This window comes from Pseudopipra pipra, chromosome 9 (assembly GCF_036250125.1).
Source record: "Pseudopipra pipra isolate bDixPip1 chromosome 9, bDixPip1.hap1, whole genome shotgun sequence".
Lineage (NCBI taxonomy): Eukaryota > Metazoa > Chordata > Aves > Passeriformes > Pipridae > Pseudopipra > Pseudopipra pipra.
The window spans coordinates 13,832,544-14,120,901 of NC_087557.1; the positions used below are offsets into that span (position 1 = coordinate 13,832,544).

General features: G+C 39.1%; 7 protein-coding genes across 19 annotated transcripts in view; 3 read left to right on the top strand and 4 right to left on the bottom strand.

Moving 5' to 3' along the window:
* Positions 1–56,204: 56,204 nt before the first annotated feature.
* Positions 56,205–68,599, bottom strand: RWDD3 (RWD domain containing 3). 3 transcript variants are annotated; one of them, XM_064664713.1, is made up of 4 exons: positions 68,577–68,599; positions 62,186–62,670; positions 61,362–61,477; positions 56,205–61,263 (listed from the first exon to the last, which is right to left on the bottom strand). In XM_064664713.1, exons 1-4 carry the CDS (start codon positions 68,581–68,583, stop codon positions 61,149–61,151), a joined length of 723 nt encoding a protein of 240 aa, XP_064520783.1. In that variant the 5' UTR covers positions 68,584–68,599; the 3' UTR covers positions 56,205–61,148. The 3 variants fall into 3 exon arrangements, with proteins under 3 accessions (XP_064520783.1, XP_064520784.1, XP_064520782.1); XM_064664714.1 differs by lacking the exon at positions 68,577–68,599 and adding an exon at positions 68,502–68,520; XM_064664712.1 differs by lacking the exon at positions 68,577–68,599 and adding an exon at positions 68,148–68,270.
* Positions 68,600–70,987: 2,388 nt separating this feature from the next.
* Positions 70,988–80,538, bottom strand: LOC135418898 (holocytochrome c-type synthase). 4 transcript variants are annotated; one of them, XM_064664708.1, is made up of 8 exons: positions 80,403–80,538; positions 79,825–79,974; positions 78,978–79,126; positions 78,223–78,371; positions 77,169–77,288; positions 76,568–76,654; positions 76,119–76,328; positions 70,988–72,991 (listed from the first exon to the last, which is right to left on the bottom strand). In XM_064664708.1, the coding sequence occupies exons 2-7, from the start codon at positions 79,937–79,939 to the stop codon at positions 76,130–76,132; spliced, it is 819 nt and encodes a 272-aa protein (XP_064520778.1). In that variant the 5' UTR covers positions 79,940–79,974; positions 80,403–80,538; the 3' UTR covers positions 70,988–72,991; positions 76,119–76,129. The 4 variants fall into 4 exon arrangements, with proteins under 4 accessions (XP_064520778.1, XP_064520779.1, XP_064520780.1 ...); XM_064664709.1 differs by lacking the exon at positions 70,988–72,991 and adding an exon at positions 73,318–73,754; XM_064664710.1 differs by lacking the exon at positions 70,988–72,991 and having other exon boundaries at positions 75,683–76,328; positions 79,906–79,974.
* A 3,787-nt stretch (positions 80,539–84,325) lies between these two features.
* Positions 84,326–124,763, bottom strand: TLCD4 (TLC domain containing 4). 5 transcript variants are annotated; one of them, XM_064664721.1, is made up of 7 exons: positions 124,637–124,763; positions 106,279–106,444; positions 101,670–101,759; positions 97,202–97,260; positions 95,291–95,385; positions 93,288–93,361; positions 84,326–90,883 (listed from the first exon to the last, which is right to left on the bottom strand). In XM_064664721.1, exons 2-7 carry the CDS (start codon positions 106,431–106,433, stop codon positions 90,568–90,570), a joined length of 789 nt encoding a protein of 262 aa, XP_064520791.1. In that variant the 5' UTR covers positions 106,434–106,444; positions 124,637–124,763; the 3' UTR covers positions 84,326–90,567. The 5 variants fall into 5 exon arrangements, with proteins under 5 accessions (XP_064520791.1, XP_064520789.1, XP_064520790.1 ...); XM_064664719.1 differs by lacking the exon at positions 124,637–124,763 and adding an exon at positions 111,439–111,564; XM_064664720.1 differs by lacking the exon at positions 124,637–124,763 and adding an exon at positions 111,169–111,292.
* Positions 124,764–124,931: 168 nt separating this feature from the next.
* ALG14 (ALG14 UDP-N-acetylglucosaminyltransferase subunit) lies at positions 124,932–145,406 on the top strand. Of its 2 annotated transcripts, XM_064664715.1 has the most exons (4): positions 124,932–125,277; positions 127,172–127,323; positions 131,756–131,878; positions 144,653–145,406. In XM_064664715.1, exons 1-4 carry the CDS (start codon positions 124,932–124,934, stop codon positions 144,881–144,883), a joined length of 852 nt encoding a protein of 283 aa, XP_064520785.1. In that variant the 3' UTR covers positions 144,884–145,406. The 2 variants fall into 2 exon arrangements, with proteins under 2 accessions (XP_064520785.1, XP_064520786.1); XM_064664716.1 differs by lacking the exon at positions 131,756–131,878.
* Positions 145,407–160,038: 14,632 nt separating this feature from the next.
* On the top strand, positions 160,039–183,195 carry CNN3 (calponin 3). The gene is made up of 7 exons (XM_064664729.1): positions 160,039–160,203; positions 178,068–178,189; positions 178,638–178,704; positions 179,899–180,036; positions 180,529–180,645; positions 181,371–181,517; positions 182,080–183,195. The coding sequence occupies exons 1-7, from the start codon at positions 160,147–160,149 to the stop codon at positions 182,425–182,427; spliced, it is 996 nt and encodes a 331-aa protein (XP_064520799.1). The 5' UTR covers positions 160,039–160,146; the 3' UTR covers positions 182,428–183,195.
* Positions 183,196–186,946: 3,751 nt separating this feature from the next.
* On the bottom strand, positions 186,947–225,892 carry SLC44A3 (solute carrier family 44 member 3). Of its 3 annotated transcripts, none has more exons than XM_064664722.1 (16): positions 225,635–225,892; positions 225,239–225,346; positions 222,431–222,573; positions 221,714–221,850; positions 220,215–220,308; positions 218,698–218,867; positions 218,036–218,125; positions 217,252–217,376; positions 215,951–216,137; positions 207,935–208,100; positions 202,283–202,439; positions 199,879–199,956; positions 190,927–191,064; positions 190,226–190,462; positions 188,309–188,407; positions 186,947–187,204 (listed from the first exon to the last, which is right to left on the bottom strand). In XM_064664722.1, the coding sequence occupies exons 1-16, from the start codon at positions 225,875–225,877 to the stop codon at positions 187,199–187,201; spliced, it is 2,178 nt and encodes a 725-aa protein (XP_064520792.1). In that variant the 5' UTR covers positions 225,878–225,892; the 3' UTR covers positions 186,947–187,198. The 3 variants fall into 3 exon arrangements, with proteins under 3 accessions (XP_064520792.1, XP_064520793.1, XP_064520794.1); XM_064664723.1 differs by lacking the exon at positions 225,635–225,892 and adding an exon at positions 225,449–225,520; XM_064664724.1 differs by lacking the exon at positions 225,635–225,892 and adding an exon at positions 225,442–225,466.
* Positions 225,893–285,556: 59,664 nt separating this feature from the next.
* The window catches only part of F3 (coagulation factor III, tissue factor), a 7,255-nt gene continuing 4,453 nt past the window's right edge, over positions 285,557–288,358 (top strand). Inside the window, exons 1-2 of the mRNA XM_064664730.1 lie at positions 285,557–285,690; positions 286,623–286,737. Coding sequence (XP_064520800.1) covers positions 285,621–285,690; positions 286,623–286,737 — 185 coding nt within the window. The 5' untranslated portion in view covers positions 285,557–285,620. The remainder of the gene's footprint in view (positions 285,691–286,622; positions 286,738–288,358) is intronic.

Here is a 288,358-nt window from a genome sequence, read left to right on the forward strand (position 1 = left end):
CAACTAGCAGTACACAGAAGCTACTCAGCCAGCTCCATGTTAAAAGACTGAAGGAGGAAGATTTAAAGCTCCAAATACCAGGAAAAAGCCAATCTCTTACATCCATTTTTTTAGGCAAGCAGCCCAGTTATCCAGAACAGCTGAGCTAGCAGCTCTCCTATTTGTGAGGAGGCAGTACTGTACTCTCAGGCCACGTGCCTGGGCACCCAGTTTAACACTACTATTTTTGAAAGTTGTATTATAGATCTGCTTCTTTTGACTCTTCATTTGGCTTTTACCACTGTTCCCATTACTAGGTTTCAAGAAGTTCCAGATGCACATATTAACAGCACTGGCAGCTTTTCTAGAGCAAAACAATTATCATCTTTGAGTCGTGCTTGGCAACATCTAACTTTTATAAGCATACATCCATATTGTCTGGCATAAAGGCGGAGAGCCACCTTGGGCCCAAACTCTCCATTCCCCCAGAGAGATTTACAGATATGAAAAAAGAAAATCAAAAGCCTTTGCAATTCCTCTGTGGCACACTGAGCCTGTAAAACTAAACTTATTTTATTTCATCATATTCAAATCCCCACAGTTCCAGTGAAATTTAATTATACCTTCACTTTGCATAATTAAACAGCCATTTCATGGCTTTCTAAAGCATATAAAATGACTGACGAGTGTAATGGTAAAACTTTCAAAAGTACTAAGTGGTTTAGGAGGCTACAGGTATGTCTAGACAGCAGCTGACTTGCATAAAAGAAGCAGTATTATTTTGTTTGCCCAGTGGGATTAAGTACCTCTTCACATATGCCATGTTTCTGCAGCTCAACTACTTCTGGTATTTTATCTACTCCATTTACATCTAGCTCAAGTAATTGCATCATGTAGAACAGATATATCCAAAATCCTGATGATTATCAGGTGGGACTCAGTATTTTAGCCACAGAGGAAGTTTCAAAAAGTTCATAGTTTGGTGGAGCCATAGCTATGGAACAATCAACTGAACCCTTAGTACTGGTTCATTCAGTATATTAATTGAGTGAAAGACAAGATTTTTTTTTCCCCTCCCTCTGCACTGAAAAAAAAACATATTATGTGGTGCTCTCCATCTCATTTTGCATATGCCCTGAAAAACTTCTTAGATCTAATTCACCATATTTTAGTAGGTGTCTTCTTCCCTGGTTTTCAGTGCCATGTTCATCATTGAAGTATCCAAGTCAGCTGTCCTTAACTCACTCCTCTTTGAGAAGAGGTGCTAATGAGCTGTGGTATCTCTGACAGCAGAGCATGAAAGCTTTTTCTAACTTTTTTCCTTTTGGAAAACTGGTATTTTGTAAGCAGCTAGAATAGGATTCATACATATCATCAAAGTAGTATCTCTTTTTTTTTTCCTCTCTCATTCCCTTTTCTTTTCAAAGAGACCACCTTTGCTGATAGAACAGTTTTTTGAAAGCAAAGGATGCATCTTACAGAACCCTTTCTTTATACAGCAGCATAGGTGATAGGGACTTCCAGTCAACACATTGCACACAGAACATAATTAACAATAGCCTGCTTTGAGAAAGTATTTGGTTCACATACTAGGTGAAGATTAATGGTTTTTACCATTCCCAGAAACTCTACAGAAAGCCTTCATTATGCCCACAGAGAGCTACCACTTACATATAAAATTACTCCAATAAAGTGACCAAGGATAAAACAAGGTGATTTGATTATAGCAAACATTTTGCTTTTCTTTTCAATTCAGTCTTGTCTTAACAAGTCAGTAGGTCATAACTTAATCTAGTATTTCTATGTCCAATGCATAATCTTGTACCTTGTAAGAAAACCAGAAATAAACATTAGCTATGACTCCTACCTGAAAAATACATTGTGCTGTACTTCGAGTAGTGAAACAGGTGTTTTAATTTGTTTCACAGATTTCTATTCAAATACAATCCTAATGCAGAATGGTAAAGACCAAAAGAAAAAAACCACAGATGGAGTAATATATACATAACTAAATGTGAAAGTATAAACAATGGAAGCATATGGCATACATGTGAAACTGCTTAGATGATCAGGCAAAAGTCAAATGAAAGCATCATTCCCTGGTTTAGTCTTCAGTCATAAGATGGACGGTCTTCTTATATGTTTCAGAAAGGTTAGAATAGTCTTTTTTTCTTGACAATTACCACACTCCCTAGACAAAATGCTTTTTACTCTATTTCTATTACTCAGTTTCTAAAAATGCTCCTTAGCCTGGACCAAGTGCTGGAGACTGTGCAGAGCACACCGACCTGATTACAGCACTTTTGTGATTTAATATTTCCAGAGATCCACAAGTAGCTGATAGATATGCACAGTGAAAGGTCATCTAAGTTTATAGTGTACACATGGATGGAATAACAATACAGGAGAGATCTCTATTGAGGAAAAACAACCTTGAAAGCCCACCAGATTGCATAAACTAAAAACATTGCCAGAAGCCAACACAGACAGAAGTGGAAATTGCTGGAAAACAGTTCTCCAACAGGCAGCTGACACACACAAATATAAAACTGAATTAAGAAAAACAAGCAACCTACTTGTTCTTGGAAGATCCATCCTGAGGAGCTGCAACCCTAGGAACACCCCACAAGCTTTGCAGGCTCGTTCAGCTGAGGACCCTCTAAGCTGCTCTTCTCACACCTGAAGCCAATGGGACCTTCAGCCAACTGGATGCTGCCCCCGTTCACAGGTGTGGTGGCTCACCAGGAGTCCCACCTCCACCTGCTTCCTGACACCTCCCTGTGGGAGGCTGCTGGCTCTGCAAGAGGGGCAGAGGAAAGTTCATACACCAACAACTTTGCTGCCCCACCTCAAACTCAGTGTTTTAATGCAAATCTGCCTTTGACACCAGTTTAAGCTACACTTCTCGGACTGAGGCACAAGTGTATTTTTCTTTTGTGGGGAGAGAAAACTACCAGGGACACTAATTTCTTACACTGTTGCTGCAAAACTTCCCACCACCAAGATGTCAGAAATGTTACATGCATGGAAATGGAGCAAGTGTCCTAAAGAGTACCAAGGAGCCAAGCACCAGGCTCCTTCTCATCCTCCTGCTTTATGTTATGTCTTATCTATGGATTGGGAGGTGATTGCCAGCCATACGCAGGGAATTATGTCCTACTTGCATTTGCTAACTTGCCTGTACCATAGGCAATATTGTAAACTACAAAAGCATTTGCCACCCAGCTTCCTTTCACTCAAGAATGATGCCAGTTTGGGCAGCTGGAAAAAGAAAATGGAGGAAATTCAGTTACCTGCTCCAGCAATTTAAGACCAACTCTTGGAAACAAAGCTGTAGCATTCCCAGAAAGTGTCATCACAACAAAGCCAGAAATAAACACAAAGGATTTTAAAAAACAATCCTCACTTACAAATGCACATTGATTTTCAGTAAAGCCATTTGAACGTTTTTTTGCTTGGACTGCAGGTTGACTGTCACCACTGATTTACAGACAAGATATCTCTATATAATATTATTACTACTATTATTTTGTATGTGTTAAGTGGTTTTTTTAGGCATTTCTGCTTCCAACTGTGGGGAAAATAATATGAAAGCAAAAAAAGAAGATAAGAATACCATTTGATTTTCTTTTCTTTCCTGGTAGAATTGCCTGGAAAGCTGAAAGAACATATAATCTTACCAGATAAAGAGGCATTTGTTTTGAAATAGCAACATAGATCACACTGGCTTTTCACCAGCAATGCCACTAACAGACTGACCACAGGAAATTAAGAATGGACAGCTCTGAGAAAGCTCTTTATGATTCATATTCTAGGTGAATGGCCAGTTTTTTCTTCCTCACTCAGCACCTTTCCACTACAAAACATCCACATTCTAGAAGGCTGTCATGCAAGAGCCAGAGGTCATGTGAAGAAATTACAGTAATACAACTGGCTGATATAGGTCAACCTGGTGATTGCAGACCTTCCAATTCAGGAGTGCCTTAATTTGTTCAGCTAACAAGTAGGATAGCCCCTGAAAGAGCAATAAGAGTAAAAATGTATGAATAGAAACATGGAAAGGATGTAAAGAGCACCTGTTTGGTGAAGCTGGATGCTTCACGCACACATCCTGGGAAGTAGAAAAGAAGGAAACCTTAGAACAAAACTCTTATCTATTTTTCATCCACATACAGTACCTATGGGATCTGATTTCACTTTCCAAACAGATGTAACTACAGCTGCTTCACTTGTGAGATGTCTCCTAATGCTGTTGATGAATAGCCCTACATTTATCACCCAGGGAGGCTGATCAGAAGGGAATCTGCCTTGTGCTCCAGATTTCAGTACAAGTGCCTGAAACCATGAAACGCCACAGACAACCACAGGCTCACCTGGGAGGAATGATGCCATTGTTATGACTCCTAAATAGTTTTCAGATCCTGTCAAAACAAAAAGCAAGCATGCAATTGGAACAGCTAACAATGATACAGGGGTTTACACACTAGAGGCAGGTCTTCTTTCAAGCTGTGTCTTCTTCAGGTGCTCAGGTCCTTGGCTCTTCTCCAGGACCCCATCAGAGAGGGCTGCGAGCCTGCCTGGTCTGCTTTAGGGCCAGAAATCTGGTACAGTCATCAATTCTACATCTCATCCATTACTAACCATAGTTAATATTAAATATTTAGTGTCAATATTCAACAGGGGTAAATGAGATGACCCAGATAACTACAGACTTCTCAGTCCTACTTGAAACCAGAGGAAAATACTGAAGTTGTTGATACAGGACATGACTAAAAAAAAGTGATAAGAGGTTGTTTGATGTCAAACAATGTGGTTTTATGGAAAAAAAATAGAACTTTTCAGGCAGTTGTTACAATTCTTAAGGGAAAAAAGTTTCAGAGAGGGGTAATATACTTAGCCTTCTGTAGGGTATTTTACTTGCTAGTCCTGATATAGGAGATCAAATAATAGGAGGTCAAAAGAGTTAACACTTCATGTATTAAAAACAGGCAGTCAGGCTTCATCTTAGTAATTTGAAGTAATTAATTATCACAGAATCACAGAATATGCTGAATTGGAAGAGATCCACCAGGATCATCAAGTCCAACTCCTGGCCCTGCACAGAACCATCCCTGAAAATCACACCATGTGCCCGAGATTATCATCCAAACGCTTCTTAAACTCTGTCAGGCTTGGTGCTGTGGCCACTTCCCTGGGGAGCCTGTTCCAGTGCCCAACCACCCTCTGGGTGAAGAACCTTTTCTAATATAAAACCTAAATCTCCTCTCACACAACTTCAGGCCATTCCCTTTGGTTCTGCCACTGGTCACCACAGAGAAGAGATTGGTGCCTGTCCCTCCTCTTCCTCTCACAAAGAATTTGTAGATTGCAATGTGGTCTCCCCTCAGTCTCCTCTATAGCTGAAAAGTCATCACAAAGTAGGTATGTGTAGGAAGGACCCCAAAGATTTGCCTCTTGGACCTATGCTGCTGACATTTCTCCTTGGGACATGAAAGAAAATAGAGCCTCCCCACTGAAGATGGCCATAGAGCTGAAGATTAGGGAGGTGGTCAGAAACAGAAACACATCCCTCATACAGAGCAATCAAGTCACATGCATTTCAGAACAGCCAAATGTGCATGTCAAAATCCACAGATAGCCTAAAAACAAAGAGTGAAAGTCAAAGTTTAAAAAAAATAAGGAAAAGGTGTTTAAAACCCGTTTCTCTGGGCAGTTGCTCCTGTGCTCACTCCTCTTTTAGGTGGAGCTAGGGATCATCCAGCATGGCTGACTAGTTGTCTAGGTAGTTGGTTTCCTGTTTGTAAATTTTGCAGGCTTTAAATAAAAACACTGAAAAAAGTTTCCAGATATTATGTGGCAGTTCCAAGGCTCCAGCTAGCTAACATAAGGGGAAGGGAGACAAGAGAAATCCCTCAGGAGATGCAGAGAAGATAAAAGGGAATTTTACTTGTTCCAGAAAGTGTCCCACTGAGACTTCTCATTGTTCCTCATGCTGTGGAAAAGTCATAGATGCCATGGGTGTTCCCACATGTTGTCTCATCATTTTTGACAAGTGAGCTCTGGGTAAGAAATGACAGGTCACAGCGTGGACCCAGAGAGTGTCCTTCCTCAGGACAGCACCTCAGTATATGTTTAAAGTATCCTGCTGCACTTAAAGTATAGCTAAGAATATGTTACCTGCCTCTGATTTTTGTGCTTAAGAATGATGGTTTCAAGTACGTGCCTAAATCAGTGTCAGAATCCTCCACTTCTTGGCTAAGCAATTAGTGTCAAGTCAGGGAAGGGGAGCATATTTTTATTATGTGAACATATGCCCAGAGAGAGTAGGACTGAGCCCAAAAATCATCAAATATGGTCCTGAGTGTTGCCTGAGGGTAAATTTCAAGTTGTGTCAACTTGGCCCACATTCGAAGCAGTAACTTCAGGCAGACAGGCAGGAGTAACCTGCCAGCCCGGAGAGCCATTCGTTACATCCTCCCTGACACAGAAGGAAGCAGGTTAATTTTGATTCAGACAGCCCAGCAAAATTCTGCTCTTGCAAAGTGAGCCATTCTTCCAGGCTTGTTTTGAAAGGCTTTTTTTTTATAATGGTTAAATAACTATTTGTTTTTGTGCTGTTATCAATCATTGTGTGAACGGCCAGTGATAACTGAAAAAATTGGATGTGTTCAGAAAGGAAGAATACCTGGGGACCAGGCTATAAACATCCTTCAAAAAAAAAAGCATCCTCTGTGGAAAGCTGATTTTCATTCTTTTCAAACACATATCCCAGACACACTGGTACTTTGTGAATAAACAGTTTAACTGCTTTAATTAAGGCAATACAGCTAAGCCATCACATCCAGCTAAGCTAATGTGACTTCTGTTGAACAATAATGGTAAAAGTATTATTTCCTGAAACTTCAGTAAAGGAGAATTTTACAAATTATTCATTTTCTAGTCTGTCCATCATCACTCTTGTGCGAGACCAAATTTGTGGTCTCTTCTGTACTGAAACTCACTGAGCTACAAAACATAAAGGCTAGAAATATCTAGTCATCAATCCCTGTTAGAGCATCACTTCAGGAAATATCCAATAAAAATTTTACTGGTTTTAAAAGCTGAAGTCTGATATCACCATTCTCTCCTCTCCCTCCCATCCTTTTCAAAGCATACACTAAGTTTCAGCAGTTTCAGAAGGAACTGTTTCTATCACAACAATTGAAACTCTGGCAAGTATACCTAATATGGAGAAGGAAATGGCAGTGCTCTAGGTTTCAGTATTTGCAGGCAGAGAACAATGCCTTTAAAAATAAACAATGGAAGAATGCTCTTCATCTTGTACAGTGAAATTTTAATCAAAGGATTTAAAAATATTTATGAACATAAGGACAAAAATCACAAGAACGTTAGAAGAATTGTCCAGCATAGGCAAAAACACCACTGCAAAAACATCCCTGACAGGCATGGACAGTGTGTCCTGGAAACTTCCAGCAAAACAGCTGCTTCCTTTAGTAAGAAACCAGCCTGGAGACCTTCCCACCCAGCACTGCAAAGTTGAGGGGCCACAACCAAGCTTAGAGTTTTGTCACTAAATAAAAGTATAACAAATTTTCAAATGCAATGAAAATAGTTTCTGGAAGTACTTAAACATGCCTCCTCCCAGCATCAGTAGAGTGTGGGAGCATGAATACATCAGCCTAGTAGCCTCTAGACCAATTCCAAGAATACAAAAATACATTATGTGAGTATGAGGGTCCTGACCAGAGGTTAACTCTCAATTTGAGTAGCCTGCAAAGAAGGACAAGACATGTCTTCTCTCCTTCCTTCAGATACGCAGTCAACAAACCCTCAATTTCATAGCTGACTTTTGTTGTACTTTCTTAATTCTAATCTTACAAACTGCCTTCTCCATGAAATACTAGGATATTTTTGTAAGTTACTCCAATTTAAGATATTTTGTACCCTTAGCCCTTAAAAGTACCAAAAAACTTTGAAAGAATAAACTCCCTAGGTGTCCTCTGGAGATAATACTTCTGCACTCAAAACTGCAATAACCAGAAATTTTGTCTCTCTTTTAATCTGATCTTATAGATCAGATCTTTACTCTGGTAGAAAAAATGTGAAATATGGAGAAAATTAAATTATAAATCTCAGCAGCTTCTAAGGGACACACACTTGAGGAGGGATTCTCCTGAACCAAGGCACCATGACAGGCAAAACTGGAGCCCCCCTGGAGGTCTGCGTTGCCTCAATGCACACTGTGTGCTCACAAAATCTTATTTCATGCCTAGTGGCTGCAGAGCCAGGGCCTGGCTGTGCCTGCCACAGGAAGAGGGAGAGTACTGGAGATTCAGAGAGAGAGGAAGCCTTGGAGGTGTGGCTCACTGCTCTCCCACCATGGAGCAATGGAAAGGGCTTGGGGACAGGCACCTGCCCACAGCTGCCACCCTCAGACACCCCTTGGCACAGGCAAAGGAGGCACAAGGCTCTTTTGCTGCAGAAGGAAAACAGCTGCCCAAGACAATGGCTTTTTTTGTCTCCACTGAGGATTAATGTCTCGTCAGATGTGCCCACACCCGCAAGAGGAGCTGGGTCCTGCAGAGCCACTGCCTGCAGCAGCTCTGCATGGCTGTGCTCCTGCCCACACCCCCAGCAAACTCAGGAGACAGAGAGCGAGCCCCTACCCTTGGGCTTACCTCAGTATGCAGCACCCACCCCAACAGCTTTACTACTCTGTACCACTGCAATGTTTTGTGGATTCAAATATCCATGCAGCAAGTCCAGAAAAGCTCCACCTGCCTACAGCATCACAGGATTTGGGTTCAGATCCCTACTCCTGGGTTAACTTAGATAAGTTTATGTGAACTGTAGCTGCACCTTTGAACTTCATTGTCGGTATAATGCATTAGCCAAGGTGACATGCCCAGCCAAGGCACCCCTTGGTGCTGCTGGTGACATTGCTGGGACATCTGTCCTCTGCAGCACATGCATCCCTAGAGAGATGCCTTTGTTCCCCCTCTTTCTGACCGGAATCTCTCATGTCACACCTCCTGGGGCACAACAGAGAAACCTGGCCAGATGTTTCAATTTCCTCATATTCACAGTTTTGATTGCATTAGACTAGACAGGATTTCTCCACTGGCACTACCCAGGGGTAATGTGAAATGAGTTATGAACATTATCCACTCTGCGGTGTACATATCTGATGCCAAGAAAGCCTTAATGGGGTCAAGTGGAATTTCATGCTTGAAGAATCTCATATGCTTGGACATGACCCAACTTCAGGAAATGAGTTGGTTTTATGTCTTTACAAAGGCTTTGGAGATGTATTTCCTAGTAGAAAGCGACCGCTGTGTGAGGAAGCCCAGCATAACCTGTCCCTAAGGGGAGTCCTGTGTGTGGAGGCAGCTTTCTGTCATTTACATCATAAACTGTTTGGTGCATTAAACCGCTCTTACTCTTTTCGAAAGTGACTACAGCAGCCTAGCGTGTTTGGTTCATTTATTGAAATGGATAACCTGACCTACAAAGGAAAAGAAAAATAATAGCAAGTTTCGCTTTTGAGCAAGAGGTAACCTTGCTCTACACATGATCTCAGCATTTCAGATAATTAACAGAGAGCAGCAGACACATCACCACTTCTTAAATCAAAAGCTGAAGTTTTGATAAAATCCTCTAAATTGTTCAGTAACAGCATCAGTGAAGCCTCACTCCTGCACATAACTCTTCCCAAGGTGAGTGCCTGCAGGCAGGTCTGGTGTCTGATCTGGTTTAACACAGCACTGCCCTTGCTGGTGTATCAGGAGGGTTTCCAGGTGCCCTATCTAAACACAGAAGGACTCGATGTCTTTGAAATCTCCACCCTCAATCAAACCAGATTGACACTGTCTGAACCCAACAGGTTCAGAGGTGACAGGGACAGGGGAGAGGGAGAACAGTCAGCTAGAAAGAGCAATCTCATAATGTCTCATTTTATTGAGAAATCAGACTAAAATCATTATCTAATTAAGATGATCATTTTTCCAATCGAAACACAATATGTTGGTATTGACTGCTATATACATAATCAATAATAATATTTAATGTTGCTGTAGCACTTTTCACATTCAGCATGCACTGATTTAATCACTGACCAAGCAGTACCAAGGATGAAATTCTGATGCCTGCACAGTTTTTACATAACAGCAAGGGAGTCTTGTCTGATAGAACCTGAACCAGAAGGAGTTAACACAGAGTGCACACCTACCATTAAAGAATATGTAATTGTCTTAAGATAAAATATATTTATTTTCTTTTAACACAGTAGCTTGACCAATATGCACTCCATTACAACTGCATGCCAAAGATTTGATCCAAACCTGCTCAATCAGCTATGGTTACAAACAGTTGCTTTGTGTAAATTTGTGGATTTAATAACAGAGGAACTTCAGGAGGAGCAGAGTATCCAGCAATCCATTTACTGCTGGCAGAGGCCGATTACCACATGGTTCAAAGGAAAGCACAAGAAACCCTTTGTAGACTTATAGGGAAAAGCCTGTTCAGAGAAAAAGCCCTAATTAGTCAGAAGATGGCTTGTACCCTGAAGCACAGGAGACATTCGAAGGTAATTAAATATAAAGAAAATTAGCATGTAGTTCATGAACCACACAAGCAAGACGACACAGTGCCTGGTAGCACTGAAGCGAACTATTCTGGACGCAGAGAAATTAATACTTTTGTTATTAATGTGACCTTTTCCTCAGCCCCAATTTCAGTTTGCAAGAAAAGGAGAAGGATGAGAATTCAGGAGCAACTGGAAGAGGAGGTGAGACTCGCCAGTGACAAACACAGTGTGAGGTGGAGGCAGAAATGACAACTGTGGCTCGGCCCTGACCAGGCAACCAGCAGGCAAGACACAGGGAGCTGCTGCTGCTGCACCTGCTTCTGTCCAAATCCTGCAAGAAACACACCAAACAGAGCATCAGATGGTTTCCACTTCAAAGAAGAAAGTGGAAAGGTCTCCAAACAGCAGCTGAAGATACTCAAGGGAAAAAAAAAAACTAATGCATCACAAAGGGGGACATCAGCTAGAAGACCTGTATGATAGACTGAAATGTTGTTAATGCCTTAAACATTGCAAAAATCATAGAAAGACTCTTTGTCAAACTGTAAAGAAGCAACTGCCCATCTGTGACCACCAAAGCACACCACCCCACCCGCCCCACCACACTGAATATGCCTCCTGACTGGGATGCAGACTGTAACTGGAACTTGAGACAAGACTATTATCTAAGGTCTAAGGAGAAGGAAACAAGCCTCAGGGAAAAAGAACGTATCCACAAAGAAAGCCAAACTCAGCAGCTGTGCTAAGAATCAGTCCTAGCTGGTCTGCAGGGAGAGGAAGGTTTTGGGTGTGTGATGGTGAACTCCCCACGCAAAGCCCCTCTCTCCTCTCTCCAGGAAGACCACCTACCCATGGGACATTCACGTGAAAGGCAGCTGAGACCATCAAAGACCCCCAAAGCACCCCAAGTCATTCCCGGGGCCTTCCAGAGGACTGCACATGATCCAAGTGATGCAACAAATCCAGAGTCTGTCGCAGGGGACTCTAAAACTTCCCCCTCGGAGGAGGTGCCTGGGCATCCCCTGAACAAGTATTAATTCATTGGACTCTGCTTGGTAGGACCCTCGCCACCAAGAAGGCCAGAAGAAAAGGACCTATAGGACATTGTTGTGTTCCATGGAGTGGTGATGTATTTTCTATTTAATCTCTCTCTGTCCCTCTCTTTCTTCCCCATCCCCTCCTTTTTCCTACTTCTTTCTATCTCTCTCTGCCTCACATTTACTGTTTAATAAAATCCATACTATTGACTTTGGCATATGGTCTTTTTTGTACCTTAATTCAGGCAGAGGCACCTCTAATAATTTTAATAACTGGATCATAACAACATGCCAGATAAGATGAGTGTGAGGAGAGAGGTAGAAAAAAGCAATTGAAACATGAATTTCCTACTGTACTGCAGCAAGGTCCTACAAGAAGTCAGAACGAGGAGACGTAGAAAGAGCTAAAAACATGCAAGAGCCTGGCAAGCAAATTAAAAGGAAGCACTGAAAGGATGAGAGACAGGTAAAATGATCTTGACAGTATAATATGAGAGGTAAAGTGTGTGTGATACAGACCATGAGAATAACAATAGCATCTCAAGTGCAAATAGATACTCCTCCCCACCAAACCACACAGACAAGGCATTAAAGAGAAGCATCAGTGGATATAAAAAGGATATGCAGAGTAAATTCAAAACTGTGTTAATGACTTCAGTGTTTGGCAACAGCCTCTACCCGCAGCGCATGTCAGGTTGCTGTTTTTTTCCAAGCCATGCTACATTTTGCAAGGATAGAACGTTTGTCTGGAGGGAGTGGTGGGGGCAGGAGGGGTGTCTTTTCTACCCACCCCAACCCAGAGGAATCTTTCCTTTTGGGCTATAATGCCTCATCACAAATGTCCCCACAAAGGTTTATTCTCTCTTCTCTCTATCAGGCCTGCACCAGAGGACCTTGTACTTTGTGCTATTAAACTCATCCTACTTTTACACTTTAGTATGGGCAGTGACCTATTCTGCTGATAAAATAGTCTAATCCTTGTCTCTATTGAGAGTGCCTCCTAATTTTTATCATTGTATCTGCCCAAGAACATTTTTCAGCCCTGCTATTATTTTTCAAACTGTACATCAGTTCTCCTTTGGGAGTCCCTGTGAAATACATCCTCCTACTCTCAGGTCTCCTGTTTTAACTCCGCAATTAAACATTTATGTTTGAATTCCTTGGCATTGCTTACAACCTGAGATGTGATTTCAGACCATTCTTCCATGTGAGCATTTCTCTGGCATTTGACAAGGCATGGCCCCAGTGTCCCAGACAAGCCCCATGACCCCTGGAAGCAGCGATCTTGCTGAGTGACCATCCTTCCTGCTTCAGTGGACAGTCCTGAAACTTCAGGAGAGGAATGAAGGTGAATTTCAAAATCTCCATATTTTTCACAGGTACGCAATTCATATGTAATTTCAATTTTTATAATTTATAAACAGATTAACAAAACACAGGAGCATCAGAGAGGCAGAGCGGGATGACTACCTTGCCAGACCTGGCAGACGGCTGTGTTCCTGCTCCCGGTATCTGATACAACAAAGGCACACTCAGCTAATCCCTGCTGGCAGCTACCATTTCAGCTTCTGCTTCTATTGGCAACACAAGACAGTTAACACCCCTTTAAATGCCTGGAAGATTCATGTGAAAAGAAATACAGACACCTAACTGGAAAAAAACAGTACAGAGCCATAAATCTCAAGTGAAATTAGGAAATTAGGAAAGACCTCACACAGTATTGAAGGCCACAAAAAAGTGAATATAAGTATAAATGGGGTCAATCTGCATGTTTACAGGCACTTGCCTTTAAGTGAATACCTTTTGTCTTTAATAAACATACATAGCTTTTTATAGATGTCAATTCAGACAAACAAAGCAATCAATACTCCTGCTCGAACAGTAGATACCAAGCCTTAATAATTTTTTCAGGAATTTATCAAGCTATAAATGTGAAAGCCACAATGTTGTCTTAAAAAACTATTCATAGCTAGTATAAATTAGGAATGACATGGCTAGCTAAGGACTACAAGCGTATGAAAAAGCAGAACCCACCTTAGGTATCAAAAGACCACCGCAACTGTTTGCCTGTTTTTCAGACTGTCTGTTATAGATGTTTATTTGCCTGTACTCTCTGCAGGAAGCCAAGGTCTGGCAACTTGAGATTATGGTTTGTCTCAGTTCCTCACTGCAGGTTTGGACAGAGACCCCACAGTTGGTTCCTACATCAACTGGCACCAAAGTCTGAGGTAGGTGGTTCAAAGGCAGCCTAGACTAGAGCCTTAAAAAGAGCTGACCTCAGCTGGGGCTCAGCTCATCCCTGTCCCACCACAGCTAGGCCTTGGAGTTTTCAATCACAAGCTGGAGTCCCCAGAGTAATAGAATTTTCAGAAATCCCATATATTTAGAGCCACAAAAACGGTGAGAATGGAGCTCTTTTTTGTGTAGACCCTACGCTCACTGTCTCATGCCTCTTCCTACTGCTCCACTCTGGAGCCAGCCTGCTCCTCTCCTTTCCACTTTCAGGGCAGAGTATCAGCTCTCCAGCCTAGAGCTTCAGCCGAGAGGCTCCAGCGGGCTGGGGAACCGGCGGAAAGCCGGTGTGAAGCCTTACAGCTTTTGTCACCAACCGCTTGCTGGGCGAAGCAGAACCCTGCTTCTATTTCCTTTCTAACCCAAAAAAACAGTTTATATCAGTTTACATTTCCAAGGCTATCATGGCAAGGAAAAGTGCCAGAAAGTTCCTTTTTTTGAAATGAAAGCCTGCTTTACATGTTAGCTCCTCCAAACAAATGCAGCCTACACCATGTTTTGAGAGGCCCGAAGTCTAGCTCTGCACAAGTGAGAGAAAAACTCAGGGCCTAAATCTTTTTGAAATACATGTTGAGTGTCTGTGATTACCAATGGAAACGTGCCATAACACACGTCAATCTAATTTTGGAAGCAAAATGTCCAACTGGATGGCATATTGCTAATTTTTTTCTCCTTCCCTGTGATTCCCTGCAGACCCCGTCATTTCCTCCATCTCTGCATGTCCACAGCCATCAGAAACACTGCCTCCTGTACACAGAGAATTTAGGCATTCTGACAAGAGCCAGCCCTCCCAATCGATGCCAGTGCTGCCAAAGGAGATCTTGATGAGATTTACAGACTACAGGAATTTGTGTTTTCTTTCCTCTCCCTATCTCTGCAAAGCGTCCCAAGCCGTTGTTGTCTGTCACCATGCCATTAACCTAATTAACAACAGGAAACAAGAAATTGAGACAGGGTTTAGTGTGCTGAATTTTCAGAATGACTTGCTACAGCTTTTGCCTGCACACAACAAGAGGATGTCATGAGAGGAGGAAAACTGAAAGTTTATCTAAATTAATCTTTGGGAATCAGAAATAAAAAACAAATACAAACACTCTTTAGAAAGCCTCATTTCTGCATTAGCTTTCGGGTTTTTTTCTTTGAGAAAAAAGGTATTTATGTTGTGTTAAATTTAAACATTCCATATTTAAAATTCCAGCATTATACAAACCTTTAGTTACATAGAAGAGATATTAAAATATTAATAACTTGTTATTTTTTTTTCTTTTTGAGGAGATGGCCATTACTCTTTTAGTACATATTTGGCTGGTTTATCAAGTTTAACAATTGTGGTGTATCTCTGGACTATAGGGTTAATGTAATTAAATCCTATTAACACATCAGGAATAAAATCCTTTAATAGGCACATGAGGCTTTGAGAGGCAGCTTATTCCTGAGCAGATTTAATATCCTTAAATTAAGCAAGTGTGAATGGGAGGATGAATCTTATTAAAAACTTAAATCTGATTATATTTGAAAATTATTGGTTTCTTAATGTAATAAATTATCCAATACAGACTAGAACAAATAATATATCCTAGCTTCACATAACTCCACTCTATAACAAGTGACAAACGAAATTAAGAATGACTGTGGGGCAAAAAGGAAGGTCTTTTTATAAAAGTCATTTTGCATAATGAAATACTTAAATCATTTTAACAAACAGTGGGGGAGGGGACACAAGATATATGTGCAGATGAAGGCATTAGAACAGGACTCATTTTTCCTCTTCAAAAAGGAAACTCAAAGACAGTCGGATTGGGGTTTTTTCCTCTAAAAATGCCATTCTGACGAATTTGTTGTAAATTTTGAAAAGAAAAGCTGAAGCTTATGTTGGTGGGAGCTGATTCCTTTTCCAGAAGGCTAATGCAAATGTAAACCATCTGCCACACATTCTGCTGATAAAGCTGTACTTCCGAACAATGGACCAACAGCACTGGAATACTAAAACATTAACTCAACATTAGGAAAAAGTTTTGAAAGAGACTATAACTTCCAGAAAATAGAGGTATTTTTACTGTCTCTTCATGCAAAGAAATTATTTATTTTGTATGTATATGTATGTGCATACACACATTTTCTTATGTAATATACATGGAGCATAAATCATGAGTACTGAGGAAGAGGTAAGAGTGTCTGTTAACGGGATCCTCTGCTAAGGTATAAATCACATTAAATCACTTATGTAAACAGAAATACCTCAAAGTTTATAAATAGCATTTCTACTTTAAATGAAAGCTGGAGGTTGTCATTAGTCACTAAACACAATTAGGTCTCTTCCTTTTAACATGGGGTCATTCCAAAGCATTAGCAAGTAACAGCCCAGCAAGCACTAGTTTGACAATCAGTAGTCTGAAGTCTTTAATCAGGAGAGTAGACACCATTCAATCCCTAATGAATCCAACTGAAAGCCCCAGTGGATTTTTAATCAGGTCCTATGTGACACATTTATGAATGGAAGAACTGGGGATCAGAAAGCTTGACCTTCTGATCAGAGTAACCAAAACAATTTACTGTGAATGCATGCAAATAAAAATAGTTATCCTAAAGAAAACACCACAAAAATGTCTTTATGGAGATAAAAAACTACGCAACTGATTAAATATATCCCAAAATGGTTTCTTAAACTACTTTGATGATGGTAGACACCAATATAAAATTTCTAGTGAAAAACTTTAAGCTATTTCTATCACTCTAAAAGTGTTTCCCTGTTTCATCACTGTAAAATACTTTCAATTGCATTTCATGCTAAGCATAGGGCACCTTTTTGTATCCACTGCAACAACAGATTTGGATATAATATAATGTGGTCTTAAAATGCTAATGATTTAACCAGAAGACTTCAATATCCACTAGTTCCCCCAACTATGTTAATTATTCAGGCATCAAGCTGGGGTGAGAGGACAAAACTGTATAATCACAAATTAAAATTTCTCTAAAATGCAACACCATAAATGCAAGAAATATAATTTCTCTCTTTTTTTTTATATGCCTGACTACTAGGGCCGATGTTGTTTCCAGCTGTAAGCAGGCAGCAACAAAAGGAAGCCCCAATCAACCAAATCTCAGAGATATTTGCATGATTCTGCAAGTCCACCTCCACGTGCACTTCCATATGTTGAATGTCTCTTTAGGTAAAAAGTGTCATTTAATTGCAGAAAACAGATACAATTGTGACTTCTTTAATAGCAGTTGTTTTGCTCTTCCTCAAAATTCAAGTTTTAAAAAAATCACTATTAGTCTTTCTGGAATTACTGTCTCAAGTTGTATGTGCATTTTAGATTAACAACAATTTCCTCTCATTCTGTTTTATTTATTGAAGTAAAATAGCAGATACATGTGTGTTCAATAGACAAAATAGGTTATTCTAGAATAAACAAAGTAACTCTCCTCCACCATCGTCTTTGGTAACCAGTACTCATTTCTCTTTAAATCTGAGGCAAAAAAAACCCCAAGAGTTCTGGTTGTTTCTTAGATGGATGACAGATTTTGTTCTAATTAATCTAGAGCACTGTGTATAGAAACGACTGCAAAAGCAAACATGTCTATTAACAAAAAGCAGTGATTACTGCTTGGCATGTAGCCAGTAACTCTACATAAGCAATGAATTGATGCCTGCAACTGTCTCAGTGCCATATGGGTTCTGCTGCAGCAATGAATTGGATCCAACGCAAGGTTAAGATGTGTCAAATTTAACTGGGGTTTAATTGATACTGGTAAAGAGGCTCTAAATAAAGAAACAGTGTGTGTGCTATTAGAAACAGGATGCATGTCAGCCTACATCCCCCAGCTTGTTGGCAACAAAACTATTCTGAGAGATCCAAAGGAGTTTCCAAACTCCCTTTTTTTCTTCCCTCTTTTTTTTTTTTTTTGATAAAAAAAGAAAGAGACAACAAAAACTTTAGGTTAACAGGTTTACTAGCACTTAATTGGAACTGAAAGACAGAACACTAATCAAGTATACTGTATTACCATCCTCATGCGTTCCTGTTTTTTACATGCTAACAAATCTCTTCACGGCAATGCCAGTCATTTTGCCTGACTGAAAATCCAAGCTAATGTTTCCATTTACTTATGAAGAAAATATCCCTAAACTACATAAGTAGCAAGCTTGCACAACTTAATATCCAAGAGCTAGAAATGATAATGTTACCTCCAAGAAGGATTATCTTCTATTGAACAGCAACAAAATACTGTGTGACCCCTAACCAGCCTTAGAAGTTACTCATTGTGTATGATCTCTATTTTTGTTCCACTGACAGCTTTGGTGCAATGAGCCTTTTATACAAAGTGACACATACTCAGAGCGTAAAGACCTGAATTGCTCAGTGGGAGCGGATTAGTGCCTGGCCTGGGAAGCAAGGAGCTACAGAGTTATGCCCATCCATTTTGTGCTTGGAGTGAGCCAGCAACAGTGGGACACTGCAAACATCCATGCCAGCCTCTCAGTCTGAGACCTCGAGCCTGGCTGGCTCCTGCTCTGTCAAGGACTCTGCTCCCTCCATGCTGCCAAATCTCACCCCAAACTGCAGCACCATCCAAAAGAAAACCAGCACCAGTCACCCGCCAAGCCCTTTCCAGCCATCTTCAAAAACACTGCTGTGACCAGGCTGCAGACCCTCCTCTCCTATCCAGGCTCAAAACATGCCAGGCCAGAGCTCCCAAAGTACCACCATCCTCAGTGTCAAATGCTGATATTCACAGTAACAGCCTCCCACTCTGCAGCCTTCAGGTGAGGAAATGGGATGAAGTCGTATAAGAGAAACAGGAACCACTCTTAGATTTGCAGCTTTCCCCAGTAAGGAAGAAGATGGAAACAGGAACAACACACCTGAGTTTTTCAGATGCCAACACTAACTACATTCTCTGAAAACAGAGATGACTGCCCCTTCAGAACTCCTCAGTTCTTAACACAATCAGGATCAAAGATACGGCCTATAGATATCTGATGGGAGGGAGCAAAGACAAGAGGGCTGAACTCTTCTTAGCAGTGCCCAGTGAAAAGATAAGCAGCAACAGGCACAAGCTGAAACACAAGGAATTTCACTTAAACATAAAAAACAAATATATATAAATAAAATATCCAGATAAATAAATAAATACAGGCATAAATGAATAAATATTTTTACATTAGGAGTGATGAAACATAGGAACAGGCTGACTGGAGAAGTTGTGGAATTTCCATCCCCGGAGATCTTTACAACCCAGCTGGGCACAGTCTGGAGCAACCTGCTGTAGATGGCCCTGCTGGAGGTTGGACTGGATGGTCTCCAGACATCCTATCTCAACTACTCTGTGATTTGGTGATTCTGTAAATTAGCGTCACTTTAATACCGAGCCAAATCTTACCTATCATAATACAAAAAAAAAAAAAAAAACCAAAATCCCAAAACCTACTGATAAAGAAAGCTGAGAAGTAAAAATATTAAACTGGGGTATTTTTACTTGTTACATTTCCAAAGATATACTGCTTCCTTCTAGCTGTTCCTCATGCTTGAGTGGTAGCAGCCCATAAATATCTCTAGTTTCCTTAAAACAGTTTTGATTTACTTCCTTCAAAGAGAAAAAAGAAAGAAACCACCTACACTGAGACCATACTGAACCTATGCTCGCTCAACTACATCCATCTTCCATATTCTAAATTTTGTTTTGGAATTAGGTCACTGCTTTACCTCTTATTTGAGTAATACCTGGTGCAGTGAGATCCATGTTGAAAGCCAGGATTTCTAGGCATATCTCTACTAGCAGTAATAATTACTTTATTCTAAGAACAACCTTGATATATGAATTTCTTTAGTAATATCTTTGCTTCTTCCTCCCAGACCAGTATAATTTAAGTTAGTGTTTATGATGAGTTTGGCATTTATACATCAAATGGCATTGAGCTTTTATTTGATAGCCTTTAGTCCTTTATGTCAACATTTCATTCTTCCGATATTCTGTGACTATTCTGACAATTCTTTATCATGATGCTTTATTGTGCAACTAAATTATTTTTTATTATCATTTTGGTGCAATTTTGGTACCTTTTGCAGCAGTGGAAAATGTTTTCTAGTAATTGTAATAATTTCTTTTCACTTTGCTTTGCTGGCAATGTTCTAATCCTGTAGGTAGCTTTCTGCATTGTTTTTAACCCTGCAGGGAGTAATGACTGTGTGACATATTCAGCAAAGGAACCATTTACTGTAAAAGGACATTGTTCCATTACTTACATTAAGAAACAAAGACAAAAAACAAGACAGGGAAATAGAGTAAAACCAACTGTATCTGTACAGCTAATGTTTGATATTTGTCAGAAAGACATAACAGAGCTGTTGTTCTCTGTATGCAGGCAGTGGAATCAATAGTATTCTACAAATAAATAAGTGACAAAGAAAAAAAAGTTGTTCTTTGTTTATTAATGCCCAGTAATATTATAAGCTGTATATATTTCAAGAAAAATGCAAACCTTGGTCTCATGCAGCAAGGAACATAATGACAAAACAATTATTTACTGCTGTATCTTTAATGCCTCACTGACCGTCTTGCCTGAAAAGTGGGAGCTTGATTTTCTTCCTCTCTGTCCTTTGAAATGATGCCTGTGTCTGAGAGACAAGATTGCCACGTTACTGCCAATTCTCTAATACACAGTCTTGTACACTGGAAATCAGTATGGAACACTGCACTCGCATCTCCCCTAACTTTTTACAGCCTTTAAATTGCCAGTCTTCTGACTACATTTCTTCAAACAATATTGCCATCTGACTGATATCAATCAAACACATTGCCCTTTGATGTCAGAACTCACAGAGTCATCCCACTTGACTGAATTTTGATTACCTCTGTATTCAGTCAAGTAATGTGCTGTTCTTCAAAAAATAAAGAAGCATAGCCACTGTGCATATCTAATAAAAGGACTATTGGCTCCTGTATTAGGAAAATAAAGCCAAGAGCATTAACTTTGAGATTCCAACTTTGCAGGCATGTTTTGCTTCCTGAGTAGAGGTAAACGTTTTAAAGTGTAGTATGGAATGAAGGAGAAACATTTAGAGATTTAAACTCTAATATCAGATTTGCATCTGTTGTGGTTTTTTGGTTTTATACATATAATTTTAACAGGTTTTGTGTTAAAGCGTGATTCAAGGACAGAAGTCTTTACTCAACAGGGAAGAAAAAAACACAAATATCAAATTCCTTATTGTTTAAGTCAGGTACAAAAAACTGCACTAGCAAAGGCACAAAGGATGGGAGTCCACCTAAAATCCTGAAAATCACTGACCATGATAATTCTCACATGGACTGACTGAATGCAGCAGTTAAGAAAGACTGGATAGCTTACAACGAAGCATCACATAGGAAATGGTCTATGAAACTGTGCTGAAAACTAAAGTTATAACTATGAGGTTTTCTGATGCTAAGGATTTGGGACTTGGAGTTAAGGGGCTTTTTTGTGATTTTTTTGTTTGTTTGTTTGTTTGATATTTATGTTTTTCCTGAGCTTTATTTTAACCCCTGCAGTATTCTCTTTCTCTGGGCTCTACTCTTTGCTTCAACGAATGCATACCTTTCCATTGCTGCTGCACCCACCTCCATCCCTCCATGCTGCCAGAATGAAGGGAAAAATAGCAGGTCAAAAGAAGAAATTTCAGCAGAATTTCCTTTGCAAACAGGTATCTTTAAAGCTGCCCAAACAGATAGAGCCAATGACCATCTTCCAGTCTGAGACTGAGCTTAAGTATATGGTGTTCAACTCCTGAACAGGAAAGAAAAATCTGTTCCAGGATATGAGATCAAACATAGTCTAAGCATATTGAAGATAACTGTTTCCAGAGCAAGTAGAGAGTAGTGGAAATCACTCTCTCCTTATATGTTAAAAGTGCTGAGGAGACAGGGAAGATGGCCAACCAAAAGAAGGAGGCAGCCCAAGCCACCATGTAGTGGAAATAACTTGTGGATAACAAAACTAAAAATATTAAAAAGATTACTTTCAGAAGATCCCTTCTAAGAAATAGGACCTTATGCAGCTAATTTTTTTTTTCTAGAGGAAAACATCTTTTGATAGGAAATTATTAGTTACAAAAAAAAAAAATAAAAAAGAGCCAACAAACCTCTGTATCTTCATAGGCTTCCTTCATTTATATAACTGAGTGGGCTGTAAGAGTTCTTGATTTGGTTATGGGTACACCTGCAGTACAGTACCTACCCAAGTATGCTGCTTAGGCTCCCTAAATTAGCACAGTTTCCATGATCTGTGTTTCAGACATCACTGACTGTATCTTGCTTATGTACCTCATGAAAATTCAAGTCGTTCACAATGCTTAGCTTTTGCTGCACTCTCACTCCATCACTGTTGCCAATACATAAAGTTCCTTGGCACATCAGGGCAGACAAACTGTTTCTCTGGATGGCTCATTTTTCCAGAAATGACATGTGTCACAATGCAGCTCAGATTCCTTAAACCCTACATTCATTCCCAGCCAGTCAATATATTCTCATGTCCTTGTATACAACCTTCAGTCCTTGAAAGGAAGAAGAATTAACTTTCATAAAATCAATCCTCAGTATTCCTAGTGTAACTGACTGTACTGTCACACCTAAAGCCTCTGCTTCTTCAAACATTCTCCTCATTCCTTGAGGGAGAAGAAAGGGATAACAACTATTTTCTTAATTCGCACCCTCAGAACAAGCATAAGTGCTTATGGAGGTAGAAAAACTCCATGCCTTCAGAATTAAGTCCTCCCTCTGCTGGAGACAGACACTCTGAATGCTCACAAAATCATTTTTCTACTTCTGGGCCAGGAAAGCCACCCCAGTCATTCTTTGTTGATTCTGATCAAGCAATGAGACTTGCTTGAGGCTGTACATAATTCTTAAAATTGTACTTTGAAGAATGAATTTAACGCAAAAGGGTGGAGGATTTGTTTTTTCCTTTCAGTCTAAATGGCTTCTAGTGACACATATTTCTACTGGTCAGCTAAACGAAAAGATTGGATCTGCCAGACATTCCAGTATGTGGGTAGTGCTCATCAGAAAACAAACGAACAAACAAAAAACCTACTAAGATTCACAACTGTGTGTGTAGTTTATAGTTTATACCTCTGTTAGTTTTCTTTCTTAGTCAGCCTCTTTTAAGGCCATTAAAAACTTCTTTTGAGTTGTACTTATAACATGACTTCAATATGTAAAGAGATATATCAGTATGAGTTCACTTAGCTTCTTCAAAATGCTGTTCTTGCAGACACACAGGCTCCCATCCCACAAGGAAACATTTCATGCATTCAGTAACCATCACAAATGCTTCACTTACTATCCTAGTTTTATTGCCTGGCTGAGCATGTTTAAGCAGAAAAACCAGGGGAAAATACAGGCGCTGAGGTAAAAACCTGTGGAGCAGAAGCAAGCGGGGCTGCCCTCCGGCGCCTCACCAGGGCCACCTCTGCCACCTCCGGCCACCACACCCCGTCCCGGGACACGGCCCAGGCCCACAGCAAAGGGGTTGCTCGCCCAAACCGGGAAACCCCCACGCTTGTTGCATTAGGAATTTCATTTCCATTTGGAAGCAAAAAAAAGATTTAGTGTTATAATATCCTTCTTTTTCCTCTATCCCCAGCTCCTGATTGGCCCAGCCTCTCCCCTTTCTTCTTTCTTTTTTAATCTAAGAAAGTATTTGCCTTTGACCATAAAAAAAACAAAAAAAAAAAAGAAGAAGAAGAATATGTAGAGAACTCAAACATCAAAATGCCTCAATCTATAACCACATGTCCTTAACAACTAGCACAAAACAGCTCCTGAATGACAGTAGGAAAAGCACAAATGTGACTGAAATGGCATTTACAAAATTAAGACTCAAATCTTTGGCACTTCCTAGAAGGATTGGTTCCAAGAAAATAGCATTAGTGGTGCACTAGCATGGGGAGTAACCCTCCTCCAAGTCTCTGACAAAATAGCTCACTGAAGGATGACTGTCGGATTTTGCATCATTCAGGAAAAAAAAATAAAATTTGAGTAGCTGAGCATAATATATATTAACATTGAATGGTTATTATGTTCTGGACAACTGTTAGAAAACTATTAGAAGATGACATCTGCTCTTCAGAAGAAAACCATACTTAAATGGGGCTTATAGCTCTTAAGCATGTGATTCAATTTTTAAGTCATGCTCAGTCACAATTTTTTCAGACATATTTCTTCTTTTCCCTTCTGACAATCTAAGCATAAATCTGCTGTTCCAAATCTGATGGATACCACTCCATCAGAGTCAGTCTACTTACAGATAAGACACTTTGGACTATAAGGTCCAAATCATGATTTGGCTTTTCAGTGCTCCTAAAACAGCAGTATCCTACTTCCTTCTTCAGCCCAATCCCAATCTCTTAAATAATTGAGTCCAAGTTCCCACATTATGTGCAAATAGAGTCATTGCTGTTTAAAAAAAGGCAGGGAAATTAAACACAGTATGTCATGCTAGAACAGGGGCGCTGCTTAGATATTAATGATAATTAGGATATGCACAGATATGCAGGCTATGGACTGGTTTAATGAGGAGAAAATCCATAACCTCCCCCAGAAGACGCTCTAGCCAGTGCAGGTAAAAATTAAAAAAACTAGCCAAAGGCTGCCCATCCACCCACAGAGTGATTAGTGTGGGCGTTGGTTGCCAAAGCCAGTTCTTTACTAAAGCCTACTGTGTACCAAGAAATACAGAGAAATACAGAGTTTCTTCTGGTGTTCTTTATGGAATTAATGGAAAAACTAGAGAATAGTTAAATAATATTTTGGTTGGCTGGGATGTCCATTTCAGCAATTCAAAGGACAAAAGATTAACTTGAGAAGTACTTGCAAGGAGTTTCAAAAGTCAAGTGCAAAGGAGGTTAGCACCAGAGGAGACAATAAAAAAGTAGTTTAGCCTATGATCCAAGGTACTGCACTGTTCTTTAAAAGTTTACACAATGCTGCAAAACTGTATGGTGTGCTGCCAGCGAAAAGTTTCAATTATATGCTTTTGGAACGGCAGGTCTTGTGTTTGGTGCTCATCTAAAATTGGCTCTTGTTGCTTTTCCACCATAGCTCATTGTGTTTTGTTGTTCTGGACCAATTCTTTCCTTCTTGATTTGATGCTTCTTGGATGCTCAGTCTTAAAACAACTTATCTTTTAATAGTCACATTAAATACAACACCACAGTACTGCTTTTTGGTATTGCCCTTAGTATTATTTTTGAAGCCCTGTTGGAGGGATTGACCTTCCACTCTCTTGCCTCGAGTCAGTGGGTTGTCACTAAAGACTAGGCTGAGCTGTTTCTCTTTACATAGTTTTCCATCCCTGAGTTTTGTGCCCAAGGTTGGTAACTTCCCAAAAATCAGTCTCTTAATCATGGTGCTACAGGCCAATATATCCAGGTACATACAGCATGATTACACTCCCATGCAAAAAAATTGGCATTTTATCCCAGTGAGGGGTTTTACAAACTGCGCAATTTTCAATTCTGAACTGCTTTGACAGTTACTCCCAGGAAAACTAAGCATACAGGCTCAATTTTACCCTTCACCAGTTCAGAACCAACCATTTTATGAACTCCATTAGGAAATATTTGTTTATGGATACATTCCTCTGGACCACACTATTTGTATTTCTCCACTATCAGCTAGGATTTCTTTTCCACCCTGACCCACTAGGCCACCTTTGGACAAACAACAGCACAGGCCAGGCACTATGATCTCATTTCAGTTACACAGCACTATAATTTTGAGCCTATAATTCCCATTCTGCAAGGTTTTGCAAAAAAATAGCTTTTAAAACAGTGATATACTCAGTCAAAGTCCTGAAATGATACACATTGACCATCCTAATCAGGAAACTCAGACAAGTTTTAGCCTCATAAAGTATATTAAGCTTAAAAAAGCACGAAGAACAAAACATTGTATAGCTGTACTTGCAACCACTTCTGCAGTGCTGTGGCCCATTTCAGGGAAGCATCTCTGTTCAGGAAAGCAGTCACAGATGAGTTCGAAACAGGCACTTGCTGAGGTGCTATCCTGAATGTAGCCAATATTTGGGCCATTTTTATAAATCAGTGGCCTTGTGAAGGCTTGGATAATCTATACTTTTGCCTTTTGGTTTTCAAATGCAGAATACAAGCTCAGTAGTCATTAAGAAACATTGCAACTGTGGAGCAATGAGGGCAAGTACTGACAGAAGGTCCTAACCTACTTCTGGTTCCAGCTGTGCAATATCCTCACATCTCTAATGTACAAAGGAGGTGGCTCTCCCATTTCACTCATTATTACACCTCCGATTTTAATTCTTTCTAGATATTTTGCTAGAAATACTGTTTTCAAACAAAGCTCACTCTAAGCTGTCCCTTTGGCAGTGTATGGGTCACCACAGCAGTTCTTAGAAACATTCATTCCTTGCAGCAGGTTCAGTCTACTCTAGCACTCCTGCACAGGTACCTGAGATCCTGCAAAACAGGATGATATATGGCACTGAATATTGCTATGGAGAGAGGAGTATTCTCACTCATGCATGCATGTGCAATAATGTGCTGCAATCGCCAACAGTCCTTTTTATTCAAAATTTCACTCCCTTCTCATATCACCTCCAAGGACCAGTAGAATAATAGAGACATCTGCAAAGGGGAGCAAGAGATCTTTACAGATCCTCCTGCCCTACCATAATTTACTGCCTTTACATCCCATCCTGACGCTGGTTCCTTCCTTCATCACCACCGTGCTTTTACCATTATGACAGAAAACGATGAGGCAAGAGGAAAAGACCTGCAATCATGAAGCAACCCAGCGATAGCCCAGCTAATAACATGAAATAAAATGCATTGTGCTTCCCAGCTCCAGTGAGAGAAAATGATGAAGCACAAACCCAGCTCTCATCATTCAGCAGTCTGGCTTGAAGAAAAGAAAGAAAAGAGACACCACATGATAGCTAGAAAAAGATTTTGGATAATGTCACAGAAATTGTTCCATTTTCTGTATTACATAACTGACTGGTTTTAGGTCCTTCTTCTTACCTACGTATGTGAAGTTGTCAGACCGGATAAAAGTGAAGGGATACTACACTATTTGACAATAAACCCCACTTTCAGCAAGCAGTGACAGTCATCCTGTTTCAGAAAGCATATGTATGTTCTTTTTTGCCTGTAGATTATTCCCTCCAATAACTCTCAACTAAACTTTTCCTTGTTGCATTGTCTATAATCCAAGAAAAAACCTGATGATTGTAATGTAGGAAGATAGTTGCCTTCTTCTGCTTACTTATTTCCTATAAGACCGCTCAAAAGAGCAACAACTTTATTGTGTTTAGTCTTTTCCCCAAAAGCTAAATTGTTGGAAATGTAATCCAATAAAATGTCTTTGCAGTCCATTTCATGATCTTTCAGTAAAGATTTTAATTTTGAGCAGACTTTTACCTTTTTTTCCAAAACCAACAAGTATTTGTTGCTTGCCACAGAAAAAAAATTGGGTTGAAAAGCTCTGATTTTCTGACACTGGATCTTATAATCTAAATTTTTATTTCTTCCTTAAGCGGTCTGACTTCTTGGGGGAATATATGAGAGCAATTAAAATCAGCCTGAGAAGCAGGAGAGGCCACCAGAGCCCCCTGAGGTGTGACACTGACCAACATGGGGTCCCAGGCTGTGCAGCCCCACAGCCCCAAGGTCCCTGAAAGGCACCTTGCAGGCAGGTGCGCAGAGCCTCCTGCAATGAGAGGTGACACTGGCCCTGGACATATGACAGGGGTCCCACTTAATCCATGAGCCCGAGCTGTCCTCCACCCAGCCTGTGCCACAGGAGTTCCTGAGCTTAGAAAGTGAGGAGTTTTCGGTGTCTGCTACTCTGTCCCCAGGAGCTCGATCTGAACAAAAAGTGAGTTCCTTTGGGATCATAGGAGGAAGACCTCCTCTGCCAAAGACATTACCAGACTTTCCTGTTCTTCACTCTTATGATTTTTCCTAGTAAGAAAACACCATTTTTTAGGCATATTGCAAAGGATTGTGGACCAGCTCAGTAGATATATCACCAATAAAGGGGTTTTTCCTTCAAATTATTTCCTTACATCTTAAATACACAATATTACATTCAATTGGCTTTTTTTTAATTGCTATTTCTACTAGCCCTACTGAGCATACAGTGACTACATATTCTTAGCTATTTTATAGAGGAGCTCTTTGAAAATAAGCAAAGACATAAGTCAATTTATGAGATGTAGAAGTGTATATTACCACCTGAAATTGTAGCTTTCCATACTATGTAAGTCCACATTGTTTTGTAGCATTTTTATTTTTATCAGAATTTCATTAGAGTACAATGATAAATGGCTGTTGCATACCCCCAGGCTCACAAGTAGTTGAGCAAATATCTGCCATTACAGGAAGGTACAATTGCTAGATTTTAAATAAATACACTCTGTCATGCAGCTGTATATAGCAGGTATATATAACAAATTAGTATCAGAGGCACATGTATATTATATAACCTCACTCTAATAATGTATTTATACCCTGATTTATTCAAACTCTATGTGATGAGCTTAATCATAAATAGAGACAAATTAAGAAGTGCATAATAATTTTCAGCTCAGAGACCAGCACCTACTGTGGTGGTCTTCTGCACAGGGATGAATATCTTACTTAAAAATCACTATGCACAGTAATTTGGAAGGAAATAACCTCCTTTGTCATGTTTGCATCTATCCAGCAAAAGGAAGTTAGTGATTAATGCTCAAGATATTTTCCATGATGAAAGAATCTGTTTCCTCCATACACTTTGATTTACTCTCTCTTATTTTTGTGTCGTATTTTGATAAAGGACATTGTACTCATCCATCAGGCCTGGTCTTAATCTTTGTAACTAACCCAGCTCCTGAAATCCTCAGGCTTCATGCAAACCATTAGTACTTGCATACAACCATATTACCAACTGCTGCAGACACAAAGGGTAGCCAGGCTACCCTTTTATATAACCTCAATATTTTCTCTTACGAAGAGAAATATAATCAAGACAAGGCACCAGAATTCATCCTGCAAAGCGATATTCATTGCATGACTTTATGGCAGCAGCCTCATTTCCTACCAGTTGCCAATATATTGTATCACAAGTCACTTTCTCTCAAAATCAGTACAGCTGACTTTTTTCTCAGGTTTTCCAATACACCCTTGAACCATGAGAGCCCACTGCCCAGTGCTGCACAGCAGGATGGTTTTCCAGGGAGGGGTGCGAGGGGCAGTGGTGGAGGCACAGGGACTTGCCTTGCCACCATCACCACCCAGCCGGGTTCTATCTCACCCAGGCATGAACACCCACCCGGCAGGGATCCGGTCTATCCTCACTACAGCTCCCTGCTTTCCTAAAACCACAGAGTGCTCCCTCCCCTGTTCTGGAGGCTCACTGCACAGGAATCAAAACCTTCATGGTCCCCTTGGTCTTCTTCCCATTCTCCCTTCCCCTCTAGGTTATTTCTACCTCAAGCCATCTCAGCAGACAGCAGAGATGCTTTGTGTCTCCCACAGCCTGCCCTCCACAGACAACCTCAGGAGAAAAGCCACTCCAGCAGCCATGGGGAGGGATGCTCCTGCCTGGGAGACAAAACCCCAGACAAAGCTTACAACCACCATTTAACAAGAATGCTACCACCTGTTTGGCTATGACATCAGCCTAAATAAAAATTAAATACAAAACAACACCCCGATTTTAACAATAATTTGAATATTTTTACAAACACTTGTTGAAGGGAGAAGACAACTTGCCAGGAGCACAAATGCTCCAGGAGTCGCTGCATCCCAGTCTGACTAGCAGCGTTTATTCCCTGCAGCTTATTGCTCAAAATCGGATAAATGCTGGAAAATCTCTCAACTCACCACACTTAGGAGCCACAGTACAAAGCAATGTTTGTTTTAGAAATAAGATTACAACGTATACAGTGATTTATAAATATTTGCATTTTATAATTCTTTCTGCAAATGAGTTTGTAAGTCAATCCACACAGGGATGAGATTCTTCCCTTGCAAAAGGAAGGAGCCACAGAATTTTAACTAGTGCCCTCTTACTGCCTGTGAGCTTTGGTCACTTTTTCCCTCCCAGGGCTCTTCCCTCATGATGTGCCAGGGAAAAATTACTAACTGTTCCTTTGCACAACTTCTTACTTGGGGCTGTGTGGGAAAGGCAGCCATTGTCCAAAAAGCAACAAAGACGGCAGGAACAAAGGAATGGTCCATTTCAAAACAGAGTTGATATTTCAGACAGCCTCCTGCAGTTCCTTCCCTGTATTGTACAAGAGAGTGTAAATACTTGCTGCCACAAAGAGGAAACATGCTCCAGCTCTTGCACCACACAGAAATCCACCCATCAGGGTCCAGACAGAACAACCAGTCTTACAAACACTTTTTATAGTGATGTTAAAGAAATCCCTAGCACTACTGGGGAAGTCAAAGGGCTAATTAGCTCACAACAGGGATGCAGGTTAATGTACACCCTCAAGGATGCTTTTCCTGAAGTCCAGGTTATCTAGAGTGTCAGTGCCAAGTGCCCACACGTTCTCTTCATCCTGCCTGACTTAAGGATATATGGAGGCTGGAGATTCCTCTCCAGGCTGCTGAATGGCAAATCAAGAGTATATGGAATTCCTGAGTCACTTCTCTCTCCTTCCTCATACATCAAGGAAAGAAAGGGAGGGAACTCAAAAGGTTAAAAGAAATAAATCCAAGTCACAAAACAGTGACTGCGTGGCAGTCCAAAAGCAAGGGGGTCAGCCTGCTAGTGCACAAAGCAGAGACAGCATTACGTGGAGACAAGAAAACACCTAAGCCTGTAGCTCATGGCCAAAACACCATGAGACAGCCTTCCACTGTGGCCTGGGGACTTCCTATCAGTGATGAGGTTGCTCTCCCAGGCCTCCAGTAAAAGGGTTGCCTTTTCTAGGAGAAAGAGAAAATGGCATGTGCAGAATTTCACTTAATTTCACTTTCCCCCACTCCTCTCCACATACCCCTCCACCCAGGTATGCACACTTGGCAGTTTTGCTTTTTCTGTGCTGAGTTGGACTCTTGAAGAGGAATTCAGACAAGAAAACGTAAGGCAGAGGCTGATGTTGCAAACACATCAGCCAGCATGTCCTCCTGCTCTACCAAAGGGAAAGTGCTGTCTTCAAGACAAGCTTGCTTGTTGAGTAAACCAGGCTGAGAAGAGAGAAGATGAACATATCTAAAAATGAAGTAAAATAAACACATCTACAAATGTCACAAAGAAACTGTCCATTTCTATCTGCTACAGGACAAGTCCCACATCACTGAAACAACAAGGGCACACAAGTCCAAATGCGCTTAACCCAGGCAACCAGAAGTGTGTTTCAAACCACATTAAACCAAGTGCACACTCTTCATCTGATGGCAGTAGAGGTTCCCTTCTTCATTTTGGACATCAGCTCCTTTCTCTCCTCAAACCATATACCTGGCAATCTCCCTAAGTATCTCCAAAATTCTAGCAAATACACCAATTTCTGACAATTTGAATGAGGCTGTTGCTAAGCAACACCTTTTCTCTTTCCTTTTTGGTTCGCTTTTTTTGGTTTTGTTTCAGTTTGTTTGGGGGTTTTATGTTTTTGTTTGGTTGATTGGTTGGTTTTTTGTTCAATTAAACTTGAAAAAAAAACTTAAGATTCAAAATTTTCAATTTTTTTACAAAAACAATGCCTCAAAAAGAAGCTCATTTTTGGAGACTAATTGTATTTCCTATATTCTTCAAATAAAAAACAAGTTTGTTTGTTAATAATATGATGTTACTAATTCTCACCTACAGCCCATCTTACACTTTCGGGAACTCCAGTGCTAATCAGCTTCTTTACACCTATCCTTTCCTTCCCATCCATACTTCTGCTTCTCCCTGTGAAAAAGGAAGGACCCTTTTCCCTGAGTTATGGTAAATATGTGAAATAAAAAATCCACATAAGAGATGACCCAAAGCATGCAATACTAGTGGGGGATTTTCTTTTAATTTCGGCATATTTTGGATCTGAAAGGAGTCAGGCCATTTATAAATTTCCTTGCAAACACTGCACATAAAATTATGAAGCTGTTTCTGTAAAGCGGCTCATTAATTTAAAAGGGTGGCTGATCCCTGAAGGGAAGACCCCCTTCAACAGGGAGGTTCTGATGTCACACCGGGATTTCATTAGTGTACTGGCTAGAAAAAATGCTAAAATAAAATGTAAATAACTAACTAATTATGCATGCAGTACAAAATGGAGCGCCTCCAAAGTAATTAGAAATGTCCATACATGGCAGTCGGAACTGCAAGCTGAGCACAGAGGGTTTGTGCTCTCCAGCTATGACAACAGAGCGATCACAGAGAGTTTCTAGGCTGCAGTGGGGCAAAGAGAGATGGCATTTCCTGAGTGTGCTGCCTGTGACTAAATTTAAATTAACAAAATTACGAGGGATTGAACCATTGCCAAACCAGGACATTCTGGGTTCATCCTTGTCTGTCAGAGACTCATGTTAAGGGAGGCTGAAATCTTACACTAACAGAGAGAACTGGATTGTTTTTAACAGAGCTGAACCTCAGTAAAGACAAATATAGTTCTGTATATTGTCAGTGAAAATGGTGTGAGTTACAAGAGAGGATGAACATAGTGACAAGTAAGGAACTAAGACGTTTCCCCTTCCCTTCACCAATTAAAATTTTCTTTTATTTTCATGTCATTATTCTACCTGTAAAACCAAAGGATTCAATGTAAATGCTTCATTATTTTCTTAGAACTCCTTGTTAGACCTTTTTAATCCTTGGCACAAAGAAATGTCATTTTGAAATTATTTTCCTTCTAATGAAAGCACCATCTTTGCTAGGAGATGTAGGAAGCTTTCTTTGTAGAGAATACAATTATGCAGAATGGCACAAATTTTGCTGTCATTTGTAATCCTAAAACTCCTGTGGAGCTATTGAAGCTACATGGGCATTTCAGAGAAGAATCTGTTTTAACTCTTAGACACTCTCCACTTTTTTTACAGCAAGAACTGTCACTTCCCACTCAATTCTTCTGCCAAGACATCACTTTTCCTCTGCTGCAATCTGAACTGAGTCCTGTTCTGTCACAGTGATGTGATGCTTGCTACCTCAGCCAGAGGTTTTGTACTGTAAGACAAGGTCATACCTGTAGGAGCATTATTAACAACCAGCAAAAACACCAAGCAAGGCTACTAAGCTAAGAGTTTTTTCTCCTTCTAAAGCCTCCCCTCCATTTTTATTTAGAAATTGGTAAACTAGAGAAGAGCCTCTCGCGTCTCTTTTTCTTGGCTGGGTGTTGTGGGTGCTACTGCTAGACACTTTTTTTTCTTTTTTTATCATATCATAGTAAAACAAGAAACACCCCTCGGTTTTAAGGTTCTTCATGGTTCACACTATTGTCACCCAAGCCACTATGTTTCCTTCTATAGACCAACTTTCTGTGCTTCATGCAAAAGTCTGTCTTGTTGTTGCCTTTGTCATCTCTATTCGTAACATCTACTCTTCCTCTGAAAATGCTTCAATCTAGGAAAGTCAGTTTCCTCCTCCTATCTTCTTTTCAGAGTTACTTAAAGTCTTACACGTTACAAGAGGCATTCCAGCTCAACTAGCACAATTTTACATATGTTTCTGTAATTCCTTATATCACATATGTCTCGTATTTAACCCATAATAGATTAGAAACCCTTGACCATCATCTCCCCAAGGACGCTCTGTATTTTACTTCTTTTACACCTTTAGGTGGAAAGCAGAGCTTGGCAACACCCTGAACCAAAGTCCTGCTCTGAAAAGGCATTGGGTCTAGTTACTAGGTACTCCCTGTAAAACGAGAGCCCTTGTCATAGTAACCTACATTTTTGAACAGATGCTAGATAAAGTGCAAGCTGCTTTTACTGCATAGTTTCAATGTATTACTCAAGTCAGGTTTCTGATATGTGGTCCTGGAGCAAGCACTGCTGTTCCCCTGCATACACCTCAGGCCAGCAAAGGCTGCTTTATTAATAACTAAGATTAAAAGACAAAGTTAAGGCAAATAAATATTTTTTCCCAAATGAGGAAAGAGCTGATGATCTGGAAAAACAGTGCCTTCTGGTAAGATCTCAAGATTATCATGGGCTTGGTTGTGATTTCTGTGCAGGATTTCTTAAAGCGTCATGTTTGTCTACCTTGGGTGTTTGGGTTTTCTAACACAGGGTTGATTTTTCCATGTTCTAGGGAAGAAGCATGTTCATTGGGAAGAGCAGTATAGGAGTGAGGCAGGGATGGAGGTGCATAGCAGCCTGCCCATGCAGCAGCAGCAGGCACACAGGGCCAAGGAGGGCTCACCTCACATCAAGCCCCTGCCTTACCGGCACAAGATGTCACATCCACAGCATGGGGGAGTTGCCATGGGAACCACCTTATTTTTTCCTAAGCAAAGCACACAGACCTGTGCAACCCGCCAGCTTGCTCACTGTAAATCATTGCTTTCTCAAGGGTTCAGTAACTTATAGAGGTGCCCCTTCAGAAGTTGCCTGAAGTGTTATTAAATAAACTCTTTTGGGGGCACTGCATTGACACCTGTGCCACAAAAGGCAGGTGTCAGCCAGAGAGAGAAGGGGAGCACAGGGCAGGAAGAAGGGGGTACTGGGGGGCAAAGGCCATAAGGCACCCCAATCTTCAAAGCTGCTGCACGGCATGGAAACACGGGAAAGCAGTTAAAGGAGGGAAGTCCCATGTAGAAAAATGTGTCAGGGAAATAAAACTTCATCTTAAACACATTATGAATATTATGAATTGACTGGTCAATTATAGCAGACTTCAGTGAAATCACTGCTGTAAGTCCCTAAAACCCATAGGGGTTTTTTTAATAGCCTTTAATTTAAAAAACCACCTGCAAGTTTAAAAACATACTTAGGTTAAAGCTGAGAATTGAGAAGAGGGCATGAGCAAGGTGGGTTTCTTGTGATGTGATTATTAAATAAAAATATTGCTCTTTTCAAAGTTTCAAAAGTGAAAAAATAGACAGTTTAAAATGCAGATATGTTGTATACTCTTTCAGAATGACTAACGGTAGAAATCCTTTGTGCATAGAATTTAGTTACCAAAATAAACTGAAATAAAAAAAAAATCAATCAGTGCATTAACAGTCAATTACTTCTTTGCCTCTTCAGAAATAAATATGCAATTATTAAACTACAAATATTCTACCCTATTGAAGCCAAGGGGTGAACACTGGATTCTGAAAAGACAATGGATCCAAAGGGTAAGACACTCTAATTTCTTTAGGAAGCGTTTGCTGTGTGAGCAGCGCATTTACAACTCTCTATGTGCAGTCTTTGGTATTTTCTTTTTTTTCCCTTCTTTTTTTAGAAAATAAAGAAGGGGGAAGGGGAGAGAGCTGCTTCTGGTTTACAGGCTACAAGATGAGATTTGCAACATGCCATATTTTGTGTGGTCTAGCAAGCTACTACTGGTTCAGGGAGCATTCTATTTGCAACTGTTTTCCAGGATAATAAAACCACGTGCAAGTGTTTTATAGAACGTATTTCATATAGAAAGTTTGTAATCCAAACGTATAAATACTCAAATAACCTTGTGCTAAAGCAGGTAAAAAATGCCAGGGGGAAAACAAATAACAAGAAATCATATTTGAGGAAAAAACAAACAAACAAAAAAAAAGAAGAGTGAGGGAAGATGCTACTGCTATTTTTCTAATGCAGTGAGGTGGTTTGTGAGGAGGTTTACATCCCTGGAAGATAATGTTAAATTATAACCATATTTTATTCATTCAAATCATTAACAAGTTGATTTAAGCTATCTCCTACTAAGGACTTGATCTGGGGGTAGGAATACATGGCAAAGAAGAAGGTGCTTCACTGCTTGCTGTATTCTGAAAGTATTACTTAAATTATATTCAAGTCATCAGATAATTATGAACTTTCTTTTCCTTTATATTTATATGGAATATTTATTGAATTGCACAGTGTGCTTTTACAATAAAGTGCTTTTTACGTTGGTTTCTTTGTTCATCCAAAATAAAACTGACAGTTATCCTTTTATAACCTATTCTGAGAACATTTTCTCTTCTTTGAAACTGATTGATGCACTACTTTAAATGTTCCTGCAAATATCGTTTCAATTCAAGTTTCTGCATAATGTAATAAGAAGATAAAAGAATTCTATACTTCAACAAGAGACATTACAAAGCAACTAGAGACATTATCAAGGGCATTAACAAGCTCCTAATAGCAATAAAACCTTTTAACTGTCTGATGTAGAACATGCTCCCACCAAACCACCACATATTATGGTAATTGGCTCCAATTTCTGAATCTTTCATTGTAAAGTTACAAAGAGTTAGGTAGAACTGAAAAGTGAACCTGGAATTCACAGTTCAGTTGCTTATCTTTTTTTTATTATTGTTATGATAGTGTTTTCTTTACAATACACAGGATCAGCATGAGCCCCAGCTGCAGCAATATCATTTTATATTCTGCTCTAAGGTTCCTGATCCTCATCTTATTCTCGTTTCTCAATATTTAAATGTATATGGTTTTAGTCCTTCTAACAGCTTATCATGTAAAGAGTATTACAATGTGTGAGCTGGTCATAGTTTGGCCACTTCACACGCTCAGTCGCTGCAACGCTGAAAGTTCAGAAAATGAGATATAACTGAACTTCAGTGCTCTAATTTACCCTAGGAAATAACATGGGGTAAGTTGCTTACTTTTCTTTTTTGGATTCTCCTCTCAAAAACATAAAACTCAGGTTTCATCCAGGGTCCCATGAAAATAAATACAAAATTCAGTACACAATAAAAATGAAACTAGAACCTGCAGCAGAAAAGTGGAGAAGTGACATGAGGCTCTGTGGTGATTAACCTGCAGTGTAAAGCCATATGTCCTGCTGACATGTCTATGGCACCACACCATCCTTCACAGGCTGGCAACCTGTTTACTTGAGAAGGGCAATCCAATTGGCATCTAGAATCATGGTCCAAAAAAGAAGTTGTCATTTCTTGCCTCTGAAACTATCCTGGCTTAAAGGACAAGATGCCAAGAAACAATGTACTGCAAAGGAAACTCCAAGGAGGAAAAAAAAAACAAAAAACAACCAAAAAACCCTATAATGTTTCCAGCCCAAAGCTTGGTGTTTAGACACCACAAAACCCATCAGGCTGGATCTCCATTAATATGACAGGCTTTGGGGGCAGATGTGCAAAGTTTAGATAAGAAACACAAACTGGAAACACCAAACAGGGTAACTGGACTACACAAGTCTCTCTCTCAGAAGAGGAAAGAATTATCTCATTTCCGAAGTTCTGGCTGATGGCTGGAAAGATGATCACTTGGACTTCACTGAGATCATAAAAGCACAGCATGCAGTTTCTACCTAGTCTGGAAAAGCAGTTTCACTATTTCCTGTAACATTTAATGGCACAATACTTTCATTACAGTGTAAATTAGAGTAATCCTTTTATTATTGCCATTATCAAAGGCTGCTTTAATTAGACTCACTTAAAGGTTTGTTAAGGCTTTTGACAACAGAGCACACAACTATCACACAGTTACAAACATGCTTTCAGCACGATTACTAATAAACCTCCTGAAGCCTACTCAGAACTAAAAAAAAAAAAAAAAAAAAAAAAAAACCAGGACAAACAAACGCGTTTTCCCAAAAAAACTGTGACTCTGGTCTTTCCACTGCAGCTGTTGTAAAAGTCTGGGAGATTAAAACAAAACAAAACAAAAAAGACTTGAGGAGCAACAGAAACAGAATAAATCTGCAAGGACACCAATTATGTAGGTGAAACATTTTATCAAAGCATTGTAATTACTGTGACTTCACTTTCAAAAAACATAAAATGGAGTTTTTGCTTGACAACAGATTTTCTTCATAAATTCCACTGAAATCTCTATAGCCTTGCATTCTGCTTATTCCAATCTATTGTATCTCTGGTGTTAACTCATTAACAATTACAAGTGAGATATTAGCCTTGGGAAAACAAAAATGGCATCACTCAATGTCATATTACCTTACATATTTCTGCAGTGAAAGAAAGCCTACTGTGGGGCTGGTCTCCATCATGGATGAACCTTTTTGAATGGTGGCATTGCTAAAGGCATTTTTAGGCCATTTTAGAGGATTTCCATTGTTAAAGCAGTACATTTTCAAGTCCCCATTTTACAGAAAATGAGCAGAAAGAAACCAACAACTCCAAAGCACGGAAAGAGGAATAAGCAGGCATCACAACACTGTCTTTGGCATATAGCCAAGATTGAAAATCGCGCTGATACCGCCTTGCGGAAGGGACACGCGTGAGTTATCCCTTGAGAACACGTTTCCCCTCCGATTATCGCTGGGGGCTGAGCGACAGTCGGCCCTTCCCGACCGGGAGTTTAAATCACCGCGCTCATACCTTGGGGGGGGAAGGAGGGGGGGAGGGAGAAATAAGATCCCGGGTGGCACGGGGAATTAATTACAGCCCGCGTGGAGGGGCTGGAGGGGGGCGAGGGGCCGACAGGGGAGGCGCCCCGGCAGCCGCGGGGAGCAAAGCGGGGCTGGGACGGGCGGGCGGGGGCAGCGCAGGGCGGGGGCAGCGGCGCAGCCGAGCAGCGGAGCAGCCGAGCCCGGGCCGGCGCCGCCGCGGAGCTCGAGCAGCCCCTGGCGGAGCCGCGGAGCCGCTGCCGCCGCTCCGCCCGGCGCTGGGGCCGCCCCGGCCGCGACACCCGCTGGTGCCGGCCCCTCCGGCTCCCACTTACTAGACACGGGTCCTCCCGAGAGCTCGGTCCCCGCTCCCTTCTCCGGGGGCTTCGACACCGTCTGTCTCCTTCTGGCACTCAGAGAGGGGAAAAAGCAGTGGGGAATGTTCAAATATGTCGATTCGTCTCATTAAAATGCCGCTACCTTCGGACAGGTGATCTACCGGACAAGCTGCTGAACGGGAAGGGGCAGTTCTAGAAAAGCATTTTCTATCGAAAACTTCCTGAGATCGCGGCTCTTGCTATGTTTGAAAGGGCATCTGTGATATTTGGGGTCTCATATGGACCCCAATTTTGGGCAGCAAACCTCTCGTTTAACGAGGACAGCCGGAGGAGCTCCGCAGCGCCAAGCCCACGGGGCATGAGGCATCCCCGCAAGCGGCCGTCTGCCCTCTCGCTCCCAGGGGAGGAGCAGCGCCAGGCCCCCCCGGCTCCCTGCTCCTGACCCGTACCAGGGCGTGCAGAAAGCTCAGACTGCTCCACAACCCCGGCCCAAATTAACAAAGACCGTTGAGCTCTGCAAACCTGAACTGCTCTTCCAGTACACAGCAAAATGAAAGGGGTAAGATCAGACAGTTTCTGGTTACAAAAATCGGTTTGATTATGAATTAGAAAGATCAATGAAATCAAATAAACCACTGAAAGGGGGATAAAAAGCTACGCTGTAAGTTTCTACTAAATGTCCCTTTATTTGAATAAGAAAGGGAGGAATGAATGTGAGGAAAGCAAACAGTGTGAATAATCTCAGCCCTAATGATTAATAATTGCTACTTACCTGACATCCAAAGGCCTCACGGGAGCCCTGGGGGACAGAGCTCTGCAGGCACTGATTGAGGTGCTGTGCAGTGACTCGAGGGGACCGTGGTAAACACCAGGCAGGGAGGCATCAGGCTCCTGCACGTGGGGTCTCTACACAACCTCTCCTACATCCTTATAATCCACTAAACACAGAGGTCTGGACACACTTAGCATGAAGCACAGGAGCCACCGCTCAGTGCTGGGTGGCTGCTCAGTAGCTCAGGCCACTTCATGACACCCTGAACCCACGTATCTTTCATCAATGTCTTTGTGAGGACAAACCAAACTACTACAAACCATTTCCTCTCCTAATCCTGCCTCTTTTTCACAGGCAAAGCTGGATGCTGTTTGTGAGCACTTACACACATCCCTGGGTTAGGACAGCACAAGCAACTTGTGTACTGCCACTGAGGTGCGGGAACTGACTGCAGAAGCTGCTATACCGGCTGGAAGTGTGAGATGAAGCACATCTGCCTAAATCACAAACCCTAGCACAATGCATGACTCATTCTTGCACCTTGGAAAGGAATTGCTTTTGCTCAGGTGGCACCAGTAGCTGAATTTTACAACCAGCTTCCCAGCTTCATTTGCTTCTTCCCATATAAAAAAGCAGGGCCCTGCATTTTTCAGACTATTCCTGAAAGTTGTTTATTTCACTGTAGCTGCATAGTACTTAAGATAAACTCCAGTTTAGACTACAAATTTTTCAAAAATAAGTGGGCAAAATAAATCTTTTTTAAAAAAATCCTAAAATTAAAAAAAAAAAAAAAAAAGGCAAAAAGAGGAAAAAAAAGAAGAAAAAGGAAAGAAAAAGAGACCTACCTTTAAGATCCTCATCTGAAGTTACAGATCTCTCCGGGGTCATTCCAGCACTAGAAGAAGTAAGCAGGACTGAGCTGACCTGAATAAAAGCAGATAAATTAGCCCAGTGTTATTTTCAGGAATTATCCAACTAGAATAAATACATTTTGTTAAATATAATCTAAACAGACTGCACTGGGCAAACAGATTCTGGACTGGGGAGTCCATGGAAACCCAAATGTTTAAGAACAACAACATTAGATTGCCTACCACTAAATTTTTGAGCAATACATTTTGATCAACTTCTTTCTTCCCACTCCCTTCCCCTTACTCATATTCAATTGTCTGAATTGTCAGACAGGCCAGATTGGAAGGGACCATGGGAGTCCATCCTATCCAGCCTGTGCTCAGGACAGGGTCAGCCATGAGACCAGACCAGGTGACTCTGGGCTTTGTCAGGTTCTTGAAAACTTCCAAGGATGGAGGCTGCACAACCTCCCTGGACCCCCACATGTTGAAAGTCCCTACTTGTATCAGCCTGAGCATGTCTTGTTTCAGTTTACCCCCACTTCCATTCGCCAATGTTAAGGGCCTGGCTGTGTCTCCTCCACAACCTCCTCACAGACACTGGCAGGTTGCTGGTAGGTGCCCACATCCATCCCCTTCCCTGGCTGAGCAAACCCCCTTCCCAAAGCCTCTCCTCACAGGGCTCCAGCCCCAGACCAACTTGGTGGCCCTTCACTGAACTTATTCCACTTCAAGGATGTCTTTACTGCTTTCATTTCTGCTGCACTTTTCCATAGAGTTTTCCTCCCAGCAGCCCATCCCAGGGATGAAACTCAGAGGTTTCTCCTTTCCCAGGGCAGATCTTTGCATTTGATGCCATTGATTTTCATGAGGTCCCTTCTCCAGCCTGGCTAAGTGTCCCTAAAGAGCAGCCCAGCCCTCGAGTATGTTGAATGGTATCCCTCCCCCAGCTGCAGCTGATGACACCTGCACACTTGATGAGAGTACACTCCACCACCTCCCCAGGTCACTGACAGGGACATCAAACAGGACAGGTACCCCACTTTTGACATGCAGAGCAAGAGACTCATCACCCACAGCCTTCTGAGACCCAGCCTGGGTTTATAATCCACATACTCATCCACTCATCCAGACCTCAACGTACTAATCTGGATGCTTGTCAGCCTCCTCCTTTTCAAAAGAGCTTTCTCTTGTTCTGATGTAACACAAAAAGAAATGTCACTATACAAACCTCCTCCACAGGCAGAATAAACAACCCAATAACTGGAAAAGACCATTTCTCCCAATAAAAAGTGGAGAAGTAAGAAAACTATGGGAATGTCCTGCACTTGACTTTAGAGACAAGCCTGTTTATGCAAGCATTGCTGTATGCCACAAGTGCCTGAGCAATTTAAGGAGTCATTAGATAGTGTAACAGATGTTTCAATACTTTACAGATCTAACTAGCAAGCAAAAGCCACAGCACGTTGCTGTCACCTGCTTCAGTGCAAAGAGGGAAAGAGGTGAACCCACCAACCCAATTTTTTTTCACATCATTAACTTCTTTCTTCACCACTGCCTCTCCCCTGAGTCCTCGTTGCCTTCATTTTTCTGTCTCCCTGTATCAAAGCTCCCATCTCCCCACTGTCCATAGGGTCCCTGTCTTAGTTTCCTCTCTCCCTTCTCCTTGCAATCCTGAAGGACACAAGCAGCCAAAGCCTGACAGGCCAAAACAGACTTTTTCTATGGTCAGAGAGACACAGGTGAGCCTCTCCTGACTCTCACCTGGCTCCTGCTGGGACTCTGCTGCAGGTTGCCTCCAACATTTCATGACAAACATTTTCCATTACATTTTCCATTTCCAACTCTCAACCTTTCTATCATATGATTTCAGGTTAAAACAGCAGGAATTTTGTACAGCTTATCTAGTTCAATATGATCTTTCTGTCAGCTGCTGAAAAAAGATTGTAGGCGTTAAAGCCAAAAGCCAAAATCCAGCTGTGATTCATCTCCAGCCTCACCCTAGAAACTTAACCTCATCCCAAATACCAGTTTTTCTAAATGAAACCAAAGGCTTATACACATGAACTGTCATTCATAACTTTAACACTCATCACAACACACTTTCAACTACCATAAACAGATTTTCCTCAGCTGTGTATGGTTTTTAGTGATTAACATAGTACAACAGCTAAAATAGAAAATATTACGTAGTTCCAGCTACTGAACTTGTATTTAACAGCTGCTCAGCACCCTGTGGGACTGCCAATGCTGCTTTTGCTCCAGGCAGATAAAGAAAGAGTGTGAGAAGAGTCACGTTGGCTTAGACCACTAGTGCACCCAGGCAAGGGCTGTAACCACAGCCAACAGGGAAAAGGATGAGAACACACACACCTTACACGGATATTCCCTCTGGCCATCTCTGGCCTTAGAGATAATGCCTTTGTATTATAAGAAGACATAAAAAGAAGAAAAACACCTCATTGGTGTTGCCCATTGCATTCCTAAAAAAAAGTGGAGAAAGCTTCTGACAAAAACAGTCCTTCCCCAAACTGACAGGTGTCAGTGCTCCTGCTAGAATAGCTCTTCCAGGAGATCCAGAGCAAGCTCTTGCCCTAAACTTAATGCCTAAGAGCAGGGCACATGATTTATATGTATTATACTGGATTAGGAAAGAGACAAATTTTATTTCTGCCATTTAAAAACTATTCCTATGTTTAGAATTTTTATATCATTTCAGAGAAAGATACATACTCTTTTGTTAGCTATCACATCTGTACCCTGTCCTAGGTTTTCCCATATTTTCCATCTACCTCATGTCAGAGCAGTGGTTCCTGAACTGTAGCCCACCAAATCACAGCAACTGATCCACAGGAAAAGGTGCACAGTTCTGCATTGCCTTTGTTTAATAAAGTTTAATGGGGAGGACACTTCACTCCTCCCTTAGCCCACTCCTTGCAGCTTCATAGTTGCCTATGGTGGAAAGACAAAAAAGCTTGGGAGTCACTTTCTGCTTCCTGTTCCAAAGAATAATGGTTTTATAATGGAATTTTCCAAGGATAAAATTCACCTGGCCATATAACCAATTAGGACGACTAAGAAATTCACAGAAGTATGTCTCTGCAGCAAAGAACCCAGATTCCAGAATTTTGCAAATCCCAGACACTAACTGGCTTGATCTTCTAATTTACAGTGATACCACATTACAGTGACCTGCCTACATCTGACATTAAGCATAATTTAATGCTTGTTAATCAACAATGAGGGGAAGTGTAAAGCCCTGCGTTCCTTATCTAATGCTTTCCCTCTCCTGTGCTGAGAGAGTTAGAGGATTTGTCTTGTTCTGTCTATCATCTTCTTCGGTAAACACCAATCACTGCAATAAATCTGGTAAGAAGGCCAACTTCTGACCTCTTTGTTCATATTTGTGCCATATATAAATATGTTGCTGGCAATATTTTCTGGTGGATTTTTTTTTTAACCCATTAAACAGAAATGCATTACAGAATAGAACATAAGGGAATTTCAAAGTATTATAAATATAGGATTAGGAAACTTGCCAGCAATATCTATCGCTGACAGCTAAATTTATTAAAGTTCATCAGCAGTAATTGCCTCATTGTTGAATGACTTTTGCATGTAATTATCACCAGTCTAAACACAGATTGCCTCAGGTACAGTATCTAATGTGATCATGCATTCTGAATCCTATTAAAATAGCCAAGATGTAACAGAGATTATTCTCTCCCTACCGGTAAGGAAGTGAAAGAAGCAACAGACACAGAGAGAGTTTATTTTGCTCAGCCTAAACAGTGTTATTTCTCTGTCCCATTCCAATGTTTCCAGCAATGTTTTGCTACCATAGATGCTGAAGCAAGACTTAAGAGATGCCAGTTCTATACCAGTGTCATTTATCTCAAGGACAAATGAAAATTCCTGTGCCCCACTAGAAAGACAACGCCTGAGGCATGATTGCTAAAATGGGCTTTAAACGTCATGCTATATTTTAATAGACAGAAAGATGGATACATCAATGTCTAAAATAATAATTCTTAAATTATATTTATCAGAACAAGGAAAGGCTGGAATTGTAATTTGAAGAAGTCTGAGCTCCAGTATTGCGAGATAATATCCAAGGAGAGAGGACATACAGCCCTTTCTTTGAACTTCTATGCTGTTTTAAGATGTTTTCAAGATCTAAAGGCTCAGCATCAAAGACAAAATTTCATACTTTTTTTACAGCAACCTAAAATCTTCACACCATATTACTGTCCCATTCCCAAACCCCACTTCCTCAATAAAAAGTAAATACATCAATTATTATTCCCTTTCCTCAATGTACCAGCTCTTTTGAGACTGAACAGAATTCACTCTACTCTTCTGAATCATTACATGCAATAGACACATGAAGGGTTTTTAAAAAATGAAATAGAATAAAATTTCAAAATTTAATTTGTAGATTTATTTAATATCTTCAAAAGGATCATCTTAAAAGCTTCAATATCATCTTAGAAATGCGTTGGTCATTGTAGCCAATTTTGTCAATGTCAAATACCCACCATTCTCATGCCTCCTTATATGCACATTTATTTATCACTTCCTAGGGTTCTGGAGTGACTTTTCAGATAAATTCATATTCAAGATTGTGTTTCAGCTGTAGATTTAACAGCAAAGGGTTGCAAAACCATTACGTAGTATTTAAAAATACAGCATGAAAACCTATGTTGAATAAGGACTTTCAGCAGAGAAAAAGGATTTGACTGTGCAACAGAGACAGCTTCAGAAATTCTACAGTCTTTTCAAACACTACTAAGCTGTTCTCGATTTGATGTTGTCTGTTGTTAAGGGCTTTTGCAGTTCTCTTGTAAGAAAAGCAGCTGCAGACATAAATGCTTGAATAAAGATAAAACTTGTCCCATAGTACCTTCCCTTACCCCTCCTCCTGTTGCTTTTTCTCTCAAGTTTATTAGCATTAATAACTGGAAGCACTGATGTAGCCTTTTAGGGTATTAGACCAAACCTGTAAATTAATGCATTGGTTCATCACAATTCATTAATCAAGCCTGTGCTGGATTTAACAGACAGCAGATTATTAAAGACACCAAATTACACAGATGAAAAAACCCAGCTCCCAGAGGGTCAGCTGTAATGTGAATGGTTTTGCATAAAACCATAAACCTGCTATTAAATTAAAAACAGGCAAAAATTATGTCCACTGCTTATCTAAAGTAATTTTTTTTAAAAGGGATGTTACGCTAATTTCCTTCTTAACTGGTCCTGGTTACAGAGCAAAGGACTAAAGGTTAACGGCAATGGCTCCTCTGATGCTTGGTTAAGCAACTTACACTAACATATCCTGACTGAGGTGAAGAAATTAATGAAATTACTACTGTAATTCATTACTAATGGAAAATTGTCAATGCTTTCAGCCAGCAGTTCACACAAATTTTCTGCAGACATGAAGACCTAGTATAGTGACTCATGCTCTTAGACTTGCTACTCTTATGTCAAGTCCTGGCACCATTCATCACAGCCGAACTTTATGCCATGCTATCCAGCAGAGTTGAGCAACCTTTGATCTCAATAGCTGAGGTCTTTCTACTTCTGTGACACAGGTTTATGAAGAAAGAAAAAATAACATGTAATTTTCAGCATCAATCTAGAGAATGCTAAAATAAAGAGAGAGGCAGAATCACTGCAACCAGCATCCACAGTATAACAAACATAAGGTCGTAATTTTTCAACTAATGGTGCCAAAAACAAACAGCGTAAATTAGCGTAAAGTCTATATATCAATTACCAATTTAAAGGACAACTTCTATAACAAATAGTGAACATTAACAGTTAGTGAAGATTTTAACAAGATTGTCCTAAAACGTTGTGCTACATAGTCCTGGTTTCCCTTTATATTCTTCACTAAACCACAAAACAGAACATCAGAGTAAGCTAGGATAGTAAAAGAGAGATTCATCTGTGACCACTGTAACAGTTGTCATCTACAGATAGCAAGAATATGTTATATTCAGTGACTTTGACTACATAAACAAAGTATTTACTATTACTTGACTGCATATAACATGAGATTCCTAACAAGAGCATTCTTTTACGTTAATTTATAGGACAATGTTAATTTATAGGCTATTGTTTTATGGTTGTGGAGTTATGCTGGGAGGAAACTAATAATCTTTACAATCTTCCCATTGATTTGCTCTTTGCTTGTGAGCAAGAAAGATACTCTTTCTGATGGCCATAAATACCCAAGAGATGAGAATTGTGCAGCACACTTCCCAAAGGAGCAGCAGGGTTAAATTTATGCAAACAAAAATTAAAGTTTGAATATCAGTATTGTTTTCCCCCATGAGGAAGAGTAGAATTAAGAGGTAAGGAAATCCCTACCCATATAGGAATTCAACAGAGCACATCCAAAATGGCTTGTACTTTTCTGTGCATCCCACCATGTGAAATGGAAAGATCTGGCACAATGAGAGTGACATTGGCATAGAGAGCGTTTTTAAAGGAAGAAGAGAGCAGATTTGCTGTCACATTCTTCCCTCTCTGTGGGGAGCGGGGCTCTGTGGATGTCATTCAGCAAGCATGTCCAGAAAGTCCCTGTACATCACCTACTTTAAGTGATGTATGATCTCCTCAGGAGAAGCCATTGAAAGTAAAAACCAAAAGAACATTGTCCAGGGAAGAGCCCCTCTGCAGATGTTGCCCATTCTTTATAATTGTTCCACAAGTATCCCATTGGCTGCTTAGAGGGAACAAGTGCCAAGGCAGACAGAACCCCCATGCACTCCAAATGGTATTTCTCAGGCTAAACTGAGTTCAAAAATTAGCATTTCTGATAACTCAGAGCAGCGTATATAGAGCTCTTATTCAAACTCCAGCCAGCCTGGCATCACAGTGCACACCGAGAGCAAAGCAGCGTGTGAGAAGGTGTCTGCTTGCTCTGCTTTGCCGTGGCACTCCTATGGATTAATACAGCAGCAGAGCTTAGAAATGCAACCTAGAAACCACAGTGTCTTCGTGGAAAAAAAGATGCTCAAAATGTATTCAGTGTAAAAGTCTCTGGTTATGTTATTTAATACATAAAAATTGCTTAGACCTCTAAGCTAATTCTTATTAAAATCAGACAAGTATTGCCTTTGCATACACTACTCTACTGATAGACTATAACATACCATATCAAGTACAATCCTTTTCCCAGTACTACAGACCAAACCTTCAAACAGTGTACTCACAACATCTTAACAATGCAAATTAGTAAACCTTCTGTCAAATTTTTAAAAAATTATTTTATTTTTATTTTATATTATTATTTTATTTTTAAAGCATTTTAAAGCATTCTTTTGCAAACTCCACTCCAGTATTCAGTGGGATGGTACACACAGTCCCATTCTTTATGCCAAGTGTCCCAAAATACCTGGGAGGTTAGGGAGAAACTTATCACACATATGTAACACTGCTGCAACTTCCCTATACTACAAGCAGGTGAAAATAACAACAGGTTTAGGAGCAACAACAAAGTACACCTTCTTAGCACTATAAAAATTACAAAATTATAATGCTGAATGTGTTCATTAATTATAAAAAACTCTGCAAAGAATAACACGATTTAAATTTATTATTCAAATGCTTTTAATTTATGACAGACTGCTGCTTCAAATGCAAGTATTAAATCTCTATTAGATTCGTTGAGGTAAAACACTAATATGCATGACTGAGGTCTTAAATTTCTAAGCAGCAACAGTGTTTGCTAGATGCAATAAGGATTACCTTAATTAAAACACTATCCTCAGCATCTCAGAAGATTTAATCCAAATCTTTATATAGGGCACATTCATTATCTATCTCCAGTTAATAAAAATATGACCTACTTCGGTTACATTTTAGAATTTAACGTTGATTACCATTTTGTTAATAGAAATAAGATACTAAAGACTCTAAAGACAAGCCAAAAGCAATTTTGCCAGCCTAATTAAAATACTATTTAATGGCCTCAGAAGGAGCTTTATATTTATTCATAACTGTAGATGTAGACTTTTTAGAAATGTTTTTAAAATATCAAATTAGACAACAGACTCCTAAAAATATACCTAAGAATAACAAGTGAGATTTATAACCAATGGGCTTAAAGCAGAGCCTAAAGAGATTCAGAGAAGAACTCCTAAACCCCACAGGGACACTTTCGAACATGCGAGCTGTTCTGATAAGCTCAACAAGATTCTGCACTTCTGTAGGAGGAGGCCCATACCATGTGTCTTTGCAGAAGCAAGGCTTAAATTAATCATAACACTCCAAATGTAGCATCAAGTTACTGCTAAGTAGTAGTTTCCAAGGAGACATGATGCTTATCAAAATACTCTGGTGCGCTGCAGGCTGCCGGATCTAAGACAGCATCTGAATGGGTTAGTGCACTTCTTAGGAAAACACAGCTTATTCTGCCTTAAATCAGGGACACAGGAGGCTCAGCAGGAAGGCAAAGTTTTGGGAGAGCAGGGGGAACATACACGTATGGAACACCATAAACGTTCTCTTGTACCTACTACTGCCATAATAAACAGGATAAAGGGGGTAAAGAGAGATCACAGCCAGGCAAAGCATGTAGTCAGATACCACATGGGCCACCACTTCTCCAGAGCCATCCATTCACCTCCTTGGATTTCTCAAGCCCATGCACAAAGTTGTCTTTTCACAGCATTGCTCAGCAAAATGTAGTCTCCCTGTACATATCCTCTTCTCCATACAGAAAAGCTGGACAAAGACATGCATCCTACAGAGACAGCATGTCAGGATTTGTCCTACAAACCCCCACAAAGGTGTCATTTACAATACCCTAAAACAAAATACTTATTTTTGAAGGTAAGAACGTCAAGCGACAGCTGAATCCAAAGCCTTGTCCACTTATCATCTAATAAAAAATGCTAGCATATTTCTCTTGCAAAAATTAATTCAGATGGGACACATCTAGCTGTTACTGGGTTTGTTTGTTGAAAGGTTTTGAGGGATGAAAGAATCATGCTGCTTTCAATACAATGTTTATGGCTTCCTACTGAATGTGATTATGAGTTCCTACATTGTAAACCTGAATGTATTATGGGTGAACAATGCCACAAACCTCTCACCAGGGTTCTCACCACAAGAGGCAATTCCCAGTTTAATTAAAGTCAGCACACACTGTTTTCTCTTGATCTCCATCACAGAGAAGCCACCTGCTCCAACAAGGGGGATTCACGCAGTCAGTGTGAATCTGAAGTTTACAAAAGGTTTACAAAACCCAGAGTTTACAAAGGTTGGGAGACCAAGTGGCAGCTTCAGACAGAGCAATACTGCTCAGAGGCGGCTGTGGGGAGACATACGGAAGCCTCACTGCAGCCTGTGATCTCCTCCCACACTTTCAGCTCTAACACACTGTGCTGTGTCTGGCACTCTCTACTCCCTTCCCTCACACTGGTTTTAGCATCAGCTTCTAGTCCAATGTCTTTTTCCTTCTCCCTCATTCAGTATTTCAACTCTATTTTTTCTCTACTTCATAATTTTTGCTGGCCCTTTATTGCTAAAAAATTATTTAAAAAAGCTCTTTCCCAACTCTCAAGTACATTTTCTGAAAAAAACAAGGGTAATGATGCACTTTCTTAGAACCACAGAAGATCCTGAGTTGGAAGGTACTCATAGGATCAAGTCCAATTCCTGGTCCTCCAAAGGACCACATCAAAATCACACTGAGAGTATTGTCCAAATGCTTCTTAAACTCTGGCAGGCTTGGTGCCATGACCACTTCCCTGGGTGAGTCTGTTCCACTGTCCGACCACCCTCTGGGTGGAGAACCTCTTCCTAATATCCAACCTAAACCTCCCCTGACTCAGCTTCATGCTGTTCCCTTAGGTCCTGTCACTGTCACTACAAAGAGAGAGATCAGTGCCTCCTCCTCCACTTCCCCTCACGAGGAAGCTGTAGACTGCAATGAGGTCTTGCCTCAGTCTCCTCTTCTCCAGGCTGAACATCCATTTTGTCATGTTCAGTCCAACAGCAGCAGCTGTTGCCAACAGCCAGCTTGGCTGCTGTGTGCCCATGGTCAGCAGCATCTCATTCTGTCCCTCCATGGATCCCCAGCTCCACAGCCTCCCAATGCACCCACTGCCACACACACCTGGGGGGCTGTTCTCCGCAGCCCTCAAAAGCTGATGGCCGAATGTGAGGAGTTAATTTTATCAGAGAGGCAATTTCTTAAGCCTAAAAAAACCTGATGACATTAGAAAGCTCATTGTAAATTTTACATAAAGAGGCCTTGTCTCTTTATAAAGTACATAAATGTCACCCACTGGAAGACTGTTGTCACAAATGCCTCCCATGAGTGCCGGATCTGTCTGTAACATGGCATATAAGATGCTTGTTCTTCTAGTATCTGCACTTTTCAACAATTATTAATTCCTTAAACATTTAAAATAGACCTTTTCAATTGTGCTTTCACCTCTTGAGGTCAATGCAGCAATCTTAGCTCGTGTGGCTCATAGCCCTGCTTTTAACATTCATTTTCAAAGACATATAAAACACCCAGACAAACCAAGAGTCAAAAGCAGACTCCTGAGGCTAAGATCTGTTTTTCCAAAAAAACTCTTCCATATGTTAATATGGAACCCTTTTACCAGGCTTCATGCATGAGACAAGGGATTCTAAAATATTCCTTATCTCGGGGAAAGCACAATAGTCAGGATTTTTCCCCTTTCAACTCTCAGCTATTCCTCTCCATGAGACCATAGGCTGCAAAGACGATAAGGAGAGTATTCTAGTAGATCTATCCCTCTCTCTTCCTCTATTATTAAGAAACCAAAAAAATAAAAAAACCCATTACCTCCAAAATGGAGGCAGGCTTTTTGTGAGATAAGCCACTCCTCCACATCCACCAAAGGGATTCATATTGGTCTCAGTATCTTCTAATGGTTTCATCAGTTAATATTAAATTGGTTTCAGATAGGAAAAAAGAATTTTCCTTGCACTGCACTAAATAATTTGCCTTTATATAGACTGCATAAACTACATTTCTGAAGAGGAACAAACAATTATTGTTCCATTTATATAAGTGACAGTGGATGGCTTCTCACAGATTGACAGTAGGCATCCCATACTTTCAGTATTTTGCTCTGTATCTGACTTCCATTATTTGATCATTTTCTTACTCCACATAAATGAAAATACACTTCATGGTAAAAACACAAAAGGATGGTGTTTTGTAGCACAAAGCTCTGGAATTAGGGTATTCCAATCTTCACAACAGCAAGACAGTCCTTTGTGTCAGGGTTAGAAATGGCCACATATAAAAACAATCCATGTAGCTTGGACAGTTGATGGGATAATGTGGCATATAACATACATGAGGTGACAGTCCCCAGAGGCACTGTCAGTATCAGTTCTCATGCAGCCTAAAACCAGCTCTGATACCCACCTAACCCCTTGTGCCTGTCACAAGGTGTCCAGGAACAGCTGTTGGGAACAGCCTCTGCCCTCTTTGCTTGGACAGAAAGAACATCGTTTTCCCATTTCTTCCAGCCCCAGCTGCCAAAGTTGTTTGCTCAGTTCCAGGGCCAACCAGACTGAAATCTTGCCCCTCTGTGTCCCTTCAGCCAGCAGCTGCACCAACACAAACTGTAAGAGAAAGCGAGGGAGACCACTGCTCACAGCAATACCTACTCCTGGAACAAGCAAACCTTTGCCCTCCTCTTCAGCTCAGTGTTGGCAAACTGAAACCAGGTCTGTCCTGACTACGAGCACCCTCCATGGGAAGCAGCTGCTTTATCATGTCAGCTATAATTTTCCAGGGAAATGACACTTCATCACTGAAAACCTTAGGATGTTGCCACCATAAGCCAATCACCTACACAAGCCCCTTAATTGCTCTCCTGTCTGCATTTACTACACAGTGGGTTGTGAAACAAAACAAACCAAAGAGCAGTATTAACCACCACACATTCCTGATTTTTACCACACTATGTAATGATTTTCTAGAATTGCCAAAGCTTCCTATTTCTGCAGAACTTCAGTCTTCAGTTCATCAGTGAAACATCCACTCTTTTTACTTTGTAAAAGTAAAAGGGAAATTAGCACCTGTTAAGGAAACTTCCCTGTCTGACCATCCAGGAGTTTCTCTGGCAGTCATTCTCACACCACCTGAGCTAGGACTGAAGCTCCTTCACAGCTACACACCCCACACTCACAGTCAGACTACGTTTCCTTAGCGGTTCGACCCCAAGTTTCCCATAACAGCCTCAGACATCCAGACCCTTAAAATAATTTAATCGTGGTATAATAACTAAATAACAAAATAGCAGTTTGAGCTGGTGCCTCCAAGGAGGGACTGCACAAAGGAACGCCTGGGCTCTTCTCCCCTCACAGTCTAAGCGTGGGAAAGTCTGGGGGTCTGTCTGGGGGTGGTGGGCTCCTGCCATGCCTGTGCCACAGGTCCCCGGGCCCTTTATTTTGCAAAGGGTCGGCAGTTCATGGCCTCTTCCCTCAGGCTCCAGCTCCCGCCCCCCAGAGCTCCACCAGCGTCTCCCAAATTATATTCCTCAACGTATCTTTGGAACAACCCACATCATGTTTGACCTTGAGTAGACCTGAGGTTTACTACAGGTTATTTGTTCACATACTGGTTCTTTTTCAAATGTTTTGGCACATTTCAGCATCCCCTCTGATTTTAATAGGAAAAAAGAACAAAACAAAACCTAAACCCACCCCTTACCTGTGCATAACCTAAGAGCTATCAATTCAGATTACCACAAGGTATATTTATCATTAAAGTAACCTTTTCCCAGACCGTGCTGGGGTTTGTTTGTGTTTAGATTTGAAACTTATGAATGAGACCTACAAATTTGTTAAAAGTTCTGCTCCCCCTTCATGGTATTGCAGAAGTACATCTCTTTTATTTTTGCTATTGGAAAATGGCATAAACAGAAACTCTTCCTACTGGCTACGAAAAAAATTAAATCCTCATTTCTATTTAGAAAATTTTACCCCCTTGCTGCTTTTCCCAAGAGTCCCTGCAAAATACTGAGTAATGAGAGTTATACACGCATCTTTCTGCTTTAGTTTATTCCATGGCAGTTGAAATTGTGTAATATTTGTTGCACTGTTTTAATGATTTACTGTTAATAAGAAATTTTTAGTGAGCTGTAACCCATTTTTACTTCAGATCCATAAGAAACCTAACGGTTAAAGTATCTCTTAAAACTTTCTCACACTCTACCTAAAGGAAGGAAAACTTATTTTGCTGCTAAAACTTTACCCACAACTCATTTGTTTCAACTTACCAATGAATTTATAGAAAAAAAATCCAGGAACTACATGAGTAAGAATAATTTTTTCCCTTTTTTACATAGCTATTACTAAGAACTATGCAAAAAACCCCAGGGATTAGTTTTTCATTGTCCCTGCTACCAAGAACTATCAAGCTTTCAAAACCAGTGCTCCCCAGTACTGAACAATTTCACTCTCTACATTCACTGTCTCCCTTTGGACCTGATTACACAGTTTCAATGTTGCTACCTTTTCCAATAGATTTGATCAGCTAAATAAATATTCTGAGCTAGTACCAGAGCTCCTGTGGGTATTACACTGTTACACACTGAACAGCTTCGAGGGCCGTTCAAAAGCTGAGACCCTAAAAAGTGTCAGCATGGTGCCTGTACTTCCAAGCCTTGCCTTTGCCTTTAGCTGTTCCCAATCTTCCAGCACAAAGAGCTCTTTAGTGCCAGCAATGCACACTGCTGTGTAGATATACCTGTTTTCCTCTGCTAAGCACCAACATCAGCTTCTGCAAGAGCTCAGAGACATGGCAACTCCAGGCCAGTTTTGGGACATGTCTTTATTCCTGCTCTGCTTTATGATTCTCCCTCTTCTTGTGATACATCTTTTTTTTTTTTTTCACAGCTCAAATATGTAAATGAACAGCTACTCCAGAGGTTTTATCTCTGTTCCTTTGTTTGTTTTAAAAAGCATTCCCTTGCTTCTTCAAAATTAGTCTGAAGGAAACCTGTAGCATCTTTTAGTAATTAGTATTGTAGGAAGTAAATAACAGAATTCATAGCAAGCAACTGCCAGCTCCCTCCCTGCAGCAGCCTTCAAATAACAACAACAACAACAAATAAAAAAAGGAGAAGAAAGAAATCTGGTGCAATGCTGGCATGAAAGACACACGCTTTGTGCCAAGCTCCAGGCACCATACAGCCCAGAAACCCTGATTGACACCCTCACACCCAGATGAGTTTATAGCATTTGGCTCCTTGTCAATGCAAAGGTAAACCTGAAGTTCTCCTTTGCCACAACAATAGCTCAGAAATACAATTTTCTGGATATCTTGTAGCCATTCTAGTGCAGTATTTTCTTTTCCTCCTGTTTTTGCTCCTATTAGATGTGCCTTGTCTAATCCATACTTATAGGCTGGTTCATAATTGCACTGCAAATCCTTGATCCAGAATAGGTTTACAGCACTTAAATCTTGTAATGCCACTGACCACCATTATCACCCAAAATTATCTTTGTAATTGACATGGAACTGAAATACATCAGCCTCCCAAGACATTGGGAGCAAGGACCATCTAACATCGCCAGGTCTCTATAAAATCAATGCAGAAAAAGTCTCATAAAAATTAAACACTTACCTGTATTCTCTGATTCCACATATAAGCAGAATCTTTTTTCCCCAAATTGATTTGTCAACCCTCTTAACCCCTGCTTTCCAGAATGCCCATTTTGTAGAAAATCTGCTCCTGGGAGCTGCTGGTCACCATTTCCATCAAATCTTCCCAAGCACATGGAGCCAGAACAGCCTGGTTTTCCACTCATGAGACTTCTGGAGATTGTTGCCTCAACAAAGCCTCTGTCATCCTTGGGTCATTTGAGGACAATTCCTAAGAATTGTCCTAATTCCTCTGCGGACAGCCTACAGCTCCTGAGTGAGGTTAGTCATCTCTATACTCATGAAAACTTCCACTGCTTGTTCTCAGTTCTACATGCTGCTTCTGCTAAAAAGAGAAAATGACAATGAAGCTGCGTATTTATTTCAAGCATTTCTACTTGAAGCTTGGAAACAGTAGCAACTTCTTTGCTCATATTCCCAAACTTCTTTCCAGAGAGTAATCAATGCAAAAAAACTTCCTTTTGGCTTCTCTGAGAGCCACATCACCAGTTTTTATTGCCGTCTGTTCCTTTCTAACACCTCCACTTCTACCAAATAAAAATCAGCCTCTGGCACAGCTCAATCCATACAGTTCAGCTTCTGTTCAGCATCTCACGTGGACAGTGCTCTCACAAGCAACTCAGTTACTTTACTTTAAAAAAAACCTGCTTTTTTATATAAAGATACTCATAGCACCATCTCCCATAAAAATGTACCCTGCCTTTGTAAACCACTACAGATTAGTGACCAATCAGAGACCGACAAAATCATTTTGTGTTGTTTTTCTAAGTATGTCCCAGAAAAGTAAAGGTACACTGAGTTTACCACCTTCATTCTTAAAATCGTGGCACTGGTTTTGCTGTGCCTTGTCCTCTGTGACTAGTACAAGTGTAAACTTCAGGTTATTACCCTCTATGGCACTGACATAAAAGGAGTACCAAGAACACTTTCCTGATGTGAAGCTCGGATCAAGCAGCAGTCAACCATTCCTCTTCTCCATCGCTGAAATTAACTCCCCCAAGTCTCCGCTTAAAGTTCCAGAAATATCCAGCTAATTCCTTCAGTGGAACAGTTCGATGTTGCCAAAAGTGGTCCCACAGAGGCCTGCAGAGTACCCCACCTCCACCCCACAGGCATCAAGATCCAGAGCAACACAGGGAATTGGCCTGTTAAATTCAGCTCCAGAAAACTCTGATCATTTGAGTGCTTCCCATAGGTGCAGGAATGTAAAAGGTGACAATAGGAAAAGAAGCACAAAGTAGTTATTGTTCTCATGCAGAGATCTTTTGTATCAAGTTTCATCCTAAAATAGCTCTTTGCATTCATGTTATAACAGATAACAATGCATACATATAATGAATCACAGACATTTACAATGGGAAATACTAATAAAACATTGACTCCAATTTCATGATCAGCTATGTTCTAATACAAGATACAAATAGATAACAGGTATTACATTAAGAAACACAAAGAAAATAAGAAGTGCAGCAGTTGTTACCTTATTAGCATAAAATTAAAGTATCTGAATGCATAATTAACTGCAAGTATTAAGGCATTCATTTTTAGAGTCCAAAGAATTCCTTAAATTAATGTCTTTTAGGCAAATTTTTCTGTCATTCTGAAGAGTTCTCTTCACTGTGGGTTAATACTTTGAAGTTAGACAACACAAACTAATACAAAAGCCAATACATGAACGTGGCACAGAACAACAGCTGCAAAATGGCATTACCATATTCACATTTCAAGTTCCATTTATGTCTGTAATTAATATAAATAATCATAACTGTTGCATAAGATAACATAAAAATATGTACACATAGAAAATATAAAGCCAGACAGAGTGCTGCCAGTGTTGCATGTGTTATGCACTAAAAGACAGGATGATAATGCTTAATACTACTATGAGATATATGAAAGTTGATTCCAGCAATTGCACTATTTCATAATATAAGCAATTTCAGTTTCAAACTCTGGCAGAAATACAGTGAGTGCAACCTTTCATCATCTTATTTCAGATGTACTATAACATGATTATGTTTGTATTTTCACAGATAAAGCTTAACAAATCAAGGGACACTCGGTTTTAAATCACCCATATGCAGGGTTTATTAAACTATTTTTAAAGGAAACAACAAAAACAAAATATTTTTTCCCCTATGAAGTTTCTTTAGGCTCATTACAGTACTTCTGCATATAATTTATACTAATCTGAGTTTTGTAGGTCAGAAATAAGAGACAAATGATCTTATTATAGGAAAATGAGACAGAACCACAAACCTGCAAAAATCAGCCTTATTCACAAAACAATCAAATCTACTTTCAATTATTTTTAATTGATTATGCCAAGGATTTTCGTATATGAGTTCTTACAGTGTCCTGTCCTTCTTCCAACATCAAATAACAAATCAGAGTCGGGGGTGCTGCAGAAATTAATGAGACTAAATATGAAAAGCAGGTGAATTCCTAATACTGATGATGTCCTCTATTAAAGTTACTTCCCTCCTCTAGATCTTTCTTGTTTTCTTAACCCATTTTTTGTTTTCTTTACACTTAATATGCCAAGGTATTCAAAAAGACCAAACAAACCTCACTTTTGTCCTAAAAACTTGATTCTTCAAGTTGTCAATCCTATTGCAACATCTTTCATTTTAGCCTGATTTTCAAAGGAAACTATGATCACATATCTGTGCTGTCTGTACAGAAGCATGCATGTTTATACTATGAAGTTATCCCAGAACTTTTTAATTTAACTCATTTCAATTAAAATGAGAGGTTAACAACCTGAAAGAAACCAAGTACCTACAACTTTGATGAAAAAGGTAACAGGTGAAGAAATGCTATTCATACTCTAAAGATTCATGTAAACAATAATCAATTTATGCACAATCAACATCAGGCACTGGGGAACCCACCTGGGAGAATACCATCAGGAATATATCTTCTGCAGGGAAGGCTTCATGTGTGCTATTGTTTAGAAACAAGATAGGCCACCAGAAACAAGGCTTTACTAACCATGTATTTTGAAGAACTACTTATAATACAATATCCACAAGAAATCTAGCTTCTTATTTGTTAAATCATTTTTGATTTGTGGATTTCTTCTTCCTTGCAACTGAATTCTCAGATTCTGATAGTTACATACACTTCACAAACTTTTTAAACTCTGATAGGCATTCTTTAACAATGCTCAAGAGTTTTGACTTTTCCCTGCATTTTGTTTTTCTGTATCTGCATGTTTTGTTGTTCTTCTGTGTCTGCTTCAGTTCCCTTGGAGGGCAGAACATGCACCACACTACCTATTTTGATGACTTTTGTGCCCCAGGGGCTCACAGGCTTGCCCATTTCTTTTTACAATAAATGCAAACAAACCATCAGTTAACAGACAGCTGCAACATCCTTCCAAAAGAACAGCCTTGAAAAACATTGTTTACTCATGTGAACAGAAGATATCCTCCTACCCTTCAAAATAAGTGACTGACTGATGGATAGGCAAAAGCATTTGCTTTAACAGAATCAGACTGACATCAGTTTTCATGTTCTCTGCTGTCTGAACAGTATCAAGCTGATCAGATTTGTAATTCTCCTGAAGCACATCAAACCAACCAAAAAACCTGCAGTCCTTTCCTACACCGAACTTGTGGATTTGTCCAATGTAAGCTAGTGAGTAACAAATTTAACTATGGTAAAAATCCATTGTATAAACTGCATTTTACAACTCCTGAAACACAGAAATCATCTAGCTTCTTACAACTTCATTTGGCAGAAAGAAGAGAGCTGCAACTTACCCAATTTTCATTTGCTCTTTTTATCTGTTTTTTTAATTAGCTGCTTCAGAATGCCAGCTCCGGCCAAACAGTTGACCATCAGGCAATAAAACTCAAGAAAATACATCAGTTTATATTCAAGTGCAACTGGCAACCACTGACCCTACAAATAGCTTTTCTCGTGCAGCTAATTACAGTCACTTTTCTGTAGGGAGAAAAGAATTAGTGGGTCTGCATCTAATCTTGCAAGAAAGATGACCACAACTTATGCCTCAATTATTTTTTAAGTCACATGCAATTTGAGATCACATGAGTAGGTATGCTGTTCAACCTTATTCCCAAAATCAACAGAAAGCATATACAACAGATTTATATGTATGTTGCATATGGCCTCAGGCAGATTTTAACGGCAAAATATTGTGATATGGGTTGTGCTAAAGTACCTTACTATTCTTGTTCCAGAAATTTGGAGGGTTTTAAAGTAAAGATTTGGCTGAGGACATGAAATCCATCTGGCAAAATCTTACAACATTTAGTTTTGCAGAGAGATACTTATTATGTTTTTGTAGTGTACATGCATAGGCCTTTTCTTGGGTTTGACACTTGTCAGATCCGCATAGCATAAGGAGAGACCCCTGGCATCTTTTCAAGACTATACTCCACTGACACAGAGTTTTTCAACATAGCTATTTTACCTGAGAACAGCTCAATTCTTGAAACTATAATTTAAAATATATGTTATTTTAATATTTTAAAGAGACTTCTGTTTCATTCTTCTTCATAACAGTAAGAATTCATCTTCATATGCATTTAAAATGATGGAAAATTAGATTCCTATCTCTCAGGAAGCCATTTCAAAATAATATAAAACAGATTTGTAAAACCTGTTCAACCCAGACTGTTTTCTACTATGCCTGAAGTATTACATGTGCTAAACATGAAAGACTCATTAAGAAGAACTTTTGCTACTATGTCATTAAATAAGCATCAGTGCACAAAATAACATGCAACATACATATTTGAGACACTCTCTATTAAGAAAATTAACCAGACTCCTTAGAAACTTCAGAAACTCTCTAATCATCTACAACCCCTTATGCATCTGATATCTCAAAAAAAACCCTAAAAAAAGTAAAACCTAAAAATATTACGAGTTTACTTTTCTAGAATATATAAAGAAAGAGGAATGATTTCATGGTCTGAGTATGAAACTGGAAATTGTATCTTACATAATAATTTTCCAGGACAGAAACTAACCAAAGTGTCCTGATCTTCTCCCAGTACAATGGAGATAAATTAATTTATACTGAATTTATCAAATCTGTTTAGTTTACAAAGAATACATGAGACAGTTGGCTTCTAGGAGTGAGTTTTAGAGCACAGTAAAGCACATGTTTAGGTACATGCTAAAACCAACCAAAATGACATTGCTAGTTACTGAGAAATTCATGACTGCAAAATTTTTATTACTGGATAATTTATCTAGCCTGGCTAGAGAATGGTTTCAGGTAAAAAAGAAACCAAAGGACATTAATAATTTTAAGAAATAAGTATCCAATTCTCCCTAGGCAAACAGAACTTGCACAACTTGCAAAGTTTATAAAATTATGTACATAATTTGTAACATTATACTAATGTAAATGTAAAACATAGACTGACTAAAAAAAACCACAACTATAAGCTGGCCAAGGCCAGTGACCAATCAAAAACAAAACAAAACCAAACCAAACAAACAAAACCACCAAACCAGAAAACTTGACCAAAGTCTTGAGAGACAGAAGTCTGTATATATGCTGCTCTGACAGTTTAATTGAATCAAGACATAAAGATGCACAGACAGTAAAACCAGATAAAACGCAAAAAGAAATCTGTAAACTATCAAAGCAAATATTACCATTGGCTTTACCTTAGAGCTTTTTAATGAATTTAAATTCTACAGTTAGGTGTTTTTATACATTTTAGAATTAACACTAACATTCAAAAAGACACTTTAAGTTTTTTCAGGGCCAAAGGAACACAAGCTTTTTCTTCAAATCAATAGTCTAGCATTTATAGTCAATTAAATGGAGAATGAAAAGTTAGCAAATGAACTCCTAAGGAATATTAAGTATATGCTGTCCGCACATATTGAAATCTGTGTTTGCTATGTTTTTATACAGAAATATCTTCATATAATCTCCCAAAGCAAAATTAATCATGCTTTCTAGCAGACCATTATCAACAAACTCTGCCATGAGAGAGAAGAAACAAAACACTGAAAAACAGGGACTGCAAAACAGAGTCTTAATGTATGAATTGCCTTCTTCTTGCAAGAGGATGACTACTTCTGGCACTTTTTGCAGAAAAGCTTTAACATTTGCCACATTAGTCCTTTTATCTTCCATCAGCATCTGTAGTCAACTACTGCTTCGGTCAAAGGTCCCATGTTTTCTTTTAATTTTATTTTAAGAGAGGAGGCACAAACTCAGAGAAAAGAGTTTTAAGTCCTGCAGTTTCAAATTCCTTTTGTAACTCCTTCAGTGTTGAGTATTCTTTGACTTCAAATGTCTGAAACCTACATTGTAAAAGGGAAACTCATTAACATGTCCAGATTTGTCAGAATGTAATTATCAATTCTGTTACTTCTCTATCCACAACACTACTAAATTATACCTTTTATGCTGTGATTGTACTTCTGTCTCACACAGTACACTCATCATTTTCTCTTTGCATTTCTTTCCGCTTGAGTCCACATCTACCTTACAAGTTTTCTGAAGAATCAAGTAGTCCTAAATGACAAAAAAAAAAAGAAAAAAACCCAAAATATTAAATGTCACTGAGTATCTTCAAAGTTTAGTAAAAAATGCAAAAATTCATATGAAACATACAGACTTTTTTTTCAGAACATAGCAATCAAACTTTGAAAGTGCCCATCCCAAACAGTGCATGACTGCTTCTATTCATCAGTTTGAAATTAAGTGCAGGCTTAAATGATTTAGAAAAGCCAAAACATTCTCCTCCAACATTGCCACAAAAACCCATCTAATGCAGTGGGACTTCATAAGTATAGACAACAATTTCAAAGCCCAGGCATGCATGAGGAGCACCAAGTCAAGGAAAGAAACAGTTAGTAATGAGTTAGAAATATGTCTGTTATTCATTTCACATCACAATTTTTTCTACTTTCTGGGGCATTTGGGAAATACAGGAAACTGAACCTAGGCATATTTAAGTCAGGAAACAAAGGGAATACAGGGGTATAGCTGCAGTGATAAGCAAAGCAATACAGACCACAGGTCTACAAGTATCACTGGTTTCTTTCATATAGAATACCTTCTTTCTCTTAAATCAGAATAAAGTTGCTGGGCCTTCCTATTCTCATAATGATCAATTTGCTTCCAAAACCATTAATCTCAGAAAAACACAGACAAAATATTCAGACATGTAGGCTTCAGTGGTAAATCGATAGAACTAGTCAACATTCATTGTTCCTGCACCTTAATGCTGCTCCTGTCACCCTGAAGAAGAATCAATATTATCTTGCCCATGAACATCAGTCTTCCAGTCAGCCTTAGATCTGAAGCCCATTTTTCCACAGTTTTCACGTATTTTGCCTTTGCTCTCATGTGATCTAAATGCAAAAGGAGCATCCAGATACCATCTTCTGCACTTGTTCCTTTTGACGAAGTAGTTTTTTCACTGCAAACTGTTGCTGATTGCTTAATGACATCTTTAAGATGCTGCTGTATCCAAAGAATCAGATCATGTACCATGGGTTCAGAAAGATGCTTCTTTGCTTGTTCAAGTAATTTGTCTTTCACGTCCATACATTGGGCCCTTGTAAGCTGGTCTGAGTTAACAGAAATATCTGGTACAGTTGATGGATAACTGACTGGTAAATGAAATAACAACTTTAAAAGTACATCTGTATCCAGCAGTTCTTTCACAGTGATTTGAATTCTGAATGAGATTCCATGCGTCTCTGGAAATATAAAAAAAAAATAAACATTAATAGTTTGTTTCAAGTTGGAATACACATATATCATTAGGTCATATAATTTTCTCTAACAATTCCACTCAAATTACTGCAATTTCATACAAAATAAGGGTGTGGGGTTTTTTTGCAGGGTGGGGTGGTTGTACCCAATGGCTTAAGCTATACCTGCAGGGAATCCTGAAATTAAACACTTCCACAACATAGTAGAAGGAAAGTTATTAACACATTCTAGAAAGTATTCACACATTTTGGCTCTTTCAAAGTCTAGACAAGCCAGGAATAAAGAACTGTATCTCTCAAACACATAACTCAGCTTCTACAGCTCAATAGCAGCAGCAAGGACAACTGAAAATAGAGACTTTTCTGGATGGACTCAGCACTGCCTTAACTTTGCTCCTAAAGAAATCTGTAAGACTTCTAACATCAATACCAGGCAAACAGACTTGCACTGGATATTTTTGAAGACAACCAGTCAAAAGCAGTTCCGCACTAACAAGAGACTTGGAAATAAAGAAGTAGGATTCTTTGTCCCCTACAACTTGCAGAGAAAATATGCTTAAATCTTGTCTGTCAACTCCTCTACAACGGTGGGATTGATATAATGAAAACAACTCTGTTGGATATCTGACTCTCGATACTACATATATAAATATGCATATACTTATATAAATGTATGTTTATATATCTGCATATTTACTCAAAATCTGTAGCATCTACTTTAGAACAGAATTATTTTCAAAGTGAAAAGGATACAAACAGTATGCAGCAGGAAGGGCTAAAGACCACATCCTTCTAATAAACCATATAATCAAAGATGCTTAATATGAAAATTATGTACGGTAATTCCTGAAATAAAACCTTTCGTGGAAAAACAATACAAAACTTGACAAAGTGAGAAGTGAGGACAAAGACCTAACCTACTTTTGCTCCTCTGCCATGAAGTAAGATGGTATCAATCAGATAAAAGATGATCTTCTTCAGATGTTCTCTGCTTCACCCCTTTGATGCATTCTAAGCACTTCACCCCTTTTCTTTAAAAAATTGCTAAAATGTCAGGCTGATTCATTCTATAAGGGCAGGAGAAGCCAGATTTGAAAGGCAGATTAGAACAGAGCTGAGTTTCAGACCAGCTCTTTTGAAGTGACTTGCGTTCTTCTCCCCCTACCTTACCTTACCTTCCTTTACATGACAGTCAGTTGAATTATGTTTGATTGGTATTGCTGACACTGCTAACCAACCTCAGTGCTCTCCATGATTTTATATTAGAAACTTACTAAATAAGTGAAAGGACCTAAAAGTTACTTGGACAGACAGAAGCACTTTAGAGAGCAAACCCAAGGGCTTGTTTCCAAACCTCCTTCCTGTATCATACAAAGAACTCTCTAGGTCGGGGCAGTCACAAAATAAAATCAGCAAACCCTCCAAACCCAACAATAAAAGTCTAGCAGTACTATAAAGAAGTCTCCAAATATCTACAGGCCATCACTGCCTAAAGAGAGTCAAATCCAGTGCTGAAAGCAGTGATGCAAATCCAGAGAATTAAACAAAACTACACCCAACCATGCCCATACCCACAGGCACTATGTGTCAAAGTGCTGTTCCCTGCCAACACGATCCATGTCCAATCTTCCAAGATGCTATGAAAGGTTCCAGGCTATTTTAAAGGCAAATGTACTCCTCAGAAAAGCATGAGCCTTGGAAGAGACCCTCACACATGGTCAGCAGCTATGCAGGGGGACCTCAAGCCTTCCCATTCCAATCTCTGTCTTCTGCTGCCCAGACAAATGTTTCTTCCTGGTACTAATGATGATGGTTCCTCTGCCATTACACTCAGCACACACAGTCATAGACGCAAGAAGAAAAGACTGCACTGCACCTCCTGGGACCCCCAGCACCCTCCGGGCCACCACAGAGGGTCTCTGCACACCCCTGAGCATCACACCAGACACAGACAGTGCCTGCTGCCCCAGCTCCTTCTGCCACCCCTTACTCAGGGCAGCCACACCAGGTGCAGCCAGCTGGAAGCAAGCTGCACCTGGTTGAACGGTAGGAACATTATTGTACTCCTGCCTGTGAATCACTTTATTTTCAGCTATCTTGCCAAGAGATTTTAAAATGCACAACCTATATAAAAGAATACTACTCTATTACCAGCTTAATTACAGTGACAGAAAAACATGTTACTTTTCTGAAAATCCTCATAGGATTTTTTCACTAGCTTGTCATAACAGATCTCACCAACTCAGAAATAACCTAGGGATAAACAGACAGGCCAACCCTGCCCCTTCAACAAGGGCCTCCTGCTGCAGTGATCTTATTCTTAAGCCTGCAACAATCTCACACCTTTCCCTGTGATGATGAACTAATCCAAAGGAAGCAGTGCAGCCTCGCATCCCAAAGTGTATCACCCTGAGCCATTGCAAAAAGCCCAGCCGTGCTCATTTACATCTACTTCAGACTCACTTTTAAAAAAGGAGAATCAGTTCAAAACCTACAGCATCCAAAGTTTATTTAAACGTTGCAGCGTCCATTTTCTGCACCAGCGCTGCAGACGCCGGCAGAACAAAGAGCAAACCACCGGTGCCCTGCACAACCTGGCTCCAAAGGAACATTTCCTTTGTTTGCACATGCTACAAGGGCTGAGTTGTCTTCACAGCAACATGGTGATTATTTCTGAAATAAAAGGTTGGGTATGACTGTTCTGCTGGCATTTCATGTGCTAATCAGACTAAACTCAATATATTTTAACTCATTTTCCCCATAGCTGCATGCTTATCAGTATATTTAGCTCTAGCATACTTCAGATTTTTTCTTATGTTCCATGTCAACCAGACAGATATCCCCCTCCTCTCCTGCCCAAAGGCATTTTATGCAACACATGCAGTCTATTTTTAAATTCAGAAAATGGCACCTACTAACGTACAAGCTTAGAATATCTAAATATATTTTTATAGCAAGCTTGGTGAGCAGACTAGAAGAGAACAGATTAACAATTAAATTATGGATTTCTATCTGTAACACTAATCTTTGCATATAGATATGTAAGGTAAAAAAGATACGCTGTAATTAGTTTATTTAAATTCATCAACACATTGGTTTTAATAAAAACACATTTTACATTCTGAATACTTCATTGTTAAATTCCAGAAAGCCAAAGTTTTTACCATACCAAGAGACCTGCAAAAGAATTTCCTTACATTCCTCAAAACCATAAATCCCCAATGGCCTCCTTTTTGATCTTGTGGATCTACACACAAATTACTCTTAATATATTAGAGATATCACAACATAACAGTCTTACTGGAAGTTATGTCTGTGCCCCGTCTGTCAATGATAATTTATATGGTTCAAAGAGATAAAGTAAATATAAGCTAATGACTACAGCAAAAGTTAATTGTATACAGACTAAAGGATTCTGTAGCTCCAACATAGGACAGGTAAATTCCAAAAGTAAGAAAAATACCAATAATCATTGTTGTAAATAATCTTTTCAATTCCAGCAGAAAACTATGGAAATCACCAGAGATACCTGATCCTAACATATCATGAACAGAGCCTGGCTAAAAGCCCTACAAGGTCACGTAAAGTCAGTATAAATAAAATAGCCTGTTCTCGTTCTGCATTTGTGGCACCTCACTTCATGTTCCTGGAAGGCTTCTAAGCCTTTTACATTCTGGTAACTTATAAACACAAAATCATTCTTCCATATATGAAGCACCAAGAAGAATGTGCATATATTTGGCTAACAGATCTGGAGGAACAGACATGTATATGCATTGTTCAGGTATGTTCACAATTTTTAAAATTAACATCTGGTAAGCCTGGATACTGTATTTTCAAACCATGCCCAAAATAACATTATTGAACTTTTTCACTTTAAGAAGATAAAGCTCAGTTGAAACATTTCAGCAATCACATTTTAAAAATACAACCTTATAAAATGGCAGAATTACATGCCTACACTGGAGTAAGAGGTGTGTCACGCAGATCTAGACACAAAATTCTGCTTTTAGATTACCCCAGTTAATTGTGCTCCCTGCAAACACTGATGTCTTCATCCTTCTGAGGCTGTCTACACACATAGTTTTTAGTTAAAGTGAGTCGCTCAAAAGCAGCCGCATGTAACTTCACAGTACAAAGCCATTTTCATGGAATCACAGAATGGTTGATGTTGGCAGGAACCTCATCCAACCTCTCCCCTCAAGCAGGGCCACCTACAGTAGGCTGCCCAGGACAATGTCCAGATGGCTTTTGACCCCAGGGAGAGAGACTCCACAACCTCTGCGCAACCTCTTCCAATGCTCAGTCAGTCTCACAGTAAGAAAGTGTTTTCTTAATAATCCCAGTCCTCTCAGGCTGAATACACACATATGCAGACAAAATCTGACAGCAGACCACTGCATCCCTCTTTAACAGCATTCCCCAGGACTTCAGTGAAGTCCAACCAGCAGGAAGCCACTTGCTGTCCATCACTCTGCTGGGGAGCTGAGCAGCACTCTGCAATAGCTCCTAGGGCACCAGGGAAGAGTGATACAGAATATAGGCATATTCTGTGCATCTCTGTGAGTGTGTGTATCTCTCTCCAACAAATATGCAAGAGTTGTCACATCCGTGGTATGCACTACGCAAAATTTACTTATGATCTGGATCTCACACAGACACGCAACACTTGCATATGCCACCTGACATTTAAGCCTGATAGTAACTGCTGTTGTACACTGGAACTACTGAGGTTTATTCTCCCTTGCTGAAGGGGCATCTTCACATCACCACACAGCACAGACTGATAAATGTCATCCCTTAACACGACGTTCTAAACAGTGGCTAGTGCAGAAACCGTGAAGTAAAGGTGTCTACACTGACTGCATTCCTACCCTACAGCAACCAGCAGCTGACAGGAGCAAGGAGTACAGACCATCCGACCATTCCACCAGCACCAGACACACACATCAGCGTCAGTACCCTGTAAAACCTACAGCCATACACATCTTGCTGAAGCTGGAGAACACCTGGCACATCATAGGGCCCAGACTATTACCTTACCCCAGAAAAACAGAAATCACCCAAGCACAGCATGGTCTCACGCTGATCTCATACACAGCAAAAGCTACACCCCTATTAAGTATTACAGGATAAACACCTGATCCTCTTACACGTATGAGATTCACCTGGTTATCTACCTAGGTAAGAGCCAGCCCCTTCCCAGCGCGGACCTTCCCAGCTGCCAGTGCCTGCAGGCGTTGGGCACAGCCGGGACAGCGAAGGTCGCTAACTATAACCGAGCCGGGCCCGCTGGGCTCCGTGCCCTAAGCGCGGCAGTACCGACACACGGCGGGTCAGGGACAGGGACGGGCGCCGAGCTCCAACACAGGAGCGACTGAGCCGCCCGCAGGGCAGTGGGGCCGGGCCGCCGCCGGGGCAGCGGGAGGGTCCGGGCTGCGGACAGGGCGCGGCCGCGTCACCTGAGGCCGCCAGCAGCTCGCAGCCGCCCGGCTCGCAGTAGATGGCGGCGAGCGCCGACAGCTCCTCGCGCGCCAGCTCCGACATGGCCGCCGGGGGCGGGCGCGGTGCCCCCTGCCGGTCGCGCGCCCGGCACCACGGCCGCCAGGGGGCGCCGTCGGCCCGGCCCGCGCCGCAGGGACGCGAACAAAATGGCGGCTCCCCGCGCGCGTGTCGCTCTTCTTCCCTGTCCCCCTCTCTGCGTCCCTCCCTGCCCCGCGGTGCGCAGCGCTGGGCGACCTTCCGATCCCGGGCGACCTTCCGATCCCCGCCGACCTCGGGCCCTGGGCGGCCCGCCGGTGCGCTGCCGCACATACCCATACACAAAGATTTACTGGAATATAAAATTAGGCTTCTTGTATTCAGTCATTGTAGCTTCACAATCCCGTTACCAGCCATCACACCGAGGTCTTGCACAGCCGACAGCACCGTTAGCTCCCAGGCATAATGATCTCAAACGTTCAGTATGTTCCGTTATTATAAAATCACTTTTAAAAGGAAGCAATAGGGGGGTTACTTTTCAAGAGAGTATACCCTGCTATTTCTAAGTCCCTAAATTCAGTTGAAATAACAAGAAACACGAGAGCGCTGGGCCGGGAAGAAGGGGGATGCTGTGACGGAGCGGCACTGCCGGGTGCAGCCCCTGCCGCTGTCAGAAGGCTGTGCTGGAAATTAGCCTTAGAAGTGCCTCATTATATTATTAAGAACTTTCTCGCCCCGGTCTTTCCCCCTTCTCTTCATGTACTTTGCATATTCCATTTTACATGTTTAAATAAAAAAGTCGATGTAAATGTCTTTTAAATTGACACTATCAGAAGACATGGAGGTCCCTATGAATAAGTTACTGCACTCTGACATTTGGAAGTCATCAAATAAGACAGTATAATGTCAGCTTGATATTTTTCACACTATGAAAATATCAGCTTCATGTCAAAGATCTAAATTCCATCTTAATGTAATAAGTTTTCTTGTATTCACAGACAACTGAAAATGCTAAATATTTAAATTCAAAATGAACTTCTACAGTTACAATCTGGCCTTCATATTCCATTATTAATAAATTGAAGGCCAAGATCTTATTTCCCCTTTTTTTTTAATGATTTCTTCAAACATTGCAGTGTCGATAGAATAGCATTAGCCATATTCTTTAAATGGATTCTTTCCTATCAGCATGTGGCAAAGTTAAAAAAGTAAAGCTCCACTTTTTAGTCAGCCTACATTAAACCAGCTCCAACATCCTGTCATAAAACGATTGTGCCACCAGTATCTTCCACTTTGCCTGACAAGCCAAACAGAATGCAACCTTTCATACAAAGGTAAGATAAATCTTCCCAGTGTTATTTGCAAAAGTAGTGTCCTTTGCTTTCCACTCACTACAATTACAGCCTTAATCAATTAGGTGTTGCTTCGACAACCACTAGTGATTATATATAAAACAATGCATTTAGACTTGTTTTCCCCTGAGTGGTGAATCAGGGGAGGAGTAGACAGACATTTGGGAAAAAAATGTCCATCTCTATCTTTTTACCATCTTTTCCATGCCAGCCACTCAGGCTTCTCCTCTACCACAACTGCACACAGTCCTAAAGGTGTGTACTCTAGAAGGCATTAAAGGACCAGTAGGAAGAGTGTGAAAATCACTGCAGCTGCCCATTTTGGGGGTCACAAGACAGACACTAATGAGGAACTCATAACCACAGCAAAGGTGGTGGATAACCAGTACAATACAAACCACATCCGTCTCTGGCACTGCTGTAGGACAACTACGGATCCCACATTTTCTGCTACAACAACTTTGCCAGCTCTACTGTAGCCAGAATGGCATTCTTACCAGCTAGAACTGTCCTTACCTGAGTTAAATAGCACTGCTTTTTCTGATACGTAAGAAAGAAGGTACCATTTCTGTAATAAATGTGTTATTGCAATAGTAGAAGTTTTCCCAAAAATGGCTTGTACAAAAGTGGCAGAGAGAAACCAACATGAAAACCTGTAAATTCTCTCCAAAATAAGCTAAAAGGCAAAAGCTTGAAGAAAACAGAAGGAACCCCAGTAATTGTGAAAATACATGATAAATCATGGAGGTGTTTTCCCACCAGTTTTCTCAAGTACAGCTCGTGCAAAAGTCTGGGTTTTGTTTGGGTTTTTTTTTTGGCCCAAAGCATGTAGTTTTTTACTATTGGAATAAACTCATTTAACAAAAAAATCTACGTTGCAAATTAAAACTACCAAAATTTACATGGTTTGTTCTAAGGTTAAATTCAACATTTTCCATGAGGTTTTGCTTTTCAGTTTTTGAAAATGAGTTAATGAACTCTCATTGATATATACAAAAAAGACCTTCTCCAATTTGAGAAAAAACAAATCAGAGAAAAAATATTTTCTATTACTTTTCCTTTAGAAGCAAGTTTTTCAAGGATTTGTGATCTAGCAGTGCTTTTTAAAGGCACTTGCATTTATCCTCCATGCATCAAACTGCTCTAAGTCAATTCCCCAAGACACTTAATCTTTTGGCAGATGGAAACTCATTTTGAAAGTGCACTAATGATCAATTAAAGCATTAGCTGTCTCTACAGACAGGAAGTTTATGGGGTCACAGTCTTCAGAAGCTGCAGGCAAGAGCAGCAGTATGTTAGCAAAATAGCTAAAACTTCCTGTAGTTACCACAAAAATTGGCAAAACATTGGAAAACAAAACCCATGACTTCAGTCTTTTTTTTTTTTTTTTCATAATATGTTGAAAACAAATCGATGGCTTCTATTTTACACGAGAGGCCATGGTCCAAACTGGTCATAGGCAAAGGAAATGATCTTCTAAATTTTTTTAATGAGCCCTAATAACAATCCCAATACTTCCAATAAATTTACATTATCCTTTGAAAACCGGATTCATTCAGACTCCAGTCACAAAATATATAACCCATGCTGCAAATATGCAGATGCAAGGAGCTGCCATCAGAATCAGCAGCTCACTGGTAGATAATGCATCACTTTGCACATGCTCAAGGCCTCACAATAAGGTCTGGAGTCAAGAAGGGAGCCCAGAAGTTTCTCTGCAATTTGATGTACATAAGACCAAACAGATGTAACTGTCACATTCATAAAAGAATTTAAGATTCTTTCTCTAGGAGTTTGGCAAGCCATTTCTTCTTGAAGGAAATGCACATAATAGTGATTAGCCATCTAATATAAACTAAAAAGGTTGCTTTTTACAACATGACATATCTAGTATGACCACAGGTTCCTAATGCTAACATTGATGAGAGAATCAATACGTATTTGATTCACTCCATAAAGTTCTTTGCCAGTAATTTACTTTGTACAAAGGTAGAATAATAAATAGAACATATTTTCTTTCAGTGAGAGTAAAAATGCATGAAGTTGCCTACTAAAAATTTGCAGAAAACTAGCAATATTGTGCATTTAAAAAAAAATATGTAAGAACTTATGAGTAGGGAAGGCTATGACACTGAAGACATAAGCACAGATAGCACTGAGTAGTATATTCTACCCTCAAAAAGTTCAGCTTCCACATCAAGTTCCACATCTGCTTGCGGAACCTTACTACATGGACTCTCCTCCAGGTGTAAGTACAGGGAGACAAAGAATTAATGTGTCATTTAATTTAGTAAGTGTTGGGAACAGATCTTTCTAAAAAGTGGTGGTTTTGAAAGAGGCATTTCTACTCTATAAAAAACAAACATTAGCAAGAGTTCAAAAATTAGGCAGTGCTCCTTAGTTTACCAGTTCGTTTTTAGCTGCTGAGCTACAGCAGTATTAGTATCCATGCCTCCATCCTTTGAAATTTGGCACATTAGCTATTATTCCCCCACACTTTGATACAGGAGTGGAATAAAAAAAAATGGGAGTGCATAAGATGACAGTCTATTTATGACCATTTTGAGAGCACTGAGAGATCCTTTGCCACACTCACACCTTTTGAAGGCAAAACAGTATTCATCACCACATTTTAGACTTCAAATTTACAGAGCACATTAAAGTCCTGATGGCAAATACATTATGTAAACACTAGAGAGCATTTCACACTAAACTAGCATACCTCTTTCACCTCATAATTCAAAAACAGTAATTCAAAACACCTTGCTTTGGCAGTAAAAAGTAGCAATAATCAAGAAGGGACACAACTACCTTTGTACAGCAACAGTCTCTGTCTTTTACAGCAAAGCAGGGCAGAAATTCCAGGGCTTAACCAAAAAATTCTGAGACTTAAGCTAAGACCATTGGAATGATAGGAAAGAGAGCAGCAAAGGTGTTTCTAGGGGGCAGGGGAAAAAAATAAATAAGTGAAGGGTGACAGAGCTACAGCTCCCCCTTTCAAACTGCCTGCTAATATACTGCAAAGGCAAAATGTTACAGGATGACTCAGAGCCAGGAACTCCAGGCATGCCAGAAGGCTAAGCCTCTGAGTTACTCCCCAATTACAGAGCACTCATGTTGGCCAGGTACCAACAGGACAAGCTGCAGAAGAGTTGGGCCAACACCACTGAGTAGGGAGGGTATTGTAGGCACAGCAACCACACAGTCAGTGCCTCCATAGAATGGCAGCACCGGGCCAGACACCCTGACTGCAGGGTATTTGAATGCAGAATGGTCTCCTGCTCCAGCTGATACAGATCAGTATCACTTTTGATCACATATAGATGACCCAAGACCTGATTACAGCTGGAGTGTTATGCTGGAGCCCTTTTCTATCAGTCACAGAGATTGCAGTTTCTGAGCACCCCAACATCCTTGAAGAACCACATACATCTTCAGTGGCAGACCGGGAGGGCACTCCTAACTCGTTTTATCTGCAAGAGTCAAGCAAAATAGGTCAAGCAGGGCTTTGACACAGTAAAGCAGAACACAGGTAAACTTCAGATATCTAAACACAAAACTATTTTAAAAAGTGACCCATCTTTAGTGAGTGTCTGCATTTTTCCTTATGTATGTGCACAAGGTTAACCTTGGTTTGAGATGTTGGTTTCCAAAATTCTGTTTCAGCTTGACTGGCACTGGGAACCTGATGTCACTGCAGAATTCCTTGAAAGGGCCTGCTCAGGATACTTCTTCACTTTCTTGAGCTCCATGAACTCTCCACACCTTTCTATGCTTATAAAGAAATTATATAAATGTATTTATTTATGCATACTCACATACTTCCTTTAATATAGCCTAAATGATAGTTTTTCAGTTAAAACATCCTTCCTAAGGATTTTTAAAAAAAAATCAATTTAAATTACTGTTTTTCAAGTTTACATCAGAATTCTAATCATTCTTCTGAAATGACACCCATCTCCTGAAAACCAGCAAACTACCAACATCCTGCATCAAATAACCCAGGCCTAAAAGCAAAAACTCCACGTTTACTTCCTTAAGTCTTAATGATTATAGAAATTAATTACTTTCATTGACGTTTCTAGGATTTATTTTTTTTTTAAATTTCCTCGTATTCCTCTTAAATTAGCCAGACTCAGGATGAATATATTTGTTGTCATATGCTCTTATTCTGAGAACTGCTGGTTTGGTAACAAACACTTGAATTTAGTCCTTGGATTTTGGTTCTGTAGTCACCTAAAAAATGAGTAGTATATATTATTCAAAGATGTAATGATAGTTAAGTTGTAGTAATAATACAATAATATATAATAAATGTATCAAATATATAACAAGATCATAGTTGTAACAGACTATAATCTCATGACACATGCAAAAGCTCATCTTAATAATTCTTATAGCTGAAAGTATGATCACCAAAGTTAAGAAAAGTATATTTATTTCCTTTTACTTTGATGACAAAGTAGAACATTTCATTAACAGTAGCACAGAAAAGAACAATTTTGAATCTATGGAAGATGGAACATAACAGGACACAGTGAATACATGAAGTGACATGTGACAGGTTTCACCAGATTTAGCAGCAATAACAAATTTTCATAATGCACTCAACATCACACTGCCAAAACCAACCAAGCAAAGTCATTCTTTTGAAGCTTCTGAAGTACCCCCTACAGTGGTTGTACCCTTTCCATATCTAGTTGCGAGAAACACAGAATCCTCAGTATATCAAGTTACCAAATGCATAAACCAATAAAAAAACCAAAAACCCAAAAAAGAAAAAAATCACCCCAAAAAGCAGTAAGCCTAAATCTTTACTGCTAGAACACAGAAGCAGTTCCTTCATTATCTGATATGCTTCATATCTCATATACACACTTCTCATATACCTTGTACACACGCTGCCTACTCAGATGGAATTTTTTTCTTTTCCTATTTATCATTTATACATATATATATACATATATATATACACACATATACATATATATATACACATATACATATATATATATATGTATGAACCACTAGAAAGGTGAAAAAGGAATGAGCAAAGCGGATATGGCAAGAGCGTGGTTTTCCTCTTAGGATTCTAGACTTCTGGGTAATATCTATTCCTACCATGCATGACAGTTGTCTCTGAAGTGGGAACCATTTAGAATTCTAAAGTATGAAAGCTTCCCTGACTAATTTTTTCCCAAAGGGGAAGTTGGGGAGTTTCCCCTCAAGGAAAAGAAAAAAAAAGAAAAACAAAGAAAAGAAAAAAAAAAAAAAAAAAAGAAAAAAGCTTCCAATATCAGTTAAACATAAGGACTTTGAAAATGAATGTACAGCTGTTTCCCAGTTAAGGCTGGGAAGCTTTGTGAAGGCAGCTTCCCTCATTTGAGAAGCTACAATGTGATATGCTCTTACTCCTTTCCAACTTACTGAGCCATGCAAATTTTAAGCTATTACAGTGCAAGACTTACAAAAAAAGACAGTTTCCCTTATTAAGCACAAACATTAATCAAAGCTTAAACCACACAGCATTAACACGCATCACTCTAAGAAAACATTCAAATCAACCTTATTTCTTGGCACTTTTGGTACCCTGTTAGCCAAGTTATATACACAGCTGTGATATGCCTCACTATAATCAATCACATGTGACTGTGTAGTCACACTCTTGTGCGATTCTGCTTTATATAAAAAAAACATGCTATGGTACAGCTGATGAAGCCAAGATGCCAAATACAGATGCACTGCATGAGGTTCTTTAAATAAGGCTTGTCTCTGTATTGAATGCATTACATGACACATGTGAAAGACATGAAAATACTAAGATAATACATTTTCTTACATCAGAAAACAACCTTTTAAATACTGAAATAAATAGCCATTAAATATTATCTCCTTTTAGAAATGCTTTAAAAGTGACACTCATTTCCTGATTCTAACAGATGTTCTTCTGTTCAAAGTTAAACTGCAGATTAAGGCATGAGTATATTCTCCTGTTCAATTTAACATATCTTTAAAATATTCATACTACACTATACTTCCTTTAAACTGAATGACCTCAACTGACATTTTCTGAGGAAGCATGTAATTGAATAGGTAAAGTACCCATGTGAAAACAAATACATGAGTTTATATTGTTAATAAAACATGCAGTTTGAAACAATCCAGATCTTTTACCCTTTATTCATCATTGAGGTATCCAAACACTTTAATTATGTGATTTATGAAATTTCCAGTTTTCACTAATGAAGTAATACTCAAAACTTCAGTCAGAATCAGAACTGTAATGTATTTGGTGCAGCACTGAAGTCATGAAATGAAAAGGCAGCAAGCTTATGCACAATCTGAGCCAAAGTAAAAAAGGTTCCCCAGTTTTTAAGAAAATTAAGATACATGCTTTTGCTACTATAACTTTATTATTCCATTTGAAACACCACAAAGCATTGGTGTGCTTAACAACAGATTTCCCCATCCTCCCTTCCCATCCCCAAAGAACAGTGGTAATCATGAAAACAATGACAGCTGCAGTGAACTTCCATTTCAAGTCCTGGTATTCACTTATCCTTTGTCTAGGAGGAAAGCAGTTACTTTTTGAGTACACACCTCAGGAGCAGTTATGAAGTCCAGCGCCACCAAGCTACCTTTGTTCTGTCCCACACAGCCGAGAGAGAGTCCAGCGCAGGGCGCACATCCAGGATGGTGAACTGGTAGTTCTTATCCACTGCTCCGCCATCGTAGTAATCAATAACGTAGCGCACTTCTTTTCCACACCGGTCAACAATCCAATCATGTCTGTCAAAGGGTAGTTCATATCTGGAAAGATGGATAGTAGAACATGTAGATATTTTAATGGATAGTATGAACCCGGGAGAGGGAGTGGAAGTCCTATTTAAGATTGATTTATCCGTAAGATCCCACTAATACTTCTATCTTCTGGCAATTCTAACTTCCAATGCCAGTTCTGAAACGTCTTACAATTAATTCTACACCACAGTTTCAGACACGTTTCCCTAACCTCCCACCTCCCTGGAAGACCTTTCCTGCCCACATACCCCATCCATGAACGTATTCTGGCTCTTGGTGAATACTCCTTTGCTTTGCCTCCAAACCGCATCAGTGATGGTCCACACGGACACTCCCTGTGCACACAATTAAAAAGGAAAGTAGGTTTTACCTTTAAAAGCAGTCTTATTTTAAGTAATTAAACCACTATGGTAATTTATTTTAGTAACAGAGAAACTGAATAGAAGAGAGCAAGAGTAAAAAAGTAACTCCAAGTGATCTAAAACAGCTTTTTTTTTTCTTTAAAGGTCTGAAAAGTCGCCCGGTTTCTGCCAGCACTTTCTGCTGGTATAATAAAGTACCTCTGATATGCTCCATACCATTGTTCTAATTTGTCAAGAGAGCAGTTCTCAGCAAATCTAATCCACAGATTTAATAGATTAAAGAACAGAAAACCATAATCCAAAGATCATAAAATTTCAGAGAAAAATGTATACATACTAGTTTGTCTCTTGCAGGAACAGGGGCTATGCTGATCTAAAAACTGATAGTTTGCTTTACACCAGTCACTGCTAATCTAAGTTTATGTCTCATATTTTTGTCATAACACAATGAAAAATATTTCATGTGTAACATTTCAAATGTACATACGCAGCATGAAGAGCTTCCCACTTCAAAATCTCCTTCCAAGCTTGTTCATTATTTTGGTTGTGAATCTTAATGATGTTGGTCATGTCTTCACTTGTTATGTCATCATCTTTCCATCTCCACCTAAAAAATAAGAACTTGAAAACAGTTTATAAGCATTACAGCATAACTACTGCACCTTCCTCAGTTTATCTGATGGACTTGGGAATCAAGATTTAAGGTTTTATGCAAAGACACAAAACAAGTATTTAAACTTCTGGCTCATCTGTCTAAGCATCATGAGAATCACTTCATCTTCTGTGCAGAAATGTAGTTATCAAAAGTTATCATCACAGAGATCCACAAATTCTACATAGCTAAATTAAAAGCTAAACTGGATCAGAAAGTTATCAGTGTTCAAACATCAGCATATCCATAGGATTCATAAAAATGCTTAGGAAAAATCCCACTTGCATTCCTAATGCACAGAAGTCCTGTATTACATACACTCAGTATGCTTAGAAATGCCTTTCATCTCTCTTGACCCTGCACTGTGACTGTACGAAAGAATAAGGGAACAGTAGCACAGGAGGTTTTTTAGGCCACAGGAGATATTAATCATTAAATTAGGTCTTCCCTACACTAAATTTCTTTAAATACTGAAAATACCTACTAGTAAATTTCCACATTTTTAGCAATTCTGCAAAGTCAAGTTAGTTGTTCTCACAATCATAGAACTTCTACTATCAGTATATAGGCCTAGCATGAAGCCAACTGAGTTTGAAAGTTGGAAATCTTGCAAAATTGGTTTATGCCTATCCAGAGACTTTTAAGAAAATTTTCTGAGCCAGTAGCAGTTGCTTGACATTCCCTAACATCCTCCTGATCACTAGAAGGGACATGGCCTTTGAGACCAGCTCACCCTTTAAAACAAACATTTTTATAAAACAGTACTTTTTAAAAAGAGCTAGTTAGAATCCACAAACTCTTCAAAAATAATGAATAATAACTAATGATATTACTTAATGAATTTCAGGCTCACAGACTCCATCTTATAATTCACAGTGTATTTATTTACCCTTTTCTTAGCATAGCATTCCAGAACATTTGCTCTGAAGGGTAGACCCATTTCTTGTCAGAATGTGCTCTAGGAATAGAAGATTCTTCTCTAACAGTTGACAACGGAAATGGTTGACCTGGGGATGGCTGCTGATTAGGAGGAGGCATCTAGAAAACAAGAAGAATCAACAACAAACTAGAGTATGAATATTTTTTTATGTTACAGTGTTTGAGAAAAATCAAAGTATGATCAATCAGCTCTTAAAAAGATCAAGACATTCAGCCTTTATTTAATTCCATCAAAATTATCTTTTTTGCAGTAAAACTGTTTGCACAAGTTTGTCATTGGAAGACTAAAGAAACCCTTTTTGCCTAAACTTCAACTTCCAAAAGAGCAATGCTTTTTGTAAATCAGAGGAAATCTTGGAGAGATACTAATCAGAACTTACCCATACTGCTATTAAACAGAACCTAAAATCTACCAACGTAGCATAAAAAACATGCATATAACTAATAGAGAGTAAAAGGTATTTACAAACTGGAAAACCACCTTTTATCAAAGAGGTGTAAATTTGAAGACAATGTTAAACAAGATATAACTTGTTTTTATATAAAAATTTGCACACGAAAAGAGAAAAAGCGGTATTTAAAATAAAAAAAAATAGTGCTATTTGCCAGACTTTCCACCTTAGACAGTATCACTATTTACATTTGTGGTACAGTATTTCAGAAAAAACAAGACTAAAGAAAACATCTGAAATAAGCAAAAATTACCATATTGCTAGGATCTATGTCATCTTTCACTTGAGATGAACCAGACTTCATAGGACATGCTACAAACTCATAAGCTCTTTCTTGATGTGCAGGAACATCATCTGTGTTCTCAGTTCTGTGATCAGCAGTTTTCATGTGCATTGGACAACCTCAAACACAGGAAAAATAGTATGTATTTTGATGCAAAATGAAAACTCTTAAGACATGACACGAAATGGGACAGTTCATTGAATGCTCAAGTAAATGCAAGCGGCTATTTCACTTTTTCTTCTGAGCTTTGCAACAGTTTTAGGACCCAACACCATGGTAAGATCTGAGCTTCCTGTGTGTCCTTGAATGCTCATTTCCTACCCCACGCTGGCCCCCTATACTGAATTGTCAGTACCTAAGATTTCCTCAGCAATGTTAATCCAAAATGTGTTGACTGTGTCACCAGAAAAGCAAATGTCCTCCTCCAGACATTCATCTGATTCCACCTTTCCGCTGCCCTTTTCTAGGTGCATGTTTTTTAGTGACATCCACCTGCTCCCAGTTGCCATTTCTGCAGGGGCTCCCTAACCCTTTGGGGGTGTACCACACCACAGGAACAGATCTGCAGGACTCCTGTGAAATGGGACAATTGGGAATGACCCACAGGTTCTACAACAACCACCTCCTGTCTCTACAGACACAGCGCCTGTTCTGGCGAACAACTGCCTCCTATTCATGAAAAGTTACTTAAGAGCAACTTTTCCTAAAGGAAAAACTCAAGTTTTTATTTGAAGAATAATTTCTTTTTCCTCCCTAAGATTTTTCATCTGGTTTCCACATAAGGAGTTTAGTTCATTTAAGTTTCAAGAATGATTACCGCTCATTTTTTCCTGATGCATGGGACATTCTGAAGGTGGAGACGCCGTCTGGTACTGCCTGGATGCATCTGGCGACTGACCTGCAGCAGCCGGGGAGGATGCAGACAAACCCATGGCTCCCACACACCGCGTCTTCTTACATCAAATTCCTAAAGAAAAAAGAAGCAAACACTCGTAATACACAAGTACACCTTATTTATAAGAGGGAACGCAAGCGCAGATACAGTGCTGCATCACAAATTAAAAAATTAATTAAGAAATCGGTTTAAGTAACAACCTTCCAGCCCAAATAAAACCCCAAAGGTCTACCAGGGCCGACCTCTAGCTCCCTCCCAAGTCCCTCCTCGCGGCCACTGGCGTGGGGGGCTCTGCCCGTGTCACACGCCCGTGCGGGGCAGCCGCGCCTCCCGTAACCCGCCACACTCCGTGACCGACCCCCAAGGTCAGGTCAGGCCCGCCCGCAGCGCGGCCCGCCCGCAGCGCCCGCCTCCCGCCGCCGCGGCCCCCAGGGCTGCCGCCGCCTCCACCATCGCCGCATCCTCATCCTCCTCCTCCTCCAGCTCCTTCTCCTCCTCACCTCAGCCCCGCCGGCACAGCCCGGCCCGCGCCTCCGCGCCGGCCCCAGCGCCTCGCGAGAACGGGCACCCGCTCCACGCCTGCGCGGAGCCCGCCCGCCGCCGCCACGGCGAAGGGCGGGCCCGGGGACGGAGGGGGGACGGGCCCGGGGACGGAGGGGGGACGGGCCCGGGGACGGAGGGAGGAACGGGCCCGGGGACGGAGGGAGGAACGGGCCCGGGGACGGAGGGAGGAACGGGCCCGGGGACGGAGGGAGGAACGGGCCCGGGGACGGAGGGAGGAACGGGCCCGGGGACGGAGGGAGGAACGGGCCCGGGGACGGAGGGAGGAACGGGCCCGGGGACGGAGGGAGGAACGGGCCCGGGGACGGAGGGAGGAACGGGCCCGGGGACGGAGGGAGGAACGGGCCCGGGGACGGAGGGAGGCCCCCGCCGTGTCCGCCCGCTCCGCCGGGGCTCAGGGAGCGGGGCCGGCGCCGCCGGGTGTTCTCAGCGAGGCTTGTCCCCCGTTCAGCGCACAGATGCCAAGGCACTGCCGCCCGGAGAGGGCGCAGGGGAGCCCGCGGCCGCTGGGCCCGGCCGTGCCACGCCGAGGTGCACGAAGGCTGGTTCTGACCTTGCCGACGACAGCGAACTCCGCGGACCGGGACTCGCGTTAATCCCCGTGCAGCGGCGTTCCGCGAGTTGTATGTGCTCTTACCTCGTGCTGTGAAATCATCTCTTACAACTGCAAGTTACTACCGCTAGTACCACTGAATGTAGTAGCAGCACATACCGATACTGTCTGTATAGGTGTATCCTTTCTAGTATTAGAGTTATGGACATAGTAAAGTTCCTAAGAATATTGCCTTATTTCAAGCCAGAAGATGCAGTTTAACTACATACATGAAATTCCGTGCATAACACACAAACGATGAAGGTCATAGTGCATCAGACCGAGGAAGACTTACCTCCATCCCATCCCTTTTGACCAACAGGTGATAACACCTGGCTATACTGTAACAGTGGGCAGAGATCCCGCAGGACTATTTCAATGTTCATCCCACAGCATGAACTCTAAAGAGGCTGTCAGGTGCAAAAAGCAGGTGGGGAGATGAGAAACATTCATTATAAACATGCAACAATTAGAACTGATTAGAAAAATATTGTTTCCCCAAATATTCTATTTCATTTTAACAATTAAAGTAGAAAGGAATTTAATCTTCAAGTGGCACAGTTATTACAGTAATTTAGGATGAAAAAAATCCAAATTCAAATCTGGAAGAGAGGTCACACACTCTGCATGTAGAGACAGAAATGAGTGATTCTCTGTCATTTCTTTTGAAAAAGATCAGAAGGATTGATAGACAAATTCTAAACCACACTGAAGCAGTTCTAACCAGCACTATTTCAAACCATTTTACTACCTGAATTAAAAAACTTCTTTTATACATTCTTCTCAAGAGTGCTGTTAAGATCATGTTCACATACTGTCTTTCAAAATAGGATCTTTCTTATTAACGAGGACCTTGCCATTCAGTGTGAACATGAAATAAAAATACAAGGATAAAGCAATATCAAATATTCATCCTTTTAGTCATTTTTTGCCCTTTTATAGTCTCGATTACTTAGGAGGAAATTGCTTTCTACCCTTTCTGCATGCAGGAATTATTAGCACAGCATATGGAGAACCTCAAGATAGAAAAAAGAGGCATCATGGCAGTAATTGAGTCTCTATTATATGCCTTAGAAAACATTCTGATTGCCTCCATCATTTCCCAATTTAGGCTTCGCTGCAGTCTCTAAGACCACATTCACAGTAACAGCTGGATAAGCTGTAGAATAATTTTAAATCTTCACTGGCTGCACTTACAGAATCACAGAACAGTTTGGGTTGGAAGGAACCTTGAAGCTTACGTCCCCTGCCAGGGGCAGAGACACCTTCCCCTACACCAGGCTGCTCAAACCACTCCCCAACCTGGCCTTCAACAGGGCCATCCACAGCTTCTCTGGGCAACCTGTTCCAGGGCCTCACCACCCTCATAGTGAAGAATTTCTTCCTAGTGTCCAATCTAAACCTGCCCTCATTCACTTTCAAGCCATTCCCCCCCTATCACTACATGTCCTTGTAAAAAGTCCCTCTCCAGCTCTCTTGTAGCCCCCTTAGGTGCTGGAAGGGGCTCTAAGGTGTCTAAGAGAGCCTTCTCTTCTCCAGGCTGAACAACCACAAGTCTCTTAGCCTGTCTTCACTTAACAATACAGTTTAATAAGATCCTCCCATAGACCAACTAACATCTCTGCTTCTAAATATTTCAAGTCAGTGGCAGAAGGACTCTAAGGTAAACCAGATTTTCTCTCTCTGATGTTCTCAAACAGGGAATTGGTTCTACTCTCTCTTCTCAAAGTACATAATGCTGTTGATGTTGATGTGCCGTCTCCCTGCTTTTCACCATCACACTCCACCAGAAGCAACAACTGCATTATTAGTCATTGTATAGATAATAGTTTTCCCCCTCTGTAAGATAAGCCAAGTAGCAAATACTTTTTACTTTATATAAAGCATTACAAAGAACACCAAGGTCACAATGTCAACAAAGCACACAATCTACCCTTAGGTATACTGCACTGTGAACTCCACAAAAGCAGAGCAAAAGATAAAACAGTAGTCCATCTCCAAAAAATGAGATGTCCATTGTGAAAATTAAATAAAAAATTTTAAAATTCTTAGTGCAGAGTTATCACACCAATATGAGGAGAGAAAATAAAGTTTTTAGCAAGAACACAGAGAGTAATAAAAAAAATTTGGGAGGAAATAAAGAGCAACTTTGCATCGGAGTATGACAAAGAAGTGATATACAAAATACTTTCTATATCCTACATCTTAAGGCGGTATAATGTTTCTCACACTTTAAACAAGACTTGTTGAATGTATCAGGTTAAGAACGGCTCACTGAAAGGCATCCATGGTTCCCAGCCATGCTCAGTCCTTCCTCTCCACCATTCAGTGTTAAAAGCTGCCCAATGCCAATACAAAAGCCTCCTACCAAGCCCCCATTGTCTTTCCTCAAGCAGTTGGAAATCTGACCTATATAGCATCTGACCCCAAAGAATATCTGTTCCCAGACGTTAACACTCACTTCCAAACAGACCAACTAGTTAATGAGTAATTTTCTATGCTAACAGTGTAAAATTAGTACCCTAAGAATAATCTACATATGCAACAAAATACCTCTCAAAAGATGAGAGGGGAAAAAAAAGGAAAAACACCTCACTGCTTCGTGATTTCTTCTAGTAATTTAACCATTGCATAACACAAAAGAAAACCCACAGTAACATGAGTAATTCTTGTGCTTGGAAGCCAGCGGTTAAGACATAAAACAGCAGCAACTTTCTGCGAGGATGCTCAGAGAAACCTCTGAGTTTCTGCACACGATTCATGCTTCCTAGGCATACATTCACTGCACATACAGAATCTAGGAATTGCCATATTTAGGAACTTAGCTGCCCATCTTAGTATTCAGTAAGGGACTGTGTAGCACATCGTATTTATAATACACTGCCAACAGCAGCTCTTTTTCCCTGGAGCCTTCAGACAGCTGCACAGCTTATGTCCTGAAACATGCAGTATTATAAGACAGTGCAATATAATTATACTATCCAACATAGAAGTTATTCCCCAATACACAAGAGAATTTATAGTATAACTTACACTCCTGGCCCCAGTGATGTTCTACATAGAATTTCGGCCTTGAAAAGTCCAGCCACCTGAGCAACTCCCATCTCCACCTTTTTTTAAATAAAGAAGATACAGTATGAAATCTCAAGATACCATATAAGCCAGTTGTTATGGAACTGAACCCAAAGAAAGTTGTTCTTTCATGATGCATTCATTATAGGTACATAAGCTATTACCATATAAGAAAGAAAAATTCACAAAATAAGAAACTGTGTTCCTTTCCTTTATTATGAAGTACCAATACCTTGCATACAACATGCAATTTATTGCTTATTGACATTATTGCATATATCAAAGGGAAAAAAAATCAGCCAATATCATTTTATGCAAGCTCCTAAACTGTTCAAACAAATATAGAAATGCCTTACAGTATCACTGAAATGCAAACAAATAATTCAGATTCTTTCTTGTAATAAAAAGTAAATTTAAACCCACAATACTTAATCATTTGCCTTACTATGACTGATTACATTTATCACCAATCTGCAGAATTGTTATATTGCATTTTCAAGTTCTTGTGCCATGATAAGGATTGCTACTACAATCAGGTCACATTACTAGTTGAATTCAATAATGTGGTCCTGACATTTTGTGATAGTATTAGTATTTACTGCAAATCAGATTGTCAAGATTTACCAGAAATCAGTCTAGCAGAATCTACAGTTTTCATCCTTGCTCTGCACATAAGTTAGATATATTTATCAAGTTTCTTCTTAGATAGAAGGTATAAATATTTTTGAATTATAGGCTCCATTACTTATGCTTAACTTGTAACTCATTTGTTCCCAACAGGTTTTGTAATTTGGTTTTATAACAGGTTAGCTGTGCTTACAGGTTAAATTATTCTACATGTACAGGTATCTGTCAATATTAAAGAAAACACCATTTGACATATGCATGCTAGAAACAAATCCAGGATATTTGGATGTGTGCATACTAAATGTGCAAATTATATAGCCGAGCTCATGATTAGCCCTTTTCCTCCCTTCCCCCACCATTTGATGGATTTCTCTTGTGAAACTGGAATAGGATTACAATAAACAAAACCAATATATGCCACATTGCATTCAAAATATTGTGTTCTGTATTACAGCTTAGTATTAATATTTAAATGTTGCTTTCAAACTTAGCAAATTTTTAAAAATACCAAAATTTAAAAACTTAGAAGACAATTTACATGCAACATGTTCCACTTGGGTGCAGATTCTCATATACTTAAATATTTATAGGCTCATAAAAGCATGTCCTGTCCACAAGACAAGTACGACGTTTGACATCCCACACATAGATTAAAAATAAAGATACAATACAGAATATTTTATTTGCTTTTATATTTTCAACTTCAGTAAGTAGGAAGTTATAAATAGCACACTGAATCATTATGGTTGATAACAAGCCATGCTGAACTCTTCATAATTCACTCTTTTAGAGACATTTCTTTTATATTACAACTAGGTTAAAAATGTATGTACTTTGTTATAAACGGATGGCCTCAGTGCAGGACATCACACAATGAAACTGTTCTCAGAAGAAACTTTGCCAAAATATTTCTTATACCAAATGATACAATTTATTTCTCCTAGCTACCTTCCATTCATTCTTTACTGAGCTATAAAGTGCTTGGTTATTATAAATAGAGCAAGAATGTCAAAGGAGGTAGCTAGTAGAAATTTTTAATGGGTAAGAACCCTTACCAAGTGTTTTTACCTAAAAGTATGATTTGATGCATAATCCCAGATCTCTTAACAACCCAAGCAGCACCACTTTCATCTTCTCTGCCATAAAAAGAACTTTCAAATTGCTCAGAAAATCCTAAGACCTTCACCTGTCCAACAGAAATTTTCTCCAGGTTTAGATGAATGTTAAAAGTTCATAAATATTATTATTATTTCCATTTGACTGCTGTCAGAATCCCAGCAATTAAGTACTGTTCTTTTTCCAGCTGTATTCCCTAGATAGAGAAATTCAACCAGGAACAAACCTTCCCTCGTGAAGTTCCTTGTAGCCAGATAACGTTGTACAGTAGGCTATTAAAAATATGAAAGGGGGCAGTGATACTTTTCAAAGTCTTCTACACTTGCACTTTGTAATCTGAAAATTCTAGTCCCTTTCTATTTGCTTTATCGATGGCTTTCCCCAGCAGCCAACACTGCACCAGACCCTAAACTGGAGAAATTGTCGAGCAGCCCTTTATTTTTCTTTGAATGGCTCAGCAGAAGCATCACAAAACAATTTTACAAACTTCTCTATTAAGTGGTCTTTTACAGAAAACTTGTATATACATATGCTTAAACACACACAAAGCCATGAGAAAAGTCCTCTTCATACAGTAAATCAACAACTGATATCCCATTTTATACAGCTTGAAAATTTTAAAGAATAACGTTTCATTTTCCACTGCGAACAGAGGTACAGAAACACCTAAACCTTCCTGCTACGTATCAGTCTGCTGTTGGCCCAACCACAGCAGTAGGAAGACATCTGGATCTCTATGTGTGTTCTCAGTCTCCTCCAGCTCTCCTCTTTAAACCTGCCTAAATGCATTTGTTCGCTTGTGTAAGCTTTTACTTTTAGGCTAATGTTTGTTCTGCAGTATAAGTAATTTTCTCCCACAATATTTTAAGTAAAGATGGAAGTAATTCTCTTCCAGATACCGTAACTAATTTTTAATAAACTTTAGTATAAAATTTGGAATTCTTAAGAATTAGTATATGAAGTCAGCTACCCTCATTTTCCTGTGCATAGGATATATTTCATTACTCAACAGATTCTATTTTGTAAGCAATTAAGTTATTGAGCTCACTCAAGATACTATGTATGTATAGAGGTAGAGTAGGCTTCAGGGATGTAATTCTTACCACTGAAGAATTCGCTCAGATAACCATAAAGCATCTCTGTAGTGTGAGGCTCTCGACTTCACTGAAATCCACTGAAACACTCATTGAGAAAATGAGTATTTGAAGTGTATTTCCTTTCTGCAAGTACTGATTCCACAAATCAACTACAAAAACAGAACTTGACCTACCATTCCCCGTAGCATTTCTGAAAGTGGTATTTACTAACCATTTGATGAAAATGTAATGTCATAAAAAAGGGAAACTTGCATTCCCACATACAGCCTTACCACTAGAAATAGTCTCTCCCATGATCATCAAGCTGATTTTATGTCACCTCGTACTGAAGAACAGAAAAGGAAAAAAAATTAAGATAGCTGAACACTTTTACAAGATTAAGTCCTTCCATTTGATATGTCCACAGCAAAGACACCTGGTGACATGCCAAGAGTCTGCTTTTATAATGCATCTATTAAAAATATAAGTTTTAAGCCACTAATAAGATATTACATTCAAAAGCAATTGTTACAATGCTACTTATCATGCATTTACTTCTCTTGCATAAGGAAGACACAAGCTTGCAACATTGAATTTCATCAATATTTCACCACATTTTTCAAATTAATAAAGTGCAATTAAAATAATGGGTGCCACAGCTATCTAATTTGCTGTATTATGAGCTTTTAATAGTAGGCAAAAAGTGCCCAGTACTACTGTATTCAGTACATTACAACTTTGCAGCCTGTTTACCAAAGTCCTTGCCAAAATCACAGGTCTTAATAGTTTTTTTCAAAGAAAATTGTCTTCTGATGTACAGTGGACACATCAGGACATAACTGTAATATTGTTTTAAAAAAATTAGAAAATTTAAACCTAATGCATTGTAAAATAGAGTTTTAATTACACTAAATTTGTACAGCAATGCAAAGTACTAGCTGTTTTTAAAAAGAATTATTCCACTGCCCTTCAATTCTGGATTGTTGCCCAAAGTGTATTATGCCAAGTTTAGGATTTTTTTTTCTTTTAAATCAAGTTTTAACATTAATTTTATTTTAGCTTGACTTACTTTGCCCCGCCCGCCCCCCCATCAGACACAAGTCTATCTATAAATGGAAGAAATAGACCATTTTAATGAATGGTCTCCACAAAGAACAAAATATTTAAAATACTGAAATATTAAAGATTAATGCTAAATTATGAATTTCAGAATGTTTTCATGCGTTATCACCTTAAAAGTTGCTCCAAATCATCTTATCGATTTTTTTCATCCTACTTCCCAAATAACAAAATAACAAAAGCAGACCTCTGCTTTCAAACATATTCTCCAAAACGTTTCAATTTACTCAACTTATTTTAGAAAGGAAGAAGCTATTACAAAACGATTCCCTGATCTAAGGATGTTAAAAGCACAAGAAAAAAGTACTTCATATACACCTTTAAACCATAAAGGTGATAGAAACACAGAGCCTTTTTACGAAGCCTAGATTTTGCATTAGATTGACTGAAATCACATTTTAAAAGATACCAGGTTCTGCAAATCAGCATAAAAGGGAGTCGGTTTCTTTCTGCAAAGGATCAACTCTCAAAGACTATGGATTTAGCGGTGCCCAAATGAGGTACTGCGCTCACACAAATCATACAGCTCAGCAGATTAATTGCCAGCTCTCCCAAGGCATAAACAGATCTTTTGTCTGCGGGCTTGTGAAGTATTAATAACCATAGAATCCAAAAACCAGAAGTAGTAACAATCCTTGCTTTCTCCGCTAACAAGGCAGGATTGGGAAACGATTTTAGAAAAAAGCCTGCCCAGCTAAACAGTGAAATTAGGCTTTTAAAAGCGTGTGTTACACTTGTCCAAACAATACTCCCTGACAGCATTTTAACTAGGGTACTAAAGCCACTGCAGCTGCTTTGATTATAAGGCATTTCAGCCTGCACAGTCCTCCTGGGGTCTTACAGACATCTGACTCCTGGAAGACAGGAATGCCGAGTCCCTCAGCAGAGCACACAGCACAGGGCACTCACACCTCTGACGGCAGAGGGGAGAGCTCACGTCATCCAGCTTTGTCAGAGGGAACAGGACTTATCATCCTACACGGGGTAAATGCTTTATCTTTTTCTTTAAAAATAAACAGACTGCCACAATAATTGGGATGTGCACTAAAGTCTCTGGGAAAATGGATACTTTTAGACCTCACCAGAAGTTACAAGAAATAACGAGTAATGTGAAAAAAACCAACCAAGGAAAAAAATTAGAAGTTAATCAGTCCCAATTCCAATATGGATAAAAGTAAGCGAAACAAAACCAATTCACAGACAAATATAGCTCTCAAAATCATTTTAAAATAAACCAAAACTCAGAATTTTCTCAAATTGTATTGTAAGTTAGATTTAAGACTATTCCTAGATGATAAGGTTCCTCTCTGATGACCTCCAAACCTTCAAGTTCAGAGAAGGAGGAACTGAGTACCTATTGACAAATGTGTGGTTAAAAAAAAAAATAAAATTTTGTGTCTACGGAGGTGAACTGTTCCTTCTACAGAATTACTGTACAGCTTTACAGAAGTTTGGCACAGTTAATTCAAGAATGTTTTTAGTCAACACCTTGGACTTCTGACTGGATTTACATGGAAAATGTGACAAAAAAACCTCAAGACTTCATATCAAATATGCCATTTCTGTGAGAAAAGAAAAAAACCATTACTGGAAGTTATACATCATGTATACAGAAGAATTCTATCCCTTTGCAATTAAAATTTGAATCCAAATAGCCAATGGTTAAAAATACTCCAAGGAGAGTTGCAGCACTTCTCAAAGGTAGTAGCAGCAAAGGAAAAAGCACTCCAGTAAAAATTACGTTGTTTCCACACATCACTTACCATATTAATTTACAAAAAAAATTCCATGGGCAACCTAGAAGATGTACTATTGCATCTAATCTAGCACAGCAAGTGTGAATCCTTCCCATCAAAATGTGAATTTTAACAATTTTTAAGATATTATGTAGTCTTATAATACAGCATTTTAGATAAAATTATTTCATAAATTTCCCAAAATGGTTTGCATTCGTATAAGGCAGAACAAAAAGCAGTAAAAGACTTCACAGAATCAAAGCCAAACTTTTAGCTTTTCTTGCAAAAATTAAAAAGTTGTCAAGAATCTTGATTGTTATTCCTAGAAGAAAACATAGAAACGTGACTGGAAAATTGCACCATATCAGGAGTTTGGGGAATTTTTCATTTTCTAAAAAAAGAGATATGTCAGTATTCACTGGATTTATAAAACACATTAATCTGAGAAACCTGAGTGAAACATTTCGAACACACTGGTGGACGACAAGCAAGTAACCAGTCTACTCCTTTCTAATTTCTGTAGCTTGTAACTGCTTAGAACAGACACGTGGAACTCATCTGTGTGAGCTTTTGCTTTTATTCCTCACGGGACGGGATCCAAAAAGCGTGGCCCTGGGTGTGCAGGCAGTGTGGCTAGGGAAGGAGTAAGGTCAGTACAGAGGTAATACCTTGTTTCCTCAATAGGAGCATTCCATGGCAGAAATGTGCACTGTTTCAGTGAACCCAAATTATTTTCATAGCAGAAATTTCATTTTATGTATGATTTCTAGGCAGATTTTCCATTTCTGTGAGTTTTGGCTTCCTCCCGTCCAATAAGACAAATGACTTTGTAGCATCCTTTCGCAATTTTGACCATCCACATCACATTCATAATATCCAAGACAACACTTGAGATAATCCAGGCGCTCTGGGCTGCAAATCCTAATCTGTGGAAAGCTTCTGTTCCAAACGAAGCAATTACGTGGCTGTAATATACAGGCATGACGGCAATCCTCACCACGAAGAACACAACTGTCATCAGCACACCATTCATGATGTTGGCCTTGGAAGATTTGGGATATCCCAGTACTTCAAAAAACCACCTGCAAAAGAAGTGTTCACAGATACCAGGCAGACTTGAAGCCATCTCATTTAAAAATTATTTAACTTCATGGTTATTTTTAATTAATAATTTATTAATTGCTTCTACTCCTTCTAATTTCAAAATTATTGCACTGTGTCTTGGCTCAGCTACAAATTCTTCTGCTTGGCTGCACTTTCTCTCTGCCACTTAAGCAGTGTGTCATAGCCTGTACATTGCAGAATAACACATAGAAAATCCTAATGTGAATTGTAAACCAGTTGACAACCAGTGTGCATTTCAGTGACTATTGTGTAATAAACAATAATAAAATTATCTTTTAAAATGATGAAGATAAATTTATTACTTACTATTACAATTTGTACCAATGGGCAACTAAAATCCTCTTTGTTTCTCTGAAAGCAATTCTAGAATTGTCTTTGGGTATGGTAGTCTAGATAGAGCTCTAATTTATCATAATTGGTATTTTCTGACTGCTGCTCTTCAGACCAAAACTGGAACTTCAAAAACAGACATTGTAAATGGCTCTCAACCAAGTCTCAGCTTGGAATGTGAGGCAATGAACAAGGTAACTCTAAATAAACTGCCTCTCCATCTACCACTGGGTCACAAGTGGTCTTTAAACAAGAATTCTTGCATATTAATTCCTTAGTAGACACGCATAACTTATCTATTGCCTGGCATACAGAGCCTGAAGATTGAATGCCTAGAAAAAGGAATAATAAACTCCTAATTCTTTGCCACTCATACTTAAACCAGAATAAACATATGTAAAATTCGTGCAGCAATGGAAGACAGGACCAGAGGAAAATAATTTAAATCACTGTATTCATGATGGGGAAAGGAATGAAATAATCAGTTTATTTAATTTCCAATTAATTAATTAATTAACTAACTAATTTCCAATAAAATACAAGGCTAAAAGTATTTAGCAAAAAAAAAAACCCCAGTTCTAAAACTGATTTTAAAAGTAATTTTTAATTTAATTACCTACAGATTGCAACCTAAGTAACTATAGATATACTAAAAAGATTTGCCAGACATCCAGCTCTAACAGAAATACTCCAGAAATTCATTAAGCATGCAACTAGGACAATTAAAATCCAGGCACTCGAGGTGCCAGTCTAGCCTGGAAGCAGGATGCTTCACCACAGAACACCTACTGGGATGATGAAGAGAAAGACCTAATATGTTTGGTCAGACTAACAATCAAAGCCTGTACTTTCAATGGTACGTACAATGCAGAATCAAAAAGTAATATAAAAAATGGTTTTCAAATATACTGCAGTGTGCCAATAGGTAACTGGACATTGGCTTAGCAACTTCCCTCTCCCAGCAAATTTAAAAAAAAAATAGAAGTCTGTAAATCACAGTTACCATTACAATTTTACCCATCACAGTTCAGAATTAATTATATAAATACTGATACTAACACTAAAATATCTAAATGCTTGGCAGAGAGACAAGATCTGAAATTAGAGATCCCTAACAACAGACAGGAAATACACAGACAGTTCTGAGATTAGAATATCTTTTTATATTTTAATAATAGCTCTTTTGGTAATACTAAGAATGCAAACAAGAAACATAATGTAAGTCATTATCATTATCTGCTACTTACTGTCTTAAGGGTCTGATTCTCTTCAAATTTAATGGGGGAAAAAATCATGCACTAATGAGATGACATCCCTTAGTGCAAGGGACTTTATCTCCTGCAGTGATTTCTGCTATTCTGAGAAAGGCCTGAATGTCAGTATTCAAAGACTCATGATCTCACCACAGGCATTTTTAAAGTGTAACATAAATTACTTTTAATAGCCAGATATATCATGATGCTTCCTAATGCCACAGTCTGAAAGGTAAGCATCAGTACAGGTACCCACTGAAACCCAGGATGAATTTCTGTCCTGGTAGAAGTCAGCTGAGAGAACAGCCACTCCCTAGAACATGAATATCAATGTAAAACCTAGAATATAGTATCACCCTTTTAAGTTTTAAGAAGTGTTTATTTACTCTTTAGTTTCTCTGCACACACAGAGCACAGGCTACATTAAACTATAATCTCCTACTCAACTGCACTGGTGTAAATGAAAGCACCCTCTGGAGAGCTCCGTTATCCCACCCATTTGTGAACTTTTTTGTTTGGTATTTTCATAAATTTTGGCATTTCATATGAAGTCTGGTCTAATCTAAAAAGGAACTATTGCTTTCATACATCAGTTATAGTGTTGCGGCTATGGCAGCAAAACATCTTCAAAGCAAAAGACTTCCATATAGTAATCCTTAGTTCAATATATAAATTCCCTTTCAGTAGACATTCAAAAACTACAAAAAAACTTCCTGACAGAAATATAAATGCAGATTAGATTTTAAAAGAACTGTGGAAACATTCCCTAACCACTTACCGTTGATTGACAAAAGGAGTGGAGAACTCTGCAAGTAGACGGAAGTTTCCAAAATAAGCCAGCAGACCTTTGCTCTGGTTAGCAAAACAAAACAGACACACAAAAAATCAACAATGTAGATGTGAAATTGTCATTAAAGTCTTCAAGTATACACAGAACTACACAACATCTCAATTTCTTCAAGAAATTCAGACTGATAGTGAGTTTGCCAGCTGTGGCCACCTTCCTTGCAATTTCAAAATTAGTTTTACCATAAAAGCTGCAATTTCCCTTCAGGAATCTCCTATCAGTAGCTTCTTACTTCAAATAAATCTTTAAAAGACTTACAGCTAAGTGGCCATGGAAAGGTACCTAGAGAAGACTTGTACAAGTAGTCATAGGTTATAATTATCATGATACTATTGCTGTCTAAAAGAATTATAAATATTTTTGATTTCTCAATGTTTAAACAAGCCCAAACAGGAACACTGTATACTAAAGAAAAATCTCCCTGCATTGCTTTAGGAACATAATTTGCCAAAGCAAAGATGAATTCTCAGCTCTAATTTGATAGCAGAAAGAGCATGTAAAGCCCTTTCATCCAAGGGCAGAGCTATATCCACATAATAATAACAACTGCTTTAAAAGTTCATGCTAACACTACATTTTCTGTTTACTCTAGCAACAACTAATGAATTTTCTGCATCAGGGATTAGCTTTGGTAGTGGTATTTTCATTTATCTAATATTCAGCTCTAATTCACTTTCATCCATGATAATATTAGTAGATGTAATTATCTTCAACCTGAAACAGAGTATTTACTTGTCAGCATACTTCAGCCCCTTTAAACTGTTACATGGGAAATCTGACACTAATCTGACATCTGGACACTTTTAATATTTTAAGCCTGGGATTCACACAGTGGGCAGGGAAAGAAATGGGGTAAATGAAGTAAATTGTATTTTGTAAGACTGCTTTACAGAATGAGCTTTTCAGAAGAAATTCAAGAGCATTATTCTATTCTGGACACCAAAGGGATTTCTACCAAGTTATCTGGACATCTTTGAGAAATTCCAGCAGCAGCAATGAGTATCTTAGTCTTTATCCTATAATACAATCCTTCCCCTTTTCCCCTCATTGTATGTGCACCACAGATCTTTATAGGTATAAAACAGTTAATGGTCTATTGTTTCCCCACCAAAGCAACCTTAAACAAGACGTCTCAGAGGATCAGTTTGTCATAACTGATTAAAAAAAAAAAAAAGTCATGAAACAGAAGAGGAAAAAAACCTACCCCAGAAAATACACATCCACCTGACTATAGTACATTCACCACAGTTAGGGATCACTGACCTATGGCCTTGCAAATACAATCACAGAAACATTAAGGTAGTAAAAGACCTTTAAGATCAAGTCCAATTGTTAACCCTGGACTGCCGTGTTCACCGCTAAACCATATCCCCAACTGCCACATCCACACACCTTCTGAACACTTCCACAGATGGCAATTTCATCACTTCCCTGGGCAGCCTACTCTGATGCCTGACCACCCTTTCAGTGTAGAAATTCTTCCTAATACCCAGTCTAAACCTCCCCTGGCACAACTCGAGGCTATTTCCTCTCATCCTGTCACTTGTTACCTGGGAGACAGAAACAGAACATAACGACTTGAAACCATTTCCTTCTAATTTTCCAACTAAATATTCAAGCTTGTGCTTTTATTTCAAACCCTTTTCTATAACCATATGAAAAGCCCCTCTGTCAATGCCTCTTTACAGCAAAAAACTGAGAAGAGTTTCAACTTCAGCCATTACACATTTTTGTTGAAGGAGTGTAATGCTGAAAAGGCATGTGCTTACCACAAATAACACATAAAAACATTTAGAAAGAATGATCATTGAAAGTATAAATATGCTTTTCATTAGCAAGTGAAAAATTTTTTCAACATTAAGCAAATGAGATATATAAAAGCATTGTCTTCAATCTCATCTGCTTGTTATGTTACTAGAATATACAGCACTTACCAGTACAAAATAGTAAGCATACAGAGCTGCCAAGTGATGTATTACAAAAAATTTGTCACCAATTGCCTTCCAGTAGTAAATAATAAGCAACAGATCTACAAAAGAACAGAAATAACTATAAAGAACATTTTATTATACAACCACTGACCTCAGAATAGTTTCTCTAAGTTTTAGAGATATGCCAAGATAGGGCATCAGTAGAAACTTTCTGAATTAATTATCTCTGGAGAGCATCTTTATCCTAAAGACTTCACTTCAGTCAAAACATTAAGCAACAGTATTCTCCCAACAATTGCAATAAATTATTACTTTCCCCATCAATGGAAGGACAAAAGCAATAACTTTAGCTGAAATATTTTGGAAGAAAAAGTGGATCCTGAATCTCATAGTGACTTCACACTTCTGACCCCAAAAATCTGGAACAAGTGACAAAAAAAAAGGTGAGGGGTCTACAGGGGGCATAGTAAATACACAAATACATGCAATAAATGCAGGGATCTATTATGGGGAACTTCTGAATCAAAAACAGGGAAGCATTTACCAAAATATTTTGCAAAAGGCACTTGGAATGAGAAGCATATTTATTTAATCCAAATTTTCCAATTACTGCAAAAATGACATAGTGGATCTGAGTTAATGTTATAGGGAAAGCTTTAACAGAAAAGTTCTTTCTTCTCTCATGATGGCCTGAGATTTCAGATTTTCTCTTCTGTACTGGAACAAGCAATTTCTGACCCTGCTTTCTCCAAGTGAGTACTGGAATATTAGTGGACTGGAATATTAGTGACCAAGGTTCCAAATCAAAGACTTTACCCCTGTGTCTTTTTTATGTCAAGTGTCTGCCTTGATCTCTTTTATATTAGCTATCCTCAGGCAGGGCTCTATATCATCTGACATAGCCATTCCACTTCCTATTAATAATTAAACATTAACTATATAAGGAAATGAGAGAGAATGAGTGGCCAGGTTGAGATCCCTGTTCAAAGGCATTCATTAATTCATAATTAAAATCTAATGCATAATTATTCAAAAATAGATACTGATTAATTTAAACATGGGAGAAGAAGTTATGGAAAAAACAGACTTAAACTAATCCACAGTTTAACTGAATGTGCCAATCACTAGATTATCAATTCCACTAGGGTAAGTAATCTAATCTGAGAGATAAACAAGTCCATGGCCCAGTCTCTGGTCAGAGACTTCATCCTAACACAAGAAGTTTTCCCTGAAAGTAGTTCAAGTCACAAGTTTTTATTTAGATAAGTAGCTATTTTCCCCACATAACATAAAAGAAAACTCCAAAGCATTTCGTAGCAAAATTTCCATGACAATTTTAGTAGACAGCAAAATTAAGAACATAAAACATACGTAGGAGTAAAGACCATACCAAGAAAATAATTTAAAACTTCCCTGTTTTATACACGACTAACTTTTGGCTTAAAGTGAGACTAAAAGACGGACAGGCAAGATCCAATGGCATCATTTGCCTCGGCTTGTATGGAGGGCTACTAAAATTCTTCTGCCAGAATTCTGAGGTCACAGGAAGAAACATATGATAAAAAAGCTACAAGTTGTAGACACTGTGAAGGGAGTGAAGGGCATTGCTCTAACACTTCCTCAATTGGCCAAAGGACAAAACTGAGCTGGAGTTGGTGGTTGCATATCAAACCATCACAAAGCCACACTGTGGCATTTCCTCAGTGCTTGGGGAGATATTCCATCTTTCATATCTGCTAGCAAGATCCTGTGATTTCACCACAACCCACAACTCCATTAACAATTATAAAGTCACAGTAGAAATTGTATGCACATATCACATCTTCAGCATAGTGGCTTAGTATGAATATATAGGTGTAGTCACTCAATATAAATATACAGGTTGTATGTGTTATATACACATTGCATAATTACCAGAAATGAGGTAGCCTGTGGTAATAGCAATATTCAGCTTCACAATTGAAGGGTCACCCCTGTAAACATATCAAAAATACATAGTTACAGCCTTTGTAACAACGTAATTTGCAAAGAACATACACATATCAAACACAAATGTCCATCAGGTCACCTTATTGTTGGCTCATCAGTAAGATATTACACAATCTGGCTAAGCAAGGTTCTAGTCATGAAAATTGATTCCTTTTCTACCCAGATAAAAGACATCCACTAAATAACCTAATGAGGACCAAGCCCTGCCTTGCTAGAGGTTAGAACTCAAACACAGCAAGTACTCTGAGCTGGCTTCTCTGGAAACTAAGGATGAAAGAGGACAGCCCAGTCAGTGTCTTTTAGCTTTAACTGACACTCTGTGTCTCCATTTTTGTTTTCTGCCTGTGTCAAAACCTTCCTAAGGATGACAACAATGTCTTGCTCAGCTGGTGCTTTTCATATTCATAATCAGATGGATGCTTATAGGGATAAACAGAATAGAAGCAGACATGAAAGGAATTATTTGCCAGTTCTTTGAAGTCAAGGAACCTTCGAGGAGAAATGCTTTTCAGAGAAGTTTCACACCTTTTTGGTGCCAAACATGCAGCAGGCAAATCTCTTCATAGCACACACACAACTTCAGTTCCTCTACAATGTTCAACAAACCCAAACTTGTGATTACAGATGAAAAAAGGGAAGTATCCACATTACAGCAAGCAACATTTGTACTTTCCTGTACTGTCCTCTGTGCATTCCTACTTTGAGGAGTTTGGTAAGCAAATCTCTTTTCCCTTGACATAAAGATCATAACTTATTTTTTTTAAGTAAGTTGTGCAACTAATCTAGCTACGTTTTGTGTAAGTATGAATCGAGTTTCAAGTGACAGATCAACCCATTCATAAAGTGTGGACTGCCCAAGACAAGCTGTGAAAGCAACCTTTGTTGTAAACTTTCCAAGAAAAAAAGGAACCTAACTGTGCTTACAGCCACCTCCAGTACAAAGTCTACCTCAGCCAAAACACAGTAAAATGCTATTGCTTAGCTTTAATTTCCTAATCCTATTAAAATGGAGCGAGCAGTGAAAGAGATTTCCTGTATTATTAAAATCTGTTCACTAAATTTTAAGGCTTTCTTAGTGTCTGAAACTGCTTCCCTCGTTGAGAGGGTAGCTAACAGGAAAATAGGACTTCCAAAATCAGAATTGTGCTGTTAGGCAAAGAAAAAACACTATCAGGAGAGTCTGAAGCTCACTCCATCTCTTAAGGTTGGCCATAGAGGAACATTTTTCCATGGCTTCAAAACCTGCTTTCATGAGCTACGTAGGTTGTGGGTTGAGTACATTTTTAGGTTTAGACATAGAGCATAGACAGATGTGTTCTCACAACTTTAGCAGAAACTCTTTAGTTACAGCCCTCCTGTTAGAGCTCCCAGATGCAGCAGCAGCTTCACAACCCAACTTCTGCGTGGTCCCAACACACTTCAACGCATCAGCACAAAGATTGAGCCTTCATATTCTTCTCCAGAGAAGACTGAAATTTGTTCCTTGATATTGGTAAACATGACTTAACTGGATAAGACAGGGAATGGTTCACTTCCCTTCTTTTTTCCCCAGAGAACGGTCACTTTGCAACAAACCTTCTCTAGACTTTCTAAACCAACACTTCAACATATATGGCTGCACTGTCCATCTGTCTCTTCCCTTCAAGTAAAGTCCATGTTAGAATCCCAAATTAATCTCAATTAACGGAAAACTTAGAGTTTAGTCTAAAATATTCTAGATTTCCTCATCTACCTCCTTGAATGGAAAGTGCAATGGAGTTAATGAGCCCTGATGTCTGTAGCCTAGTTTTGATGCAAGCAAGAGCCAGGAATGACAAACAGGGAGTGACTTGAATAAGCAAATGGGAAGAGCTATCTCTTTGGTGATTGCTAAGGAGGAATGTGTGGCAAATGAATTACACGTGAACATGCACAGGCAGACAGAACAAACAAAAGTACACAACTGACTTTCTTCAAAGTTCTTTGCAGATACAGTCATATAAAAGGCTAATCAAACATCAGACTTTGAAAACTGTAATGACTTTAAAGTGAACAGTCATAGGAAAGAGTCTACAACTTAATTCATTTATTTCACTTATTTACATCTTCTCCCTCTCCTTATCTGATCTCTACCACCTCCACATTTCCTACTGTGGGATTCTCACCACCTCAAAAACAATTTCTACATAGTTTATGTTAGCCAGTCTGTAGTACATACAGAAAAAAAAGAAAAGTGTGAGGAGAAGTTCCAGACCATAAAAAAAATGTATATATACACAACACTGATGCTTCCCTGTAACTTACCAATGCTCCAGTCTTTGTTATGAGCTACCCTATCTATTTTCAGTAATACCACAATTCTCTCTCCATTGAACCCAAACCCTTAGCAGGAGCTCTGATCCCTTCCAAGACATTGGTGTATCACTATCACCATGTATTTAAACTTTGCATGAACCCAGAAGTTATGCTGGCATATGTAGAGGCTCAGAACTGGTGATTTTTCATTATAGATAATAGATTTTTCATTATAGATTTTTCATTATAGATATCTTTAAATTATACAGAAAAAATGATTGGATACTGTCATACAGTCAATGACTACACGAAGATGGTGAAAATAACTAAAGGAAAAGATTGTCTGTATCAAAACCTTCCCAGTAGTCAAAAATCTGAGCATTTTCAGACTACCTGGGCTAGAGCTGTGCAACCAACCTGCATGAAGGATTCCTAGACATTTACTCACAAACTACTGAAACTAGATTCACAAATATTTCTTGTATTATTAGTAAGAGATTCCTACAGAAAGGCTTATGCATCCTTCATGTCTGTAAATGACCAAGTCCCATATCTTATAAGGGCATTACATTCCCAGACTGAGCAGCCTTGTAACAGTCCATCTGGTGTTTCCCATATAATTTGTTTTTTTCCTCTTCAGTCTTACTAAGGCTTCATAAGCAACATTAAGTTTTCAATATATTATACAAAAATATCTATTTATGTATAATGCAACAAAAAATTTCTCAAATTTACTAAGAACAAAAATAGTTTGATTCCTATTTAATTTGAATTTTTCTTGGAATTGCTTCTGAAAATTTAGGAAATGTAAAGATCCAATTTATTTGTCATCACCAAGAGGCTTTTATTTCTTCCATTCATGACTTCTTTTGTACTGTTTAGAACAACATCTCCTCAGACAAACTAGGATAAAAGCTTCTATCTGATAAAGCCTACAACACTCACCAAGAGAGCCATAATAACATGCTGCTTTTCAACATGGTTAACAGATCTCATAAGATATTCAGACTGTATTTGATCTCTCTAAAGATATCAGGATGCAATAAAAAAAACCAGCCAACTTAATCATATATCACTACATACAGAAGAGACCAATGTTGCCTAAATATGTGTTATGCATTAGTGTTACATTTCTTAAAGCCACATAACAGGTCCATGGCAGAATGCTTCAAGAACCCAATCCTGTCTAGTCCATGCTACATTGTCATTAACTTACAATAATGTAAGAGCAGAACAAGCATCAGATACTGTATTTATGTGAGTTTAAACTGACTCCCAGTGTGGTCCTTTGACAAGGTGAAATGCAACAGTCTATGACAGAAACATGAAATGAAACTTAAAATAATTAGCTATTCCTCAGGAAAAATATGGTCTCCTCCTTCTATAGGGAAAGAGTTCCAGAGGGTAATGAGTGAAGTATCAAAACACTGGTGCCAATCTATAATTAACTCAAACAAAATGAAGCCATATTGTTCCTCCTCCCTCAAAAAAGTGTGAAACAAAACAATATCATTAAAAAAAAATCAAGAAAATATAAGCTTATTATAGAATATTTTGTTAACTAGATAAAATATTAGAAGCCCATTTATTAAATATTCCTATTGCTTGTGAAGTGTTTAGCTCTTGAAACTTTCATACTTTCGTTAAAATGAAGATTGAAGGAGCTTTATGGGAGGCAGAAATATAAACATCTTCATTTATCAATTTAGACATATATATTTTAGACATATAATAGGCCACTCCAACTTTCACAGACATACACTCTCCAGATCTGTAACAGCTTTTCAATTTCACTTTAAAATTGTTAGAGTAAAGAGCATAGTTTCAGTCATGCTGACTTAGTCACAGTTTACTCTTTAGTAATTTATTATGCTATTGCAAATCAATTGCTTGTATTTTACCTATTCTGAACAGATAGACACTGAACTAAGACATTAATACTGACAAAATAATTATCAGATTTTCAAATAGTACAGACATAAAAATGGACACATCACAACTGCATATTTTAAAGGGAAATGAAATAATTATTTCAGTAATTAATACACTGCAGGATTCTTTTTCTCCTCAATTATGTCATTTTATTGTGTAAACACAATATATATGAAACGTGCCTTACCAGAGATGGTCAGCATTAACAGCATCATCGTACAACAAAATATATAGGCAAAACCCTCCAACCACCAAGGCGTGGAATGTGGACACTGTCCTGAAAAAGAGATCACAGTCACAATGGCATACTGCCATTCACAACTTCTTATTACTGTGCTTAAGGTAGGATGTTTCCAAAGACATTCTCAACTCTATCCAGATACTTCTGTGGAAGACAGTCATCTGCTCTTTATGCTATATCCAGTCACTTACCCAATGACAGGCAGGAAAAAACAGTCGAAAGAATCCATTAGATTGGAGCGGGATTGGCGATACTAGATAGAAAGCAGAGCCTCAAAAGTAACACAGATCTAAATTTTCCTCCAATTATTCCATATATTAATGAATCCTTAAAGACAATATGATATTTAGTTCTCTAACAAATGCTTTCTGGATTTTCCCATTTGCTGGAAAATTTGTGTGCATTTCATATTCGGATTGGCTCGTGAGTCCTGCAGCAGCAGGTTTCTCTTTTCAGGCACCAAATTAATAGATGACCCATAACAAGTCTGCCAAGTTCAGGTTTGGAAAGTGGCATTAAATGAAAAATCTTAAGTTTCAGACAGAACTTTTAGTGCATTTGAAGTAGTCTGGTTTTCAAAGATAAAACTTTTATAACAAAATGTTGTAGCTGAGTACCCAAGGTATAATAGCTACAGGTTCATATGAACTAGCAGCTTGCAGCTTTATTTTATACTTCTCTCCTTCGATATGTCACAGTAATCAGTTGCCTTGTCTCTGCTTCAAGTACTCAACACTTTTTTTTCCAAAGACAATAGTCTCCAGTATACAGGCTGCATGCACACTGCAGATAAACTCTGCATGTTAACAAGCACTTAAAGAGAAATACCTATTTACAGAGGCCCCAGCAGGATTTCTGCCAGCACACAGGCCAGCACCACTCCTGCCCTTTTGAGTCCACATGTATTCTTGGAAGGTAGAACAATGCAATGGGCATGGGTCCAAACTGTGTAACCTTCTTTCTCTAGCCATGGGTTTAACACTACTATAAACTGCATCTAATATTGTGTAGCTACTGTCCACTTTCCCACTTTTCAAGTGTGACTAGGAATACAGAAAAATTATGTGACAAAACAGCTGTACTGAATCATGGATACTGTTTGAAAGATGAGAACTAGGTTCAATGCTGTGTGATTGGAAACATCTTCACACCATATTCACAGCATTAACAATATGCACACAAATGTACAAATGCTGTTAGTTACTAGACTAGTCTTTGTACACATTGAATACATGTATTTGGAGGTCAGTAATATTTTAAATGTCCTTAAGGCACTCTCAGGAGTCTAAACTCTTACCATTCAAGATTTGAAGAAAACATCTTCCTTCCTATGGAAGACTTTGCAAAGAAAGAGCAGCTTATAATCCCTATTCTGTTTCCAGAAGTTATATTATTATCTATTGGCAACAGAAAATTCTGTAACTTTTCATAAAAGAAGACTCTATTTACAATTTGTTTAAAGAGTGTCATCGTGCTATTTTCAGCACCTTTTCAATAGTGTTCCAGCAAATTAAAGGAGATTAATATAATATGAATAGCCAAATGTAAGAGAAGCTAGATGAGAACAATTAATAGCCATTATAGCACAGGTTACATTTCCCCCCACCCCCTTTTTTTAACAAAGAAAGAAAATTTAATTATTGGAATTGTAATGACAATTGTTTAATTAAAAGGTCTACTCTTACAACACAGAATTAACAAAGATAGGAACTTTTCTTCCTTTTTTAAAACAAAGTAAGGCACGCAGTATTAGTGTTTGAGAAATAACTTGGAATTTTTGAACTTGAGGAGAGGATAATGCTGCAATAAGGAAAATTTGTCCTAGAATATACTCATGAGTTTACAGTTGCATTTGTCTCTGGAGTGGCTGTTTATTCGAACCTAAGTGTTCAGAACACAAGCTAGATACAAGCATAGCACTTGAAGGGGGAGAAATAAAAGAAAAAAAAAAGGCAGCAGAAGCAGATTTCCTCCTTAACTCTGAAGTTTCTCCATAGAAGACGGGACAGAAGAAGGGAAATAGTACAACACTGCATTTTAATATGGAATCTAGGTCAAGCTATCAAGCTCCGTACATTTCCTTGAAATTCCTGTCAAAGCTTGCATCCTTTAACTCCTCATTAAACTGCAAACAAAAATGTTGCAATTCAGCAGTGCATACTTGTTCCTTCATTAATATATTTTTTTTTCACAACTACTTAATAGCAGTACAAACGTATTATAGGAGAGGTGACAGGAATTTATGCACAACAACTTGAGGAGTTATACTACATGTGTCAAAATATAGTTTTTAACTCATTTTGAGCGTCTGCATACTTAAGATGCCAGAACCACTTACTTTATTGGTTCTTAATTCTTGGAAGGTCAGAATGAACAGATTGACAGTATGGGAAGAGCTGCAGCTCAAATTCTTAATTACAAAGCCCTCCAAACTGTAACAATATATTTTCAATGCTACAGCCCATTTCAGGCAGATGCACTCTTCCAGACCCAGCTAAGCTGATAAAAATGCGTAACCATCCTCTGTGCCAGTTTCCTTCAGGACTGCCAACAGAATCATTTGTGTGTGCACTCCCTACACCAGTTCAATACAGGACAAAATAACAACCATCTACTTTTAAATCATTTAAATTAACCCAACTCATTTCATTGGGAAACAGTAACTTTATCTGCAGAGTTGTCTGCAGAATAAATATATATCCATCTACCCTCTCTGAACTTACAAGATTGAGGTGTCTCTTAATTTTGGTGAAATACTGGAGTGATGAGGCAGTTTGACCAAATACTGTGTTTGGTTAGCAGAGGTGAAGTAGCACAAGCACAGTTAGCCTTTATTTCACTTCATGCCCTCCTCAGGTATAACATCAATAAACTGTTGATGAATCATGGTTTGTGTTTCATGCCTTCTAACTTCAGAAATGGATGAAGTCCTGGATCACAGCTCATCTCTGTGCCAACATCTACATCCTGCTATCAAGCCCAAGAAAAAAACGCAGAAAGAGGTAAAAAAGGACATAGCCTGGGATGCTGTATCAACTTGAGCAGTTAAACATCTTACTACAAAGTAGCCCAGAGATTATGGAGCAGCTTATTTCCAGCACACTTGTTATGTTCGAAACAATTCCTATGTTATTATGCAAAGCACTACACCAGCACATGGGGTAAGTTCTCACAAAGCTTATTATGCAATTCAAGGGCCACTTGATATGGCTTAGAGACAGAAGTTCAGCTCCAAATGCTAACAGTTTAGTTTCCCTGTCTGCCTCTATTATCAATTGTAACAGAGGTTATAAACCTAAGCTGCACTGATATTATGAACTGCCATCCTACAACGTTGTTCTGGCAATAGGTAATTATTCAAAGATGGAACTGAAATTAAGATGATGCCTTTAAGAACAATGCAAGCAGACATTTGCCAAATGGAAGGGCAAGACTATTTGAATTGCTAATGCTGCCTAGAACAATGGAAACAACTTTAAAAGTATCCACCTGATACTACCTCTAAACATCACTGAGGAGGAACAGTGATGCAACTAATGCATTTTGAGTGCAGTGACAGCCATACAGTACATATTTTTGAACTTCAAATTTGATAAAGGTCTGAAAAAATATTTTAAAGTTGTAATAGGCTACCCAAACAAAGTTGTCCTGCACCAACTGGAGAACCCTGTGTACCACAAATACCCTCTCAGAGTAGTATATTGCAAATAAAACCTCACTGATCATCCCATTTGCAATTAGTACCCTGTACTTCTTTTATGGCTTAAGAGAGAGGAAAGTGCCCAGGAAAGAATTACAGGGTTGAACAAGTTTCTAACAGTGTTCTATCTGAGGAAACAAGTGTAATGCAGGTGGGTGCATCTCAGTGATGGAATGCAGAAACACAAAAGGAGTGAGGAAGGTTTTTAGATTGAGTTTCCACAACTCTTTCCTGAATGTATACCCTGTGTTTGCCATAGCTTCTTCTTATTGCAGTCTCCTTTCCAGTCAACACATAGATGTACCTGTCAAACCTGACTCTCTTAAATACTATACCGAATATTAAATTTCTTGGAAAACCATAACTTACATAAAACAGTTTGTAGTGTAGTAGCACCAGAAAACAGAGAGCAAACTGCTCCGCACCTAAAAGCATGCCCAGAGATACACTAGCATTTAGATCATGCAATAAATTGCAATAGTTTTGATTTTCATATCAGTTTGAAATGGAATTTTGTATCTCTTCTCTTTACTAGAAGTGTCACAGAGCGTCACTTCAGCATATTACCTCTCACCAGGCACTGTTTTCTTTTTTTACTGACTTTCACGTCAGCATCACTGTTTAACAAAGTGTTTAATGTACAAGTGTTTGTAATGCTGTGTGTTCATGAAGCGGTCTCAACGTTTCATATGCATAATTTGTCGAGTGCTTGAAGCCAGCCCTCAGATCTTTACATATGTTTAACTAATAATTAACTACTAAGGTTTTCTGCAGTCTTATATATACACACAGGGGTGGTTCAGGTGTTGATGATTTCAGGTAGGTCACTAGCTGTAGTTGTTTTGAACACTCTACCTTGAATTCCATTCAATCTTCCTTTTTTGGCTGAGATTTTTAAAACCAGGTGTTATTCGTGTTGACACCCAGGAACTTAAAACATGGAACAGGAGCTGAAATACAGTAAAACTGGCAACAGCAATGCCGATAGTCAGGTTGCTGAAGGAAGCCATTGTTCTTCAGCCTGTGAAGAGAAGCAGAAGGTAATTTCAGTCCATTCTCCATTTAACTATTTTAAGCAGACACAGAAAGTGCTTTTGACAGGTAACTTATCAATAGAAATGTTATTCGCTAAAAGTTTCAACCTGTTCAATGTTTCCACTTAAGCCTTAATAGTATAAAATTATGCCCAGAGTTTTATATCTAGAAGTTGCATTTGGTTTTGTTTTTAACATTTGCACACTATATACATTTTTGTGACCCAAAGTTGCATGTATTTTATCTTTACAGAAAGGTCAGGGAGGACCAATGACTAGTGCAACTGCCAGCTCTAAAGCCTCCACTCCTGTCCCAAGCTCCAGAGTTAAAACTCATCTCATTCTTACCAGATTGACTGCTGCCAATGGGATTCTAAAACACAACAATGAAATCAGATAAGCATAGTAGCGAGGTTTTTGGGTCAGCCTCGGGGAGCAATAGCCTCACTGCAGCTTTCTGGTTGTGTACTTTACAGAGATAATAGTTCTCAATTTGCACTGTGTTCACACTTGAGGGCTCATCTGTATCTTAGATCTTTTCTTCATCACTGAAGTCTAAACTTTGCACAATTTCACAGCATACTGAAAAGCTTCCTATCATCAGAGCTAGTGGACTTTTCAGTTGCTGCATGTTTAGCTGTTTCATGAGGTCTAAATAAATAGTTCAACAATTCTGAACATAAGTATCAGTCTGTCAGTGCTTCAGTCATTTTGCCTGAGTCGTCAGTATTTGCAAGACAGAATGATATTTTTCCAGAAGCCACAAACTTCTGACATACATCTCCACTTTGATGGTGATGTGTTTCATACTCCAAGACTGGCAGAGGTTACAAACTCATAAAACATCAAGTTACATTAAGTCAAACAGAAAAGGGGAAAAGAAAGGCAAAAGGCTTCCTTTAAAATATTTAAATAATGGTTTTAGTATCTATTCAAATAACTGCTGTCACTTTGGTTTTACTTATGAAAATATATAAAAACAAAATTAAGACTTATACAATAGCATAACTTAATGTTACTAAAGCAACCGAATGGTCAGCAAAAACTGATACAATTACATAATACACTTATGTCCACCTTTATTTCACATGCATTACAGAATGAGTGAACATGGTTTAGATTTTTGAAACTGTATCTGCATTGCAGGTGGTAAGAAACTTGAATTTCAGCAGGAAAAAGAAATAGAGAAGTCCACCAATGAAAATAATAACTTTTTTAAAATTAAGTACAATATTCTTACTTTGCAGGGTAAATGGTGAGTATATTGAAACAGATAGATCAGGAAAAAAATACTTTTGTCTTCAAAGATGTAGTAGCAGAAGGTTCGATGACCTCAAATTTTTTCCCCTCCATCTCCTTTTCTATTTATTCTCCCCAGAACTGAAGAGCAATAAACATCCTCTGACTGGTACCCACAGAGCTACAGCTATATAAACAGAATGCAGGACAAATAAGAGTAGATTTGCTGAGTTAAACCTGCACCTATATCATATGGATTTCATGTGTTTACTTCAGACCACCTTTAATCCTGTCCTAGGGACTCCACGGTTCTTAGAACATATTTGATGTGCTCCTGGGGCCTATCTAGGGCTTGCATGCTCTGGGATAGCTATGCAACACAAATCAAAGGGCAGCAAGTGGGAGCGATCAGAAGATTTAGTTCCTAAACACATTTTTAATCCAAACTATAATTTTAATGTACACATGCTGCAGTGCATTGCATCAAAGTAGTTGATTCCAATTGTTTTCTGGTTACCCGTTCTAGTTCAGCAGCATACTAATCCTGCATAGTTTTTAATGTTACTCTATTAAAACTTCCAATTTCAATTACTATCCTGAATATTCAGTATCTTCAATTCTCCACATACTTCTCCATCTGCCTCCACTGACCAAGAAGATACAAAACACAAATCAAACTTTACACAGTTTTTACACAGTTTAAAGTACCTGAGCCAATGGGTGTTAAACTTGATTTTCTAAAACTTTACCATTTGAAGAAACAATGAATTTAGTATCTTCCATTTTAAACCCATTGAGAAGGGCTGTATGTTACAGATTCTACTCCCAGGGCCAAAAACTTTGTTATTACATCACCTCATTTGTAGTAACCAAATCTCCTCTTGGACAATGTAAGAAAAAAAAAAAATCAGTTGATTTAATTCCTAAAGTGAAGGAAGCCAAAATCCAGGTGAAGGACAATTCTCTTCAGAAAAACAGCAAAATCACTGAATATCAATCACACCTATCTCATCCTTTTGACTAAAATAAAGCAATTCTCGTGATGCTACAGGTTTTATTCACCTGCAATGACTACACTAGTACCTCTGAGTTTCAAAGACACTGACATAATCTCTTGGACAAGAGAAAGTCATGTTTTGTTTTGCTTCCTTAGTACTAGAAGATTTTATTACATAATGTTTCAGCGTTTGACAGGTGTTCATTTTAGTACAAATTATGGAATTAAACAAAAAAATCTTCCAACCAACCCTTGCAAGAAATGCATTAGAAGACTAATCTTTCTCCTAAGAAACTTGTACAGGGCCCTTATTTTAAGAAAGGCAACTTTCACTGAAAGCATCTGATCTGACTTTCAGGAGTTTTAGCAGCAAATACTGAACAATGATGCCCACAAAGGAGAAAGGTATGAAGGTTTAGGGAAGAAAAGAGAGGCAGAGAAGACACTATAGTCAGTCAGCCTCTGTGGCTGGTCTCATAGATACCCAAGTTTTGTAAGCCTAATTTCATACAAGCTTATCACGACAGACGCTGTTTAAGTAAATGAACTACCAATAATTTCATGTTTTAATTCAGCAAATTAATAGTGTTGTATTTTAATTCAATTCAAGGACCAGGTGTAAACACAGTGTTTCATGTGAGATCAAAAAAAACCGTTCAGCCATAAACATTTTTTTTGTATCTCTTAGTCATTTTCAACTATATCTTGTTTAACATGAAAATTAACTGTTGTTTAGCAGACTCCCTTTTCATTTACAAGAAAAACATCCATGTTGTCAAACAAAAGCTTATGACTTAAAAGAAACATAACAAGCTTCTGATTACATACAATTTCTTTGCCCTGAGGACAGTGACCAAAATTAGTAGGTCAAAGGCAGCTTCAACTACACTATGCTTTTTTTCCCCCCAAGTATCTTCTTATAGCTGTCCAGCAAAGTCTGATCAAGTTACAGAATTTAGTGGACTATACATGAGCAGACACTTTATCACTCAAACTGCATAGTCATTGATTACCACTCAATCAGCTGATGCAGGTTTTGAGCTAGTGGAAGGCTGGGTGGGGAGGGAGGTTTAGTGTAACTACTTTGTAATTCAGGAGAAAAAAGTACTATATCCAGGTTGGTTCTTCACCACTAACTTTTTAGCAGTAGTATTTTCCTGGCTTAGCCAAAATTACTGTCTTAACCATTCAGTTAGACAATAATTACACATGGTTAGAACTTCACTCTTTCAGCTTTTCAATGAAGTCTCCAGGTAAATAAACACTACCAAACACTTGAAAGAACAATTTTCAGCAAGATACTGCTTACGTACGTCTAGTGTGATTTCAAATTACTCTATTGAACCAGTAACTTCGAAAAACTTAATAACACAGCTTTTCCATCATACTCAGTAAGAGCTAAAAATATGGGGTTTTTATCTGCTATTAACATGCAGTGGTTTTCCTGCAATTCTGTTTCTACCTGAAATTTAGAAGAAAAAGCACAACATTAAGACTCCACATTCATTCACCGCAAATATGAAAACATTAGGAACTTCTGATAGAAACAAGTCTGCACTCACTGGAAGAAGATAAAGGAGCAGAAGAGTTACCAAGCATTGTACCATCAAAGGCATTTAACATTTATGTTCCCCTCATCTTACTGTTTCCACATCAATTCTTCACATCATAAAAATAAGAAATGCAATAGTATAGCCACAAGACATGGTAAGAAGGTGCAGATGAAGGTTTAAGGCCCACAGCCCTTACTTTCTTCAAGACTGGATTTCAAGATGAATTGGATCAATTTCCAAACAAGATTACAATCTAAAGCTGCTAGTGATACCAGGACATCCCATTCAGTCCTATGCTCTCCTAATCCGCTTGAAACTGAAAGCCAAATCCCATAGTTGTAAAACTTGTCACACCAATCTGCAGTGAGCAACTTTGGACTGTTTGCACATTTTCTAATAAACCCAGTAATAAAACATCTGCAGTGCTGGAGCTTTGCTGTGCTGTTGGCTCTGAAGGGTAGTTTCTATTGCTCCAGCTAGATTAGATGTACTGCGTTTGATATCTTACTTAGCTCGGTAAGCAGCATTAAGGAGAAACATGACAAAATTCAAGCTACTCACAGCTTAAGCCATCCCCTTTTCTATTTAAGGCTATTCACCCCCCAAACTCCACTCTGCTTTCCGCTCTTAGAACACCACAGCCACCGGCAGATTAGGCTCACTTTTTATAAAGGGTGAGGTGTCCGCTGCGATACCATTTACCGAATTTCCTCAAACCCTCCAAGGAACCGGGAGCCGCGAAGCCACAGCGAGGGAAACCCCCCCACAGCGAGGGACACACAACCCCCCCCCCCCCCCGCTCCCCCCGCTCCAGGCCGACCCCGCGGGGTCGGGGCGCTGCCCCCGTGCCGGGCGTTACCTCTCCTTCCCCGAGCGCCGTTCGCCCCGGCAGCCCCGCACGGCTCGGGCGGGCAGCGCTCACCCGCCGCGCTCGCTCCGCCCGCGCCACCCGCTGCCGGGCGGCGGGAGGAGAGCGACAGCCGCGGTGCCGAGCGCTGTCAGCGTGCCCAGCGCCGCCGGCTGCGGCTTGCGGCCCTCGGCCCCCGGGGGCGGACCGACGCGGACGGAGGGAGGGAAGGAGCCGCTCCGCGCGGCCCCGCGGGGCGGGGGAAAAGGGCCGCACCGCCCCCGCCCCGCCCGGCCGGCCCCGGCCGCTCAGCGCCCCCCGCCCGCCCTTCCCCGCCCGTCGCACCTGGGAGCGGGGCTACGGGGGCTGCGGCGCTTCTTCCATCGGGGTCGGGACAGCCCTTCCCGGGCGCAGGATGCTCCGGCTGGGATCGAGTTACGGCAGCCGGAGCCTTAAAGGGGCCGAGCCGTCGCCGCCACCTGCCGCCGGGTCCGCTCGCCGCCTCCGGGGGGACGCGGCTTCCCCGGCGCCTCCCGCCCGCCCCCTCTGCGCTGCAGCCGCGCGGAGCGGGGCTCCACAGCCCAGGATGTTTTACAGCCCGGGACCGTCCTGCCGATCCTCAGCGCGGCCCGGTCGCAGCCGCGGTAACAGCGCCCGGCGGAGCTAATGGACATGGCTGAGAACGGCGTATGCGTTGGGAGGGCAAAAACCCCAGTAAAGCCTAGCATCTCACCTTCCAACAACATTTTAGTCACTATGCCTTTTACGTCTGTATGGCCCCGTTGTCTGAAATATATCACGGGAAAATGCTGATGTGACCGTTCGTGCACTAGGAATCTATTTGTGCACAGGGTCATAGGGAACACATCCATCATACAGAGAACAGGTATTGCCAATATTTGCTATTTTCTAAATTAAATGTGATTTATGACAAATTATTTTTTGATTTTACATTTTTAGCTGTTGTATTGAAAAATCAAACAGAAGCAAAATTACGTTGACAAATATGATGGATAGACTTAGTCTTTTACCAACTAATGGCCATGACTCTCTTCCTCTTGGCATCCTTCTGCTATAATCCACATCCTAAACCACCTCAATTTTACATTTCCGTTAAGCGTTGCTGATCTTTCAGATCAATAATTTAAAAATTCTCCTCTCTCAGACAAAATAATGTTAAAGGCATTCATATATGTCTCACCCTATAGATTAAGCTTCAGCTGAGAAAGAAATCATCTACCCCTCTGTGTACAGTGATTGCTCTTGCAAGACATCTCCCACAGCAGGAATGCTATGGCTTAAGCCTGAACAGAAACTGATGTTGGCTTGCCTTAATAGGCCGAGCTGGGAAATGCAGAAACCCAGGTGCTGATTAACAAGGCATTGAGCCATTCCTGCTGCAGAAGTGGTAACCTGTAGGAGGTGGGCAGGGCACACTGCCAGTATCCGTAACTGTTTCCAGCCAGTTTGGCTTAATCCGCCAGGTAAGTGTATGTGTAAACATCAGAACTACTGAAGTTTGATTTCCTGTGGACTTGAGTCTTATGATTGACCAGCTTTTAAAATTATTTTTGTTAACAAAATTCCACAAGATGTCCTCAGACGAGTGCAGGAGGAGACCCCGGTCCTGCTTCCAGACTTCTTCCATTCCAGAAACAGCTGGATAAATAAAGACAGCAATATCATATCAACACCATTTCTTAGTGAAATCAGGATTAAAACCTCATCTTTTACTCTGATGTGATATAATGTTATTCCTCATATAAATGAAGATTTCAACCTATTTTTCTACTATGTCTGCAGTTTTTAGTGAATCAGAGCAGCCACTAAAACCTAAGAACTCCATGGTGGGATCATCAACCACTTTCAAGATGACATAAACTACAAAAATTCCAAGAGAATTTTTTCTTCAATAATTCACCTTCCAAAGAACAACCCTCACTTTTTCTTAATACGATATCATTGACTTTGAAGTGCCTTTATACATACTCCTTGCCCTTTTAAGTTGTAATGATACCAGTACTCCATACAACCAAGCAGTGGACCTCTGGGTGACAGAGGATCTCAGTGGCAGTAAAAGTAAGAATGGTTGTCCTTAGGCCTGCAGGCACTAGCAAGGACTCCTTCCACTTATGGTTTAGAACCAAAGACTCTGAACAACAAGTTCTGGCAGATTTAGCTCCTATGTTTTAAAATATTATTTCTCTCAACTGCCTGAGGTCATGACCATTCTAGGAGAGCAATGAAAGTGGGTAGATTTTAACATGCCAGCCTATAACCTGGAATCTCCCATCATAAGAGTGTGGTAATACCTAGCTAGCAGTTGGCTAAAACAGACAGTTCAGAATGGTAATGTCTTGAACTGAACAGATAACTCTGCCAGAGACCACCTATCAGAGCTCTAAGCCTCAAAACTACCCGCACTTAACAGGTTAGGAAGCATCTGGGAGAAGACAAACCAGACTCTCCCCAAACCTCCGTAATCAGGCCTGTGTAGCTCACAGCCTAGCAAACAATTCCTTCGGCCCAGTGCTGCGTGGGTGAAAGAAACAAGTTTGACCTGCCTCACTGCTCTCTCCTTGGCCTGCCATCAGCACGTTGTTGAGCATGCAGCAGATCATGACCAGAGGCAATGCCCTCTTTCAACAGCCCAACAACACGTGCTGGGTTGAAAGCTGCCAACTGTAAAGCTGAGAATGGTGGTGCACTGAGGATTCCAGAGCTGACTGCTCTTCCACATAAGCCTACAGCAGAGTATCTCTCAGACTTTTGATAAACAAAATTTGCAGATCAAAGAGAACTGGCTAGGGGGGCATGAAGGCATTGTAGTAGCAGGAAGGCCTGTAGACATGGTTAGATACAGCTACCATAAATCCAGGTTGCCTTAGATTGGTTGTCTGCCCTCTCTTCCAATGAGAAGTGTTCTTCAGGAAGATTTTGAGAGCTGTCTGTATATCTGGGATTCTTGGTATCTACTAATCTCATATCATGTTATTGCATACATGCAGCAGCCTCACCTTGGAGGTCCCATGTCCAGCAATCTCAGAGGAAACACACTAGGCCCATATTGCATATGCAATGTAATTCCAGCAAAACCAACAGAGTACTCTACCACTCCTACAAAGTGTTGCATGAACATACCACACAATTACTTTGAGCATTTCCAGCAAGTTCTAAAAGTATCAGGCTTACTGTACTTGCATGATGCAACTGGTACACCTTTTTCTGCATCAGAAAGAGAGTAGCCAAAGGGTGGGACAAAAAGTCACCAGAGCAGTACCACAGCCACGTGGCTGCTATACAGTGGCCACAGTTTGGCTTTCACAACTAATACACGTCTTCCTCCCTCCCTTGTGATGTACAGCCACCACTTTCCAGCTGCTGCAAACCAAAGTCACCTCTGCCAAATGACAACTGTCAAGAACTTCCCCAGTAACAACTGCAACTTCTGAAGACAAGCTTCAGCCCCAGCATGAAAGGAAAGTATGAGCAATGGGCTTGCTAAGGTGAGTTGCAGAACAGAGATTTAGCAACATAGGGCAAAAAATAACATTATATTCCATGTCAACAGGGGCATATATGCTGAAAGACCATAGAAAAAGTAAGAAGGACAGGGAGGCATCACAGTAGCACTTGTGGGCAGCAGCATAATTCTATTGGCATCAGCTGAATCATCTTATTTACACTATGTAAGAGAAAAATTGGGCTCTTCTTTTCATCTACGCTTTTATTACAATTAAACATCTTGGTTAGATTGATGATTTTCAGCTTCATGTCAATTAGACCCAGTAAATCCATAAATGAGGAACAAATTTGGATAAAATGGACGGGGTTTGCTATCACAGGGTGGTAAAGGGAAGGCAGCCCAACATAAGTAAGTCAAAGTCTGCAGTAATCCGTCCTCAGCCAAGGTGTACACACCTGTTCCATACCCTTCTCCTGGAATTACTTCCAGAGTGGCACTTCAGATATGGTAAAAACTTATTGTCAGATGACTGCTCCCACTAAAGTCTGCAAGGGAGATGTGACCATGAATAGAAAAATACACAGTAACCTTTCCAAAGCATGCCTGCAATTTCAGAGCCGTGCTTTCCCAGAGCTGAGCCTCCTTTTACCAAGAAGGAAGCCTTTATCGTGGTTGCTGTACTGAAAAGTGAGATATATGTGAGAAAGGAAAATACTTTTAGAGCATTTGAAAATTATTTCAGTTGTGGTTTTAAACTTACACAGGACATAACTAACCTTTCTGTCTGAACTTACCCATTGTAGGAAGAACAGAGTCTTAATGAATGTTTAAAACCTGAGCACTTTATGAAAGAAATTATATAACACAGTGTTGTAGAAGCAGTGGATTAAGAAATGCTTTCATTTATTTCTGTCTCAGGAAGTTCCTAGGTCTACCTGTCAGCAGCAGGAGATATTCCCAGAAAATCAATTATACATGTAAGCAAAAATATCATGGAGATTAAAGAACACATGAAAGAGCAAGCACAATTCTTCTTTCACAACATTGTGAATCAAGAGTAACTTCACTGAAGCCAATGAGTTACACTGATGTGAGTGAGAAAAGAACCAGCTCCATTGTCTGAAAATTACTCAGGCCACCCATGGAGTCCAATCACAGGAACTGCAGGCAGCTAATATTGCAGCATTTAATTCAGAAAGCCCAAGACTGAAAAGAGGAGACTGAAAAGAGAGGATCTGAATTTGGTTTTAATCAAAAAAAGCTGAAAAGTAGAAGAAAAATGGTGAATTGAAAGGAAAAAAAATTACTCCATTTCTAAAACAAAAAAATTCTCAAAAAAAAAAAATTGCATAGAAACACCCCCCCCCCCCCAAATCTGTGTGCCTTGTCCTTTTTTTTTTTAAACACCCTGCAGGTACCCAGTTAACAGTTGCTGAGCTGTATGCTTCCTCGGAGGAAAAACGTTATCTTCATTTTCCAAACAGCAGACACGTTTTGTGAGTTTTGTGTGTTACACCTACTCAGATCGAGTGCTACAGAATGTGTGTCTTACCCTTCCGGCACAGGTCACTGTAACACATGCTATCACATTTCTAGGTAGTAATGTACCTTCACTTTTCCCTGCTTTAGTATACTTCCTCTAAGTATGATTTATACTTCCACCCTCAGTTTTTCATCTGAGGTCAGTGAGTTTAGCTTTCCTAGCTCCTGTCACCTCCCCACTGGAGACAGCATTTCTGCCAGTAGTACTTACTGTCCGTAATAGAACAAAGGCTTGTTTCTGGAAAGCTGTCTGTTCACGAACCTCTTCCTGTCCCTTCTTCAGTTTTCTTTCAGTTTTTGTCTTCTCCATTTATCTCTCTCATCACATGCTGTCTCTTTCATCTATTTACACCTCACCTGCAGCATTACTCTATTGGTATTATTATCCTGATTATAACCCTCCAGAAGCTATTGAGGACCTGTAAAACAGCACATTGTGAGTTTAATATGCTGCATTACAAACCACTACACTGATGCACCATGTCAGCATTATGACAAAACATCAAACCACATTAAGACAGATGTGCCAAGTATGATCCACAGAACTCACAGGAACACCATCTCTTTTTTTTCTTTTCCAGGTCATTCTGTCTCCTCTTTTTCTTGTCTTCCACTTTATAGCTTCTTTCTTCTTTCTTATCACCTTTTCCTTTTCTGTCACTTTATTTTCTTCCTTCCCTAGCTTCCTTTACTGTCCACCTCACATTCCTCCATGCATTTTCTTTCCTCTGATGTTCCTGCACACAGGAGTATAAAGGAGGCAGTACTGCAGCTTTGTTAAATGTGTCCTTGGCTCTTTAGTAAACAAAGTTGCACCTGGCTGCATCTTTGGGATCTACAAACTGAGGGTCTAGAAAGCATTTCATTCCCAAAAGCTTAAACCAGAGAGTAACTTCTTGGTTCCCTAACCTCTAACATGGAGCACACCAGGAACAGCAGGAAGAAGCTTGAAATAATACCAGATTCTTTTCTTCACATGCACATATTTCCCTTTGCCTTGTGAGCTGAGGCTCTTAGCAACAAGAGCACTGTAGAACTGGGTAGTGACTTGATGATGTCAGAACAGCAGAAAATGGAAGAAGATGTACTTTGTAATGGCATACAATTGAAAAGCATGAAATTGGTGCCAAGCAGTGCAAAAACCAAACAAATTATTTCCCAACAATTCAACATGCAAAGGGTCAAAAAGCTATCTGTTTTTTAATGTTCTGACTGATAATTAAAATCAGCATAATTCCAGTAGAGAACAAAACAGTGCTTGTTGATACTTGTTATTTTATGTGATAGCATCAGATTTTCAGGTAAAAAGACAGAGTGCATGGTTGGGATAGTATCACTCATCTGTATGCCAAAGAAGCTTCTAAGCCTCGCTTAGCTCAGTCTAAACTTTGGCACATGCCATAGCAGCTGCACACCATTTAACTGTGCCTCTTTCAGCACACACCACAGCGTGGAAAGAATGGTTTACAAGGGTATTTTAATGGCAGATATACTAGCCTGAAAAGGTAAAGTACCTTCTTCAGACAACATAATTTCCTCTGAGTGTTTTGTCAATTTTTAAGATTTTGGCAAAAAAATTTCTATCATTTTTAGGGATTTTTGATTCTTCTGTTGATCCGTGAAAGCCTTGAGGAAAAAGGGAAGGAAAATTACTTGGCAGCACAAGGAAACAATAAAATCTGGTGCACACTCACTTTATACATGTCTAAGTGCTGTTGAAATCCATCAAAAAAAACCTGACTAAGGAAACAAGAAATTGTCTTCCATATAGTTCTCAAATATAGTACTCAATAATAGGAAGATCATGCTCAATAGAGTCAACTTTCAAACCTAAGATTTAAGACAACAATCCTGGTAAGAAACATACAAAAAGAGAAGAAACTACATTAAATACATCGGTGCTAAAATGCAGAAATAAAGCTTGCCTTTCAAATCAAGTGGGGAATTTTGTTTAGGTTTCTACTTCCAATTACACTATTCAACACCATACATTTTTGCTGATGAGTAACACTCACTCTGATTGACTTACTCAGCTATCTACAAATGCTAGAAAAATACTGAATATAAAACCAAGAATAACTAAAAATAAGGAAAATACAAAAATAATCCTACTTGTATTTGTGATATATATGATATGCTAATTGCATATATATGAAAAAAATGCTAAGGTGAAAGAATTCCACCATAAAAATGCAAATGTTTTAAGTGGGTTTGAAAAGTCACCTTGTAAATTGCATCAAACATACTGTCTAACTAAACAAATTGCAGAAAAATTGCTTTGTGATATACACAAATTAGAATGTCTTGGTTGTGTTTGGGGTTTTTTTTTTCAGTGTTTCCCACTTACTTTTATTTTGTTGTAAACATAGACATTTTTCTGTGATAACTCTACTGGGACTGCTTGAAGAGCCAACATTTCAGCACCTGTTCATTTGATTTGCTGAATAAGGGACATTATACATCTGGAGTGCCTCTGGCAATGTCCTCTTTTTCTATGTGGAAATGACGCCCCATTGGAAACAGGAATCTCACTGCTGGAAGTGGAAAGTTTACGATTCAAGGTATCTTGAGCAGCAGTACCTGCACATATGCAGACCAAGATGTTCTAGTCTAATGCCATGTTCTGCAGTGCACAAGTCAGGTGTGTTCTGGACACACTGTACCCCAACACTAAGTGTTGGACTGGACTTCTCTGACTCACTGGGTGTGCCAGACACATCATGCAGCAAGTCCATGGTGTTCAGAATTCAACAAATTTGATGCTCATGTATACAGGCCAAATGGGCACCAAACAAACTCTTCTGTGTCAAGTTATCCTAGGGAAAAATACTGGAAGCCAGGTGCTGGAGCAGGTAATGCTCTAAACCTTGTGTAATTATTCAATTATTCTTTCTTTTAAAAAAATGCATATTCCAATAGGTCTTAAAACAGGGACAGTCATTTCATCCGACTTTTGCATAGCATCTGTCCTAAAGAACTCCTTTATGTTGTAACAAGAAATAAATAATCTGGATGGGAACACTGTACTTCTTCCCCCCATCACCACTGTGGAAGTTAGAGGAATCAAAGCTTCTCATTATCTGATTCCTAATTACAAAAATACATCACAAAAGGAGAAGGTAACGAACACAAGGCAGTAACTCTTCAGTTTCACTTTGAACAAACTTTTTTTTCTCTTTGCATGTACAGTACTCTTTAAAGGTGATCGCAGTATACCTTACAAACAGTTCACCTATTGAATAAAAAAAAAATATAAAAAATCAAGACTTTTGAAAGCTCTTGGCTTGACTATTAGCTACTTAAGAATTGCTTGTGTTTACAATTGTACCAGTCCTCAAATAAAAAGGTACAATCAAGAAAACAACATATTTTTTTCTTCAAAGTGTTCTAAAAAGAGTATAAAATCACTTTTAAGATCCCTCTTTGGAAATCATTTCTATTATTTATTTGACTTTGATCAGTGGTAGTAAATTGGAAGCTGTCATAAAAACTCGTGTTTCCACATATGTAATATTTTTTTTTCTTTTCAGTAATATATTAATCACAACTCAGCAAAATAATTAATATCATAACTAATTGTCTCATTATCACTGTTTAATTCACAGCCACGGGAATCGACCAGCTAACTCTCTTGATACCTTAACAATGCATTAAATTCACAGTAACTAATGCAAATGATTTATAATTTTCTGACATTCATTAAAACTGTAATATAGGCAGGGACATTCTTTTCTTGTACTGTCAAACACAGAGAGAACAGTGTTACACATCACCTGTGGTTGATGAAAAAAATGTAAGTGAGGGGCATCTGGTTTTAAATTTTATGTTATCACATAATTAAAGACTGTTAAAGTACAGTGCAGAAGGCAAGTTATATTGGCCATAGCTGGACTTTTAACTGTGTCAGCTTTTTCTTAACAGGGTTTGCTGTGCTTGACATCTTACATATTTTTAATTAAGAGATGGAAGCAATAGAAGGACCTTCACATTTCAAAATTTTAGTATTTTGTGTTGCAAGAATTATACACAAACATACAGAAATTAAAATAAATAAATGAGAAACCTTTGGCAGCACTTGCAAACTCTACAAAGAATTCAATTTATCATCATTGAGAGCTAGTGGAGTCATTACATTCAATTGACTTTTATAGAACTTGGTTAAATCCCCAAACCTACAGCCATATCTGGCAGCATTCGCAAAACAATGGTCAATAAAAGACGTATTTTTAAACACAACTGCATACAGAAAAGACAGAAGAAAAATGGGAGGAAAAGAAAATGAAAGACAGTGAGGAACAAAAACAGAACACATCTCATCTTCTCTTTTAATATGACCAGCCCCTTCTGGCTCCAGCATGTCATTAATTCAATGCTAGACCTTTAGAAACCTAAACAGCTCAGAGAACTGTCCTCACTTTTAACTCAAGAACCTGTCCTTACATTGGAGGGTGTCAGTTCTGCTGCATTTTGTATGCTCAGAAAGAGAGGATGCAGAGAGCACAGAAGGGCAAGACACCCTTTTCTCAAACCTAAGAATCCTGAGGGCTGAGCACTGAAATCCAGAACATGACCTGTGACAGCAGCACCAGCCTCACAACTACCTGGTTTTCAATCTGAGAGGAAGAGCTGTGCACAGAAACAAGCTGATAGATGAGACCAGGCTACCTCCCTGCAAAAGCAACGGCCAGTTTTCTGACAGCAGGAATCCAGGAAAGGCTAAACAAATGTCCATTTCTCCTCATCCTCCTTACAAATGCTTATGTGGAAAGCTCAGGAAAACCCCAGTCAAAAAGCACCAGTGAATATTGTCATGGTTTTGAATAGACAGAAGAGCATTATTTTATATTATGTTACAGGAACTGCTCCCTGAACATGCTACCCAGTAATTACAACAAGTGGCATTATGTAATTTTGGTTCTGTCTACTGCTAAAATTCTTGCTTCATAAAAGCACCCTCAGAATGCACCCAAACTGTTACCAAACCTTGTGTCATCAAAGCCACACTCACCAGCCCTCCAGACATGCTCTCAGATGTAGCAGGTTAAAGAAACATCTGCTAGCACCATGGCTCATGCCTATTAGAGAAAACATTTTCCCTAAAAATTGGTACTTTGATTCTAAATTCACACATGGTATTTAGACCCAAACAAATTTTTAAAAACAACCTCCTCCCCCACTTCCAAAGACTGTATGCAGAAAACAACATTGCCAACAAGAGGGAAATGTTTAAATAGTAGGAGGGAAGGATACCTTATGTATTGAGTTATTGTAAACTCACAACCACTTTGCTGTCTGTCACTGAAAATTAAAGTGAATGTGAATGGGGAAAAAAAATAATTTTTTTTTAGGATTTTTAGTATGGAATAAGTCTCATGATTTGGAGAATTTGGTTCCACTTTTTTGACTATTTAGCAAAAGCATTGGATCAAGTGTTTGCAAGTGCTGTATCTTTGTGTCTAAATGAGACATAATTTACAATTTATATACAAGTGCCATACCAAGAAGCACAGCACTAACTCCAACATTAACATAAATATTACAGCTGTTATTGATTACAAATACAAATCAGGAGTTCTAAGATTACATTCGTATAATTCTGATGACTCATACAAAAGTGAAACTGCATTGGGCCCAAAGTAATTGAAAGTACCTGCTGCTAAAAGGGACAAATTTTGCCAGATTGGCTGTGATAACATCCTAATTCTGCCTTCAAGTGAGATCAGCCAGTAGGTCATATATTTATCAGCTGCCTGCTTCATCATGTCACTCAGCTAATTCCAAATGGTCTAGTCCACTGATTTAATTAAAAATCCCTTTCCTTCCCAAACACAAAAGTTTTTACAACACTCATGATAATGTTACTCTTAGAGTCTTCCAGATGCAGCTTGCATTTCTAATATTAAAAGGGTAGCAGCAGGTTTTTCTTTGGAACACTGTCTCACAAGCAGTACATGGAAAAAATACTACACCTATTTTTTCCTATTTAAGAGCTTCAGAGTTGAACAACAGTGATCAAGTATTTAGAGTAAGTGTAGTTTATTTCTCCTTCAGTAAAGAAGTTCAAAGCTAACTTCATGCAACAGTAGCAGAGGTACCAGAGGCAGCCTCTGTAATTACTGCACTTGCATCACCTTCTGACAAATGACTTTTCAGACCAAGTACACTGCTTCCTCCCAAACGTGCAGGTCACACACTCACTTGTAGTATTGTTGATCTGCAGACTGGAGAGCAGGATCCAGCACTAGTCCCTGCCTTCCTCACAGTAGTCCTATACTTCACCTGCTTCACGTTACTTAGCTAACGTGACCATGTTGTACTAAACTTTGGGAGAGTCACTGCTTTTCACATGAACTTTCACATGGATATCTGATGCTGAGATGAAGAATTCTCAAGGCACTTCATGGATCAAGATCAATCATGGAGCACATGGCACAGCTGAAGGAGTAGGAGCAACTGCTTGATTCTTGTGACTGTTACAGCTTCAGACTCAAGTCTACCATGTCCAAGAACATCATATCAAGCGAGCAGGGAGTTGCCGTGATGAAAAAACACAAATACACCTATGTCCTACTGAGAAAAGGCATAATTAGCAGTGTTATGCTGCAAGTGGGATCTTCATGAGCTCTGCTCAATTTTCACCAAAGGAAAAAAAATCCACAAACCCTTATTCCAACTAGGTTGCAGATTGTTGCTTCAGCCTTTAGTTATTTTAACCTGTCTTACCAAACTCTGACTCTCCCCTCAAGCCTTGCAATCTTCTGTGTTTACCACTTGAAAGCTAAATCCCTTACTCTAGCAGCATTAACAATGAGTTAGATGACTTCAAGCACTTGTTGTAGGAATTTATGAGGCAAACTCACTGATTAGCTTTTTAGACTCCTTGAATGTCAGCAACTTTGCTTTACATCCAAGGATTTCTCAGATCCTCAATTTTCTACTCCAAGGAACAGGTATTTCCCTGCATGTATCATTCTTATTTTTTCCTCTTGTTTTTAAATAACTTACATAGCAAATAAAACCCCCAAAAACAAAAACAACCAAACAGAAACTTCCAACTTTACTGGTTTTAGGTCAGTTTCTCTTTTATTTCACCAAATAGCTTTACAGAAGAATTTTGCATTGGAAGGAGAAGTATGTACATACAGAAGAAATAACATGAAAAGGAGATAAGAAGTTGAAGGTTTTTGTCACTCCTTGCCACTGTTTCCAGGATTGTTTCTTGGAATAAAATGCCTAATAAAAAGCAGTTCTTTAACATTTATGGTAGGGAAAAAATAAGAGCAAAGGAAAGATCTTGAAAAATCTTGAAAAAACAACTTAAATAAAACATTTGCTAGCTACAGCCAGTGTGGCAACCTGGGCTAAATTCTACATCAATGACATTATTTTCACTGAAGAAAGTACAAGCGGGGAAAAGATCACCACAGTCAAAATTAATACTTAAATTGTCTATAGAACTTACTGGCTTATTTTAACATAGTAGTTTATGTCCTGAAAGGGACTGTGGTACTTTCTTCCTCTTCTGTCATTGAGAGACATCCATCTCTATTGTCCCTACTTATTAGTTTTATGTAGCTAATTAAGTGGAAATCAAAATGAATTTTTAAAATTCATGCATCATCAACAGAACTATTAATTAAAACCTTGTTGCTCCAAAATGTCAACAACGATTAGGCAGTGAAATATTGTTTGTGAGGTTACTCATTTGGGTGGAAGACAAGCTTACCATGGTAATATTGTTTTTAATAGTCTCTGCTTAAAACAACTGCAAAATTATATGTTACACTGATGTAAAGAAAAAAAACATAATCTATAGAACTACAAGGCATGAATCAGAAAGATTCACTTCAGATCCTGAGATGACAAAGGATAGCTAGAACACGTATCATTTAATTGCATGTTACACAATGACCACTGGAACCCACAACTGGCATATTTTTGTTAAAAATGAGAAACATTCAGCTTCCAAGGCCAGTAGGGATACAAAAAGTCCAATTTGCTTAGAACGAATAAGAAGGGAAAAAACAGCCCTCGAAACCATGGCAGGCAGATGCAGAATTGCAATGTGTTTGATCTATTGTGTTTGTGCACTTGAGGTACAAGTGCACAGCTGTCACGCTTCATATGTGTGACAACTCAGCCTATAAAGCACTGGTGTCAAACCGCTCCATGAAGTTCCAGAGTTCATTACTCCTGATTCATCAGCCAAAAGGATGGCCTTGCTCCCTGGCAATAATTTAAGAACAGTGATGAACAAACTCTTTCCTAATCATAAAATGCAATATCTTACTCTTTCTAGCAAACAGATATCTCATCTGAGATTAGTCCGGTGGCTGAATCATCGCTATCTCCCAACAAAGAGCGGATGCTGACAGGGACAAAAAGAGTGCTGATCTGTTGCTCCACGCTTCTTACTGAAATAAAAAGCTAAAGTATTGGAATGAATGAAAACAAGAGTCACGACAGGCACTGAAGTGTTAATATCCTTCATTTTATGCATTATAGAAAATTACAACTGCATGCAAGCATACGTACCTGGGTCGGTGTTATGCCTGCGGACGCGGGCAAATTGATGCAGGGATCTGTACGTGCCAGAGGAGCCACATGACAGACACATGCTGCGGCACGCATGTCTCGGTTTACAGGTGAATTAGGGCAGTTCGACCTCCTCTAGCAGACCGCAGCCCCTGCAGGGCCCTGGGAGCGCCAGCTCTTGCCCACACTCGCGGTCGCGCTCCCGCACGGAGGAGTTCGGAGCTCCGGGACCGCGCTCGCAGGAGCGCGGAGCACACCCGGCACACGGCGGGAGCACAGACCGGCACACAGGTTCATGATGTATTTTTCAGGCACGCGGGGGACACAGACCCCGCACACTCGGGGAGTACAGACCCCGCACAAGGAAGCCCCTCATACTTTATTGCCGCCCTCAGCCCCGCACCGCTCCCGGCACCCCCACGGCATTCACCGCGCGAGGAGGTTTGAACCGCGCCGGCCGCCGTACGGGGGAGGTGCCACCGCCGCTTACGCGCAGAGCGGCCCCGGCCGCGCCATGGAGCTACTGCAGCCGGCCGCCCTCCTCCTCCTCCCTTTACTGCTCGTCCCGCTGGCGCTCGTAGCCAGGAGGCGCAGCGGCCGGCGGACACCTCCGCTCAGTCTCCTGGTGGTGGCTGGCTCCGGTGAGTGGGGGTTACCGCCAGCGGGAGTGGTTGGCGCCGTAGAGCGGCCACGCAGTGCTCCTGGAACTGCGAGTCCCGGCATGCAGCGCGGTGCGGCGCCCGCCGGTAGGCCCCGGTGCATGCCGGGAGCTATAGTCGCGGTGCCGTGGTCCCTCCACGGCAGCTCTCGCAGCCCGCCCGGGCCGAGCCCCCTCCGCGCTGCCGCCTGTCTTTGGGTTTTTTAGTGCTCGATTTGAGAAACTGTTAGGCTACGTCTTCATGTGGGGCGTTTTCGTCCGTGTTTCAGAACCTTTCCCTCTGGCAGCACGTGCATTTCTCCGGTCACTCCCGAGTGTATCGATAAACTGGTGCAGGACTGACCTGTGCAGCTGCTTAGTCTGCTGACGAAAAATTATTGATGGTGGCGCAGGGCATGGCTTTCCAACGATCGGCACACCCCTGACATACGTGGCGTTTTGTAATTCACCCAAACCACGTTCCTGTGATTTACTCACAAGAGCCTCGCATGGGTCCGTCAGAGGCAGTACAGCTGTGCAAGTGTGTCACCCCATGCTAAGGGGGGCACACACATCTACTACTCCTTGTTACCTCCTCCCCAAAGTTGCAGGGCAATTAATTTGCCCCAAAAAACTAATTCGAAAAGTTGCAATTGACAAATCCGGGCCAGCTTGGATTTCATCACATCAGTATTCCTTTGGTTTCTGTGCACCAATTAATTGAGTAATGGTCTCAGGATCTTCCTGCAATCTGAGTTTCACTGGCAGTTTTATAATTCTTCAAGTCATCTTTACTTCCACTAGGGCTGGAAATGTGCTTGTTTTCCTTCAGTCCTTTGGAATCTAGTTTGTCTGTATTAAAAGAGTACTTTCCCTATATATAAGCTTACCAGGTGAAATAATTCGTGGCAGTTAAGATTCATATAATGATCAAGGCTATTTGAGACTTTAAGTAGGAGTCTCCTACTCTTATGTGAATGCTCAGATGATTGCATTTGTGAAACCTTCAACAAACGTTGCTCACAAGAAAATACCTCCAAACATATTTGAAAAATACAGCATGAAATTGTGTGGAAAGGTGGTAAACTCTCATTTGTAAAAGGGCACACCTGCCTTGCTTGTCAATTGTTCAGCAGTCACGAGTGCTTTACCTGTGTAACAGGTCTCTTAGGAGCCTGGTGACCCTGGTCAGCAGGAGGTAGTAGGAATACATTTAGTTTGCTGTTTTGGTCTATAGCTGCCAGCAAAGTAACACGTCCAGTAAATGCTTCTGCACATAGCATAAGTGCAGTTTGATGTTAAGCTGATCCAGTCCAACAGATAAAGGGTGAGCCCGTTCCAGTTCACCTGTGCACACAGTCTTCTTTCTCTCCCTTTCCCTGTTGCAGTATCCCTGTAGCTGCAGTTCAGGAAGCTCAAATGACAAAAAAAAATTAACCCTGCCCCCTAAAAAGCACAATTAGTACTTCCTCTCCAGTTTGGTGCCAGTTTAGCTCCCTGAATCAAGTGACCTTGCAGTTGGAAGGTTGTGAACACCTGCTCAAGGGCAGTGGTCAGAGCGCCCCGCGGGAGCAGGACTGTTTGTTTTGCCGGCACCAGGCTGTCACGCTGGAGCGGCTGCGAGTGAAACTGCTGCCCAGTTGATTTCGGTATTATGAGCTGGGATAGTACAGTCCCTGCTGAAAAACATCCATCAATACAGCTTCAGTGCATTATCTCCACATTATTTAAACATTTAGTCTTAATCATCCTCTGATTGAATCCTCTACTCTCAGGAGAGCATCACTGAAAGCAGTAGTACTAACACATTTTAAAAGGAAAAGTGACCGATTCAGCTGAAGAAATGGAAAGTTACAAAATTTCCCATATACTAATTGCAGTTTGTTTTGTTTTTGCAGGTGGGCACACAACAGAAATCCTGAGGTTACTTAGCTGTTTGTCAGAGTCCTACTCTCCAAGACATTATGTTTTTGCAGACTCAGATAAGATGAGTGAAGCTAAAATACGTTCTTTTGAACAAAAAAGGGCTGAAACATTCCCCAAATCACAGGTAACTTGTTAAATATATTCGTGTAAGGTAAAATGATCTTAACATGACATTCTAATTCAAGGCAATTTGGAAGTGATTCTTTAAAAGGATATTTATACAAGCAGCAAGTGCTTTTGATTTTCTAGGTATTGATGATCACTTACACTGAAGTTCAGCTTAGAGTGCCATTCTATAGATACTGGGTTTTATGTTTCTAAAAGTGAGCTAAATAACCACCATTGATTATTGGTGTACTAGAGGGACACTGAAAATGCAAAGTAAATCTACTTAAAAATAGCAAATGCTGTTCTTGCTACCAGTTTTCACAACCACATTTCTTACTTTCTCTTAAAACAGTCTTTACCTCCTGTTTATATGTTAATCCATTTAAACTAATGAGGGAACATAATTGTAGTGAAAGTGACCGTACAAAGAAGGCTGTCTCTTGCTCAAGAAAAACATGTTGAAAATAAATCTCTTTTAATTTTGTAAATCAGCCAGCCATTGAAATGTTATTTGTAGCTATAAATATACTGGGTCAGAAATATGGTGGGGCAGATTCTTTTTTAATTTGGCATTTCCCTCGATGACACAATGTATTTTTTTAAAATAAATTATATATAAAAATGTTTTATGTAAGTAAACCTTAATTGAAATTGTATTGGTTTTGTGTCTTCCTAGACTGTGTTTTGGTTGTATTTTAAAATAAAATATTAAACGTGTTTAAAAGACATGCAAGGCCTCTGAATGTCAGAGTTTTGTGGCTGATGATCTGAGCAAATGCTGAACTCCTAAAAATAATGAAAAAAATCATTAAAATATCTTGTTTATCTTTTTATCAAAAATTTGCTTGCTTTGAGCTAGTTTGCTGTATGATTAACAGACAGCAGCATGACTGCTGACTTAAAGTGTGATCTGACATCCAGTGAAATTAGTAGAAAGATGGTATTTTTTTATTTAGAGATTAGAATAAGTACAATGGAAGTGAGTGTTCTAACTATAAAATCTTAAGTTCTTTTGAGCAAACAGTACAACACACAGTAAAATAATTATTTACATGGTGTCGATTTCATACGGTGCACTTGCATTGTCTTCAGCAGTGCTACTGGGACAAAAGGATGTAGAATTTAGTACCAATGATTTTTAGAATAAGTCCTTTTACTGTAAAGCAACTGCTGCTAAGGTGAGCAACAGGCTCACTTGGCAATGACATTTTTAAGTTTGCTTACCCCACTTCCACCTTGGAAGTTGAAGCCCACAAGCTGCCAGATCAAGTGGGGATGATTTAGTTCAAATTGAGCATGGCAGTCTCTTCTCTCGTTGTGCACTGAGGATGAAAGTTTAGTAAAGCAACCAGAGGTTCTTCCTGTTCTGAGAAATCTTGTTTGCTAAATAGCCATTCACACAGTCATATTCACTTACCTGAAAAATGTCCAACCCTAAATTACTAAATTTCTTAAAAATACATATTTTGAGTATTAAAAGATAATTTTCCATTAGTTCACTTGTTTTCGCTAAGCAACTTCCCTTTTATACCCCCTCCAACTGCTAACAGATCATGTAGTTATATTTTCCTTTAACATTTAAAGCCAGAGGAATATTTTTGGCTGCATATGAGTTTGATGTCTGGATAACAGATGCTCATTTTCCTTTGACCATTCTTTTTCCACTGAGCAAAAGTATTTAGAGAGAAAATGGAAGATAAATTTTGGAAAGTAAAGATCACATGCCTATAACATGTATTTGCTAACTTTCAGAGTATGCTTTCAGCTACTGGCACAGAGTATGTGTTTTGTTACCGGGGATGCTGGAGATCATCGAGCATTTAAAAATAATGTGCTTGTAGCTTCTTACAGCTTTGAATAGAAAGAGAAGTCTGAATGCTTCCACACATGGTTATTCCCTTCCTCATCTTGTCAAGGAAGTAAATTTTTCCAGATATAAGGACCAGATGGAAGACAAATTAGAGAAATGACCTAACAGAAAATCAGTGATGTAAGAGAAAATTATAATGTAAAAAAACCCCCACAAATACTTTTCTTTTTAATCTGTGGTCTAGCCCAGTTCCAACAGCTGCAGTATTCAGGGAGAAGGAAAAGAATCCAGAATGAGCATCTTGCTTACAAGAAGAAAAATGCTGTACCTCAACCTACTAAGTCACTTGAAAAAAAGAAATCCAAAATGCCTCCTATGAAAAGTCTCTGGTCCTGCTATCACTCTGTTGCCCCCAGCCTGTAACCACAACTGTTCCATGTGGATGCCCCCAGAGCTGTTACTCAGGGAACCTTCTATGCTCAGCATAGGGAACCTGCTGCAGTTGCTGTCAGCCTACTCTAGCAGCAGCAGGACAACTTAGATTTGTTGGCTGATGAACATGAATTCTTCCCTGGATCTTATATTCCCCTTTGTCATGTCTGAGTTGAGCAACCAGATTAACTAACCTTTGCATAAACTTCTTCTGACCATACATTTCCATTTTTTGTTTCATGAGAGAGATTATGCTAAGAAATCTTGTTTCTCAGCATGAAAAAGAGCTGTATAAACCCAGTTTCTGTGAAAGCATTGCAGTGTGTTCAGTTGACCATATTATAATAATTCACAGCAGTTGCAGTTTTCCACCAGCTTTTCCTTGCATGCTTGCATACACCAATATTAACTAGGTAAAGGATTAAAGTTTCCAGCATGCTTTTTAAAAAGAATAGATAAAATCAGCATGATTCTTACTTGAATTCTACAAGTAAATTTCTTCTTTGATACTGTTTGGGGTCCCTGCCAAGTTTTACTGTAATTACTTAGGGTTTTTTAATGATGAAGAAAATCACATGCAGTTTTTTTTGTCAAATACTCTTTAAAACCGTTCTTACAGTGAAGGTTCATCTGAATAGTTCCACTGAAACCTAATCTGCCTAAAACTGTCTTATCATACCCATATTTCTTCCAGGACTGAGTACTATGCAAGGGTCTAAACTCCCTTTACAGCATTTCTTTTTATCTTCTGAACTCTTCCAAAGCTTTAAGAAACAGGCAGTGATAACCAGAAACTGTTGAATAGGGAGCAGGGGGCATGTTTATTTTTCCATATTCTGTTGTCAGACTAATGCAATCAGAGTTTCAACACCTGCAAGTAAAACATAAGAAAAACAGTTTATAACATCTGTTAATGCCTCTTGGTATCACAGCTATTAAAGAAACATATCACAACAAAACAAGTTAATTTTGGCTAAGAAAATTAACAGTCTGTATTTATAAACGTTGGGGTTTTTTTATTCTTTCCACCTTATGTATTAGAAAAGTCCCAGTTAGTGCTATTAAGGACTCATTTGTAGTTTGTGTTTACTGTACAGCCACTGTTAACATGATCTTTCCTGGGCACAAATCATCAGGACTAAGCTATAATAATTAGCAGTGTGTATTTGAACTAACTGGGCAACTTACAGTATTTATATTTAGTGTTTCTCACTCCCAGTAGAAGTTCTGGAGTGGCAGTGATCTGCTGTCCCCGATGAAGTGAGATAAGGACCACTGTCCACCTGAGCAGTGTGTCAGTGTCACTGAGCTGTGCACTGCAGCCTTTATATTTGTCTTTCATTTAAACAGTCAAAAATTTCATTAGGATAAGGACTGCCTTCTGACATAGCACTAGTTCTTATGTGTAGTTTTTATGTGTAGCTCCTCTGCATCATAGTAAAAGCCACCTATGAAGAGTGCAGGTAGCCTAACTGCTGTTACCTGCTCACAGTGTTTTGAGACAAGAAGAAAACATCCTTGTTTTATTAATTTGATATCTTTTACGCAGTAAATAATCTTTACTTTTTCCTAGGGAAAGAACAAAGAAAATTATTTCTTTATTTTTAATTTAATAATAAGATGTTCTTTCCTCTTTATGCAAATGTTTTACATTTTGAATATGCATCTTACATATCTCTTGAATACTCACTGGGTACTCATGTAAAGGATAGCGATATTTGCTTTTACATTTTTTAATAGCATTCGCCGGGCATTAACTGAGAAGAGCAGCTGCATTTTCTGCACTGTAAATGCACAAAGGGTTTAAGCAGGCGAGAGGCAGCAGAGTCCCCGTGCGCGGGTTGTGCGATCGGACGGGCTGGCGGCGCGGTGCCCACGAGGTGCCGCACTCGGCTCACACACCGCGGGGCAGCTCCTCCGCCCGGCTGACTGTGGCGCTGGGAATGTTGTAAAGTAACCTGAGAAGGGATTAAACAACAGGTATATAGTTCTAGTATTTGTGTTTACTCTATTGCCAGGAGCGCTAAGCATCACACCACAGGCATCTATGCAAAGCTCTTATACCCAAACATTTCCAAACTAGATGTAAAAAAAAAAAAAAAAAAAAAAAAAAAAAAGGTTGGCACAGACAGAAGTAGTAACACTATAGAAGGAACAAAAACATTCTTAGAAAAGTAACAGCTCCAATTATCGTGCTCTCTTCCAGTTCACCCTTCATCGCATTCCCAGAAGCCGTGAGGTTAGACAGTCTTGGATCTCCTCTGTGGTAACAACCCTATACTCCATACTCTACTCTCTTCCTTTGACCAACAAACTGAAACCAGATTTGGTAGGTAAATTTTAACTCGTTGAGAATCAGCATCATAAAAGCATTTGGAATATCAACACATTGCAGACTGTCTCATATGCTCTAGATTTACAATTCGCAGGAAAAGTATTTTGTAATATTAAATTAAATGTAGCAGCAATACATCAAGAGAGAACAGGTTGCACTGCTGGTGAATTAGAGCAACAAATACCAGTTTTCCCTCTCAAAGTTTGCAAGTAACATCAGAGTGTGTCATTTCCTTGTTAATGCTGGTAGAACTAGCAAAAACAAAGTTGCTATTCTTGATAATATCTCTTTAGGATTGCAACAGCACAAACTATGCCTGAAAGCCCGGTTATCCTGTTGGCTGGACTTGCTTCTAAAATGGTATGACCAGTCTGGCACAGACAGGTTCAGACCAGCACAAATATATACAGATTCAGTTCTTGTGCTTACATGGACTTTTGAGCTACAATGCATATTTATTTAGTTTTTGGCTGACTGACATTAATTATCTCATCTAATGGCAAAAAACATCACTGCTGAATAGCAACTCCTCAGCACTTTGGTAACTTTTCAAGCTGTTCACAAAACTGCACTCTCATGCTAATTACAGCATTCATTTAAAAATATTCCACAGAGTTAAACAAGTCAGAAGCATTCAGGGCTGTCAAACTGTAGAACTAAAATGGAGATACCCAATCAATAAAATTTTGTGTTAGTGCAAAAGGTACGCACTGGACTCCTAGTTTTAAGTCTTACAATTCTGTTAGAGAAAATTTGGTTACAACTGGTATTTTTCTTTTTTGCTAGACCTGAAAGACTCTGAAGGAATCAGTAATGTAAACTTGAATTTTTTAAAAAAGCCTTATTTTAGCAAAATTTCAAATTAATATTTTATGAGGTTTTAAATATTTTATGAAATGTGTAAAGACTAATGCAGTTACAAGGTATTTTTCATAATTTCATAGCAGCATCTGACACCCACAGAGGTCATTTGTAAGGAGACTTTTTTTAACTCCCACTGTGAACTGTATGGCTAATTCTAAAGAGGCTTTTGTATATTTGTGGCATTCTGAATGTTTAGAGGCTGCTGTGAATAATTTGATCTCATTGGCTTCAATAGTACTGGTCAGTTCCTCTCAGATCAAAAGCTACTTGCTTGCTGGAATTTTCCAAGCAATTTACTGTGCAGAACAACAGAAGTAGCTTTTTTGCATTTATTGTTTTTCAAACCTATTCTGAAAAGATAAAGTTGGGAGAGAGGAGAAGATGCCATATTATTCTTTTTACGGAGGTTTTAGTTGGGGCAGGGGAAATAGTCAAGTTTGTTTACATGAAGCAGACAGAGCAAATGTGAGTAATATTTAATAATCACTTGGCTATACCACTGTGTTAGGTTAATGTATATGTACCTTTTTCCTTCTTGCAAAAGAAATTGACTGAAAAAATCTCACTGTGTAGCTTGTAGGAAGCAGGAAGTTACTAATGTAATTCCATGTGCTCTCTGTTTACAAAAGGAATTTAAGGTGACAGTGAGATTTACACATAAAATTATTAGAAATAGTTTTGGAGTTAATAAACTATGATAAGCTATCAAAAGACTAGCATTTTCAAAAAACACTTAACCTTGTAAAATTGAGGATACATTTTAGCAAGGCCTTTAAGCCCTTTGTAGTGTTCAAGGGAACCACTGACTCAAAATGATATCCAAAGAGTCTTTATCCATGATTAGAGAAGGGCTGGAGGGGAGGTTGTCCCCAGTTACTTTTTCTCAGGTACAATTATCAACCACAATAGTAGCTGGCAGAAGCATCTCTGGCATTATGCCAAATCTTACAGCACTTGAAAGCTGCTTACATACTACTACTTGTATGTGTATCTTAGTTTCAGAATTCTGTAAAATACAGAAACTCAGAGAGCTCCAAAGATTTTAAAACACTTATCCAAGGAGAGTGATTCAGGGATTAGAATGCCTCACATGTCCAGTGAAAAGACTGTGTGGTATGTGAAGCAACTGGTAGTGTTTAATTGCCTTTAGACAAAAAGGTTTGCAGGGAATTGCAACTCACCCTACCCTTGGCAAAATGCAATGCTTAGTAGTTTAAAGAACTAGAAAGGCTGGGACAAATGCTTAAGTTCACAGTACTCATCTGTAACTTTTGGCATGGAAATCAAGACCTGAGTTTAGAAACAAGGACAGTATTACATCATGCTGAGAGCTTCATATTTTTAAACACCAGAGCTTATGGGTACTGTACATTTTCAGTCTAGACACTGGTTCTGTTTAACTGCAGGAGGGAAAGACTACTTTGAATTGCTTCTAAATCATTTGTATGTATGAATGATCCCCAAATCTTTACATTTGCTTTTAGGCTTGTCAGAAATACGTGTATGTATGAAGGAATGACTAAAGTCTTCTCCAGGCACCCAAAAGCTAGAGAAATGCAGAAGTGTTGCAGTTTTCAAGAAATGTAGGACAAGAGAAGTACTGCGAAGGGAACCTGAAACCATTAGGTGCACAAAGGCAAGGTTTGGAACAGATAAGCTTAGTTTGGCATAACTTGCATATCTGCAGAATAAAAATAGCTGGAAAGGGGAAACAGCAAACCAAGCTGCACAGGAGTTACTTGCTATGTGCTTATTTACATGAGCACTGTGTCCCTTTTTGTATCTCACACTGATCTTCTGGCAAAGCTTCTTGGTTTACTTTGCATGAGAAAGCAGTTCCATCCAACCCTTCTTCAAGATAGTGAGTTCAGAAAGAACTGAACAACTTCCAGGAGACCTTTGCTGTCTTGCAGGACCTGACCCACACTTGAAATGGGCCCCCAGAGAGTTTAAGAAATGTAGAAGTTAGCTTAGCTGTTCAGTTTGAGATCGTCTTCAGGAGGCCCATTTCTGAGTTACGAACATCTGCACTCTGCAAAGTCAAGTCCCTTTAGAGATATTAAACCAAGTAACAATTAAGATGTCAGAAGTGATGATCAGATTGTGTTTCTATAGCCAAGAATTATAGAAATATAAGTGTCAGGGTGTTTTGCAAGCAAATGTATAGTGGGCAGTTTTTACAACATTAATCTGCCTTAGGTAGGCTTTCTATACAGTGGCCTAAAATTCCAGGGAAGCAAGGCTTGTGCCAGCACACTCTGCCTACACCTACCTTCGCCCAGAAAAGCTTTTAAAACCATTCATCAGTTGCAGCCAGATTTAGCATGCAGTTGTAGCTCAAAGACTGCAAATTCCTACCATGAAAACAGGCAGCTGGTCAGAGAAGAGAGATTTATTGTCTTCGTTGAGAGAAAGGCTAAGAAGATGCATAAAACCAGAACAAGATGTTATAAGATCTATTTTCTAGGAAAAGATGCAAATCCTTCTTAGTTACAGAAATTAGAAAAGCTGCACAAAGATTTTTCCCGAAGATAGAGAAAATTGCTGGATTAGTTGATGTACAAGAAGGAATAAACTTAAGTTATATGATATGCTTTAAGTCAGTCAGTAGATACAAGTTCAAAGGAAACTGATCTTCAGTTCTCTTGCTGCTTACAGAACCACTGTTCTTGGGCTGGTTTGCCAACCCTTCAACCAGGTTTTCAGGTGATCTAGCCCTTTGTCTGGGTCATGATTATCCTGGTCATTCTGGCATACCTGAAATTCGAACCGGAAACAAAGGATGTGCACCCACCACACAGCAGAAAACTACAAAATACTATATCCAGGCCTTGTTTTCAGCCATAGAGGGGTTATGTAATTGGACTAGCGATTTGTTGTCCTTTAATATAATTAAATTTCACCTAGAACTGTGCAGAAATGCTGCATAAAGCCTTATTCATTAGTAGATTGCACATCCTGGACCCTTAGGACCAGACTTTATTCCTTTTCTGGGGACACTTCTCAGCAGTTCCTACTGCCTAAGGGCCCTACAGAGCCTGAAATAAGCAGATATTTTCAGATCACTGCTATTTGGAAAAACCTGGGTTAAATCAGGCAAAGAAGGCGGTCCTCCCACATTAGGGCCTCCTTCCTGTGGGAAGCCTGGAGTAAGAAGTTTGCATTTGCACAGCAAGAACAAGCTCTGCTGTCTCCCTCCCCACCAGCTGTCAATTGAATGAGTCTCTCCTTGTTAAAACTTCTTTCTAGAAGCCTGAAACCTGCACAGCTCATCATGCATGTAGCCATCTACCTATTCTTTTATGACTGCACATCCCATCACACATGCCTGGTCCCCTGACGGCTTAAACTGACTACAGGCAGCTTCTTATTACAGAAATGTTCACACAGTAAGCTAAATGAAAAGAGACCATTATTTCATTTAGCTAAGATTTTCCATCCTTTGTGCCCTGCCCAAAAGCTCACTCTAAGAAATTACTGTGACAAATAGCAAGTTATTGTCCCTACCACGGTTCTTATTGGAACTTTGTGGAAAGCTACAAAATCTGGGTGGTAGCATTTTTTTCTCTATTCACTTCATAACAAGTGAACTTTGTATAATACCATGTTAAGACTATCTGCTGCATTCTTTTACACACTGAATCTTTCACCACTAATTTATCATTCTTTTGGACCAGACTGACAGTGTGTTTGACCTACTGTTGTTGTTCTAGGATCAAAATAGTCAAAATAAGCAAGAGTAAGAATATTGGATTAAGACCTTCAGTGGCACAAATTGTTCAGTCAAAAAACCCCGAAGTTAAGCTATTAAAATTTGTGTTTAACTTCTTGGTGTTGATGAAAATCAGTTTTATTCACTGGTCCTCTGCCCTGTGTGCTGTGTACTGCTACACTGCACTCACAATGTAGAATCACCCTGCTGAGCACAGATAAACATCTAAACCTATTCCAATTGGTTGGTTTAAAGCTGTAGCTCTGGTCTTTCTGTAACTGCTGCTTAGACATGGCTATAGACACTACATTTCAGAGGAAGGACAGAAGTGTTAGTAAAGCTGAACTGAGTTCTTAGCTTAGATTTAAGCAGACTTTAGACATAAAAGAGTCTTAACTCATCAGCTATCAGGTTCATCGTGAACCTAATGAACATCCTGGTCACACTTCCATGTATGTTATGAAGCGTAACAGTCTTGCTCAGTCTAACCACTGGTATGAGATACAGATTGCCAACACCTCCAGGGTTTGCATTGTGAAGGTATTTCAGGCAGGAATTTGATGCGCATTCTTGCTATGCCAACTTCAGTGTTTAGGCAGTAGCCTGAGATATGTTTTATGTACATATAAAATGTCATGTTTAGCTAACCTAAAATACTGCTTTCAAGTTCTAGTTAAATGAATGCTTGACTAATGTAAGACACATAAAGATTTGCAATAAAAGGCTCATTTTAGGCCACTATTACTAATATATATGAGTATATTTAACAGTCCTTGGATTTAATTTCTCCTTTTGAGTAGAAGCAGGCTACTAGAATAAGTAGCACTTTTTATACCAGGAAATATAAAAATTATTTGTAAATAAGCTCTAAAAGGTTGGATAGTATTTCTCATGGTGACCAAGAGACTGTAGTCAGGTTCAGATTCAGCCAAGGTGACATTGCTGAAAGACAGGTAGGACCTAGTATTTGTAGCTACAGACGTAGTTCAGTGAGTACCATTTCATTTACTTGGCAAAGGCCTTTTACAGAATTGTTTTATGACCAACTTTTTCATCTACACAAAGTCAAATTTCCTTTACTTTGTACAATTTTTGAGCAGCAATAAACCACAGACCCACTCCATAGTAATGTAGGTAGGGAGTTAGTTTATTCTCCACCCTGTATCTGCTTTTTAACCAACCTTCTATCCATCTCCCACAGTTTCTCAAAAGACTCACTGGTTGTTTTGTTGGTCCTACTGACAATCTGGGTCTTAATATGATGTTTTAATAGCCAACACTAACATTCCCATAGACTTGAACATTTCTACTGGTTTCACACTTGTCATTTATTATTTCTTTTAATTGATTCGTTGTATGTTTCTCATTTTACACTTGGCAACTAGGCTAGGAAGTGTGCTAATGGCAACTACCACTCCAAAATCCTTTTAATCCAAATGACAGACCTGCCACCTGTCATACAGGGGCAGTTAAGCAGAGTGCCTAAGGTTAGATTAATTAAAAAAAATTAGTAAATTAAAGCCTGCATGTTTCTTTATGCATGCAAATCTAGCTTCTCAACCTTTGCTCACTAAGCTATTGCCTAACTTCGGAGGCTCTTAATGACCCCAGTTATCTTTCCTCTTCATCAGTAAAGCCCTTGGGCATACCCAGAAACAGACCTGAGCTGGTTTAAGTCTTTACACTGTCATATAGCCACATACATAGCTGAGCTCCTGTGCTCTGCTGAAATCCAGAAACAAGGAGCTTCCCTCACTACTTTGTATGTGGATGCTCATGCAAATCACAGTAAGCTGGCCCTGTTCCCTTGTCTCTTGCCCCTGAGGACAATGGGCTGGTAACTCTAGGTCAGGCCACTAAGTGCCTAAAAGGCAGAAGTGACAATGCCTAGTGCTGTTACAATTAAATTCTGTTGTTACATCTAGTTCCTAGTGGTTTTGTGAAAGCTCTCCTTTTCTCCCATAGAAAAATCCACTAGGTAGGATTTTTGTCTCCCTCTCCCCAAACCTTTATAAAGTAAGAGCTGCAAAAGAGAAGGAGTTAGTGATGCTTCCCAATGTATTTCATTCCATGATGCAAGTACTACTCATCAAAAAAAAAGTACACATTAGAAACCCAGCTGCATAGTGTGCTAATTTAAGTCCTTGCTCTTCCACTTCTCTCTTCCCCACTCTGGCATTCACCGATCTTATTTATCCTGCTTAGGTAAGCTGCCTGTAGGACCACACATGTCTCTGCTTGTTTTGAAGAGCACCTCACTTACTGTGTAAATGTATGATAATAACAACAGCAACTGTACCAACAAATACAGAGGTGGACAAGGAAGGCTTTCATGTAAATGCTACAAGCTGCTGACCAGCCCGAACACAAGCTGTTGATGTAGAACATTATAACTACCTTTTTGCACCCCTGATGATTCAAGCGATTTAGACAGTAGAAGATAAAAGTGTACCTAGGTATAATTCAGTTCTACCTTAATTACCTGATTTCTACCTTAATTACCTGATTTAATCAGACTACACAGCTAGTTTTGGGGGTTTTTTTGTCCTATCTTGCATTCTGCAGCTAAGTTCAAACAGAAAATAGGGTGTGAAGTTTTACCTGGTTTTATGTACAGGTTGTGGAGGGAACTGGATAAGATCTTCACTCTTCAAAAAGTAATAAACCAGTAGGTAGTTTAGTTTTATTGTTCAAACAGAACCTGAAATTCTTCTTTTCCCCCATCAATAGCAATAAGAAGGAATTGTTGAAAAAGGTTCCTGCTTTTTTTTTAAACCCTAAAAAAATAACAATTCTAAGCTAGTTTCTCTCAAGGTTCAAAACTTGAATTTTCAGATATGCTAAATAGCAAGACTAGCAAAAGCTTTAACAAGAACACTCTCACTCAATATTTGGGTAAGGAGAAATCCCTTTCTCTCAAATTCTCACGTTTCTCTTGTTTTTCTGATTACTAAATTTATCTACCCTGAAAGAGTTATTTCTATGACTGCAGTATCTCTGTGTGGATGAGCAATGTGTCTCTTGAAACCTTTTAGGGTTACTAATTTACGAAAAAAGTAACAATTTTTCTCTGTTTGCCATCCAGACTTTTGTTGCCACCAAAGTAACTACCAGAAATTTATTCTTAATAGATAGGGTCTGCTATATTTTAACATACTAAAAAATATTCAAGACAAAATAGCATGTACATTTTATCTTATTCTCAATGTATGCTACTGAATCAAAACACATACTAATAAAAGCAATACTCTCCACCCCTGGAGATCTTTATTGAGAAGGATTTACAGGAATTTTGATGTGAGGAATGTTATTGTTTTTCAGGTGTTAAAACAGAAAATGTTGATGTGAGAGAAAGCAAGTGCTGTGCCCTAAATCCCATGGTGAGTCCATAGCAGAGCTGTGGGTACAACCCATGCTTCTTGACTCTCCAGGCTTGCATCTTGTTCATGAGCTCATAAGAGAAATATAGTTATAATTAAAATTTGAGATTTGTTTACTGATGCTTTTGTGAGCTTAATTTTACCATTAAAGAATCTCCAACATTGAAAAAGCATGCCCCAGAACTGCAGGGGTATAATGCTTGCCCTGGTGTTTCCCACAGATTTGAGGATTGTTAAGGATACACTGAGAAGTCAAGGGAAACTTTGCGAATTATGGGACAAGAAATGGGCACAGCTGAAACCAAGAAGCCAGATTACAGCAGCTTCTGTAGTGAAGGAAAAATTGTTCAGCTGGATACATCACCTTACAGGGCATTAGTGTGAAGCTTTTAAAATTGTAATATAGTACTAAAAAGAAGCAAGGGCTGATGAGCTCATGAGAATCTGTAATTTACATAGCAGAATACAAATTAACTCATTGTGTTCTTCTCATGCCACAGAAATGGCCACCTTTCCCCATCAAAACAAGAAACACACAAACAAAAACATTCATTGTTCCTATAACATAGGAATATCTAATGGGTTTTTTCCCTACATTGTTAAAAAATAAGTATTGTATAGCAGTTAAAAAGTAGGACTTACACAGATATACAGACATCATGCGGTTAACCCAGTTTGGGTACACTTTGTGTCACTCAACTTACCTTTGCCTTTTTTAGTAGTTCTCTGTCACCACCACCTCCTGTTCCCTTAGTCATATCTCCAGTTGTTTTGCACTGTAGAGTAGGGAGCATTACCAGAACTAAGGAGGCCTGAGCAATGTCCTGAATATGCTCCAGGAGGTAACTCCGTGTCTGGTAAAGTAGTCTTCAGTTCACATGTGAATATCCCACCACAAGCCTCTCCAGCCCCAGGAAGCTGGGCAGTTTTTCTACTCTTGCCCAGGTAACAAAGGCCAATCTCTGCAGAAGTCATTAAGGAGAACAGCAGGTGTTGACAATTTCTTATGCAAAACAAATCACACATGTTTTCCACTTTCTACTAAGTTTGGGGGGACTTATGTTGTCCTCTCTTTGATTGGTGTAATTTGGGAACATCAGTAGTACTTAAACACTTGCTTATTGAAGATATACAGCAAATGTATGTTTACATATTTATGAGAAAAACTGCAAGTTTTCTGCTTTACTCATTTTTGCTTTAATCAATGGCCTGACATTTAATCCCGGTGAAGCTGTGAGCTCTGCTTTCAGTGTTTTCACTGGTAAATGTCACTCTGCCACAGTGCTGCATTCACCAACTCTGAAGTAGCTTTTATCAGCAGTGGTGCCATGTGCCAGTGTTCTCAGTGTGCCAGACTGCTGGCTTAGCTAATTTTTTTTCAACAGCTGTGGAAAATATCTGAAACATAAAAGCAAGAACTATTCGATTTTTATATGAAAGTGATTAAAATGAAATTAGATTTGTAGAGTAGCTAAAGATAAATTTTGTATTCTGATCCTTTACTTTTAAACCTCCATTAATATACAGCTTGGTTAGTTTATTGTACTGTTTAAACTCTGGTTAGATGGAATTGGTAGAGGTTTTTAGTATGTACAACTTAGTTTACAGACCTAGCTATGACCCCAGGCAGCCAGTGAGCCAATTCAGCAGTGAGCTGGGCATTTCTTTGCATTAGAGGTGCATGTAAGTGGTGTAGAGAGACCTGGAGCATTGGCTTCTGGAACAATCCCTTACCACTTGTTGGCAACAAAGTCAGATAGCCCAGTGACCAAGAAAGTCTTTGGGCAGTTGCAGTTCAAAGGTGACACAAAAATTGTCTTTGGCCCTTCTTTCCCCCTTTCTGCTGCCTCCTTAAGGGAGGCTGAACCAAATAAACCAGAGATTTTTGAGACATATCTCATGCAACACAAATATTCTACAGGCAGCCTTGTTGCTAAAGTAAATAGATATTGGGAAACACCCTGAAAAGCTGATTGACCTTGTAGAGGCCCTGCTCCCTTCTTGCCCAGTAGGTGCCTGTCTCTTCCCTACATACTAATGATTGCCATTGGATTCACTGAGAGATACTTGTATTCTGCTGGAGAGGAAAACCAAAAGTTGGTCTTTTCAAGGTGTAAGACATCAATCATTCTCCAAAAGTTAGTTTTGAATAGTGTTTTAAAATTCACTAGTTGGGCGGCTCATCTTCTCTTACATATTTAAGGAAGGCTGTACATGATTCAGTTCCTTTCCACAGTCAGCAAGTTTGTATACTGGCAGGAGCTGAACAGTAGCATTTCTAGCTTAAAGTTCTGCAATGGTTCCTCTTCTTTATGATATACATATTTATTTTCTCAGAAGTTTCCCCTGTATCCCTTGAAGAGTGTGTGATGTTGGATTCCAGGCAGAAGGAACACTGGCCTCCCTTCCTGCTGACAGTGTGAGAGGGAGTAAGTAGGACTGGTCAGACCAGATTTTTGGAGGGGAATTGCCACTGCAATTGCAACTGCACCAGTTCTAGGTAGGACATGTCTCTAGACACGCACTGAAGGTTAACTGAAGGTTAATTTTTAGTGTTCAGAGAGATTGATTACTAGTTTTGATTTACAGATCATGACCCCCAATTCAGATAGGGACCTATCTGTCTGTGGGCTTCAGCAGGTTTACACCAGTCTCTTTCAGGGGCCAATTCCTAAATCCAAGCATTTTGGAATAGCAACATCTATAATCAGAGTATTTTATGAGCATTTGGCATACATAAATCCTATAAAGCCACGTCTGCTTTGTTTTGTTTGAACTGGTATGTGTGGAAGGGGAAAGAGCAGAGGACATGAGTTATGATCATATCATGGTTTTTTAGAGATGCCAAGTCCATAATTTTCCTGATCCTTTTCCCTGCATGCAAGTGCTTTTCCATGAATCAAAGGACATTTGAGAAGCACCCTACAAGTTAGTCAGTAGAAAGTATAAATTGAGTGCATTATATCAAAACCTGGATATAGGAGAGGTATTTTATTATGATTTTAATTTTGATTATTGCTTTTCTGTTTTGCGCCTCAGCAAAATAACAGCAGCTCAGTGTGGCCTTTAGAGCTACATAGAGGTTTGCAAATAGACCTGTTTACCATTATGTCATTACATGATCTTTTGTGAGTACACTTAGTTTGGAATTCATTGTGGCATTTACCTTTGTGTGTGCATTTAGACACATGGTTTAGTTCACAGGTATGGAAAAGTTACTATGGAATGCTAAAAGGCAGCGTGTGTGGTTGGTTTATGCCCTTCCTCACCAAGACAGATGTATAAAATACAGCTTCTTCATTCTCAGCAGATTGTAAAGTCCCATGGATTTACTTGAAGTCAGGCTCAGCAGGAGGTTTGAAACCACAGTTTGAAACCTCTGGTTTCAAAATAGTATGCAAAGTTGATGTGTTCAGCTGCTTTGCTTCTTAGCTATATAATTGTTATTATAAAATCAGTCCACCACTTCACGTTCCAAATACAAGAATGTGTGGACATTGATAAAATTCCAAGATTAAAAACGTGTGCAGCATATTGCTTGTAAGGGACTTTGAGAAAACATCAGCAAGTCTTGCATGAATAAATAGTTCAATTAAGATCAACAATAAAATTTTGCAAATAGTATTACATTCTGTTGATTCTGATAAGAAACCAACAGCAGTATGGCCATCACATCCCCAAGCTAGATTTCTGGGGCTATGGTAGAGACACAGTATAGGTGAGAGAGTTTAGAACTCAGAAGCACCAAAGCTGTTACCCCTTTTAACTGAGGCAAGATGTTGCCAGCCAGTTTATCAGTGGGATCTTGCCCTGAAGCTGGGAAGGAAACATTCTGAGATGATTGCTACAGCCCTGAAAGAGAAACTCAGACTTTTTTTTTCCCCACCAGTATAATATTTTTCACAGGCTGGTGAACTTGGAACAAAAAAAAAAAGTGAGTTTATAGGATATAGAGCCATGATTTTATAAAAGAACTCTTTATTTCCATGTAACCCCAGCTGTGCAGAAAAGTGCTGATTACATGGTAGTATTTAAGTTTAGTAAGAAATTCCTTGCCTGGAATCCATTTTGATACCAAGTAGAGTGCCTAATGTACCCTGGTTTAAACCTTTTACTTTTAAGCAATCTGGTTTTCAGTTGAATAATGTCCAAAATTAAAAGAGTACTTCCTTTTACTGTTAACATTTATAAGTGAATTTGAGATCCTCTGCTACAAGGATGTGACATGTTTTTACCAAAACAGCTTCCTTCTGTATGCTTGTAACTATCTACTAATGTTTATTAAAAATAAAAAATAAAACCCAATCATGCTTATCAGCTAATAGAGTCTCGTGAAGGTCCTAATTCATCAGCACATTTTTCATGAACTCTTAAATGTTCTGCTGACTTAAGCCAAAGTTCAAGAGGTTTATAACTGGATCTCAGGTTTAATAATCCTAATTAAACTTCTTTCAACTTATTAGGTGCATAGATTTCATGACTGATACAACACAAAGCTGTGACTGAGACTGGAAACTGTTTAAGTTATATACCCAAGGAATTCTAAACTTTTCCTTCATAGAAATTAACTGTGCCATATCGAAGCTCCATGACATGTAAATAAATATTTTTTGGCAACTACTTTGAAATAATGTCTTGTCTTTACCCCCCCCCATTTTTTCATATTCACTTGCTTGTTCTGGTTTTTTCCAATATATTTGGAAATATATTTTTTTCTGTAAATGTAACATTGAATGAATATGCACATTTTTAATTCTTTACTGTATGGAAAAACTCATGGTTTACTTTTGTAATATGTTTCATCTCTTTTAGATATTGTGCAATGGACCAGGAACATGTGTTCCTGTCTGTATATCTGCTCTTCTTCTTGGCCTTCTAGGAATAAAGAGATCAGTCATTGTATATGTAGAGAGCATCTGCCGTGTGGAGACTTTATCCCTGTCTGGAAAGATTCTTTACTACTTTTCAGATTATTTCATTGTTCAGTGGCCTCATCTAAAGGAAAAATATCCCAAGTCAGTATATCTTGGTCGAATCGTGTAACAACAGAAGACAAGCTTTACTTAAAATAAACTCTGCAAGCTCCTCACTGAAGAATTGCATTCATGTAGCAATTTATTTTCAAGAATTCCTATTAAGAAATGAGGCTGGTACTGGAAAATGAGGCAATAATAAAGATATATCTACATTTAGGTAAAATTTTTGTGTAGTTGAGTTTATTGCTGTCAATGAGGTCTGTTTACCAATACTCCATAATGGCTTTTAAGTCAATGCTGTCTCTGTTTTCATCTAGTTTTCCTGCTATGTGAATGGTAATTTTTGTCTACAAATAAATATGGGAATTTGTATGAATGTAACATTTCCTTTAAGGAAACTTTGTGTTTTCTAAATTGTAAGCAACAAAGTCTTTTTCTAGCACAACAGACTTTATTTCCTGTATGCTAGCAGTGAAGTCCCTTGTGAATCCTTAGAGTATAAAGGAAACAGTTATATTAAGTTGGCTTCATGACAGTTTGTACTCTACAGTCTTCCAAACCCCCCAAAGCATTAAACCACTATCATTTTTCCTCTGGTCTTGTCAAAGCTGCCCTTATAATCTGTTGTGCACCTTTTGAAAATTGTTGCTCTGTAGTTAAGATAAATAAAAAGGTGACAAGTGTCATGCTATAGGCACAATACTTACCAATTTAAGAAGCACTTTCTTCAAAGCTCACGTGCAAAAAGCCTTACCAAGCCTATATCAAACAGAGCAAACTGTCAATTGGGAAAACAACAGGTTCAAGCTCTAAAATATAGAAAAAAATGTTACTATCAGTAACAAGGGAAGGAACAGAGTTTCCCTCTCTTTTCCTGATACAGTGAATCTGACTTTCAATATATCCTGTTTTCTTAATTTAAGCACCTTACTTTCAGCAGTACAACATGCTCTTAAGACTTTGCCATGGAAAATGGTATTCTGTACATTGGAACAACTTTTAAAAGGTATTTTGCTGGAGCTAAGTACGTGAAAGCATACTCTAGCACTTCACATTCATCTGGTGAAATGTAATTCTACACACTATCCCACCTATAAAGCAATATAAACACATCTGTCATCTGCACACACACGGAGCTATGTGGCTGGCTACAGAAACACATACAAAGAAAAAAGCTCAAAGAAAAGTAGAAACGCCCAACAGAGTGCACAGCCTGGCTCTGGTGAAGCCAACAGCAGCTCCTCGCGCTGCCGCAGGAGGAGGCTCAGCCTCAGAAACATTTTCCTCAGTGTCTGATACAAAACATTGCAGCAGCTGTTCTGGTAGGGAATGGGGGGGTGGAATTCAGCTGAACAGAAACAGTGGTTTCTGCTGTCAGGAAACAAGGGTCCAGAGGAATAGTCTGCTTTATGCAGAAAATCATTAGAAATCATCAGAAAACATCATGCAGAAAACTACTGCCCAGATATTGCGAGGCCCCGTGGGGAAGGCAATCATTATAACCTGTCCAACAGGCTTAATAATCCTCATCATAAGTAGAGTCCCTTGATGTGGTCACATGTGAGTTCAGAACAGGGAGTTTTTGTGGGTTTTAACTGAGATTATGTCTGAAATTAAAGAGCAGTTAATAGGTTAAGGCTATGTGAGAAGGACTTTGTGCAGCACATACTGAGGTCCTTGAAAATGACTTGGCTGAAGTAAATCTAATGTGTGCAAGGGCTTTTTTTCCCTGAACTGGAGAGAGGACTATCTTATCGTGACTTTCTGCACAGTTGCAGATAGTTTAATAAATCGGAGATACGCTGGACCTTATTATGTCTAATGGTAGTTTATTTTAGATTAGTGCTTTCTGTGCTGAATCTTGCTTTGAATCTTGCTTTCTGTTTTGCAAGGGAACTAGAGTAGAGGGGAAGAGGACAGAGACAGCCTCTTCCTCTGCTCTGGATAAGGGGCAGCAGCACAGGATCAATGCCCCGAGGCTTAGAGAAGCATGAGAAGAGAAAGGCAATGAATGCTTCCATTCATGCACCACATCCCGTGCCTGAATAGCCCACTGGGCTAACAGTGAGGCAGCCGAGGCTCAGATAGCAGAGTTCACATGCTGCTTCTGCTTAGACCAAAGCAGAAGGTAACACATCCTCTCTGGATAAATCCTGCTCTGGATTTATACCTCAGTGAAAGCATCTCCAACTGCTCAGTTACTCCCTTAGTGCCCTGCCCAGGCAGGGATTTGGTGTGCTTTCAAACTGTGGGTTCATAAACTTTATAAGTCTGCCTTTGAACACTGGGGAGTTCCAGGAATTTTCTTCCACCTGTCACCTGCATGGCAATGATAACTGCCAAAAGAAAGCCTGTTCAGACTTGTAACCTCCCATGTAAACATTCTGAAGGTAACATGGATTTCTTCACAAGAGGCTGTTCTGAAAAACTGAATTGCTCCAGGATATCTGATGTGGAGGAGTCTCATTTTCAAGGACTTTTCCCCCTTTACTTCACTGCCAGCCTTTTAGGGGGGCAAAGTCAAGAGAATCTCTGCCCACGTTCCCCAAACAACATGTTTTTTACTCTGTTTGGTCAGCCTGGGAGACACATGTTTAAGTAGCACATAATGAAGTGGTTTTTAATACAGATAGTTGGCTATGAGAGGGTGGGATGGTACCCATTCCCTTGTATTGCTATTTTCCTTACTGGCTCAAGTGCCTACTTGAGAGAGCTCTGGAGAGCTCAGAAACAGGAAGATCACAGCCTGACTCTGACCAAAGCCTTCAACACACCACCACATCTCAGCCATAGGGGACAGTACAGAGAGAAAGAGTTCTCAGCTTGAATTCTCTTAAAGGAAGTCTTCTTATCAACTCCATTGACTTTTCCTTGAAAGGATTATCTCAAATAACTGCTAGTTCTCTCCAAAAGCACAGTGGAGCTGAAGTAAACTAGCATTTTGTTATTGAGTAGCTCTTTCTTATCTTTTGTTTTTAGTAGGTGGGTACAACCAAACAGTCAATTGTTCTAGGGGAAAACTGTATTCTTCCTGCTCCCAGCATGGAACAGAAGCTGGCCCTTCCAGGGTCTGTCCAAAGACTTGAAGGTTGCTGACTGGATTCCTGAAGTTTAGATTCTTGGGTTGTGATGTGTCTCATTTTTTCCCTTAAATATTAACATTGTGGCAAACACATTTACACAATGTACATGAGGGACATTTGGAGTGAAATACATTACTTTTTTTTTTTTCTACATTTCCAAAAAAGGAAACCATAACATCTTACAGATTTAAAGCAAAACGGAGAAGAAATATATTCTTAAAGAAAACAAATATGACTTTATGGAAATACCATCGTGAATATTGGCAAAGATTCAAAAGAGAACAGAAGGCATCCAGAAATTCTTTCCCCGAGTCCTAGCCTGGAAGCCAAATTCTAAATGAGTTTTAGTTATCAAATTGTTTTATCTAGATATGCATTAATCGACAAATATTAAATATTCAGTTGTTTCTCTTTTGACCTGTTTGTCTTCTAATGGGGAGTATATAACGTATATTAGTATACATTAAAAACCAGTTAATTTTATTTTAGAAAAGAAGGAAGGGAAGGTAAATGAGGAGCATCAGTTAGACTGTAATAAAATAACTATGTAAGAAAAATGTTAACTCCTGATAAAAACAGCTTAAGAGATTACTTCCACATTATACCAAAAGAAAGCTAAACAGACGATCTGAAAGCTAAACAGACTGATCTACTTTTAGCCAATGATTCAAATTTCTTACAACTCAGCAGTGACCATTCCAATAAAGTTATGCTGTTCTGTAACATTTTGCAAGACATTAAGGATTTCTGGAGACAGTAGTCAAAGTCCTAAAAACGACTTCCAGAGTTGTACTCAAACAATTCTTCAGACACCTGTTTTCCATGTAAAAACACCCTGTCATAACATAGGACAGTTAATGCCTTGAAACAAAAGATTGCTGTATACAAACAGTACATAGAGCATTTTAGACATACAAATCACGCTCGTAAAGCAAAAAGATCCTCTTTTATCTGCACAAGGGGCCACAGAGTATACACAGATCTGGTGTGACCAATTTTTCCATCCTTTTCTCACTCCCAAATAAACTTATCATTGCGCCTTAGCCAATAACCCCAAGATTAGTTCAGCTGGTTAAAGCCTGGTGCTAATAACACCAAGGTTGTGGGTTTGATCCTGGTATGGGCCATTCACTGAAGAGTGACTCAGTGATCCTGTGGGTCCCTTACAACTCAGAATATTCTGTGAAATCTGAAATTGCATCCAGGCAGCAGCCAGTTTCCCTGAGAAAGGAGAGAAAGTATGCTGTCTACATGGAAGAGTATCTCAGAGTTAGGGAGTGGCACTTGCACAAAAACCTTTACTTTGTTTAGTACCAAGTGGCACAATCCAGTTGAACTCATTTTTACCCCACAATTCAGTCCTCAGCAAATAGCACAAAAGACTCACTGTCACCATTTCTAACAACTGTTCTCTTACATCTTCTTAATAGAAATGAAGGGTTTTAACAGACCCTTGCTAGCTGTCGTCACATTTGCTCAAACACATTGCATACACGGTACTTGTGTTTCTCTTCAAATCACGTTTGTGTTGCCTTTTCCCCTCCTGATCACGCCCGAAACCAAGTCAGGGTGGTGGGCTGTAGAGTTAACTGCAACAGATAGAAGCTGCTGATCTGACAATGCTTTTAGTTCTCTAAAGAAACTTCTCTCCCAGCTGGAGGCACTGGAAATGAATGCAAGTGTACAAGGACTGTAGCCGTAGCAATCCCACTTTGCTTCTGGTAGTTGGTTTAGTAAAAGCCTGACACAGACTACTGCTAGGTCATGCATGTCATAAATGTTGAAGCTTTAAAAGGTCACTTTTTAAAACTTGATTTAGAACTTACTGTGCAAATCAGAAACACATTTTTGTCTGCCACGGGCTGTTTTAAGAAGTATAGCAGGGACAAGCACTAAAATTCTCTTAATAAATATTTTCTACAACAGATTGCAATACCCCTTTCAACCTTGCATAGGTCAGAGCAAATTGGATTCACACTGTCCCTGCAATGCATTTTACATGTTAACTTGGACACAGGTAGAGTCTTCCCTTCCAGTCGAGCAAGGGACATCAAAACCATGGTACATAAGAGCTTTGATCACTGGGGTATGTATCAGAGACTTACCAGCATTAGGAATAGATCATACAACACTTAATCTACATTTTCAGACTGACTTCAGGAAACTAATTTGTGTAAGTAATTACAAGCTGGTTGCTGACTTCAGTGTTTAAGAAAACCAGTCCCTAGGACATTAGTTTTTAATTTTCATTTCACCAAAAATAGTCTTCCATTCATTAATAATGCTATGTGAATGAAGGACTGCTTACATGAAGGACTGTGATGAACACACAAGAATCATTTAACTGAAGCTTATGTAATTGGTCATAGATTAATGTATTGGGATGATGGTGTCTATATTATGGTACAGAAAGAGACAGTTCAGAAATTTTACAACAGAAAATGAGAGCTTTCAAAAAAATGTACACTTGAAGAAAATCGAGTTGTATTTTTGTACTAGATCTGACAGTCATGGAAGTAGGAAAACTGCTAGTAGTGGTTACTGCTCGGCAGAGCACAAGCAAGCACTGTGTCAGGGGTTTGAAGAAGCTCCCTGGCCCTCAGTCAGTGCTTTGATATGCCTCTCCTTTTGCTGGCCCATGCTGGGATCACATGCTGTACCTGTAAACTCCTGGTTGTTCTAGGAGGTGGGTGAGGGCCTAGGAAAGTAAGCATTGAGCCCTCAGGTTGTTTGCAGGACAAATTGAACCAAGACCTTCCTGAAACTTGGATTTGACTTTTTCCAATCACCCGTACTTCCTGATAGCATAATGGTAGTCCCATGACCAGTATTGTTGAAATCAATAGGAAGTACCAGAGGCAGAGGTCATCTTGCAGAAACCACTTTGTAAGGGACAGAATTCTGCAGAAGAACTTAAGAAAACCAGTAGCTTTCACTGTAATTGCTTTGGATAGCATTTTTCCTCTGCATTGCTGTTTCATGCTGCAATGGCAATGGAGAAGGAAATGAAAGTGGCATGTGATACACGAAGATCATCCTTTGTTGACATGCTTATTCAAACTCAGGTGACTTCTGCACAGTGTAAAATTTAACATTTAGAGTTTCTTAGCTCTATCTTACTTCCTCACCCCAAAATTTTAGCATGTTTTATAATCCAGGTAATGGACAGAATGGACAGAAATATGCATGCAATAGAAATAAGAAATCTCACATTTAGTCATGACAGTGACAGGCTTTAACCATGCATCTATAAAAAGATGTATCTGTTGACTGATAACATCAGTTTTACACATACCTTGTGTTATCTTTGCTCATACCTGAGGAACAAAGCTAAACGAGATGTTTGACATGTTTGTTTTTCTCTAACTAGAGACTAGGGGCAATAATAAAACTTAACAGACAAAATGGGGGAAGTGAGGGGTCTCTTCTAGGAATGTTGCATGTTTCAAACAACTTACAAGACTTTATCAATTAAGACATTATGCATATTAAACAAGTCTATCATAAACTTTTGAATTAATTAATGGTAGCACAGGCACAACATGGGGAGCTTAATACAAAAATCAGGTATTCATGACTATGAAATGAGCTGACCCTCTGGACTGTACATGTGCTCAAAGAGATTTTATATAAATTTCAGGAGAAAGAGAATATTCTTAGATGGATTAAATTGTCCTTGCACTATGTAGCAGATAACTTTTAAAGGAGTCCATAACAGAAAGTTACAGTATGGTTTTGTAATGTTAAGGTTTAAGAAGTATTTTAGACTCCGTGAAGTTGCTGTGCGTAATCCTGCCCCTTCTATGCATTGGTGCACAGTAGGTTCTTAAAAACCAAACCAAACAACAACAAACAAACAAACAAAAAACAAAAACAAAAAACAACACACACACACAAAAAACCCCCAAAAAAACCCCCAAGCCTCTATTTGGTTTAAGAACTAGTGGATATTTGTAATGTTATATCAACAGTCAGATCTGCTCAGTTAGCATTACTGTAAATTCTACTCTCAGCTGCCAGTAGTTTGGCAATTACAGTTTCCTGCTTTATTGTTAAACACTGCAATTGAACTCTGCTGCTTTTCATTTATGATCCAGCTTGGGATGTCAGATGACACTAAAATGAATGTCCTAACCTCCAATTCAGTGGCTTAAAGGATATATCCCCAACAAACACTGCCAAGATGAAATCCAGAAATTATTATTCAGCAGCAGTAAACAAGGCCTGTTTTTGCAGGCAACCATTTGTAAAAACACAAGTATGACAGCTGGGAATTATAGTTAAATGTTTTTTTATATCCACACTGAACAGCAGAATATTAACTGTAATGCTGCTGTATTTGCAAAGAAGCACATATGTGACATCTTAGCAGCTCTGCATTAATATTTGTAATAATTCCTTAAAAACAGTAACCTTGCAGTAGGGTACATTAAGTCAGATTTTGCAGTGTAGTTAGATACAAAATAGATACCTTCAAAAATTGTTGGTGGAAGGATCTCCACTCTTCTGTTACTTAGAGACAGCAGATAACCACTGACAAGTAAAGATAATTATGTCAGAGCACATCACAATTCTAAGCATATTTTTCATTTAATTCCAGACTAGATATAATTAATGAAAATCTTGAAAGCAAGAATGGGAGTAGAATAAGAAGGCTGAGGAAATATAGAGAGAGCTGCTTTCATGTAAAATACTACCTTGGAAAGACTGGACAGGTAATTCTGAAAGAAATCATTACTGTTGCCTTGTTCCCCTAATACACATCCCAAGGCCACCAAGTTCTTTCAGGTTTATTGAGGATTCAGAACATATAACACAAAGCAATTAAGGTTTTATACTGTGTAGACTGAATTTACAACTGGTGTTGAACTGTGCTAGCTGTGATGTAGTCAGTATTTCTACAATATGCTCATTTGACGAGCTTTCCCTCCGAAGAAAATTTATTATGGAATGCAGATACAAAATCAAGTTGTGTCTGTTTACTTACAGTTTTAACCTCCATGACCAGAATTTTTCTTTGTGTTTACAAGTAAACATTACCATGCATGCAGCTCTTGTTCCACCCCACACCCCCCTTTTGAAGACAGGTCAATACACATTGGAACTGCAGGTACAGATCTGAACCATCCCCAACTGCATTTACTACTGGGCAGGCAAACCTGGCATATACAAACTCATCATACTAACATCACTAGAGTTTAAAACAATAGGTATTACTTGCCCTAACACTTAAGCACTTTAAGTATTAAATCTTTGTTCCTGTTTGGGAGAAAAAAAAAAAGGGGGAAAAAAATACTTCTCCATAGCACCAAAAAAATCCCAAATCAAAACAAACAAGAAAAAAAAAATTCCCAAACCAAAACAAACAAAAAAAGCGCCTCAAAAAACCAGAACCCACACTCAACATCTTCTGGAAATTCTGAAGTTCTGTGGGATGCAATGCAAGCATAAAATGGACAAGATTAATGATCTAGGACAAAGTGGCTAAAAACCTCAGCATTCTGTATTCTGGTATAGTCTCAGTTATCTGAGCATCAGCTATTCCTAATTCCCTTCTCTCCCCCCAAGTCTGAATCACATCCTCTGACATGTACTGAAGTACATTAACAGTGACACGGATTATTTGAAACCTCTCTTATTCAAACAGATTTGGGATATGAACTATTGTAATAACTGAGTCTCTGCCATGGTAGCCAGCCTCTGGCTTAATGCCACTGTATCTCAGCTAGTCACTCATGTGCAACACTCAGCAGTCTTTGCTTCTTCGCACCATTTCAGTCCCAAATAACCCTATACAGCACTCTGAGTGTCACTTGCTGTGTATTGTTTTGCTCTTGAAATTACATTAACTTCTCAGTAAAGCTGTGCTGTGAAATTTCATAGAAGGATAATAAACTAAAGTTAACAAAAAGGCAAAACCCACCACATTTTCTTTAGCTTGTAAGAATACCATGTCAGAGATCGAAAATATTTCTGATGAGGAATTAGTCTCATTTAGAAAATACTGCATAGATAATTAAAATTTATATTTTTTTCTATATTCAGATTTTGATTATTAAGACATGAGTATTATTAGGTAATTAACCAACCTTTCACAACATCACCACTGCTCAAGCACAGTCTTGTTTCAATAAGTCAGCGTGAAGATTTGAACTATCAAAAAACCTGATCTTTTCATAGGTCAGTATGTTTTAATTATTTTGTGTTTGACATCCAAATAAATATATTTGAACAATGCAACATGAAGTTGCATAGAAAAGTTACCACATACAATTTTAAATCAATTCTCTGCCGAGGTTAGTATTGGAGAACACAAGGGAGGATAAAGAAAGAAATCAGTGTAACGCACCAGTCCTTGAAAGACATGAATTTGTCCAGACCCTGTTAAGACTTGAACTCAAACAGAAGCAAGGAGAACATGCTCAAGCAGCATAAAAATCAAGTTTGGGGATTTGGGAAGGGAGATAAAGTGTTGAAATCAACCTCAGATCATGCTGAGGAGGTATCAGCCAAATGGTAAATATAATAGCTTCTTCTGCATCCTGCAGAGACAGAAATTGATTTTTCAAAAAATATATGGGAAGATTTATATTTTGTATGTATATCTATAAAGTGAAGTGGTAGCTAAAAGCCGGGAATTCTGGAAGCACAAAATATCACAAAGGAGCAGTTCTGGTAACACACACTATCCCTGAAGGCATTTCCTTTGCGTGTTTTGCTATATTGTTCTCATAGGTAAACATCGTTGTGAAATAAAACTGATGGCTGTTGTTATTTAGCTTGCTGACAAACGGAGTCAAACACTTCAGTACCTGTATGCTGGCAACACAGACTGTCTGCAAGTGTTTTAGGTCCTACATGGAGAAGTGAAGCCATCAAATAAGAGGGAGAAATGGCACTCTGACCTACCTGCTGCAAGCCAACAGACTGCTGTTCCAGTGCTTGAGGAACATAACTGTAAAATATGTCAGGCATTTGGATTGCACAGCAAGCAATCTGAAGGCCTTTGTTACCTTCTGCTTGTGGTTTTGGCAAGTTAAAAACCATCACCAGCAGCAAGCCTATCACCCAGTCAGGCAGAAGGCAGGGAGGGGCACCTGACAACACAGGACCCCCAATGCTAATCAACACTAATCAGGTCGCAGGTAAATTATATTTTTAGTCTTTTCTTTTTTCTATATTATCAAGGAATATACTTCTGCATTCCACTATTCTTCTAGCTATAGTCCCACTGATAAGAATGCAGCCATCACATTTTAAGAGAAGGTCATGAATCTCAAATAAAAATGAAAAAAGGAGAACAGTCTGCCTTAAGCTTATTTATCAACAGCTAATATAACTAGATAACAAAACCCCCGCTGTTTTCATAAAAGCATGGGGGACAGAAGATGATATCAGTGTTAGAATTAATGAAAAAGTGATGGATTAAAAAGAAAACATTTAGATATTTTAACAAACTGAATATATTGGTTTGTTTTAAATAAAGCTTAATCTCTAAAAATACAGACATGTAGATAAGTCTTTCCCTTCACCAAATTATTTTATCATAAACATTTATGTCCTTAAAAATTTGACACAAAGAGGAACATTTCCCAAAATTAAGACTTGTCTCCCAGTATTACAACTGTAAGAACTGAAGCTTAAAATCCCTTCTCAAATGAGGGATTTGCACCACAACACCCTTTCAAGAGAAGTCTGGGTTTATTTTTTTTTTTTACTGCAGTATTTTAGCTTTGGTTCTATGCAATTCTCTGAGCATTTTGGCATCATGTGAATCTCTGAAGACATCTCCATATAAGGGAATTTACTCAAGCAACATAGGGAAAACACAGAACACAGATATCAGATAATAATTCCATCAAGGCTGAATTTGGCCCCATGATTCAGTTTGTGGTATTTGAAAGAAGTCTGTGTACTTAGTTTTTCCAGATGTTGATTTTAAGACACTTGCAAGCTGGCCTTTTAGGTAGAATTAATGACTGTCAAGAAAATGTTATCTTCTGTAGTTTGGTACAAAGGAAAGAGGAGTGGGCTACGAACACCTCATAGTGCCTGAAATTGTTCTACAAGGCAAGAGGATCTCCCACGGGATGAGAATAATCTGTTAAAGTAGTTGAGAAGCAATACAGTGCACATACAGAATAGCATGTTTCATTTAATTAAAGTACCAAAGGCAATGCTGCATACCTCCAAAATCTTCCAAAGTAATTAGCAGTATCAGCACAGCAATGTTTTAAGTAGGTATTTGAGGAAACATATGAACAAACATTATATGCGCTTACCTAAGACATGCATTATTTTCAAAAGGAAAAATTAAGGACAGTTTTGCATAGTACTAAGGCTCTTCTGTGGAGTTCTTGTTTTGCAGTTTCAATGCTACTGAATATTGTACTAATGTTTGGTCTTAACAGGCATCAACCGTCAGGAAGATACAAGTCTTACTAGAGTCACAAGTTGTATTTATCCTACAGCAGTTTAATAACTTTAGTCACAGAAGTTAATTAGGCTAAATTATTGAGTGTTAGTGTCACTACCACCCTGGGACAGGCCATTTCACAACACCGGGAGTAGTTAACACACTGATGTTGGACAGGGCAGCCTGGGAAAGACACCCCCAAGTTCAAGAGAATTGCAAAAGGGCTTAGTTACCTCCTTGCTTCTTAGCTGAAGCACATCAAAGGGAAAGTGAGCAGTACAGCCTTCTTTTTGCCTCACCAGATCAGTATACTCACTCACTAGTAGTTTTTCTCCTTAATCCTTAGGAAATAACATAGTTGTAACTCCCCCATCCGTTACCTGCAGGCCAGTGAACTCCATTGATAGCAGTGCAGTGCAGGACCCCCTCCTCACCAGTCCCCCGCCTGTCCATACCAAGCTGGCACAACACCCTACTTTGACTTCTTCCTGTGCTCCAGTACTTTCAAGCACTATAGTTCCCACCTCCCACCCAGGAACCTACTCCTCCGCTCCAGGCAAAATCACACCCATGACCACAAGCACACACCCAGTGGTCTGTTTCTTCATCTGCTTCTACCCAGCACCATGGCTGGTACCATCATCCTCCCCAGTTCAGAACCCTACTCCCTTCCCCCAGATCCGACACCACTCACCAAAGCCTTCCCCCTTCCCATATATATCACCCTTTGGAGCTAGTCCTGGCAAATTCTCTTCCTCTACCGTTTAGCTCTTCCAAACTGCCTCTATCCTTCAGGGAAATCATCCCACTCCTCGTCAGCTGAGCCAGTTGATTAAACCAAGGCCCTTTATCAGGATCAGATGGGTAGGAATGAGACAGTGCTCCACCTCAGACGTGGCTACACTCGACTCCCTGTGTAGGACTCACCAGTCACCCTCTTGCACATTTTCAATCATTGAGCAGAGCACAGAAATCACAACGTGTATTTGATAGTTAGATTGAGCCACATTAATTCTACAGATTATGGTGGAATTACACACGGGATAATTTAAATTCAGGGAGCTTAATAGCACTACACATATGCTTATAATAATTCCATGTGCGAGAATATTTGTAAGATTACGGTCCATGTTTCCAAGAAAACAGACTTAGTCTCTTCAGAGCTTTTTCTCTAGTTTCCAACTGAAGTCATCAGCACGTGTTTATGATATTACATGTGGTGGCTGAAGAAGTTATTACAATGTCACAAAGATGATTATGATTTCAGGTGGGGAATAATTCTTGTGCAAATCCTCTTTCCATACACACAGCCTTAATAAGAAGAAATGTAGAAAAATAGGGCAAAGATAAGAGATTTACCCATAATTAGCCAGATTGCCCAGTATGCTCCAGCTGCTTTGTACTGCACTGATGGGCTTAAATTTGCTTTGTGTTATCAGAGTGATGCAAAACAGAATGTGTTTTTAACTACACTCAAATATTTCTTTTACCACCTTTTCTGCAGGGTGTAAGTATGTTACTGATCACAAAATAAAAGGCATCAATCACCCTAAAAAATTGGTAGTTTTCTTATCAGATATTCAGTATCAGCACAAAAACAACAGACGGTATTTGTGCCCTGCTCAGATGATGTAAAAAACCCACAAACTACAGGATTTATTTGAGGATAATTTAAACCTGATTGTACAGCAAGAAAATAGTAGGCCATATTTTTGTCTGCTACTGATCAGGACCATTTTATTTCAAAATTGATGAAACGTACAATTTATGGAGCTGAGAAAAGCATACCAACTGTAAATGTCTCAAACGTCTCAAGCCACTGTGTACTGTAGCAAAAATGATTGAGAGCATTAACAAATAACGTTCCAATCCAACTTTACTTAAGTCAATGGAAACATTTCCAAGTACTTTGGACGATACTGAATCTAGTCCTAAATCACATGTTCTCTGAGGTCATGAGAGATGAGTTTATCCCTACATGAATGTCTGAAAACTAATGAACTTTCATTATGTTTACGTGAACCACCATTTCCCTCACCCCATTCTTCAGTTTCCTGCTTCTCTTGCACAGTTTCCTTTTCCCAATGGGTAGTTTAGGCAGTTCTGCTTCCTTTAATTAGGAACAGCCCTGGCTGTTTTCCTTAGAGGCTATGCAGCGGAGAAGCGGTTTGAGCTGAGCTGATCCACAGCACCACAGCATAAAACAACCTCCTGGCTGCCCTGCGAGTTCCTCAGGACTGTTACAGCCCCACAGGGCTTCCACCGCAAGTCTTTTGAAAGAGCCCCGTTGGTTTCAACTGGAGTTAGAACGCTTAGTCCTGACTTTTTGCTATGAAATGGAAGCACAGAATTGTTCTTTCTGCAGGATACCAAGTAGGTGGCTAAGTGGGCCTCAGCTCCAGCAGTCAGGCTGCAACAGTCTGCTATGCCTTATCCAACTAGTCCTACCAGCAGATCATTTTACGATTATTGTTTTCAAATTTGTTAAAATTTAACTGTATTTGAAAGGTTACTTTGTATGCCTACAGTTACACTAACACTGAAGGAAGCACAGTGCTGTATTTTCGGGTCAGTACTTCATTCAATGGACCAAGTGTTCACTGTGTACTCGCTTTCCAGAGCGACTTCAGTGCCGAAGCCAGTCGCGGTCCACCGCTGGCTGCCAGAAACGAACGCTCCCTGGGCTGGATCCCGTGTAATCCCACTGGTATGCCCAGCACGCAAACCTTGAGTGTGCCCTGTGCCTTCCACAGAGGTTTGGGACTCCCACGGCTGAGCAGTTTGGTCGCCCTCCGCGGAGGCCACCAACACAGCCCGGTGCTGTCCATTAGTGCCTTAACGCCGCAGGGAAGGGGGTGACCCGCACCAAAATCCGGAGCTGCTGGCTCCCACGGGATCCATGACCACAACGTGGAGCAAAGGAACCACGAGCTCGAAAAGAGCATGAGCCCGTCGTCCTGCGACACCTTAATCTCACTTCGACGACTTGTGCACTTTTCCCCTCCCCCTTTTCGCTATCTCCCAGCGTTTATCCAAGTTTCCTGAGATTCTGTAACCTTTTAAAGGAATCTCACAAGTTGCTCGGGCCCCGGGGCTGCGCATGGGAGCGGTGCGGAGGAGCGGCCGAGGGCTCTCGGCCAGCCCTGCCCGCGGCCGGTACCTCTCCGCCAGGGCTCCCGAGCGGGCTCTGTGGCGGGGGGAGCCCCCGGTCCCGCACCGTCCGGGAAGGGCCCGAGGGCGGGCATCGCCAGGAACGGAGCGCCACCGCCGTCCTCCCCGGCTTCCCTGCGCCTCAGTGCCGTCATCCCGGTCCGACAGGAGCTTCCCACCGGGTACCGGCCCGCTCGCTGACCGGGGCGGGGAGGCCTTGCGAGCGGCCGGGCAGCGCCGGACCGCGGCCGCCGTTCCCTCGCCCAGATCCCCCCTTCATCCCCCGGGGGCGCCGCGTGCCGCAGAAATCCGCGGCGGCGGCGCATTCCGCGGCGGCGGCCCCCGCTGGCCAAGGATTCCTTCCCGCTGACGTCCCCCCGCTCCGCTCCGCTCCCCGCCCCGGCCGGACCCCCGGGCGGCGCCCGGCGGCGGCAGCGGCGGCGGGCAGGGCGGGCCCAGGCGGGGCGGGGTCCCCTCCCCGCGGCCCGCGCCCCCTCCCCGGCGGCCCGGGGGGGCTGCCCCGGCCCAGGGCCGCGATTGGCGCGCGGCGGCTCCGGCGGCCGCGGGGCCGGGCCGGGGGGGAGGGACTAGAACTTTCCGCGGCCGCGGGCGGACTCTCGCATCAGCCCCGAGCCGCCAGCGCCCGCGACCAGCGCCCCCAGACCGCGGCAGACCGCCGACATGACCCACTTCAACAAGGGGCCCTCCTACGGGCTCTCCGCCGAGGTCAAGAACAAGGTACGGGGGGCGGCGGCGCGGGGCTCGCCGGGCTTTGTCTGCGCCGGGACGGTGGGGCAGGACGGGACGGGACGGGACAGGACGAGGCGCGATGCGATGCGGGGCTTCGCCACCTCCGGCTGCTGGCGGGGGTCCCGCCCGGCCGGTGGCGGCTCCCGCGCAGGGATGCTCCCGCCGCCGGCCCGGGACAGCGCTGCCCTCCGCGGCCCCGCTCCGAAACTCGCCGCCGCGGCGGAGGCTGCAGAGCTGTCAGCGCCGGGCGGACCCGCGTGTGGACCCGCGTTTCGCGCCGCCGCCGGGGCTGCACCTGCCCGTGCCGGCAGCCCCGGAACGGGGCATCCCGCTCGTCCCTTGTCCTCCCGCCGGGACCGCGCGGGGCGCGGCGCTGGGGCGCGCAGCCGTTCCGGGGCCGTGCGGGGCCGGCGGAGCGGAGCGGGGGGCAGCGGTGCCCGGCGCGGCTGGGCCGGGCTGGGCGGGGTGCAGTCGGTGCCCCGAGCGGGGCGATGCACGGCCCTCCCGCCCCCCGCATTCCTCCCGCATGACATCATGGGACATCACGGGCACGGGCGGGCGCGGCCAATCGGCGCGGGCCCCGCACAGACGCGCATTGTCCGCCCGCCCGCCCCGCCCCGCGGGGGCGCACAAAGGAGCGCGGAGCGGGACCGGCTCCCGGCGTCCCGCAGCCCTGCGCCCCGCTGGGAGCCCCGGAGGCACCGAGAGCCCCGGAGGCCGCCGCGGCGACGGGCACTGTGGTTTAGAACGGGCAGAAAAGCCAGCGCTGACAGCAGCCGGGCCCCGGGGTTGCGCACGGCTTTGCCGAGGTTTTTCTCATTGTGGAACAAAAGGTGCCTGATGTTGTCCTGTTACATTGACTGTTACCTTGCAGCGAACGATTACCTGATAAGAGGAAAAACTTTTGCAATAAAAATGACACCGCTAAACAAGCGGGGATAAGTTGGTGCTCAGTGTCTTTATTCACAGGCTTAAATTCTAAACGTGGTATTTAATAACCAGTTGTTTCACACACGGCTGGTTTCAGGCTTCAGTAAATCCCCAAATCCTGTTTTACTTGTAGCTGAGTAGAAAGGGGAGGAGGAAGAAAAGTAGTTAACTTTAAACATTATAATTTATGCTTTACAAAATAAAGTTTTGTCTTTTTTTTTTTTCTCTACTGGCTTTCTCAGGATGGTTGTGGGTTCTGCTTGCAAAGTTTGATGACATCATGTAACCAAATGTCTTCCAGAGCAGTTGCTTCCAGCATGTAACTTAGTGATTTGTCTACACCATTACACTAAAAAAAAACACCTAAAAAAAAGACTGAAACATATGTTGTGTATTACTGCATGTGAATTAGGAAGAAAGTAGATGCTCTTCTACTTTAAAAAATATTGACAGACTCATGTAGCCTTAACGGTGATCTCTTAATGGGGACAAGATGGGAAGAAGGTCTTTGTTCTTTCTTTCAGTTTCTTATTGTCATCAGCTTCCTTAGGGCCTCCTGAGAGGAACTGTTCCAAGCCCGTGCATTAACAGAGGGTTGGAAACTGATGTATTTCATGGCTTTATGCAAAGGGCCTTCTGCTTCATCCTGCTGAGTGTTGTTTCATTCGCTTTCTCTGCTTTCTTCAATGCCAATATTACAGAAGGATGGATGTTCTAGGGCAGCTTCAGTTTACTTGTTTGTAGACTTCTGCTGCAGTCCTCGGAAATGTCAGTGCAGCAGTGCCATAGAAAGTAATTCAAGTGTGCCAAAGATGAATGAACTCATCTCCTCTCAAAATAACAACCAAACAAAAAACCTGCAATGAACAACAAAATCTCCAGAAAAGGTGTGGGTTTGAACTTTTAGAATGTTGTTCTTATTGTAAGAGATTGAATTTCTAAGCAATTCTGTTATATACAGGTATATTGGGTACTTCCAATTTAGTGTCTTTCACGTGTCTGTGATTATACATGTGTCTGTTTCTCTGTATAAATCTAGAGTATCAGCAAATAATGTCTCTCTAAAGATCAGAAGATCCTTTTGTCTCATGAAGATTTGAAGAGCAACATCTAGTTTCCCACTTTTGGGGCATCAGTCTTTGCTACTGATCATGATCATCCTTTCTAAAACACTGGCCTTTGTGCAAGATACTGTGTTATGGGCTTTTCATTGTGGTATTAGGGTAGTGTTTGTAAGTAGCCCTAGTACCTCCCGTCTTGAATAACAGTTAATGTTAGATACCCTTGTTTGAAATTTTCATTGCTAATCCTCAAATAGTGTTTTTCTGCAGAAAACAGGCATGTTCATAGCTATGTTGCCTGAGGGTCCAGCTGTACTAGATAAAAAAAATCACTCAGTTTTGGTTTTTATTCTTTATTTTCTCATTTGACATTGTATTAGTGTTGAGAGAGACCTTTTGTTTACTATGGTATTTGAATAGATGAATACAACATATCAAAATGCTTTTTAAGAATTTTATTTAATTGATAAATTCAAGATTCCATCTCTAAGCTTAAAATATTTTTTTTTTTTTTAGTTTGGTGTTTAGGGCGCTTTTTTCCTTTTTTTTTTTTTGTCCTTTTGAGGCTCTACCCTTCTCTTGTTTTGCTCCTTACCTTAGTTCACACCAATATGGTGTCTGGTCTCTGTTATGGATCTGTTTTCCTCATTCCTACAAAGAAAGCATGGAATTTGTGTACTGGTTCCCAGCTGTAAGGAAACTTGTCTGCATGAGAAATGTGTAGGTAGTCAAACTAGTGTAATCCCTTTGAAGCTGATTCCCTGTTTACTTGAGATCACAGAAGATATTTGATCCAAAACAAATATTCAGTGAGGAGCCCTGCAAGCTGATTGAAATGGATGGTTTCTTCTGCAGGCAAGAAATAATTTTCTTCTTGAGCAATGGGAGAGTTTCTGCAGTACATGAGTTTAGCATGGCATGAGATGAGGATGCAATTAGGTAAAGCTACAAACTAGTTTTTATATTTGTGTCTGATTTGTGCTCCATTGTCTTGCTGCATAAGGTGTGGAGCAAACAGGAACATTGGGCAGGAGAAGGAGAGGTTCCAGTTCATTCAGTTGCTTCCTAGTGACTCCACCTTTCCCATGGAAATGTTATTTGTATTGGGCAGGCATTTATCTTCTCCTTCCGCTTATGTTTGATACAATGCCAGTTTCATCTTCATAAGAAAGTAAGGATGGGCAGAAATATGGTTTGTATGGAGAGTTAAATTTTGCATAGCGTTTGATTATTCCATGTCCCTGACCTTCCTTCCAAGCCACCCCCGTGTCAGGAAGCTGTCACTGGTCAGTACCATTTTCCAAATTTTTTAAAGACAGCAGAGTAACTGAGGTGAGTTATCCTGTCCCTGCAGCTGCCACCCTGAAAGGTCAAGCACAAGCAAGATGGAAGAGGAAGGGAAACAAACTTTTTAAACAGAAGGCTCTTAGACAAATGAAGCCTGTAAACAAAATATCTCCCTATTTTGCAAGTGTGCAGGAGGGCAGTTGTACTTCCTGCTTTCCTTCTCGAGGGCAAATACAGATTAATGAAAAAGAATTGAAGTGTCTGTGGTGAATAATGCTAACCAGTCCTACTTATGAATATTGTGTTCCTCTTGAAACTGCTGAGGAGAAAATTCTTCTCCAGTATTTTACTTACTACAGACTAAATAAACAGATTTAATTGCTTTGTCCAGAAATTACTTTCCTTTATAAATGTTTTTATCTGGGAACCAGGTTTGAATCATTAACTTTCAGATTTTTTAATTAGTGATTTAATAGTGAGGTAAGTTTTGGCTGCCTGTAGTTGAACTATTAGACCCTCTCCTTCCTCTTTCTTACCCCTCCTTTCAAAATAATATCCTTTTCCATCTCAAAATGCAATTGTTCATACCTTGTTTTACCCTTCCATATTTCTTCCAGGTTATTCACAAACCTTTAGATTTGCTCACTGAATTCTATTACTCTTAGGTAAGAATGTTTGCTGCTGATAAAGTGCATTTCTATTAATGTTTTCTGAAATGATATAATAAAAATTGAGACTGTATTTGATAAAAGCAATGAAAACATAGACTTTGAGAGCAGAGGAGGAGATCCTCTGTCATCATAGCTGACAGCATAAGATCTCTGCACTCCCGTTCTCTTGTGCAAAGGTATCTTTGTAACTTTTAAATAAGTAATATCTTTTATTTACAAGTTTTGAATTAAATTCAGGTGTTTAATTTAAAATACAATCAGCCTGCATGACCATTTGCATTATACAAATCTTCATTTTGTTGTATAGGGAATAAATTAAAGAGTTAATATTTTGGTACTGTCAGAAATATAATAGAAATTCATACTGAGGAGGGAATTCCAGAGGAAATGGCAGAAGAATTTGTAAGAGAAAACATTAAACTACCAGCTTGCTCCAATTAATTTGTGGTTTCTGATAGCTCTTGAAGTTAACACTTCCTAGGTAAGCATCAGTTTCACTGTGGAAAGCATTAAAACTTTTCTATTTGTGTGCAATTCCTGTATTTTTTCCAAAGAACTGTGAATTTTTTTTCTAGCTGGATGCAGGCTTTGGTAACAGTTCTGCAGTTCATAACTTTATCTTTTATATTTGTCAACTTCCAGAAATCTGAATGTGTTAATCTTCAAGCATCCTGTTTTTTAATGGCTGTTCCCACTCCTCCTTTATAATTGTACACAGAGATAAATGAGTTGCTGAGTGAAAACTTCTGCTGTAGTTTTAGTCAAGAAACTGTCAACTAGATGCATAGAATGCACTTGACACAAGAGAAAAGTACTTAATGGTACAGTTTTGATAATTAAGTCAACAGCAAAACTGTGCACAAAACATAAATATGACAGTGGAATAATTCCATAGCTGAACTTACAGTCAATCAATGTTTGGCACAATAACTACATGTATCACTTAACAACACATTAGGGATATAAACAACAACAACTTGTATTTTGTCAGTCTTAAGATGCATTTTTTTAATGTATCAGTAACCAATTTGTGAGAATTCTTCAACTTATTTAAAATATCCTTGCTGGTTACTTCTTTCTGATACTTAGTTTTACCCTGGCTCACAGTATTAAATTTCAGTAACTTGGGTTCAACAACAAGTACTAGAAAATGGTCCTGCTGCATGCTGCCCTCCACTTCCAGACCATGGAGTGTTCCTTTTCTGGGCAGAAGCCTCTTGCACTTCTGAAATTGCTGAAACATGAGTTGAACCTCTTGCTGGAAATTTTGCAGAGGAAATTTTTTTTTTAAAGAAACCCAATCAATCACTGGGTTTATTGAGCAGTAGTAACCTATTGTAAGATCCCACGTGTAAAGAGTTCTCATGTTGACTCAGAAGTGGTATTAATGCAAATTAACATATAGCTAATCAATAGCTGTATGTTTTGGTTAGATTTTGTTGTTGTTGTTGTTAAAGGACGAAGGTATTCCAGCAGTGGAGAATCTTAACTGCAGTATTTCCACTTACCTTCATCCTTTACTGTCTATCTCAGTGTGTCTGCTCTATCTTGATGTGTCTAATCAATTTTCCTCTTTCACTGTTAGCATCTCAGGACAGGTCTGCTCTCTTAGGCATGATCAGGAGCAGGTTTCCAGTTCTCTGGCTACTTCAATAGAAGTATTAATACTACAGCAGTAGTAAGTAGCCCCACAAACAGTTACAGACTGATGTGATAGAGCATTGGGTTGCCAGTTCATAGCAATGATACATCTCTTTTGACAAGAAGCAGAAGCAAGCAATTTTTCATGGAAACACTTCTCTTGCCAGCAGCTTAGATATTGGCACTCATGCCACTTGTTTAAGGCCTCATGTTTGTAGCCAAACATTGCCTGTTCTGTGCACTTGCCCAAGTCCACAAACATGGAGACTCGCCTTGGGGAGCCCTTGCACAACCCCAGAAGGCAGACATATCCTGTACTCATTGTCACTGGTCAGTAGCCCCTGAGTAGGTGAGATCAAACAGACCTGTGAAAGTGGCTGTCCCAGTGACATCTGGCAGTTGTTGCTGTAAACCACTGACACAGGAGTTTCTTTTGCCCAATGGTTTAAATCCCCAGTAGATTTTGACACATCATCACAAAGCTGGCAGTTGTCTTTTGGAGGCCTCATATGTCTCAGAACCGTCACTTGGAGCAGTGCACAGCCATGCTTGACCTGCAAGGCATGTGTTGCTGCCCCGTGAAAAGCCCTGAGTGAGGGATGTAATTGCCAGGTCTGCCTCTCGGCTTACACCGTTTTTTCTAGGAGGAAGGGATGAATGGTATGAGCTAGCTGGGATTAGCTACTGCTGCCTCATGAACATCAGAGCAGAGGTGGAGCACTAAACCAGTCTGCTCCTGTGGATGTGAGGACAGCACAGATAGAAAGTGCTAGTGCTGCCACCAGCAAAGCATGGGGCCTAAGTAAATGAAGAGTAAGGATGTTTGCCAAAAACTTTGGTTATGTTTAGCCTTAGTTCTGCACTTTCAAATATAATACATGCACAGAAAGTGCTTTAAATATGTTCTAGTGTATTAATGTATTATAGTGACCTTTTTTTGTGGTGGATTAATAAAATTTATACCGGTGACACAAAATCATAAAACTTGCTAAGGTTAATTTTTAAGGATATAAGTATCAAGTCTTGCATCCTTTTCTTGCGAGCTCGTACCTCCTATGTTAGAACACTTCTGAAGAGAGCAAATAGAGTTTGACAGTCATGACAATTAAATAGGATTAGCAGTCTCAGAAAATAAAAAGTGATTTGCATTACAGTAGTGCTTACTTGTTTAAAATTTACAAATGAATGTACTTTTTGTGTGGTTTTAGAGTTTGATTTAGTTTAAAATTTAGAGAAAAATACTATTATAGTCCTGTTGCTGAGTCAATACCCTAAAAGATAATTGAATGGATGTATTTTTTTGGGACAACAGCACATCATTGATTTTTGTCTCACCTTGTCTTTTTTTGACAGAACATTAATTTGGAGAATTTTTCTTGTCTCCAAATAATTTATATTCTGCCTTGGAAAATGAAAGATAGAAACTTCTTTGTACTCAGAATTATTAGCTTCTGTAGCTGCATAACACCGTATAGACTGGGCATCTGACACATCCTTTTAAGGCAAACTTTGTAGAGATTCCCATCCCCTATGGAACTGTACAGGAAAGGCCTTCAGTAAAAACGGGCTTGAGGCCAGGACACGTAGGGCAATTTGAAACAGATTTTTTCTAAGTGAGATCATGTGAAAATCCTTTTTCTTTTCTTTAAGAGGGACTCTTTTGCTTAAAAATGCTTTTTGTAAGTATCTGATTCTAAACAACTGTTAACTTGAGTAGCAATATTCAGCAAACGCTCTCTTTTGAGTAAATACTTTTGGTTTTGCAGTAATGCCTCATAGTAACTTATGTTGGTGTTTCTATTCAGTGGAGTGGAATTACAGTGTTTTTCTCAAAAACAGTTTTGACTTTCTTCAGGTGGGTGGTTCTATGTTTGGGGCATTTTTTCTGTTAAAAAACCTAACAAAACAAAAAAAGCCTCAATAACTATTTTTTTTCTCTCTCTTTTTTCTTTTTTTTTTTTTTTTTCTCCTCCTCCTTAAGCCAGTGCAGAGTTTAGTAGATATCTGGAGGGGAGACATAATTAAACTTCTTGTGCTTATATAAAACCAGCTCTTACCCAAAGCGGATGCTATTATGGATGTATAAATTACAAAGACTCAAAGGCATTGGTCACACTGGAGGAGCTGGCAGTGAGAGAAGGCCATTACAGTGAGGCATGAAGTGAGGCATGAAGTGCTGCTGTCACAGCCACGGTCTAGTGCCCTGTTTGGACTCTCACCAAATGCCGTGCCTGGTCCCAGCAGCAGGGCCAAGCATGCTTTAAGCCTTGGGAGGCTGAACTGGCTCCGGTCACTGATACTTGCTCGCTCCTGGAAACAAGACTTTGACCATTCAGTACCTTTGCTGCTTCCCTTGCAAGACTTGACCCTGTCTTCTGGGGTCAACACACGATTTTTCTTGAGGATTTTATTTAGACAGACAACCTTTTGATTACAGAGTAATCCTTAAGAGGTATAATGAACCGAAACTGTACGTGGCTTGTGCGTACACCCTGCAGAACCTGAACAACGAGTATTTTCCTAGATTTGGGCAAAACCTAAATATTTCTGCACTTCCTTGCTGTTCTGAAATGCTTGCATGAAGGTGGAATCTTTTCTATTGCAAATCCTAGCTGGCTGAATTATAGATGAATTCTAAAGAAATCTTGCTGCCCTGCTTTGCATATTCATGCCATGGCTTGTGCCATGATAAAACTGGACATTACTACTGAAAAAACCTTACTTTGCTTTTCTCCTAAAAAAGTTCTCTGTTATAGTGCTTTCCTGTTAATATTTCCACTGCTACAGCCTCTTATTTATAGACAGAGAGCGTTATCTTATTCAAGCAAAATCAGGAACACTAATTTAATTGAAAAGTATTTTTCTGTTGTCCCTAATAAGTTGACTAAATACTAGAAGCCTTCACATAAAAAGGTAAGACATAATATACACTTGCATTTGGGAAGGGATTTGGTTATATTTAAATGTTGATGGTGAAAGGCAACTCCTACCTCTCTGCTAATACGGACCCAGAACATTTTCCTTCTGTGTTCTGCCTATGCTTAACATGAGTCTGAGCTGAGGCCAGTACACACCAAGCAGAAAGATGTGTTGGAGCAGGACCTGCACTGCAGCTCCTGTTGAGATTCCCACTGCCTGACCAGCCTGAGCTGCCACTGCTTTGGTTAACTTCATAACCCTGTGGGGGATCAATTTGAAGTTCTCCTGTATATCATATCTGAAAGTCAATACAGTGTTAAGTCAACGAGGCATATGTAGTTCAGGCACTTATCTAGTGTTCTAAGACTACATGTTCTTTGCTTAATTTTGCAAGAAGCTGTTCCCTTACCTTGCTAACTTCGCTGTATTAATCATGCCTCATACAAGTAAAAACTACAATAAGTTACTACAAGTAACTTATTAAGAAAATAAAGACTAATGCCTTTTTATTATGATCTATCTTAACAGCAACCTTATAATTAATAAATGATGGTATGAAAATGTGGTATGGAAAGCTACTTCTACTTGAAAGAGTCTAGCAGGTTTTAATAAAAAAAAAAAGCAACACTGTGAGATTAAACATCAGAGGTAAAGTACTGGTACTGAGCATTTTGTTGTACAGAAGAATAATGGAACCTTAATAATTGAGGCTTGAGATCTCAGGCAGTCATTTGCAGCACAGCATTGCCCACACCTTCTGCTGCTTGGGTATTTCAAACCTACTGTCAATTCAGGTGTGCAGCATAATGAGACCACAACTTGCCTGCGTTTTGGATGCCCTACCCACGCCCAGCAGTGCCAGCTGTTCTTTCTGCTCATGCTTAATTGCTGAAAAATGTTGATTTGGAAGTTCCTACAGGGTGTTGAATCAGAACCCCTTGTGTAGGAGTTTGACTGTCTTTCCTTCTTTCACAGTAGTACTTTCTTCTGTACTCATAAATTTCAGCGTAGCAGGCTTATGGCTTGATTTGTACATTACTAAAACTACATTTTCGTTAAATAAAAAGTTGAGTTACAAGTTCATCTAATCATACATTTTGTCACTCTGTCTTACTTTTCTTAGACTTTCTTCAGTAATCTTCTACATTTCCATGGTAGGTCTTTAAAGATGAATATTACTAGAAAATTAAGTAAACATTTTCTAACGTGTTTATGGTCATCACCTATTTTTTAAAATATCATTATAACACTTGCTATGTGGTTAAAGCACAGCTTGTCTGGGTGGCCATACCAAAATATTTTTGGATGTTTTCTGGTTTATAATGAACCTTGTGCATCACTTACTGAACTTTAACTGGTCAGAGATATACATGGGAAGGGAGAGGGTGAGGTGAAAGGCCAGGAGCAGCAGGTTATTATTTTTTGTGCCAAGTTCATTCTTCCAATATTTTTGCTAGCAGTAAAGCAAAACAATAGCTGAAGCAGCTGGTAGACAAGGTCTTCTAAAGGTTAGGTTATAAAATCTCTATTTCTTGTGCTTCTGCTAAGAAAACTGGCTATGGGGAAGATTACCTTAACCAGAAAAATGTGCTATTTGTGAATTGAAAGATTTTTATCTACTACCTTTATGAAATATAAATTTAGGCAGACCTTGCTATCTAGAAGCAGCTAAGGAAATTCTCAAGAAATCACATCTTTCACCTAAATTACAAAAAAAAAAAAAAAAGCCAGACTGAATCATTATGTGCAAGGATGAAGTGGTGGTAAGAATGAGAGAAACCTATGTTTTCTTTATGAATACTTATCCCAGGCACCTCTCAGCCTGTTCAGCTAATGTGAGTTCACAGAATTAAACTGGCACTGGCTGACAGGCAACCAAGTAGTATCAGTGCAGTCAGTGGGAAACATTGAGCATTATTAACTGGGAAATGCCTGTTACCTCAGGACCTGCCATGTCATCTGGTTCATTTTCCAGTCGAGCCTGTGCCTGGGATCACACCTGGCAGCGAGCAGTCAAGTGTCCGAGCTTACTTGTGTGGGGGTAAAAGAGGAGCAACAAGAGCAGAGTCTTGAGGTTTACCTTTGGGAAAAGTGCTAAGAAAATGCAGCATGGACTCTTGTCTTTGCTGGAGAGGAAGAAAGAACGTGCATTTTGAGGAACTTTTTTAGCAACACGTGCAGTGACAGACATCAGCTTTCTTTAGCCAACTGTTTTGAGAGGTGCGTTTGAGTTATCAATTAGCTGCTTGCTGCAGTAAAACTTAATTCCTCTGGTTTTGGTAAGTGAAGATGGTTAGAAGAGAAGAAAAAAAGGTATGGAGAGACTCAGACTGAAATAATCAGATTTCGTGGTCCTATTTGGAAGGTGAATTTGGAAGACTTGGCAACCCAGTTGGGCCTTGAGGGAAGGGCTAGAGAATCACCATACAGTGTGCTTGTGAAATTACATATTTTAAAAGCCATTCTATTGGGGAGAAAAATAAGTAAACTTGAAAGAATATATAATTTCCTGAATTTCTGCAGTAGCAATAGATTAGAAAAGTATTCTGAGAAAGATCAAGTGATCATTGATGGTACTGTTCTGTTTGCAGGCTCTGCCTAGGCTTTGAGAACTACTGTTCCACCAGACTTACAGTAGTTGTCTCAGGAGATGCTTCCTAGGTTACTACTAGAAAAACTAAATTGTTTTCAGATGCTTTGGAATTTTTTTTCTGTTTATGCACCAGATTGTTCTGTAAGAATTTTCTTTCTTTTCCCCTCAGAACAAGATTAACTAGGCATCACTGTTGTCTGTCAGTATGGCAGACTACCAGTATTTTCCATGCAGCACTCAGCATGTTGTTTCAGAAGACATCACTGCGAGTGATGTCAGAGCCTGCCCAGATTTGCTGTGTCATATCAGTCATACTAGGGGCATGTTTCAAAGCAAGGAGAATTCAGTTCCCATCAGGGATTAACAGGCTTTTGTGCATCAGGTTAGATTTTAGCTGAGAAGAAATTTTGTATCTCAGTGGTTTTTTGAATGAAAACAACAATGATTTAAAATAGTAGGTAGTGACTACTACTGCAACCGTGTTCTGTGAAGAAATTTAAGTAGTTCAGCAATATACAGACTAAATAAATAGTGCAAAAGAACTCGATACCAAGAAGTATAATGTATGGTGGCATAACCGGAAAATGCTACAGTTGACAGTGGAAGCTGATGACTAAGGAGAATTTGACTTACAAGCCAGAAAACTGTGGCTATGACAAGACCTGATAAGAAAAGAAGTGCAAGGAAAATGGGGAACAGACTTGAATGGGTGAAGGCGTTGCAGTAGCGCAGCTGCCAAGAACGAGAGGGAACTGGCATTCAGTCCCAAGGGCAGATGTATGTCCAAGTTGTTAGTGCACTCTGGGAGAAGAGATGGTAGCATTTGCTTCTTGAATGGTTTGCAGGCTGTCACAAAGTCTTACTGGACAGCCAGGAAGTAGAACACTGAGTTCTTCCAGCCGGCTGATCTGGCAACAAACGCCTTGCACAGCTACAGGTATCTGTACTTGTAAGATGACTTGGAAACTTTGAGGCATGGCTTGTTCTTACTTCACAGAGTTTAAACTGGTGCCTATGGGAAGAATGCCAGGAATTTTGGATGGATGCTCATCCATCCCTTCTTTAAGGATTGTAGCCTAAATTTTGATTTACAGAGAAAACAGTGAGCTGTTGGCAAGGTATCAGTTATGCTACACATAACAAAAAAATACTGTTGAATATTAAGCAAAATGGATACAGCTGTAAAATTTTTGTGCTAAGTAGCACAGTGAGATATAGTGAGATCTTTCAATATTAATGTTAACACAGTGTTCTCTGCCTTTTTGTACAACAGTCCATAATGACAGAAAAAAAAATGCATGTTCAAATACTGAATGGTGGCTTTCAGTTTTCATCTGGATTTTTGCATTCCCTTTATCTTTGGGTTTCTTGTGGACAAATATACCTCCTCTGACATTTGTTTTGCATGCAATCCAGGTCAACATACCTGAAATTAACAGGGGATTTTAATTTGTCCTTAGGTGAAAGGTCATTGGGTTGATGGCTCACATGGCAAGAAGCTTCAGTTGACAATCATCTTGGTACCCTGTCACTCCCTCTTCTTACCCGCTTTCAGTAAAAATCAAACCCTTGTATTTTCCCCACTGTCTTAGGTTCTGTGTCTCAACTGAGAGGGTATGCTAATTATTTACTCTATGATTAAATACCCAGTGATTGTGTCATTGCCACTCTCTGTCACCTCTGCAGCTGAAGATTAGATATGTACAGTAACCTATTTACACCATAGAATTTTAACCAGAAAGTTTTAACTTGGTTGTATAATTAAAAAAATTAGAAAATCCTTCTCCCTGCTTACGAGAAGAACATACTGTTCTGCAACTCTTTCTTGGTCATTCTCATAGCTACTAATTTCTTAACACTTTTCTTGTTCCAGGTGTTTTGCCATGTAAAATTTAGATATGAGATTCAGAACTCTGTTCTGGAACAGCAGGTGAGGAACAGGAATTTTGGAGAATAATTTGGGACTAGCTGTGGTCTGCCTAACTCCCACTTCTGAGCAGTAAGGGCTTCCACGAGCTTCTGCCTTGATACCAGGAGAGAATTATGCTTTCATCTTTCCCCATACTATCATAAAGCCTTAAAAGGGGGAGCAAAAAGATCTCTTCACAAACTAGAGCCGGGCAAACAATAAAGAAGTTTCAGCATTGGTATCTTTGGCCTCAGCAGGACAAATCACTGCTCAGGGTAGTACTTATTTCAGTGCAAAGGATGTTTGTACTCAGCACTAAAACCACAGCAATTCAGTTTCACTCAGATAGTTCCAAATTAATAAACATTGAAAAGTTGATATGGGACCAAATTGCTGTTTAAAGTTAAAACTGTACACCTTAGGTCTTAAAACCTGGAGTTTTCCATTTGTTATCTTTATTTGCTTTCAGTAGTTTATGATCTAAATGTATAATATTAAAACCCCTGGCTAAACATGGATTAAATTCAGTACCAGATGAATATGCTCCTCTAATTATTAGAAATTCAGTAACCTTTCTCCACTTTTTTTTTTAATTTAAAAGCTAGTAATTTTGTGTCACTTTAAACAAAAATATGGGCCATACCAGATTTCTCCCAGTGAAGAATGTTAACATCCAAAACTTAGAGCTTTATCTATTTTTCTGTTCACTTTGGTGAAAAAGTATATATGTAGCCTCTTCCTATGCTATCTTGGAGTAAAGTCCTGGTTATTTCTCTTACTGTACATGGCCTTGTACTTTATTTACCTTGGAAAACCACAGCATACAACCTACTTTGCTACACTTTTATACGTATATAAATCTTAGGTTTTGTTGACAAATACAGTTCCCATGATAGAGTTGTTGATGCACTTTGACAAGCACGTGCTTTTATTGTTAAAACTCATGACTAGAGAGCAGTTTTATTCAAATGCCTACTAGTACTTTAAATTTAGTATGCTGCACTTTAAACTTTTGACCCCTGCTGGGAGGAGAAGGCCTAAAGCTTTAGTCAAAAATTTCATCAGAACTAAGAAGTGCAAGCTGATATGACACGATGTGTAACCTTGAAAGTTTTATCTTTTTTACCTGCTTTTTAACTTATTAAGTTTTCTGCTTTTTACACTGGGAGTAACAAACAGTGCAGTGTTCTTGCACTCTTTCTTGAGATACTATTACACTGTTTTTCCAGAGTAGCAGCAATATGGACAGCTGAACTCTTAAACTGGAGATTTGGCACACACGTGGCCCTTAGTGTACAGTGTGTAATTTGGAAAAGATTAGTATAAAAGGACAACTGAAAGTCCATATGCTATCAGTTATGGTGTGAAATACTGTTTAACATCATCACTCAAACTTAACATGCTACAGGCACACTGAGTAACTTCAAGGGATACAGACAGATCATTAAAATTGGCCAACATAACTTTACTTGTTTCCAGGAATTCTTATGCTTGATAAAAACAGTGATGATTGCTGTTCTTGTACTACGGAGGGAGGGAGGGTTTTTACACTGTAAGAGGTCTCAAACAGGAAAGTCCTACCTGAACAGAACTAGGTGTGAGAATCAGATGTGAATTTGCCAGAGGAATCAAATTTAACCCAAGGATTCTAGCCTGAGGCATACATTGGCATAAATGTATGTATATCGGTTTGTAATACGCAAGTAACACCTAGGATTTTCCTTCCACAACCTTGAATCACCTATAATTTTAACCACTCATGTAAACATTAGTTTCCTTTCAAAGATATTTCTAACTGTTTAATGTATATCTCTGAAATGTCAACAAAAAGAGCAGCATTTACAGCTTCATATATCTTTCAGCATTTGTCAGAAGAAAGTAAAGAAATTAGTAGTTGGCTTCCTGCTATCTTATTTTAAACTTCTATAAAATCTTTATATCCGTTGCTACAATTGAATAATTTCTACACTATTCTGAAACTGTAGCTTTTTTTCATGGCACTGATGGTACTTTGAATGAAGCTGCTTAGCTACTCCTTTAATCTTCAGTAGACAATGTTTTCTTTTTCTGTAGACTTCTAAGACTTCAGTCTCTTCCAGTATTTCTAAAGTTCAGTATTTATAAAGGATCAAATGTTGGCACGTTGATAACTAGTAGTGGAAAAAGACGTAATTTTTTACATTTATATTGAAGCTTCCAGCTCCACCCCGTAGATAGCAATCAAAGGAAAACTGGAACAACTCTGATATACACATGTGGAAAATATGAAATATTCACTAACTTAGTGTTACATAACTTCTAGTTGTGCCATTGGGAGTAGAAGATCTGAGAATTCAGAGCAAGCATAATGCCTTGCTTCTGGTAGTACCTGACCTGTCACTCTTCCTGTTTTTAACCCCTTCTTCTCATACGTTTGAAACCTAGTTCTAAAATTTTCACATCCCTAGCTTTTCAGGTAGATTGAGTATAATTTGCAAAGAAACTAGCACCCATTTTTACTTTTTGTAACCTAGTTTCCCACCAGCTCAAAACATAGAACAAAAATGTTACCATGTTTAAGTCAAACTACACAGTACGTGAAGACAATTCCAAAAACTAGCAGATTTAATAGTAATGCTTTTAGTGGCAGTAAGACAAGTCTCCTCCCATGTATAAGCATTTTTTACTTCCTATCTCTAGATAACCACTGTAGTGATACCCCAAAACAATTTAAAGCCTCTTGAAAAACTCAAGATTTGAACACACGGTAAAGTACTCCAACATAAAGTAAATACTTTTCAGAAGTGATAAAATTCCATCTGATTACTTCTAAGTACCCCAAGCAATGGAGGCAGCAATTTAATATTCAGTTCAGTTGTAATCTCACATATGGAATGCACTTAGTATTAAATGAGGAAAATTTTTCCTTTTCTTTTATATGCTTGCCAAGAAAGATTAAAATAGCCACACTTGCAGAAGTCTTTAGGGTTCTTACTCTTATTGGCTTCCATATTTACTGACTGAAAAGAGAAAAAACAACAGCGATGTCCTCTATGAAGCTGTGAACTTCAGTTGGCTTTTCTAGTCTGCTTCTCATCTTAGCTATCTAATATCCAAAAAGTGTGATTAAAAAAAAAAAAGTAATTTTCCTTGTCATCTTGTGCAGAATACTGCACAAAATTTTACATCTTAATTATGATCTGAATGTAGGGATGAGTTAGTCCACTACGCTGATCTGTAACTAAGGCACCATAGCACTACTATTACAAATAATCTAAGGAAAATAAGTATTACTCAGGCAAGTTTTTGAAGTAAAGCCAGAGATACAGGAATTTTCCATTCCCCTTAGAAGAAAAATAGAGAACAGAGTACTGTAATTTTTAGCTTGGTCCGTTTGGAGTCAGGGATTACAAATGCTAGCCAAAATGTAGCAATTGCTTCTCTCCAAGTAATTCAGATAGGTTGGAATTATCATCTCCTGCAGTATAAATATAGCTGCTAATGGCTGTCCTTCCTAGGCTGAAGTCTTAAGGCTATATGTAAAAAGTCTGAAATTTACATTTTGATGTGAATGTGAATGGCTTTACATGAGTTTCTTGTTAGGAATTTGTAAGCAACTGGTGTAGCTGAGCTGATTTTCCATGAGTTAGAAACGCTGCAAGTACATTCTGTGCTTGCCTGTCAGGTTTCTCACGGTAGCTCCCTCGCGCCCACCTTGCTCACTGACCCGCGCGGGACAACTAATGAAGGTGGGAAAGTGTTGCCAACCTCTGCACTAGTGGAGGTTATTTATCCCACACAATCCTGTGCTCAGATTACTTTTTCTGCAAACAAAACAAGTTGTGTTGCTTGCAGTGATAGAATCCCTTTTGTCCAACTCACCAACACTGAAAAGTATTGCAAAGGTGACAGGTTTAGGCTGAAGGAAGTTTGAGCTGCTTTTTGTTTTGTTCAAGAGAAGGGAACAAAGGGCAGAGTGGAGGAACACGGGCGCTGTTGGCAGCCAGCGTTGTCGAAGTTCACTGGTTTTAAGCATTCATTTCACATGGATTGATTTCTAGTGACTGAAGCATAAACGGACACACAGAGTAGTGAAGTCTAAACATCTGGAAAAGGCGTTTTTAAATCACCTTGCTAACGACTCTGGGCCTCTGCTTCATGCCTTTTACTTCAAAGACTATTGCAAGTTTTCTTTCTTTGCAATTAAAATATGAGATCACAGTTTATTCCATCAGTCTTTCAGCAAGGTCAAAGAAAAGAGAAATAGCAGGCATAATAAAGGTTAAACAAAGATAGACAGAATCCCCAGAATCCCTAGCAATATAACTCTTAATGGCATAGCAACACGGGAAAACTTAATAGGTCATCTCCATTAATCATAAACTAGCTATAAAACCAAAGCCACCGTAATCTTCAGCTTCAAATCTATTATATAAAATTTCCCCTGTAGAAATCTACATGTGAGCAGTAGTACTGATGGTATGGCAATTCAGAATTCTTGTGTTCATAACACACTATTTCACCTTTTTACTTCCTGCCAAAGTTCAACTTGAATATTTTTTCAAAAAAAGTCATTCTTCTGCAGCTGTCAAAAGACTGTTCACGAGCACCAGCAGTTCTTACCCTAGAAAGAGTGCTACATGCTTCAAAGTGCTTTTTGCAAATAGACTTTTAGTAAAGCCATGGACATTAAAGTTGAAGTACTTTCATCTGTACTGTGATGCATAAAATACAATTTAAAAATCCAGCAGTAAAGTTACTGGATAACTGCTATAGCACACTCTGAAATGGATTTGGGGGGGAGGGGGGAAAGAGTTGGAGATTTCTCTCCTGAAGTAACTTTATAATTGCTTGTGTTACAGATTGCCCTGAAATATGACCCCCAGATAGAAGAAGATCTGCGTAACTGGATAGAAGAGGTTACAGGGATGAGTATTGGTGCAAATTTTCAACTGGGATTAAAAGATGGCATAATCTTATGCGAGTAAGCATTTATTAAGTAACCTTATTTTTAGGAGTTTTCTACTTTTGAGGAAATAAGAAGGGACTTTCTGAAGGTTCCCCTTCAAAACACATCAACAATAACAGTCAAAGATAGCTGACTGTACGGTGGGACACTTCTTTGAAACTGTGGTAAAAATGAAAACTTAAAACTCCTTTATATTTCAGCAAAAGATTTCTAAGTGTTTCTAAATTTAATGGTGAAGCTCATTTCTATCATAATCAAATGGCACACAAAAATTCTTATGGTCTATTAGACTTGTTAGACCTGAGATATGAGCTAGGCTCTCTGTATAAACCAAAAAATTAACCATTTTGATGAAACTAATGCAACTAATAAAGCATGAGTGAAAGTATTATATAATGCCTGCACAGATGGTATAAGGATGAGATTTACTGTTTAAGCATTTCCCTCTTTTTCACCTCCCCAGGCTTATAAATAAGCTGCAGCCAGGATCAGTGAAGAAAATTAATCAATCAAAACTAAATTGGCACCAGGTAAAACAAAAAAACCAAACCCAGAACTACACCTCTAACCCCTTCAACCCCCAAACAATTCTTTTGTTCTGTATTAACAAATTTGCTGTGAATATGGTACATCTTAGTAGCACCAGGTTTGCATATGATACATATCCAACAGTTGAGGATTCTGCACTCATGAAGTGTTTAACAGAAAGCAGCTATGGCTGAGGTGGCTCATCAGTGGCAGCTGAGTATTTAACAGTAGTGCTTTAACTGTTTGGTGAGGTGTCAGATGGAAGAACTTTGAGTCCTATAGCAAGGCCTTTTCCAAATTAAAAAAAAGCTGTTTACTTTTTATTAAATCACAAATGAGTTTTTTATCCAGGCAGTGCTGCAAGGTGTTAGGTCAACAGCTTGCTTGTACCTAGACATTGCTGTATGAAGTGTCCTCCTGAGAAAGCATCTGGAGAGGATGCAACATGCATTTAGAACAGCCTTGGAAGGGTTGCTGCCTAGAGTTGACTGCCTTTGCTGTTGCTGAGTGTTGCTTAATACTTCTATGTCAGCCTCCTTGTTTCCTTGGCATTGAACACTTCTAAATCCGGTGGAGGATCTTTTTTTTTTAAAAAAAATTTTAATACCTCTTAAGACTTCAGAAGGAAAGATGAGATTCAGTCCTTATTCCTTGTATTCCATATTGCCTTCCAATTTCTACAGCGCATAGTGCTAATAAACCCCAAAGCTTATTTGTCCCAGGAGGTGAGCAAGATAATGCCTTCAGTCCAAGTTAAATCTTCTTACTATCCACATAGTTCTGGTTTTATTTTATTCAAAATTATCAGTTGCTGAAGTCAAATAGCATGGCCGCTATGTCAAATTTTCCAATTTGGAGCAGATTTTAGATTAGAATTTCTCTTGGAAGGGACACACAGTTGAGACAAGTTTTCTTATCAAAGCCCACTCTAACAAAGTATGTAATACTCACTGATGGAGAGATGCTAGGCTGGATAACCCCTTAGTCTGATTTCTGAAATCAATATTAAAACTAAGAAAAAATAATCCCAGACTTCCCACCAGTCACTTAAGCATGCCAGCTATTTTGTTGAGTTTGCACAAGGCAAAGAACTTGTGTAAAACAAGCAAACAAACCAACACCAGAAAGCTTTAAAATTACTTAGTTTCTGATTTGAAACACTGAGTAGAAAACTGGCTTTTTTTGTTTCTGTTTAGCTGGAGAACATTGGGAATTTTATCAAAGCTATCCAAGTCTACGGCATGAAGCCACATGATATTTTTGAAGCAAATGATCTTTTTGAAAATGGAAATATGACTCAAGTACAGACCACTCTAGTGGCATTAGCAGGTCTGGTAAGTATTTGTACCCCTGGAGTTGGCACAAATCCACATGCCAGTCCAGATGCACCCTTACAACCAATGCAAATACAGAAAACAGCATACAGCCTGTCAGGAGAGAACAGACAGTACTGAGAGTCTGAGATGGTGCACAGAGGTTGCACTTCAGTGGGCTGTGAGCTACCACAGCCCCAGGGAAGGCTTGGAGTTCAGACTGAGTGTTCCTGATTGCAGGTGGCCTTGCTCTGGAGGTGATGTGCATACACAAAACAGGGGAGGCTCACAGGAGAACACTAATCCCTGCAGGCCTTCTGACTCCAGGTGGATTGCCATCTTCAAATGGCATGGGGAAATATTACTTTCTCTCAGCCCAAACACACAGTTGTAGAGACAGACCTGCTTATAGCATCATTTGAGAGCCCAGGGTGAGGGCCATAAAGCCAGTGTTCCAGTAATAGAAAACATACTTCAAACACTGAATACTCTATTTTCCATCTCCCTAAATAGGCAAAAACTAAAGGTTTTCATACTACAATTGATATCGGTGTCAAATATGCAGAGAAACAAGCACGAAGTTTTGATGCAGGAAAACTAAAAGCTGGTCAAAGTGTAATTGGCCTGCAGGTAAGTAGGAAATTCAGATTTGCAGTTAATTTGTTACATTTGAGAACAACTTTCTTGTTTTGATTAACCAATACATTGTTTGTGCAAAACCAGCTGCAGAATTACAATATATTCTTGTCATGGAAGGAGGAGCGAGGTTTTAAATCTTGTAAGCAGTTGATTTGCTTTATAAGTTCAAGTGACTCCCTGGAAGATTAATTTGTTTGTTTTAAATCTGCTATAAGAGTGATAAGGAGGAAATGAACAGCTAATATTAGCAGTGTCATCTCTGTCTTTTAAAGTGGTTTTAAAGCAGGAGTTTTTGGATAGCTAAAGCTCCTTGTATGGTAGAAACTTTTTTTCTCTCCACTTTCCTTAGTAGTCATAAAAACCAAAATAAAATCTTAAAATTCCTGTGGTAGAGAAGTTGTGGCAGCATAAAGGAGTCACTACCATCGAAGGTAAAAGTTACTTATTACATTTTGAGGCATACATCCATTCCAATTGCAATGCAGTTGGGCACATGCCAGTCATTGAAATGCCTTAGGATGACAGCTGCCTTTATTTTTCCTTTTGAAACTCAGTAAGGAGAGAGGGTAATTTGTTAAGGTAGTGGTCAACCTACATGAGGAAAGCATGCACTGAAATTACTTTGCAGTTACCAGCCATATTTGTTTCCTTAGACTATGCTTAATGTACAAATAAAAATAATTTTTTCTGTCCACCTCTTCCTTCCCCCAATAAAGATGGGCACCAACAAGTGTGCCAGTCAGGCAGGCATGACTGCTTATGGAACTAGAAGACATCTCTATGACCCAAAAATGCAAACTGATAAGCCATTTGACCAGACGACGATTAGCCTACAGATGGGCACTAACAAAGGAGCCAGTCAGGTAAGCAGGACGGTGCAGCCCTTGCAGAGGGACACAGCTCTCAGCCAGGGAGAGCCGGTGGCACAGGACAATCTGCGAGTGGCACACAGCACCAAAGTCTAACAGGCAGCAGCAAGTGGGTACAGTTCAGCTGTGCTTTTATGCAGTAACTGAAGAACTTGAATTTCTTATCATTAACCAGTGTGTTCTGTACTGAATGTCTTCAGGCATGAAAATGACTTGGTGTTTCTAGAATTTCTGGCTGGCAGTGTTATACCAGAAGAAAACAGTAACTTCATTTCAAGTTACTAACTAGAGAGAGGCAAAGAAGAAACTGCTTCCAGGCACTACCTTAGTCACAGTACTTAGTGTATTCTTTCCAAAGAGGAACATACGTTGAAGCTTTCTGCAAGGACTTTTTTCTGTGAGTTAGCTACTAGTGAGCGCATGCTGCTGGGCTGTTTTGTTATACTTCACTTCCTACTTTCTAGCACTTACAGTAAGGTGTACTAGTTAAAATCGTAAATCTAGTAATCACAGCTCTTGACCTTCTTACTGAACCTCTACAATCCTGTTTTATTAGGCTGGTATGCTTGCCCCGGGTACCAGGAGAGACATCTACGATCAGAAGCACATATTGCAACCTGTGGATAACTCAACTATTTCATTACAAATGGGTACCAACAAAGTAGCTTCACAGAAGGGAATGAGTGTGTATGGGCTTGGACGGCAAGTGTATGACCCCAAGTACTGTGCTGCACCAACAGAACCCGTCATTCACAACGGCAGCCAAGGAACAGGAACTAATGGGTCAGAAATCAGCGATAGCGATTATCAGGCAGAATACCCAGATGACTATCACGGAGAGTACCAAGATGACTATCAAAGAGATTACCATGGCCAGTACAGTGACCAGGGCATTGATTATTAGCTTTGCATCAGAAGTTCAGTATTAGTCCATTATTTTATTCAGTAAGAACGAAACTAGCCTTGTGGAATTGTTACTTGTCTTTCCTACACACTACGCTTAATGTACCTAAAGAAATACTGCCTTACATACATTCCTTTTTCCTTTCTCTGCCCTTTCCCTGTCTAGTTGCCTTTAGTGCTGTAACAGTTGTAGTCTACAGCATAAACAATAACTGCATATGAAGTAAAAGGAATACTGTGAAAGGGGGAGTGCTCTCGTACAGCCAGGTTGTTTAATAAGGAGCTATGCATTCTCACAGTCTCTACATAAGTAGGTATTTACATACCATGTTAAGCCTTCATTTTACATATTTACAGCTTTTCTGTTTTCCAGAGGAGATAAAAGAATTTCATGCTTAAAGTTACATGTGGTCTTTGCCAATTAAGTTTAAGATATCCCATTAGTGATTTAAATATCATTGCTATGTTTCTAAGGTATTGTTTGCTAATGGTAAGTCCTGCATTAGACATAAGCGTACATTTGTGATTGTGTATTCATTCCATTATCAACACTGACCAAACTTAGAAATAGTTGTCTTACTAAAAAGGGAGCTTGTACAAAGTCTTGAGCCAACAAAAGTCTCATGATTGATGGTGCATTTACCTTTTATTGTGCCATAATATATCCATGTAGAAATGCTTTTTTTCTTCCTTGAACTGTATTTATTGCCACACTTCTCAAACTGATCCCAGTGTATTTTTATAAATAAATATTTTTTTCTTAAAGGTACGTAGAAGATCTTGTCTCATTTGTTATGCTACCATTCTTAAAGATTAGATGTCAGAAGAATTATTCCCAAATCAGCATCACCTTTGCCTGTGTTAAGGGTAATGTAGAGCTCCTGTCTGGAGCAGTTCAGGTTTATTCTTTTCCATGGAATTTAATCTAACAACCTTGTAAAAATCTCACAGGAATGAGTGACACTGACTTAATAGGAAAGGAATGTAGCTCCTTCACAGCCGAGTTCACTTCCCCTCTTCATGACTGTGAGGTTATGACCAGAGATCCTTAGCTGTTCACTAAATCCCTGCCGTTTTCTCAAGGCCAATGAGGATCTGCACATACTTAATCGGTGCCTCTGCTTCAGCCTACAGCCTTTGTGCCATCACTTGGAGAACTCAAAACACCCTTGCTTTAGATTACATAAAGAGATAACTGCTCTTTGTTCCTGCTGGCCTGCAATTTGAGTTATTTGGTTACTGATAGCAGAGCTTTATTCCTAAATGGAAGATGCTTTCTTCCTCACCATGGAGTGCAGACAGGCTGTACTAATTTATCTGCACTGTTCATAAAAGAAGGAAAAAAGAGTATGTATCAATGGGGGCCAATGTTGCAGATTCTAACTTCTGCCAAATTATTAAAGGTATCTAAAAAGTGTTTACTGCAGTTTAAACTTACTGCATTCACATATGAAATGTTTTATACTTGCAAGTTCTGGACTTCTGAAGGATTCTTCCCTCAAGACTAGAAATTGTTTGTGCTTGTTCTGTTAGTTTCTTTTATCATTGAGTGTGATATGGTGATCTGACTTTCAACTGACCTGTTTGTTGTGTAAGTCTTAAGCTTATTTATTTCACAGAATTTAACTTAGAAAGGATCTCTAGAGGTCACTGGTCCAAGCCCTTCATCTGAAGCAAGAGAATTATTAGTAAGACATCTGTTAAGACCTGCTCTCCATGAATGATACTATTTCTCCCCCTTCAAAATAATAGCATCTAACAATGTGGAACTCTTGTATTGAATGCTGAAAAGCAGTTCTATGACCAATAGCAAAAGCTTTGTAGTTTTTATAGTTTAGGTGAAAGCAGTGTCTTTTTTTTAAGAGCCTGACCATGCCCTGCTTCCTGCTCTTTCTGAGTCCAAAACCTAAGCTTTAAACTGCTTACACACCTTTTTCATGTATTTGAAAAGAAGAAACAGAAGAACACACAAACTCTTCTCAGTATGCCTGTTTTCTTCCACCCACAGAAGTATCCAGTGGAATCATAACTGAATTGAGAGGTTGAAGAAGACACCAAGCAAGAGCAAAATCAAGCTGCCTTGCTTAAAACAGTAAGCTGCACTATTTAGCCATTTCCTGGTAAACAGACACCAATAGTCCCCATCTCCTATTTTTAAGGAATATAGTTATAAAAGTACCTTTCATTCCACTGAATCTTCCATAGCTGCAGGAAAGAAGAGTCCACACAGTATTGGGCTGCTCTGCAGGGCAGGCATCAAATTATCAAAAGTGGCTTAGACCACCATCAGAACTAGCACTAACTGTATTCCCAGGAGCTGTGCCTACAGACAGCTTACTTTATAGTTGCCTGACTACAATATCCTGCAGGGGAAGAGGAAGACAGCAGTCAGAAACAAGCACTAAATAGCATCAGCTTCTGTAGCAGTGCCTTATCCCTCTAACTCAGGTGAGGACTCCTGCCATACAGGAATGCTACAGCTGGAGGTTGTTGACACAATTGCTACCATAATGTATGTAAGACTGGGAGGTCTCATGTTCTACCTAAGAGCTATAAAGCTATCCTTGTATACAAATTTAATTAAAAGCTGTCTATTTGGAAGTCTTCTGTAATAATATACATGGCTCTCAAAAACATACTGTTACAGTTGTAATTTCTGGACTAATGGCAGTACAGCATTGCTTAAATGGAACACATTCAAAAACAGCTTAATTGGCATTTTTTACTACCTTCCTTCTTTAAAAGTCAACCCAAAATTTGTGTCCTTTCTCCACTCCAGAGCTGCAGTGAAGGCAATGCCACTGCATCATAATTGCAATGAGCAGAATCACAGAGTCTTTGAGCTTAGGAAGGAACCTCTGAAGGAGGCATTGTCTGAAAACAAGGACATACTTAGATAAATATTTCCCTCCTTTTTTTCCACCAGAGAGTTCCTGAGTCAAAGGCCAAAACATGCAGTGTGAGTATCAAATACAAACAGGAAGAAATCCCCAATGTGTAATAAAAACTGTTTTGTTTTTTTTTTTTACTTCCAAGCAAACCTCTTATGCTTTGTAAATTAGTAAACAACACGTTTACATTGCGAAGACCTGACTATTTGGAAGCAATCTTACTGGGACCCATGGCAGAGGAAGTGTTTTGCCCCTTTGGAAGTACCATATCTGCACATTTTCTCAGGGTTAGAGAGCTATTCTTTATTCATCAGGATTTTCAGTTCCCACAGCATCCACAAGCCAAACACCAGAAATACCCAAGTGAATAGTTTTAAATAATGAAAGGTGGCGAGTCACAGACAGTAGATTATCAGCTTCACCTGCCAGGCAGAAAGTAATTAATCTATTTCTTTCCCCTTTTCATCATCTATCCCATATTCCACAACTTCTTGAAGTGGCTCATATTAAATTAGACTAAAGTTAATTAACTAATGAATAAAAAGTATTTCTTAGCATTCCCTAACAGCTAACTCATCTCCTTTCAACAGCAGGAGACCAGTATTTAGCTGAAAGAGATTTCTCATTCAGGCCATCAATGAGCTTTTCTGTGTGTCATTTCCAAGCTCTGACTAATCAAGGGTTTATCAATCTATTCATTAAGGCAGCTTCTGAGTCACCTGCAGTGATGTCTCACTTCCTATACTGATGAGTACTTCACTGAAATCCCTGGAGTCATCTTCCCACCTCAAACAAAAGAGTTTTTGTACAAAGAGAATGTGCCACTGAGTAAAATCTAAAACTACCCCATATTCAGAATGAGGTGGAGCCCATGACGTGTACTATAATTAGGATCCAGGTACAAAGTTTAAACAAACCTCAAAATTGCTCACAAGAAAATGCTGGCAGACTGTTACCAAGTTAGTTTTTCTAAAAGTGTCTACACTTAATCATGTTTCTGTTCTGACTAGAGTCCTGACAGTCACTACACTCCTCCATGACATATTTCACACCCATGTTACAGCTAACATTTCTATAAAGTATTATTTATAACATCCTTTCATCTCATGTCTGTCCTCTTGTTTTATCTCTGTCATCTGCTATTTTGTCAAGCTCTAAATCCAGATACAAATTTTTCTGCTTCATGTTTTCAATTGCAGAAGGAAGGTAGTTGTTTATTTTTACTTACAAAAAAAGCCAAGGACTATTCCTCAGCTGCCCTTTGGAGAGAAGCTGGTGGGTAGTTTATGATACTAACTTGTAAAAACCACTCCCAAAAGAGTATAATTAAAAGAAACACCTACCTCATAACTGCTAATTATCTTGACTACAGAGAATTTCTATCAAGGGTAATTTCCATCAATGAGCTCAGTTTGTTCCTTCATTGGCTATTCAGATATGCAGAATAAATCAGGAAACAGTTATCTCAGAGTGCCTCCTCTACAAATGTTTCTACATTTACTGATCCAGGGATGACTGGCGCAGTATTCCAGAGAAGCATGAAGAAAATCCCGTTAGTGGACATACCAAAAAGCTGAAAAGAACAGCTCCACGATCTTGCTGACTTAGTAACTTTAGTCAGACAACACAGAAATTTACAAGGAATTTGTTTATTAACAACTTTCAGACCATCATAGCAAGTGTAGTAATAAAAATCAGATGTGATGACACACAAAATACTTTATTTGTACAAACAAACTGTGTCATTTTACTAGTGCAGAAAGTACAACAGAGATTTAGAGAACTAATACTTTGTCCTGGGGTATTGGTAACCTTCACTTTTCTTCTATGACTGTTTCTGCTATTGCTGCTCTGCTTTCATAATTCTGATGTGCTTCACATTCAAGTCTACAAAGAGAGAAAAAAGGAGTAAATAATGTGTAGCACTAGTTCTGTTTCTGCATTTAAATGTCATAAGAGTAAACTGGGAAAACAATTAAGGTTCTTTTGTGTCTCAAATCCACAATCTTCTTGCAGGGAATAACACCCACTCACTCTCTGTTTTCTGTGCTTGGCAAAAATTACTGAAGAATGCAATAGCAGACCCAAATTAAGCACAACTATCCCCCACTGTAGCAATAAACGGGAGCAGGGCTCTGCCTATAGCAGAATGCCCACAGAATTTTGTGAGAGTTGGCTTGAGCCTGGCACCTCTGGACAGCAGATCAAGAAAAATCACTGACATCTGTTACACTCATGTAAGTAGCTGTGACAGCAGAGAACACTCATAGTAGTGCCCAGCATGTGTAGGTGTCAGAGGAGCTGCTGCTGCAGAATCTTTCTCTGGCAGCCCTAGCTTGGCCCCCTTGATGCTTGGGGAAAATCAGTCCTGATTCTGAACTTGCTGGGACAGCCTCTCAGGTTGGGTAATCTGCAATATTTTTTCAGATGTCAGTTAGTGAGTGTTTACTCTCAGGGCTTTCCCAAGCCTGGGTGTGGGGAAACACTCCCTTCTGGCACCTCAGCTTTGTTACCCCAGTAACAATAAATAAATATATATACTGATAAAGAAAGAAAGAAAGAAAGAAAAAGGGTGGGGATGGAGAGCTAAGTCCTCTAGGCTTGATACTACAGCTCTGGAACTTCAGCAGTTCTGGCATGACATTAAGCAGCCTACCACTCTTCTGACTTTGCTACAGCAGGCCTGAAAGGCTATCTGAATAGCATTCATCTCCCACCCCCTTGCCACTCTCCAGACTTTCTCTTCCTCTGCTGGGCACAATGGGGAATGGGAAGAAGGATGAGAAGAAATATTTGATCCATCCATTTTGCACCAGCAGCGGGTTTCCTGAGGAGGGAAAGCAATACAAGAAAAGACAGGATACTGGGTACAGCAAGTTGGTTGCTGTGAGACATCAGGAGATACATGACAACCTACATCCATTCTTCTTGAGACGTAAAGGCAAACACACTAGCTGGCAGATAAACACATATCCCACGCTCCTCTCTCACCATAGGTTGGAGCTCTGTTCCATCTTCATTATCGTGGAAAGGTCCTGTGCTTCTGTGTTTTTGCCCTTCTGTTAACTTGTTGCTCTGACTCACAAAGGTCTACGAGCAAAAACCAGGGTGAGATCATTTGGGAAAGCAAATCATTAGGTAAATAAAAATACCTGGTAAAGGAAGATAATTAGCCTGGGGCTAAGAAACTGTAGCTGGTTCCTGGCTGGATGGCGCTGAGTGATACCAGGAGGGACTCTGCAGATGCAGCAAAAGTGATGAATGCAACTGAGAAATCTCTGTTACATCTCCTACTGCAGGAATGAGGACTCTGGCTGTATGAAATCCCTTGCCTGGCTCTCCACCCACTGCTGCATATTGTCCTGAGAGCCACAGAGCCTCCCTTCCACCCCCAGCATGTTTGTAATCCGACTGTAACACAGACAAATGTGTTGGGAAACTCCAAATTCTTGGCTATGTGAGCAAACTTACTCTTGATCATATAATGAGGAGGAGTTTGGATGTGCTGCCCCCAGTTTTTCCATAAAAGGGTACACAGTCTGTCCTCTTTGGAAGACTCCTTAGCCCTGTGGGAAATCCTCTCTTCACCCACAGCCCTAGGGCATGGCTCATTACAAGGAATTAAGATCAGAGTTAAAGAAAAACTACCACAAAGTGTGGAAGTGGAGAAAGGAAAGCCTCTGTTTTTTTCATGAAGGAGAATTGGCTTAAGAAGTATTTTAGCATTTGGCAAAACAGAGAGGGAAGAACAGAGGTCAAGGCTTCAGAGTTTTCCATTCAGTTATATTCCTATCCAGGACATGTGCGTAAGTACTGTTCTGAACCAAAGCCAAAGAATATATATCTGCTTTCTTCTGTACAAAGGGTTAAGCCTATCTTTAGGTGCCTTTTTGTTGGTTTTGGGTTTGGGATTTTTTTGTTCTCAACAAAATTCTATGAACATTACAGAGACTCTAACAGCAGCATTAAAAAAAGTAAAATTAAAAAAAAAAACAAACCAGTTATTCAGATACTGTCCTGAAGAAATCCATCCAGAACATTCGTGTCATGTGAGCTACTTTGGCTGCTGAGTTTGTTTTTCATGAATTACTAAGATTTTCTTTGTTGCATGGTTTATGGAAGAAAAGACAGAATTGGCAAAAATAGCATGAAAGGAAAAAAAAATCTGCATCTTCAGATATTGTCTTAATAAGAAAGGGATGGCACATATACATTCAAATGCTTCAGATACAGCTCTCCATTGCTATTAGCTACATACTGATGGTAATACAACACACTGATGGTAATACAACATGGTAATTACAAGAGTAAAGACACAGAACAATCAGTCCAGAGATAGCAGAATTTAATCAAGAGACAGAAGACAGTGTTTTGGCAAAAGAATCTGTAAAGGTATGAAGCAGAGCAACTCAGGTTTGCATGAAGTTTCTTCAGAATTACAGCATCCATAGGATGTGAAATGTATCCCTGACCTGCTGCTCGCAACAAGAAGCACCATGTTGTTTACTTTTTTCATAATACAGTGAGTCACAATAAATATAAACATTAAACTTAGGCCACCCCATGGATCAGTTTCTGCAGCTAGTGCATCTATTTCTTTATATTTTTTAATTACCAACAATGTATTGAAGATATATCTAATAAGGCCCAAATAATCACCCACTACTTACAGAGTGTGATCTAAAAAAAGGCAGCAGATCATAGCTAAGCACACAGGAGTCAAGGAACCCATTTACTTCAGTTTATAAATTAACGTACGACTTGTAACCCTGAATCCATCCTGTTCTAAGGTGTTGGAAAGGAAACAGTATGGACTGTGGGTTCAAATCACTAGGTCTTGGGGAATGAAAAAGTATTTAAAAGCTTAGAACGGCTCAAATATCTTTTGCTGTTATCAGTGAGGTTTACCAGCAGCTCCTGATCCACGAAGTATGGCTTCTCTGCAGTTCCATCATTTGTTTCCATATCAATGGCAAAGCAAAGAAACATGGCATTTGCTGTCACTTCAAACACAGACAGAAAGCTGTGGGACATCAGGTAGGCAAAAAATCCAACCAGCAACAGAGGAACTACCCAAGCTTGCAACTCCCGGTGGTAGTTAAATGCCATCAATCCTCCAAAAACAGTAAAACATACAACAAACACCTGTAAAGGGTAGCAAGAGAGAAGGGCAGCCTCATTAAGCATGTAGAAATCTTCCTTAAAAAAAGCCAAATACCCCTCAAAACCCCTGAGGCAAATAGATTACAGCCAATATTTTAGCAGCACTTCTCAGCTGGGAGATAGCTAAGCAGTTTCCAGCATCACATAGTTGTCACACTTTTCAATTCCATGTGTAAATTCCATAGGGCAGAGTCAATCTTTTGCTATGTATCTACCAAAGACTTGTTGCAACGAAAACTGCAAGAGTGGCTCCAAGGACACTACTGTAATATGACTAAATAACTCTGCAAGGACTATGAAAAGGTTTAAATTCCTCAAACATTCTTCTCTCCTGAACTTTGTTTACTTTAACAAAGATAAACCTTATTTACTTTAGGTATATGAAAAGATAATCAAAACTGATTTTTCACTTCGTTCTTACCAAACAGTACTTTTCTTACTCTTACCTTTCCTAGAAATAGGAGAAAATCTCCAAAACAGCTAATGGATGCAAGTTTAGCAGAATTCCTTGCCAAAATACAGTCAGCATCCTTTGCTGATGTACAAAAATTAGTCCCATTTATGGCCGTAGTTGTGTATGCATGCTGAAATGAGATAAGATAATAATGCAGTGAGAGAGGAAAGACTTGTAATCTAGATTTTACTTCAGCAAAAGCCTTAAACTCTATTTGGAAAGAGTGACTTCATGAATATAAAGAGTTATGTTGCATAATACATCAATTTTATTTAAAGTTACTATAACAATTATGCTTCTAACTTTCAAGAGTTTTTCTACATAATTTCCACTATTAGCAAATGCTACAATAGTGACTAAATAAATTTCTGAACCCACCTTTATCAATTTTATTTTAAAATGCCGAAGTTCCCTACCCTAATTTTGTGAATGAATACGACACAACTACCACAAAACACCTGGAGTCACACTACCCAAACTTATTTGCTATCTTCAAGACTGCTGGCAAACTATGTAAGTGAAATAATGAAGTTATGTATTTATCAAGTCATTAAAAGTTGATGATTAAAAAGCTTTTATACATAGTGCTTTCAAACTATTTATATGCTACTGAAATTCAAGCTTATGGTTATAGCCATAAAATAAACCTTTTCATGAAAGATGAAACCAACTGTGGAAATTACTGGAAAAGAACAGCTGAAGGACCCTGGACTAGACCAGCGACTGTCAGGTCACAAGCCCAACCCCACTCTGAACTTCAAAAGACAGCAGGGGCACTCCCAGTTTTTCAATGTATGAAAAATTTTACATTTCCCTTTGTGGAAACTTGCCTGGACAGGTGGGGAGGATAGAATATTTACCTTCATGGACTTGATTATTTTCACATTTGTGCATAAATTGACATATATGTCCCATTTATGGAACTCCTCAACGAGGTTTGAAAAATTAAACTATGTCCAAAGTATCAGCTAAGAAAAGCAGAACTAACAATACTTGAAACATATGCTGGGTTTTACCAGCAATTCTTATGAGTAGTTTCCCTTTACTCAAAATATTAGAAGGCAGATAATGCCACAAAACCTTTAGTCACATCTGGTATAGTCAGTAAGAACCACAGCATGCAGCAGATTACTGTTCTGAAGCAATTGATACACCTCAACATGTGCTTGGTGCTTACATTACTTTCTGCTTCACCTGGAAGTGAAAAAAAACCAGCCCATAACTGGTTTGCTGAAAGTGAATTATACTGGCCTACTGAAAACACTTCCTGTTCAAAAACTGTTTTTTCTTACTTAAAATTCAAAATATAAAATAACTTCAGATATCTGAAGGCAAAGAAAATTTATTTCTGTAGAGTCCAGTTTTACCCCAGAGCAATTTCTGTAACATACTGTAGTGTAGCAAAGCTATATTGACATTATCTTAAACTATTACAGAGAAAGGAAGATACTAAATGCAAAGATTCTTTGTCTCTACTGTGGATATTATTTATTTTATATGAAAAAGACAATTTTTCTCTACTAGTAAGCAAAAAAGCAGTGACATTCTGAAAATATTGTACTTACATGGTAGCAAATACATCAATAGACGGAAAAAATATAAATAAAGGCCATGGATTTATTGTCTGCTCTAAGCAAAATCAGAGACTCCAATGAACTCTATAGAAACACATAGAGTATCTGCATAAAAATCTGTTTAAAAAGCAAGTTTGCTTAATTCCTAAATAGGAATTAAATGCTTTCTGTGCTAAGTTTCATTCATCCTGATGCTATTCCTTTCCCAGCAGAGTGCTGTCACACCATAACATCCCAGGATGTGGCAGCAGGAAGAGACCAGCCAGTGCCAGCCTCGCTGGCCCAGGACATGGGCAAAGGGGAGGTGGCCTCACCTCAAGTTCACTCTGTCTTCCATCTGTGACTGTCACTGAATATTTCAGACATGGGTACACTTATCTTTATAACATCCTGTGAGTTAAGTCTGTTTCATCATTCCCATTAAACAGACAGGGAACTGAGACATGAAGTTGAAAAGTGTTTTCTAAGTTTGTTTCTGTCCCTTAAGACCTAAATTCACAGAGCAGGTCCTCATTTGGTGAGGTCAGTATAAATTTTGCCAATAAATTAAACAGAGATTTTGTATTCATTTATGAATTGTTAAAAATGTGTTTTAAAAACCAAAAAGTTGAAAGTGCACATGCTCTTGTGCAAACATTGTTTCCAAACTTAAAATAAATACCCGTTTGTTTGCACTCTTGAAGTAGGCACTCTGGTATTCAAAGAATGTGCAATGAAAAGAATTTCTGATATTTATTAACTAGAACAGTTATCTTGGAAAGACTGAAAATAATGCTGGAGACTGTATACTACCTGCACAGGGATTTGTCACGTTACAAACCAGTTGATAAAAACTGGCATTTACAACAGTTACAGCTTAAACAAATCATGTAAGCATTAACAAATCATAATATTCAAGACACAAAGGCAGCCAGGTAATAATCCAACATTATAAGAGAGAGACAAAACTTAATGAACTGCTGAAGGCTACAAAACTAGTCAGACATAGGCAAAGCAAGAATATTACTAGCACAAGTTGAAGATTTAGCCAAGTCATCTCCACCTTTTTGCAAAGAAAACCCCAAAAACATTTCTGAGAAAAAAAAAAAATATTTGGAAGGTTTCTTGTTCAGCCTAGAGTCTTTTTCCATACACTTTCCTCACAATTCCCAAGTTTGTCATACAGACCCCATACTCTGGTCCCATCCAGCCACACAGAAATCTACACATTCTCACTAACAAAACATGACTAACAATTCAGCAAATGTATGTTTCCATGAAATTCAGTGTGGCACAGAAAGGAGCTCAAATGATTTCTCATCCTTACTCACCAGAGAACACCTAATACATATGAACTATTATCAATATTAGCAAATAATTTTGGACTTTGGAATAAAAAGCTTAGATATCCCATTAATTTTGCAATTGCAGGGTATGGACAACAATCTAATGCCTTTCAAATTAAAGATAGTTGAGAAGGCTAAGATGGTAGACCATGGTCAGTTAAGAACCTGCTAAAATTTAGAAACATGTTATTTGTGTTTTTCTACAGAATGCATTCTTTTTCCATGCACAAAAGCTTTAGTGGACTTGAAAATGTTTGAGAGAAGAGCAGCAGAAATGATCCAAAAGGTATGGAATGTCTTCTGTCTGGGGAACACCAGGCTCCCCTGTCTGGAAAAGAGATAACTGAAGGAGGATGCAGTAAGAGGGCTACAAACTCATGAGAAATGCAGAGAGGGTAGGTAGGGTTAGATGGATCACTGCTGCTTCCAGACAAAACCCAGGCAGGGGGAGAACCATATGAAGTAGTAGAAGCCAAATCTGAAAACAGATGGTATTTCTTCTCACTGTAAATCTGTAAACTGGGAACTGCTGGACAAAGGACGCTTTAGCTGCTAAAAGTTCGCATGAGCTCAAGGGAGACTGGGAAGTTCAGGGAAAAGGAATCAGCTGAGAGATATTAAACACACAGAAAACACTCAGCTCAAGAAGTCCCTAGGCTGAAAACAGATTCAGAAAGAGCACAGGGGCAGGGCAGTGTTCCCTTGTTCTATCTTAGCATTTACTCACAGCCACTGTTGGAGATGGGATACTGAGCTAGAAGGAGACTAAGTCTGATCCTTATATACATATTATAGCTATTATGTTTTTATCTTTCCTTTATGAATTGATATTTTACAATTGTAGTCTCTGATACGGTGACAAGCAAGCAATAAGAGCATCAATATCATATGATTGATCAGAAGGCATGGGAGATTGTGGGTCAGGAGCAGTCTTTATCCTTGCACCAGCAAGTTGGTCCTGTACCACCACCTCTCTGAAGAAAACAAGCTTCTTCTGGCTCTTCTGGGGCCTGGGAACTTGATACTGATTTCTCAGTGTCAGGATTAATAAATAAGGAATGTGAATGTTTATATATTTCCAAATACCACAGTATGCAAAAAAACCCTATTTAAAGATTATATCCTTCTGTGCCTCATAACACAGAATGTCAAAGGTCTTGGAAAAACTGACCGGCTAGTTTCATGAGAAAGGCACTGTGGCTCAGATCCAGGTCGTAAGTTCCCCAATTGTTGAGAATAATTGCTACTTTGTGTAACAGCTGAATTCAGTCCTCCATTCTAGGGCTTGCTTTCATAAAATGAGCTTGGGGAAGAGAGAATTGCCATAGCAACAGAACCTTCTTAAAAAAGAAGCAGGAGACATGCTGGTCTCACATCCCAGTTCAGCTTTTTCTGCTCTGCTGGTATTTTCAGCCTGATCTTATCTTGTTGCTGCCATCTCTCCTGGGGGCTGCCCTGGTTAGCTACACCCACTGCAGCACAGTGCAGCTCAGGCTGGACCTTTTTAAGTGTCTTAGCTTCCAAGTGTCACCGCTGCCAGTGGAGGCCCCTCAGAAAACAAAATCCAATGGTAGCAAGAGGCAATGACATTTCTGTGGCTGCTGTGCAACAGTTAATGACCCAGCGAGAAAGTTGGATCATGAGCTGGAAATGATAGGGCTTGGAAAGAGAGCAACGCAGGCCTGTGTGGCCCCACCGAAGAGATGAGGACATAAGACTGGAAGGGACTTCCAGCCACTCCAGTCCCTGGCTATTTCAGATTAGCACATTATACAAATCTTCTCTTAAGTGGAAAGCTCCCTCTTTAAACCACTTAGGACTTCTCCCTCTCCCAGCCCTTACATTTGGAGCTATCCCAGATGGTTGTCCCTCTGTCCTTAGCAACCTTCTTCCAAATTCCAGACAACATTCACTCATGAACAATTTACATCTAGTCATTTTTCTGCTGATATTGCCTGGCTCTTATCCCTCCCTACTTTCCCATAGATGCCAATGGGCTTGCTCTTACCCTTCATTTGTCGCAGGATATTCCAGTCCCTCCTGTGAAATAAGCCTGATCTCCTAACCAGCAACTTGTACAACAGCATTCATCCCTCTCTTTCCAGTGCATGTATTTCATCTCACACTTTCCAGGACTGACTCTGTCCTTTCTGCAGCCTTATTAACTAAAAGGCTATTGCCCTGTGGCTGACAAATACAGGGACAATATTCTCCTCCTCCATTTCCAACCAGTAAGCACACAACTAATACAGAAATGGTTATATTTGATTCTTCGGCTAATTTTCATCTGTAAGAAACCCTTCAATAACCTCCTCAATTTTTTCAAGCAGTCCAAAAAGCACAGCTCTCATTTATTTCCATTCCACATTAAATTTGCAGAAGAGAGAGGTATCAAAGTAAGAATTAGTCAGCACTGTTCAACTCTATCCCCTACATGGTTCATCCTACAGAGCAAGTAAAGACCTAAAGAATTTTATTTCCTGTTATCACATGCATAAAGCCTCTACAAGGAAAATAAACATATTTAAAATACAATTCCACTAAAGATTAACAAGTTATTCAACTGTATTTTCAAGAGGATTGAAAATTCAGCTCAATATCTAGAAGCAATTTTGCCAGTAACATTAAAATGCAGTATTGTTTTTGGGAGGAAAAAGAAGTACTTGATGGGGTGAGGCACAATGTGTTTGGCATGCAGAGGAGAACTGTGCTTACATTAGCATGCATGAGTTTTGGTCTTATCTAGGTGAATTCTCCACAAGACATTTAACTGCAATCTCCTGATAGGCTGCCATCCAAAGTTTAAGAGAAAACCAACTGCCATGGATATACAACCATTAGACAGACTTGCTCCTGATTTATTACACTAGACAGTTGCTAGCTCTCAGTCTGAGGGAAGGGTCTCAGGAGTAGCAAATGCAGGCTACACACTGCCGAATTCAGACACGGCTGCCACAGGGCCAGGAAGGCTACACTGCAAGTAACTGCACTGATGGAAACACAGAAACCACACACTGCTCAGCAGCTCCTTCAGAAACCCAGGCACTGCACTTTGGAGCGGCCCCTTTGCCAGCGGGCTGCAGATGAACACAAAGCAGACACAGAAATGCAAAACTATCCTGAAATAGTTGCACTGCTTAAAAAAATAAAAATCCCTGCAACAGGACTGTAAAGGGAAAGTATGTGAGTGCTTTGATGTATCAAAAGTTAAGACTGCCACTACAACTTCAGAAAGCAGGAGAGACACAGACCTTGTAGTTCTGAAACCACATTTAAAAAATGGTATATTCTTTTTACAGCAGAGAAATTTCAATAGCCTAGATTTTACTTGAGATGACTGGATATGTTTATCTGGAACATACTGAAGCCATCAGAGCCAGAAGATGAAAAATCTATGGTAATTCTGACAAGGGTTGGCAAACAGAACTGTCAAGTAAGGATAATGACTTTATATTCAGAAAGCACTTTTCAGCCACAGAACCCAGAGTGCTTTACAATTGTTACTAATGGATTATACACACACATGAATCACTTTGCCCATGACTGAAATGGAACAGCTTAAAGAGTGAACTGTTTAACAGCACATAGCAACACTACACCACAGTTTAGCACAGGATCCAGTTGCAAATTCAAGAGAAATTTAGGAAGGCAGAATGTAATTATCCGTATTGCAATCTGCACAGGACACTGGGCTTACATTACCCCTCCTCCAACAACCACCACTGGAAATACAGCAATTGTCAGCATCCAGTTCAGCACTGTCATAATGGGAAGATGACAGGGTAACTTTTTGGCCTGTTTCAGTTAACTGCCAAGAGAGCTGAACAGAAACTTAGCTGAGCCTGCACAGGATGAGTCACTTCAGGGACATATGCAACTATCAAAGTCAGTGTTAAATCCCACCTGCAAGATGACATTGCAGCCTGAGAAGTACTCTCTGATAACCTAACAGAGCTTGGTTCATTCTGCATGGGAAGAAAGAAGCTTGCACTCTATCACCAGGGTTACCTCCTCCAGCACCTGTTTGTCATCTGCAAGTTTCTCAGAGGGAAAACAAGGGACTCTGTTTAATCCTGATTAAACTTGTGAATGAAGGAGCAGAAAGAATTTAAATCACCTAAGCCGTGTAGCAACAGGTTGAAAAGAAAGTAGTGCAGAAGTGGTGGGATTTTTTTTTTTTTAGAGTTTCAGTTAATTATATGCTTATTACTATAGTGAAAGTAATACTAGAATAAAAGGCAAAAATATAGTAAGGAATGTTAATGTACACAATGATCTTTGGACCAACTTTTATAACAGCTGTTCCACATTTCAGTGATTTCAGCTCACACAAAAATCAAAATTTGAACTTAGAAATGTAGGTACAAGCAATTTCTTAACTCCTCCAAGTCTTACTCTCAAGTCCATGTTCAACATCTATGGGAAAATTAAAAGTTATTTCCAGAAGCTTTCACCAATCTTAGTAAGAGCTTTTAAGAGTTTACTACTTCTGTTAATCAAGCAATATGTCAAAGCTGCTTAAAACTGGAGATTTTTTTTTTCCTTTTTTTTTCCTCTCTTACATTTGGCCACAGATTTTACAAAACTAAAGATTAATATTTTCAATCTTAGTAAAAATATATTTTTTAATAAATAGGCTTGGACATATTCATTAAGGGGGAAGAAAAAACTAATTAGATACATGAATTACTCTATGAAATGAAATAATTTAAGACCAATGTTAGCCCTTCATACAGATAAAATTTCTATTAAAACCTATTCTTCTTCTCCAACCATTGCCAAAAAGGTATCCAAACAATTATCTGTTATATTTTGATCATTAGGTTAAAAATCACAACTCACATGAAAACACAAATTTGCCTACAAAAGATAAGAAACAGGATATCTTTTAAGGGAACAAGAGCTACAATACAGCCTTCTGAAACAAAAGGAAGAACATTACAGTAATTAATTGTTTTAACAAACACATAGCATACAACAGCTGGAGAAAGTAAATACTAGATGCTGGATATCTCTTTGAAAGGCAGGGAGCCAGGTCAAGGGGAAAGGGTAACTACAAATGGAAAGCCTGGAATCAAAATGAACTCTGATATTCCTCACCAAGTCAGTGACCATAAGACCTACCTAGAAAACGTAAGTCTGGAAAATTCATCAAAGATTTCACTGCACAAGTATTTAATCTAGGCTGAACTAAATTAAAAACTTTCTCTTCATAGCTGTCCAAGATCAAACTTATGCACGTACTTAAGAGGAGAAGTCAGACCCTTTATGAGAATTGTCTTGTTTACTTCACTACGGCCTTCAGCAATGAGAACAAAGAACTCAGCAGTCAGAGATTTAGGAATGGGCATGAACATCTGATTCCCTTTCACATTAAGAATATCACAGTCACCAGAGATAAAAAAAGGGGAATGACAAAGAGAAAAACCCATTATTTATAGTTATGTATATAAAGCTGGAACACATTTGGAGAAAAGGAAAAAATAAGTGCCTAGTATCAGAAAAATTGCTGCATGTCAGAAATCATCCTTTTCCAATAAAAACACTTTTTAGACAAGACTTCTAGGGTCATGGGTCATATTCCCAGGTATACTGATAATGGCAATCAGTCAGGAGCTCAAGTTTATTAAAGACTTAGAGGTAAAAAACACTGTATCTATTTCAAAGACACATCTCCAGGTGTTTTTCTTAATTCTTCGTTGCTTCTTTCCACCTGGACCCTCTGTGTTTCAGTGGTCTGTCTGGCACATCTCAACAAAATGTTGTCTTCTTACCTACAGAAATAGCAAGTGGCCCTCTGAAAGGGCTGTCTCAAGCTGTATTAAAAAGTTCTCTAAAATCTTGCACCTTGCATGTTTGTCAATTCCCCGTTTCTTTGCAACAAGTTCCATCTGCACTTGAAGGCTTTTTTGTTTCTTTAGTTTAGGTGCCTAGCTTGAAACTTTGGCCTGCATGCACTGGCTGTAGCCTTTTAGCCGTGTCACGGGGCTGGCACCCACACACAGCATCCAGACTAGGCTGAGTGACAGAGATGACAGATCATACCTGGTTAAAGGGTCTTAAGCAACTTTCATGGCAGCAAAACCAGCAGAAACAGCACTTGAACAGGCACTTTGTGTTCTTCTGCAATAAAATGAAATGATTGGTTACTGGACACATAATTAGGCTCAAACAAAACCGCCATTTTAGAAAAAACTTGCTTTACAGGTGTCTGACCCTTCTAATAAAATGTTCACTTAGGCAGCAGATATTTCCATTAGGATTATAAGAACTGTTTTTAATTCAGACCCTTCGGTATTAATGACTGATGAGCTGTACGCATTTTTTTCTTCCAGTGGATGGAAGATTCTTCTCTGGGAAAAGAAAATAAGTGCTGCAAGCAGCTTTGTGAGCTAACAGCTGCTTGGAGAACAAAACAGGCAGGCAAGTCAGTAACCCTTACAGTACTTTGCAGGGATCAGGGAGTTCACTGACATATTTTGAACTTTTTTGTTTATCAAAAAACCCTCGCAGTTCTGAAGTGACTGGTACCCTAATGAACAAAAAAAAGCATGGGTAGAAGGCCTTATATGCACATATATGTGTTTTGACTCAGAGCATACATACATTTTTCAGGACAGGAAGAAAAAGCTTGTAGAACAGACTATTCTTAAACCATTGATCTATATTAATTTCATACTAGAAACAGAGCAATAAAGCTCACTGTTTTTCTTGTGTTCCTGTACCCCCATCACATCATGAGCTCAGAACTGTTCATCACAATGATGCAAGACAAGAAAAAGACATCTTGGTAGCCATGGTAGCCTTACAAATTTAACTGGCTGTTTTTCTTAACAAAAGGAAATTCAGTTCAGGGATATTTGAGTCTTTTTAACTTTCTTTTTCAAGGGATCAGAATCTTTTTGTCTTAATTTGGAAAGCAGAGATCTTCCAGTCACTACGGGAAAACTCAGATCCCAACAACTCTCGCTGTTTGTGCAGAAATCACAAACCTCCCAACTTTTCCCAAAAAGGTTCATGAAAATATTCCAGGAATAAATCCTTTAAAATGGTGACTGTACATGAAAACTCCTGACAGAGAAATACTTTACTCTTGCCATGTATTGCTGGACAAATGGTTGTACTAGAACTGTATTATCTCAGTAAGTACTGTTTGTTAAAAGCCTAGAGCAAGGGACTCCAACTACAATCTCCTCTCTGACTGCTTCAAGACTACTGTGGAGAAACTATCTGTAAATTTACCTGCAGACCCCTGACTTTTCCTCTGTTCACAGAGAACAGCAGGATTTTTTGCAAGGGTGGTGAAGCCTGGGTGAGTTCTACAAGAATGCAGCATCACTTCTCCAGCCTTCAGTTCCACTGCTCTGGCCCTCTATGGAAAGGGCCTCAATGAAAGGAACCACAGTCTGTCCTTTCCCCCATGAGAAGGGATAAGGTTACTCTTGGGGGGATCCTTCTGTGGACTGAGGACAAGAGCTGGCCACAGCACTTTCTAGCCTCTTCAGCAGCAGTTACAGCTACGGGTCATGTAACATCCTCAGCTGAATGCTTGGGAACTGGACCAAAAGGAGCCTGTAGCACATTGCTGCAGACACAAATCATCTTTCTTTGCTAATTAAATCTACAGTTATTCAGATTACAAAACGACGCACCCAGTAAATCCACTTATTCTGCTTTCTCTAAGAGCAGAATTCTAAGTCATCCCACCTATCATCTTTATACAAAGTTCTTAGTTTACACAACTCACCAAGTTTTAGAACCAAAACTTTCATAAGACATAAACCCAGACACTTGCACATCCACATCTTTCTATCTTATTAAAAGGAGCATGAGAGACCTCTCATCCTTGCCAAAGTGCCAGAATGAAGTACAGTGATATGTTTCCAGCAGAAGATAACAGATGTGACAATGCATGAAAGGTAAAAAGAAGGAAAAAACATTCAAAACGGCCCAGCTATATGTTTTATATATCTTAAAAGATGTGTTTTGGATACTACACAATTCTCAGGAATAGTTCTTATTTCATATATTCTTTCTATAAATTCATATTACAAAGTAGATGAAATATTTTCTATAACAGATCTTATATCCAACAATATTCTTACATTTGCTTTTTAAAAATTTATGATGCAAAATATTTTTAATAGAGCATTCTGCCAATTTTTTTCCTTTATTCTTCATAAAAACCTTACATATAAAGACTAAGTAAAGGGTGGTTTAAATGTTGGTATTTTATGCTTTTAAAATATCTGAGTTGAGAGAAAAAAGGAAGCACTGATATCTGAGATGAGAGGGGAAAAAAGCTTTCTTAATGAAGAAAACAGGATAAAATATAAAATCCATGTAATATCATCCAGTTTTAAGCAAGAAATATATTCCTCACTTTTTCTCCCCCGTGATCTCACCTGTTAATTACTATTTTAATAGTGTTTCAGAAGTATATACCTACCTTTTGTTTTAGGATATTATAAAGGAACAAAAGAACAATCCTTGGTATTCTCAGTACTGTGATTAGAAATGAGCCCTTGACAGCAGTTCCTAGATGGTAGCAAAAGAGAACTGATATGGAAGACAGGACTGGGTGAGGTGGTGGGCTATTTTTATTTCTAGAAAAGAAAAGCAAACAATTTAGAAATGGTTTAGAAACTTATTTAAGAAGATAAGCATTGTGTCTTTTCAGTATGTCAAAATTTTAAGGAATAAGCTGTTATCTCCTTTCCTACTTGAGCTACTCCAGTTTTTCTATTGACTTCATCTCAGTGTTCACCTTAGTAAAAAAAAAAAAACCAACACCGAAGTTTAAAAGTTCCATTGGATTAGTTTAGTTCTTAAGCAATGACTTGTTTCCTGTAATGGAAAAATATCTAGGAAAAAAAACTACAATGGAAAATACAGAAGTGAATAATATCTGAGAGTACTCCTTGAACACCTCTCTCCAGTTTCTGTCACTTCTCTTATTTGCTGCAATCTTTCATTTGACTGTTGTTTCTGCAAGATTTTTGTCTGAGGGAATGAATCCACCATTTCTTGCTTAGAGGTAAAATTAAAACTAGAAAAAAATTACAAGTTCTCAAATATAAAATTGAGAGCTGCTATCTACTTTTATAGTTGCAATTTGGCCAAATTTTGTTTTACATTTTGTTCAAATGATGATTTTTTTTTGTTTGTTCTCACTCAACAGGATTTCTTTTAAAAGGGAATACACACACACACAAAGGAATATTGTACTATATGGTTAGATTTATAATTTAGACTAAAAATTTGTACTATTAGTGCAAAATAACCTGCATTATTTTGGAGAAATAATGTCTCTGCCAAAATCAAAAACCAAAGACAAAAAAAATGGCCTGAATACAAGTTTTATTTTCTTGGTTCCTTTATAAAGCTCACTTTAATGTCAGTCACTTACAGACAGTAGTATAACACAGCTCTCAAGAATTTACATAAAACCTAGGAAATCAACTTAAAGACATTCCCTTACTCCTTTAAAAACTGTTTCATAGGATTAAAAAAAAAACCCACACTGATCAATATTCATCTATAAAGCAACTCAAGCAATTGGCCCAACACTGAAAAATTTACTTAGGCAACAGAACCAGCAGCAGTTTGGCTAAAGATCAGACCTCATATCACAAATAAGAAGCCCTGTGTTCAGAAGTGATTCCTTCAAAATCTTTGTTTTCTTGAAAAAATAAATGGTTTTCACAGGAAACTAACAAATTAAAAGACACTAATAAAATGCTAAAAAGCTCTAAAATTATACTTTTATTAAATCCTCACTTCAGTAAGGATTTATATTATACACACTATATCAAGATAGGTATTATAGTTCTGCAAGAATCCTGAAGGTATCACTGCAGTTCATTCAAAACTTCAAATATTTTGCAGCTGAGAAGTTGTATTTAAATATGTGAATATACCACATTATTTTAAATAGGAAATTCCAGAAAAGCAGTTGCTGTATTTATTATTTTTGATCTTACAACTAGGGGAACAGCTTAGGGGATAGTGGAATTTTATACTGAATAAGGCAGTTTGGTTGGGTTTTTTTAAGTCATCAGGTTTCTCTGTTAGGAACACATATATTGCAATATGGATGAGTTATTCTATTCATATTGAACCACTGTTTCTTTCTCCCCCATACACCACTTTACATATGACACTCAGTTTGATCTTGGAATACAACACAACTGGTGATGCTTCTGACTCTAAACAAGCTCAATATTAGTTCAATCATCCACCTACTCCTGTTACCCCTAAGGCTGAAGTTTCACCCACCTTTGTACATGTCTGCAATCCTGAAGTGACTTTGGCACAAGCATAGTCAGCCATATGCATGAATTTTGTAGGCAGTTCATATTATACAGTGAATTCTGTGCACATGAAATCCACTGCATGCACACAGGTTATCAGGGAAAACTATTATAAGACTGAGTAGGGCCACAGCTTTCTTTTCCTCTTTGTTATTTCTATTTTATATTACCAAGAGATTGTTTGATTTACATGGAACACTACTATTCCAGTATCCTGTGGACCTGTATTCAATACCAGTTTATCTTTTAATAATTTTCTTTCTTCAGTACTGCCAATTGTCTTATTTTCTTGTGAGCTCTGTGACACTCAATATTTTTTTAATGCTAAGTTCCTTGAATCAGATGATCACACATGCATCTTGGCTTTCATTTTAAAAACATTGGTTTTGTGAGAAGAAAAAATGTAATCTTGACACACCCAACAGACACAGGCATTTGAAAGGGGGAGGAGAAAGGGCATTTCTTTAAAATCTTGTCCTCTTCAGAGCTATGTTTACAGTCCTCTTCACTCATGCCTCACCTGTTTCAAAGACTGCCTAAAAAAAGCTTTAGCATAAAATACTTTGAAAGTGTTAAGGAATGAATCTTATCTTCCTGAAGTAAATGTGAAGCTCAATTTTTAAACAAATACAATAAATTACAAGATTTGTAGTAAAAGAGACATTATCAGACTAACAAAGAACACACCGACTGTATGTCCATCTGCCCTTTTATCTGATCTCAAAAACACCTGGGACAGGTCTGACTATATACATGCTGATGGCTCTTTTAGGTCAAGTATGTAAGTAGGGCAAAAAGTGTCCATAAATATTGCAGATATAATTGAAGAGGGAAGAGGAAGCCTTTAAAAATTTGGTTCTAGTTCAACTCTCTATGACTTTGGTGCCAATCCATAAACTTTCATTTCTGACTTACTGGGAGATGTGTGTATTTGGAAGTTGTGCTACTGAACACTTCAGAATGTGAATCCTGCAAATGCTTATAGACTTCCTTAATTTCAAACCTGTGCACTGACATACTGGAGTTACTAAATAAGCTCAAACATGGACAGGACAGTGATGCCTGTGACATGGATCAAGTTACCATATCACCTTCCTTTAATCCCAGAAAAGGGAAAAAAACCTTCTCCCTGAAAGGTAATTACACACAAAACACCTAAGCACACCAAGATGAAAATAAAACCTTCATGTAAAACACTAGTAGTAACAAAGAAGGTTTTTTAAAATACTGAGCCCTTTTCACAAGCTGTAAAAAGTAATCGTTAAGAAAAGAATTCTATTCATTTTAACAGATTAATAAAATCTTTCATGTATTCATGTTTCATCTAACATAAAAGAAGGCAAAATCTATTTTCATTCATGGTAGTACCAGTCAAACACATGTAACCTGCAAAGGCAATCCCAACTAGAGCGACCCTCAGCCCTCCCCATTTGCAGTGGCACTGTGGCTGTTGGCCATGCAGCACATTGCTGTGTGTGCTCTGGAAGGAGATTTCCGCAGGGAAAGGCCACGCCATTTCCTCAGAGCACTTACAAGCAAAGAAGAAAGCCTCTCTGTAAGATACCATAAACAAACTCTTATGACATGCCTTTATGATGCTGCCCCAGGGAATACATTAAAAACACACAGCAGACAAGCTCAGAATTGCTGGAACAGCTCGAGATAACCCTTGCCCTTGATGGTGTGAGTGCTCCTGCAGCTAACCATCCCCTCCCCATTCCTGCGCTGCTCTGCGTCTCTGCAGATCCATACTGGCAGCCTGAAGACCAGGAAAAGGGATTACCACCACAGAAAAATTGCATTTTCTTCCAAACACAACTCTCTCAACACAGTACATGTCACCTGGCAAGCAAGAGGAGAGCTCAGTGGTAGAGGTACAAAATGATTTCAATACAATTGGAGCAGGAACCTTCTGTACTCGACAGCCAGTTCCTGCAGCAGTAAAAAATAGCTGGAAAGCGGAAGTCCCTGACAGAGCAGTAAATGTCATCACAGCAGTTTCTACAGGTGCTTCCCTGCTCTGTGTGAACAAGATATGGACAGTGCCTTTGCCTTGGGGATTTATATGGGATTTATATGGGGATTTATGTACCAAAATGCACTGCAGCACACAGCCCAGGAACTCAGCAGAACTACTTGACTTTCCTGTCCTTTCTCAAGCCAGTTTAAATGAATCTTTAGTGCCCCAGCATTCAGCTGCTAAAGCTGAGGTTCCTCCATGTGCTTACAAGAAAAGAGCAGCCCACTATCCACAGCAGCTCAACCATGCAAGTTCCTTGCATTTAGAGCTTCAATAGGAAAAAAGGAGATGACATCAGAAATGCAAGTCCCTCCCTTTTCAGGTGCTATCATGCCATGTAAAACAGTAAAGTGAGACTATGTCACTCTACAGATCTCAACTTTTTAAAAAGCAACACTGTAGGTTTTGCTCTTTTACCTAAGCACCAGTTCAGTGGCACGGCTGTTGGCTGTGTAGAGAATCCAGTCAGGGACAGGCTCCCAAAACGGTGTTAAACATTGTCCTGCCTTGGCTTTTTGGATGGGATGGTAAAACATTGCTTAAAACAGTGGTGGACACTGGCTTTTACCAGTCTTCCAGCCCTGCTACTTTGGCTGGAACAGCATGGCTGTTGGCTGCTGCAGGAAAACTTTATGGAGCCACTCCTGCAGACAGAGCCTGCACTGATGTCTCTGCTGTGCTGAGAGGAACACACCATTTGGAGGCAGCAGGCCTCTTGATCAGGCACTGAAACATCCAGGGATACATCCTGACCATCAGCAGAAAGCTGCTTCCTAAGTTTTGGAGAAGCCTAAAGCCTCCCTTCCCAACTGCCCAGCCAGATGGTCCTGGGCAGCTGCCGCCAGTGCTGCAGGGTCCCCAAGTCCTCTCCTGCCAGGCTCCCCATCTCACTCTCACGTTACCTTCCTCCAAGGTTAATTTTTTAACAAATTGACATTATTGACATATTCCTCTAATACAAAATAAAAATGCCTTAAATGCCAGAGTTTTTCACAGATCAGAAAATCTCATCACTGGGCACAGAAGTACAGAGCAATGAGGATGTGAGAGCTCATAAAATACTTATGAGGGAAAATGTTATCAGGCTACTGCTCTCTTCATTGTCAAACAATTCAACCACATATCGTGAGATTTAAATCTTCCCCTGCAACGAGTGCATGAAACCAATTCAATTTCGTTTTACTTTTACTCATTTCCTCCACATTTACATTCCAGGGCAGTATAAAATTAAAGGAAGCTAGTTTACACATCTTTGAACACTTAACAGTGGTGTTAAAGCATTTATAGTTAACTGAAAATAACTGCACAGAATGAAAAAAAGAGTAATAGACCAGGCAGTTATGCAGTAAGAATAAAGGAAAACCCAGAGCAGGGATGAACACTTACAAAAAGGTCAATGCCTATGAATACATGAAATTGCCAATTACCATGGCTTCTCATTTGGAGCTAATGCAGTCTCCTGAAAGAGGGTCAAATGCAGCCTATGCCTTCCGAATGGTAATTCCACCGGAGTCAACTCGGCTCTAATGGCTTATAGGAAGGCTCAGTTTGGCCCAATATCTCCAGAGGTACGGGTGAGTCACATTATTATCATGCATATTGTAAAATCTAACTCAAGATCTTGCAACAAGCAACATTATTTTATGGTAAATTGGATTTCAGATATTGACATAAATTGTGATCTATTTGAGACTATTTTTCCTTGAAAAAGATTGAAAGTAAATGCTGGAAAATCCCCAAAACTATCCAGGGGTAATTCTGCACTCACCTGTTGAAATAACAAGTCACCACGGCCCCAGCAATCACCATTTGCTGACAGGCAAGAATGAATTCACTAGTCCAGATAAGGCCAACGAAATGATACCATGCCATGTAGCAAATTCCAGATAGAGCTCTGTATTCTACTTGTCCTCCTGAAGTAGATTGTGCAGTACCTGAAGTTGGGATCATACCATTGTATTATTATAACATACCAGACAAGGGGAGGGAAGTACATGTAAGTGCTTCTGTATCCTTTCTCTTAACTTCCCTTTAATAAAATTAAAAAAAAAAATCAGATGATATTACAGAGTTAGAGAGATAATGTTTTTTAATTCAAATTGAATTTTGTAAAAACTCTTACAAAAAGCAAAAGATTGCATTTAAATTGGGATTAAGACAGCTGCCATTAAAGTCAAGAGGACAGCTACAAATTAGTGAAGGTTTTTGAGAAGAGATTACTCAAGATTTGAGGAATCAAATAGTTCAGAAGTAAATGAAATCTTAATTTTCTTCATTCAAATTTGAAATAAATTCATGTTTATGAAATGCTTTAGGTTTTTTTCTGTAAGAAGCAAAAGAGAGAGACTGCAGAAAAGTGTTAACAATGCATGACGTACTGTTGCAACAAAACAAAACAAATATTTTAATTGCTATTACTAGTTAGAACCATGGCCACTAGTTTTCTCTTCTCTATACTTTGAAATCTTTGTGCAAAATACAGGCACATAGACATGGCTGCTCTGAGAGGGGGGGAAAAAAAAGCAGACATCTCTATGGTAGTATATGCTCCTGTATCCAGGAACATTGACAAATTCACTTATTCAAGCTAAAAAATGTTGCTTCCACTTCTGTTACTAACTAAGAATTTATTCCATATTCAGTACATGGCTTTTCATGAAAGGAGGGGGCAACTCAGATTACTCAGCAATCAGACCTTTCTCTGTGCAATCCTATTTATGGCATTTGACTCTGTAGGCTAGTCAGGGGATAATGGCATTAGGACATTTGGTTCTCGTGAAAGTTCTCTATGCCTATAACATGATTTTTTTAAATTTATTTAGCAAGCCTTAAGTTTATTAACCTGAAGGAGAATCATGTTCACCAAATAAAACAGTCTCTGGAGGTGAATAGTTTCTTATTCAAACTCCACGAAAGAAATAACAAAGTGAGACATAGAATTGGCTATTACTGCTAGAACAACAATAAAGCTTAAGCTTTAATACTTCATGTATTCATTTGGTAGACTTGGCAGTGTTATGTTTACAGCTGGACTCAATGATCTTAAAAGGTCTTTTCCAACATAAATGATTCCATGATTCTCTGTTCTCTCACAGGACAACACACCACCTTCAAGTTCAAAACTACACGTACAAAGCTATCCATGAAATAGTTCACTTCTGGCCTATTTTTCTATAGCCACAGACTACTTACTTGGGAATAACTAAAAGTAGAAACAATAAAGACTTGTTTCAGCAACACTATCAGGTATAGATGAGCTTTGTAAGTTTTCAGAACCAAAGTCTATTTGTCTGTAAATAATGAAAAATATTAATCTACTCCATAGTAACACTGCAACATTACTTTAAAGTGCTTTGAGAGGATAAAAAAAAAAGTTACATGGGTGCATAAATACAGACATATGTTCTAGATATTTTCTTTTCAAGAGGTTAACAATTTTAGCTGAACAGGTAAGCTCTTTACAGTGCTGTATGGTTGGTCATTCGCAGAAATAGTGTTGCTTCCATTATATTCAAATGTATTTTAAGCCTGCGAAGTGCAAGATACTTGATGGTTTGAAAAAGCTACTACTCGGATCTCTTCTCACAAACTCTTCACCATTCCTCCCCATCCCGTGCCTCCCTGGTTTTAAGCTTGTAAAAGCTTTTTTTTTTTTTTTTAAGGAGAATTTTTGAGGATACAATTATTTACTGAAGTAATTAAAATAAGTTAGGCGCTATATAATTCTGAATTCGAGGGATTTTTAATTTCCCTTACTTCTTCCAGAGGCTCTAGACTGCCTTTTCCAGCAGCACACACAAGTAGCCAAACATGCTCACTACCCACAGCCTCTAGCCCTTACTGAGGAACTTCAGCAAATCATAGGTCAGTGAGATACTAAGTGTCCTATCACTCCATTTTAATGCAAAGACACTATGCCATTTGGTAGCAGAATTAAGCACATTTTTCCACCACACAATCCACCTGAACCTTTCTTTTCCAAAACAGGCCTTTTCAGTCTTCATTTCAGTGGTTTTGTCATGAAGATTGACAAATGTTCATATGGTAAACTAGTTCTGTTTGCTTTTTACCAGCCTACTGAAATAACCACCTGCAATAACAACAGTAATGGCTTTGTCTCTTCTGGCCAACCTTATACATGTGTATGTTCACAGTGCTGTGCTCCCCTCCACAGAAATCAGGCACAGCCACCTGGGAGTTCACGTTTGATCACTTTGCTGTCTAGGTATAGTAAACTGGTTTTGTTACTTCACAGAAATCTGCTTATCAATGTAAACGGATGGATTCCCTGTCTTCTGGGCCTACCAGACATGCATAATTTTGTCAACAAAACTATATGCAATGCTATTTTTGTATGTCAGTAGCTCAGATAAACTTTAAAGCTATCCTAGATACCCTGTCGAGAAAATGATATGCCATTTTCCTCAGTACTGCACTGTGATCTATCTGTTCACACAAACTAAACTTTTTCAACAAAGCCTTGAAGTATGGTTTAATCTGTCAACAGAATATTTTTCTCCAGCTACATAATCACAAATCTTTCTGGTGTGCTATACACTCTTAGTGATAACACTAACAAGTCAGTAAAGAACTGAAGTCCCTACAGCTGAATCACTAAATCTGGAAACCTCTGATCAGTACAAGTGTTGGTCTGCTGCAAATACTTCAAAAGAAATGATGTTAACAAAGCAAACAGGCACAAGTGTTTGCAGCAGAACTCAGGAGAGTTTCTCCTCTGACTCCACAGGCCGGTGCTGTGCTGCTATGGCAGCCAGCAGAGCAATGTCAGGATACAACAGTGGGCACATGCAGTTCCATCAGCTACATTTTGATACCTCCAGACTTATTACAGATGTTGTTACTCAGCAACTGCTGCTGCTGCTGCAAGGTTTTGCTGACGCCTGCAGCAGCAGGCTGTTGTAAGAGACAAAAATTCCTGGGAAGTCTAGTCTAGCGATTTCCTTATCAGAAACAAAGAGCCACTGACAAAAAAGTAGTGAGAGCCTGTTTATCAGTTCCTGTTAACATGAAAATATGATGCGCCCCTCCCACTGCTAAGTGAGGAAAGGTTCTGGCATCACACACTGAATCTTCATGCTTCCTGCAACAGAATTTGTTGTATTATTTTGTTTAGCGCTTTTCCATGTAGAGGTATTTACAGCTAAGCTAGCTGGCTGTAATTGCAATGTCAAGGCTCCTGCAGGAAATACATTTTTATTGCTGGTTTTGCTACTGCACAGCTTTATGTGGCAGTTTTACTGCTCACTTGCCTGTAGAATGCACCTTCATTACACAAAAATCTCACACCACTTTCTCATCCGATATTACACACACACTATGCCATGTGGACCTCACAGCTCCTGCATACTGCAAAGTCAAAAGATGTGCTCTCCTGTGCCACATGGCCACTTCAAGTTCTGCAGTGAAATACCCACAAATTAACAAACAATAAAACTCAATAACCCTAAGACATATCAGCTTTTCCAAAGCACAGCTGAATTCCATTCCTAGCCAGCTAATGGTTCTAACTGGTGCCACTGCTTGTGGTCTCATGAAGTCTTGGCATTTCTCCTAGTTTTCTAGGCCTGGAATCCACTCAGTCTCTGCTGCTCTTACAGATTCTGAATTACCACGGTACTCAAGCAGGTGCCTATCTTAAAATACATAAGTAGTCCCGCTGATTTTAATAGGATTATCCATGTGTTTCAAATGAGTCATGTGCATAAGTACCTTTCAATTGCAGGCTATAGTTTTCTATGGCTCCCAAGAAGTTAGTTTTTTTCTCACAGTAACACTAACTTTTGGAGGGGGTGTAAATAAGGTAGCTGTGTGGTCCCATAATGATCAGGTGCACCACAGCTGAAACAAGCATCAAGTGCTCCAGAATGGTTAAGATGCAGAGGTACTATAAATATAATATAACTAGTGAAGATTCAAGGAAAATAATAAGAACAGGTGCAGCACAGCAGCAAGCCAATTTCATTTACCCATCACTCTGTATTACACAGAAGACTAGTGTTTTTGTAAACATTTCATTTTTTCAGCTTTCTTTGTATATTTGCATTTAAAATACAGTCTAGATAGCCCCAGAAAATATGTAGGTCAGAAGAAAAACTCAAAGTGTCAAAACCAAGAAAATCACCACCTGTATTTTACAAACTGAATCCTGGATAGGCAACTATTTGTCAATGAAAAAAACAAATTGCTCTGTAAGAGAAAGCATATCTTTGAAGACCTTCAGAGAAGTACTCTCAACTGGTGCAAAAAGTCCCCAAAACTCAAAAGAAAAAGAAATTTCTCTTATTTACAGGACAATTGTGGAAAACAAATAATGCAGAGCTGTTCTGCCAATGCATTAAGCATACAGTACTGTATGTATTTATTGTTACAGGATATGTAAGTACTAGTCATCCTAGAACAGCAGAACAATCCCCAACAAGCTATTTTACAGTGAGCAGCTACAACAGCCAGCATTTCAGAGGACTCATATTTGGCTTGAAAACTTGAAATACAATCTAAAGGAATATTCTCAATATCAAATCTAATTTACTTTGCATTTGTCCAAGTTTTGAATTACAATACAAATCTGAGGTAAGAGTAAGGGACTGGAAATCCAAACAGCTATCTTGCTGACATCGACCTTCTGTCACCTGTATAAATCTTCTCAACCTGAGGGTTGGATCAAACACTCCATCACTCCCTGCCCGAGTTATTGAAACGCTCAAATGGCCTTTGTTTGCCGGGAGGAGTTTCCCACCCCTGTGACCAGAGCCGCTGTGCACAGCCGCGCAGGGGGAGGAACACCCTTCCCGCACTGCTCGAGCGGCACCCGGCGGGCACGGGCGCTCCTGCAGGGCATTCCATGGCACGGGAACACCTCCGCCCCCGGACCTGGCCAAGGCTCAGAGTGCACTTGGGTAACAACAGCCACCACTCGGCATAGCCAGCTTAACAAAAGGAATAACTATCAGCAGAAAAAGTGGAATAAATAAAATCGAGTTTTAACCAGAAAAATAATCGAATACACGGAGTGGCATTTTTCTATCTGCATTCAACACTTACGTTGTAACTTAGAATTGATTTGGATTATTTATCAAATGCACATTCTTTTCTAGCTATTAACATGCTGTTAACAGAAAAATCTTATAAGGACTGACAATTACACTAGAAATATCCTGCCAAAATATCTCAGTCAAAACATGTTTTACTAGATTGCTAATAAAAGCAATATGTTGACAATTAAGTGCCTGAAAATGACCTTCCCTTCTTATTCTAAATCTGCAAGAAGTCAATTCTTTAAAAACTGAAACTTTACTATCACTCTACTGTGCAGCAAGCTTAATCTGCCCTCTCTATTACACTGTTTGTACAGTTTTTTGTTTTCACTAGAAACATCAGCATTCCTATTAAGCTAGGGAGAAGTCAAAGAAATACCTTTGAGTCAAGAGTTGTGTGCTGCACTATGAATGTAACAGCAGGTCATAAACTGTTTGAATCCTACTCTCCAAGCAGGCAGAGGGGGAAAAAAATAAAAAATTGAATGAAAATGACTAGCAGGAAACAGAGAATATAACCAATGAAGGAAAATGGCACAACACGGAAAAAGCATAAAAAACCTCTCAAAGGCAGTTTTCATTGGGTTTTATTTCCCTGTGAATACATGCAGAATTTGCTTTTGGATATAACGTGCAAGTCGCTATTTTCCTGAAAAGTCTGTAAAAGCATCTAGGAAATACCCAACTGGTTCCCCATCCTGCTCTTATCATCAATCTATTTCTGTCACGTGAGCTAAAATATTTCTACTCTTCTAATGATTTCTATATTTCCAAAAGCTTTTGAAGACAACAGACTCAGCTGTTATTTTCTAAATTTACATATAATAAGGGCAAGCTTTACATCCTTGTGTGTGCATATTAAGAGTAAGCCAGGTTGACTTAGCATCAAGGATGTAATATTTCCTCTAATGGTTCTTGTTAATGATATATTTAGAAAATCTGTGTTATAATTATTTTATTTACCTGTTGCTAAATTTACTATAGTTAATGGCTTTCTTAAATTGTATCTGATCCAAGCAGGTGCATGAATGAACAGTTGGTTGATACCTCAGGAGATGCTCCTTTCTACAAAGGACTAGTCAGAAGCAGTGATAAGGTATCACACAAGGCCAGTTTCAAAATTACTGCTGCCTGGCTGATCTGTGCATAAATGGTATGAGGATTTTCCAGAAAAGCTAACAACCACACAGAGCTATGTGCAGCACACAATGCTGCTTCTGTAATGGGAAGATCCAGCTCAAAAGGTATCCATGACACCTAAATCAAAGTGCATCAGCTTGACTATTTAGTCAGGAGGAACAACTCACAAAGAGACTGCAGGTTGGACTTCTGGCTGTGCTAGGTCTGACCCTTTTGCAGGATAAACAGATTATCAGCCAGCCAACTGCTTCAAGCAGCCATTTCTGACAGACAAGAGCTACTCAGAAAAAGGCAGCAGAAACAGAAACTTGCAAACCTGCATGAGTCTCCAATGAAAGATGGAGAGAAACAGATCCCAGTCCAGCCTAAGCAATGATTGAGTGATTTGCAATGTCAGCAGGGACTCAGACAGATTCTCATGTTACAAGTCAATTGGCTCTTCTATAGAGCCAGAATTAACAGGGTGAGATGAGATGGAAGCTGTTGTGATAGGAGTGAGCACAGCCAGCTTTGTCAAATGGGCTCAGCTATAGAAAGGCTGGAGGCTTTTCTGGCCCAGCAGGAATCTGTAAGCCTGTACAGAGAAGTTACTGCAGCTCTTATATCAAGGGGTGGTGGAAACAAAACAAAGACACAGAAGCATTTGAACAGTTAGGCTGCATTTGGTTTTCCACACAGAAATCACTGTCAACTTTCAAAAAAGAGAAAATCCATGAACAATAGTGTCTATCCACACAATTCTTCAGTCAGCTCCAGCCCAAAGGACAACAATTGGCTCCTAACAGTGGCCCTAGAAATTTAAAATGAAAAAATACCAACCCCCAAATCATAATGCTTTCCATGTACAAAGGCTGATGCCTTTGTACATGGCATCATGTACATGTACATGGCATGTGGAGTTATCCCCACAGCTACGCAGAGTTTAGCTTCACTACTTTGGGTGATGTTGCACAGAAGGACAACCTCTCCTTCACTTGGGTGGCATGATGCTGGGCCAAGGCAGCATCCAAATTACCCTGGTTCAATCAGGGACAGATCTTACAGTGGTATATGCCTCAGTAATACAATCACCATACTAAAAATCTGTTCTTGTGGATCTTTCATAGTGGATGATTCTTTCCACCTCCCTTAGAACTGCAAGAACCTCTGGATTAATCCAAATTCTGTTGCGCTACTCTAAATAACAATAGCAGTTGTTACTGCTCAGAAGCAACATTCTACCTCTGACAATTCAATGCTGTTCACCTCCTCTGACTATAAACATTCGCATTTCATAACAACTGCACTAAAATCTGTCTCCTTCCTCCAGCTACTTTCTCCATTTAAATACACCAAATTTAATAGATTGTATCTACAACAATCTATTCATAAATTAACTGAGAAAGAACAAAACGAAGGTCTACATACAGAAGCAAAATGGCAATGTAGAAGACTCCAAAAAGTTGGAAATAAAATAAAATTAACAAGTAACTCAGCTGTGTAAATGCTAGCCCACATTTTGTACACTAACACCAAGAGGTCCCACATTTCAGAACTGAACTTAGGAAATGTACAGCACTCAGTCAAAAACATGGAAAGCATATACTTACCCGCAGTTCCTAAGCTAAGTAGTACAGCAACCCAAAATACCCAGAACACAACAAGAATCAGAAAGGTCCAGAGTGGTTGGAACAGGAGGAAAGGAATTCTGCCAATGATTTTACCAACAATTCGAAAGAGCTGCACAGTGAACCGAAGCCTCTTTCTTAGTACAAATATAAGGGAAAGCAGAACAACCTGTTAGAAGAAATAAAAAGACAAATTGTTGGGAGTTTTATCTTAAGAAAATTATCCGAGTGGAATCAGAGGGGCCAAATGTGGGATCGGGGGATACAGATTTCACAAAGACACAACAGCAAGGCATTTTACACAATCTTACTGCACATTGGAAAATCCTCCTGAGACACTGCCTATATTCTCAAAGAGACTGTGGATTAAAATCTGTTTTTCTGACATAATTGCTACTGGTTTTTTTAAAACAAAATAATATTCAAAATTTTGATTAATCTCATGGAAAGCTCATAACTTACAGAGGATATGTAAAAAAAAAAATCTGATCTGTGACACATTTATATTTGTCACTGTAAATTGTCAGACTATTCATACCTGGTGAATTCCAGTCTATGGATCCTACTCTTCTTCAAGGAAACAGAACAATCATTTTGACAAATGTCTCATGAATTGCAAATTGACTGTATCCTCACACTGAGCAATGTCTCCTTTAATATTGCAACACCAGAGTTAAAAAAATCACTTTAAAAGCTGCAAGCCACATTTAAATTTTCTGTTGTAAAACAAGATCAGTGAGAGAAAAACAGAATTTAACCCCACAATTTGAGGTCTAGACACTGCTGCCTGTGTTTCACTGCCCCTTTCATTGTCTAAAAGAGCTGCCAGCCCTTTCTCCTACTGACAGGGTAGGCTGAATCCACAGATCTCACGTTCATACTGAGCCAGTGCTTTTCTGTTCACTCAACATGATTCTCCAGTGAGCTGATGCAGAGAAAAATAGGGATGGAACACAATTCTTGCATTTTTACACCACTAATGCTAATGTTGTTATATAGGTTTGAAATGTGGTAGAGCCTTGTGCTGACAAACAAGTTTCACAACAAAGATTTTTTTATGGTTTTGGCAGGGGTGTTGGAACTAGACAATCTTTAAGGTCCCTCCTAACCCAAACCATTCTACAATTTCATGATTATATTTAAATGCATATAAGCAGATCTTAGAATTTATTCTCATTTGCAAATCTGAATGGAATGAGGAATTATTTTTACTGCTGCAGAACTGCTGTAGTTCGAGTTTTCAAGTTAGAGACTGCCATTGCTTAGGATAAAATGCTACTTACGGTAACTATTGTTGAGAAGATAGCATATCCAAGTAGAAACTTCACATTTTCTTTTTCTGTTTCCAACTCAGTGCTGGGATCGTTCCTGTAGTCATAATAGAGCCACCAGAGAACACCTGAGACAACTGAGCAGACAAGAGCAGCATGAAGGTGGGCAGTGCTCCCCAGGCTGCAGCACGTTGCTGGTGGTGCCTGCCTGGCCTCCCTCCTCAGCCCTTCTGCCTACCCCGGCTCAGCTCTGAAATGCTGTCACTCAGCAAAGAGAGGCACAGCATCCGTGATCACAGAGAAAATTCACATGATGGTCTGTCAGTCTGAGGTAAAACCGTAGCAGAACATTGGGTTTTTTGCAGTTATCCTGCAGCTCAGGCATGTAATTTCATCATGGAGATACAAAGCTAACTTTCATGGAATAATAAGCTTTAGCTGGATGCATTCCTATACCTCTCCCTTTCTAAAGCAGGCAGCACAAAGCCTCACTAAACATTCTTAGAAACAGTAGCATTTTCATAACTGCATTCATCTGCAAAAGAAATGGTGCTCCCAGACATCTATAAAAACAATAAACATCACCATCATCCCAACACTCAGCAGCTGGAACAGCACAGCCAGATCTTGGCACCAAAAAGCAGCCAGGCCTCAGCTTGGAAATGGCTATGGTGAGCTGAAGGTTACTGAGGATGGCCATGGAGAAAAAGCATAGCTGTTTGTTCAGCTGCCTCTCCTTCAGTTCAGTGAGGTGATCCATTTAACTAAGCATATGCTAAACAGTAGATATACTTACACAGCAACCCAAATACAACCAGTGCAATCAAAGTATGGACCAGAAGTGTCCGAATGAATCTGAAGGCTAAAACCAGTATAAAAGAGAAGGCTGAAAAATATACAAAGGAAGTTTAATATGAGTGTTACAACCCATTTAACCCTTTTTTACTTTAAATATAAATTTCAGGTTCTTGCAGAACTTGGGCTTTTATTTTTAAACAGTGGTCTCAAAAGCAACAGCATTTACTAAAGCTGGCAACCTTTTTAACATTTAAAACACACATTTTAACATTTAAAATTCCAGTTACCTGGAACTTAACTAATAAGGAACTTATAGCTGATATATTTAACAATGGGAAATAGATTTTCAATTGCATTTTGTATAAGATTTAAGTTCAAATGTTCATGCTGACATAATTTTTTCCATCAACAATTTCTTACAGTACCCTGAAATGAGGTGTATGGGCATATCATGGAACACAGAATCTGATATTTCATCAAGCTGAATTTCACCAGTCTATTAAATGCCTCCGGATAAAACACAAACACTCTTTCTTAAAAACAACTCTGCCCAGAAAATGTGAAAAAAACCCACTTTTAAGTTAAACATATAAAGTTAATAGGAACGTTTGAAATCCCACCTTTTAATTGAATATCATTATTCACTGTTTATAACCTTACCTAGTGCGAGGACACTCAGTCCTATCACAGTATCTCTTCCTGCCAATATTCCACTCAGAATTCGGTGAAAAACATCCATTTCATTAACCATACTTATTAAGACAGATGCATATTTGGAATAGCATTCAGGATTTTGTGGAACACATCGATTAAATAATGGAAAGGATTTACTGGAAGGTTAAAAACAAAAATGGCAAAAAAATTAATTACTGGACAAACAGTTTCAAATCCACAGAGATCCATTCCGTCATGCTCCACAGAGAGTGCTGTTAGAAATGGTAGTTTTATGTTTCATCTGCAAAATAAACTCCTAATAACATCACGCCTGCTTCACTGTATCAGAACAGATCCACTCGAGATCAGTCTGGAGAAAAAAAGATTTATTATCTCAATCACCATCAGCACGTAGCTCCTATCCCCATTCTAGTCTGGCTTCACTTCCTTTGCTCCCATGTGTTTATATAAAACCTAAATTTATGCTAATATAGCCATAACCTATGTTATTATAGATAGTTCTAGATCACAAACACTTTGTATTGTTTTTATGATATATAAGCATTCTAAAAGCCACATCAAAACAATGTTTGTAAGATACAACTAACACCCCAAATATTTATGTATAAAATTATTTTGCACTCCCAGACAAGCTTCTTGTACATATTTATTGTCCCACTTTGGCAATGCTGCACTACAACGGTCAAAGACAAATTAATACCTAAAAAGGAGAGGTCAAGTCATCAGCAATTAAAAACTACTCTGACTAGCTTTGCTTCTGCAATGAAATATTACTGTGCAAGATTAATAACTTTGCTGAGTTTCCTGACAAAAAAAAATAGCCTAGAAAGTTGAAGAAATAAGTAAAACATGCCATATTTTTTCATCAATTTACACGCTCTCCTTTGATCCACAGTATGTAATGTTTTTATGTGTCTCCTGCTCTCTTCTGTTCTCTTTGTTCTTCAATTTTCTCTTGTTCAGAGCAGATGACTTAGCTCTGCAAACATGGAGATTCCAATTCTTTGCTGTATTTTCACAGCACAGTGGAAATAAAAATCATGGGTTTAAGAATTTTGCCTCACAAATGCCAAATTATAAAGACAGCACCATCCATAGACCTGTGCTTCAAGCTAGCTGGCTATGAAATTATTCTGATGGAAATTTCTGTGCTCAGGATAAGCAGCAAGGCCCAAGATCACAGTCCCTCTTCCTTGGCATTGAAGAAAAGAGTGAAAGTCTGTGCAGGAGGTAAGTTGTTCCTCATATGGAGTGCTTTACTCCTGATTTGGAAAGGAAAACACGCTAAAGGGTGGAGGAATGGAGGGAATGCAGTCCTTGTTTATTCCGTGGGACAGGACACTGGCATGTTCACAGGCACATATGAAACATGTACAAAAATAAATAAACAAAGCAAAACCATCCTGACTATAAAGCATCAAGTCAAATACCAAATGTAAGGAAATAATCTCTAAGAAGCTGTTCAAACTCAAGGATGTTGTAAAGCACCCTGTAATTCTTACCTTGGTGGAACTGGCAGTGTGGGACACAGCTGAGCTGCCTTTGAATTTTGCGTGTAACTGGAAACATTCAGGTTGTAAATGCAAAGAAAAGAACCTAAAAAAGGGAGGGGGAGGGAAGGAGAAGAAAAACAAAAAAGGTAATTTATTATTAGTAAAAGTTTTAGAGAAAAACACATTATCAATGAAGTTTTCTTTATACTTCTGGTTTGATCCCTTAGCAGGCCATAATCATTCCTGATATTCCAGAGGGAATGTAAATAACAAATTAGTTGGGTGAATCTAAAGCAACCTCTGCAGATTCTTTTGCCTTCTAGACTTAACTATAGTTGCCACTTATCTTCCTGGAGAGCAGGCACACTGTTTATTCCACAATGCCATACTTGGCTATTAATTCTTGCTCATTAGGATAACAGAAAAATCTAAAATGACAGAAGCTACAGTAGAACTAGGCCTCTCATAAATTAGAATAGAATATATATATATCCAGAAACATGTTCTGGGCTCCAATCAAAATATTACCAGGTACTCTGCTAGTAATACTCTGCTCCATTATACAACACTTCTGGGTAAGAAAGGCTGGATACATCCAAGCCATTCAAAATACAACACTTCCCTCTCCCTTGAAGTAAACATGCAAACAGTAATTATATTTAGTTACACTGAAAATACTTATCTAATATCACAGGTGTTTATAGCTTTCTGGACACACTAAATGATGTCAAACTACCCCAAAATTAAATTAAAACAAATGTTGTCTATTTAAATAGCAACCCCTGCCAAACAAAACAACAAAGAATAGAATACTGACTTCCAGTAAAAATAGTCACTCATACTCAAATGGTCTGCAGTTTACACATACTCCACAAAATAAAGGTTAGGCTACAGATTATTTTATTTACATGCTGGACATGCCTCTCTTGCACAACAGCTACTTCTGACATCAAATTCATCCTGAACAGCAGAATCAAATACAATTCCTAGGCATGTCTTGGTTTTCGCTGGGAAGTGAGTGGCTGCATGGTACTTAGTTGCCATCTGGGGTTGAACCACAACAAGGTGAAATAGCAAACCTTGGGATCTAAAGTGGATGAAACCACTTGTTTAAACCCCTGGAAATTAATAATTCCACCATAATTTTAATTCTGTTTAAAAGAACTGATTGGACAAGTTTCTGAAATAGCAAATGAACTCTGTTCTTCTACTGGCACCCCCACCAAACTTCACTAGTTCATTCTCAGCAGCCAGTTTCCTGCTGTGTAGTCCCAGCAATCTGCAGGAATTAATCAACAGCTTTCGAATTTGCATAAGAGAGCTGTAACATTTCTAGAAACTATGAAATAAAGCAGAAACAAGACATTTTATTTTCTGTGGTCATGAACTTTTCAGGAAATTAATGGTAAGATATGACTCCCTAGTGTAGGAAACATAAGAATAACAAAGTGAAAGCTGTTCAGATGTTCTACAGATACACTAAGGTATTCATATTCCCTGTAGCACACCATTATTCCTTGCAAAACTCTGAAGGTCTTCCAAAGAGTTGAGTTGCTCTCGTGGACAACTAGACACGCACAGGCAAAGTGAACTGATTTTGTGGCTTTGCATTTCCAGGTTGCATAAATTCAGAAAGAACACATACCTAGAAAGAAAAAAAGATCCTCTTTTCAAAAAACAAGCTTTCTGAGGTTTATAGGTTTAAATTCTGAGCCTTCTTTCCATCTTTTTAAACTGCTACAAAGCAAATGAAACTTTTTCCACATCCAATCAAAAAAACGGGGCTCGAAGTCACAAATTAGGAAGCAATGTGAGAATATGCTACATTTTTGTACTTCATATTATGTTCTTATATGGGATCAGAAGCTGACAAGATGGGTGCCATTCTACAAGGACTCAAAGGAGTTAGTGGAATGACTGGGAACTTCAACATGCAACTTTCTTAAGTACAAAGATTTGCTGTATAGAATGACTGCCTCTTTGGCTGAAGTTCCATTTAGGATCCTCTTTAAGAAGGTGACAGCATAAAGTATAACTATGTAGCACATCTTCAAATTCTATCTAAACTTTTTAATTTCACTCACCATTTTGCACCATTCCCACTTTTTTCTTGTCTTTCAACATAACGATGTACCGACACACGCATACGCTTGACAAGTAGAAAATATGTACCTTATTAAGTTCTCAAATGTTTGATTTATTTAGACATTACCTGATGTACTTACTTTTTATTAGTCATGTCCTGTCCAGAAAGCGGTGCCCCTTTTACAGGAGCATTCTTCCTACCACATACGTTCCCAAAGCTGTCATATCCAAGCACAAGTCTTTCTGCAGCACCAGCCATCACAGCATAGCCAGTTATAAACATCTGTTAAAATATTTTTTAACATGAAATCATGCTATGATAGCTTTTCTTTTCCATTCAATAAATACCCCTTTTAAGCCATACATTTTTGTCTTGTGGATGCAAACAGTCCAACTTAAAATTCACCCTCTGCACAAGGCCAGACCAAGTCAGATGGACAGGTTTAGCCCTATTGCTTCCTTAGAGCTTTCCTTCATCTATTGTTGAAAGTATATAAATTAAGCAGAGTAACACAGGACAAGAAAGATAGGGGTCCTGATTAAAATAAGAGGAAAGCATTAGTAAGGTGCTAGACACAGTCTCTACTGAAGTTCATGTATGTCACTAGGCAAGATTCCTCAAATGGTGATTTTTCATGTGCTCACTGCATCTTGTTTTACAGGGTGACCTTCAGGACACACCTGGTCAGTATATCTGCAGAAATGTTGAGCCCTTGAAGCTGCTAGTGAATTTAATCACAGGTGTTTTTAAAAACAAAGTATAATCAAAATGCAGGTTACCTGAAATTTCAGGAAGAGACAACCTTTAACACATGAAAAACTTGGAGAGAGACATACTGTGCACTTGGGTGACACTGCCCTGACGTTTTAGTTGTTTTGCTCTCAGATCAAAGTTCCAGTAGATCAGCTCCATGTAAACCCCAGGGGCAACTAAGCACTTCTGTTGGCCAAGTAGCAGCAGTCCTTAGTCAATATGAAACACCTAGTCTAGGAATGCAGCTTAAACCTTCCTGTACCCCATGAGGGCCAAAACAATCCTGGGAAGGAACCTTTCCAAGTGCCAAAAATCAGCAATTCTTCTGTGAAGCTGATGAAGTCCTGAGCACTACTTTACCCAAAGGCTTACTAACAGCACTCTAGCTATTGAAGGACTGGGTGATTCAATGTTCTCCTCTGTCTCATGGGGTGCAAACCACATTTCACATGCACCAAGGACAATACACTGACCTCTGGGGCTACATGCCAGCTGCTGGCAGCAGCAAAACTTCTCAGTCCCACATTAACTACAACTAGTTTGCATGGATATGGAAGAAATTCTTTACAGAGAGGGTAATCAGGCATTGGAATGGGCTGCCCAGGGAAGTGGTGGATTCTCCATGCCTGGAGGTTTTTAAGATGAGACTGGATGTGGCACTTAGTGCCATGGTTTAGTAACCACGGCGGTGCTGGATCAAGGGTTGGACTTGATGATCTCAGAGGTCCTTTCCAACCTGGCTGATTCTATGATTCCATGAATACTGGCTGTGCTGGAGACAGATTGCACATATCAGATCCAGCACAACTGCTTTCTTCCTTAAGGTTTAGAGCTTTATTTGTTTTTCTAATTTTAACACTCGTGACTAAAGATGGGATCTGGGCAAAAACTGAGTCTCATACACAAAGATGTCAGTATGTACTTCCTTACTCCCCAGGGTAGTCTCATTTTTGCTTATAGTAGACTCTTATTTTACAGTCTAACTAGTTCAGTAATTTTTTTAAATCATGACTACATATTAATGTCTCAATATGGACATCTTTGTAGATGACATACTACTTCTGGATGTGATTTTTTACAATAACAAAATATTTCCAGATCCACTTTGTTTACATAAAAAGGATTTGTTAATAATTAAATTGTTCTCAGCAGGAAAAGGAGAAATGAGCTGGCACAGTAACTCAACTGAAATATGCTTTCAGAAAAATTCTGGTATTCCTTCTAAAGATGGACATTACAGATCCAGTGGGTACAGGTGAATTTTTTTTTTAAAGTGCAGAATGGTGAATACAAGCCATAAATACTAGTAAGTAATAGATATCTGTATGACTGCTGGAGGCGTGTGTCTACATGGCAGTGATAAGCACTTCCACAGAGCTATTACTGTAGTTTCATTTTTTTTCATTGTGTGAACAAATTAGCATCATTAAATCTTTTAAAATATTTTAAAAAGAAGATCAAACACAAGAAAACAAATACATGTATGCAATAAGCTATTTCACAGAAACTGAGCAATAAAAACAGTGAGAGAAAACAAAGATTGGAAATATTTACCATCTGCCAGGTTTCATTTTGGGCATTTCCTACACTGATCAAAGCATCAAGTATTAAAAAACCCTATCCTGCTCACAAAGTTCAGCCTCCATTTATGCAGCCTTCAAAATGTGTAGGTATAATTCTGCATTAGCTTCCATTAACAGAGTTACTAGGAATGGAATTAAACAGTGTGTTTACGAAAATCCTGAGTAGACTCGGACATATCACAAAAAAAACCCACAAACTTTCACACTTGAGAAAGACAAAGCCTGTTCCCAAAAGCTTGTATGCTGTTCTAAGCACAGGTCAGATAGTGACTTAATGTAGTATCAGATGGACATGTTGCAAGATAACAAGACTACAATGTATGAAATAAGTAGACATAAGAACCCAGTCAGAGCCCAGACTGATTTACAAAAAGAGAATTCTAATCCGGCCCCATGTATACATAGTATCTAAACCATATGGGCAGTACTTAAAACTGTCTGTATGAAAGACACGACAATAAAGCACTGCACCACTGCAAAGGTCAGATCTGTGCCAGTGCAATCCTGCGACCTGTGCCCATCACAATTTCAGTTTAGATTTAGTATAACACTATGCTGAACTCCATGAACTTTAGATCTGATTTTTTTCTTTCAGAAAAATGCGTGCTTACCAAACCAGCCCAGAAAAGACAGAAGAGGAGCAGCCAGAGAGTGTCTGTGCACTTTCTGTAAATGACTGGTCTCCATTCCTGTAGTTCAGAAGCGCTATCTCCAGAGTCCTAATATGAAAGAAAAGCCAAAAAAAGGTACAAAACAAACTTCCTGCGAAATTAAATCAAGTTCCAAAGGGCGGAGATTTCAGAAGGAGCATAACCTCGCACTTTAAGCGCCGAACACCTGGCAGCTCTCCTCCCGCAGCTGCTGCGCAGCTCGCCCATAGCGCGGTGCGCCGCCCCCGGCCCGTACCCAGCCCCGCACCGCCCGGGGCAGGGCGGGCCCCGCCGCGGGCCTCGCTCTTTCTCTCCGCCCCCGCCGCTGCCCCGGCCCCTCTCCGGCCCCGCGCCCACCTGCCCTCGGCCCCCGCGCCGCTCCATGGCCCCGCTGGCCGGGCGGGCCCGGCGCGCAGCCGGCTCGGCGGGGAGGCGCTGCCCAGGGCTGGGCACCAGCGCCGCGGGGCCGGGCCGGGCCGGGCGGCGGCACCTCCGGCGGCCCCACCCGCCGCTGTGGCCGGGCACCGCCAGCCCCGGCCCGGCCGCTCCTCCCGGGCGGGCCCGCGGCGGGGCCGCTGCGCCGGCGGGAGGGAGCGGCATTGGCGCCCGCGGCTCGGGCGCTCCCTCAGCCGAGCTCCCGGAACAGCGCTCGGGGCACCGTCACCCCGGGGGTCCCGGCCAGAAGGACGGGGCCGCCTGCAGCTGCTCTGCAGCCGCAGGTTTACACATGGCCCCCGGCCAGGGTGGGAAGTTTATGTTTCACAGTGAATTAGCTTCTTTCTGGGAATAACTGAAGATTTGTTATTGCCAGCACAAAATGGGGGCTGTTCGTGGTGTAAAGCCCGCTGATACTGGGACCCACTTGGCTGTTCTGGCTGCATTATCGATATACAGTCAGTCAGAGATCCTTTTCAGCCTCTCTTTGTTGTTTGTACAGTTTTACACTGACAGACTATGTTAGGCTATAATTACCTCTCATCGATGTCCATGTGAATTTCGCGTGCACAGGAATAACCTGTAATAACAGCAATAACACTGACTTAGGTCAATGCTTGTAACTTTAATGGCCAAGGAATGCAGAAATTATTAGCCACTTTTAATATGTTTTCTCACTGCTGTGCATTTTTATTTACATGTTTGCTAAATTCAGCTCAATAACCTAGAAAAAATTACTAATTGAAAGGATATTAAAAGCACGGTTTTGTCTTCTTGCTGACAGTCAGTGGAAAAAAATGTCCTCCTTACGAAGTAACGCAACATCTGCAACTGCAGTAAAATTGAATTAAATTGAATATATTTTGCAAAACTATTTAAGAATTGGTCCATCCTGTATAGGAGACAGGGCACTAGGCTGGTTTTGCTTAGGGGGAAAAAAAAAAAGAACATATTCCAATTCTTCAGAGAAAATGCAGAGTGAAACCTTGGTGACAAACTAGCATAGATAGAAGTAAATTGGTAATATCACAGGCTGGATTTAAAAGAAGAATGAATCTTTGCCCCCGAATCTTTCTAGTCTGACTGCAAATAACTACATTTTCCTGAAAAGTTAACTCATGCAATGTTTTTGAAATTGACATTTTAACTGACTTAACAGAACTCAGTACAATTCTGATTTAAATTTACACATGCTCCCTTCACAAGAAGTGGTTCTGACAAAATGGCAGGAAAGATTTCTAAAAACTCTGTCTTAAAAAGGGTTTATTAAATCATTTAGTTTCCAGCCAGCTCATAGTTCTTGTCTTTATCAGCATTCTGTCTTCTAATGCTCATTATTCATCAATTTGTTGAGAGTTTTCATAATTTGTGTGACAATTAGAATAAAATTCTAAAACTGAAAAGGTAGTTCTGTGCTTTTAGAGCCTAAATAGAGAGAATAACTCTTCTTTCAAATTGTGCTATTGCCCTTTAAAAATACGTGGTAAAAGCCATTTTCCCTTGAAATACACGTGAAGTTTCACGTGAAATTTAACCTTTTTTTTTTTAACAGGAGAAGTTCAATATTTTGCTTATATCAAGAAAAATAACCAAAATTATTAATAACCTTTAACCTAGACACAAGGAGTATTCTGAGAGAGAATCACTAGCTGATTAAGAAAATCATTTAAAAAGAACAATGTCGATGATGAAGTCAGATATTAGAATCTGATGACTTGCTGTCATCACATGCTAATATTAGCTTTTGTTGTTGATCTGGCACTTTTTGAATGATCCTCCTTAAGTTTTGCATTACATTCCTACTGTGAATATAGGAAAGGAGCAAGTGGAACAAATATTTTTTGATAAAATCCAGATTCCAAACAAATTGAGTTCATGTAAATACACCAGAATCAGCAGTAAGGCCTGATTTTACCAAGCAATATCAATCATAATTCTTGTATTTCTTCAACTAGCCTAGGAAAAGTTATCTAATAAATGACAGAAAATAGCTCACGATTACAATAGGATTTTTTTTTTAATTTTAAGTTAAATATTTTAATTGTTGTAAGTTTTTTGGTTTTTTCCCCTGAATTTCAAACATGATCAAATAAAACATTTATTCCACTCAGCAGCAAATGAGTACTTTTCTCGTGTGTCACTAGGTGGGGCTCCGCTCCCTGTTTCGAGCCACAGCACACGCAGCACTCGGGGTGGGTGCGCAGAGGCTGCTGCTGTTGTTAGCCAGTAGTCACAAATGAGGACATGCTCCAGTTGAAGAAAGTACCAGGAAGCAAGGCTCTGATCGGATAACGGATCCAAACGTCCACATCCAAAAACGTAATACCAAAAACTCTTGCTTGTTTTTTTTTTTCCAATTCTGCGAGGTTTTGCCCACATTGCCAAGATCAATTTTAAACTTTGTGTCTTACCACTTTCACAGGATAGAGCCTGGTTCTGCAGCTGAGTCGCTCAAGCAATTGGTGAGGAGCAGGGAGTTCTAGAACTGACATTTTGTAGAGTTGATTCAGTTTAATCTGAAATAGAAATGAGGTAAAAATGAGTTCTGAAAAAAAAAAGAATGCTGGATTACAAAATTAATTACTCAGCCATAAAGTTGTATACTGGCTTGTGCTCTCTCTCTATGGTGAGAAGCCCAGGCTGGTGCCTTTGGTCTCAGTCTCCTGGTCTACATACACAAGATGCTGACTTCTAATATGGTTCATTCTTGTATCCAACTACAGCCACTGATGAGGGTCCACGTTCACTCGTAAGTCGTCACTGACCTTTCAAGTATGTAATGTTTCTTGTAAAGGAAAAAAAATTATTTACAATCCTGGAGTACCCAGGAACTCATAGCGATTTAATTGTGTTTTAAGACATTAACCATTCAACCTGCTTAGTGTGTTGTGATGGGGCAACCACAACAAAGGAGATTAACATTTACACATTCAACACTAGTTATAGTTTTTAGAAGTGTTATAGTTTTTTTACGTGTTAACCATCTTCAGACGTCTATCAGCATCAGCAACAGAAATACTGCAGCAGTGAAACGTCATGGGCATTTTTCTCTGGTTTTTATTCTTTGTTTTTCATGAAGTCACACAGAACATACAGAAGAAGATCAAACATGAACTCAAGCTTCCTGACTCCAAGCCTCTACTTTAATCACAAAGTTCTTATTATTTCTTATGAGCGTGGTGTTTGTTCACTGAGAATGAATCCTGATGCTGTCTGCACTTAGGGCTCAACTTTCTTACCAAGAAAGTTACCTGGCTAAAACTGGGGCAGGAATGTGGATTGGGAGAGGAAGGTATTAAATGAAAGCATGACAGTTCCTTGCTAGACTGGTTAAGTGAGATGACTGCCCCTATCTGTATCCCCTTGTGGGTCAGACAAGGAACAGAGACCAATTACTTTAATAGCAGGACGCAGCAACTGAGAAACTCAAAAGAAAACATTTTCTGCCTAATTAGAGAAGCTGCAGCTGAGCATAATTTCCATCACACTCAAATGATCTTGCTTATGTACAATAACTTAGCAGGCAGGCACTGTTATCCATATGTAGCTACGCTCTTGGAACATCCTGAACTGAAACACCCAGAAACTGAACATGATGCCACCTATTATGCTCAAGCTGTTAGTCAGGTTCGCATTCTGAGACCTGGTATTTATGACCTCATCTCACTTCAACAATTCAGTCTGAAATTTCTCATGGCAGGTGCTGAAGATTTTTGGAAAACATCGGCACAAATTATTCAGTCATTTTTAAGAATGAAATTAGAGAAGCAGACATTATGGTACCCCTTCTTGGGTAGTAGTAAAGAAATTCTTACACATTACTTGGATCAGAGGTTTTTAATGGACAGAGAAAAAGAAATACTTTCTGCTTTTCCTCATGTCTGAGAAACTTTGTCCTTGTTTACCCAAATCACTGTGATAAATCACAGTGTATGGTCAGATAACTTGCTGAGCTTCATAGCTAAAGACTCTGTAGATGGTGTCTGCATGATGTACTCCCAGGCCTGACTGAGACAGTTTGGACAACTCTGAAATGTGCCTCTCACCTGCCACATACTTTCACTTCAGTGGGTGTTCTGATGGTGAGCAGGCACAATGGACAAAGAAGGATCCTGAGATGAATGTGAAGAAAAAGGAGAAAAAGCTATTGCCATTAAACAGATTCCTGGAGTTAATAAAGAATACCTTGGTTGATAAGGAAAGCAGTGCCTAGTAGCTCTGAGAAGGATTAGGGGATTCATAAAGGTCAGCATCATGAAAGCATTTACCCTAATGCTGTAGACAGTGGGCCATTAGGCCTCTGTTGAGCCAGAGGCTCTGTTACTCTGGTAACAGACTGGAAGCCAGGACTGGCTCAGCAAAGACCCTAGAAACAGAAGTCTTAAAGTAAAATGGAAGAACTGGGTAAATAGGGGAATGGCAGCCAGAGAGAGGGAGATGGAGAGAGGACTGGCTGGTGAGGGACAGCATGCAGGATTCAAGGGAAGGGTGGGACTGGATGTGAATGAGACTGAGAGCCAGTAGGAAATGGGTGAAGATTGAACAAAGAAGGAATCTGAGAACTAAGGGCAATTAAAATTGATATAGGGAGGCATACAACTGGCATGGGAAGAAGAGGGTAGATCAGAAAAGCGTGAAAGCTATGTGGAGATTAAACAAGCAATAATACAAGTCCTGATGGTACATAAGACTGTGGGGAACAATCAAAAGAATCTGGGTCTGCTACCACTCCCTTTCACAAGCAGAGTATCACCTTTCCTCTGTTAGCAAATATCTGCAATGTTGACCTGAAAGTGCCCTGTCAGGCCTGACTAACAACTCAAATCACCCTGCCAGATTTCTGATCAGCCTGCTAGCTGTCAGTTACTCCACTGGATCCACTGGCAGACATCTGTCCTGTGTATCCAGGGAATCTAATCCTTCTGATGACTTGAGTTAATTTCTGTATGATGTTCCATGTTAGCTTTTCTGTTTGGTTATCTAGAAAATCCCACCTGATAATATATTTACGACTGGAATGTTTAAATACTCTGTTATACATATAATGATGAAATTGCATGAAAGATAAAGTAAACAATTTTTTCTCCTAGTAATTTGAAGATTTTTGAGATGCTCCACTTCTCAGCCTTAAAAGTAATTTGAATTAAAAAAATTAATAACCAATTAATAAGCTAGTTATTTCCAGCTTCTAATTAACAATAATCCCACGTTCTTCTGGATGTCTCCTGTGCATTTTTATTTCAGGATAATGATTATTGAGTAGATTATCCAGGGGTCTAGAAGAATAGAGTGTGCACATCTCATTGCCAACCTCTATAGTTTTAGGTTACTACTGGTAATGACCACCCCTCCTGTGATTTACCAAACATATGAATCATTCAAGGAAGGAGCATAATGCCACAAAGTTAATTTGTTCCACTTTCCGCACAAGCAAGCAGAGATTTGCACAAAGAGCCCTTTCATCCCTGTCAATACACAAGCTAGAGCACAACCCGACCCTAGGAAAGTGTTTGCCAAGTTGAACCTTTTAATAAACTTTGGAGGTGACTTATTTCAAGCTTTTAGAATAGAGCAAAAGGATCAATGTTTCAGGATCACATGTTACTTTACATACTAAGCCAGACAAGAAACAACACTAGAGCTGTACCTTTGTGGGATGTCAGGATTACAGTGTACTTAGGGTTCTGGCTGGTAAATGGCATGGGCAGCACAAGATAAAAGAGCTTGAATTGGAACTATATCTGTAGTTTAGGACTTTTATGTCTCTCTCTGGTCCAAAGAGTAGACATGCCAGTATATCTGAGTGCCTCAATATAGAGGACAGAGAAATAATATTGCTCTACACAACACTGCCCCCAAAAACAGGGAAGGGAATTGCTTGAGTTGCAGAGAAATTGAAAAGTAAATTATATGGATTTACAAGATTGGAGAAGGGTGGCTTGTTCTCTGAACTATGTAAATAAAAAAAGGGTGGAAGACATTCTTGAGAGCAGCAAAGAAAATTGAATAACCTAGGATAAACCCAAATCAAACAAGGTTGCAAAAGGCACCGAGTTGAACCACACGAAGTCTGTAGAACTATCTGTAACCTAAACAGCCAGGTCTGGTTCTGAATGAAAAGGATGAGAGGTTTTCACTAATTGGTGGAGACTGGGGCAGTGTTTTTTATCAACACTAAGATAAGCAGCAGAATCATTACAAGGACTAGAGGGAAGTCTTTTCTGCCACCACGAGATGATTCATTGATATTTACATTAATAGAATCAGCAACTGAGTGCCAGTGAGAAATAATCATGTTGAATCCAGAGAGACAGCTGGGACTGTAGGCTCGGTGTTAGGCCCTTTCAAAGTGCTGTGACTGCAGAAGGAGCGGCTGCCCCACACATTTCCCACTTGATGTCACTCTCGGGCAGTTCTGTCAGTCTGTCCACAGCAGCTCCAAATGGCAAAATAAAGAGCATGGCTTTGATACAGTATCTTCTGAGTGGCTTATGTGCAATTTTGTTGTTGCTTTTGGTTTTGGACTTTACCAGCACCGCTTTTCACTGGTTCCTCTAGTGACAACATCAGCCTAATTTCATTTTGTTGTGTCTAGATGTTTATTGTATGGAGGTTTAAAAGCATGTACAATTCTCTCTGTATTAATTAGCTGTCTTTTTAAAACAAAGCCTGTTAATTCTAGTGAGGCTTGAACAGCAGCATATATTATTCTGCATTTTCTTCTTAAAAATAACAGGTTTTATATACACAAGGCATTAGGCCATCTAGTTTATTCAAACCTAATGCTCCCAACAGCAGCACAGGCAGCCAGCAGAGTAGCAGTCCATTTGTAGACTTCAGCAAGAACTATTACTGCAATTACTATACATAAGAATAATCATTATTTTAATCAGGAGTTCCAGGATAAGGGTCTTCATGGTAATAATGTATTTCTGCACATTTTTATAAAACTGGACAGAATGCAAAATTTTACTGCAATGCACATTAAAAGGACTTGAAAACATGGCATCTTCATTGCTTGAAAAGGGAATACTGAACATACTGCTTTGCTCAGCCTGTTAAGAGTAGGATGAATAACTATTTATTTGCTTTATGCCAGTAGGCTCCCTGGTCAAAGAATCATCAATCTGCTCTCTAAACACTGACGTTTGAACAGCAAGTTTAAAAAATCTATATGTGGTTAGTCACGTTGAGTCAGATAATGGCCCCCAGATGTATATTTTTTGTCTGACCTATTCTTTATACTACCTTCGGTTTACCTTTATGTTTTTACAGAGACTTATCATAAATTATCTGCTCAATTTATGCTTCACCTTATTAGTCATGAGTAGAAAATCAACAGTGAGTGGAATGCAGTCATGGAACCGGCAGCCAGTGGTGATGTTACAGAATATGTGATGGCATGACTTACATAAACAGTTTATTCATCTTCATTGAAGTTATACTGAATCAGCATCAAGGCCACTCTCTCAGAGAAGTAGCTCTAACTCATAGGACTTCTGTAGTCTTCCTTATAGGCACAGCCATTTACAGGGTAAGAGTCCAATGGCTGAAATATTTGCTAAGAACAGTGGTCCAGTTCTGCAAAAGTAATTAAAGGTGGAATAGCTAGATAAATAATTTATGCTCTATTAAAATTTCCTGGGATTGAACATTATAAGCTACTGTTTCAGAGAGAGAAATCATGAAGTCTAAAGTATTTTCCATGATACTTAAATTTTTCCTATTATCCCATTATATTGTTGCATGTTATGTATCAAACTTTCTCATGAGGTTTTATCCTGCACATATGCATGAAGTTCAGCTAGACAGAGCAGCTGGATTCTAAAAACAGAGCTCCATGTCATTGGCCAGCCCTACTCTGCTTCAGGGCTCCATCCATTTGCCTGCCAGTACTTCCAGTATCAATATATACCTTCATACAATGTTTAGTCACTTTGTGTCAATATTTCCATTGATCATTTAAAGTGAAAGACAAAATGGTTTTCCTATAATAGCAGTAAGATCAATATTAACTGATTTTGTGGTATTGTCACTAAAGTTAATTTTCTTCCATTACCAAGATTAAAGAACTGCATTCTTCTGAGACTTCTTGTCAAGTAACAATGCTGCTTCTGTAATAACAACTCATCTCTCTGTTCATAATGCTTGTTATAAGCAATTTCTTTGTGCAAAATGTTTTGTGGTGTTAGGTAAAATGAGATACAGTATTACATTGAGACCTATATAAAGAAAATGTATTTGAATGTCTAGATATTTTTGCAGTTTTGATTTATTTTAATCTTTGCACATAATCCAAGGACTGTTGCTCAGCTGTTGGGACTAAATAATAGAACAGCAGTATTCCTAGCCTGTCACATTATGGGTAAAGTTATGGAATCGCTACTGTACTTTGATAACATTAACACAATAAAAAAGAGTTATCATTCTACCAGCTGTTCCCAACAAGAGCTACATTTATCTTAGTAACTGTGTATCATTGCAGTGGAGAAAACTATTAGGCAATGTATGATACAAAAGCATTTGATGGAAGGTAAAAATATCTCCTTTGAGCAGCTATTTGAGGAAACCACATTTTGCAGCAATCATTGCGTGTTTAATACTGGAAAGATATTTTGAAAAAAGGATGTTGACTCTCTTTCTAGTGACTAAAATTTGAAGTTGTCTGAGCAATGGCAGTATAATAATTTCCTGTTCACATAACATATTTACACAACATAATGTTGCTGATAACAGTAAGTAGTCAAGTGTACAACCCAAAGGATGTGCATGTGTCTGGGAATTCCCATGGTCCTTCCTGTCTACCAGTAAAGGGGTACTTGTAGGAATAAAACAAAACAAACAGCTATGGGCTAATGATGCAAAGTCTTATTCACAGAATTTACTACTCTTCACCTTGCTGACCTGTGAACTTTACACTCAAGTTTCCCTATTTAAAGTCAATTATGTAGCTAGTAGTAATCCAGCTTTCTGTCAACACTTGGCTCAGAAAATACATAACATGCCCTTAAAAAAACCTATTTAGAAATTGATTTGTTTGTGTATGTAACTTCTAGGACAGCTAGAGGCAAAAGGTGATTATGCTCTGTTTCTGACTTCTCTTTGAACCCTTAGAAACCCATGGTAGTGGTCTGGCTGCTATGGCTGAAAATGAAGTATTTGGAAACACAACAGGATTTACCAGCAACTTGCACTCACAGTGTGCCCCCATATATTACTCATTTGTTTGCTCATTCTTGTGGGAAAAATTTGCATAAGATTTGGCTTACATGTAGGGGTGTATCCTCCTTCTGTGCCTCACTTTCTGCTGTCAAGCACGTATCTTCAACCCTCCATGCTTCGGTCCTGCCTCTTGCTTGCTAAACTGGAAGCAGCTGTGTTCATCTACTCTCCTAAAGGCCTCTCTCTTCTGTGTATAAAAAGCATGCTATCTCTGCCACAAATGGCTTTGTTTATTGCATTAATCTGATTATAGTCTGCTATGCACCATACTCAGTGTAAGGAGAAAAATGTAAACTGCATATATGTTATAACTTTGATAGTACTCATGTAACAAGACTGTTGAAATTTTAAAACTATGGCCATTGTGTGTCAGTTTTCCCTATTTCCAGCTAATTTATTTAAAAAATTCCAAACATTCAATTTTGTACTAGGATAATAGTCACTAAACCCAAAATATTTTTATTGTAGATAATATAATCTGAATAAAAACACTGAACTGTGATATGTTTCCCCAGGAACCAGCTATTTGCAAAGAACTTTCAACATCCACATCACCAGGAGTCACAGCTGGAGCCAGATTTCCTTGAATTATTTTGAAAATCATTAACAAACCCAGTAGTTTTGTATCTCTTCACAGAATGCAATTTCCATTCCCACTAAGACACAGTTCCAGAGAAGTATATACTCAGTGTGTATCTGATACTTTAAAAAGAGCAATAGGCACAACCTACGGAATTTGAACACGTGTGGTCTACAGTACTTATCACTCTTATCACACAGTTATGAAACAAACACTAAAGCCTTTGTTTAAAAGTAAAAGTGTAAAGATACTTAATTTCCAAACATGGTATGCTGCCAGTGTGGACAAGGCATTGTGGTTTTTTATACCTTATTTCAAAAACTCCTCTGTTTATATGTTTGTAAATCAAGCCACTAGTCTTTCATGCTGCAGCTTGCTTTTCAGGCTTTTCCATGAGAACTCAATGCTGGTACTTTAGTATTCTACAACACTTCAGATTTCCGGAAGTATCTGTAATTTTGGTAACTAGAAGGAACTTCCTTATTGCTCAAACTCATGTTTGATGGAAGTTTTTATAATTTAGAAATCCTCATGTGCAAATCTCACTTCCTTCCCTCTAGAGATCTGTGAAGGTTTTTAACAGTGGCTGAAGAGTTTTATTTTTCAGGCAGTTGTCCATTCTTCTTTAGATTCCATCCATATGTATTATGAGGCAATTAGTGCTAGGTATAAACAGAAAATTTGGTGGGACAGAGAAAACAAAAACACTGATGTCTCAAAAGTTCAAAGGTCACAAGCAAAAGCTTCTGCAACAGAAAAACTAAGGAGAAAGAGAGGATAGTGCCTCAGGATATCACTGCCTCAGGATAGTGATATTAAGTGATTGGGTCATCAGGGAGAAAACAGACATTAGGAGTGTGGACAGCAAAGTTTCTCACACAATCTCTTGGGTTTTTTTCTTTGTTCTTACTTATAAATAAGAATGAATATTATAGACAATGAATTCAGAAATCTCATGAGTCTCACTCCCAGTCATTATTTCAATGGCAAAATATAGAAATGGATTAAATCCTGTCTGTCCATTAAAAAAGGAAGAAATTGTCTATTAAGACAATTCAGAAAGATTATAAAATAGTAAACAATAGAACAGTAAGGTTTGGGGACAAAACTGAACGCAGGTATTCAATATAATTCTCATCTGTCATTGCCCATCGTGGTAAGGGGAAGGAAACGTGGGGAAGAACACACACTGTTTGCTAATATTTGCTGTCTTTCCCAATGGCTCAACAAATTAATTCTGTAGCTGTCACACCTCATGCCTGAACCTCTCCAGGGATGGAAACACCTTTGTCAGACTGCCCCCATTTTCTATGGTTTGTGCATATTAACTGAGGGACTTTGAGTTGGCCGTACTGTTCATTACCAGTGCCATCCAACCCTTGATGTTCTCAGGGTACAGACCACATAATAACAGCTGCTGAGATACCCTCTGTTACAGTAGTTACTGTGTATACATTTTCCTCCTAAAACAAAACTGATTGAGTAATGATTTTTGTGACTGATTCAGCCTTGTATTCTGTTCGTGAAATGATAGCGACTGATTTTTTTTAATGTACTATTTTTCAATCAGTACATATTTTTTAAACTTTTTTTTTCCTCTTTGTTGATGACCAGGTCTAAACCCAACTTGTCTGTTCAGCTGTGGCTGTTATTTACTGATGATAAGAGTCTGAAAACTTTTATGAAACAAATACTAGATGGGCAGTTTCATAATAGACATTGCATACCGGTAAACTGAAATGCTCAAGTGTTCTTGCATGCAAAATGGATGCAAAAAATTGATCAATTTATAATTTCAGCTTGCTGGAAATAAAAAAGCATATGCATTACTTGTCCCGTACTTTTTAAAATGTAACTGGTATATTGGTAGCAGCACAAATTAGCATGTAATTGTCAATCTACTGCATATAGTTAGTAACACTGAGGATATAATTGCCTGAATTGTCCATGTTTAAACAGTGATGACAAAATTATATCAGAGCCTGTTAAATACAACTATATTAATAGTTTAAAATTATAGTTGAATAACTGACAGTTAAAACTATATTAAACCTAACCATTGATGCCTGATCTATTTGGACTCAGGCTACCAACTTGCCAGCATCTTTTCCAGGGCTATATAGGCCTGTTTACCGGTATGCTGGGACCACACATTTAACCTGAAAGTAATAGTACTGTGAGGATACAGGTGACCAGATATTTTTAGTTTCAGGGCATTCCTGAAAGCAAACATAACGAACCAGCTGGTAATCACTTGGCTAATTGGCCACGTTCACCATGTATAATTCTCTAAACTGACAAGGAAATTGTGAACTTTCGGTATGAATGTGAACAGCCCCAAGGGCAGTAAGGAGGGGTGGATTTATAAGCAGACAATGGACAGATGAGCAGACAATGCAAAACTATTTGTCTATGCTTTGATTCATAGAAATGAGTGCGCCAGGCACAATGAGAGATGGGCAGACTCATTACTTCATTTCATTCTTCTGAAAGGACGCAATATAATGAGGACAGAAAATAGAACATGCAACACATTCTTGTTTTGTCTCTAATGTACTCCTGTGGTTTACTTCATGTGTTTTTTTAGCCTGTTGCACCAAAGTTGGAAAAGAGAAAACAAAGGAAAAGCAGATAAAGGAGTAATGAATGATAGAAACTGCCTTACTTGGATTCACAGCCCCATCAAAGGGGGCTTGCACAGTTCAGGTGGTCTGAATTGGGATAGCTCTGTAATTACAGCCTATTGGACAGACAGAAAATGTCTCTGGAACTGCCAGACTGGATTTTTTACAAGAATTAAAATTGTTGTTGTAATAAGAGATGAAGTGGACAAATATACTCAGTAAAGTCTATTAAAAATAAACCTTGTGTGTGTACGCCTATACTTCCAATTGAACTCTAGGCTGGCAGGAATCAGCCTGTTACTGAGAGGCACCACTGCAGGACAGCAGGACATCAGAAGGCAGTAAGCAAAATGACTACATAGAAGACTATTCCTCTGGCCACTGCACATATGCACAGCAGTGCATGCAGTCAGCAGAGCTGTCAGTGCTTCCTGGCAAACACAGACTGCCTACAGGCTCCTACAGGCTCAAAGTCACATTATATCTATATCCTCTGTACTTTTCATTAGTATGTGTAGAACAGCTAAGCTGTAGTGCTGTAAAGTAATAACACTGTGCTTACCCAAACAATTAAAACTTACTTATCTTCCCTCGAAATACCAAATAGTAGTGGTTTACATAATGGCTTTTCCTCAATGCGGTCAAGCAGCCACCTTGCCAGAAAAGGCAGCAAACACCGATCTAGACTAAATAGTATGTTCATCCATGCAATGATGGGTCACAGCATTAAGACAAATGTTTTCCCTGCTGCAAAGGTCCTTATGAGGCAGAGAAGGGGCCCCAGAATATATTCCAGGACCTGACTTTGCCTCTCTGGAACAGAACAGAAAGATTCTTCATGCTCCAGCTCCTCCAAGCCATGGTGCTTTGAAAATATAGCATCTGGTCCAAAATCTAGTGAACTTGCATATACTAACTGAACATACATTTCATAAACTGTATAAAATGAATCTGCTGTGCTAATTGTTCTGCTCTAAGGCTCTAAGGGAATGCCAAACATGAACAGTTGAGTCTGGACCAATTTTGACTGAGGTGTTCTGATCAAGGTTTCGGCACTTTTGCAGAATATGTGTTTGATAGTCAAAATGTTGATCTGTCATTACCCTGTGGATTATTCATTGTCGGTAGAATTAGCCTAGTAATCTTTTTCTTTCCCATTCTACTATTTACTGTTACAGTGCTATTCCATTTCCAGAATTGTCAGTTAACATCTTAATAATCCGTCTGTCAATTAGTTGCTGACTGATTTAGGAAACAGTGTAAAAATGCCTGAAGTGAATGGGGCTGAAAATCTGCAAATAACGTAGGGAGGAGCTATGCAGTATCTTCACATTACAAAATATTTACTTAACAACCATCTTTAAAGTGTATTCTTTAGGAAACAGCTACTCCAAACAGCCTTCCCTGGTCATGGCTTAAAATTAAAACAAAACAAAGTAAAACCATAAAATGGAAACAAGCCATGCCATTAACTCTCCTTCATTTATACTATACAGGGTCCAGCCTTGTTCAATTTAATGCAAGTGTTTATTCCTCTGGAAAGATGGACTTGGCATAACTGCCAAGAATAACAACTTGATGAATGATGATTAGCAGTAAATACAAAATGTTTATCTCATGTTATGTATGAAGCCCTGAAGAAGTCATGACAATACTGAGTTGTTGACTTGACTAGCTTAAACAGACATAAATGTCTCAGATGGAGGAGGTGGTGCTGTGGAGAAGATGAAATAACGAACTTAAGATGCAGGCTCTTTTCAGACATACACTAAGGGTGATCATAACCATGATCTGCTTTTCCATTTGCGGGACATTGCTATCTGAACACACTGTGGGAAGCGAGACTTGAGGAACCATATGTAAGTAATGCTGCCTTCTGAGAAATTGTATTTATCCTGTAAAGACAAAAATGTCTTTCCAAAGTAACAAGACATGTTTATAAGTCAGTCCTGCTGGCACTCAGTTCACTGTAGATGCTGTGGAATATGCAATGCCAAATTGAGCTCTGGCACCTGAGCCAGTGCTGTTTTCTGCAGGATGCAACTGGTGAAACTTGTAAATAATGAGCCCCTTTGACATTCTTGTGTGATACATTTTAATAATTGTTTTACTAGAAATGTTTTACTAGACTATGCAAAGATCAGGGACATGAAATTCCTCAAACTCCATCTCCCTGAAGATGCTGAAGGGAATACTGTTTCATTCTGAACCAATTTGAAATGTAAGCAAATGGATATTAAATGTTTTAGAATCATTAATATTTCAGTGTGAGAGGTTTTTTGCTGATGATGATGAAGTGCAGCATTTTGGCATTCTGGTTCTTATTTTTTTTAAGAACTCTATGAAGATGTCAGGATTTCACTTGTGATAAAAATATACGTTTTAATGATGGTGTCCTCCATTCTGATTTTTGCATTACTAGGTGAGTTGACATGGATCAACATTGTTTTAGTAAGTCTGTGGTCAAAGTATTTTAGGAGTTAAACATTCATTAAATGCTTCTGTTAATACAAAAATGTTCTCAATGCACTAATGAAATAAGAAAAATTGAGATTTTCAGCCCATCTATATTTCTGTAAAATAAAACTATATTATTCAGACTACACTCTCTCTCTGTGTAGTCTGAAACTTAACTGAAATTCCCCTCTGCCAAATGTGTCTCAGAGTTTGAAGGAAATTTGGATTTGCATTTGAGTTTTAAGATTCTAACCGTAGGTATTTATTAAGAAGCATCCAGACACCACTGGAACTGCCTTTCGAACCCTAGTAGTTGATTTGACAATCCTCAGTAGTAATTTAAAGTAACATAGGGACATGTCAAAGCAAGATGAGAAGGTGTTTGTTTTTCTAGTATATGTCAGAGACCCTATCACCAGAAATAAAATGTGGTTTGTTTTCTTCTGATATTAAAAAATAATGCTTAGACAGTATATGAGAACTCTCTCGTTATGATGTCAGATCTGAAACTAGAAGGGGTTCACGTTTCACACTTTCACTTAATAATCAAACAGAAAAAAAAAAGGAAAGAAAATCAGGTATAAATATGTAAAATTTACTTAATGCCATAATGACAAGAAGAAATTCAGAGAGAGGCATTTCTTTGTAGTTTAGGAATAATGATAACCACAGTACTCAGTGGACTCAGTTTAAGGCTAAGAAGGTCAGGCCATAAAAAGTATAATAGAAAGCACTGAATCATGTCAAGTCAGCTAGAGAAGGTAGAGAGTGAGGACAACAGGTCAGTGCAGAGACCTGTCATCCCAGCAACCATCTGATACCTGAAGTCTTGTCCTATATTTCATTTCATGTCTACAAGGCAGAACAAATAGATTACTACACCTAGTAAAGCAGAAACCCAGTGTTCATCCAAAGAGCATAAACCTCAAATTAGTGAGGTTTGGGCAGTGTCTGTGGTCAATTTTATATGTGCCACCAAGCAGTCATGACACAGGACAGTGGGACTGAGCTCAAAGTGGAAAGGGAGACAGGAGGCCCAGAATCTGGAGTACTGGGAGGAGGTGTGGTGCCAGGGGGGCAGCACAGAGCTTCAGGGACCTGGGCTGAGAGGTGGTAGGACAGGCAGGGCAGCATTGAGGAGCTGTGCCCTCCTGCTCTTTTGGAAGCAGAGTAAACATGGTGGAGTAAAGCTCAGAGGCTGGAAGGATGATTGGAACCAGGTGTGGTGAGAAGACAACTGGCAAGGCAGGCACGAAGGAGCGAGACCTGGGGCAAGGGAGGAACATGAGAATGAACCTTCAGGATAATGAGGAGGTGCAGCTCATGGCACCACTTCAGATGTAGGGCAGGCACAGAGGTGTGAGGCTTGGGGCTGAAGAGGGCCACCAATGTACCAGGTTAAGGATGGGCCAGAAATACAGTGAGTCCCTGGCATGGCTACAGAGAACAGTCTCCAGCAGAGCTTCTGTCGCATGGGTGCCTGCTGAGCCCATGGGTCCCAGGGGATGGCTGCCAGGCCCTGCAGATGCTGCTGACCTGGGACAGGGCAGGCACAGGTGTGGTGACCAGGGTGCTGTGAGAACAGGGAACAGCACAGGAGCTATGGAGTGTTGAAATGCCCAGACCTTGGTTCTGTGCCCAGACAACCATAATGAGGAAGGAGAAAGAAAGAAATCACATAGAGCAAGTGGCAACATGCTCTGTCCCATGATCCGCCCTGGAAACACTTGGCAAAAAATGGGTTGCTGTCTAGAGTGATTTGTGGCAAGTGGCAGCAACATGCCTGAGAGGCCAAAAACTCTCTTTAGAGCACTGCTGTGCAAGGCAGGAGACTGCAGCCTGATGATATATTTTTCTTTGTGGCAAAGTTGATTGAACAGTTTGTCATCCTTTTCTTCCCCCCCTCCCTTCATCTACTTAGCTGAAGAGTTACCTTTAGTATCTCCTCTGACATGGGATGAATCACATTTCTAAATAATTTTAAACTTTGGAAGTTAAATAGTTCGTGGCGTTGTCATTGTTGTTATTTTTATTATGCTTTTCTTTCTCCTAAATGTGTCCTTTTCCCAATTTAAAAAACATGAATGATACACTCCCTGTGGCCAGCTAAAATTGGGCATCTGAAAACCCTGAAGAAATGAAGCAAATTGACTCTTACATGTAAAACTTGCTGAGTAATGCTACCCCTTAAAAAAAATTCTACTCCAACTCTTGTGAACTATTTGCTATTCTTTCAAACCACATCCTTTAGAAACAGAACTTACTACTCCATGTTGCATAATGTCTGTGGCAGTCATGCTCTTTATCAGCGTTATTAGCGCTTAATAACTATACAAATATTTTCCAGTTCTTTTGCTTGTTATGTCTCTGTATGGTTACACTAAATGCTGTGTCAGAAATTGCTATGAATAGGACTGTTACATTCCTTAGCAATGAGCAGTAAGCTGCCTTTAGAAAGAAGAGGTATAATTTGAAAATGAGCTTTTTTCCCCCTGTGTGGTGCATATATATTTACGCATATGTGTATGTATGTGACAAGCACACGAATACATAGACATACTGCTAATACATATACATACTGTGAGACAAAATACAGCAGTTCTGAATGTTACAGCTCACATGTCCTACAATATAAATAGAATATATTATGTATAAAAATGATACAACTAAGCTGCATTAGAGACACATTTTAGAGTTTAATGCCTACTGGTAACAAGATAGAAATAAATACCAAAATAGTTAATTTTGTGTCATAGAAAACTTAATAGAGAAAAAAACTATGAAATCAAAAGGGAGGAGCTGCTCTCTATCTACTTCACTAAAAGCTTACCATATCTTAATTCTGCATTCATTGTGAACCCTAAATTCCTGTAAAAGTTGATAAAGAAAAATAAAGTGAAAGTTGGTGGTTTTAAAAATCTATTCACACAGGTTTGTGAATGAACATTGACACAAGTACAGCAGTTATTTTAGGACACTAGAATGGAGAAATGAAAGTTTGTTTACCTCAGAAACAGATCTTAGTGTAACAATAAGAATTTGTACAATCAGGTGATCCCCCATGTCTTGTTTCTTTTGCTGGTTAAACAGATCCATGACTAAAGGTATCCAGAAACAAACTGAGATGTGGAAACTATGGTAGTATACTATCTAGTATATAACGTGTAAATACATTGGAGGTGAGTTTATAAAAATATGAACTTAATTTTCTATCATTTATCAGAAAATGCAGTGAAATATACAGTATTAAAATATAAAACAGCAACTAAAGCTGTGACAATAAGAGAACACACTTTTCTATTTTAATAAAGTACCTTTGGAAGTCATATAACCTTTAGGCCTTGTCTCTTACATGAGAGAAACTTTGTCTAATCTCTGCATCAACATATATTTGTTGATTTCAATCCCTTTGCCAAAGGCCTTTCTCCACTGACCCAGGAGTTTTGCTTATTATGCACATTACTTTGCGCCACTTGCTTTGATGTGTCACTACAGTCAATTAAATATTATTATCACTCCATGGAACATTTGTTTTACAAAACTTTCAGAGAAAATCATGGTTCTCACAACTACATTTGAGCAGAGCTAACATTGAAAAGATATGCCCTATCCTTACATCAAAAATAAATATATATGTGTTTATAAATATAAATAGATGCACCATAGCTCAGTTCAGCAGAACTGACAGATAAAGTTTACAGGTGGCTTTGACCAAGGCACTTAATTCCCCATGGCCCAGTTCCCTTTTCTGAGAATGAAAGACAGTACCACCTAGACCTCTACTTTCCTTTTGTGGTGTTTTTCAGATGAAAAAAAGATATTGTTGTTAGTATCAGTACTTTGGTTTGCTTTCTCCAACACACCTTGAAATATAAGAACAAATATAAACACATTCTCCTTTATAGTGGTTTAGTAGTAGGGAAAGAATACTAAATACCCTTACATCTCATTGTTTCCTATTATACATTACCACAGCAAAGAAACACTTTATGGAATATGATCAGTAACCACTACAGTGCTGAGCTACTTGAAAGTAATTAGTTTGGGTTCAGAGGCAGAGACAGCTAAAAAGTTAAAACTTGGGTTTGGTTTTAAATGAAGAGTATGTATTTAACTGTGTCTTTAAACTCTGTGAACCTACCAAGGTTTCAAAATCATGATGGTTACTTTGTGAAAAGTGATTATACTCCCCAAAGCGTTTCTGACTATTTGCTTGTACTTTTGATAGAAATAACATAAGCACAGTATTTCTCAAGGAATTTCAATGCCTTTGGTTTTGATGCTGGACAGAAGTCTTAAGTTTGTGGATTAGGAGGCTGTTTGATCCTTTTTGTAGCGTATGTAAATATGGTATGAGATAGTACAACTTCAATAATATTGTGATCAAGATTTTCAGCTTTGGGAACTTGATTAAAATCTGGCTTGGATTGCATACACAGACAGTTTTAAATTTAACACAGGAAGAATATTTGTGTTTAGCAAATAATATTGTGCCCAGAACATGCAAGCAATAAGATAGAGAATACTAAATGCAACTACCATGCACTCAGTTTGGCCAACAACACTACAAATATGGACACATATTTTGCACAGTCATGGCCTTTTATAATTAAGATTGTAATTTTTCATGGACTCGTTTTCTAAGCTACTAAATAATTTTTAAGCTATGTGGTTTAGTAATGATAGTGTAAGATGTGTGCCTGTTTGCCTGGTGATGCAAACCATAAGGAATGCATGGGGTTCATTCTCTTTGTTAATTTTTGAGCATTCTTTCAGGTGGTGTTTCAGGCTATCTACGTGCTAGACATTTTGGAGCCTGACTGCTTACAGGATGTCTGTCTTTCTCCAGTATTGTGACATTCAGAATCATCCAGCACATTTTTGCCAATGAAGATGTCATAGATTTAGAGAACTCTCAGCTCAGAGATTTGCTCTGAGAAAACTTAGTCTTGTTGACTTTGAAGTCATGAATCTGTTTTCATGTTTTCATCTTTTTGCATAGTGTTTGTTGGTGGGAATTATGTTGACTTTTCCTGAAGTGGCATCTGTTAAGTATAAACATTTATCCACATGCTCAGACTACACTTTGACAGCTCTGCTTATATAGTGGTTTAAATGTATGTCTTTATAATTAAACTGTGTATCCAGACTCTCTGAACACGAATCTGTGCTCACACATGGGCTCAAGGTGAGGGAAAGGGACTTGTGTGCCTTCTACCCTGTCACGCAGGACTATTGGTAGTGTGGGTAAGAGACACAGACATAGCTGTGCCTGCTCAGCCCAGGTCTGCCACTGCACAGCCCGTCACACTTTGCAGCAATATCAGATGCCAGCCAGGTTGCTATTCTGTTCCATGACTTAATGGTTCGATAGAAGTGCCTTACCAGAAATGGATGTTACCAAGCCTATCTAGAGCACATCTAGAGCAGGTATCTAGAGCACATCAGGCTCACAGCTCACCTGGCCTGGGGACTCGTATTTCCATTGGCAGTATAAAGGTAGGCTGCATAAGAAAAGAGGGTTAGAGGTTGTTTCATACCTGTTTGCAAATAAATAAAGAAGAGATCTTTCTTTATAAATTGCAATATTTCCAATAGATTTTGTTTTGAAATTCGTTATTTCCAAATACTCTGGAAGAACCAGAAATTCTGTCTTCCTGTAGGGTCTTGGAACAGACTGCTGGAGTGGGAGGCCTCTGGCAGAGTTCTGGGTACACAGGAATCACACATTGAGAGCAAAGTTCCTTCGAGTTTGGAAAGATTTCATCTGTATCTTTGACTTTAAAAAACATCTGTCTTCATCCATTTCCAGCATATTTATTTAATTTGAGACAGATGACTCTCATTAGCCTGTTGGTGGGGCTTGGTCCCCTGAGGCAGTGTTGTGCTCTCCACTGCTGGCTGTTGCTTTTTCAGTTTCTGAATGAAGAGCTTTATGACTTCCTCATTAGAACAGACACAAGCATAAAAGGTCAGAAGCCAGACCATTTTTTTCAGCAGTAGAGTTTATCAGTTCACCTACATATTTCCAAGTCTGTATTTGGATAGCATATTTTAAGAAATTGAAAAAAAAATCACTGGATGCCAAACGCCTCATTTTTCAAAATAGTTTCTACTAGTGCACTGTCTCCTCATTACTTATCTGCTTTCTGTTTGCAATAAAGCTGCAATAAATCAGCACATTCCTGGTATTGACTGAGTCTACCTACTCACAATTATGGTCGAACCAACAGTAGTTAGGAAAACTCAGTGAAGCTGGATTTCAAAGAAACTAACAGGCTGAAGTGCTGGCCCTAAAGAGCTGGCAAAAGAAGGGATCAAATTGCTTTGTTCAGCTTTCTTTTAACCAGACACTTACTGCACATATGAGGGGAAACACATTCTGCCATAATAAATTGTTCGTAATGAAGATTTTCCTTTCACCAGTGTGGGAAAAGAAACATATTCAGGTGGCCTCACTGGTGTCCAAGTCTGACTATTCATAAGTTTGACTATTTGATACAAGGAAGTAATTAGATTTACTTTTTCTTTTTTTAACTGGAATTCTGTGTGCTAGGGAATAGAAAAAATTATTAAATGTCTCATCTGTGGCTTAAAATCTATGCCAAGAAGATGACTGGGAAGTTCTTAAATTAAAATTCATATTCTACAGAAAGAAAATCTCTTTGTATCAAAAAATATCTGGTTTTTGGTTTTTGGTAGTTATACATTTTCAGTTCACAGACCAGCCAGTTTGTTTGCAGAGATTAAAAGACTATTATTTTTTAAATTTAGAATCTTTCATCGCATTGCTTGATTCTCAAATGCTTTACATTTCTCTGCTCCATGAATCTGGAAAAGATTGATACAAAAGTGGGAGGCTATGGAAAAGGAAGAACATCTGACTCACACAATTAGAAACCATGGCCAAACCACTCTGCAAGGAGGAGGTACAATGTCCTGGGAAAAATGAAAACTAGCTGTTGGAAACAAGAAACACCAACTGCATTCAATAAGTCTGTGTGAATCTGTGTATTTGGTGTACTGCTCTAAACATGTACTTACATACACTCATTTAAAATTAATGTGAGACACACTGACACAAGTAATGACTGAATTAATGAAACCAATTAAACTAAATGCAAACTTACTAGGGCCTCTCTGTGTTTGAAAGAATAGTTTGGATATTTATATATTAAATCGTGTGTATATTTGTAAATATTAATAAGATTGATAATTACATAAGTAAAACAAGTTTTGTTCTGACTGAAAATCCATTTTTATCCTCAAAAGTTGTTTAATTAAAAGTCTGTGCTCAAAGACAACTCTGTTTTAGAAAAGAAGAAACTCCTTTTTGATTTTTTGATCTGTTATAGTAGACTGAAGTTAGCCATGTGACTTAAGCAAGGTATCATTTTTTTTTTATTACTAGATACCTTTTATTGCTTATTTGCCTCTATTGTATACACGGGAGGTCTGTTTTTAATGAGCAGAATTTTATACAGTGATGTTCTCTATTAAATGGATGAACAGCTGAGATTTCAAAATATTTCCTTTGCACATGAGAAGTTAAGTAACCAGGGTGTCATTACTGTGAGAATTCAGCAGGGCATAGGGGATGTCTCCAAATGCAATAAAGTGGAGAGGCCTGATGGAGACAGGAGCAGCACAGACACTGACAAGTGCTGGCTAAGGTCCCAGCCCTCAGGGACAGTCCCCATCACCTGTAGCAGGAGCAGTGCAAGGGATGGTGGATACAGGGACAGACACTGAGGCTTGTTCCCTCCATATTAGACCCCAGATTGGCTAGAGGGCATGGGTGCTTAAGATTATTCCTTTTTTCATGCAGTGGACTAAAACATTTCATTCTTTCCGATTTGATTAGTAATAGGGGCAGAAAAGTTTTCTGTTGGAGCTGTGACAAACATTGCTTGGGCTGGGTTACCTGTATGTGATGGAAAACATGAACAACACAGACAACCGTGGGAAAACGTGGATCTAGAAGATGCGGGAAAAGGGGAAGGAGCAGCAAAACCAACTCTGTAGTATATTCTACTGGAGCAACAACTGCAAAAATTAATAACAAATCCTATGAATAATTATTAAACTCCACTAATAACAAGCAGCAAATCCAACAGAAAATACACAAAAAGCAGTGCTTTTAGCAATTATAGCAATGCCTTGCCTAACATTACAGTTAGAAAAGCAGCAATTTAAGGGAGAACTTAAAGCAATTTCTGCATGTGAACCCATGAGGGCTGAAGTCCCTACTGTGGCACTGGGAGATGCTACAGGAAATACGGAAGTCCTCTTAAAATGGAGTAAAGTCACCTCAGAAGTCACTGCAAAAACTTTTGAGATTCGATAACTTGCAAAGGGAGGCAAGAGCCACCCAGATGGATTATTGTCTCACTGGGAAATGCTACACAGTGAGTATGAGGTGCAGGGTGGTAAAGCCACCATAGATAGATGTCTATGCAGCCTATCCAGATAACACTGATCCAAGTAAGAAAACTTAGTGTTGGTGAATCAGGCAGAAAACAACCCGGAAAACCAGCCTTGAGCAGTAGCTTAATAGTTCACAGTTCTGTATGTACATGGAGACTGAAAACTTGGGCATATTGCAAAGGTGACATGGAGCAAAGCAAACTGAAACAACCTTGATGTATCTTTGAGATAGAATTTGGTCCCACCAGTGGTTTGTATTTCAGCTACAAGAGGCAAACTCTCTGATGAAAAATTACTTGAAAATGGTACTGGGCTATGAGCTGAGAGTGGGAAGAGTAATGCATCTTGTAAGGGTTAAACCCAAATGTTGAACCCTTTTTGGCACAGTTTGGCTTACATTATTCTACATGTTGTCAGATAACATGAAGACTTAGTTTCAAGAGGCACATGGATGAACAGAGAGGTCTTTTCTTATTTTGCCTTGTGTTCAGGAGGTAACAAGAACAGAGGCTGCCCATTTGTGTGGCACCTCAGTCTGTATTCAGAACCTAGGGAAGATCCACCAGATAATGCTGTTTGTCATGTCCATGTACATATTTGGGCTGCCTCTGTGATGATATACATTTCTAGCCTATGCACAGGAAGACAAGTAAGATGTTAACTGTTACTAAGCAACTGTGGTACCTAGTAATATAGACCTAAGTTTGGGCTGCATGGGCCTGGCTCCTGAAAGAGTCTTGGAACATTTAATGGAAAAATACTGTCCTTCTGACACTCACTTGTTGATCATCAGCCAATATCCTGCCGAAAACAGTGCTGAGACAGCAGGGAGATGTCTGTAGCCCAAAGGAACCTGAGGGAGGAAAGAAAGCGCCTTGGAGTGCAGTGTAGTATCAAAGCTCTGGGGAAATATTTGGGAAGCAGACCGCTCCCGCAAACCCTCTGTGACTGTCCAAAATTCTCCAATATCAAGACAGATTTTGTCCAGGGTCAGAGAACCTTGTGTTTTGTACACACTGTTCAGCAGATGGTTGATCAGCTTCCTTTATTCTAAGGTTTCCTGGGGATGATAATCCCCAACACAGTGGCAGGACAGGGAATAGAAAGCACCCAAAAAGAAACAATATGTTCTTTGGGCTTTTCACCATTTGAATGACTATGTGGAAGGCAGCCCAACAAAACAATAGAGTTCTTCTGGGAATATGATCGAAGTTTGTTCTTTGGTAGTAAGTGAAGCATTCAAATCTAATGTTTACTCAACGTCTTGGACTAATGAAACACGAGAGGAGTCCAGGAAGGGACGATATTTATATAGCCACACCTGGTACAACACAGGCAAACAGCACGGGGCCCAGAATTCAGAGCACCTCGCTGCACGTTCTGGGCCCTGAGAGGTTCAGAGCCTCCTGTTTAGAGAAATCGATTTGCAGGTAGGTGATACACCTTGATGGTCTCTAGCAACCACTTGGTGGGCAAAGCAGAGCTCTTGCAGAGTGTGCAAACTGCCCGGGAGTCTCCATGTCAGTTCAGCTAAACGTTGAGTCAGGCATGAATAGACAAAACACGAGGTATGAGGAAAATCCTGAAGAATTAAACTGCCTTTCATCAAGAATTAAGATAAGCCGTTTTTGGGTTAGGTAAGATTTTCGCTGGAATCTCCTGTTCCATCTAGCAACAAAGGAAACTTTTGAGATAGTTTCAATGAACATGAAACCATTAGCTGATTTACTTGGAACAGGAAACAGAAAGTCCACTACAGTATAGGGAATATCTGTATAGATTCATTTGGCAAGATACAAAGCCAAATGTATAGTATTCTAGATTTTACTCTGTAGATGAGTGCTTCTGAATGGTGTTATTACACCTGGGGGATTTTGGTTACTACTCAGTTGCTGACACAATTAATTACTACTTTAGCATGTGTGTGTAATGCAATCAGTATAAACTCTCTGAAAAAACTTGTACATAACTCTTTCAAGAGAGACATATAATTGCTTTGCTAAAGGTAAAAGTTAATTTCTGGTATTTCTTAGTATTCTATTGCCTTTTAATTTATTAGTAAAAGGTTTTGAATAGGCTGCGGAGTTCAGTGCTACAATGAGAACTTATTCCTTGTTCCAATGAATACATAGTAGAACTGGGTTCTCTGACAGTGTTTTGCTTGGAATAGTGCTCACAGGCCAGAAACAGCATTGGTATGAAACCTTGGCATACTTTTGCTAAGGGTTGTGCACTTTTGTTCAGCATACTGCTTGCAAACTGCTAGATGATGACTGCTGGTCAGAAACTCTTCACCATTTCATGTGATAAGAAGGAAAGAAATGCAGGTTTGTATACAGGTGATTTTAACTTCATCTAAGATCACTGTCTATCTAATAGAGCTGCCTAAATTTTCCAGAGGGCTTAGGGCAAAAGATTGTAGCCTTTTCAATGCAAAACGTATTACATAAGTGAAGTGAAGGCCCTTTTCAACCTATCAAAGGAAGAAGTTCAAAGCAAACTCTCCCTTCAAGACACGGAATTATACCCATGCTAAATACAAATTTCAGCTTGTTGTTCTAATCTGTTTCACAATACAAAATTGCAAGAATTTTGCTACCTAGAATTCAAAAATAAGAAAAAAGAAATTAAGTGGGGAAAAAACTTCTTTTCCTCCTAATTTTGAGGGGGCTAAGCACTGCCACTTGATGGATGTTTCTGCCATTTCTATTGCACAACTAAAAGAACCAAAGAAAAACCAAATACCCAGAAGAAATACTGGGAAGTGCATGCTGCTATTACAACAGAGCAAACTAGAGTGCAGGGTTACCTTTGGTCTTTCACCCCTATGAAAGACATGACCAACTGAGAAGTTGAGTCCCAGGGACCAGGACATCCTTAGAAGCACACCTGAGGAGGAAGTTCATGCTTGGGAACTAAAACCATTAAGATCATTCTTTGCAGTTTAGCAATCTTCAACCCTGAAATGGATTATGTTGCAGATATTCCCCAGATGTGAAGTCCTGAAAGCCAGGGCTCCATAGAAGCAGGCTGAATGAGTTAGAATGGAAGCAGCCAAGCCACTCTAACAAAAGCCCTTTAAAAAAAGGGCTTTTGTTTAAAAAGCCCGTGATAACAAAAGCCCTTTAAAAAATAAATTAATGAAATATAACTCATTCAAACAAATCACAGTTTACTAGTGAAAATTTATTTGATAGAAAATTGATGACCATTCCTGCTGTAATTTTTTTAAAGGTTTTCATTCACAATTGGAAGAAACACTATTTCTTACTTAATTTGTTCCACTTGGCCTTTCAAAATAAGATATAGCAGATCCAGCTAAAACAAAAAGGCTAAAGCAATAAAAATCTAGTCAGATAAAGGGAAAGGAATGAAAAACTCACATTCCATGTCCTCCTTTGGTGTTATGAAACCAAAATCATCAATTTTTTAGACTCTTATAATCTCTTATAGGTTATCTGTAACAGACACAATTCAAGACCTGCAACATCTATTGACTTTAAAGACATTATGCAAGGAATAAACCTCTAACATTGCTCAGTTTTAAACCTTTTTTCAAAGAAGTCCCATCCTTAAACCCCGGGCTGTCAGATAGACAAAACATCCTATGTGGATAACAGTCTAATAACAAAATGTTCATTTCTGAAAAGAAGCTGCATGCAATTATTGTAAAAGCAGCTCTTCTTTCTGGAAGGAATATGCATGACCTGATGGCCTACAGATGTGCACTGAAAACTGCTTTTGGCCTCCTTCACAGACTACCAGATGGTCTCACATCATGAGATTCCTCTCCTGTATGACTATTGTAGTCTATATGCTTAGTCACTAGAGCTATAAATAGTCTAATTCTTACTATTTTTTTAACCAGCAACATTCATGAGCCACTTTCACAGGAAGATCTTTCTGAAAGAATTAACAACAGCTTGAACACATGGCTGGTTGAAATAGTAGTTGTTAAAATTTACAAAAATATATCAGGTAGTTTCTGAAAAAAAATAATAAAAAATATTTCTTGGAATTGCTGCCCTGAGCTCCCACAAAGAAGTTTAGCTTTTAGTGGTTGGTGTGGGAGGCAATGGTAGGAAGGAGCTGGTAACAATTACTAGTCAAAATTTCAGCCCTTTGCCTAGTCTATCTTCTTCTGGGACTTGCCACATGTATTCTTCACTGCAAAATCTGTTAACAATAATGACACAGTTCTGCAGAAAGCACCCTGGTAATCATATCAGATTCCCATGGTTTCTGCTGGGAACAGTTCTTAACACAGCAGAAAGGAGCCTCTCTTAACCCTGTGCTCCCTGCTTTATTCTCAGCATGTCACCGATGATATCACACTTCGGATACATTGTGCTTTTACCAGAAACCATAAAGAAACTCAAAAGACTATGAAACAGTCTGGTCTAAAACTAATTGAAGAAATAATTGGAAAAAGACTAATGTTAACTTCTGAAGGATTCTTTTCAGCCTGAAGTGCATGACTCCTTCCTCTCTTTTCTGAAAAATGGTGAATTTGAAAGGGACCCAAACCTAAATTCCAGTTCCAAATTCTTCACATATTTTGAGGATGTACTCACTGAGGTCTGAATTGTGCAGCTGACCCCACACTAATGACTGAATCAAGCATCTAATTTGCAGGCACCTTAAGGGCATAGGTTATTTGTGCCTTTTTAAAAAATTAACCTATTTGAGTTCCATACATATAATGCACCAGGGTGGGGGAGGGGGAAAGCCACTTGTAAATTAAAAAGTTTAACCAATGGTTTGCCTGCAATTAAAAGCAGAAAATTCAAGTCAGTAACATTTCAGTTTTGGTTGCCTAAACCTAAAGTTTTTATTACAGAACTAAACATTATTTGGTTTCAGTTTGTTTAAATGAAACCCTCAGTTTTAGACAAATTCAGGCATCTCTTCATTCCTTCCTTTTTAAATAAGAAGAAATATTTTCCTAGGCAGGTAACATAATAAAATATCTGAAGACATTTTGTTAATGTTTAAACATCAGTTTGAATTTTCTGTGGGTTTTTTTTTTTTTTTTTTGCTAAGAGATAGTAGTTAAATGATCTTCACAGTGACAGAGAAATAATTCCATTTTTAGAGAACAGTTTCTCTCAAATCCATTTAAGTTTCACACGCATTTTAAGAAGTAACTCCTCTCCCTAGGCATTGCAGGCTTGACTCACGTACTATGATGATCAGCGGAAAGCACTCCGTGTGCTCACAGATGTTTTCTGAGACACATGTTGAAACTGGTATGAAATGCCTTATAAGGTGTTGCTCTGGCTTGGCCTTCAGCATATTATTCTGAGATGTTTTTGCATGATTTATATGAAATAAGTGTTAAGTAATCCAAAACCTGCAGATCAACAATGAGGAAAAGACTTGCCGGGATTAAGTGATGTGGGGATTTAAACAGATATACTACAAAAATAGCCATCAATAGTCTCCAGTGACATGCCTTAATATGCTTCCTTATGAGAGATTCTTGAGTCTTCATTATTTCACTTAATGAAAATAATAAAGATTTCAGAGAATAAACAGAGTCACAGGTTCAGCCTAGAGAAGAGGAGACTGACAGGGGATCTCATTGCAGTCTTTAACATCTTTATGAGGGGAAGCAGAGGGGCAGATACTGGTCTCTTCACTCTTGTAATGAGTGACAGGACTCAAGGAAATGTTATGAAGTTCCACTTCATATTCTAGTCAGAGTCTACATGATGCAAGTAAAAATACCCTTTAAACTGGGGAAACAACCTCTATTTGAAGAAGCACAGATACATAGCTTACAGACTTCAGGTGTATGTATTAGTGATTATGGATACAAGGCAGAAGGTGAAAATAACTACTTTCACAAACCTGTACCTGCTAATGTACTCTATACTAGTTGTGCCTATTTTTCAGTTACCCTCAATGCTCCTGGCTAAGAACATGCCTTGCCAACTTCTATCAAAATACTTGTGTATAAATATAAAGGGAAGCATTTATGATATTTTACACTATATAGTTATGAGAAACCTCAGTACGTTTTTCTATCCTGGTTCCATTTTCAGCAAAACTTGCTACGGTTCTTATAATGTTGACTGATATTCTTCAGGGGTACTGGCAGCCAGACAATGGGGAGCATGAAATGTCTATAGATCAGGTAGTTTTCAGGATCAGTTTTGAACATAGTTGCATACAGTTAGCATTTAAGAGAAAGAGTTGTTCAACCTCTCCATACTAGCTGACACATCCACTGATAAAGGAGACAGTATCTGACTAGTCATTTGAAAAGCAGGAAATTACCCTTCATGTGACAGCACTTTAATGTGAAAAACCCTCGATATCTGTGACAGTTTTAACAGTTCAGCACTTTGCCATTGTCAGCATGTGTTTTATAGAGCCATGCCACTGCCTGTCCTCTACCTTTGGCTTTAAAGCATTTTAATTCTGAAATTTCAAACACTAAATTAGAAAGGAAAAGTGTATCTTTAATGATTCCATTTGTTTCAGTAAACAAGATAATGAGAATGTTATTACAGCATCTAACACAGAGAGTCATTGAGGATGAGGATGCAAGTGAGTCAAAAAGACCCAATGGAGTCTCCTGACTTTATTTCCTTGCTATTGATCCAAATTGAAGTCCCTATACCAGTTCCACTTTTGATCAGTCACTTCACACCAGCATCAGAGCTGAACTTCACAGAAGAGGCATATGACTTAAGCACTACAGTTTGATCCCTTGTGTTAGAGGATCCAACTATGCACTCCTCTGTTTCTTCAGATGTGCTCTTCTCAGCTGCTCACTCATTTCCTCAGATATAGTGAAATACCCAGGTTGCCCAATAAGTTCCTCTGATATAATGTTATTTTATGGAAGCTTATAGTCAACCTTTCAGGCTGATTATTTTCCAGTTCCTTTCTTTATAGGCAGAGGTGTTACTCATTGCTTCCCACTGCTCTGCTCCAGGGTATTGCCAAGCTAGTTTGTAGTAATGCCATATTTTGGAAGACAGCTGTACAGATCCCAACAGCCTCTTCATCCCATGATGTTTTTGCCAAGAGTGCTTCATTATTCCCATTCTCGCCATGCCTGGAAACAGGTGCATGCAAAATCAGACTTCCCCTCTCAACACTGCAATATCTGCTAACCATGCTTATAAACTTCATCCACTGCCAGTGCTTCCAGGGCAGTAAACCCTGAAGTCTGTGAGTTCACCTTTCACCTGACAGGAAACCACATGTCTAACCAGCAGTAGAACTATTTTCTTTCTTTGAGTTTTTAGGTTTCTCAGAAACCACAAGGTGTACAGACACCGAATTGTTTCAGTTATCTCATTCTCAGGTGCAATGCCCAATGTCTCTGAAGAACACCAGTGTACATTAAAAGTTTCTATGCAATCTCTAGGAGAGGCATATTGAATAGTCCTGTGACTGGATGAAGAACAGCTGCCTGTTTGCCTGGGAAAGGGGAGCACTTCATCCTGAGAGTAACTGGACATGATCAGAGTGGAAAAACTCCTAGGGTACAGCCTGAGGCAGCCAGAGGGAGACAGTGAGAAACTGTATAGACTGGGAGACTCCTGTGAGAAGGGGATTCACCTGCTGCAGGAGCAGCTCTAGTGCCAGTGTGGATAGGAGGCAGCTTTGACTGCAGTAACATGTGAGGTAGGAGTGGATCTGTTCAAATGGTCCTGTAGACCAGATATCTACAGTGGTTTTACTACAGACACATTCTAGACTAGTCCTGAGACCAAAAAGCCCAACTGTAGTTGGAAGACATGGAGTGTCCAGGAGCAAATCTTGCACTTCAGTTCCATCTGAAAGGAGTCCAGTTTGTGTGCTCTGAGTTTGCAATATATTTGTTTACAAGTTATCTTTTTAGACTCTTATGCCCAGCAAAGCGGTGTTTTCTATTATTACAGATTCACACTTGTATGGTTTATTATTTGTGTATTCTAATTATATACAATTCTAACGATCTACAACCCATCTTAAAGGAAAAGGCATATATGGAATGGTAGGGCCTCAGTTCCTCCTCACATCTCTGACTGACACAACTCAATATTGTGTCTTGCTATTTCTATAACCATAAGGATGTGCTGTAGTTTACTGAAAAGATAAGATTACAGACTGTAACAAAGTAAGTGGATTTGTCTATCACCTGAAGAATAGCCATGTTGTCCTTTCCTTAATGAACCGGTACCCCAGGAATTCTGAGCTGCTACATATGTAACAATATTCAAGATCTATTCCTCTGCATTACTAAACTTGCAAACATAAAGAAAGTGCTTTTAGTATTAATAATAAATTCCTGACCTTTTTTTGTGCAGTCAGCTTCTCACCATTCATTCTGGGATGTGATGATAAAAGAAGGAAATGAGAAATGGAAATTCCGGCACTGAAAGGCAAGCTCAGAGCAGACTGAGAGGGAACTATCTGTACATCCTGACTATTGAAGGTATGTATTATAGGAAAGCAGTGTCAAAAATCTTCTCCATGAATTCATATCTGAGGATAAGAGAGTTTTCAGCATATGTTCTTTTTAACAGTACAAGATGTGAACTAACTTATTTAATTAAAAGAATGCAAATGCATTTTATAAAAATTTTGAAATCAATGTGTTTATCTGATTCTGTTTTTACAGTGAAACAACTTTGATTCCTTTATTATGACTTTCTTTTTGATCTCAGTCACTTATGAAGGAAAGAGAAACAAGCTGTATTGCAGTTTAAAAGCTTTTGTTGTCAGTAATAGAAGACTCCAGCAACTGGAGTATTAACTCCCGAATTTGGTCTCCTGTTAACAGTGCATCAGTACTTGAGCCTTGTTGCCCTTGCACAGCCAATTTGATCACACGAATACAAAAGGTGGGATCTGAGAAGATAAGGTTCCTAATCAACTTGTATTTACATAGACTGATCTTAAGATATCCCATCTAGGTTGCAGCTCCCTCCTCCTGCCCTGCCAGATTTTATGACTGACCCAAATTCTGAACTCTACAGTTTTTCCAAGCAATGCTGCAGTTCACCTGCTTGTTTCTAGATACACAGTCATGACAAACTGTATCTTTCTGAGGTCTATTCAAAGCAGAACTCATAACCTCTATCACAGGGTCTCTGATAACAAACAGCAGCTTGTCATTAAGGTGGACAAAGCAACATGGGAGTGTACTGAGAAGTGGGAGGAGAATTTGAAGCTAAGTATTCTTCTAAACTTTGCAAAAACATTCTTCTCTCTGGTACCTGTACACTACCACATGTCACCTGCCATTTCTTAAGAATGCAAATACACTCACCCATGGCAAGGCATGTCAGGTAAAATTAGATTTCTCAGGATGGCAAATGTTTTAGGTAATACAACTGTCAGATATTTTTTACTTCTTTGGGATTTCCTCTTGGCAAAGACTGTACTGATGGGGTAGCATATCAGCAAAAGGAATTTCAAATTATCAAATCCCTTTTGGTTTGACTGCACAGTAGGTTGTATATTTTGGCATGAATTTAACAAGTACAGAAATAGAACGCTCTCTCAGCAATTGTATGGCATGCCATACAATATTCAGCAAAACAACACAAAAATATTGAGAGGATACCTAAACAAACCCATAAGCTAGAATTCTGCAATTTTCCCAAAGGATACAAATGCCTATTTCCCACTAAATTAACAAGTATGGATTTTCCATATCCCACATATAGCTTTGCCCTGTAAATATGTTTTTAGAGTCCCTATAGGAATGGCTTGTGAGATCCCCTGCTCAGTGGTTTCCGCAATACATTTTTTAATTTACTTGTTCTTGAGCAAAGAGTCAATAATTGAGAATGCTACAGACATGAGCTACTTCTGCTAAGGCTGTTATTGGGATTATACTGTCACAGATGTAAGTAAAGAGAATAAAAGTTTCTGGTAATGCACAAGATAGTAGTACTGAGCTCCTACTTTTAGATGTTCATGGGGAAAAAAAGAAAAAGGAAAAAACCCAAATCAAGAAACCAAACAGGAAAAAAAAAAAACCACACCAAAAAGCCCAGTGAGATATACTTCTGACAGAGCAAAAATTTTAAAAATCTGCGCTTATTAAAAAAAAACAAACAAAAAAACAGGACATGCACCAAGTTTCTATTTCATAAAAAGAATTAAATATTCTTCATACTGCTCTCCTTTAGCAGTTAAATTTTCTTCCATGAAACCTTGTAACACAGTCTTGAAAAATGAATAATGAGTTGTCTAGAAAAATTAATTTTCTGAAAATTTAAAGAACGTCCATTTTATTTTTCTGAGCAGTTCACCCTTCTGGCATAATATTGTGCTGCAGATGTGTCACTTTGTGACCTTTCAGAGTCCTGCAGTTAATTCTGACTTTGTGCTGCTGTTTAATAATCTCAACACATGGGAAAATCTTGCTGATAATATATTGATAGTTTGGGGGTTTAGTTATGATTGATTCTTTTCTCTTTTTTCTACTTTGTCATTGCACTTTGGCTACAGGAAGAAGAAATTACTTAGATCTATTTCTACTTACTCTAATGAAGCACACTTGGTCTTAGCAGAGATATACTAGCACAAATAACAATTAAAGCCAGAATAAGTAATTTGGGCAGAAATTAAGCTATTAAAAGAGTTCCTTGTGAACAGGGCATGTTATGATACATTCACTCTGGAGATTTCTCAGAAGCGGAGTTAGACAAAGAATTAATTTGACCAAGAACAAGAAACTTGACCACGCCAAGAGGACTGGCATTTACTATGTCAATACATACATCAGTCATCAGTATAGGAACCTGATACAGCAAACAACTTCAAATGCAGCTGGACTTCATAATCCCTTGAAAAATAAACTGATATGAGCTCATCTTTATGGGTAAAGCAAACCATCAGAGGTCAAGGAGCATTCCACAGAATCAGTTATGCAAAAGGAACAAATTGTACCCACCTATGAGCAGGCACAGAAAGACAGACTGGAACATTTCCCAAATTGTAGGGGAAAACTGAGCAGAGGAAAGATAGCAAAGTATAATCAGGCCTTAACCTCTCCAGGATGGTACAAAGAAAAGATTTCTAATGATTTGTCCTTCCTCTTTGCTTGATGGGATTCAGGCTGCCCAAGACTGAACAAGTTACTGCCATTTAGAGAAGAGTGCCAGTAAGCTATGAGGAAAAAGGGGTATGAATGAAGCCTAAACCAATACTATATTTTCAACAGAGAGCTGGGATGCCATAGGGCATTACAATTCTAATTCACTAACTTTTTGAACCTTATTACCTCAGGACTAAGCCTTTCATACTTAGAATCATATAATCATAGAATCAGCCAGGTTGGAAGGGACCTCTAAGATCATCAAGTCCAACCCTTGATCCACTACCACTGTGGTTACTAGACCATGGCACTAAGTGCCATGTCTTCCTGACTAAAATAAACTTTCCTGCCATGTCTTCCTGACTAAAATAAACTATTACTAAATTACATTTCCGAGACTTCAGTATTTATTATGAAGCTTTCAACAACACAAGTTGTTTTTACAATCTGCCTTTCTACAACATTCTGACTGATTTGCCCATAAATTGTGAAACTTTTTTATTTGTATATAGTACCTTTGTCCAAATGACACAGGTTTCATTAGATGTGTAGACAGAATGCAAAGATGCATGACTAGAATTTTTTTTCTTTCATCTGAGATTAAGTTACATGAGAGGTGCCACTAAAGCTGTTTCTGCAAAGGAAACAGCCCAGACCAGTCCTAGAGGTTTTAAACTTCCAGCTTAAAGAAGTGTCTGAGTAATAGCATCTGCCTCATAAAGACATTTTGCCATTGTGAATAATCTCAAGCATTATAAAACCTATAATAATATTTACATCTAATGTTCTGCTTTGCAGTGACTATTAAAAATTTGCATCTTATTACTGATCTCTAGATTGTCTAGTTTCAATTACCAAGCACTATCTGGCATCATAAGTAGGCTTAAGAGAGTCACCTCTTCTGCAGGCAGTTTCTTTTAGGATAGCAGGAGTTGTTTCTTGGTCTCCACATCAACAAGAAAACAGGGAGAATTAATTTATTATTGAACCAAGGAGGGCATGTTTTTCTATTCTGAAATTATTCTGTTATTCTACTAAGTATTTCTGTTACTACATTAAAAAGAAACAGTAAACTCTCCATTTATTGCTTATTGTTTCTAAAAGTGACACTGGATAGTGACGAAAACCAAATGGAATAGTTGAGTAATTAAAGAAAGTAGAACAATTGGAAAAGATCATAATTTTTCTGATTCTATGAGTCAAATCAGTTCATGTGTCTAGTCAGGAAAGAGACTGAAGGTATTATAAAACACAATGCTATGTTATTTTTCCTTTTACTGTTCAGCTGGAAGGAAGGACTACAATTATTTCTCTTGTAATCACTAGCATTAATTGTGTCTCTAATGCAGTACCAAAACATTTTAAATGTGAGTTGGTGCTACCATGATCTGATCTATGGTGAGTCAACTCTGGGAGCTAAGCTAGTAGAAAACTTATATTATTTTATATTATCAGTTTTCTGGCAGTTTTGCTGTCAAACTGTTATGCAAAATGCTTATGCCAAAACATATAAGGAAATAGGGCTGTAGCAAAACTAAATTACCTTGGCTGAAGTAATTCTGGAGCTGCACTTTCACTGTAGGATTGATCTGATTCTAACATCTGCAAATGAAAGCATCTCTTATGAATCTATTTACTTTGTGCAACAAGAATGCCCTTGCAGATGACAATAATTTATGCCCAGACTTACAGGTTATTTTCAGCAAGACACAGCCAGCAAACAGCTAGAGATGTGCAAGCTAACACTAAGCTTGCTTCTCAGTGTATATGTAGCAATGATGTTATAGAACTAAAGAAACATAGCATATTAGGAAAGTTCCAAACTTAAGGAAAAAAGCTACGTCAAAATTATTTTTTAATGGCTTCAGGGATGAAGGCAACATTCAGCTTTGCAGGGGCAGCAAAGAAGATTCCAAGAATGAATCGATGAGGGACTAGTCGAGTTTGAACAGTCTTGGTGCAGTACATGGGGTCTTTGGAGCATGCTAGGAGCTGTCAGGGGAGTGACACAGGCTAAGAGAGCTCCACCAGGCTGGAGGTCGAGGTATTGTTCTAGACTCACAATGAACAGCATAACTGTGGAGATGGCTGTGGCTCTGTGACTGAATAGGGGCTCTAGGGTTCCCACCTCTACCTTACTGCCTCCCAACATCTTCCTCCTCTCCAGACCACAGTGCAGGACTTCTCCCCAGACCAGCCTACTAACTTATCACCCACCTTGTCTCCCTACTGTAGCATATCACCCACTGGTGCCCCAGGCCCTTCTCAGCTCTGCTGCGTTTCCTCCGCTGGCTCCTTCCACTGACAGCATGTGAGACACCATGGGAAGCAAGGATCTCTTTTAACAGTGCTAAAGCTTGTGATTATATTTGAGGTGGCTCTTTATGCAACCAGTGCAAGCAGAACAGTGCAAACAGCTCAGAGAGGTGTCACACACCATCAGCAGAACAGGAGGAATGCACAGGCACTGGAGCCCCACTTGAGCGTTGCCTCCCCAAAACCCCTCAGCACCCTCTCCTGCACCCTTTCAGAGGCCTCATGTCCTCATGTGCCACACATCAGCAGCTGCTTAGCCCTGTGAAAGACCTGGAAACAGAAAACACAGCAGTGACAACTGGTTTTAGTGCTGTTGTGTTTACAGCATTCCGTTCTGCTTTCTAAAAGCTGTGGATGCCTGAGCCAGGGGAATTCTTGTAGCCAAAAAGAACCTTTCCAAGCTTTACACAGAGATGATAGGATCAACACAAATTATAGAAAAACAGGGGAAAAAATAAAGCCAGGCTTGGCTGGCATTGGCTTTTTACTGACCCAGTTTTGGTTTCTGCCCAAACTATCCACTAAAGAAAATATCATAAAATCTTTCTGCATAGAATTTGTGTGTCGTGTCAGACTGGGCTTCAACCCAGCCTATCGACTAAACAAAACACTTGCTGCACGGTGGTTTACATCATACATCCCTTGCTCCAAAATATTTATAGAACAGATCTATGCAGTGGAAGGCTACAAGTTCTTGACACAATTAGTTTTCAGCTGCTCCATTTAATACCACCTGTTCACTCACAGGTAAGTTAACCTATTCCTTTTACCAAAATTCTCAGTGCTTTTGAATTTAAACATTTTATAGTATTTTTCCTTATATGCTTATATTATGTATCATGTTAATACATAATACCTTATGTATTAGCAGCACTTATTACAAGTGTTTGAGAGAGTTGAAAGGGATAAAGAATGGCCAAAAAGTGACTGTTTCAGTAACAAGAACTTCAAAAGACTACACGACTACAGAGCAATTTTAAAATTCTAGAGCTATTTTAAATTTAAAGTATTGAATTAAATTTTCAACTCATAAGAAGTTGTATAACTGCTGAAGACAATGGAACTACATGAATTTAGTTAATCTGAGGATCAAGATGATAATGATACGGGCAAATAGCCACCTGTGACTTTAGGTTTTGTTGGTTTTTTAATCTGGTCATATTTTGCAATTGTGAAACTTTCCCCAATCTCAAAATATTTTTGTATGCATTGATCTTCTGTGACAGAATACTGAAAGCAGAAGAACAATATTTAAATGAAAACATTTGCACATTTCTGAAGAAACTGTGCAAATTTCCCCATTTAGAAAGCCATGTGTCAGACAGTTCTGCTGTTCAGAGATGTGACTCCACTGACCTGGCCTTCCCTGTGACATCATTCTCAGGAGTGGCCAGTCCAGGAGAGAAAATTATTCTCTTCAGTTTGGTCTTGGAAAGCTAACCACAGAGAAAGCATTCTCAGTGCTCACATGCAATATCATCATTGCCTTTGTGTTTATGTATGCAGTCGCACTATTAACATTTCGTGTAAGAATTTATTTTCTAATTCTAAACAAAGAAATCTGAGGATCAGCACATCACTTCCACAATATTACTATATTTTCATCTGGAAAACCCATGAAGTTGCTATATTTATTTGCTCGGGCATTCTGAAAAACAGTTTAGAAAAGAACTTCTAGGCTTCAGATTTTTAAATAGAGGAGAATTTGATGAGCATTACAGGCATACTAACCTCTCTGAGTGAGCCTTCATCCTCTCAATATCACTAGAGAGTTTAAAAAAAGATATCTTGACATTTTTAATTTAAGTATTTGAACAGCTTTCACTTTTTGCCATATTTAGTCATTAAAATAACATTGCCAATGTGAGCTGCAGGGTCACAGGTTTGGTAGCCAAGTTGTGTTTTGTGGAGTTGCTAAGTCCTCTGGTTTTGAGCACATTGTGCTTATTAAACAGTAGTTGCATGTGACCTGCCACATTCAACCCCAGCCAGTGTTAGAAACTCCACTTAACACATGTAGTCATATCCACAGCCACATTTCTATTTCACTTCACTTTTTAGTGCCACACCCCTTTTCTTACTATATTCCAAGACTGAGGAGTCAGTGAAACTTTATGACCTCTGCGTCTTCTCATCATTAGGAAATTAAACACACTGGTTACAGTAGAGTATTCTGTGTATAACAAGTGCCCTTAAAGCAGACTGCATCTTGCAGCAATAGTCTACCTACACCGCTTGCAAAATAGTTTCCACAGTGCTTTTCATAGTAGTAACTAGAGTCAGTTGACAGCACTAATAAACAAATGGCCTTCTAACATGGATTCCTCACTGCTTGAAATAAAAAAACTTCAGAGTTAAACAAATTTCCCCTGAAAAAGGACCCCGCTCACAGTGTCACATCATCACAAGCAATGAAAGAGCTGTTTCTCATGCAGCCTGCAGACTTCCTGAAACTTCTTGCAGTTGTTCTCTAGCCTCATTTCAGAAATGATGTAATTTTCATAGTGATGGCAGATAGCCAACTGCAAAAGTTAGGACTGAAGAACCAATACATTTTGGTTTCAAATGCTTTCATGTTATGATCTCTCATGTTACTGCTCTCCAGGTAATTCCTATGGATGTTCCCTAGAATACCTAAGAAGGTAAGGATAAGAACTTCTCTAAGACACCTGTAACTCTGAGAAAGTTTCAGGAATTTATGAAGATAAGAAAGGTAGTCATAACATCTTTTTATCTTTTACCTAAATAAGTTATTTCTTGGTTGTAGATACAATTCAGCTGTTTCATAAAGGACACATGTATTTGAATTTTGACATTGAAAGTTCAGACCAAATTCTGAATTCTTATCGCAGTCTTTTTTACATGCCTCCAAGGTCTATCAGTGTTTGTGGAACTGCACATGAATAGAAATCATACCTCACTCCCTGGTCTGCCCTGCTTTACATTACAAAGTCAATACTGCAAGCAAGTGGATTGAACACACAGATGTGTGTATTTAGTTTAATTAGCATTCAACTTTAGCCTAAATTATGAGGTTACTCTCTTCCTGTAGAACCATTAAAATTAAGAGACGAGGTAAAAAACCTATTCAGGGTAAAACCAAATTTAAGCATAAGAACAAATGAGTGCAAAGTGACTATTAGTACTTTTAGGCTGATTCTCAAAGGAATTAGGTAACTATTAGAGTAGTAATACTTTAGAACAGTCCTATAATAAGGAAAAAAAAATCAAAACCCAAACCAAATGTTCCTCATGAAATTGAGCATTTTATGAAAGATTACATGATTTGGCATCTGCAATAGTCTCAAATTCCCACAGCTCTATGTTCCAAATTTTTTTTATATACATCCCAGCTATTAACATTGTATAAACAGTATATTCATCACTAGCTTACAGTCACAGCAAGTATACTTACTGTTGCCTTTTTGTCAAAGCTTTTAGGGAAAGTATACTTAGGAGTAAAATGAAACTACAAATCAAGGGAAAAGTGGTATTATAACAAAGTCTTGTTAGACTTCTTCCAACATATGCCTTTAAAGTATTACCATTAATAAAGTTCGATGCTGTGGTCATAGTTAGGCTATGCTGAAGAATCCTTTGAAAGGAAGATACTTGAAGACAAAAGGTAATTCCCTAGATACTGCAGACAAAGGCAACAGTGTACGTTAGGAATTAAATCAACAATATGATTACATTAAGTCCTTTTTAGTGACAATTAGTCTGGTTAAGTTGGGGATTGCTGCACGGAAGTGTATTTCAGGACAAGTTCCGATTAACTCCTTTTGACCAGCCTTTGTTGACCTTCCAATGAATCATTCCAGTCATCTGATTAATTTGTTTTCTCTTTATCTACCAGACTGTCTCAAGTACTCCAAGGAGAGATGAGATACTTAGATACTCCATTTTTTACTTTCTGCTTGACTAATCCAAAAGCTATATTAAAAACAAAATCATCTTCATTCTCCTATGACTATAAAAGGCTGAGGACCAAAAAAATCTCTGTGATTATTTGGTATATAAGCAGGTATGGCTGCTTATGTTTCCATACCACTATGAAGCTAGCTAGACGTATCTACTGTTGTTAATCTATAAAAAAACCAAACAGAAGATAGGCAACAAGCAAACCACCAAGGAATAAACCAAGGAATGAACTCAAGTCAGCAAACTCCAGCCAGGTGTTTTGGGCTAGACTGCACAATTTACATAGAGGTCTGTGTTGAGGGTGTGACTCAGCCACATTCTATCAAGCAATTGCCACCACACTGTCTATTATAGTTACATAGTCTTTTTGCAGCTCTGAAACTAGCCCCATTTCTCATCCTGTCCCCCAAGATGAGGAAAGCTGGGGTACATGGAGTTGACAAGCCCTAGTCTGTCTGGAGTACATTATTAGCTCACTGGAAAAAAAAATATGTTGAGTCCCCACGCTACACTTCGCGACATGTCCTTGTGCAAGAAACTCACTCTCTGTACCCACCCATACTTATCTCTAAAATAGTCTGTTGCAATTTTTACTGAAGGGCAAGGTGGTACTTTATGAGCAGACGCAGCACACAAGTGTCATTAAGCAATAAATGCTACCTTGATCATTTCCCTTAATAGTGCCAAGAGCTTTTAATCTCTTCAGTGAAACCTGTGTGTATTTATTATAACAGTACACACCCAGAAGTGTCTCACTGAGGTTATGAATCCCAATCAGCATTACAATAAGTAAAATTTCTCTTATCTTACTAAGGTGAAACATTTCATATTGGTCTATTTGACTCATGGGAGAAATGAGACACAAGCTCATTCTTTTGTCATACTACTTTAGTATTTTATTTCAGGTGATCAGCAATTCCTTGGGCTTCAGCCCACTTTGATCACACAGATCAAATGACTGCAATTTACTGACTACAAATATATAATTTCTGTTAGTGATGAAAAATTTTGTTTTTAATTTTATCAACGTGCTAAGATTAGAACTTCAAGTGTCAATCATGATGCAAGTTATCTAGGTTAACATTTAGATTTATAGAAGTCATCAAAAGCCCTATAACTGCAGTATTGGTTGAAGCTATTTCCCAATATGGTGAAATGCTTGAAGTTATCACTGAATTTAAGTTTGTGACAGTTTGCCCACTGAAGCAAGAAAACTGCCATGACTGAGCCCTAACCTTTCAGCTGTAAATTGGAGGGGCAGAGCTCTTGGGGCAGCAGCTGACCAAAACTGATGACATGGACGGTTCTTTTCCTACAATGCTGTTACCTTTTCCCCAACCTGAAAGCTCAAAACCTTGTAAAATTTTGCTGCTCAGATTTATATCTAACCTGCTCTCCATGGCCTTCCAGAGGCTCAACTCATACTAGTAAAATCCTTTGTGTATTAAAGACTTACAACATCACTTCAGAATCTTGTCCGTCTGGTGACATTGCAGTCTCTGCTAAAGATAATACTTCTTAAAGAAGTAAACTGGTTTTGACAAATATTTTATTAATATATCTATTATATAACAAATAATTCATTATTCACCATAAGAAATACTGGGGCTGGCTGTAACCCAGTACACGTTGTTGCACAACTTAAGCTATTAAAAAAAAATAAAATCACAATACTCTGAAATTCCCATTGCACATCTGCCAAGAATTCCTGCTTTAGGTAAGTAAAATAATTCTACAACAGTGGTCATACTAGAGTACAACAGAGAACTGAAATAAGTGTGATAAATCTGTAATATAAGCCTACAATCTAGAATTGAAATGTACTATGTATCTTCTAGTGGCAGACAGGTCATCTCCTTTCGGTTCATAAATAACAAACTTCTTTAAAAAGTTGATCCTTTAAAACAACAACAGGGAGCCTTGGTGTAAAAGCTGGTATGGGGGGAAACATTTTGTTGAGAAGAACAACCTTTGGCTGGCTATAACTATCCCTTGTTCCAGTTCCCTGAACAATTAGCAGATCTTTAATGTTCCTAGAAAAAGATTAATTAATACTTCTTAAAATCCTTACCTACTTGGCTAGCTGTCTTGGCAGAAGATCAGCTCATCCTCTTTTGATTACATTCTGCTGATCTGAGCATATTTACAGTATGGTGAGGTTTTGGCCTGATGTCCTAGGATTATTTAAGATACAGCCAAGAATGTTGTACAATCATTGTGCACATCCTGCGGTGACAGAAAATTAAATGGGAGCTATAGGCTATGCTTTATTCTCATATTTCAAGTCATGGCAATACAGATTTTTTTGTTGTGGTAGAGATAAACAAAGTCTGAAGAACATTGAAAATGCAATTATAATGTTTTTGTAGAGGAAACAAATCTCAAGCTTTGATTGCACTAAAAATTACTGATGGATGACAGTGATAAGTAAAATTCATCTGATTAAAAAGTTATTTACATTTTAATCAGTGCCTTTACTCTGTCTTCTTTACACTGTCAGTAGAAATCTTAGAGTCATAAAATCCTAAATGGTTTGGATTTTTCTATATTTTTGTATTTTGCATGCTCATTGCTCTATTTCTGTCCTTACAGTGGACCATTAAAAATATAATTGTTGATAGAACTGAAAATTTTTAAGTTATGTATAGATTAGATAAAGCCACTTACAAATGTAAGGTAGCTGCAGGGTAAACTCCACTTATTTCACTAGTTTCTTGTTTGCCACCACACAGCCCCACCCCTGCTGCAAACAAATCCATACCTCTAAAGGCTTCAACACAATTCTGTGGCTCTCATAAATATACTGGAATAATCTTCACTACGTTCTTTTTGTAGAAAGACATTTGCGTTATTAAATATCTTTAAATTAAAGATTCCATTTGTTATTCTGTAAGGAATCAGAGAAAGTGTTTTATAAAACGTTAGCATGGAGCAAAGATAAAGGACCAAAAAAATAAGTTTCATCCTCTGGCTACGACAAACAATAAAGAAATAGCAGAAATATATGCATCAAAAGACACAAAACAGAATTATAGTTGTCAGTTACACTGGATGAAAAAAAAAAGAGAGAGAAAAAGAGGACTGGTTTATAGATGCAATAATACTTTCCTTTTGGTAGAGCAGATAAGACCTAAATTACAACACCTAAATTAACTCATTTCAAAGAAAAAGAATTGTTGATACAAGTACCATTTTAAAGATTATTTGCTAAGAAGGAGAAAACATTCAAATCAAGTGTCTGAGCACCTTTTTACAGGCTTTTTTTCCCCTCATGGTTCACCAAAATAGATGCAGATGTGACGCTTAGGGGCATGGCTTAGTGGTGGACTTGATCTTGATCTAGTAATAGCCATAGTGTACCATTTATATTGGCTGCTCTGTTAAAATCTTCAGTCATTGGAATAGTTATTGACCATTAGCAGATTAGATTATTGTTTCCTTTTATTAACTTACTGTACTGCTTTTAGTATCTTATTTGCTGCTCATGGTACCTCTTAGGAATCCTAATGATGTATGAAGAATCATAAGGCCCATCTCACCACTGTATTGCCTATCTGTAAAGATGGAAGAATTAGAAATCTTGGCTGACAATTAGGATTGAAGGTGAACCTTAAAAGCACTTACTAAAGTACTGATGTGTAGCTCATTCACCCTCTTGTCCACAGTGTAAGTTCTCTCCTGACCATTGTGGGGGAAAAGCCAACAACACTCCTTTTGTTTTACAGATCTTCATATGACTGTGACTGGTTATTTCAAACTACATATTTATTTATTGGAAGAACTTCATTTTCCTAGAGGACAGTCTGAAAGGCTGCATTATCACCTCTCTGCCTCATAAAGAGGTGGAAAATGCTTGCAAGATCACAAAGATTTTCTGTAAGCTTTATCAACTTTCACAGACTTCAGACTAAACCACTTTTTAGATGATACTAAACCTCTTTTTAGATGATAATAAGAAACTTCAGTCACAGGGACCTATATTGATGCAAAGACACATGGAATTCTAGCGTTATACTAGATAATAAAGTATTTCAAAAAACATCTTTCTTTCTAATGGAGTAACATCCCACTGATTTAAATATCTTCCCCTTTTGCACTTTTTCTGTGCTCTCCCTTTTCACTGTACCTTCTCCATTCTGAAAATTTCAGATATCTGATCTCTTACAGAAAGTAGTTTCACTTCTTTCTGTCTGACAGGTATAAAATGCTTGGTAGAGGTCAAGAGACCATTGTGGTTTACCCTATTATGTGGAAGCCCACAGGAAACTGAAAATGCTATTTATGGTTTCAAATCCACTTAAGTGTACTGTACACGCAACCAACTTCATTCCAAAAGGTGTGGAAAATTGATGGAGGTGCCAGTGCATCTTTAAATAGGCCAAGACATATTCTGCATTGCAATCTTCATATAAGCAGTGTCAGACAGTGCAATACATGCCTTTTGTAACATGAATTATAGACTCATCTTTAACATGGGAGAGATTCTGTATCACTAGCTTCACCACTTACTTATTTCTTTAAGGACAAAAAGCTCTAAAATGTTAAGGTGTTCACTAGCTGCTGCATGAATTTTCTGCTCAAAAAAAAACCCTGGAATTTGGAAATCATGGTTAAATTCCTAATTAATAACAAGGTCTTCCTTATAGCTTTTTCACCCAGAAACTTTTCTCAATACCTGATTTAAGTTCAGAAAACTCCCCTAACCATTTGCCTACTACTAGAAACTTTAACATATCAAAACCAAGTAAAGAAATAACATGTTCTAAATACTGCCATGAAGCATGCCACAAGCCATACACATACAGGTACAAGTAGCTACAGAATTCTAATTAGTAACATCCCCCAAAACATAAGCACATGTACAGTAAATTGCTACAAACCTTCAGTCTGGTCACCACACAACAGATGAGAAGTGTAGAAGAAGCAAAGAATGCAAATTTCTAGTTGAAACTCAAGCCTTTTGGAAAGGAAGATGCCTTCTTTTCCCTTCACTGTTCCCTCCACCTTTATAAACTACTGCTGAACTGTGGAAGGGAACTATGCTTGTTCTCATTCTCAATTGATTAATTGGCAAAGTAAATGAGATCAGGCTGCTAACTGGAGGAATCTGTGAATTTACAGCTGAGACAATCTTCCACCAGGCTGCAGAAAACAACAGATGTCATCCTGGGCAGGAGGAGTGCAGTCCCTGCTCTCCTGAGTGTGACAGTGGGACTCCTGTGGACACCTGAGTGGGCTTGATGACCTCAGCCCTTGCTTCGTTTTTTTTTTCCCTCCTTGTCTGTGTATTCTAAATAAAAGTAAGATTGTAAGTAGAGACTTCAGGAAATTACAGAGCCCTGAAAATGAGTAGTCAGCAACAGGTGGGTCAGATTCATCATTCCATTTGCAAACATGATGCTCCCTTGAATGCTTCTGCAGTTTGAATGTCATGCCTTAAGATTTCTAGAAAATCTATGAGGCCAAATGCTTGACAGCAAGGGAATATATTATGCTCATTTTAACAAGAGTCTACCTATAAAAGCTTGCTATAATGGGAAAAAAAAGTCCCTGCTGTTTTTGTACCATATTAAAATTAGTTAATATTCAAAACATGTAAAAATTAATTATTTGAACTGTTTATATGCAAGCTGAAATTACTTCCATGTTTCTCAGTTTAATGTTTTATTTTCATAAGAGGAGGGGTAAATTCCTTAGTGAAAATTCTCAGTGATGGTATTATCTGTATCTTTTGTATATTAAGTCAGTTTGTTCTTCAAAGCCATATGATATAATAATAGGTGAATTAATGAGTTGGGTTTTGCAAGTCATATTACACAAAGATTCTCAAGTCCTTATAAATTAATAGACTTGGCTCAGTAATTTAAGAGCAAAACTTGTCTCAAACCCAAGAATTCTTAGCAAAAGACCTTCTGAAATATGACTGTTTTCCCCATATCACTTGTATTGTAGGTGCAAACCTATTCAGTCATGAGTTCAGCTTCCAGTTTTTGAAGGCTCCATGCTAATAATACTGTTACTTGAGCAAAAGTCTGGAAACAAGTGCAAGATCGAAAGCAGTGAGATAAATACAATGAGATGAACTGTACAGCTAAAAGCATTTTCTTTGTTTTTATCAAATCAGAATTCATGCAATGGGGGGGAACTCTAATACACAGTGCTGCTAAAAGGAGAATGACTTGTTTGGTTTGGACAGTCTTCAGCTAAATAATATTGATTGCACATGTGTATAATATCACTTTTGAAGATACTCTTGGAAATTTATTCCTTCAAATTATATCTGTTTATTTTTCTGTCTGGAAGTACCCAGATAAATCAGGATGTTATTCATGGGGAGTTGTCCTTTTTTGTCTTCTAAAAACTGCCTTTCTAAGAAAAGAGAATAGGGACTAATAGTTGTAAACAGAAGTAAAAATAAGGAAGCAATAAAATCATGCAGCAAATAAGCAACTGTCACCAATACAATAAATATAATAGCATTCATATAACTTTGTGGCCTACTTCTATTCCTCCTCATAGAAAAGCAAAAAATAAAATAGTCCAAACTGAATCAGCTAGATACACTTTTTCCTAAATGTCACAGGCATTAATAAACCCAGGCCCGTTTCTTCTATGCCTCGCAGTTCTATAGCCATTTACACATTAAAAGTGTGTGATAACACTTCAGAATTGTCAATCTCGTATTCAAAACTTTGTACTAGGTAGTTTGCACAGACACTAGAGTTTCTGAGAACATGTTGATTAGAAGAGGGAATGGTAAGAGGCATTTAACACAGATCAAGTTAAAGTAGGATCCAGCATTGCATTAGGGCATGACAAAGTGTCCTAATGTGCTGAAAAGCCACAATTTCCAAACTTCCCTATTTCTGATGTCACATTCTCTTCTTCAGAAATCCTGTGTCTGTCTTTCATACACTTTTTACCTGCTGCTGCATGTAACAGCAGCAGGAAATACATCAAGCAACATTTCTGCTCCAAAAAAAAAAAGGACAAAAAAGAAAAGTTCACTTGGCCTCAAAGAGACCAAATGAAAAGCAAAAAAATATCAGACTTTTGAAACAAAAATCTAGCACACAGTTCTGGTGCTGATTACTGGTGAAGTTGGATTTATGCTGAAAATATTTGCTAATATAGTTAAACCTGTGCAACTTTCTTTGTCACAGGATTTCTCTATATTTGTTTGCATATTCCAGTCTTGCTGTTACAGTTAACTTATCTGGAGCAAGTAAACTATACAGGAAATAAACAAATTAAGAAAAGATGTAATGAATATATATTTTTTCTTGTATTAATTATTCCTGGCTCTGAAAGCAAATTATTGTAAAACATTTCACTTCACACTACTGTTCTGGTGTTGGCTAGAGTTTGAGAACAATAAGGCAGAATAATTTGGTTCTTCAAATACATTATGCACTGTAGAATTTCAGAGCATCAAATCAAAACATTTGAAATAGATGTTTTGCACTAAGCTCATCTGTCAAGCTGAGAATGGCACTTAGCAATACCTCAGTGCTATGTGTAAATAAGATTAGAATATGTGTTCTTTTAACAGAGTTGCACAACTATATAAAGATTGCAAATAAATTAGAACTATGTGATCTAAAACTCAGTTTCAGGTTTGACAGGTTCAAATTTGTTATGAACTACATACCTTCAAATTATAAATCTAGGTTGTAATTGAAAAATCTTCTGACAACTTCTCTCAGATCTAGAGAGAATTTATGTCTGTTTAGTAATGGAGGGTAGTTTTTGATCTTCCTCAGTAGTACACACTTTAGCATTCAACTAGCAGTGTAGAAGGAAAATCTCTGAACCTAAAGTAGGACACAAGCAATTGACTTATTTGCTGTCTTTCTTCTGAAAGCACTGTTGAAGCAAAATTAGTAAAAGGTTGAGTCACTCATCTTCAAATCAAAGACACTTGAAAGAAGACAAAACCAAAATGTCATTATACATTGGGGAATAATTCCAAGACTAACAACAAAAATATTTATAAAGCTGGAGTTGGGTTTCTGGGTATATGCAGCTCAAAGTTATTTTTTGCAATTAAAAAATGTCATTAATAGAAAATGAAGTCTCTGGACAAAGAAATATTTTGACAGTGAAGCTGGATTTACACTGAAAATGTTTGCTAATATAGTTAAACCTGTGTAACTTTCTTGGTCAAAGGATTTCTGTATAGTTATTTGCATATTCCAGCCTTGCTCTTAGAGTTCACTTGTCTGGAAAGAGTAAGCTATACAAGAAAAAAGCAAGTTAAGAACAGATGTAATGAATATGTATTTTTCCTTATATTAATTACCCCGTATCTGAAAGCAAATTAGTGTAAAGCATTTTACTAGAACTACTGTTCGGAGGAATAAATAAAGTTAAGGATACAAAAATATCTAATGTTAATTATATCTCCATTGCACTTAACAGTCTCTGTTATTTGCAACCTCTCTACTGACAGAGAGAGAACTGGAAGAGTTGGTGGAACAGACTGAAAGGAGATTGAGAACTCAGCCGGGTAAAGGCAATTAAACCTCACAACTAATAGGGGAATTAGTTGCTGAGCAACAATTATGGAAACATATGGAACACAAGCTGTATTTGCCAAGTGATCAAGGCAAAATGTATAGACACTAACCTGAGTGCCAGTTTAACTTAACAGCATTTTTAACTGCAACATTCGTTTTTAAAGAACAGAGTTTTCTTTCAGAATTAAATTAGATCAAGTTACGAATGTAAGTTACAGAAGACAGAGAAAGGGGAGATGGCAAAAGAGACTCATAAAAGCTGGTTCTCTGCCTGCCTTTATCAATTGGAGTCTACACTGCTGATCACTGGCAAATTATCCAAAGAAGCAGAACAAAACTTGCCTGTTTCTTTTCTGGCAGCAAGAAAATGTGCCTCCCTGTGCACTTCTCTTAGTTTCTTTTGACTTCAAATTTCTTCTGTGCCATCGAATCTAAGTCCAAGAAAATGTCCGACTCCATCCTTTCTTTCAAGTACCCCATAAAAGCTTTTGTGAGTCTAGTTTTTTTTTGTTTCTCAGATTCCTGTTTCAGATGAAACACTGAGCATTGCATTAGTCAATTCATGGGCAAAACAGGCCATATTAAGATTCAGAAAATGTCTGAGTTCCAGTTCCTAGTGCTACATCCTTTCTTTCCTAAAAATGGAAGTATCATAATCTTTATCATAGGAAGGTTCAGGAACTAGCACAACCAATGAAAGAGAAAATTCTTAGTGCATGCTTAATTCAAAAACCTTGTTAAGAATCCAAACTTTTAGTTGTGTATTTTACACACCACTACATGAATTCCCAATTAATTCAGTCAGTCTTTTCAAACAAGTAACAAAGAATAAACACTTACTCAATTTGAATGAGTTTGAGAATCTGTAAAATATTCACAAACAGAAGGACTGGATGCAATCTTTCAGATTCTGAGGTCATAGCTTTGGACTCAACACAAGATAGCAAGTCTGGATATAACCAGAATTATACCATAAGAGCTTAAATACTATATCAAATGAGTTTGGAAGCTGAAATCCAACCAATTCTAGCCTCTGTTAATGGAATTTCACCTCCCCCATTGAATGTCTGTCTCTGCCTGGCAGTACTAAGTGTTTGAAAAGGCAGCACCTAGGGTTCAAATTCCTCCTGAGATTTTAAAATGCCAAGGTGATGCAATCTCAGCTCAAGCTTCTGCTATTTGTCAAGAAGTGCCTATGTCAATCATGCTTCTCAGAATAAGAGGAGAGAGGGAGAAAAGGATCCTGTGAAACATTTGAAAAATGCAGTTCAAGTTTGCCTAGCCAGATTTTATGTTTAATTGAAATACTTTGAAGATCTTAAAACTCTAACAAAGTTATTAACAAAATAGAGTAATATTTAAGATTGGAACTGGGTAATCTAGATAATGATATAGTCTTCTTTTTTCTAAAGCATTTTGGGAAAATTTATCAGGGCTGATCGTGAAAAAAAAAAGCAGGAAAGTGGAAACACTATCAAGGACTGCAACAGCAGGTCCACAGTCTATTTTCCCCTTCTTGGGACTGCTAATTGATCGGCCCACTGTTACCTGCCTTTAGTGTCTTGCAATATCACACAGCATTATATTTGATAAAGAAAAAGATTAGCATTGATGCTACAAATTATTCACAGGGAAGGGCAAAGCTACGCTTATCCAGCTAAACCTTTCCCAATCTTTCTATATCTTTCAAAAACTAATATGCTGCTAGCTCAGAGAGTTGTTATCAAGTTGGTACTCAATGACCTTTATTGGCACAATGGCACCTATGCAGAAACTATGCAAGTTGTACAGTCATTTTTTTCCCCTACATATAGGACCTGCACTAGAAAATGGGAACCACCTCCAGCAAGAGTAACTGTTGGACGTACCTGTACGTGATTCAGCATGAGCTATACTGGGCTGTATCTGTGTGTATCTCTGTACCCATATGAACGTAAATATGCTTCTGAATTCTTATCAGACCCAACCTTATTCTATTTACTTCTCCCTTCTTACATCCTCTTGCCAAAAGACAAAGTGAAAAAGAAGTAGCAATTGCATTGATTAACAGGGGAAGATTATACTTGCTTTGCATACTGTTTAAACATTAGGCTTATTGGTTTTCTGAGGAGTTAGGAGACACACAAATCTAGCCATCCTGTTTGGAACCCTCTTCTCAAACAGTGCACCCTGTATATGCTGAAGTGCTGCTATTACTCTATTAAACTGAACTTCATTACATAAGTACGAATTTTATTTTCATGAGCACAACTCAAGGACATATGAATTGGTCATTTCTCAAGTTGATAAGCATCCTGTTTCTGAAATTTCTATGTCTCTGTCGTGCATTTTGAATTCAATTGCACTTCTGTTACATGAAAAGAATATGAAATGCTACTTAAATTGTGGTGATGGAAAATGCTGGGTTTGGTTTTAGTTTTTTTTAAACCAGATCTAGTAAATAACTTGCCATATAGTGATTTAGAAACTATTTTTGGAAATGAAGATGTAAGTACTGTGTAATAAAATCAATTGTAACTTAGAGGCCCGAAGAGAATAATTACAGTTCGTCCTACTCACTATAACTTCTAGGTTTTGGTGATGATTAGGCCTCTCTTTTGAAGGGATGTCTTCTGTGCATCCTGTTCAGGAGAATCTGGTTCTCAATGAACAGTTTGAGGCAATTCTCAAACTCTAATTCTTCTAGGTCATCATCCCAGATTTAGAAGATGTTTAGGGACTGTTTATTCATAAGGAGGACCTGGAAAATCCTTCTTACAAAGGAATTTTTATTGCAGAATTACAATCTGTCTTAATGGAGCAACAGATGCTATCTGATTAGATGTTTGCAGTTTATTTTGTCTTGTATGTTATGTTCTGCTAAAAAGAAAAGGAGAAAAAGAATGAATGAGAAGAAGAAGCCTGCAGTAAAAGCAGAGAATGGGAGATTACTGAGAAGATCAGGGAACAAATATAAAGCCAACTCTCCTGACTGAGTTTAAAAAGATGTTTTTTCTAAGGATCTAAAGGGACTTGCCAAGTTTACTGCAACCCATGAAAGACTGTGGAGAAAAGAGCAAACATGGAGGGCAGGACTATGTTTTGTAGGAAAGAATGAGTAGAAAACTTTCATTTAATAAGAACTTATATTTCTGTCTTATACTACATTATTGTATTTAAAAAGTGAATAATTCTGATGTTTGTCTAAATGCAAGTTAGTTTTCAGTTTATAAAAAGAAGAGATATATAGTCCAACATGTTCCTGTGGGTCTCAGCAGGAGTCAGTGTGGTTTAGATGATGGAGACTGATTCCAGGAAACAAAAACTAGTCTGATGTTATTTTGAAGTTAAATGTCATGGGGAAAGAACAAGATATCTGGACTAAAATAAAATCAGTTTTTCAAACTTAAAATCCTAGCCTATCTAGCTTTTAACAGAATAATCTGGAAGTACCTATTCTTTATGGGCAAAAGAACTGTAAATTCAGACTGATCAATGTTATTCATTTTTAGTTTTTGTTCTAAGGAAAACACTCAACATAAGAACATATTTCCTCTATGTACTTTACATTCCTTTCAAATACACTCACAAAGCTCTAAACCGAGCTAATCAAACAGCTACATGTTCAAAGTTAACAGTTTGGAATGCCAGCATTTAGGCTTTACAAGAGACCCTGACTTGATTCCTAAGACATCAAAATATAAAATATAATGACATAGTTATTTTAAAATCCTTGAGATATGCAGGGTTCAACATTCAGCTCTTTGCTACAAATCTCACAGCTTTTCTAGCTAAATACTGGTTACTGGATGTTTCCTCTCTTCCCTTCTTTACTAACTCCTAAAACAATTCACACAGTCACTAGATGTGCACTTTGTCAGCCCCCTGATATGGTGAAAGAATGCATTTGTGTGCTGGCTGCTGCAGGAGGATTGCTCCACACACAGGAATGTAATGCTTAAATCAGTGGTGCTGCATTAGCCTTTTATGTACTTTATTATTTTCTTTGTTCCTTGAAAACAAAATTTCAAGTCTGACACTGGGGGTATAAGTATACTAATTTTAGTCAATTTTATGTCTTATTTACACTGTTGTTTCATTTTTTTTAATAATGTCACTTTGCAGTAATATTTAATTATTCAGTAAGCTGTGAGCAATTATGTCAAGTTAAATAGATAATACACGTAGCGTTTGGACAGTGTTCTTTCCATTATGATTTTACTAAAGAATAAGATACAACTTTAGATATATTTTTCTGAACAACATACCATTATTTATTTTCAAAATCTCTGACCAAAAGCCTTTCTTTAATCACATACAGTAACTAATATATTATGAATTCATATTCAATATTATATTCCAGCTATCATTGACATGCTTCATTTTCCAAGGAAAATAGAAACACAAGTATATTAAATTCCAGTGATTATGATAATATTTTTTTCACTTAATTAATTGCAATAGAAACTTAGAAAGCTCAAAATAAAGACTGTACTGTGGCTCATACATGACAATTATTAGAAATCAGCCATTTCCCATTGTACAGAAAACTTTCAGAATTTTAAAGGCTGCCTCCAGTCAAGGAGGGAATCAATGCTGACTCTTGTAGTGAGGTATAGCAACATACAGTATGCAGTGTGCAACACTACTCAGCTAGTGTTCCCCAGGAAGGAGAAAAATGGGGTACTGTGGTGGAATAGAAGCATGACAGAAAGGACACAGCAATCTACTGCCTGAAGCTGGAGAATCAAAGCCATATCTACCTGACATCCTTACTGGTGCACAGACTGTAATTCAAAATGCACGATAGTAAAAAAAGTTCCCTATATACACCAGTCCTAACTGGGAACTTCTGATATTTTTTTAAAAGTCAAATCTATTTTTGATAAGCTCATTGACTCTCCTTGGGTTTGACACACATAAGTAGATTTTGGAAATATAATTTCAGAATTAAGTCTCCTGGGCTGTTCAACAGATGAACTGCACTGGTATAGCAGGCTTATATATATAATATATAATATATAATATATAATATATAATATATAATATATAATATATAATATATAATATATAATATATAATATATAATATATAATATATAATATATAATATATAATATATAATATATAATATATAATATATAATATATAATATATAATATATAATATATAATATATAATATATAATATATAATATATAATATAATCCAGAATTATTCTCCTACAGTTAAGCTGATCCACTTTCCAGTTATCTTTAGTCTACTCACCCCCAAGTTAGTGATAAAGGCAGTATAAACAAAGAGATGCAGGATATTAAAGAAATTCTCAATTTAATTTTGCTGGTTAGTGCAGAATGTTTTTTGTTGTATCAAATTACTCCAAAAGAGAAAGCTATTTTACAAGAGGATTAAACATTAGAATAGCAAAGTCAGAGTGCTGTTTACATTTTCCTCTCTCACAGTTCCTAAGTTTAATGACAGCGTAGAGATCACATTTGTTCAAATTTAAGCTTTGTTTATTTTACCCATGTAATTGCCTAACCTTCAAGACATGCTTACAGCAAATATTTTTAAAGAACAGTGAATTTGACTAGCTCTACCTTCACTGAGAAGTTATATATGCCACATCTAATATTTAAAAATCACTGGTTTTTAACAGTTGGTGAGAATGGGAAATAAGTTTTTCTAATAGTTATAAATAACTGTCTAGTAAAACACATTTATTTCAGTCCTCAAATGAAAGAGTCATGAGCTGAGACTGGATTCAATATGAAAAAAAGATGCTACTGTTAATGTACTTGCCTCCTTTTTATTGTCACTTAACATTTATATTGCCTTTTCTTTTTTTCGGTTTAGTCTCTTCCTCACAAACCCAAGGCTCAAGAAAAAAAACTAAGTAAATAAGGTCTGGTAGTTGCAGTTGTGTCTAGCGTCATTCGGGAAACATAAATCCTACAAGAGAGATGCATGAGAACTGCAAGATCAGTCGATGTCATTAAGATATTATGGGGTAGACTACATACCCCAAGAACCTACTTCACAATTGTGGTGCAACACCTGGAATAAAGTGAAGACAGACAGAATCACAAGCAACAGCTTGATTTGGCCAGCCAAAAGCACCTTGGCACAGAGGGAATCGATACAGTTTAGTGTCTCTATCTCCATAGTTTCTGTTGCACTTCAATGACATTTATTATTACTTCTGTAATTGCTTGCCCTCTAGCAGGAGAGCGTCACTAGTAAACAAACACAGCTGTACACAGCACTGCAGCGGTGCCCCACCACTCCTCTCAATGCAGCTGTGATATGCTGTCGACATCCGCTTTCTGAAGTCTTCTATGCATCATACTAACCAAAGCATAGTTTAAATTTTCATTTACACAATAGTATTTACCCCAAGGTGTTCCTGAAGATCACAGAAATTAAATGCACACAAATCTGCTGGTCAAATTCCCTTTTAGGAAATAATGCTGCAAAACAAAATTTCAAAAAGGATAATAAATGCATCACACGTAGTTCTGTGAGCAAGAAATAGAAACTTGGAGTTAACACCAAAGCAATGATGACAAGTGTGGGAAAGGCTCAAAGCCTCCCTCCCTGGGATGCCTCTCCCCCAAGCAGGCATCATTTCCACACAGGATCCCAAAGCCTATCCAGACCCAAAAACTCACATAAGATTTCTTCTTTTGCTAGTGTCTCTTTTTAAAGTATCGATATGACAAACAAAGAGATATGTGTATGACTAATGTGGTAACAACACAAATATTGAAAGCAGAATATCAGAAAAAAACATACAAATATTTGCTTCATGATTTCTACTGTCAACAAGAAATTCATGTTGTCCATGTGATTCCCCTGTAAGAAACACCTTTTGCAGATTTCAATTTTTATATCAACTTTGCTTATTCATTACTTTTTTTCTAAAAGTGAAATGAAGATCCATTAATGTCAGAACTGGATTTAAATTTTAAACTAGTTCTATCCCAGTGGTACTCTGTTATCTTAACATGTAGTTAAGCTACATATGATCTTCTAAAATCACAAGGTAATTTTAGAATCATAGAATCATTTACAATAATTTAGATAAAAAGAAAATCAGGGATGCACAAGTGATTCACCGTACTGGGGGTTTCACTGGTGTGGAGACTTCAGGAACAAACACAGCTACTTTTTTGTATAAATGTTGATTCTTCACTCCATTACACTAATTAAGTGACATTGCTTACCACAGAGTAAGCATCAAAAAGGGAACTTGGTAGCCAATTTTACAGCATTATACAAAGCCTCTTAATTAAAAATACTGTTACACTGTGGTATTTGTGAGTCTGTGGGTGCATTTATAACATGGCATTTGAGACAGCAGCTCTGCAAGAGAAATGTTGAGATATTTAAAGAAGCAGAGATTAAAAAACTCAGAGATTGTCTATCTAAACTTTGTAATTAAATACAATTCACTGTATAATTACATTAATTACCCTATCATATGGGTCACTAAGACAAATTAAACAAAGATCTAAAATTCCAGAGAAATATCAGGAGCAATTTCATTTTGGAAAAAGCTCCCAGGGATTTCAGATCTTACTCACGAGTAAATTTTACACTATTGAGCATGACAATATTGCTGACTTTTATATATTAGCAGGGAACGATGAATGTCTTGTGACACTACAAAATTTCAAAACACTAATAAGTATTACAAAATTTTACTTACATTTTACTTACAATCTTGCAAAACTATCAGCGTAAAGAAACCAATTTGTCACTGATGTCACCTGAGGCATTACACTTCAACAATTATATATGACAGTACAGAAAACACAGTGTTGCAATTGCTTTGCTAAGCAAGGAATTATTTTGTAGCTCTCTCTAAGTGAACCAGTTTAGAGACCTGGTAGGTCATACAGTAAAAATAGATACATGTATTTCTTTAAAAGAAAAAGGAGTTGTACAGATTTAGTTTTGTTTTTCTCCTCACTTTTCCCATAATCAATATGTGAATTGGTTCTGTAACATACATATCAAGGGAAGAAAATCTGTAGAATCTGCTTGTAATCTGGCAAACCTTCCCAATGGTGAACAACCTTGACTCCATTCGTTTCACCAGGGTGAAGATGTCACAGAGTGGAAGAGGTCATCTAACCCAAAACATGCAGCCAGGCTTGTGCTATTGCATGTCTCCCACATATTCTAAAAAATCACAGGAAGATCCTCCACCAATAGAAATGTTCCACTTATTTCAACATTTAAATAAATTAATTTGACTTTCATTTAGATGATTGTATCAGGAAAATGTGGATTTCATCTTAGGAGTAATTCTTTTCTCTGCAGATTGTAAAATGAGCAGAGGATGACTAAAATGGTTAGAGACACGTACAGAGATGATGCTTACATTTTGACATTACACTATGGGAGCCAAATACTAAGTTTCTCAACAAATTGCCAAAACTCTATGTCAGCAGAATGCTTGCTTGCACGTAGCAACATAAGGTTGAAATAAGGTGCGATTTTTCTGTGTTAAATGAGCTGCTAAAATACCATGAAGTGGGCAAGAAATGCGACCAGAATGTCACAGTTAAGTCACTAGTTGCTGAGCAGACTTCCATGTAGGGGCATCAGCCCATGTCAGGTACTGTGAGGTTCCTCTCACTGGAGCCAGGCAGTGCCAAGCAGTTGGGCCAAGAGGAGCAAGAAGAGCAGAGGCTGCAGCAGCTCCTCACCTCAGTACTTCTCCCTTTTTTGTCACACCCTTCCCTTGCCAGCCTGATCTAGCAGCACTGGCATGCTGTCTTTCCCCCATCTTTCAAATTTTCCCTTCAACTTCATTCCCTCAGAATGGTTACCTCGGTAAAGTTATCCAGTTTCCTCTAACCACACACAACTCCCTTCAGCTGGTAGGTAAGCTGGTTTAAACTGTTTACTTTGGCAAACTAGTGGCCTCTCCTCATTCTGCAGCATGGAGAAGGACATCTAAAAGCTTAGTGCTAACGAACACTGAAATATCTTGCTGGCAACAGGAATAAGGTAACAGTGGTCACACCGGTTAGTCTGGACAGCATCTGGATGGTTCCTCACCTATTTCAAGTATGGGAGTTCATGGCAGAAGAGGTGGTAATGAGAAGGGTGAGAAAGAGAAGGGGATCCTGAGATTACCTACATAAAAACTGGAAACCCCTGCTGACCCATTTTCTATCTTTTGTGGTGGAACTACAAGGAAATTAGGTGAAATTAAAGCCTAAAGGTGATCTTAAAGTTTCATATAAGCATCTCTTTTCTTTAAACAAGTGACTACTGTTTCTCCTTGTAAAGTCCTCTGAAAATCGACTGTGATCTTATAAGGTCACAATCTTGAAAAGCTAGACACACAGGATCTGTATTCTACACCAGGTTAAAAGCATGCAATATTTTTGGCTGATGTAATGCTGGCATTCAACTACATAGAGACATGGCTGAAATTTGATCAAAAGCAGGGCAGGAAAATGAGAAGGTGTATGGCTGGATTCGGTAATTTAGAAATCCAGGGTTTAGGTGTGCCTTGAAACACATTATATGAATTGCAGGCTGTGGTTGAAATAGATATTGTAGTTTGGTCCATATGCATTTATTCTGCGTTATGAGACGGAACTGCTTGCTTGCATCTAAGTATGTGTTAATCATGACAATTAAAGGCAATTAAATATGAAACTTCCCAATTAGTCTCTTACCTATATATTCCAAATACATCGTACAAAGCAGCATCAAAATAAAAAGAAGAGTCAGCTTAAGACTGTAAATGTATATATCTGCCTGAACTATGACACAGGTTCTACCGCATAGTCTGTTTCCCACCTTCCTGAGGCAGATCCCTGAGCTCAGTACGAACACAGCTCCCTCTAGAGCTTGAGTATTAGGCAGAACTACAGCACGCACCCCTCCGGCTCCGAAGCTCAGTTAAACTGCTTAGAAAGGGAGCACCGTGAGAGCCACACACATCCCAGAGGGGCCAGGGAGCCTGGCACAAAGGCTGAGATTCAGAAAACCCTCTGTCAGAGGCAGATTCCCTGTTATCAGTTAAAATTGCATACCTTTCCAATGTGAGCCTGTAGGAAAAGGGTTAACAGGCCCCTGGTTTGTGGGAGAGGTGAGGTACTAAGCCCTGAACACTTGAAACTTACTTGGTGTGACAGGTGAGCCTTGACAGGGTGCGCGTTCTCAGGCCTTAGGGAATAGAGCATGTCATCCAGCTGAGCACCCGTGTCCGACGTTCTGCATGGAGAGGCAAAGACTGACATATTTAGACCTTCAGAATGTACAGGATCAAAGCTAATTAACCCAACATCACTTCTGCATGACCAGCTGCCTCTCAGAGCAGCCATTTCCGAGCTGGGGTGCTGTTTGCCCATGACAGCCAAGCCAAAGGTTGGCAGTGGATGAAACTGGTTATCCAGTGGTGTCCAGTTTCACCACTATTCCAAGAGGGGAAGCGAGGGGCGGTACAAATGTATGGGGACGCCAAACAGGCAGGGGGACACGGATTGCAGGCACGTCCAGGTGTGTCCGGGGTCGCGGTTCAGGGCCCCTCTCCTCACGGCTTTCCTCGAAGATCCCCGGCTCCGCTTGCTCAGCCCGGGCGCTTCCGCCGCCCACACTCCCTGCCCCTTCGTGTCCCGCCGGCCCCCGCCGCTCCCACCGCCGCTCCCACCGCCGGCCGCGCCGGCTGCCCCGCGGGAGGCGCCGCGGTCCCCGCCTCTCCTGCCGATATAAGCCAGCGCTTCCCGCCCCGCCGCACTCACCGCCCTCAGACCCGTCGGGACCCACCAGATCCGCTCCCCGAGGATGCTGCGCTCCGCCGCCCCGGGACAGGCCCTGCTGCTGAGCGCCCTGCTGTGCCGCCTGGCCGCCGCCGGTGCGTGACGGACGGCGGGGCAGAGGGACGGGGAGGGGACGGGGGGATCGGCGCCGGGACTCGGTCCCTCGGACCCCTCGGACCCCTTGGACGGGGTGTCCCCGAGGGAGCCCGAGAAGAGCCGCGGGAAGGGGGGCAGCGGCACTGGCCCCGGGACAGCGGCTCTCGGCACTCGCCCTGTGGCCGCGGGACAGCGGCGCTCACCCGGGCACTGGCCCTGGGCCCGCGGCGGCCGCTGCTCGGGCCACCAAGGACTGGCTTCTGGGGAGTTCCTCACTCTCCACGGCCGGGGCGCTGCTGGGGAGCGGGGGCAGCCTCGGGGGTCGGCAGTTGCGGTAAGGTTGCAAGATTTCCTTCCCTTGCCCCAGCTCCGAGCTTGCCGAAGAGGTAGAGAAGGTGGTAATTTGAAAACGAGTAGGATATCGCTCAGTTAAACCCTGGATTTCCAGAGGTTACAGAGGCGCGAGGGGTTTTCCCATCCAGCTTCCTCCCAGACAGTTCCCCAAAGCAGCTGTGGCTGTCGTGGATCATCGCGGCGGACTCCCATCCGCTTGTGGGGGCCAAGAGTCCTGGTGAACTGCACCACATTTATTTGCTGCTTGAACATTCTGCATGTTCAAGCTTTTGTGTCGTCTTCAGAGGTCTTGAATCAAAAAGGGCTAATTAGACAGAATTCCAAATAAGTTAATTCATCGATTTGAGAGTTGTAAAACAGAAAATAATATTCTTCTCATATTTCTCACTTCTGCCAGGACACATTCCTTTAGTAAAGATGAGCATGAGCCCAGATGGTAGGACTGAGCTTTTTCCCCAAAACCAACTTTTCGGAGTAGCAATTAACAGCAACTGCTTCATTTAACTAAACACCAACTGCAGGGAAACAGGAATTACATATCATATGACTGATATTTTTCTCTTTTCTGTATTTAAAGGCTATGCAGCACTACCGACAGCAGTCAATATAACTTGGTCTTCAATCAATTTTAAAACTATACTACAGTGGCAGCCAAAACCATCAGATTACTTCTATACTGTAGAAATACACGGGTAAGTAGATAACACCAGGGTATATCAATTAAAGGCAATTGAAGAAGATGCAAATAGAGCATGTTTGAATATGTTCGAGAGTAAATGTAACAGGAAAAGAGCCCAAACATTAGGACTTGAGAGAATTCCCTCCCCAGCTGTTAATAGTTTTTTGTATCCAACTATAAGAATATGTGGTTCAGGCGTCTGGTTTTGCCCACTCTAAAAAATGGAGAGTTGAGCTAGAGATCAGTATTTCAGTTCTGGGGTTTGGTGCAGGCCAGCTGCATGAGAGATCTAGGCCAGGATACTTCGAAGAAGTTGTTGCTCTGTCTGACACACCATGTATTAGATAGAATTTCACCTTTTTTATGTTTTTCAAGGTGTCTGGTCTGAGTCTTTTGTCTTCAGTCTTGGGAGGTGTCTAATAAATGAGTCTGCATTTTATTCTAATTGGTGAATCACAATAAATGAATAATTTGTCTTGCTGGATAACACTAAAAATCACCTTTGTTCCTCTACCTCTGTTGACACGTCCTCTGTCATCATGTTTTATGTAAACTATAAAATATTGTGGACATAAAAGGTAGCCAGCTAATGTAAAGTGTCTAACACACCTTTCAGAACTGCACAAAAACTTCCACGAAGTTCAGTAATAAATCTGTGTTGTTCTTAGCTCCCATTTTAATACACAGAATATTATTAAATTTGTCCCAAAGGGAAAATGCATCATCAAACCTCCTACATATTAATGAAAAAGTGGTACTGTAGTCTCTTCTGTCTCTAACTAAAAGTGGCATGAGAGCTCTCTCTCATGACTAATGGATGAAACACCAGTGCAATGGCCTAATGTGCTCTTTCATTCTTTAAGGGAGTGATTAGATTAGTAGACTTAAAAGCACACACTTAGCAGAACAAATTTTATCAAATTCGTGAATCTGGAGTTTCTTTCCAGTGGTTTTGCTTGCAAAAAATTGAAATCTGTTTGCCCAAGATTCAGTGTAGAATCAGGTGTAGTTCTGCAACAGAGGCACCTCTTTAGACAAGTTGCTGTTCCAAAGTGTGCTTAAATGTTTGCTTTCTCATGTCTGTACATTTACAGAATACATTTGTTTCATCCCAAAGATCAAATCTCTGTCCCTTTTCAAAGCATCTCATGTGACACTATCAATAACTGATCTGTGACATAAGAAATCTGGTGAAGTAAGAAGGGAGTTCAGGTGACTCTTGAAAATAAAACGTGATCTATTTTGAGGAAAACTCATTTGTTAATTTCAAAAGTCACCACTCTTGCTCTTCCAGCTGAGATCACACAATTTTTCTTTTCCTTAATTCACCAGCAAAAAAAAAAAAAAAAAAGGAAAAAAATGGAGTAATAACTTTTTTTTTCAATCCTTCTTGTTAGGAAGTAAAATGGGGAATTAACACTTTTTTCCTGGTCTCATTACTAGTTCTCAGGTAAATGGACATGTTTTCTATTCTTTAAAAATCAAGATAAGAGTTTTTTGTCAATATTTTTAAAATCATAATTCTGCAATGAAATCTGCTGCTACTGTCTGGTTCTTAGTAACATTTGCCACTGCATAGTTGCAAAACCAAGTGACATATATGCGGAGACGTTGTTGTCACATTAAACTGTGTC

What these genes read in the sequence shown, in the direction of transcription:
- RWDD3 (XM_064664712.1), bottom strand. Translation starts at nt 68,232, where the DNA reads ATGTCGGAGCTGGCGCGCGAGGAGCTGTCGGCGCTCGCCGCCATCTAC. An exon ending in CGAGCTGCTGGCGGCCTCAG is followed by an intron (nt 62,671 to 68,147) that starts GTGACGCGGCCG and finishes TTATATTTCCAG; the next exon opens with AGACGCATGGAATCTCATTC. An exon ending in GTGACAGGAGCAGCATTAAG is followed by an intron (nt 61,478 to 62,185) that starts GTGCAGGAACAA and finishes TTTGTCATTTAG; the next exon opens with GACTACTTGATTCTTCAGAA.
- LOC135418898 (XM_064664708.1), bottom strand. Translation starts at nt 79,939, where the DNA reads ATGGGTTTGTCTGCATCCTCCCCGGCTGCTGCAGGTCAGTCGCCAGAT. An exon ending in GCATCAGGAAAAAATGAGCG is followed by an intron (nt 79,127 to 79,824) that starts GTAATCATTCTT and finishes CCTGTGTTTGAG; the next exon opens with GTTGTCCAATGCACATGAAA. An exon ending in AGAATACGTTCATGGATGGG is followed by an intron (nt 76,329 to 76,567) that starts GTATGTGGGCAG and finishes CCATCTTTCCAG; the next exon opens with ATATGAACTACCCTTTGACA.
- TLCD4 (XM_064664721.1), bottom strand. Translation starts at nt 106,433, where the DNA reads ATGGCTTCCTTCAGCAACCTGACTATCGGCATTGCTGTTGCCAGTTTT. An exon ending in AAGATTGAATGGAATTCAAG is followed by an intron (nt 101,760 to 106,278) that starts GTAGAGTGTTCA and finishes TCTCTTTTTCAG; the next exon opens with GACAGTGTCCACATTCCACG. An exon ending in CACAGGCTACCTCATTTCTG is followed by an intron (nt 95,386 to 97,201) that starts GTAATTATGCAA and finishes GTTCTTTTGTAG; the next exon opens with ATCTGTTGCTTATTATTTAC.
- ALG14 (XM_064664715.1), top strand. Translation starts at nt 124,932, where the DNA reads ATGATGTATTTTTCAGGCACGCGGGGGACACAGACCCCGCACACTCGG. An exon ending in AAACATTCCCCAAATCACAG is followed by an intron (nt 127,324 to 131,755) that starts GTAACTTGTTAA and finishes GCTCTCTTCCAG; the next exon opens with TTCACCCTTCATCGCATTCC. An exon ending in ACAAACTGAAACCAGATTTG is followed by an intron (nt 131,879 to 144,652) that starts GTAGGTAAATTT and finishes CATCTCTTTTAG; the next exon opens with ATATTGTGCAATGGACCAGG.
- CNN3 (XM_064664729.1), top strand. Translation starts at nt 160,147, where the DNA reads ATGACCCACTTCAACAAGGGGCCCTCCTACGGGCTCTCCGCCGAGGTC. An exon ending in TAGTGGCATTAGCAGGTCTG is followed by an intron (nt 180,037 to 180,528) that starts GTAAGTATTTGT and finishes CTCCCTAAATAG; the next exon opens with GCAAAAACTAAAGGTTTTCA. An exon ending in CTAACAAAGGAGCCAGTCAG is followed by an intron (nt 181,518 to 182,079) that starts GTAAGCAGGACG and finishes CTGTTTTATTAG; the next exon opens with GCTGGTATGCTTGCCCCGGG.
- SLC44A3 (XM_064664722.1), bottom strand. Translation starts at nt 225,877, where the DNA reads ATGCCGCTCCCTCCCGCCGGCGCAGCGGCCCCGCCGCGGGCCCGCCCG. An exon ending in GAGTTTTGCAAGGAATAATG is followed by an intron (nt 220,309 to 221,713) that starts GTGTGCTACAGG and finishes TCCCTTTTTTAG; the next exon opens with GTTCTTTTCTTTGCATTTAC. An exon ending in ACTGAGTGTCCTCGCACTAG is followed by an intron (nt 218,126 to 218,697) that starts GTAAGGTTATAA and finishes TATATTTTTCAG; the next exon opens with CCTTCTCTTTTATACTGGTT.